This window comes from Melanostigma gelatinosum (assembly GCF_949748355.1).
Source record: "Melanostigma gelatinosum genome assembly, chromosome: 1".
Taxonomy (NCBI): Eukaryota; Metazoa; Chordata; class Actinopteri; order Perciformes; family Zoarcidae; genus Melanostigma; species Melanostigma gelatinosum.
This window is the reverse complement of record NC_136634.1, coordinates 20887732-21176089: the sequence shown is the minus strand read 5'-3', so window position 1 is coordinate 21176089 and position 288358 is coordinate 20887732. Positions and strand designations below refer to the sequence as shown.

General features: G+C 43.1%; 13 protein-coding genes across 14 annotated transcripts in view; 9 read left to right on the top strand and 4 right to left on the bottom strand.

Moving 5' to 3' along the window:
* Positions 1 to 4414, top strand: part of nup93 (nucleoporin 93) — a 24350-nt gene extending 19936 nt beyond the window's left edge. Inside the window, exons 13-22 of the mRNA XM_079272876.1 lie at positions 303 to 494; positions 591 to 717; positions 849 to 921; positions 1350 to 1394; positions 2330 to 2446; positions 2586 to 2704; positions 2797 to 2914; positions 3406 to 3489; positions 3593 to 3721; positions 3983 to 4414. Of these exons, the coding sequence (XP_079129002.1) occupies positions 303 to 494; positions 591 to 717; positions 849 to 921; positions 1350 to 1394; positions 2330 to 2446; positions 2586 to 2704; positions 2797 to 2914; positions 3406 to 3489; positions 3593 to 3721; positions 3983 to 4093 (1115 nt within the window). The 3' untranslated portion in view covers positions 4094 to 4414. The remainder of the gene's footprint in view (positions 1 to 302; positions 495 to 590; positions 718 to 848; positions 922 to 1349; positions 1395 to 2329; positions 2447 to 2585; positions 2705 to 2796; positions 2915 to 3405; positions 3490 to 3592; positions 3722 to 3982) is intronic.
* Positions 4415 to 9261: 4847 nt separating this feature from the next.
* Positions 9262 to 12257, top strand: zpd (zona pellucida glycoprotein d; the record flags this gene model as incomplete). The annotated part of the gene is made up of 9 exons (XM_079270795.1): positions 9262 to 9282; positions 9467 to 9518; positions 10425 to 10633; positions 10757 to 10911; positions 11187 to 11301; positions 11377 to 11504; positions 11599 to 11782; positions 11946 to 12051; positions 12136 to 12257. The coding sequence occupies 9 exons, from the start codon at positions 9262 to 9264 to the stop codon at positions 12255 to 12257; spliced, it is 1092 nt and encodes a 363-aa protein (XP_079126921.1).
* A 704-nt stretch (positions 12258 to 12961) lies between these two features.
* LOC306775617 (matrix metalloproteinase-16-like) lies at positions 12962 to 27761 on the top strand. Its single transcript, XM_079266076.1, has 10 exons — positions 12962 to 13764; positions 15867 to 16015; positions 17249 to 17371; positions 17460 to 17782; positions 18255 to 18416; positions 21526 to 21947; positions 22210 to 22348; positions 23612 to 23762; positions 23962 to 24077; positions 24944 to 27761. The coding sequence occupies exons 1-10, from the start codon at positions 13645 to 13647 to the stop codon at positions 25414 to 25416; spliced, it is 2178 nt and encodes a 725-aa protein (XP_079122202.1). The 5' UTR covers positions 12962 to 13644; the 3' UTR covers positions 25417 to 27761.
* Positions 27762 to 32543: 4782 nt separating this feature from the next.
* Positions 32544 to 52528, top strand: LOC306778186 (cyclic nucleotide-gated channel beta-1; the record flags this gene model as incomplete). The annotated part of the gene is made up of 35 exons (XM_079269615.1): positions 32544 to 32680; positions 32807 to 32916; positions 33240 to 33255; positions 33335 to 33434; positions 34115 to 34139; positions 34342 to 34426; positions 34681 to 34787; positions 35007 to 35070; positions 35369 to 35444; positions 35614 to 35638; positions 37407 to 37701; positions 38225 to 38377; positions 38486 to 38539; positions 40867 to 40919; positions 41122 to 41324; positions 41592 to 41622; positions 43609 to 43819; positions 44037 to 44051; positions 45479 to 45514; positions 45900 to 45998; positions 46238 to 46392; positions 47277 to 47504; positions 48154 to 48362; positions 48652 to 48702; positions 48826 to 48912; positions 49186 to 49250; positions 49854 to 49976; positions 50256 to 50397; positions 50563 to 50722; positions 50814 to 50911; positions 51070 to 51153; positions 51293 to 51411; positions 51688 to 51834; positions 51964 to 52162; positions 52259 to 52528. The coding sequence occupies 35 exons, from the start codon at positions 32544 to 32546 to the stop codon at positions 52526 to 52528; spliced, it is 4032 nt and encodes a 1343-aa protein (XP_079125741.1).
* A 1828-nt stretch (positions 52529 to 54356) lies between these two features.
* Positions 54357 to 61930, top strand: fbxl9 (F-box and leucine rich repeat protein). The gene is made up of 11 exons (XM_079267067.1): positions 54357 to 54580; positions 55434 to 55535; positions 55659 to 55793; positions 56656 to 56835; positions 58001 to 58306; positions 58490 to 58706; positions 59558 to 59715; positions 59801 to 60016; positions 60105 to 60317; positions 60406 to 60623; positions 60716 to 61930. Exons 1-11 carry the CDS (start codon positions 54527 to 54529, stop codon positions 60882 to 60884), a joined length of 1968 nt encoding a protein of 655 aa, XP_079123193.1. The 5' UTR covers positions 54357 to 54526; the 3' UTR covers positions 60885 to 61930.
* A 190-nt stretch (positions 61931 to 62120) lies between these two features.
* On the bottom strand, positions 62121 to 80430 carry elmo3 (engulfment and cell motility 3). The gene is made up of 21 exons (XM_079267471.1): positions 80293 to 80430; positions 77087 to 77195; positions 74938 to 74978; positions 74758 to 74830; positions 73570 to 73620; positions 73115 to 73284; positions 72551 to 72650; positions 72286 to 72437; positions 71466 to 71544; positions 70630 to 70680; positions 70364 to 70486; positions 70069 to 70191; positions 69831 to 69935; positions 69489 to 69597; positions 69238 to 69374; positions 66330 to 66493; positions 65848 to 65960; positions 65665 to 65769; positions 65450 to 65529; positions 65287 to 65367; positions 62121 to 65192 (listed from the first exon to the last, which is right to left on the bottom strand). The coding sequence occupies exons 2-21, from the start codon at positions 77162 to 77164 to the stop codon at positions 64980 to 64982; spliced, it is 2148 nt and encodes a 715-aa protein (XP_079123597.1). The 5' UTR covers positions 77165 to 77195; positions 80293 to 80430; the 3' UTR covers positions 62121 to 64979.
* Positions 80431 to 81631: 1201 nt separating this feature from the next.
* e2f4 (E2F transcription factor 4) lies at positions 81632 to 88763 on the bottom strand. The gene is made up of 11 exons (XM_079277108.1): positions 88399 to 88763; positions 87286 to 87395; positions 86005 to 86165; positions 85719 to 85763; positions 85562 to 85626; positions 85282 to 85470; positions 84872 to 84959; positions 84588 to 84734; positions 83753 to 83800; positions 83590 to 83634; positions 81632 to 83475 (listed from the first exon to the last, which is right to left on the bottom strand). The coding sequence occupies exons 1-11, from the start codon at positions 88561 to 88563 to the stop codon at positions 83360 to 83362; spliced, it is 1179 nt and encodes a 392-aa protein (XP_079133234.1). The 5' UTR covers positions 88564 to 88763; the 3' UTR covers positions 81632 to 83359.
* A 1495-nt stretch (positions 88764 to 90258) lies between these two features.
* ferry3 (FERRY endosomal RAB5 effector complex subunit 3) lies at positions 90259 to 101772 on the top strand. The gene is made up of 14 exons (XM_079268255.1): positions 90259 to 90332; positions 90908 to 91096; positions 91703 to 91848; positions 93459 to 93640; positions 94244 to 94343; positions 94544 to 94668; positions 96135 to 96241; positions 96352 to 96549; positions 96792 to 96920; positions 97588 to 97656; positions 97767 to 97969; positions 99200 to 99257; positions 99492 to 99559; positions 100683 to 101772. Exons 2-14 carry the CDS (start codon positions 90916 to 90918, stop codon positions 100773 to 100775), a joined length of 1659 nt encoding a protein of 552 aa, XP_079124381.1. The 5' UTR covers positions 90259 to 90332; positions 90908 to 90915; the 3' UTR covers positions 100776 to 101772.
* A 2094-nt stretch (positions 101773 to 103866) lies between these two features.
* LOC306777205 (solute carrier family 45 member 3) lies at positions 103867 to 133443 on the top strand. 2 transcript variants are annotated; one of them, XM_079268238.1, is made up of 6 exons: positions 103867 to 103961; positions 122400 to 122730; positions 125616 to 125806; positions 125910 to 126573; positions 130501 to 130766; positions 130860 to 133443. In XM_079268238.1, the coding sequence occupies exons 2-6, from the start codon at positions 122583 to 122585 to the stop codon at positions 131265 to 131267; spliced, it is 1677 nt and encodes a 558-aa protein (XP_079124364.1). In that variant the 5' UTR covers positions 103867 to 103961; positions 122400 to 122582; the 3' UTR covers positions 131268 to 133443. The 2 variants fall into 2 exon arrangements, with proteins under 2 accessions (XP_079124364.1, XP_079124365.1); XM_079268239.1 differs by lacking the exon at positions 103867 to 103961 and adding an exon at positions 112473 to 112511.
* Positions 133444 to 135449: 2006 nt separating this feature from the next.
* Positions 135450 to 143956, top strand: LOC306779756 (fibroblast growth factor 4B-like). Its single transcript, XM_079271755.1, has 3 exons — positions 135450 to 136094; positions 136728 to 136831; positions 139746 to 143956. Exons 1-3 carry the CDS (start codon positions 135749 to 135751, stop codon positions 139920 to 139922), a joined length of 627 nt encoding a protein of 208 aa, XP_079127881.1. The 5' UTR covers positions 135450 to 135748; the 3' UTR covers positions 139923 to 143956.
* A 1198-nt stretch (positions 143957 to 145154) lies between these two features.
* Positions 145155 to 147466, top strand: LOC306781711 (fibroblast growth factor 23-like). Its single transcript, XM_079274689.1, has 3 exons — positions 145155 to 145897; positions 146229 to 146332; positions 146433 to 147466. Exons 1-3 carry the CDS (start codon positions 145681 to 145683, stop codon positions 146859 to 146861), a joined length of 750 nt encoding a protein of 249 aa, XP_079130815.1. The 5' UTR covers positions 145155 to 145680; the 3' UTR covers positions 146862 to 147466.
* A 625-nt stretch (positions 147467 to 148091) lies between these two features.
* Positions 148092 to 152219, bottom strand: tigara (TP53 induced glycolysis regulatory phosphatase a). Its single transcript, XM_079274039.1, is given in 7 exon segments — positions 148092 to 149245; positions 150143 to 150253; positions 150380 to 150419; positions 150421 to 150455; positions 150771 to 150892; positions 150970 to 151007; positions 152084 to 152219. Coding segments are annotated over 7 exon segments (780 nt in total). The 5' UTR covers positions 152122 to 152219; the 3' UTR covers positions 148092 to 148849.
* Positions 152220 to 153862: 1643 nt separating this feature from the next.
* Positions 153863 to 175281, bottom strand: ccnd2a (cyclin D2, a). The gene is made up of 5 exons (XM_079286238.1): positions 174957 to 175281; positions 173345 to 173560; positions 170249 to 170408; positions 163340 to 163488; positions 153863 to 158132 (listed from the first exon to the last, which is right to left on the bottom strand). Exons 1-5 carry the CDS (start codon positions 175146 to 175148, stop codon positions 157947 to 157949), a joined length of 903 nt encoding a protein of 300 aa, XP_079142364.1. The 5' UTR covers positions 175149 to 175281; the 3' UTR covers positions 153863 to 157946.
* Between the last annotated feature and the right edge of the window lie 113077 nt (positions 175282 to 288358).

Sequence of the window (288358 nt, the reverse complement as noted above, 5' to 3'; positions counted from 1 at the left end):
AAAAGCTACCATGGCATGTGTAGACCCGAGAGTTAAACTGGTGTCTTAAATGGCTGTTGTAGTTTAACGCATTTAAAGACATGATTGCGATCGATTCGACTCACTTTTGGTACCAAAAAAAGAAAAGTGGGAGTAGATTTGATTTGAGTAGAGTCATGCAGATAAAGAAGATCTGGAGAAGAACTGAAATATGTCTGAACACAGTCGGACATTAAAGGTGTGACCTCTTTTCCCCCTGAGATGATATGCTGGTTTTAATTAATCCCTCTCTCTCTCTCTCTCTCTCCACTCGTGTCCACCAGGAGAGTCCCATTTCTCTGCGAGCCAGCAGCCCTTCCTGTATTTCCAGGTGTTGTTCCTGACGGCTCAGTTCGAGGCGGCGGTGGCTTTCTTGTTTCGCGTTGAGAGACTTCGGAGTCATGCTGTGCACGTGGCGCTGGTCCTGTACGAGCTGCGGCTGCTGCTGAAGTCGTCCGGCCAAAGCGCTCAGCTGTGTGAGTGTATTCGCCTTTTTATTTTGTGGCGTGACACAGGACCCCTTGAGAAAGAGATTTTAGCAAGAACTAAATGTGCTGACGTGTTCTCTGCAGTGAGCCAGGAGCCCGGTGACCCTCCCATGGTGCGCCGCCTCAACTTCATCCGTCTGCTCATGCTGTACACTCGCAAGTTTGAGTCCACTGATCCACGGGAAGCCCTGCAGTACTTCTACTTCTTACGGTAAATAGTATTACACTCTCACAGTCAGTATTAGGATTTTATGACCCTGTACCATACCGATGTATGTGTGACAAATGTTCTGAACTAAATTCAGCTATTTCTAATTCCTACTGTATGTGTCTGTTCTGCAGTAATGAGAAAGACAGCCAGGGAGAAAACATGTTCATGCGCTGTGTCAGTGAGCTTGTTATTGAGAGTCGTGAGGTGAGTGACCCACATATACACAGAGACCCTGTGGGGAAATGCCTCTGCAGTCGTTTAAAGCCTTTTAACACCGTTAGTGCAGCCTCGACTAATGCCAAGTGTTTGTTAAAGAGGGACAGAGCATATCCATTGAGTAGTTTTTCTTCTTCTCTACTTGTAAAACAAGAAAATGTGTTGTGTTTTTTGAATTTCTTTACTTTTTAAAATAATTTTAATTTAAAATCTAACTTTAGACTTTGTTTTTTAGCTTTGTAAATATCAGTGGACAAAATATAGTTTGGAAAAGACCTTTCATCATGTTACAAAACAAAAGAAAGCAGAAATGATAGGCTTCATAATGTAGGATTTATTTCAGGGCTGTTGAACATAAAGGTGTTTCTATTCCTCTGGTTCTGTATACTTGATGTGTTTTTGTGTCTTCTTTACAGTTTGACATGCTGTTGGGGAGATTAGAGAAGGACGGCAGTAGGAAGGTAAGAAGATTGTGTCTTTGATCTCTCCTCTATTCTGTGGTTGTGTTTCTATTAATGCTTTGACTTCTCACTCTGCCTCACACTTCTCGTCTGTCACTCTCTCTCGCTGACTCTCTTTGACGCTCCTCGGTTGGCAGCACTTTGTTCCTCTGTCACGGATCCAAAAGCTCTTCACAATGCTTCCTTGAATCCTTTGCTTACCAAATGTTCTTGACATTTCCCACCGTGCCTGCCAGCACTCTGCAAAATGTGACTTTTTGGGATTTTATTCTCCTCAAGTTCACATTGCTGTACGTTTCATTCTAGCCACGTGATATGATATGACACAAGACCTTTCCATATGTTTATGCTTTAGATCAAAATGATGATCATGTAGCGTGTACCTGAAACAATTCAGACCTGTGATACTAGCAGACAAAGTTAGTCAGAATCAGTGTTTAGAAAAAGAAGAACATTGATATTAGAACTCTGTGAGCTGTGAAGGTGTCACAATATGAATTTGCATTTAAAAATGCAAATTTTATAAACAGAATATATATATAAGTCCAATCGGCATTTGTGGTGGTAAGAAGCAGCAGTATGTGGCTGTTGGTGTCAAAGGGTTAGTCAGTCACTGGTAGTAAATCAGGGCCATGTTTACGGTTTTGGTGGATATGAATATAGTTATGACCAATTCTCCCCTTACAGGATCCATTTTCACGATTTGGAAAAATCGTCATATAAATGGAATTTCATAGATGTTAATCGATCAAATGTCTTTGTTTTCTAACGTTGATCATTTGGTTTTCTGCTTTTATTTGATGCTTTTTTTTTAATCTCATGATTGTTTGCTGGAATCAAACCAACCACTCAAGGATGGTTGCCATCTATCTGCTCAATCATCACAACTGTGGTATCCTCGGTCTCACTCTGATCCTCTCTCCTCCTCCCTCTAGCCCGGAGTCATAGATAAGTTCGCCGGGGACACCAGAGCTATCATCAGTAAAGTGGCTCTGGAGGCCGAGAACAAGGGCTTGTTTGAGGAGGCGGTCAAACTCTACGAGCTGGCCAAGGTGAGAGCACACCGGTTCATGTGATCTCTTCGTCCACAGACTGAACCTGTGTTCCTGCGAGAGCTGCTGTCTTTTGCAGCCATTTGTTTTGAGTCCTCTCTCACCGTCTCTCTGTCTTTTTCCATTTGTCTCTGTCTAGAACTCAGATAAGGTGTTGGAGCTAATGAACAGGCTGCTGAGTCCAGTCATCGCCCAGGTCAGCGCTCCTCAGTCCAACAAGGAGAGGCTAAAGAACACTGCCGTGGCTATTGCCGAGAGGTAGGACACGCGCACACCATGCACGAGTTTAAATCGAATCCAGAGCATCTCAATCTGAAAAAATACTGAATCATTTCCTCTTTCCGCTGCAGGTATCGTTCTCAGGGCGTAGCAGGAGATAAGTCCATCGATAGTACTTTCTACCTGCTGTTGGACCTGACGACGTTCTTTGACGAGTACCACGCGGGTCACGTTGACCGAGCCTACGACGTGAGTGCAGCACAACAGTCCCGATACAGACACACATGTCCCACTCCTACTATGTCATGCCAATATTACTATATTCAAGGGATATATGTTGAATATGTGAAGCTTATTAAAAACCAGTACAAAGACACGCACGTCCAGAGTCTGGTAGGATGGGTGCTGGACCAAAGCACACATCGTGTATATTAATGGTGGTGTGTTCCTTTCATATCCCATCATCATCGTTATGTGTCACATACGTAGCCTTGATATACTATCGGTGCAGGTGTTTGATATAAGAAGAACATTCATATTTGATTGTCCATCTGCAACAGGTGTGGTATGTCATGTGTGCTTATTTGTGCGTTGTGTGTATTTAATATGGCGACTCTCTAAGAGCCTGGTGCTCGAAACGTTAAGCAGCGATAACAGGAGCTCCTTGGTCTCTGTTTGAATTCTGCTGAATATGCGCAGCTCCTCTGTTAATGCCGTTGCTCTCTGTGTTCCTCTACCAGGTGATGGAGCGTTTGAAGCTCCTTCCTCTCAGTCAGGACAGTGTGGAGGAGAGAGTGGCTGCTTTCAGGAACTTCAGTGATGAGGTGAGATCAAAATCTGAATGCTCAAAAGGAGGACTTTCAGGCTTTCCCACAATACGCAGCATTATTCTTTTACTCTTTCTAAAAGTGTCCTCTGTGTCCCCAGGTGCGCCACAACCTGTCTGAAGTGCTGTTGGCCACCATGAACATCCTGTTCACTCAGCACAAACGCCTGAAGGGGGCGCCGGCAGGCACACCAGGACGACCACAGAGGACCATAGAGGACAGAGACATGGTGAGAAGACGGGCTCTGATGGAGCAGAGGGACAAACTGAAGCAGCTGAAACGGATGGATATTAAATTAGAGCAAGATTTATTGTGTCGGGATAAACAGGAGATGTATCGTCTAGTTGTCAAGGAAGTCCGTAACAAACACTCACAACAAATGAAAAACAACTCAATTTGCTCAACCGTCCGATAAGATGTACAGAAGCAGTCTCTCCTGACAGTGTTTTAATCTCCTCTTCTTCTTCTTCTCTTTTTCTTCTTTGAACAGCAACTCCGCAGCCAGGCCAGAGCCCTGATCACCTTTGCTGGTATGATTCCCTACAACATGGCCGGAGACACCAACGCAAGACTGGTGCAGATGGAGTTACTGATGAACTGAGACATCACGCACACACACACACACACACACACACACACACACACACACACACACACACACACACACACACACACACACACACACAGCTACAAACAGAATCATTTTTGCTTTATCAGACTCCGTCATATTCACACACACACACTCACTTGTCGACCATTTTTGTTTTGTATAGAATCCAACGTTGATCATTGTGTTAACAGACACATCCTTATGTCATCCGTCTGAGTTGTCTGTTCTTTTTCTTCTGTTCTCTTTTTTCAGTTTTGTTGTTTCATATTTGTATCTTTGATGATTTGGAATAAAGAATAAGTGTACTTTTAAGTTGTCTTTTTTTATTATTTTAAACCACTCCATGTCCATCACGTTTCCTTTTTTTCCCCCATTTAGCCTTACTTTTTAAAAACATTGTTTTCTCAGTAATTGTTTGCATGTGCAGAGCAGTCGGTTTAAAAATGTTCATTTCCAAAGTATGACGAGTAAACGTAAGTCTTGTAAATGTTCAATCACTGTACCTTTCAAATTGGAGAGTTTATAATAGGAACAATGTTGCATTTGCAACATTTGACTCAATATAATGTACATGCACTGCTAACTCTCAAACATTGTCTGAGACCTCAGAGCTCATCTCTTCACGGAGTGAAGTGTCGATTGATTGTCCGTTTTAGACATTTCAGCTCCCTCTGTGAGCTAGTTACTGTCTACGATTCCTGGTCCTGAGTGTAGCAGGCAGACGCCATGTTGTCTCCACAGGCTGTAGGGCCGTATCTGACACCGGCAGATGGTGGGTTGGCTTGAAGCCGACTGGAGGGATATTTCTGTTTGTCTCACTATCAGAAGGGAGAGACGGGGTTTTTTTTAACAAATTTGTCTTGTTCAATCACTATATTTGACAGATGGAAAAAGTTGTGGGTTGACATCCTCTTACAAAAAGCCTGTTTTAATTAATTTAATGCTGTAGCATAAGTAACTGTAGCAACTGGTATTACCCAGCTGACTTTACACATTAGCAACTGCAGGGAGATGCCATAGCAGACATCCAGAACATCATAGTAACAACTCTTTGAATGCATCCAGCAACAGCCTACCTGGACATTTAGCAGCAGAAACTAACTTCGGTTGAGGTTTGCAAGCCATCGTCCACATGCAAATCTTCAAAACTAAAATACAATCACCCATCATCCCCTCTGTTAAATTGGTGGCCCACACTCTGTCCTTCAGTCTGGCCTGAGAGGACACAGATGGAGGCTCATTCTGTCTTGGCTTCTCCACATATCTGTACTGAGATGTTGAGACAAAGCTGAGCCAAGTACTATGGGATCCATGCTGTCACACGCCTTCCCAGTGCTGTAGGCAGAGACACACCAGTGCCCCCCCCCTACACTTAATAGTATGCCTGACAATCTGGAAATCACCTGCCATATAAATAACAGAGTAGCTATCCTCAACTAAAATCAGATGCTGATTAGCCCGTCACAGTGGAGTGAGGATTTTGTACAACCTGCCTTGTGTGTGTGTGTGTGTTTCTATACATCCAGCAGCAGAAGACCTGCCTCTCAGGTGTGTGTGCCGCAGCTGGTGTTGTGAATCAGGCCGATGACAGACACCTCCTACAACCCGGCTATTTCACAACACCAGGGTGGCACCGCATCACTGCCGACGAGACGAGGAATGACTACACGATGCTGCTGAGGGATAAGATGCAGCGGCTGCAAGGAAGAACCCGTGTTCAGTGCTGTGACATGCACACACAACTAAGGGTGCTTTTTAAAAACCTGGGGAAATCATTTCAGTGGACTGTGAACTGTTTGTTTTGCTATGCAGGCTCTGTTAATGACACCTGCTGTGCTGACTTTATAGTCTTTCCACCCAATCATAACATGATTTTTTTTCCTCCCACATTATGAGTTGGACTCGTTCGCATTCACTCAGATATCAGAACCGCTTATGCAGACTGATTACACAATGTGAAGATACGTTCTCCGTGTTGAGACAGAACCAAGCTACATTCACAGTTGTAAACCACAAACTTGTGAAATCTTTCTTACCCCTTTGCTCTGTAAATAAATAACATTACCAATATTTCCTCTGTAGATTTGTTCTGTTGCTGTTGGGGTCCAAATTAGTTGTGAAGTTGAGTTTGTAACAGCACAATAAAATAAGTTACAGCTACAAATCATGAATTTAAATGTATGATCGGTACAATAAAATGTACAGGGTAAGACCAAGGCCAGAAATGTGTGCTGTGAAGTTTCAGAGGATCCATTTAAATGTTTCATGCTAATTAAAGCCACTGTCAGACTGGAGTCTTGGGGTGTGTGAACAGAGCCGTATGCTTGTGTTGTGGTTAATGGGACGCTTCCGAACAGAGTTTTTGTTGTTTATATTAACTTAATTAATAGTTTTTGTTGTTCATATTAACTATAAGCAGTTGTGTTTCTCCATCCTTTGTGCAAACAACCTTTTGTAGACCATATTATTACTTTTTTACTTGGAATGATCCATCAGAGAAGGAGGACTTGAGATGGGAGCCATCGTTAATGGACAAGAAACAAATACAACACGTTGTTATCCCAGGCCATCAGATCTGATTTAAACCTGCCTCATCAATCACGGGGCCTCCTCCATCAACAACTTATTCTGGCTCTGATCTGTCCCTTCGAAGACAGATGGTCTGCTACCAAATAGGAGGGAGGCCTGCCGGAAGATGTCTGAGAATATGGAGTGTGGCCTGCGGGTGGGGGTGTCGAGTTTGCACTGTTGGAAATACAGTGACCCACTTATGGCTTTCCCTTAAGACACTGTTGAGCCCCTCACTGCTTTGACCTGCTCACACTAAAAAAAAAAACTGATTTATATTCCTTCTCTCAGAAAATATTTCTCTAGCTCCACTTTAGTGTTTATATGGTTTCATAAAGTAAATATGGAATCCAAAAGAAGACATCTCAGAGATTTCCCCAATCCAGTTATGTATTAATTTGTAGTTTTGTACGCTTTATATTCTGTTTAATTGGAGCGCTATTTCAAACACTAGAGGTGGTGATGGGGTGAACTTTCCAAAGCACTGAACCGGTTTGTGTTGACAACAGTGACATCTAGTGGAGGTACTTGGCATTTAGTTTCTATATGAAGTTATTGATGAAACAAGGCAAAAGGTTATGAAGTGAACTCACCACTGACAGCACAGTGCAGAGGTTTGGGGTGTAGCCTACTTAGGAGAGTATCACTTATTACATTTTCAAATTAAAAGTCACCCCAAATCACATTTGCATGCTAGGTATGAGTTTGGGAAACTTTCAAAAATAAATCTTGCTTTTTTCCTTCCTTCCAGATTGATCAGTTAAACTCTACACAGTTGCAGGCTCTTTTCACTGATCGTTAAAATGTCAATGAACTTGTTCTATTCAACCAACTGTCCAAACACCCAACTATTTAATTCATTATAATAGAAAAAGCAGCAACTCTTCACTTGTGAGAAACTGGAAAGGCCCCTGCTGGTACACAGTCGTGGTAGTGGTAGCAGTAGTGCTTTTATTCAGCCATCACACACAATACAATATAGCCGATATACAATCTAGCATACAATGTGACTGAAAAGGCATACAGGCAGACGCATAATGCTTATATATGCCGATCCTACATTCTTATACCCTCCAGAAAATAGTTTGACAGTAAATGTACTCTCTCAAATCATATTTACACTCAAGTATTGAGAAAAAAAACCTTTGTACAAAGTCTGCGTGACTTTGTTTTAGCTCTGAACATTTGCATTATTTTATAATCATTAGAATGGATTTGTGTGATCACAGTAACCCAACACAATCCACACAATCAAATCTGTAAGGAAGTATAAGAGAACAATCAATGATATGCAAGTTAATACATCTCTGGATTTATACAATATTGCTATTGATGATTACATTTTACCATCAATATGTTGTCTCCATGATATTTCATGATCAATCAGAACCCCCAGGACTTTTGTCTCAAAAACACTTTCAATTTTAACATCACACGTTTTTAATTCAACACCCCCCCCCCCCCATCTAAATGTTTTTGATTTCCAAAAAAACTATATTTTTGTTTTCTTTATATTAAGAGACAATTTGTTAACATCAAACCAAGTTTTGATGATTTCCAGCTCCCTTTCAACAGCAAACAAAAGTTCCTTTAAATGTTTTCCAGAAGAAGGGATACCAGCTTATCTCCATTTTTTTATATTGGTATTTCCTTTGCTTGTTTCATGTTGTTAAAGACAGATATAGGTCAGAGGTCCTTCAATAAAACCAACGACTTCTGTAATAATTTCCAGGTCAACAGAATTTATATCAGATGATCTTATGTTTTTTCATTTTTTTTACAATTGCAATTATATCAATTTAATTTACCCCACAAAGGAACATTGTATCGATATTGTCATGAATACGATGATAAATCAAATATTTTTTTTGTTATCAGGCACAACAATTTTGTAGGCCAGAGTAGTGCCAACACCCACAAAATGTGCCAACACCCACAAAATAATCGTTATCAACAATGCTTTCTAACTGTCCACCAGAGCTGTTTTGAAAATAACATGGAAATTCAGATTTGCATCTATTCCAAATATGACTGATTACTTTCCAAGTCCTTTGAATGTTATTTTTATTATCCTAAAATATTTTATAACAGTGTTCACTCCTCTGTAATCTCATAACGGAAGTCAGTTTACTCTTATACAATTTATATTTTTCTTCACTTTCAATGGTTCTCAATTGTAAATATTTCATGGAAAGTAAATCTTTCTTTTTGCATGCCCTTTGCAGACTTTTGGTCATCCATGGCTTTCCTTTCTATTTATCCTTCACCCAGTGCCTCCTAAATAAACAATGTGTATATAACTCCAAGAATGAGAACAACAAGGTATCGGACAATCAACAATATTAATGTCTCATGATGTGAGTGACAGTGATGGATGTTTCTAATTTACCCATTAATTCAATTAAATTGTTCATCAATTATAAAGAAAACGTATAAAAGAAGCACGAGCGCCAAAACCAACAAGTGTTCGTGATTGAAGAGCAGCAGGTGTTGATAACGAGGACGACGGAGGAGAGCCTCCCGTGTGACTGACATTGTCGCATTTAAAAACAAGTCATATTAACTATATTGTTACGCAAAACGGTACAACAATGATCCCAAACGGCTTAAAGGTGAGTGCAGATACAAATATGATGAGCATTGTTCATCCTTCATGTAAGAAAACGAATGTTTGTGTAGTTTAGGGCGGGCTGTTTTTGCATGGGCATGTTAAACTGATGGCAGGCTAATGTAGCTTAGCTCGGTAAAAATCAATAATTGAACGGTTAACGTGGAAATGTTCATTCTTCCCATTAGTTGGGCGTGGCCCTCGTGCTTCTCTTCGGCTTCACGCGCCACCGTGTTGAGGGTAAGAGTGTCTACCTGTATACAAAAATGTCGAATGTGTTTTAGCTTCTCAAAATATTGATGATTTATTTCTTTACTGTATAGGAATCTGCAGTGTGGAGCATTGCAATAACAGCACGAGGTGTGTTCTGTCTGAAGACCAAAGGCGATGCAAATGTGCCGGTGGCTATTATGCGGAAGAATGTGACAGAGGTGGGCACATCTTTATTCTTTTTACTTTGATGTGTTCTTATAGTTCACTCTGGCTCTGTGTTACAGACATTGTGGAAAATTGAGTCTTCTGTTAACTTTTCCAAGGAAACAACAACAACTCTGCAATTAAGTATTTCACTGCAAAACGATGGGTCAAGATCTACCTTTTTTCTTTTTAAAATCCTGGATTCTTAAAACATTGCATCCTACATTTCCCACAATGCAACTACTGGCGTAATCCCACATCTTTCCAACTCTTTGCCCCAGTTGGTAATGTAGACTTTCTGTTACCTATTTTGAGGCACCGACTCTGATAAATAAGCCAACTTTGATCCCATCAGCAGTCACAGGCTGAGAAGTACTACATCATACACGGTTCAACAGATTTTTAAACATGTAGTTCAATTGCCTGCAAATGAGGACCGTTTGCTTTCTACATATGACGTCAACACATTCATCAAATTAGTGAAATGGATGCCTTCACTATAGCTTCACATCCTACTTCAAATTAAATGCAAGTTGATTCTGATGTGTTTATTGTGAGCTCAAATAAGTTCTCGCACAAAGACAGAAGGAATCTGATGATCTCTTTCATTTCAACTTTGGAACGCCGTTTACTGTATTTGTAACTGCACGTGTCCTCTTGTGAATCTCGAGCAGTAACTTGTCTTTTATACTTTTTTTTTTTTTTTTTTTTTTTTTTTTTCTTTTACAGATGCACAGATCAAAGTTCTGTGCAGCAAGGACTTCATAGGAATCAGAGCGAAAGAAGATTACTTCAAGTTTCACAACGTGCCACTGGAGTCCCTGCACTTGCCCAACAAATCTTGCCGTCCTCAGAGGGAGGTCATCGCCGGTGTGTCGTACTACGTGTCCAAGATATCTAAAGACCAATATCAAATGTGCGGCGGCAAGCCGCTGACGGTACAACTGGCGCATTATCTCTGTACAATGCCGAGCTCAAATCTGCCACTGTTGGTCAGAGTTATTCAATTATCCCTGTAAATAGTACATTTCCTGTTTTTCTTGTTTCCCCCTTTCTTACAGAAAAAAAATCACATCTCATATTCCCTCAGTCTACAGTCAGACCCTCAGATTATTGGAAACATCATCAGAAATCCAGTCATTAAACTGGACTACACATGTGTCTATCCAGCCATCAGAACAGTCAGCCTGCCTTTCCCAGTCATCCACTTTTCCAGGTAAGGAAGGACGTTGACTTAAAATACTTAAATGCCATTTAGTTCTTCTTATTTATACTTTAGCAAAGCCCTGGATACGTACAGGATTCAACATGTGTGTTAACTATTTCAGGCAAATTTGTCCCAAACCAGAGAACCCCCCCCCCCCCCCCCCCCCCCCCCCCCCTGATGCCCTCCTGGTTCTCCTGCACTGCAATCTGAAAACATTATATAGTTTTGTCAAAGTCACCAAACGGGCCCTTTTCTTTTCTCGCCTCTTCTCTGCACACGTACAGTGAGATGGTGATGCATGTCAATGAACTTGATGCCAACATACAGATGCTGTTGTACCCAGACCAGTCCTATTCTGAGGCCTACAGCAGTGCCCCCACCATTGAACTGAGAGACAAGGCAGGTAACCGCTCATCAGCTATCCACATACTAATCCTGTTTCGGTGACTCTTTGCGTCGTGTTTCTGTGTCCAGGTGTATGTGGAGGTGGCCGTCACAGAGCCTGCAGATTTCTTCCTGCTCCGGGTTGATAAGTGCTGGGCCACACAGTCTCTCCAGCCGAACACGACTGAGGGATTGGTTTACACTCTGCTTCTGAACGGGTCAGAAGAGCTCTCAATCGTCGGCTCATCCCACTTCTGTCCTCTTTGACTCTGAACTAACCCGTTTCCTACTCGTTGCCGTCTCTCTATGCAGGTGTGTGAAGGACAAAACCGTCTCCTTTCTTAACGTGAGCGCCGGACAGTCTGGCCGTAACGGAGAAAGTTCCACCATTCGCTACAGCTTCGACATGTTTCGCTTCACAACGGAACCTCACGACCTCTATCTGCACTGCACGGTTGAACTGTGCGTGCCAGAAGACTACAAGTCCTGCAAACCTGTGAGCTCGCTCGTCTTACTTTGTACGCGTATTAAGAGGCCCTCAAAGAAAAGGCTGTAAAAATGAACATAAAATGCCTAAAGGATCTGTATGGTAGTATTTGTCTTGAGTGTTCTGTTTCACTTTAGTCTTTCATGTCCTTGTTTTATTTATTTCTCCACAGAACTGTAATTCAATCAGTAAGAGAGAAGCGGTGCGAGCAGACCCCTCTCTAGGCATCCTATCGTATGGACCCATCAGGATTGAAATGCCAGACAGACCTCAATCCAGTAAACTCCTGATCCTCAATCACTGTTGCTATTTACTTCTGTCCCTGTACGATGCCACAGTGATCTCTTTGGTGTTTGTTTCAGGCATACTGGCGACGGTGGTGCTGCCTGTGGCAGGTGTCTGGACTTTGGGCTTCTTCCTCATCATCCTCATCACTGTGGTCAAGGCAGGCAGCAGGAGGCTCAAACCAACTGGGGAGCACTGACTACAATGTTGCTGTTGGCAGCTTGAATAAAACTTTAAAAAGAAAATTCATATCTTTGTAATTTTCCTGTCCTGATGAATCAAAACTTAAACATGTGTCATAACAGGGTTAAAAATCTAAGTTTCACTTTATAGTAGAATACATAACTCACTCCAACAGCCGATGGAGCAGAACAGTAGTGTTGGTGTCCGGAGGAGAGCACTGGCTACTACAGACTGATGGAAGATCTATAGCAGCCTGTTGCACTGAAAGATCTGAGTCTCCACAGGAACAACAGTCTGCTCTGCCCTTTCAAGAAGAGGGCTTCAGTGTTGTAAGTCCAGTCCACTTATGGATTGATTTGGAACCCAAGGTACTTGAATGAGTCTACCTTCTCCACGTCCAAAAATATACATATAATAAATGCAAGAATATACGTGACCTTAAATATTGGGTAATAATGGGCCCCACATTAATGGGTAACTTGATGCCATAGTTTATTTAGCATGTGTATACATTGAATCAAGTACAGTGCCTCCACACATTAAAAACAAACTTGCTTAATTATTCCGTGTTCGTCTCGTGTGGACCAGCCTGTAGTTTCCTGTAACAACAGCAGATGTCCCAGTGACCGTGTGATGTGGCTCTGGTGCGTTAGGACGGAGGAGGAGGGCCCTCTTCGCTTGAGACCGCCACAGATCTTTCATCAGATAGACTACCACACAGCTGTTAGATGGCGGTCTCACTAATATTTACACAACGCGTTTCCGCTCCGAGATAAAAGTCGAGGACGTTTGTTGGTGCCAAACAGTGGAGGTGTAATTTGATCGCTGGCACTGAGTTCCGATTTCTTTCTTTTTTCTTTCTTTTTTCCTTTGTCGTGCGCAACATTTGGGAAGCAAGTTCAGACACCGCTTCACTTAATAGTCACTTTTCGTTTGCTAACTGCGGAGTCCGTGTTTGCACAAAGTGTCAGGAGACTTCTTCGCTGTGCTCCCGCTGCCGATCAGCCATTGTGGACGTCGGAAAAGGGGCAAGGTCTAGTTTATGTGCCCGCCGGCTACAGTTTGAGCTGTTTGCGCGAGAGGATCTGCTGCATGAACACTAGGATGAGCCATGAGGCTGCTGGCCCAGGACAAACCGGACTGGAACGGATTAGTATCATCTTGATCCATGTTTTGTTTTTCCTGAGGGTTTGTAAATGCACCTTTCTTTGCGCAACATAGTTATTTTTTCCTGTTGAGCGAACCCCAGAAACGCGCAGATAGCCCACTTGTTGCGGAGGTTCGTGATTAAATGTGAGAAGAAGTCCCGCAGCACTTTGTCCTGTATTCCTGCCAGTTGGAGGAAGTTGTTTGGCTGTTTTCTGTCATCACTCCTCAACAACAACAACAACAGTCAGCACATCATGAAGAAGATGTCATCCAAACAAGCCTGGACTCAGCTCATCGCACTGTCGTCCTTGTTCTCCCTGACCCTGTGCAGCACAGCGGCGGATGTCCCGGAGGAAGAAGGCTTCAGTGCTGAGGTACAGTGCTCTCTGTAGGTCACGGTACAGACCACATTTTCCATGTAGATAGTCAGATATTCCCTTTTTTGGTATTTGTCAATAGTTTATGAATTTACAAATGTCATCATTTTTCCTATAGAGGAACTTCTGTCTGCAATGTCGTACAGAAATATAGATTTCCATGAGTTATGAGTCCAAATCCTCATGTTTGTTTTGGTAAAACCTCAAAGCATCAGGTGGGCTGTTGCACTGCAGGAGGTGTCCTTTGACGTTTTGACCTTTTCCCAAATAACAGAGTACATGTGGTACACACATGAAAATAGAGCAACATTATCTATATCTGTCTATCTGTCTATCTATCTATCGATCTATCTATCTATCTATCTATCTATGTATCTATGTATCTATCTATCAATCTATCTATCTATCTATCTATCTATATATCTATCTAGTAATAAGAGTGTGATTGTAGTACAAGTTAAAACTCAGCTGTAGGGTTGAAAAATAATGAAATATTATTGTTGATTGACTTTTGTCACATTTAACGAAATTCACGCTGACACATGTTTGCGAGCAGAATTCATTAGCAGAGTTTTAACAAGATCAATTGTTTTTAACACACTGAAACTTAGTTTTAAGCAGAAATAAAGACTTCAATTTTTAGTTTGTTAATGTATTCACAAATTGCCACTTTTTGTATGAAGTTTACATAACTGGGGTATGAACAGATACTTAATGATCAACAATATAATGTAATATGGGTGGATATAAAATATGTCTTAACAGTTCATATCAATATGAATTCTTGGTCTTCACTCTTGTGAGTTAGGGATGTCTTCATGAGACAAGCCGGCCTGTGAATATATGTGCATGTGTATAAAGAGTTAATTAATGCTTTATAACACACGGTAAGGATCGCTTCATGTGAATATCATAGAATTTGATTAAATACTGTGCGATCAACCATTCACAAACTGTTTATAGACCAGTTACAGATGGATGGAAGTTTTGATTGTTGCATTAATAAACATTTTTTAAAGTCCATATATCTACATACAATTACATTATAGTATGTTAGTAAGTGTCTATACCCTGATGATAAATGCTTAATAGAGGAGTTACCATTATTCTGAGCAAATTGCGAAAATAACAAAATAAGTATTTTTTTAAATTATTGACATGTGAAGATCTTATTCAGTTTCAATACATGATGGTGGAACACAGTTTGTTTTAGTGATCACCAATTTCATTCATGTAATTGTACTGTATTTGCCATATTGGGATAAATATGGAGATGGCAGAATATCACAACATTGATTTTTAGCTATTTCCTACAGAGGCTTTGCTGCTCTTCTTTCATCTTCCTGCATGTGAACAAGCCCACTCATGTTACACTGGTTGAGACTTGTCATGCTACGCAGAAATGGTCTCTGAAGGATTTTGTCTGTCGTGTGTGCACGCATGATGGCTTTGTGTGTTGCCTGTGTTCATCCCGTACATGCATGAACATGTGAGTCCCATGATCCAGCTGTGTGAGAGGGCCTGCAGTGTTGTTTTTGAGCTCTGCTCTTGAGGCTTCTTAAAGGGCAAAACTCAAAACTTCACAGAGGTTTCTCCCCCCCTGGAGCCATCGTCCTGTTTCCCTGGCTACGTGGCTCTGCACGCTCAACCTCACTGGCAGCAAACACGAAACAAAGAGGGGAAATCCAACATGTGTCATTCGACTTTCAGCCTTTTACCATCATTTGAAGGACAAACATGCAGAGTTTTGTGTTTACCTTGTGTGCTACAGTAGTGATGTACAGTTCAATTATTGTCCTTTTAGTTCTCCTCTAGTCTCCTCTCCTCATCTTGGCTGTCAGTCAGGAGAAGGCGAGAGGAATGAGAGAGCAGGAATGTCGTAATGTTAATGGAAGCCATCTGGTTTCTATCTCTTCTCTCTCTTTTCTTTTAACTCCTCAGATGCTCTCTCCAGTCATGACAGTGGATTAGCACAACAGTTGTAGCGGTCATACGTATTAATACACCATGCAACGCACACACAAAAACAAGACGCATGTGTTAAGCAACTTTTCCCATGCTAGACTATGCAAAACTGAGTCCTCGCTTTGTCCTCACAGGCATGGCTTCGGAGGTTCGGCTACCTGTCTCAGGCGAGCGGTCAGATGTCCACCATGCAGTCGGCTCAGATTCTGTCCAAAGCCGTCAGCGACATGCAGCGCTTCTATGGCCTAGAAGTGACCGGAGAGATGGACCCTGCTACTGTTGTGTAAGCGTTTTATTGTTCTGTCGCGATGTTGTTGTTTTTTCTGCAGGATGTTGGTCTCAAAAACATGCAACTCCACTTAACCTTTGTGTGCAGTCACCACAAACTGAATCCAGGGAGCTTGCGGGATGTTTTACAGCATGTATGATTATGTTACATTCATTTGCATTTTTTTTAATAAATTTCTCATTTTCTATGCGTTCTATGGTATACTTGGAATTGCCACAAATTTCAGTTTGTCATCTGAGAATTCTGGGCAACAAACCTCAACTCAACAAACCAAGCATCGTGAAGCAATTTGTGTCAGAGCACTGGCTTTACACCATCACATCATAACATTGTCAGATTCATGTGTTCGTATTAAGAGGGGCTCCTGAAACAGTCTGCCAGCTTGTAATAACTTTTATGCCCACAAGGTTTGGATTATAGTTTCATTTTGCTTATATCACATCTTGGCTAATGAGGCGAGTCAGGCTGTCATATCCTCACGTTCAACTGTGAACGAGATTCATGGTATTATTAGACCTTTGCTCTCAGAGTGGACACTGTATGTAATGGAAAAATCACACGGTCTTAAAGGAGAAGTTTGACCGTTTGGGAAATACGCTTTGTTAGAGCGTTAGATGAGAATATTCATCCCACTGTGTAAAGGTTAGCTTAGCTTAGCATGAAGACTGGGGGAAAAAAAGGGAAACAACTATCCGGGTTTTGTGCAAATTACACAAAATCTGCCTACTAGCACCTCACAAAGGAACACATAATATCTGTTTAATCTGTGCAAAAAAGTGTGAAAAACGCACGTTTGCAGAGCGATGATGCTGGCTGTTTCCCTTCTTTCCAGCCTTCGTGTTGAGCTAAGCTAACGGGCTACTGGCTGGACCCTGATATTTAGAATAGGCCGACAGATTGTATGAATCTTCTAATCTAATGCTCAACAAAAAATGTGGATTCCCCAAAATGTGGAAACATTCCTTAAACATAACAAGCTGAGTTTGTTACTTGATTTTTAGTCCTTTTAACATTTTCAGTTTTCAGAGACAAGTCCTGAAAAAGGACTAAAGTATAAAGATTGAGCTGATGGCCATGAGAATATGGCAATTACACTACCTGTGCTAGCTGCATTCTGTAGAACTGAGGAAATGCTGCAGTCACTTTTTTGCAGCGAACAGTTTGTAATGTTGTGTGTGTGTGTGTGTGTGTGTGTGTGTGTGTGTGTGTGTGTGTGTGTGTGTGTAGGGCCATGCGTCGACCTCGCTGTGGCCTCCCAGACAGAAAAGCAGAGGAGATGAATGATGGTGCGAGGAAGAAACGCTACGCTCTCACTGGACAGCAGTGGGGCAAAGACCACATCACTTACAGGTTTATAGCACTGAAATATATGAAAACAAAACAGCAAAGCAGAGTGTTCAACGTACCAACTCTAACTCGCTTTTTCTTCTGGCTCCAGTATAATGAAACAGCAAATCCCCTCCTCGCTGGGCGAGGAGCGGACGTACGATGCGATCCGCAAGGCCTTTGACGCGTGGCGACAGGTCACGCCGCTGACCTTTGAGGAGTTACCTGCTGAAAACAACATCAGCATCAACAGCAGCCAGGCAGAGCTCGCTGACATCCTGTTGCTGTTTGCCTCTGGTTTCCATGGTGACATGTCTTTGTTTGATGGCGAGGGAGGGTCGCTGGCCCACGCCTACTACCCCGGACCAGGAATCGGTGGGGATACACACTTTGATGCTGATGAGCCTTGGACACTGGAAAACCAAAACCCACAAGGTTAGTGTGCTGATGTCCTGTGGGAGTTGAACCTGTGACTTTCTGGTAGCGGCGTGATCTCTCTAATTATCTGGTTATTATCTGTGGTCTTGTCTCTCCTGGTCAACTGGGCTGCAACCTGAAGGGTTCACTGGGTGCATGTCAATTACTTGCTGTGATGCCATAATAATACAATCTAACCAACTGATTAGCTTGTTCGAATAATGTATCAGCTAAATTCTATTTTAATGTTTTCTTCAGCGGTAAACACCATCTTCATAGTGTTGTCATGGATTAATGAGACATGATACCGCTTTGCTTCATTTATGTTCTGTTTAATCTAGTAAGTATCAAGAGCTGTCGTGTATGTATTTGTCATATAAATTACAATATTTGATGTATTATATTCATTGCTGTAACATTCCTTTGTTGCATGTTAGTTTACACAAATATATTTGACAAATATGTTCACACTACGTGTGTGTCACTGCAGGTATAGACCTCTTCCTGGTTGCGGTCCATGAACTCGGTCACGCTTTGGGTCTGGAGCACTCGGATAACCCCGGTGCCATAATGGCTCCTTTCTACCATTGGATTCACACACACAACTTCACGCTACACGAGGATGACATCAGAGGAATACAGTACATATACGGTAAGAAGCGTGCACTCTACTGGCACACACACCTGTTTAAATCACTATATTTAAAGCCACCACCAGCAGAATTTGGACGAAACAACTTGAGAGCCAGTGAGCCCATTGGTTTAGTATTCTACATCAGCTATTGCAAAGATACTTCTCTCATTTCTTAAAGACATACTACTGAAAGACAGCCAACTCAACCTGCAGGGACACAAAGAAAATGTGTAAGATCACTGAGGTTGAAGTGCAGAATGTCAGCTGTAATTCGATGTTATATCCGACCATCACATCTGGACACCCGTCAAATGAAACAAAGAAGCCTTTGTAAAGAAGCTTTGTGCCAACCGCACGCATACATCAGGGAAACCTCGCTCAAAACAGCATATCAAGCATGCCGTTGTGATGTTCTCATGCTTTCCCTGGGTGAATAGACGCCATTGTTAATTGACAGATGGCATCTTGTGTGTGTGTGTGTGTGTGTGTGTGTGTGTGTGTGTGTGTGTGTGTGTGTGTGTGTGTGTGTGTGTGTGTGTGTGTGTGTGTGTGTGTGTGTGTGTGTGCGTGTGTGTGTGTGTGCGTGTTGGCTAGAGTAAGCTCATGTGTATGTTGGTGTACTGTATGTAGTTGCTGGTCTCTTTCTGCTGTGGCCCTGTTGTAAGAGATGTAATTACAGGCCCAAACACTCATGCGCGTCTTAAACTGCAGACGTAGATTCATTACAGAGCTTGTTTACAGTGAATGACTGATTTTAGGATTTATTTTGCTTCAGACAAAACCATGTTTATTTTCATGCATTTCATTACCGTCCATTGTGTTGTTACATCTCTGATATGACATAACAGATCAAAATGAATTAATATATTGGCCTGTTGAGCCGCCTACACTAGACATCTGCGCCAGAGTAAACTAGAGCTTTTAGAAAGTAGATGTGAATAATCTCGCTGCTGTAAATACTGAAATGTAAATGTTTTGACTGAGATTACACAGTAATTCCTTGAATCAAACAGATCTAAATGACTGTTTTCGAGAAAAGCTCTGCATTGGATGAGGAAAAAGATGTAATTAAAGTGTAATTAAATAGAGACTAACACAGCATACACTTTGGTGGCAGGAATAAACATTGAGTTCCTTTGTAGAGGTTTGTAGACCTTAACTATTTAGACTCAACAGTAGAAGGTAGTCAGTTATATACAAACCAACTTGTGAAATAACATATAAGTAATTCTAAGTATTTAAATACTTGATATTTTAATCCACAAATGTTGCTGTAAGTTGGTGTCTTGATTTCACAAACGGGAAGATTTAAAATGATATAACGATAAAGATACCATAATAAATGTATCATTACTTTAAAGCTGTGCTTATCAATATTTGTATATTAACATGGAACATAATGCTGTACACAGCATTTTTGCCTCTTTCAGCACCTTGATTTGATTGTATTTAGATTTTATGGCACCGCAGCTTTACTGTTTTGGTTCACTCTCATCTTCCTCTTTCTCAACCATAGTAAGCAGTTTGCTTCAGCTAACTAGCTTTAAAAACTAACTACCTGCACAGCACCAAACAGCAGAAAAGACAATTGTGAGTATCCTAACATACTGCCATACAGTCTGGTTGCACCGCTGCAGACAGTAAGGACCTGCAGTGGATCGTTAAAACGGCCTCTAACGTCACGAGAGATCCCTCACTCTCCGACAGCCTCTGTTTACTAGGGCTGTCCTCCACCAAAGACATTCTTAGAGTACATCCACACTACTCCGTTTCTATTTGGAAACGGAATTTGGAAATGGTGCTCGAAAACTCCGCATAGTGTGGACGCTCAGTGTAAACGAAGCAAAACATATGCGTTTCCAAATGGAAATGGAGTAATGTGGACATGGCCACTAATCAGTCAACTAATTGGCCTACTCTTACCATTTTGTCAACTGATCAATGAGTTGATTTCATTTCTCCACTAAGAATCACACAAAAGCAACACTTTAAATAATGTGTTTACTCCTGTAGAATTCTGCTCTTAAGTCATTAAGCATGAAAAAAGCAAAATCAAAAAGACTAAGAAAGTTATAACTCCTGTTTATCACCCTCCCCTCAGGCAGGCTCACAACTATACGCACATGGACCAACAGGCTGAGAAACTGTTTTTTCCCCAGAGCCGCGGAAAGGCTACTGAACAATTGCTCATGCAATCCTGTCAATCTTCTTTTTGAATGTAATTTGATGTGCCTTCTATGTGAAGTATGTATCACTATGAATATTTTATTTTTTCTATTCATTTTCTGAATTGATTTATGCTGCAAAGTGGAGTGGATTCCTACAAAACCAAATTCTCTTTAACGTGTGCTTATCTCATCGAAGTAGCTGTTGAACACAGTGGAGCATTTAGTAGCTAAAGAGACAGATATTTCCCTCAGGAGTTGGTAGAGACCAAAACATGGCTAAACGCTGTAACATCAACAGAACTGCCTGCCAATGCACGGGGGCATTCGTTTTGAAAAGGTGGCGCCCTTCATCCAGCTGGTAACAGCCCTTTCTTGTCCTGTGATGAAAGCAGCCAACTAAGAAGTCCTTCATGAGCTAGTGAGCTTTCCAAAGCTCTAAAATACAGTATATTGTACACTAATGAATAATTCATTGTGTGTGAAAGGAAAATGAGACACAGATTCAAACAGAGATTTAAAAAAGTGAATTTAAATGACCACAAGCAGTACCTTGAATGCTGTAACATAATCCACCGACTGCCTTGTTGCCTGTATTGCTGCTTTAAGACAAAAAAAAAAGACTTCACAGTCTATAAATTCTATTGCTGTATCTGTGTGTTTTCCTCTCTTAGCAACCAGCAGGGTTGATTTTTTCCAAAGAGCAGCAGCACAGTCGCAGTCGATCAAGTGAGCTTATAGCCGCTCCACATAATGGAAAATTAGGTTTTCTTTGTGTGAAGGAGGGATAGAGATAGAGAAGACATTGTGAGGACAATGGAGGAGAGTATAAAATACATGATTGAAGTGCCGTATATTGCCACACAGACAGGCTGGGAGAATTATTTCATTTCAGGAACATAAACATATTCTTTTAATTGTAGACGTTTCTTAGCCGAGGCTCTCCATCTTTTCATTCTCAGGCCCCCCTCTCCACGGTGATGCTCCACCGACTTCTCCTCCGGTCCTTGACGACAAACCCAAAGATGACTCCCCCACCTCCACTTCTCCTCCCGAAGATGGACCCACCTCCACGTCGCCCAGCGTCCCCCCACCCGAATCACCCGACCCGACCGACGGCACCAAAAATCCTCCAGCCCCCCCGGGGCCGAGTCCCAGCCCTACCTCACCTCCTGTCCTCCCCACATCCACCCCCACCGACTCACAGCCTGAGCCGGAACCTGTCACCCCGCACGTTAGAAAAGATGTCCCGCCTCCTCCGCCTCCTCCTCGGCCCCCTGCTCCTCCCCGACCACCCAAGCTGCCGGACCACCAGGCCCCCGATATCTGTGATGGGGACTTTGATACGGTGACCATGTTGAGGGGGGAGATGTTTGTTTTCAAGGTGAGAAGTAAAGAATTATCGATCATGTTTGTGTGTGTTTAATTCAAGGGTTTGCTTTGGATTGGACAGCTATAAACGTTCCCTCATGTTGTGGATCAAGGAGCATGTCACTGGTGTTTTTAACACCCCTGACCTACTTGAAAGGATTTGGAGAAATCTATGAACTAGCATAACCCTGCTCAGAGTCAAAACAACATTCCAGTCATGCAAGCAGAAGTAAACAATAAATCATTCTGATGAGATTATTGTTGCTTGTGTACAGGGTCGCTGGTTCTGGCGCGTGCGGAGGAACCGGGTCTTGGATAACTACCCGATGCCGATATCTGTCTTCTGGAACGGCCTGCCGAGTGACATCGACGCCGCCTATGAGCGCCACGATGGCAAATTTGTCTTCTTTAAAGGTATGCCTAAGCTGTTAAATACCAACACAAGCTGTCACTTTGCAAACCCAGCATCCACATGTTACGTCAAAATCTTCTTCGAAGACCATGCTGAGTTTTTTTAATGGCTCAGCACCTTGGTTAAGGGAAGCGCGTACAACTTGTTGTTTGTTTCCGCAATGTTTTCAGCCACTTTACCCCGACGCAAAGCTGAAGCCAACTTGGAGTTTTGTTTTCTATAAACATGAAATGGGGAGTGAGACACAAGTCTGTGCTTTCATTTGAACCAGGCAGACTGAAAGGAAAGAGCGCAATCTCAGCATTTTTTTCCCCTCCACACAATGTGACTTACGAGGATATGTTAATAATTCAGCGCTGCTATAACTCTCGGTATCTGGCAGAATAGCACACATAAATATAATTGTGTTTTTCCGGTGAAACATTTGAGCAATATGTCTGCAGATGGAGACTATTGAGTCTGTGTGTCTTTGCATGTGTGCATAACTGCATCACAGAGTTCACATCTGTATTTTAGTGTTCGTATCTGCCTTGAACGAGGCAGCGTGGCGGCTGTTGCAGGCCCAGTATGAGTCTCTCACTCCAGCTGAGCCCCAAAAGGCCTCATGAGAGAGGTGGAGGATTGCATCAGCCTTCCCAGCGCACCGCTCCAGATGTCCACAGCCGCAGAGCTTTCACTTTTACAATCAGGCCGTACGGGGATTTGTCTTGCTCTTCAGGATTTTCTAGGCTTTTGATCACAGATTCTTTTTTTATTCCCTGTTGGAATGATTTTTGGGGGAATTTTCCTTTAACTAAATCGAGGGTTGACGCTCATTAACATCCATAGATGATTCTTGTAAGTGTTGATTTCTGATGATGTCATTATTCCTTCTTTTTTTGTCACATTCTTCAGAGGTTTAAGGAAAGCTGCACAAGCTGATTTTGAGACATTGTTGCCTCTTCTCCAAAGAATTTTGGATCGTGTATCAAAACCCTGCAGAAATGTTGCCCATATAAGTCCAACTGTAGTAAACACAACCTCCGATCAAAATGTTAAAACAGGTGTGCCGTGTGCACCAATTGATTTCATGAGAAACATAAGTATTATGCCAACCATTTATACCTTGCCTGTCCTTACTGCTCCTCTTCCGGAGTGAGTACACCCCCAGTAGTTCTGGCCATTGCTTTCGCTCCATTGCCTTTTTTCTCCCTGCTCTTCATCTATCTTTCCCCTCTTGTAGCCAGGTAACAAACATTGCAACTCTATCCTTTCCCCCCCTGCAGATGATAGATACTGGGTGTTCAGGGAGGCTGATGTGCTGCCCGGATACCCGCAGCCCTTACACGAGTACGGACAAGGAGTTCCTGCACACAAGATTGACACAGCAATCTGGTGGGAGCCCAACGGATACACATACTTCTTCAGTGGAGACAGGTACACCATATCACAGACACACACACAGATTCATGCAACATGATTTGAACACATTTAATGATAACATGAGGAATTAAGACAATGATTAGAAGAAGACTTTTTGTCACCTTCCCCGCTACAACTTTGTATTACTCTCAATATCTAAAAAGGGCTTTGAATCTTTGTCTTTGTCTTAATACACCTTACTGTCTGGGTGCAGGTACTGGCGATACAGCGAGGAGACCCGCACTACAGACCGTGACTTCCCCAAGCCAATCAACAGATGGGGCAGGATCCCTCCATCACCCAAGGGAGCCTTCCTCAGCGATGACGGTGGTAAATAATGAATTTCAACTCAGCAAATACAGCCTTTATTTGGAGGAAAGAAACGGCTTCTGTTTACGAGAATCACATCAGACACCAAACACTGTACATACAGTGTTGACAGCAGGGGAATAACATGAGTGAGGGAGGGAGAAAAAGAGGGAAAGGTTAGAGGGGTGAAATTGGGTGTGTAAGAGAGGGAAAAACTTGCATTTTGGGCTGCAGCAAGCAGAGCAGCAAGAAGGGTGAGGGGATGAAGGGAGGAATGAGAGGTTTGGGGGTTGGCCTGTCCTTCCTTTGGAAATTCGATTTGTGGCAGAGCTGCTCTAAATGCACTCTGTAACAGTCAGATCTCATCTCCACCCAGAATGTCTCTGCTAAATGTACCCTAAGAAGACCAAGAGGAGTGTTTGTACTTCTTTTTGCATCCCATTGTCAAATCTTAATGCATGTCATTAGTTTATGCTTTGTGAAGTTTCCTATTACTACATGTTAGGTATAGTCTGGTATTATACTTAACTGGTCCCTAACGAAACATACCCTAGTCTGCTTTTTGTTTACCCAAAAATGTTACTTAGATTTACCCAGTCAAGATGGTAAAGTAATGAGACAACGTGTGATGTGTTTAGGCATTCAGCATAACACTACTTCTCCAAACGCTCTGAAGGGACAGTTTGACATCTCGGTCAATACACGTTTTTGCTTTCTTGCCGAAAGTTAGATGAGAAGATTTCATATCACTCTGTACAAGCTCAGTGACAAGTTCAGAGCCGAGACACCAAATATCAACACTGTACATATTCTACAGTATATTTACATCATAATCCATTGTGCATGAGTTGAATAAGTTCATTCTCTTTTATTTTCCTCTCATGCAGCTTACACCTACTTCTACAAAGGCGCCAATTATTGGAGGTTTGACAACCGCAAGACAGAAGCAGAGAAAGGCTACCCTCGCTCCATCCTGAAGGATTTCATGGGCTGTTTGGGAGCCCCCGACCCTAAGCCCGATTCAGACACCGAGCAGGAACCAAAACACAAACCAGTCAACCCTTCAGACCGAGGCAAAGACGAGCACACAGAGCCAGACGGGGGCCGAGACAAAGACAAGAACCCGGAGGAAGACACGTCTCCTCAGCCTGACGGCACAGAGGAGGACAAAGAGGTGAACGTGGTCGTGACGGTGGCCGACAATGAATCAAAGGTCATGACTCTGATCATGGTGATTGTTCCTCTGGTCCTGGTCCTGTGCATCCTGGTCCTAATCTACACCATCCTCAGGACTCTACAGAACAAAGAGACCCCGAGGGCTTTGGTGCACTGCAAACGTTCGTTGCAGGACTGGGTGTGAGGCACAGAATGAGAAGCGATAGAGCGGGTATTCATCATTTGGTACAGTCGTTACAGGTGTCAAAATTTGTACTTATGGGTCTGACGCAGTACTTAAGTCTAAGAAAGCAGAGGATGAGTCACCGTTTTGGGCCCCATTCATTGTGAGAACCTTTATCGCTCATGTGAAATAATGCATACGTGGTAAAATAGGTGCCTGTGGAGCTGCAGTGTAAGTTTCCTTCTACTGGCTCTTGAAGTTTTTCTCCTTTGTGCCTTCCAAATGTCTGAAAGGGTACTTCTATTTCTTTAAAAAAAAAATCACGTTTGTTCCATCATAGCATAAAAAAAAAAAAGATGATGTGTCAGCAACCAGATGTGTACTGTAGAAGACACACTAGGAAGGTCCGTTTCTATCAATTCTAATTGTACAGAGGACGGACCAGTGGTTTATTTGTAGTATTAATGCAGATCAAGTCAATAATGCACATAGATTACACAGAAGCACACATACACATATACACAAACATGAGTGCTTAAGGCTATAAAATGAGCTATACAAATACATGCATAACTACGAACACGTCTTCCATATGCTTACCTACGATGCCTCAACCAATCTAGACATTTTTCTTCGTTTACAACAGATAATTTGCACTTTTGATTCTGTTTTTTGTCGTCTTTGTTTTGCTGAGGTTGCTTCACTGCAAATACATGCGTGTGTCTGTGTTTGTTATGCTTATTAAACCCACTGATACTAGCAGAAGAAGCACGTCCTCCGACCAGAGCAGGAATGTCAGACAGCTGTGTGCGTCCATGACCGGCCGTCTCCCACTGAGCCCATTATGTCTGCCCTCTCTCTCTCTCTCTCTCTCACACACACACACACACACACACCAACAGCACGTGATCTCCAAAAAAACTCTAACTGCACTCATTTGTGCATGCATGTCCACATATGCAGACACACACGCAGACACCGAGACATAGAGACCACTTACCCAAACAAAGGCACATATTTATTGCACACAGACACAAGGGCTCCAGCCTCCCCTCCTCCCACCACGGCCTCCATAACTGTTCTGACTACACCACTAAAACACAATCCCAGTGGAGACGCATTGATATACGCCTAGTGCCAGGGCTTGGATCAAATACAGCAAGGGGGGATTTATTCACACTTAACGAGAAGATTTGAAAAGTGCTGTGGTACTTTACAAAAGATATCCATCTCAGCTCGACCTGTCAAGAGTAAAATCATAACAGCAGTATCCGTCTTTCTGTATGTCCTCTTCCGTTGTTCATGCTAAAGCTATAAAGCGTCGAAGCAAATTAAGTGAACATGGGAGAAGCCTGCAGGCTAGAGAGGAATGGGCCAGGGTCTGGTTTCCATTAAGCCCACATGCTGCTGATTTATTAGTGGCACGAGGAGAGGAGAGAGAGAGGGGAGTTGGGGGGGAATGCAAAAAGAAGGAGGTATAAAATATAATGGTGGGGAGAAAGGGGAAATGAGAGAGAATGAGATGACGAGGGAAAGAAATAAACTGGGGGAGGCACAGATTGAGGGGGTGGAGAGGGAGGGCTCTGCCAAAATGTCCTTGCCAGTTTTCTCTGGAAAAGGAGGAGCAAGGGAAAGAGGGAGGAAGGACCTCTGGGAGGAACAGCGCTGGCGTTGCACCTCCTGACCTAGATTGGGACACTAAGTCCACGCCTCCTTTTCAAGTCTTCTTGTTTTTGCTCGGTTTGTTGTCATGAGTTGTTCCTCTGCGACCCCCTCCTCCCTTCCTGATCTATCCTTCTCTCCAATTTTTCTTTTGTTTTTTCATTTTGAGTCCGTCTTTTTCTCTAGTTTTTTTGTCTCATTGCTGTATACCATACCACACTAATGCTCTCCCAGATGTATTCATTTTCTTCTCCACTCTCCTGGAAAGTTAGCTCAAGCATTGATACTTAATGTACAGAAACATCTGCAGAAAGTGTTCATTGAGTTTCCCTTTATCTGTCTGTCTGTCTAACCCTTGCTTGTGTCGGTGTAAAGCCACTATTGACATGCTAATCATCTTTACTTGTGTCTTTACATTGTGCCTATACTTTCTTTTTGCCAGTATTGTGCCTTTTTTCTGTGAATAATGGGGCGGCATTTTTTTTTATGACAATAAATAGTACGAGGGAACATTTTTTAAATTGTGTTTCTTTCCTTTTTTAATTCTTATTACTTGTAGTTTTGTAAATTTTGTTTTTGTTCAGGTTTTCTGTCAGAACATTATTAGATTATCACGACGTTGATGCATGCAGGGCATGTTCTGTAAGGCCTGTGCACTCCTGTGTAGAGTACGTTAAAGTTTTCACAATAAAACTTACAGGTAAAAGCAACACAAGTCTTCTTTGCTGCAGTTTTTGGCTTCATGTTATTGTAACTGCACACATATCATCAGCTGTGCAAACGTCATGTTCAAGGAGTGAATTCTACTTTTGGCCACAAGAGGGAATGGTTGCTTCTGAAATGTTAAAAACTAAATCTTAATAATGTTCATCTCTTTCCGCACAATACACACACACAATGATGATAAACTAAAGTTAAAGCTCATACAAAAAAACATGTCTGTGTACACAGATGCAGTGCTGGAATGCACACTCACTTAACCACTGCACATAGGTACAATTTGGAGTTAATAGTTGGAATGATGTTAAGCATTCCAACTATTGTTCTTCAAATCTTTATTCCTCTTTTACTATTTCTTCCGTCCCCTGTTTTTTGAAATGGTTCTTCTTCTTCAAACACCTCTCAAACAAATCCTCAAAACTCCCATAACCGTAGCTCCTATTGCTCCGATATTAATAAATGAGAGGAAGAATGAGTTGAAGAACAGATCTTGTAAAAATGGTGTCTGTAGAGTAAAAAATGTGGCTGAACTGGCGATCTACAAATGGGGTACCGTGTTCTGTGGAAGATGTTTTTGAAGCAAAATTTAACATTGGTCTCTATGGAGCAGAAAGTTGGTTTTCCTCTCAATTAAAGGCTTCTGTGCCAAATGTGTAAATCTGTGGGATTCCACAGTCATTTGTCTACGACAAGGACAAGATTAGCTACTCAGACCAGGCCTTGGTGATTTCGCTGTGCCAAAGGTCTACTGACAGCAGGATTGTTTGTTGGCTGGAGTGGGAATAGTGAGAACTTTAATGTGTGGGACTGGATAGTGCAACCCGCAAGTGATGAAATTGTGATTAGCACAAAGATAACATGTTGTGAGTGTGATGCCCACCAATGTGTTGTCACATGTGTGTTATGTATTTTGTTTTCATGCACAGCCAATATGTTTTAAAGTGAGCACACTTGTTTATTCCAGCAATAGTTTTATAAGTGACTGACCTAGTGGAAACAATGATGTTGCCACTAAAGCCACTAGAAGGCACTGTACTCTAGAGAAAGCTAGCGGGACGTGAAGTGAAATCCTTCTTTTCGAGTGACTAAGCGTTCAGGAGAGAACTGCAAGGCTAATAACGTTTAGCATTTTAATACCATCCTACAGTGATAGATTCTGTTATCCTTCATGTTCGAGAACATTTCATGTGCGTGTACTGTACCGAAAATAATGTTTCATTTGTTTCAGCAGTACAGTTTAATGCTTTCGGGCTTCAACATATTTCAGACAGGTAGTCTCCCATTTCTGTACTTTCAGCAATGTTTGTGCAATTCATTTCAGCTTTCAGCATTCCAACGCATTTTCAGCAGGAAATGCATTTTCTAGTTGTACTTGTTCAGTGATTTCCATTGAATACGACTTAATAATCCATTTCAATCGTTTTTAAAAACAGTTCATATATTTAATAGAGAAATAGTAAAGAATCCGACTACATATCCCACCAATAAACATATATAATGTATGTAAGCGTGTGTGTGTGTGTGTGTGTGTGTGTGTGTGTGTGTGTGTGTCTTTATGTCAGAGGTAATCAGGATTAGCTTCCATCACAGTTCATCCACTACAGCTTTACCTCCGCATCTGCTTTCTCTTTCATCTATTCTCTGTTTTTCTTTCTTGATGGCAATTCTCTCTCCTGACACCATTGCAGTTCATTGTTTATTTTAATCTACAATAAATGAAATAGTGCAAACGACTTTGGTTTCCTGAGAAGTTTACTCAGAATTAGAAACAGTTGTTCAGTTTCCACACATTTACCTTAACTCTCTTCCTTTCCCAGAAGTGTTCAAACTGCCCCTGTCCCGTAACAATAACGTCTTGTGTCTTATCCAGATTTCCAATTCGGATTGAGGCCGCTATGGTGGTGCCCGTAGGAGCTGCCATATTCCAGTCATGGGCCAAGGGTCTGTGTCATCGACCTGCTCTCCCAGCTTATCCCCTGCTGAGCTGATAATGGGATCTTTACCTGTCTGTCTGTCAAACGTGTGTCCACATGTATAATTTACCCTGACTGATGCTTACACAGGTTGTTTGTTTGGAACCCCATAAGCCTTTCCTTCAAAGCAGCTATTCTTTCACTGTTACAGTTCTACCTTTGACTTCAAATGTGTCACATCCTGTTACCAGACCATGGGCAGTCCTGGATCCTAAATATGATAACGCATCATGTCATTCATCCCCATCCTCTCCATCTTTATCTTGATTTCTAATCCTTATTTCTTCCCCTCATCCCCAATACTGTTTGTCTCCCTAATGCAAATTAGAAAATTAGCGTGTTAGTGTTAGCATTTAGCTCAAAGCACTGCTGTACAGCCTGAAGGAGCAGCTATAGCATGGATGTAGTATCTAAACCATTTTTTAAAATCTTAATCTGAGAAGTAATTATAGCTGTCAAATAAGTGTAGTTCCATTTAAAAAAGAATTCCCTTGGTATTGTAGTGGAGACTGAAATAACATTACTCAGGTAAACTACCTCAAAAGTGTACGCACAGTATGATAGTAAGGTTAATTGGGCTTCGTGACTTTTCACCTGCTGTTAAATGTCTGACGCCATATTGGAGACACGGTTGGCTACACTTTCAAAAATAGAAGAAACACTCTGTGTAGTCTTGTCTGATAGGGTGGCGGTCTTCATAGGGCTGTAGGGACAAGAGAGGAAATAAAGCATCAGCCGGCCCTGGTCAGACCCTGAGCCTTTCTAATAAGCTTTACCTTCCTCTGTCTCCTCTGGACTGCTATTTAGTCAAAAGGTTTATGTAGCTCATTGCTGCTCAGTCGGCAAGTGGCCCTGCGTCAGTTGCTGGGGATAAAAGTATAATCGGGATGTGATGGGAGATGATAGGGAACAGAGATGACATGGTGGAGGAGGGGACTCTGGCTGCCACATGTTCTGTACCAAGTGCTCTGTGCATAGTAAAACACATTATCTCCTTTTTGAGACAGTATACATCCCAAACAGTTATTTTCTTTGGTAGAGAAACTGAATGTAACATGTTGATTACAAACTACAAATCATGATCCAGATGAAAACACACGGGTCGTGGTCTGTAACTGGATGAAAAGGGTTCACTTCCTATCTCGAATCCCTGGACTCTGTGGACCCCACTTGTTGCTTGTGGCTGTTATTCAGTTGTGGGGGGGTAGACAACAGTTTCTAGGTTACAGGGATGGTGTCCTGGCGATACGTTTCTCCACTGTTAATCTGCGATGGCTCACAGTCGAGGATTGTGCCTTGACCTTCAGGTTGTGCTGGGTAATCCCGTTAGCCCCAGGCAGCCACTGTGGAAATCCCAGCAGGCCTGTGCTGGCTGTGCCGCACTCTGGATCTCTACGCCACCGGCATGCAGAACCACCTGTAGACACGCAGGTAAGACAAGCAAGTCTTTGTCATTCTGTACAGGGAACAGATGGATTACTTGGGTGGTGAAATGAATATCCGACTGCTGATTTGACTTGCTTGCTGTGATGACCCGTGTCTTGGTGAAGTTGCTGAGTGTTTATATCATCATAAATGTTGATGTGATTAGATGTTGTCTTACAGCTTCTGATTTGCTTTTGTCAAAGTCTGTACTGCCAAGTTCTATCTGAGGACAGAGAGGCTTAAATGCACAAATCTATCCTAAATTAAAGACACAATCCGTGGGCAAGGAATGATATCCATGGGGTGTCTTCCACTGATTTATTCTCTTGTGTGAAGAGGACGTATGTCAGGAGTTGATCCAGGCCTTAAACAGCGAAGAAGGCTGTAGATTAGTTGGGGGACAGAGCTGCAGTATTTAATCCAATGCAACAAATTTGGGATCATGCCAGAGAATGCACGTCATGCACGTTTTTTTCTCCGACAGCCGTCCTGGTTGCCCTCGACCTGTCTGCTGTGGTCAGTTAGCAGGAAATCTTGCAGTTTCAGCGGCTCTTTGCTGAAGTGGATTATCTCAACAGGTTGATAAACTGTCACACCGGATACTACGCACATTTGAGATTAAGTCAGACAAGTGGCAGTCATGCTGGCTCTGTAAATCTATCTTTATAAATTTATTGAATCAGTCCACTGGGCCAGTGGACATTTCTTTTCCCTGTACATTTGTGACCCTCTGTCACCTGTGGACGCTGATGGTAAAGTAGTTCACCTCTGCCCCTCTACCTTTGGGTCTTCTCTGAGTTCATTTGCTGGTTGAAAAAGAAAGTGTACATTGCACATTGCAAACTAATTTATATAAAATATAAAAGCCCAAATTTCAAAGGATTCTCTGATACATAATCCAGACACCACGTAGGCACACACCATTGTACACGTTTGTAAATGTGCCTGATGAGAAACTAAAGACAGCTTTTATAATAATAATAATAATAATACATTTTATTTGTATCGCGCTTTAAAAGGTACTCAAAGACGCTTTACATGGTAAAAACAGGCAAGGAACAGCACAAAGAAAACCTTTATGATTAAAGGAATATTCACGACCATAGAGAGAGAAATTTCAGAGATGAAGCAGGTAAAACATCCTTCACTAGAGCACATTAGCTCCAGTTAAGGGTTTCTGTGGTTGACAGATTAAGTGGCTGCTTTCATGAAGACATTAGGACTTTATGTCTTAATGTGTTCATCATTAATGTCAGCATTAATCATTTTAATGCTGATCAATTATTATGAATTTATCAGCATTATCATCAGCATTATCAACGATGTTTGATAGGCTGACTGTGTGTGTGTGTGTGTGTGTTCAACAGGATGTTTAACTGGGTGGTGAAAGTGGTCCCCCAACTCCCTGAAGCTCCCAGAACAGATGACGCTGCCAAGACCCCCGTTACTTATTCCACAGAGAAGCGTCCTCCACAGAAGAACACAGACGAGAATTCAGAGGACAGGTAAACGTTTCTTTCCAACAGTTTCTCTGTATGCTCTAATGAGTGTGTCTCTGTGTGTGTGTGTGTGTGTGTGTGTTTGTTTGTGTAAACATGCCGACTCACCGTCTTTCTTTACCTCCTCTACAGCCAGGCCCAGACTGGAGTTTTAGGCTGGCTGTCTAATGGGTTTGTCAGCGTCTTGCCTCAACCTTCTGGTTCCCCTCGACTCAGCAGGTCCAACTCTGACACCAGGGTGAGTGTGCAGGTGTTTGAGTGGACATGTAGCCTATTCAGGTGGACATCGGGGCTTCTCCTTATTATCCTGTGAGAAGACATGTATGTAGGCTTGTGAAGGATCACACTGATAAACTGATTAGGCCAAAATGGCCAATATTTGGCTTTTGTCACAAATTCTGGCCATTTCATCAAAGGAACTATTACGGGAGAAGTTGCAGAATTACTATAATTGTGGATAATGGGTACAAAAACAAAAGAGGAGGAAGGGAGATTTGCAGTGAACTGTCTTTTGCCTGTACATTTTTCTCATTCTCTATTTCTTTCTTTGCCATCCCACAGTTAGGAGAGGATGGAGAAAGGTACAGTGTGTAGATAAACAGTGCATATGTGTTACTAAATACATTCTTCAAAGTTATTTACATTGGTTTATTCTTCCAGGTCTGGAGTGATGGGCTGGGTCACTCAGGGTCTGACCCAGTTGTTGCCTCAGCCTGATGACAACTACAAAGAGATTGAAAACCCTGAAGAAGTCACCAAGGTGAGACACGAGGACTTCATTATGATACAGATCACAACACCAAATCAATATCTTAACTACATTAGTGCTGCCATGAAATCAATGCCCCAAAATTTGATAAGGTTTAAGTTGATACAGGAATCTGCAGGGGGTTTAGCCAGGTTAAACTCCTCCATTAACTTCTCTGCATTTAAACCAGCCTCTTCATTCGACAACCCCCTTACCTGGATCCTCGGGACTCTGCAGGCAACACATGATCCAGTCATTTCATGGCATGTTGCCAAAAGTTAAATCTTGAAATATTTCAATTAAGGATTAATCCAGGAGAAAGTCACAGAATTTAGCTGCATAAAGGGCCCTGCTTGACCCAACTTTAACTCCACATGCTGTACTGTAGGTCATAAAAGTGTCCCATGTGTGAGGTTTATTGCTCCAATGAGCACTTTGTAGTCCACTCTGACCACAGTAGGGGAGACGCACATCTGGTCCCATTGTGTGTGGACAAACCGATTGCGGACAACCATTAACCTTTGTGGGGCTCACATTGACATTGGTTATGAAGTAAAACAGATAATGTATAATTATTTATAAATAAAATGTAATAATAATTCCCTAATGTGATCCAAGAATAATGTGAGAAATGTGAGAAAATCTTAATCTGTCGGTTTGATTTAAAGTACATTTTATCTCTTTTGTCTTAGATCCATGATGTCAAAACAATGCCAGGTATGTTGCTTGATCATTTGTCTACATGTTTTCGCGTTTTGCACAAAAGTGATGTTTGAAAGTTAAAACAATGTTAGCTTATTTTTTTCCCTTTTTTGTTATTTCTTTTGTGTTTTTTTGTATTGATTAAATATCAATAATTTACAAACCCAACTGCTGAGCTGATCTGCTGTGTGATTGGTCCGTCTGTCTGTCTGTCCAGATGTTGACCCCCTCCCACACATCCCAGTGGTGGAGATTCTGACAGATGATGAGTCGGAGGTAGAGTATTCTCAGTTCCCTTCAAAGTGAGTACAAAACACCTTTTACTCCACTTCACAGAGATAGATCTGAACCCTCACACACCAACACATAAACAGCACCTGACGTTTGATGGATTTCTTTGTCCATCAGCTAGATTTTGATCGACAATCTGAATCAAATACACACACACACACGTAGACACACATTGACACACTTACGCACGTACACACATCAATACAGGTAGTTAAAAAAACGACAGACATGTGATGGGCTAACTTTTCTTTTTTTGATGCTGCAGCGTGGTGACCTGGATAAAGCGGATGGTCCCTCAGCCAAGTTTACTGCCTCCTGGTGCTGTACCTATTGAACCATCAAGCAAGGCATCCCTTTCCTCTCTGGACAAAAGTACATACACACACTGACACACACAAACATTAATGTACATTTGTCCCAATGCACACCAGTGGGCAGAGCACAAACCTACACACTCTGGCATGGACAGTCACAACACATAACTTATACACTACCACGCTAAAATCTCTGCTGCACTTTGGATTTATTCTGACTTAATTGGATGGATTCTTGCTTTGTACGCTGAAATTCACGTCTTTCTCTTCTTTCCAGTTTTGTCTCCACCACCCGAGTCTCTCAGTGGAATCTCACTGGACACTGACAGCAAGGCCTCAGCGTAGGTTTTATCCATCACTGTCCTTTTTTATCACTCTCTTCATCCAAGACAACATGCAAGATAAAACTACACTTGCATGGAAAAACCCTTTTATTACAAATATTAGCCAGCTTGCAAAGCTTGGCCAGCTATAGAGCAAATTAAGCTTTAGACCCGAGGGTTGTAATTGGCTTAACATGTTATCCATCCATCAATCTTACAACAGTACATGGACAGCTGAGATGTCTACGCCGACAGGCTTCACTGATGTTTTCCTTGGAAAGTATTGCAGACTGTTAATAAGTTTGTCTCTTGACAGTGTGGTTGGCTGGTTCGTGTCAGGACTGGGCCTGAAGATACCTCAGCCCGCACTTCCATCCAAAGATAATGCTGCGGTAACTTTTGGAAATGAATAAATACTTCTTTCTTCCTTCTCTTCTAATTGTCTTTCAGCCCCTTCAATCTTTCCTTACCACCTATCCTTTGTGATTTCTATTGCCACTTTCATTTTTCAGCTATATTGATAGCAATTACATTTATATAATCTTTTTTTTATTTCCCCAGGGTGCAGCTGAAGTTCAACAGAAAGGTGAGTTTAAGTTTTATTTGCTTAATCCTGTAGTCAGTAGAAACCCTATGCGTGCCATTTCCTTGTCAGTATCGCTGCTCCCGAATGCCACAATTCACAGTTCAATCAAATGGATCTCACATAATGTTTGTGTTTAAGTCGCTGGAGAGTAATGCTACAACTGGAAGAAAACATATCTTTAATCATATGGGGTTCATTTTATTCAAGTCATTATTTATTTTTCCTCCATTTGAGTAAGTCCCGTGGAGCTCTAATATTTGGAAAGTGTTGTACACGTTTTCTTCCGTTGAAGCACCCTCTTGTTTTTCCCCCCATAGTTTTTGAAGAGGTGTTTTGGTCGGACGGTCGGAGCCTAACTCAGTCCCTCTTCTCCTTCTGTTTCAGGGGGGAAGGCGCTGCGAGCCCCTTGAACAGCAGGAGGAGACGACTGGGGGACGCTCTGATTCCCAGACAGACGAAACGCTAATATACATCTTGTACTGTTGGGAGAGCTACAGGTGCTGTGCAGCGTGCAGCTCAGTACAGATCTAGGCAGCTGTAAAATACCATAAGAATATCGAGATATATTCAACTCACCTTACTGTACTTTATGCAGTTTAAATTAAAAGTGTACTGTATATTCTACAGCTAATTCGATGAGTTTTTGTCTTTGGGATTTGAATTTTTACACATTTTCTGTTTGACACAGAAACATTTAGTGATGGCCATTTATTTGAAACGACTGCAGGTTTCATTCACAAAAGATTGCAGGGAGAACATTTTATGTAACTTTATTGTGCTTTAAGCTATGGCAATGTACACTTTATATTCATGTTGCCATTTTCCTCTGTCTCTCTATCTCTTAATATTGTACAACGGGAGATAAAAAAGATGATTCACTGGTCATTCATTCAGACACAAGAATAATTACAGCACGAGATCTCCAATCTTCCTCATTAACAGAAATCTGGAACGAATATTAAAATGGCAGCTATGTTCATTTATAATTGTGTTATTTTTGGACTAAAATCAATATTTACGCTTGATATTTAGAGGAAATTATATTATTAATTCATTTGTTTAAATATATAAGTCGTACTGCTAACTATTGTGCTCTTAGAAGGTTGTGTTTTGTTTGGGTCTTGATGATGTAACAGTTTGAGTCAGCTTTTCCACAGGTTTAGTTGAGGTTGCACTCACACAATGAGTGCACAATGTAAGCGTACAGCCTATTTGATCCATTTGATTGGTTTCTATATGTTGAACTGTGAAATGTGGCTTGGGGATGTGGTGTTTCAGAAGGTTTGAGTTCATTTGAAAGAACCATATTTCGTCACATTAAACATATGTTGATTGTCCTGCAGACAAGGTGGTAGAACATGTTCCTGTAATTACACGCTGTAATGTTAGGATACTACAGGACTAATAAAGATTCAATGTGAAATCATTTCATGTGGATGTCTTATCAATAACGCCCTGCATTACCTCCTGAATATTCTACATGTAAAGATGAATTCAATTAAAAAGGAAAGCTGTCGTGGATGTTTTCTGCCCTTCGTGAAAGCCCCTCACAAGTGAGCATGTTGAAATTTGAGTACAGCTGTATATACCGGTACCTGTATTATAAACACTCCTGCCTGCACTCCTTTTTAGTAAGTATAGATATATAAGTCATAATTTCATTCGTTTTCATATCGCCAAACCCAAAACCAAATCCATCACCAACATTTCCGATGTCAACCGCATGTCCCTTCTTACAAACAAATCGCTGCTCGTCACCCTCTTGCAGCTTCATCCAAACTCAAACCTGACATGGTACTAGAAGACGTGGACTCAGACAGCGAGGGCCAGCAGAAGCCTAAAGATCAGCCCACAGCTGCAGTGCCGTCCACATCACTGACTCCACCATCACCATCACCGGCAGCAAACCAACAGGAGACGCAGTCCAACCCACAGCCAGAATCGTCGGAGAGTAGGAGAAGATCTCAAGAAGACGCTGAGACCCAGACGGGCTGCTGGATGCCGTTCATCGAAAACATCAGGAAGGAGGCTGAAAGTGTTGCTATGGCTACCATGGAGGAACGGTAAGATGGGTGGAGTACAAGAGAATGGAGGTGGTCACGTCCACTGAATGTAAATGCCCCATATCAGATAACATGATAATAATTGGAAGTTAGTAAAGAGTATTTGTCTCCTAAAGAGTACCAGTCACAATACTGGACGTCATTAATGCGTCATTAATTATATCCCCCCTGATTAACTCAAAGGATTAGGAGACCAGGAGTCAAGTCTTCCACCAAACAGTAGCAATAACACAAGCTGCAACTTGTAATTCATGCCTCTTTTTAAGGGATTGCCTTGCTTTATGCTCTGATAGTCTTCCTGTCTTCCTTGAAGCAGTACATAATCAACTATGGACAGTGGTTGACACATAGTGGGAAGGCTAAACTAACCTGGTTTGGTGTTGAGGCCAGAGAATTGTTGCTGTGTGATCTGAAGTCACTGCAATAAGAAAAAAGACTCTTTCCACATCCCACTTTTCCTTTACCATTTTACAAACATTTACCGCACAGCACAATCACATCGGTGTGTCCTGTCTCTCTTTAGTCTGCTGCAGCAGCGCGTGGAGATGGTACGTATGGCTGGAGAGGTGGGGAGAGAGACAGCGGAGATGGCCATTCGACAGCTGGCCAGTGAGGGGCACTCCATTAATCTCCCACTGGGGAGTAGAGAACTGCTGCAGGAGGAGCCTGAAGCCGAGTAAGAACTTGTGTTCAATTCACAAGGTGAAGGTGTTTGTTTCAGCATTGTGTGTATTTGTGTGTATCCTTGTGAAGTGATGTGACACTGCGTGTTCCCTGTGACCAGGCTGCCAGTGGCACAAGAAGAGGAGAGCACAGTGGACCACAGGAAAGTCACAGAGTAAGAATGCATATGTGGAATCTTACCCGTCCTCAACCTCCTTGAAATCCTTCGTAGGACCCTCGAGTCACTTCGTCTTTCACCTATAGCAATTGTATTATAGTGCTACTGTGCTCCATGTTTTTTTCATACAGATATAAACTGATTTCTAAACTTAGAAACTATCCTGACGACTTTATTTCAAGAGGGAATCTTGTCTCGAGCAGCTTGTTGAAGTGATGCGACTCAGTGGTGGAAGAAGTATTCTGATGCTTTACTTTGGTAAAAGTAGCAACATCACAAAGTAAAAAAAGCATATGAGCAGCATTTATTGTTGCAACTAGGTAGAGCTGATTTACATTACTTTACATACTGTTAGGTGGTTCAAACTGTAACAATGCGTCATCTGTAATAAAATGATCATATGTTTAAATGTGCAAAGTGTCGGATAAATGTTAAGGAAGTGAAAAGTACAATATTTCCCTTTGAAATGTAGTTGAGTTGAGTAGAAAAAAAAGTAGGTAAAGTACAAGCTTGGGTGCAAGTAGCTGACATTATAGATGTACTTAAACGTACAGTGAGGCCTGCTAGCCCCAGTTCCACTGCCAGTGTTATGAGTTCAGTTCCCAGTCTGATCCAGCACATTTGGCTGTCAGGTCCCAAATCCCGTGGGTTCTCGTTATGTGATCTTCGCTGCGCGCTGCCTCAGCATCACACTACCGTGTCATAGCAACCACAGCTTCCCGTGGCAACGGCTGATTCCCCCCCCCCCCCCCCCCCCCTCCTCCTCTCCGCTTAACGGTTACCCCGGTAACGCCGCGCACCTGCTGCTGTTGTTTTCACGTCTGGAGACGCGCGCAGAGAGAATGATGGTCGGAGATGTAATGGAACATTTTGATTGTTGCTATTTTTTCTAAAATTTCTAAAATCTCCTGATGTGGTTCACACGACCTCACAGCCGAGTTCCTGCTACTTATTCGTGGACATTTTGTGTCTCGACTGCTAACGATTAACGCACGTGAATATTGACAGGGAAAGTGAGTATCTCGTGATGACATCGTGTTTAGGTGTTGGACTTACATATGTTGTGAAATGAATAACGTTGACCTGTTATTTAACCCTAACTTTATGAGGTAATTAGCGTCACAGGCCTGTCAAAGTCAGTCGTGTTATGCTGAAACATGGGATATCACTAACAAGTAGCTGACAGTCAGTAAAGTTAATGCTTCCACATTGTTCCAGCATCAAATGAAATGTGAGTCATAGGGGTGTAACGGTACGCGTATTCGTATTGAACCGTTCCGTATGAGGCTCACAGTTCGGTATGCATGACTAACCGAATACGTTTGAAAAAAAATATATATATATATATTTTTTTTCTTTTTTTTTTAAACCTTTATTTAACCAGGTAGTCCCATTGAGATTAAAAATCTCTTTTGCAATTTGTAAGTAACAATACTACATAACATTAAGGAGCAGTTTGTTTTTTATGCTTATGTGTTGCTAAGAAGACACCCCAGAAGATGAGTCACTCAGGTATAGTTCCATCATTGTTCAAAGTCAAAGAATAACTTTATGATGTTAGTTGTAATCAATAAATATATTTTAAAATCAAGTACATTTCTCTGGCATTTATAGTTTTCCACTGTATCGTACCGAACCCAACCGTGGATTTTGTGAACCGTTACACCCCTAGTGAGTCAGGATGTAACCTGTGCTTTGTGTTTCACCGTCTGCTGTTTGTAACCGTTATTCAGTAAAGAATAAGTGAGCAGAGGACAACATTTATTTGAAAAGCATTTACATTCTGCCTTCTATAACCATCGTAAGTGCAGTCTATAAAATACAAGTAATAATAATAATATTTATAATGTGTGCTACTACTGCAGATAATAAAAACAAGGAGTGTAAATAATAATATCATGTTATTTCTGCAGCCACAGGTCTTGAAGCCCAGTTTTACAGAATTGGGCTACCTGTGTTTTCTTTACACACACTTTTTTGTGCCACATCAAACTTCCATGTTTCCAATCCTCAAAACTGCTGAAATGTGATTTAACCTCTCTAAATACAGCCACACATTTTCAGAATGTGCAAACAAGATTCAATGAGACTGAAAAGTCTGTCTGTGTTTGCAAATGTTGTTTTACTTTCCAAAATAGCTGAAAGTGTAACATGTAAATTCTGTATTCACTTTCCCCCTAGAAATACCAGCATTTTCATCCTCACTGCAGTCCTTATTTAATGAACCAATTTCCTGAACTCAGTGGGCTCAATGTGGGGAACCCTACCAGACACAGTGAAACATGATTTATCCAACTCTTTTTGTCACCTGTCCTGTCCTGCAGAACAGAACAGAGCCTTCCTGAGGAGACTGAGGAACCTATCAACGAGGAACCAGGTGGAGAATCCATTCTTTTTCATTTGAATTAGATTGTAGAAAAGAGTCACAAAGTAGCATGCCATACTTCAAGCAGAGACTTTTCTTTTTTAATAATATCTCTAAACTCTTTTTAACCCCTGCATCTTATATGTTTGTGACTGTTGGGTTCTCTGATTAAATCTTAAATCTGTTGAAATCTACAATTAAAACAAAAATGTAGAGCCGCAAGAGGAAGCAGAGCCACAGCAGACCTCCCTCTCTCCACCTCCAAGACCTGAACCAGTTAACATCTCTGAGCCAGAGCCTGAACCAGAACCAGAACCAGAGACCAATACCCAGGAAGCCAACTCAGAAGCTGAGCCTGTAACGCAGCAGCCGCAGAAAGCAAAGGAAGGCGGTCAAAGCACTGACGCTGACAAAAAGGTAACATCCACGAGTTTAACATGCACGGGGATGAATGTTTCACCTCATGACCCATGTGGCTCTCATACACGTGACACATTTAATTTGACCTCCTGCACTGCCTGACCTTATTGTGGAATATCATTTTCATACATAAATTCTTTTTTTTTTGTCCCCACTGGCCTATTTTTAATTTTTTTTTCCAATCCACATTATGTCATATCTGACCCCAGCTGATGCTCACCACTCCCCTGCCATTCATTCATATGCGTTGTGTTTCTTTTGTAGGAGGAGGAAGCTACTGGGGACGACTGTGGTGGTATGTACTATTCTATTTTGTGATGTTTTTTGTTTTATATATGACTGCGGTTAGAGCTGCTGTATTACTGCTCTAATCAGCAGTCTCATTCCTGTATTTCTGACTCGTCGGTTGTGTTTAACTCACATGCTGCTGTTTTACGTGCATGTCTACATCCAGACTACTCCTACGATGTGGATTTCATTGCTGTTAGAGTACATGTTGCCTGGTGATTGTAGGCCATGGTCACTATAGATCTTCTTGTCTAGAAGAAGTCTGACTTCGTCCTTCAGACTGACTGCGCTGCTGTCTGCCTGTCTACTGAGGCCATCTCCCACCTTGCTTAAATCCTGGCTGACTGTATATCTGCCTATCTACCTGTCTCCTCTGTAGCTCCCGTCAGCTGTGATGCATTTAAGAGCTGCCTGATGCGCATTCCTCACACCTCCGAGTGCCTCGGCAGCATCAACGCTTTCTTCAAAGAGAACGGCATCTCCATTCCCAAAATACCCTCCATGCCTAAGCTACCCACTCAGCTCTCTGATGTTACCACGCTCTTACCCACCCTCCCCCCTGAATTGCTCCAAGGGCTCTCCCAGATCTGACTCACGCAGATCCCCCGAATTATCACCCAGACTGTGACTGAGTTATTGCCCAAAACCTCAGAGGGTTCAGTCGGCCTTCGTCTTCCCGAGAGCCTTTCAAACATCCTGCAGAAGCTCTCCCAGTTTCCCAGCCAAGCGCAGCAGTACTTCCTCAACGTCCAGAAGCGCCTCAACAGCCTTATGCCTCAAGATGCCTAAGAAACAACAACAACAACAGCAAAAACAGAAGCAAGACAATAATCAGCAAGATGTTAGACTGAACCGGCTTGTCCGACACTCCCCTCTCCCTCCTCCCCACCATCCGCAGCTCAGTTCCCGCTCCCCGTCTCCATCCTCCCCCAATGGTAGCGCCCTCGAATTGCCCAACGTCCCGTCCTACCCACGCCTGCCACCAATTGTCAGCCCCCCATCAAAGCAGCTCAACTCAGCGTCCCGCCAGCTGTCAGGTCTCTCTAACCCGGCGTTCTTCATTGAAGATGACTCAGACATTTCAGCATTGAGACCCACAGGTGACTCTGCAGGAGTGGAAAGTTGAATGAATCTCACGATGGAACACATCGTGAGATTCCTTGTAGATACCTGAACTCAGCCAAAAGAAGTAAACAGTTGCCTCTATACTTTTGATTTTAGAAGCTAGTTCATGCTCTAAAATTGAAAGTGATTAAAAGTGAAACTTATTGCCCCTAAACCATAACAAAGACATTTGCAAACAGTTAATGATCAACTGGGTTCAGATGTCATGACAAATTCACTGAAGGTGTGTTCAGGATTAAGAGCACGCTGTCAGGGATACAAGAGTAGCGGTTCTGTGTTGTGGTGGACTTTTGTATGTTCATGTGTCGTCTCGTTCTGTCATTTCTCAAGTAAGCTCAGGCAGGGTGTGAATAAAGCAGCACAATTCATTTGGTTGCCATTCGGTGAACATGCAACATCCTCAAACTATTCCACTATTTTGGAGAAAAAAGGGATTTCCGAAATGTTTAAAATGTATACTATGACTGCCCTCCATTTCCATATATCTTTGATAAAGTCTGTAGCAAACCGTAAACAACGCACCAGAGGAGGCGGCATACTGACTGCGGACGTTTTTATTCATTGAAAACGACAGAATTGTGCCAGTGTACCGTGAGCCTGATGAGCGAGACTGAATAGCTTGCCAGATGAGTAAGCCAGTCCTCTGAGCTATCAGGGCGCTCTTATACATGGCCTAGTTCACAGGTGGATCCTCTTGCATTCGCCCTCTGCCTCTCGCTCACACTGTCCTGCCCCGCCGCTGCTTGTAACTGTGACGTGCTTTGCCCCTGGCAGTGCTGTAAGACGGTCCTAGTTGTCCTAAATACACACACACTTCATTTGCAATGCTCTTTAATCATTAACAAAACATGTTTTTCAACCTCTCCAGAGAGCTCTAGCCTCAGCCTTCGTCCAGCTGTCAATGTAGAGGATGTCGACTCGGACCAAGAGAAAGGAGGGGAAGGAGGAGGAGGAGGAGGAGGAGGAGGAGAAGGAGGAGGAGGGGAGGAACAGAGCAATATCCCCCAAATCCTCACCCCTCAGGACCCCAAACTCACAACCCTCGCTGTCCCTGTGACCCCCTCCGGAGGTCGTCAAAGGTAGGAAATACTGCCACTAGTGGTTTATGTAATTTGCTATTAGGACAGCACCTGTTTTACCAAGAGGTTCATGCTGTGTATTAACACCAGTGGGGGGGGTCATTTTGTTATATTGTAGGAGACTGAGAGGCTGAGTTTAGGTTTTAAAAACAGTTTATCAGGGTGTGCATTACACTATTTGTAATCTTTTCCTCTCTCCTCATGCTTTCGTCCACAGTAAAGGAGATAAAGAGTAAGAAAGCTGCATGGGTCGTTTGAGTTGTAGCGCTTGCAATCGTCTTTCAACAGTCATCATTCTTTTTCTCCAGTGAAACCACACATATAGCTTACATGCATTCAAGAGAGAAATCCAAAATGACATCACTAGAATATGTTTTTTGGGTTATGTGATGGTGCAATCTTCGTTGTTGGCAAGTGGAGGCTTTTCAACCAAAATGAGATTAGATTGAATGTTAGTAGATTTGAGAAGATTATAGATGACTAAACATTTGCTTACAAAATACAAACAATTCCAGTGATAGAATTATGTTTTATCATCATTTATGGTTTTAATTAATCATTTTGGGGTGAAATTCTTCATGTGTTCCCTCTGCTTAGTGCTGTTTGAAGTGGATCTACTGCCCTCTACTGTCTGTTGTACAGTCTGGATGTCAGTGTCCTGCAGAAACCTTGTGTGTTGCTTACGAATATCGGAAATATCTTTCTATTTGGTCCCACGGTTGTGAAAATTCTTTTGCACCGAACAACAGTGAGAACTGCCAAAATGGCAGACACAAGCAAAGCAGCACATACTGTTTATGCAGAACACAGTCTGTCATGTGAATCATGGTGGAGCTGAATTGTTTGTGTTGTTTTGTGTTGTGATTTTCTCGACACTTTTGCATGAATTTCACAGATCTTTGTTGTGTGGATAATGTCATAACATAGCAGAAGTCAATAAATGGATGCATCACAATCTTCCACTTGTATCATCACTCTGTCACCTATGGATGGATTACTGAACGGGCCTACCAGGTAGGGGCCCAAAATGTCAGAGGTCCTGACTCAAAATGGCGCTGAAAAAATAAGAAAACACAAATAGAAAGCGGCTCAATGACCACAAACGTACACAAAACAGCTACAAATTAAACAAAATGACTACAGAGATGCAAAACATCCACCAAGAAACATAAAACGGAGAAAAATGGATGCAAAACCGACACAAAAAGATGGAAAACAATCACAGAGATGCAAAATGACTACGAAGAGGCGTAACACAATCACAAAAAGATACAAAACAATCAGAGATGTAAATTGATCTCAAAGAAATGCAAAATTACCAAAATAGACACAAAACAATCACAGAGACGCAAAACTGCTCAAATTAGATGCAAAACGACTGCAACGGGACGTGAAATGACTCAAATACTCTTTGAGTTTGGATGTCTTGTTCCTGTGCAGACAGGCTGAAGGGCCCTGACATGTCTGAGCCCATTGTCTCATAATCCATCCATGCCTGTAGAATACTGCAGGTTATTATCTTCACTTGTCATCTGTTTCTTGGAATAATATCATGCCTTCCCTGGCACACACTCCATACCCCCCCCCCCCCCATCTCTCTCTCTCTCTCTCTCTCTCCCCCCCGATCCCTTTTTCTGAAACACACACTCTCCCTGACAGTAGTGGAAGGCATCGCCGGTCTATCTGGACAAAGATGTAAGACATCAACCCTTGTTAAATACTGTATTGACTCATGTAGTATCCATCTGTCTCTGTATTCACACACCGTGCTGCCCAGTCATGGATACATAGTGGATATAAACTCCATAGCCTTTCATGAATCCAGTCCTTGCTCATTATTTTTGCATTCCTCACAATCATGACTACAGAGTGAGCACGAAAGGCAGAACTCAACTTATAGTGTATGTAAATAATTTGATTCTGTGTCTTATTGACCTTTACACAAACTGCTTAACAGAATGTTTCGTAAAGCCACACCGCCGTGGATTTCAGTTTGACAAAAGGGCAGCAATAATAAAGTTAGGCAGCACTGTCTCGAAGTTGAACCAACGATGTTGCCGTGTCTACTTAACGTAAACAGTAGGACCCTTCAATCCCAAAGTGAAGATGATGATGATGAAGGAGGCATGCCAGTCAGAGCCTGGCCCAGCCAGTCCAGCCTGCACAATTCAGATGACATGTGAGCGCTGTGCACACACACACACACACACACACACACACACACACACACACACACACACGCACGCACACACACACACACACACACACACACACACACACACACACACACAGACACACACACACACACACACACACACACAGACAAAACCAAAATGAAGATGTATTTGGAGTTTTGGAGTGCTGACATGAGGTCATATTAATAAACATCATCATCATCTAACTTTATTTTTCTCCAAGACTGAAAGAACGTCCAGCATCTTCAGCCAGTCAGACCAGTATGGTGGTCAACGAGCGTCTTCAGGAGCTGGTCAGGATGTTTAAAGAGAGAACAGAGAAGGCCAAGGAGAAACTCATTGCGCCTGACAGCTCAGACGAAGACAGCATCATCCCCTGTGAGTTAGAATCTCTGTCCTTTCTCTATATTTCACCTCTACACACACACACACACGCACACACACTCACACTGCGCTGGTCTTTAGTGCTGCAAGGGTCATACAGTATAATGCATCCTAACATAGAACAGTGGTACGTAGATTATAGATAGTATATTTTATTTCCAGGTTTTAAGTGTCAGCCTCGTCCAGCCGAGAAAATGTCCTGTCATTTATGTCATAACCACGCCCTGGACTTCCGTCTAAACACAAAAAGTACACTTACAATATATTTGTATATAATTTCCCCATACATATAAAAATGAGTTATCACTAAATTTATAAACACAATGTGCTTTCTGGCACATCAGTTTACAGTCAGAAAAAGCAAAAGTCAGCGCAAACAATGGATTCATTTTTTTGGGCTTTTCATAACATACACATGGTGTCATTTCCAGCTGATAAGGGTGCCATGTGGGCTTAAAAGGGTTTGTGAATCAGTGATTTAGATCAGGATCATCTTAAATTAAGAATATTTTGTCAAGCCTGCTTCTAGCTACATATCCTTCATCGTACAATCGTTTACATTCAGCAACAGAGAAGGTGTGCAGATCTGTCTGTGGCCGTCAGCACCTACTGGCTGAAGTGTACAAAGTGTACATTAGTATCGGAAGGGATGATCCTCAGCATATTCCTTGTTCCTGTAACTTCTTAGGAAAAAACCTATGTTCCAGATTCACTCGAATTGTGTTGTTTTGAGCCAAGAGACACCAGTTTGTCTCTTAAGAAATGCCTGCACAGCTAACACCTTTGTGCCCTTAGTGATTGAAGCACTATGATCCGGTCTGAGATGGTAAACCTGCTTCTTCTGACCTTTTGCCCCTTCCCTTCTCTCTTCCCTTCAGCTCCTCCTCAGGCTGCCACTCCTCAGCCTGCTCCTGGAGCTCAGCCAGTGGACGAGGGAGAGAAGGAGGCACGAGCAGGTCCATCAGGAGGAGGAGGAGGAGGAGGAGGAGGAGTGGAGAGTGGGGCAGATGAGGAGCAGTCTAGCCGCTGCTGCAAGGTGAAAACTCCTCGGTGGATACGAGCTTGTATGCACTACCGCTTCCCTGCCAGCATCGACCCTTTCACCAGTGAGAACCCAGCCGAACGCCACCCGCCGCCCCCTACAGGGCCGCACTGCTCAGTGCAATCTCCTTCACTTCAACTACTCAGAAATGAATGACAAACACACAGAGTCTTATCTGGCAGCTCCTCTTTGTTCAGCCACACCGTTCTGACAACATTTCTAAAATAACACATTGATAAAAACGTATTGAGCTGTTTAATGCTCATCCAAAAGGCAACTAAAGAAACACTCAAGAATTTGTATTTGTTTCACCTGTTCTGTTAATATGCAAAGAGAATGTTAAACATTATGAGGTTTGGGTAAAGGAGATCATCTGTCATTTACCCTTTTCTCTTCCTTTTTATCCATTCACAAGGACTTTGTGAGCCAGTCCTTTCTCTATCACTTTTCTGTCTTCTTTAGTACAAATACAACTTCCAAATTATGCAAATGTTGCTTTATAATACAGATTAGATCCAGTTTATTTGTAATGCTCTTATTCTAGTTAACAGCATATAATCATGGTAGTTGGTGCTTGCGCAGTGACCACCACTTCTTCTGTGACTACTGAGTAATTCCAGCCTTTCCTTTCAGTTCTCCTATTGTCTATTTTCCCTCAATTTCTTCACCTCTCACTCCCTTCATCCTCTCATCATCTTTGTCTCTCTACTCAGACCTAATGTACGTGCTGTGGATGTTTTTGGTCTGTCTGGCGTGGAACTGGAACGCGTGGTTCATCCCAGTGCGCTCGGCCTTCCCTTACCAGACTCCAGACAACATTTATTACTGGCTGCTGACCGACTACCTGTGTGACCTCATTTACATCCTGGACATCACCATCTTCCAGCCGCGCCTGCAGTTTGTTCGTGGAGGGGACATCGTGGTGAGTAGTGACGTTAGGCCATTGCCGTGACCGAGAGCCTGCTCATAGTGGGAACCTGAAACAGGAAACACTGTGTTACAGTGAACAAAAGAGGAAACAGTCTCTGCGTTATCAACAGCTGAAGTGACATTTATCACATGAGTGTACATCATATTGATACAATGTCGTATCAGGCCTAACGTAGCTGTTTAACAAAAATTGAATACAATGTCAGTTTAAGATCATAATAAAGTTATCAACTTACCAGGATCAGAATTTATATCTGCAGTTGTTGTGTTTTTTATTACAGTGTGACAAAAAAGACATGAGAAAGAATTACATGACAACCAAACGATTCAAAGTAAGGAACCAGCGCTGAATAAAAGTACATTTTTGAGTGTGGTCGGCTTTACTTCACATATTATGCATTGAGTCAATCATGAAAGCAGTTCAGCGAGTGAGGCGGTGCCTTCTTGTTTTTCAGTTTGATGTTGCCAGTCTTGTTCCCCTGGAGATTTTCTACTTTAAAACTGGCATCAACCCTCTCCTTCGCTTACCCAGGCTGCTGAAGGTGAGGTTTATTACGGTTTAGTCAACCCTTTACAACCTGTTCCAGTATTCTGGCAACCAACACACTGAGAATCCTTCCACATAAATGTAATATGCTGCTACTCACATCAACATTACACTGATGGCATCTAAACAAAGGAAAAGTTCATTTCCAAGGCTCTGTGTGTCCGTTTTGAGAAATCAGAGTGCAATTATTCAGATTTCACTTTTTCAAATGTTTGAGAGACTATTTGAAACCAAACTCTTTAATTGTTTTTTTCTGTTCTGCCTCTAGATCAACTCCTTCATTGAGTTCAATGAACGTCTGGAGGCCATCTTGACCAAAGCCTACATCTACAGGTCAGCTGGTGCCTCGTGGTATCTCAGACTGCATTCACATCGTTCCCTCCGATGCAGTGACACAAAATGGATTGATTTCTGAAACTAAAGAGTGATGTGGGAGCCAACCCTGCGTGAATAAAAGCTGTGGTGACAAAATATGACCCTGAATACATTATATTTAGTTAATGGCAGGCAGGGATGGGGGAATGTAAGAAGAATATTTATTCAAGTCACAACACCTGACAGTGGCATAAAACATATTTAGCCCAGTTTATTGTTTCTCATATTAATCATGTTTTTCATTATTTGAGTGATTCTCAGATTTTTTTTTTGAACAATCAGAAGTGGGCCTTACGTTACAAAAGGTTGAGAGCCCTTGACTTATTAACCTTGATTTGAATGATCGACGGTTACATGATCGGTAACAGCAGCGTGACGTTGGATGCATGGGATGGTGTCGTCGCCTGATTTGGAGTGAATGCAGCCTCACTGCACTGGCAGTTCTGTCTGTGTATGCTCACGTTGTCGTCCTTCCTTTAGATTGGACTCAGATGAACAAATTACTGGTTTCTGGTGTTCAGTGTGTGCAAATGTTTTGCTCTCTCACTCTCTGTCTCTCAGGGTGATCCGCACCACCACCTATCTCTTTTACTGTCTCCACTGTAATGCCTGTCTTTACTACTGGGGCTCTGCCTACACAGGAATAGGATCAACCAAGTGGGTGTACAATGGCGAAGGCAACAGGTTGGTAGGATAAAAACAGACACACACACGCACGAGGCAACAGCTTTTGCTGTTTTTGTTTTGACGATTAGGACGGGGGTCCAGCTCACATAATGGAAAGCTCACTCTGCTCTGTGATATTTGCACAAAGGATCTACAATATATCTCCCCTGGTCTTTTCTAGTCGCTTATTTTGAGTTTAATTCTTCATTTCATTCATTTTAAAACCCATCATGTTGAACTTAGCCCTTGTCCTTGTTCTGTCTCTTTCTGATGCCTCCCGTCTTTGTCTCTGCTCAGTTACATTCGCTGTTACTACTTTGCGGTGAAGACCCTGATCACCATTGGCGGTCTGCCAGACCCCACCACCCTGTTCGAGATTGTCTTCCAACTCATCAACTACTTTGTTGGAGTCTTTGCCTTCTCGATCATGATTGGACAGGTAGCTATAGAAATGGACATGTGTGCCTTCCACATGTATTTAACCTTAAAGGCTCCAGTGTGTTATTATTTGTATTATGCACTTCATGCAGCAAAGACATTCATACGTCATAAGTGTCTCTGTGCAAGGATGGTGTTGAATGAACAAACATGTTTCGCCTCTCAGATGCGTGACGTGGTTGGTGCAGCTACAGCAGGTCAGACCTACTACCGCACATGTATGGACAACACTATCAAATACATGTCCTCCTATCGCATACCCAAAGAGGTACAGAACCGTGTCAAAACCTGGTACAACTACACCTGGCAATCACAGGGCATGCTGGGTAAGGAGAGCACTATCTGTGTCATATATATATATATCGTATACATCTGACCTGTTCAGTCATACTGTTCCTATCACCGTCCGCCTTCCAGATGAGCAGGACCTGCTCACTCAGTTGCCAGATAAAATGCGTTTGGACATTGCTGTCGACGTCAACTACTCCATTGTCAGCAAAGTCCCTCTTTTTCAGGTAGGACTTCCTAAAAACACATGTTTTGTGAGTGTCCCTTCTGAATGAAAACAGTCTTTCTGCGAGGCCCAGCTGACTTGTTAAGCTAGTGCACTAGCCATAGAGATCAACAAGAGATCACTGTTTCCTCTTCTGTTTTTTGTCCTTCCTCTTGACAGGGTTGTGACAGACAGATGCTCTTTGACATGCTGAAAAGCCTCCGCTCTGTTGTCTACCTGCCTGGGGATTATGTCTGCAAAAAGGTAAAAGGCAAACTCACTTGTGTATTGTTTGTAGAAGACAACTGTATGTGGCAACTTTTAAAAAAAAGTGTTGCTGCTTGTATTGCTCTCTGCCTCTCATCGTCTGCCTCTGCCTCTCTCTCTTTTTTCTCTTGCTCAGGGCGAGGTGGGTCGGGAGATGTACATCATAAAGGCTGGGGAGGTGCAGGTGGTTGGAGGACCGGATGGGAAGACAGTGTTTGTCACTCTCAGAGCAGGATCCGTCTTTGGAGAGATCAGGTGATTTTCACAGGTGGTGATTAGTGAAAACATCTTCTTTAAAGATGCCTACATATTTCCCACCAGTGAACAGGATTCCTTATCTATCTGAGCTGCCATCTCTGACAAATATCTCAGAACAGGAAAAAGTGTGATTTTTACAAGGTTTGGTTCTAAATCTTTTGCATGGAATCCCAAAAATGATGCTTTAAAACGTCTGACCTCTGCTTTCCTGAAATTGAAAAGTCAAGCGAGGTGGAAAATGTCATTCTCAACCATAATTTCTCTGATTGGCAGTTTGCTCGCAGTAGGCGGGGGTAACAGGCGCACGGCAAATGTAATCGCCCACGGATTTGCCAATCTCTTCATCCTCGACAAGAAAGACCTGAATGAGATCCTGGTCCACTACCCCGAGTCCAAGAAACTGCTCCGCAAGAAGGCCAGGTTAAACATCGATGAAACTCACTGTGCTCTCTGCTTTGTATATGTCCTGTACAGATCGGCTCACACAACAGCCGTGCTTCTTTGTCTGCTTGTCTGTAATTAGTACTGAATTCTGTGACTTTCTCACAGGAAGATGCTAAACAAGGGAAAGAAACCTGAGCCCAAAGAAGAGGCGAAGGATCCCCCTCAGGTCCCGGCAGCCCCTGTTAGATCAGCAACCCCCAAACTGCTGAGAGCAGCCCTGGAGATGACACAGAAATCCTCTGGACTTAAAGGAGCTCTGGCTAAAGTCAAAGCGAAGACTCGCAAGTCCATTGTCTCATTACAGGTAAATACAACGAACCCAACACATATGCACATGTGGCAGAGACAAGAAAGAGAATGTTCTTTATAGCGTAGATTCATCTCTTCTCTTCTCTTCCAGCCCTCCTTCTCCTCCTCCCTGCCTCCTCCATCCCCCACCTCCAGCTCCGGACCTGACAGGGACGTGGACACACCATCACCCGTCTCTATCAGCTCCGCAACGCTTCGCTCTACCTCCCATTGCCCCGACCACAACAACTCTGCGATGCCTCACTCTGCATCAAGGGGCCACGGTGACGCAGACGAAATGCTCGCCGCGGACCAAAGAGAGGAGGGCGTCAGCGGGGTTGAAGGGACCGAGGGGGGGAAGAGGAAAGAAAAGAAGTCGTGATAATTCTTTAAAGGACAAAGAGAGAAATTGTGTTAGTCATAGCCGTGGAGCCCACTATATCTCAAATATCATCAACATAACATTAGCTGTTGTAGGATGAGCTGTGCTAACCATTAGAAGTTCTTTCAACCTCCACACTGTGTTTATCTTCATTAATCTCATTAGATCATCGAATGTAAGAGCAAGCCACTCCTCACCTGGTTAACTCTTCAGAATTCAAGCACATCTTCATCATCTACACTGAGTTTACGTCACTGAATTCAAATGCAACTATGACGATGAGTGGATCGTGTGTGAGGTGGCATCGTTAGGCCATAACTGTGAACTTCGATCAGTCCTTTCTACAGAACTGAACGTCTTGTCTTTCCAAAATGTTTTTGCTGTTGTTGTCTGCTGACTGTTGGATTCTTTTGTAAACTTGAAATAACAATTTGCCTTAAATGTTTTGTCATTTACCTTTGTGTTTTGTTGGTGTGAGTATAGCTTGCACTGATGATGTATTTACAAGTGTAACATGACCGTATGTATTTACGGTTGTAACAACATGATCTTCTGTTCCTCCCTCATGAGATATGTTTCAAATAATGTTGACAGGTCATTGTAAAGTCATCACATATTATTGTACATAGATATCCAGTCTGTCTTTGACTGTCATAGCTTTAAGCATTATGAGCTAAAACATCACCTAGCCTCTTGTTACCTCCAGCACTGGATTTCACATGCTAATCAATGCAATCACTATATCAATACTCACTAACGTAACAATGTAGCCATCACTGTAATACCATTGTTTTGAATATTTTACAACTATAATTAACAATATTATGTTCATGTTTTCTTCTGTTTGTTTTGTAAAATAATGTAAATATATTTGTTTTTTGAAATTTAGATGAATCACACGTTCATTTAAGATCACTGCCCTGCTTTGTAGTGCTGTGACATGTACATTCATTCTAATGATGCTAAATATTTAATTTGTTCTGTAAATGTGATAAGGAGTAAGGAATGATTAGAGATTTAATGTGTTTGTGTAGATGGTTTATTTTATCGATAAAGCCTCAGAAGAAGAGCCCATAGACCAGCTAACCTATACTGCAGACAATCTGTAGACAGGATGTCAATGTTGTTTCTCCTTTGTGGTGTGTGTGTGTGTGTGTGTGTGTGTGTGGTGAGAGGGGAGAGATGTGTGTGTATTATAATGCTCTTAACATTTTGTCACAGATGTATGCCTGTCTTTTGTGAATAAATGACCTGTTTCAGCATATGTCGTCCTGATTTATGTCTGACCTGCAGTGACCCATTGAGGATCAAATAGCCTGACAAAGCAACATGACAAACTGTAAAGTTAAACCACAAACTAAAAGAGCAACAACTAAACAGGAAACTGTTCGTGATAATGTTGTTGAAGATATGATTACCAGTGCTGTTTTCTACATTCAGCTTTATAGAGACAGTGGCTTTTTTCAGTTAGTGTATTGATACGAACTAATTTGCATCAATGGTATCTCCTATAATTTACATATGCAGTATATACAGTATAAACAGTATATACAGTATATACAACTATATATATAACAGCTATCAAGTTATTGGTCATTTCTGTTTGAAGGCAAATGGTAGAAAGCCGCTACAGCCGAGACGCGAGGCGCATGAGGGGAGACCACATATCCCACAATGCTCTGCTCCTCTGACGTCAGTGTTTTCTCTGTGGTCGGGACGGAAATGTACAGCCTGTGCCGGTGGTACAGTAAAGCAAAGTAGCTTAGTGAGATGACAGCAGGCGACCAGCTCTTCACTGGCTTCCATTGATCTGATATTGGTAATTGTACTGAATAGTTGACTGGAAGAATGATACGAATCATACACAGAAGCTATTAGCTTAAACACTAACGCTAGTTAACTACCGCTTTGTAACTTGTGCAGCTAGCTAGTGAATGGCTAACTAACTGAGACACTTGATGGTCTGGAGTTCTGTTTAATAACGAAGGAGAAGCTGAGATGGAAGACTGCAATGAGGATGACTTCATAGAAACACCTGAGCTTCCTCTGGAGGTGAGTGACTGGGATTGTAATAGGTTGTAATCTTTCGATTTAAACACAATTTAGGTAATTGGGGTTTAAGAAACATATGTTATCAATAATCATTATACTTTGTTTTATTATGTGTCTTGTAAAGGTCATCTTTCCCGCAAAAATGACATTACAAGGCAAGATTTGTTAATAATAAAATAATACAATTTATTTCGCATTTGATGAATATTGGAAACAAATACTCCTCCTCATGTTCTGATGAAAGAAGAAGAAGCAGGTCTCACTGCCCAGGACATGGGTTCAAATGTGTATTTACAAAGGCTTACAATGAACCACACTTCTAAAATTGTAATATGATACAGTTGAGAATCTCATAAATAAAGGAAACTACGTACTTATGATAAACAGAAACCATATGTTTTTATAAATTCAACCACTTAACTCCCTTTCATGCCACAAAACATGTTTGCTGCAATTCCCGTCCTTTTGAAAAGACATAAGATGGGCTCTGTTGTACCCCCGTGTGTGTGTGTGTGTTACATCCCTAGAAAGCCCAGGATGCGCTTTTCACAGTACACTCAAATAACCTGCATGCAAGGTGTTTGAAGTGAAGGTCTCAGTGTCATGTCCTCTGTTGAGGACAACAATGAGTTGCCGGGTCTCAGGAGGTGTCAGTGACGGTCCTCTGCCGGTGGATGAGGACTTGTAATGACAAACTGATCATACTGTCAAAGGACAACATGTCCTTCAGTCATACAGTATGCTGTCATGTGTATTAACCAAAAGCTGTCAGGTGACCCTGGGTGGGTTTCTCTCTTCCAGGGTCTTCACTCTTTAATGTGATCTAATGCTGTATTTCTATCCCTTGCTGCAGATCATAGTTTACATCCTCAGCTTTCTTCACACTTCAGACAGGAAGGAAGCCTCGCTGGTCTCCCGCAGCTGGTACTATGCCAGTCAGGACCTGCACTTTCAGGTAATAATGCAGGACACACAGCTTCATAATCTATACTTCATGAAGGAAGGATCTGCTTGAGTGTGTCTGCGATCGGGCGAAGTGAACCCCATGCTACCTCTCTCTCTGTTCCTCTTTGTGCAGAAGAACGTCACCTTCTGCTTCCCGGCTTCATCCTCGTCCCTGGAGCTGATCAGGGGTCTGGGCGGAAAGTCACGCTGCAGTCTTATAATCAGCCAGCTTGATGGGTTCAGTATGTCCAGATCACTGCTTCTGGAGGTGCAGTATGCTACTACGATTAAAAACATTTCACTACTTGGGTTAGCAGGATTTCGGGTAGTTACTGTCTCATATATATTGATATTCTCCCGTCTTTTCACAGCTGAAGATAAAAGCTAAGGAGATTAGAATTGACTACATTGTAGATAAATATTATTATAAAATCTTCTAATTGCCAAAGCTCCAAGTTAAGAATATGTTAAACTGAATATATATCACAAAGTTTTCTGAAGAACACCTGAAGCCCCCCTTATGAACCCAAAATACGTCCCGCTTTGCGAAGCCAAACAAGACAAATTGTAAGCAGAAGTGGTATCTAATCGGCGAGCATTTTTGCGTTTTGTGTTTGCATCAGTCTTCCCTCTCTCCTGAAACAGTAGCATTTATTGTAGACATGACATCGCTGCTGTCATGTGAGCTCTGATTTTACATTAGCGGTGTGATTTCACTTCAAATGATCACACACTTTCGTTGTGGGTCCCGAGATTTCCCCCACCTCGAGGGCTTGTGAAAGACTTTTGAAGAAATCTGGGCAAACCCAAGTTGAGTGGATTTTATTCAACTTAGAAACACATTGCCTCCAGGTCTCTCCCCCCCATTGTACATTGTGTTGAGTATTACTTGCATGGCAGCACTCTTATCATTTGGATTTCCCGTCAAACTGACCAGGATATAGTACAGTCATAATTAGACACGTGGTCCAAAGCTCAGAGCAGCAGGTGTTACTGCAGAATTCATTGGCCCTTATCACTCTATCAATAACGTGTCTTTGTGTGTTTGGGTGTGTGTGTGTGTGTGTGTGTGTGTGTGTGTGTGTGTGTGTGCACGCGCGCGCTATCTCTTTTTATCTTCTTTCTCGTAGGTGGGTCTGAGCTTGGGCTCTAAGCTGGAGAGCTTGGCCCTGCCTGGTAGCAGTATAACAGAGGCCTCTCTGCTTGCCCTCCTCCCTCGCCTCACCTCCCTCCGCAGGCTGGACCTCAGGGGCCTGGACAGCCTCTTCATGTCTGGGGCTTTCCTCTCCAGGGAGGAGCACAGACACCAGGTACTATACATTACTTTATGTTATGTATCAGTGAGACAGCGGGCTGAGGTGGACCATTGTTTCAAAATCACCTGAGCTGATTATCTTGCAAACATGTCTGAACCATCCTAAAAAGTGCATTCCTCGAGCACAGTCTTTTATGAATATCTTTTGGTGTACCTTGTTTGAACACTGGAGATGAAGTAATAATAAATAACACTTGCCGAAAGCCATTTTGGCTGCTGAGACACTGCAAATGCAAAGAACAAATATTGTAAGTACTCTGGCCTCAAAGTAAAAACACAGTAATTACATATTTGGTTAAATTGAATTTGGTGAGATGTTGCCTTACTTGTCTTGAGGGGACCCAAAGCTGTTAAGCAATGGTAAGATTAGGATAAAGTAATGATGCTTTCCTCGTAATCGATCAGGCTAATGAAAAACTGTTAGTAATGTTGTCCTGTAGTTTTTAAAAAGGAAGTTATGATAGCTATCGGTTTGGGGGCATTTGGTAAAGAAAGTGGTCAAAATGTAGATTCATATGAGCTTGTGATGTAACACTGATTCCTTAACTTTTTATGTAGCGGCCTGGCCTCAAGAACTGTTCATTATTTTGAGGACTTTTTGTATGTAAGGTGTCACCATCGGTTGTGTTATTTTCACTCCTGTCTGCTGCATTTCCTCGAAGAATTGCTTTGTTCTAGATTTATTCTGTGTTGCATTGACAGAAGCTAAATTATATCATGGTGAAGAAAAAGAAAAAAGCTAAACTCCCGCTAAAACTAGCGTAGCTAGCTGAGCAGAGAAACAGTAACGAACATGTTAAATCACATTATCACATCAAGTCTCTTAAATTGTAAACTAATTAACGGCATTCTTTTTCTAAATAAATATTAACAGTTGATAGATGGAGAGACACTTAGCGAGTAAGGTAATATGTACACTTCATTTCTTTGAATTGGCAGATTGCAGTAAATCTGTTTTGGTTCTTTGTAGTAGCATTACAACCATTTTATGAGTAATACATGTAATCATGAGGGCGACTGGTATTGCAGCAGTTAAATATAGCCTAACCTTTCATAATTGCACAGTCAATTTTTATGGTCATCGTGTTTGCACAACTTTATTGTTTATCCACCCGTAGTAATGCTCCAAATTCCGGTCAAACTCCATCTTCTTGTTCCAGATCGGGTCAGCTCTGTGTGGTCTGGAGGAGCTGGATCTGTCCGACCTGCGGTACCTCTCCGACCTCACCTTCAATCGGCTCACCGGCTGTACCCCTCGCCTCCGCCGCCTCTCGCTGGCCGGCTGCCACATCGCCTTCGAGTTCGACCCGTACCGAGGGTGCCCGGTGGGAGACGTTAAGGATTCCTCGGCATTGCTGTCACTGAGGAACTTGCGGAGGTTGTTAACAGAGCAGAAATCCACCCTCGTAGGTCTGGACCTCAGCAGAACCTCTATTACCCCCCAGTCACTACGCACTGTAGCACAGGTCAGGTTGCCTTTACTCCCTGCAACAGGTTCTGCATATCTCGGTACCTACGTGCTGGTTTATTCAGAGACAATACTTTATTTTGATCAGGATTTTAGTGTGTCCTTTAATGAGAGTTTTACTTGCTTGTCCTCATAGAAAACACATATTGTTGGTCATTTTTTGATGTTTACTGTGTTTCAGGTTCAGGATTTGGTCTTAGAGGAACTGTGTCTGCACGGCTGTAAGGAGCTGACCGATTACTCAATGGAGATCCTGGTGAAGCACCAGCCGAGCCTCCAGAGACTGGACATCAGTGCCTGCACTGAGCTGACCAGCAGGTCTGTAGAGGCCATAGCTCGGGGCCTGAAGTCAATGACGCACCTCTCCTTGTCCCGCGATTGGAGGATCACTGAAAAAGGTACAGATAGTATGATTTTTTGTTTTTGTGTGTATCATACCCTTGAAGGTTTATTTGTAAACATAGCCAAACTAAACGTCTTAACGCTATGCTGAGTGGCCGTTAGAAGCCTGTGTTCATTACAACTTACAACATTAGAGCTGAATCAGTAGCTACTCTTCAGAGCTTTATCAAAACTAAATTAAAAACTAAACTCTGTATCCCGTTGGGAGCATGAAAGTGGTGAGTACATTTTACAGCAATTAACATGTTGAATTATGAAATATTGTTGCACAAAGTTATGTCCTGATGGTGCCACTGAAGGAAAACGCATAGGGTCCACATTGAAAAGGGTTTATCCTCTGGGGAGCATGAATGTGTTCAGAAAATCTTGATGAGATTTTGATATTTTTGTGTCAAGTGAAAATGTTGGCTTTATGTTGGTCCAAAAAGTCAGAGGGTCACTAAACATATTAGGATATGTCCTCTGGAGACCAATAATATCCACAAAATGAAAATTATATTGATATAGGTGATAGTCAAGGGCAATATTTGACCGATGGTGGTCTAGACGAAACGTCAGATGATCTCTAATTCTGTAAATCTATCAGTGGGCATAATGAAATCTTCATCATAAATGCTACACAATCTGGCCTTACCTGCTAAGAAAAACAAGTGAAATGACATCACTGTACTGTATCAGCCCTGAACCTCGCAAGGCAAACGCTGACATAGAGTTGACGTGTTGGGACTAATCTATGTCATGAAATGTATATCATAAAAGACTATTAAAGCCTTCTTAAAGCAGGGTTGGGCTTTTCTCTGGCCAGGGGATGCAACTCGTGCCTCACACACCCACGTCTCATCCACAGGCCTCGCTGACCTTTTGTCTACGTCGTCCCTGAGGAGTCTGGATCTGTCCGAGTGTCTGCATGTCAGCGGAACAGAGATAGTGAAAGGCTTGACGGGATCCTGTGCTGCCAGAGCACAGCTGGAGACACTCAGCCTCAAGGGCTGCACCTACATTAGGGTCAGTCAGTATTATGTGTGTTTACATGCGTGTCTGTGTGGAAAAATACATGGAAAATAACTTCTCTTCTCCCTCGTCTCTTCAGGATCTTGCAGTTTTCTCTCTCACCCAGCTTCTAGGGGTCACTCTGCGTGAGCTCGACTTGACGTCATGTGCCAACGTGACGGACTTGTCTGTGCGCGCGATAGCCACATACCTGCAGAAGCTGGTCGTTCTGCGGCTCGGCTGGTGTAAAGAAGTCACAGACTGGGGTCTGCTCGGGATCGTGGAAACGACCAAATGTGAGCCTGACCGGGAGACGGTGAGAACCATAGACACACGAAGGCAGTCGGAAAGTTTACAGTACCTGTGCCTTTTTGTTGTAAAGTAATAAAAGTGTCATTCAACAGGGAGACAAGGGTCCCAGGTTCACCCGGACCTTTGGCAACATGGGCTTCTTCAAGCCTCCGCGTTTGCCGTTTGAGGAGCGACCCAAGCTGGTGACGCAGAACGACCTGCAGCAGTTCAAACAGCAGGCCGGAGCTTCACTTTTAGCTCTCAACGGGCTGCAGGAGCTGGACCTCTCTGCCTGCCCCAAACTCACTGACAGCAGTATCACACAGGTAGGAGGCTGAGGAGAGGCAAAAGTAGGAATGCAGGACAAATCAAAAATGAATACTGTGGATTTAATACTGTATCTCACCTCTTCAGGTGGTGCATTACCCAGACCTTCGCCGTCTGTCTCTCTCCATGCTGCCGGAGATCACCGACGCCAGCTTGGCGTCGGTGGCTTGGCACTGCCGCAGCCTCACCAGCCTGGCACTCAGCCACTGCCCGGGTATCAGTGACCGTGGAGTGGCCCAAGCTGCGCCGTACCTACACCGGCTGCAGCATCTCTACCTCTCCTGTTGTAATAACATCACTGACAGGTGAGTGGCACACTGCTCCACGTCCACTGTATCTGCAGCCCCAGATTTGAAGATACATTCCCTGAATTTGTGACCTTTTGAACCCCCCGCAGATCTTTGCTCCTCCTGGTGCAGCACTGTAACCGCCTGCGAACACTCGACATCTCAAGGTGCAAAAACATATCCGTAACAACTGTGGACCTCCTTCACTCTCAGCTGCCCTTCTTGGAAAATGTCCACTACCAATGTATAGGTGGGGCTGATCCGACCCTTACATTCTGATTGAATGTCCACTGCTGGATCACTGCTGGTCCTCTTCAATAGCTGAACCTTCTGACTCTGTGAGTTGGGCTCTTTCACAGTTCATGCAATTTGCACAAAAACTGAAGAAATGTTGAAACAGCGGGAGCAACCTGTCAGCTATACGTCACCCTGTAAGCCGGGATTTAAGAAGTGTCTTCAGCCTGTATGGTAAACATGTCATATGTTTGTTTCTGCTTGGATTCAAACTAAAAGGCAGGGCAGACAACAATGTAACTGACTGAAAAAAACATGCACCCTTCCTAATGTTAATATTCAAAGATCATCAACTGTTTGGACCAAGTGGGAACAAGTTTGAATGTAATGTTGATGTTCAGTTTTATGTGGTGCATCATCACGGAGGGCACAGATTTAATCTGAAGTATGTGCACAATTATCTGTTGAAACCAAAAGAAAAGAAGGAAATAGCACCACAGTATCTCATTATAGAGAGAACGTGAATTGTTGTCTTGTACATTTGTTTTTATGAGGCAGATGTCGCCCAAACAACAGACTTTGCTCATTGTTTTTAGTTGTCTTGAAGTAACAGGGTGCTTTTATCTTACGCTGAAAGGTAAACAGTAAAATACTTCCACAGCAAAGACGCTGTCCCATCAAAAGTACTTTTTAAAATCATATATAATCATGTAATTATGTATTTAATCATTTCTCACTGTGACTCAAATTGAAAAATAAGCTGCTGATTTTCTCCTCACGTTGTCTTTTTTCTTGCTTCACATAATTATGCAAATGTCTGTTCTGAGCAGTAAATGAAGGAAAGCACATCCTGACAGGACTTCGGATTATTTATTTTTTTAACAATGACAGCTCTGTGTTGCTAAAGTAGAAGTAAAGATGGGTATGAAGAGAAATAGTTGAATCTCATGTAGTTGTTAACCTGTTGCTTGGATTTAGTTCAAATTTTGACAAATATTTTCCCTACGTTATCTGATGATGATATGTATGGTATGTTGGTTTGTATTAAGAAACTTTTACAAAAACAATAAAGGTGGTGCAGTAAAGCAAAATGTGTAAAGCGAGCAGAAAATGTATTTTTTTTTAAAGTTAATATGTCAAAGTATACAAAAATATAACACCATTAAACCCGAACAATATTTAAAATTGTATCTCGAACAGATTTTTAAAATTATTTTTAGTTTTCAAGTTATTCTCATTTACATACTCTCCATACATCCTCTATTTAATTTCCTGCAACTTATAGAACTATACTATATTAAAATAAATACAAAATGACACATACACCATTCCAACTTCCATACCTATATTTATATCTTAGGCAAGACTGACTCCATACTGAGACGCTTCATGTTGGTTTTACAATCCTTTGAGTTCAAAGCAATATTTCCTATTTTTGGTCCGCCTGGTCTCCTTTTGTAATAATTCATGTATAATCTCAACACTGTTATGCACAATCATGTTAATTACATCTCTTTGTTTAGGACAAACGGCTCTTTCATAATATGTAAGCTACAGTGATGTAACATTAATGTATAAATAGTTACATCAGCATAAATACAAAAGGAAAACAAAAATGAAAATTGAATCTCAGATATTTATTCAAATCACACACAACACAATAGTGAACAAGAGTTTTGGCTTTTGACATTTGTTCTCCTAGGCCTTGGTGGTTAGGCAAAAATAAACATTGTAGCCAACACAGATAAAACACTGTTACCGGTACATTACAGAAGCCAAATCAAATGTGTAAAAAAAAAGGAATAAGAACGATATATACACAGGTATATATATATATATCCATGGATTGCTCTCCACGCCCTGGTGTACGCCTTACAATACTATCCAAGTGCACAAAGGATAACCTACACATTATTTATCACTCATATTCTAAAAAGCACAGATCAGTCAGTATGGCATGTTGAAAAAAGGCGTAAAGTTGTCATATTATAGTGTTTAAAAAAAAGGAATGAAAAAGGTGTACTATAGAATGTGGAAAAAAGTCGTAAAAAAGCCATATTATAGTAAGTCAATAAAAAGTCATAAATAAGTCACAGTAAAAATCGTAAAGTTGTCATCTAGCATTTTGTAAAAAGTCATAGTAGCCTATAGTATGTCGAGAAAAAGTCATGAAAAAGTCATATTATTAAAAGAGTTGTAAAAATGTCATTGCGTAGTTTGTCAAATAAAGTCATACCATAACACTATTACTGTAGTTAGGCACCCAAAATATTCCCAGTAGTCACTGTAGACATTAGTTCACCTGGTAGAACAGATGTCTCATAAACTGGTACTCTCAGATTCAAAGCTTAAAATCCAACATGTCCCATCTCTTCAAAACATTACTCACCATTATACTACTCCAAAAAGAAAATCAATGAGTCAAGAATAAATTCTCAGAGTTCAGAGATGTCTAAAGAATCACAATATAATATGTTCAAAATAATGTCTTTCTCAACATTCAACATATATAAAACTAATTTATCATTCGGGAAGTCATTAAATAGTTATAGTACAGTATGTCGAAAAAAATCAGTACAGTATGTAAAAAGTTTGTGGAAGATCTTATTGGAGAGTGGGTATATATGTATATGGATATATATATATATATATATGCTCTGTAACCTACATTATTGCCCATTCCAGTCCTTCTTACCTGTTGAAATACCTCTGAAGAGTCAATACAACATTTCAACTTGTTAAATGGTGATTACAGGTTCCACGGTTTCACTGCGAGGTTATTTATGCCTGAAATGGCTTTGTTTCATTGATTAGTTGTGTTTTACAGATTATAGCCCTCATTATAAAACCTCGGCTGCTGTGCCTCGAGTAAAACACACACGCTTGTCTTTTTCTTTCTCAGTATAAATCAAACTGTTTATTATTGTGAAGTCACTCAAAGTGTGTGATTCAAAGTGGAGATTATCACAGCGTGTCAGGAATGCACTGCAGAGGATACACGAGACTTTGCTCAGGGCATGAGCAGCAATTACTCAACAACAGATGGAACGTAAAATTCTGGAAACAATGTGAGAGGGTTGGACTGGAGGGAGCGGAGGAGGAGTGGTGGTATATGTAAATTTCGGTTTCGTTACCTAGTGAGTTAATTGGAAGTATTGGTGTTTGTGTGAGAGAGACTGCCACAAACAAACGCACAATCCTTCAGTTCAATCACAAGAATGTATTTGCGTGGCTTTGTGACAAAAGCACACCAGGTGATGTCCTGTGGACCTGTGTCAGTTATAGCTGCTTCGAGTGTCACCATTGAGTGCTTTGTGAGTCAGAGTGTAGCAAACTGTGACTGAGCAGGCTGCCGCCATCATAGTATCATCAAATCATCGTATAAAATCAATCCGTATGCAATCAGTGATCCTGAAACTGTCTCATGCAGATATACAGGGAGGATTGCTCGTTCAGAACACATGTCACAATTTGTTCTTATTATAAAACTGTTGATTGTTGTAAAAGGTAGTTTCTTATTGTTAAAAACTAAAGCCAAAAACAGAAGGTCGGCTTGGTACCTAGTGTAGATCTGCATCACTATAATAGAATAAAAAGTCGTACAGAGCGTCTCTGCTCAATAGTAATCATGTTGAGCCTCTGGGATCCGTACCACGGTCAGTACCTCTATTAAGTATGTTTAAGCAAAATACTGTCCAACATGAAAAACATACTGTATTTGTCTTGTGCTGGAAATAAATGACATGTACCATATCTTTAGAAAACACTGTGTTCTAGCTGGTGCCCATTGAAAAAAAAAAAAACTGAAAAGAGAAGAAAATACAAGAATTTAACAAATGAGCACAACTTGCATTTGAGACAAAGATCAAAGCATCTATTGCCTCGACCAGTAAAAACCAACCTCGCACACAAAGGTATATTCAATGTATCACACATAGTTCAGTTAAGATAGATTCAGAATTATAAAATGATGATTACAAATCAAAATAAATCTGTGTTATAGGAATAAGTGCATGGATGCACAGGTCAGATCTCAACACACACGCACCACTTATTTCAGCCACACACACACACACACACACACACACATATATTTACACATTCACACGTGCTAGTTGCACTGCAGCGAATGCACACACTCTACTGCTCAGTCTGGCTGAAGTCGTAGCAGAAGTTGTAGTTGCTCGGCGGTTTGGGCACGACCGGTGCACTGTCGGGGATGGGAACGTTCTCGAGGTCCAGGAGGCGGAGCTTAATCTCCATCGAGAGCAGGATCTCCAGCTCGCTGCGCATGGATTCACTACTCATCTCCCGGCCCAGGAGAACGCTCAGTCCATCTGTCCACAGGCAGAACTGACAGAGAGCGGGAGAGCCAGTGAGTATACTGTTCATATTACTTACTCTACATTATAATGCACACAGAAGAGAGGACATTTCAGAGACTCACATCTGTTCTGGAGGGGGCGACGAAGTTCAGGCTGTCCTCTTCTACGTCGTATGTGATGCTAAATGCCAGGTCCAGCACCTCCTGCAGCGAGGGACGCACAAACAAACACAGTGAGATGCGAGCGTAATGAGCAGGAGCATATGAGACAAGGAGTGCTGCTGACCTTGTTCTGTTTGCCCTTGTTGTCCTTCATGTGGGGACAGTCTTTTCCCGTCAGCAAGCCTTTGATATCTGCTACTGGGACTGAACGAGGAGGAAAATAGAGAGAAAAAGAGAGATAAACAGAGAAGGCAAACTCAAATACATTTTATCATCTAAATACATAAACGTTGTAAATCTTTACATATGCAAAGCCACAGGAGGAAAGCTTCAACTCACTCTTCTTCTGCAGCGTTTCAATGGTGGGACTGTCAGTGTCTTCCTCCACATCACCGTAGTGAAGCATTTTGTGATTGGGGGACAAGCGGCAGTACCACAATTTATCTGGGAAATACAGACAATCAGAGATGTTACAAGAACAAGACACAGTTGACTGTTTTTTAAGTGTGTGTGTTTTCTCACCCTGTCTGCGTCGGCTGCTAATCTTCCTGAACATTGTTCCTTGACACAGCCTGTTGAGTCTCTGCTGGCGGATCAACTCAAGCAGCTCTGGCTTCAGGCGCTCTTTGAGCTCACTGGAAAGACACACACACACACACCACAGACACACACACACACACACACACACACACACACACACACACACGCTCAACAAAATGCTTCGTCACATGCTATTAGCATCCCCTCAAATTACAAGAATTGGAACCCATTGATTGTCATTTTTCTCTCGGACCATGGAGCCAAAATAGCTGCAAGAAATCCGCATAAGACACAAAGCCTGCATCAGAAGACCATTGAAACCAAAATATACAACGGCAGACCCAACCTGACATTTTCTGCCATGCAGCTGAAACAACGTAAGCAAAAAAGAAAACAAAAAAGCTGCACATGTAAATGGTTTGATCAGAGGCTGGTATCGGATCTTTAGACATCCTGCTACTCACAGCACGGGTGCAGCAAGAGTCTCTTCTTGGTGCAGCCGCTCTGTCTGCCGCAGCTTGAGGATCTCGCTGTAGTTGAGGGCATTGACTTTGTTCTTGAAGAGCTCCAGGGAGGTTGGCTTACTGGACAGCGTCCTGGTGATCTGCTCCCTCACCACCTGCATCACCTGAGGATGGAGACATGGAGACGTGTTAGACACTGTGCAGTCATGTGTCGGCTGGATGACTGCGTACTGCCTCCTTTGACAGCTGGGAGGGATGAGTGACAAGTGAAGGCCTTGGGAAGCCATTTTTAGTTTTGTTTACTTGATTTGTAATCATATGGACTGTGTTCTATGCAGCTCTCCCCCAGAAACAACTTCCTTGTTTCAGAGATTCCTTTGGGTTGTAGTGGCTTTCAAAAAGAGAGCTTCTGTATGACGTTAGGTGAGATAGACATAACGTGTCCACATCATCAGAAGTCAGCAGCAGAAAGGAGCAATGTATAAATTCAGACGATGAGGCCATCATCTGTATTCCTCTGTTTTTTCAGTTCAATTTGATTGTCTTGCCTTTTTTTTGTAGTTTGCTCTCGACACAGACTACCGGTAGTTTGCAGAATTTGTGACAAAATACTCAACGTCAAAGGTTCACTTACTATCTTTTTCAGAGCTTTCAACCACAAGTCACAATCTCCATCACCAGGCATTCATTGATGAATACACTGTTTGCATGGCCAAGAAGTAACTTCCATGCTGAAGTTTGCAGAAGTTCCGGTGAACTTCTGCTTTGTGTGAAGCCATGTTACACAAAAAAAACTAAAACATGAACAGCAAGGACAAAGTAGTGACCAAGGAATTAAGAATTTCCCTCCTACCAACCAAATCACAGCAACACAGCAAAGGCCGAATACACCTTTGAGTATTTTATATAAGACATTTTGGGTGACAACATAAAAGCCCCTAACTATTACCTTTTACCTTTAAAACCCACTTCAGGAAGTTTCCCGTTTCCTCTACTGTGGCCATAATCCCCCCCCCCTTCAGTATACGTGCATCAGTTGTAAATAGTAGAGCGTCTATATAGAAATCTATAGCGCCCCAGAGAATAAGCTGACTCCAGCACTATTTGTCCTGATCTCGCTTTATCTGACACACACACTCTGCTGACCTACATCATTCCTGTTCACAATTCGACGGATTGTGATCAATTAGTGACTAAAGTGTAAATTGACCCAGTCGCTGCAGCACTGTCCAGACTTCTCTCCACACGGCATGTCCCATGACACAAATAACCGTTTGCTACGACAAAGCATTCGGTTACAAGCAATGCACAAACATTTAATCCAAAACCCAAAGCAGAAATGGCAAGAGATATCTGGTGGCGCTTATTAAATCTGACACAAGCTTTAATGTGACCGAGCTGTTCACGACGACAGAGAGCGAGCGAGTCTGTCCGTCTGGCAGCAGCTGGTGGAATCCAGACCGTCATTTTATATTGTGTGAACACGCAGGGACACAAAACAAGCAGCTAGAGTTTCACCCTGTGACTCCAGCCCCCCCGAGCCAAAACAACCTCACTGTCCAACAACTTTCACATGACACAAACCTGAGACAGCTGCTTCACACTGTTGTGTCATCTGAACTCTCATGCTGTGAATCAGTTCTGCTGTTAAGTCTCACCTGTTCAGCCTCGGAGTATGGATGAGAAATTGCACTGGGAACATTTGATATCGACTTCCCAATGAAATCATCTTGCTTGACGCATTCCAACCAGGAAACAATACTTAAAAACCACCTTACCTCCATCTTTCCTCCTTCAGTGCGGACTATATTTCAATCCCAACTTCGAATTGCACCCGTCGTCAACGATCAGAGAAATGTGACGGGGATGACGAGCGGTGACGGTGAGGGAGCGAGAGACAGAGGTCACCTACATGACAGGAGAGGTGCAGGCCTCCCAGTGTGGGTGTTTTGTAAACAGACACCCTGATACTGTCACACACATGCACAAACGCACCTCCTACCCACATCCCCCGCCCAGCCACTCTGTCATTTAGCTCAACTGGCCAATAGGAGCGACGATGGCCGCTGTCTCCGTTCCCTGAAACCCTGCAGCATATGCATGCCTGCCAAATGTTCGTGTGTGTGTCTGTGTGTGGAGGATGACCGATAACACAGGGGATGTATTGAGCCACGCAAATACATTCTTGTGATTGAACTGAAGGATTGTGCGTTTGTTTGTGGCAGTCTCTCTCACACAAACACCAATACTTCCAAGTAACTCACTAGGTAACGAAACCGAAATTTACATATACCACCACTCCTCCTCCGCTCCCTCCAGTCCAACCCTCTCACATTGTTTCCAGAATTTTACGTTCCATCTGTTGTTGAGTAATTGCTGCTCATGCCCTGAGCGCTTTGTTTTTCTTGTTTCCTGCTCCCTCTGTTTCTGCCGCCCACCACGCTTCTCTTTGTCCACCTAATGCCCCTTTGTCCTTGCCCCAAAAGCACCCTGGGTAGGGGGCCGTGGTCAAAAACAAAAGGCCGGTCAGCTGGGTTGGCGCTCAGCACACTGGCCCGCTCCCGACAGGTCAAAGGGTCACAATGTTTTATGGCTATCAGGAGAGCACTGCAAAGACTGGACACAGGGAGACATCTAGCCTGGCTCTGTGTAAAAGGTCAGAGACTTAGTACTGCTAAGCTAAGCTAACCAGCTGCTGGCTCAAGCTTCATATTTACCGGACAGACATGAGAAGAATATTGCTCTTTTCTTCAAACTCTAAATGCATTTCCCAAAAGGTTGAACCGTTGTTTTCAAGTGAAAAGAAAGCCGGTTACGTTTGAAGCTAGAACTGACTGGTCAAAATCTCACTGCATGGCACCATTTCTCTTGCTCGCCCTACGAAGACAAACATGCCATGCTATTGTACCTTGTCAAAGTCCTCCTGTGTGGCTCTCATCTCCTTCCAGGTCTTGTTGATCAGCTGAATGCAGCCACAGAAAAGCTCCTCCATCAGCCGATCCTGACTGAAGAAGATGGGGTGGTAGGCACATCCCGTCTCTGAGGCTGTTCACAAAGACAAGGGACAGATAAGACGGAGAACAAAAGCAAAAACAATACAAGATTGTCAGCTGTAGAGCCGGTCACGGCACTAACACTGTAGACTGGAGGGCAACTTACGGGGCTCGCCGATACGAAGGATTTCACACAGGATGAGTGTGAGCTGGATGCTGCTCCTGGCAAACGGACACTCGTGTTTGTCTTCCCTGCTGCTGTTCTCCAGGACAAACTGGGAGACAATTAAAATGTTATTGTTCACGTAACAAATTCAGTTTTAGCTGGTCACAATGTGAAGCCTCTGTCGTAGAACTCACACAGAAACAACAGTTACATAACATTTGTTCTTTTCATAATGTATTAAGACAACTGAAACATGAGATCAGGTAAAATGAGAAATGCTTTCTTGTGCCACATCATTAGCTTTTTAAACGGTTCAATTACAAGCAGATGACTAATGCTCACCCTGCTGTAGGCATCAGGATAGCGTGCAGCAAAATAAAACATGGTGTCCAAAGCAAGAAGACCAGGAGGCGTTCGCACCAAGTCCTGACCAGGGTTACTGTTGTTCTATGATGATTTTAAAAAAGAATCAACATCAATCACAGCGATATGAAGATGAAAGGTACTTTAACCAGGAGCTTTGACAACGACGAAAGTGAATAGATACAGAACAGAACAACTTCTGACGGCAGTCACTCACAGAGAAGCCCAACTTCTTGAACTCTTTGGCGCAGAGCGAGCGTCGTCTCTCGTTGCTCAGACTGTTCTCGGTCTCGGTCTCAAATGCTGTCTGCCGCAAGCCGTGAAGGATATCTCTCTGCTCCTGCAGGGGGAGAGGCAGATACAACATGGATGTGTACTTTCCGGAGATGGACGCTGAGTGCACATCTCTGTGTAGTGACCGTCGTGCACGCGCTCTTCATCTGGTGTTTCTGACCATTACAACTAAGAATGTTACATATTTTGTCTATTAAACTCCTGATGTCGGAGCTCACCTGGCTGTAACAGTCCATAGGAGTCCTCATGCGGGCCTCCAGGTGATTTAAGGTAACAGACTGTAGGATATAGAGGTAGTGGGCCATCTCGTCCTGGACTGAACCAGAACTATGGATGATGTTCTGCAACAAGTACACACATTTCTTCAACAGGCCAGAGATGTTGCTTTGCTGACATTCCTCTGCACAACAATGAGGTCATCTTTCATCATGTTATCACTGAGATACAGAAAGCTATGTGAAATGTAAATAAAGAGGTCATTTACTTTATAAATGTACTGCCGGAGATTCCTCTTATTCATGAACGCAAAAATATCCTGGAAAACAGAAGACAAAGGGAGCAACGTGAGCATGACGAGAACAACGCGTTACTGGGGTGCAGTGACATGTTTCTAACGAGGGGTGGCGACATGGTGTCAGTTGCGGATTAGTGGGTGGGGACAAGGGTTAGTGTGTGGGACTTTGACCTCAGTGACAAAAGCATCACTTGCTGGTACACCCATCTGTAGGCCGGCCTCGTTCTGCTCAGGGCTTACTTGAGAAGCTGATAAGAAGGGTGGATTTGTTGACTCACTGTTAAAAGTGAGGAAGTGTGAGTCTGCGTGTCGGTAACAAAGAGAGTCTGAGCAGAAAGGGAGACAGAGGGCTGAATGAGGGAACTGTTTCCGTACAATGAGAGAGGACCAGGAACTGAACAGCGGGAGAGAAAGCCTCGACTTTGTGTCGGAGAGCTCAGATGACCAGACAGAACGAGACGGATGGGTCCTTTCCGGCTGTCCGTAAGAAGTGACGTCAGCAGGAGTCTGACTCCCATGTACAATAATGGCCTGAACGTGCATGACACTTTCAGCCTTGGATACAGAAGCTTCCCATCACTACACGCATGTGACATACTAAAGAGTAATGATGACTGAACGTAAAAAAACATCAGCCGAGTTAAAGTATGCTCAGTGCGTACCGATTAACAGCTGCAGGCGCCGCTGTCTGGAAGCTGAAACTGACCAAATACCTACATGTCTGCATGCTCGGAAGCTTTACTAGCTACGAGAAGAGGAAGTGGATGAAAGTGCGTTAGAAAGTAAGCAGCAGGCGGCAGCAGCACCTGTCTGTCTGAGTCCCCGGCTGTTTGTAGTAGTGCCATGAGGAGAGCCATAGCTTTGGTCTGTATCTGCTGGTTCGTCCTGAAAGTGGTCAGAGAGGAGAAGAAAAGCGAAAGTGAGACAAACGTATAATTTAGACGCTCCACTGCGGCACGAAAAGGTGCGCTCAGTAAGGGAAACAGGTTGAGATCAAAAGGATGTTTTAAAGGTTTCAATTCTCACATCAATACATTCAGCATTAACTGTACTAACTGTGAAATTCTGGTGTGAGAAATGGCAGAGACAATAGTATTGTCTGCACTAGTTGTTTTTCAAACATATTTAAAAACTTCCTGTTCCAAAGAGCAGGCTGCCGCTTCATTGCATCACAGATTTGTAACTCTCCCTTTGCTGAATAGCAGATACTGAACATTTTAAATGTAATTTTTTTTCCCCATCTGTCTTTAGTTTCTCCCACTATCTGCCACTGAAAGTGCTTTGGTTTTTCGGCCAATGCGTTCCGCCTCTTTTTCTCCAAACAGTGTACCTGCATGCAACCAAAGCCCGCTCCAACGTGATTGGTCAATTCTACTTGTACAACAAATAGTCAGACTACAAATGGAAACCTGAACGCTTACATTACTAAACTCTTTTACCTGTTGCCTCCAGATTTCATGTCTAAGAACCAACGTTATAGCTTTGATCAAAATAGAAGCTGGAACACGTGACACATTTGGAAAGAGGAAATATTCGTAGATATCCTCCAGCAGGTTTGGCTGCATTTATTCAAGGTTTCATTTAATTTATGATCGGCTTCTAAGAGTCGGACCGTATCTCACTTACACCTGGAGGTGAGCGATGAGCCGCTCCATTGTGACTTCCTGTTTGACCTGCAGGAAAAGGCCGTGGCTGCTCTGCACCATGTTCTCTAGGATGGCCAAGGACACCAGCTGTATTGACGCGTCGGTCAGCTTGGTGTTGACAAAGCTAGCAATCTGACAGGACCGGGAAAAAAAAGGAAGGGAAGGAGAGAAGGAAGACAGAAGGTAGGAAGAGTAAGAAAGAGTGCAGCTGCAATACAACAGATAGAGAGCACAAGATACAGCACCTTCTTGATGAAGACAGATGACAGGTTCTCCCATGAAACTATCCCATGATCCATCAGTTCCATGAAGCCAGTCAGCGTGTGGGTCATTATCATATTGTCCCTTAATGACGCAGACAAGACACACAAAGAAATATTATGCACTCGGACACTTACGCTGGCAAAGCGCTTTCAGATGGACCGCTTGCGTGGAATCTTTGTATTTATCACAACGCAATCAAAAACATTTCCATCATGTGACAGAGCACCTCAGGATGCAGCTCACCGTGCTGCCTCTAAATGCTACGGTGGAGTTTGTCAAGTGTTTGATATGATCATGGAAACTGCTCAAAAATGTATAAACCAATAGGCTTTAACCCAAATTGGAAGAGAGAGAGAGAGAGAGTCTGGAACGAATTAGGAAGAAACACTTCTTTCTGCAGAATACAGTCGATACATGTTGAGCTCAGCAAGATATGCTGCGACGTGTGCAAGAACCACTGATATCTATCTGAGGAACAACATTCTACCCCCCGCCATTGGAGAAATGAAAGCACAGACACACACACACACACACACAGTACTAACTCGTTAGCGTCCTCTACTATTTTGACCAATAAGAGATGTCCGTCTCGACTGATGAACTCCTGAGCGAAGGTCACGTCTGTGGAAACGCTCGCCAGGTCCTTCAGCGAATCGCAGCGCACGCCCGAGTCCGAGCTCTGGATGCCCTTGTGCAGGTCTTCCGCACAGCGGCCCTGCGTTCACCAGCATCAACAAAACACATGTTCACGCACACGCCATACTCAACACTTGTGTCCTTGTCTAGTTACTCATTTCATATTGTTGCACTCAGCTGCTCGTCATAGTAACAGAATAATGACTTATTCTGTTCATGGTTCGTGCAGCTGATTCTGTACATTTTGTGCGTGCAGTGTGTGTAAATGACAGTGAAGAGCCAGTGAGAGACAGAGGGGTGTGAGGAGGAATGTGAGAGGAGGGAGGTGAAAGAGAGGCTGAGAGCCTGGTTGATGCAGACTCACCGGTGCCTTGGTCAGACGCAGAATGCAGCCGTTCTTAATGTCCAGACGATTCTACACACACACACACAAAACAGACACACACATGCATGCACAGGAAAGAGTATTTAAAAGCTGTTGAAAAATAAACTCTGGTATGTAAAGTGACATAAACACCTCAAGGTAGTGAAAGTCAGACACGCATGGATACAAATAAACTAGCTACACACAGACATAAACAGTACAGAGACCTACACACACACACACACACACACACACACACACACACACACACACACACACAGTAGCCCATACAGAGAGCCACACTTGGATAAATATAGTATGCAGAGAAAGCACCAGTAATTAGTACTGACACTTAGTACACTTAGCTCAAAACTGTTGTGTGTGTGTGTGTGTGTGTGTGTGTGTGTGTGTGTGTGTGTGTGTGTGTGTGTGTGTGTGTGTGTGTGTGTGTGTGAGCAGCAGAAAGATAACCAGCTCTGTTAGCAGAGGGACTGATGTGATTGGCCTGCTGATCCAGCATTCTTTTGAATAACAATGCATTTATCCTACTTTACCCTTATTATAAGAGTTTATCTAACGCTGACAATACAGATCTCTACATAGCGAGAGGACATACAAGAGATGAGATGTAATGCGTTTAGTGCATCTAGCTGAAGCAATTTTCACCCCCGTCCGTGGCTGGAAGGGTTTAGATACAGGCCGTAACATGAAAGGAACATTTTGAACACACAATGAATAAAACGTCTTTTTCTCTGCATCTATCGGACGGCATTGTGATGACTTCTGCAGGCCGGCCTTCAGCCCAAAGAGGGGGAGGGCCTTCAGTGGCAACCTTTTCAAAAAAGTCACTTGGCAACAAGATGCCCGGCGTATGTCCAGCTGCTTTCCTCTGCCTCTCTCCCAGGATGACGTTGTGTGGCATGGGACGAGTTCTGGGTCAAGTCACTTCATGTACTTCTGGACTCGAGAGAAATGCTCACAGAAGCGGACAGAAGTGCTCACTCAAGAATGCGATTCGCAGATTCATTGCCGTGCTCCGACAACTCAAACAGAGATTTACAACATTTCTCGTCTTCAACGTAGAAAACATCTGAAGCCTCAGACCTGCTGCTCAAACCGTCACCAGGCCGACTCCCCGGTGTAGATGAATATTTGTATTGATTCGTACGTACAGTTGATGTCACTCACCGATTCAGTGATGTACGTATGCACTCCATCCGCGTACTGCAGAGCGTGGTTGTCAGGACCTGGGAGATTCCAGCTACACACACACACACACACAAGCTGATATTACGCAACTATCACGGTAATAAATACAGTTCAATGATAATGATATCAAACATTACCACAAAGACAGCATCAACTTACCCATCACACACTTCCTTTATTACAGCAGACAGAGGCTTTTTCTGTACAAAGACATAAACAGCACGTAGTCAGATTCATACCAACGCAAACACATTCACGCAACATAAAGAAACACTCACACCTGCTGCATACATGTGGGTGGTAACCACAGGTTATAGACTATTGTCTCTGTCAGGGAGCTGAATACACGCTTCAGCACTGACACGCCATGATGGGATCACAGTACCACAACTATTCTCGCCGGCTGCAAACCTCGACTGCTGAGAAGAGGAAACCTAAGAGCTCCCCAACACTTTACGAACTATGTCACCCTCGTGCCCCAGATCCCTCTGTGATAGTAAATAAAAGCCAGACTACTTCCATGTCTGGCTCTCAGCGATCCTGCCATTAGTGGTCAGTCCCGCGGTCAACCAATCAAAATGTCTCAGGGTTCTGCGGTAGACCCAGCGGCTGCTCTGTTATTAGTGGCAGCCAAGAAGGTCAACCAATCAAAATGTGTTTGGTGAAGACGGCTGGGCCAATGAGAAAACGTTGGGGGATTCTTCTGGGCTGATCGTATTGGTTGTGAACGACAAACACTTTTGAATGTGTAGTTGTTGTGCTGCTGTTCGGATTATTACAACAAAAAATAACAGAAATATCGATGAAGGTATCGGGGCTTGAAAAGTGTGTCCACCTGGGATCTGTGTTCTCTCCAGTTGTGTTGCATTCTCCAGCTGTTCCAGCGAGTACCTGTTGAATCCATTCTCACTCGGTTCAAACCTCCTCAAGTGATGTAGAGCGTGTGATTGTGAGAGACACACCCCTGCTGTCTGGGATACAGTTCAAACTACTTCTCATGCGGAGTGTCTCGGACAAAGAAGTGCAACTTCCCCATAGCTTCTGAGAAACAACATGGAAAACTCCCCGACAATGTCATCTAGTAACAGCTGAGAAAACAAAACCAGCGGATGTGCATGAAGCCCCAAAGTGTTCAATATCAAATAATCAGAGGCAACAATATAAACATAAACGGGGGTGTGTGATGAATCAAACATTCGATAGCCTCCCGCGTTACTGATAACTTCAAAATAATTGAAGAAATTATCAAAAAATCAAATCGTGAATTGAGGCATGCTGCTGTACTCACGAGAAGCTAACCGGCTAAATCGGGTCGCAGTTGTTGAGCTGGCTTGTTTGAGAGGAAGGTGGCCTGTGATTGGCAGAAAATTAAGGAACCTGGTGACATCACCACCGTCGTGAAAGAGGGACGTTATAAAATAAAAATGGATTTGAATTAAAAAAATGATTTCCCATTTCAAAATATGAAACTACAAAAGGAAGTCCTGTAATACTCTGCACAGTTCAGTGCTATTTATTCATGTTTATATAATAACAACTTGTTTATCTTATATTGAACCACAGTTTGAGAAGTAAAAAGCAGAAAGGACAGTGACCGAAAATAAAATGTTAAAACTGCCAGTCAATGACATCACAGACGGTTATTATATTCACCAGACGTGGCAGCGGCTGAGGCCATTTTTAATATGCCGTGCTGCAGCACAAACCACGCTGGTAAGGAAGTGGCGATAATAACCCTCTGACCACAGCCACCCAAACGGGTTATCGCACCGAGATCATCTTCTTTGTCTTTCTGTTTCCACTGTTCCAATGAACACACGCGTGTTGATCTTCTTCATACACATTGTGACGCGATTGATCAAATCACAGAACCATCTCAGAAAGAAGAAAAAGGTTTGTTCAGATAAAAAGCATTGTCTGAATTTGGTCGACGCCTCTGTTTTCTTCTAAAACAATGAGGAAATATCTGATTTATTGTTTTAGTGCATATGTGCAGTTTGGTTATAATAGTTTCAACATTAAAAAAAACTATTTTGAGGTCACATCAGTCTATACACATGCATGAGTCAAGGTTCATGTGTGTGTGTGTGTGAGTGTGTGTGTGTGTGTGTGTGTGTGTGTGTGTGTGTGTGTGTGTGTGTGTGTGTGTGTGTGTGTGTGTGTGTGTGTGTGTGTGTGTGTGTGTGTGTGTGTGTGTGTGTGTGTGTGTGTGTGTGTGTGTGTGTGTGTGTGTGTGTGTGTGTGTGTGTGTGTGTGTGTGTGTGTGTGTGTGTGTGTAGGTGTGTGTGTGTGTGTGTGTGTGTGTTACCTGGTCCAGTTGTATGAGCTGGGGGTAGGCCCCAGGCATCTGGATGGCTATCTTCACTATGTCCTTCTGTTGAGGCATGTTGGCACCTCTCACCTCCACCACTCTCTAGCTGTTGATAATAAAAGAGATGAAAGCGTCAAAATCAAGTGCGTCATCACGTTTCATACATAATATACTCACTACTACCGGCAACCTGTAAAAAAAAAAAAGACTATATATTTCACAGTGACCTCATTGTTCATTTCATAAAGATACAAAAATGTGGACCAAGTCTCAACTGCAGTTGATGGATTTGAATGACTCTTCTCGTGGGCCATTGCTGTTGTGTCAAACTGATTATGAATTCAGTGATTTAAAAAGTGATCAAGTAACAGCTAACCAGCCCGAGAGCAGTCTCTCTGTGAAGTTGACCGAAGCGCGCCGTCAGGCGTCTCACGAATGGCTGACGGCGGTCGATGCAACTATCATTTTCACTATGAGGTCGTACGGAACTGTGTTCCTCTTTCACTGTGTGTTCATGGTGCAATGAGGACAGCTGAGAGGGCTGAATACTGTCTGAACACGCACTACGGATTGTTCACTTTTTCTTCTCCCCTTTCCACTTCTCACACACTCTCTCTCACACACACACACACACACACACACACACACACACACACACACACACACACACACACACACACACACACACACACACACACACACACACACACACACACACACTTCCTCCCCAGCCTTCAGACAGCATTCCCAGAGGATACAGAAGAGGCAGTTGTGCTTCCAACCCTCCCCCCCCTCTTCCTCGTCCTTCCTCGTCTCTCAGACATCGAAACAACACAATTGGATCTAAATTCTTCCGTACATTCATGAGCTCTCGATGAAAGCAAATCGGTCGAGCTTGTGCCTGCTTGTGTTTGCTGTGATTAATGACCCGCACCCTCTTCCCCATCTCTGGGACAGTTCACATACCGTCGCTCCAGCCTCAAAGCTCTCGCAGGTTTCAGAGCAACACTTCTGTCAAAACAACCGCACGTCACTCGCCACAGAGGCAGCATCCTTCCTGATAAATAAGGCAATCATAGCAGGGTGGACTGAGGCGGCGGTCCTGGTCTGGTTTGGTGTTGGATCACTTATAGATATGGACTGGGGTGCTGAAAACATTACACTGGTGCTGAAGGTCGACTTCCCTCCAACTGTGAATTGTTCTAAGGCAGCTTATGAGTCAGCAAATTCAAGGGTAACGGCATGCCATGTCTTTGCAACAGCAAACACTGCCTGTGAGGTTTCAGCTCAACTGAATGATGAATGGGAAACTAAGCCCATGTGTTTATTAGCTGAAACCCTAATTAGTGCTCTGGCTGCACTACAAAGAGTGAAAGAAGAGGTGCACTTTGTGCACAGTGACATTTAGGCTACAACGGCAATGACAGGGTTTAGCTGATCTGTGGGATTCTAAAAACACTGTTGTAAAAAAAGTATGGCAAGAATATGTATCGGGTTTCCTGAAACTGCAGGTGTCTCCACAGAACACACACTCTCTAGTGCCATCGCACAGAACTACATCGGGGGAAAGGGCTGATGGACAAATGTCCCTCATGTAGCCACTTACACTTGTTGAACAGAAAGCGTCCGTAGACTTTTGTCCAGAAAGGGAATTGTAAAAGGTCAAGACCAGTCAGAGGAGAGAGCGAAAACATTCAGTTCAGACCGTCTAGCAGCTTGGATTCGTCTACATCATCATGACCTGTCCGTACATGCTGCAGGCCTCCTGTGACACTCAACATTCCCAGCCAGAATGTAAATATTAAATGGTAAGTGGACTGCATTCATGTTGTGCTTTTCTAGTCTGAGAGAATACTCATGAAACATTCACACCCACACTCGCACAATTTGGGGTTCAGCATGTTGTCCAGGGACACTTCGGCAAGGGCCAGAGATCGAACCACCGCCCTTATGAGTAACTGACGACTGCTCTCACTCCCGAGCAACAGTCACCTCTGCTCATGAGTCTCGTCGACTGCTTCCCCTTTTTAAACGAAGCAGAAGAGACGGGGGAGACGCTCAGGTGTGTCTGTCTGTGCCTGTCGATGCACGTTTGTGATGTCCCCTGAAGTAAGTACATAGAGGCCTTCTGTTTTAAACAGAAGGGAAGTTAAGGCGTTAATCCTCAATGCTACTCATCTTAAGAAATGTACTGGCAATTACTTCAATTTTCTTGATAAAAAAAAAATCGGAATCAATTTTCTTTAATGTGAATATTTGCTAGTTTTCTCAGTTTTCTATGACATTAAATGCAATATATTTGCTTTTAGTTCTGGGTTCGGACAACGCAACGTATTATGAAGGCATCACTAAGGACTAATCACGAACGGGCATTTTTCTGTATTTTCTGACAGCTTATAGACCAAAATGTCGATTGATTAATCAATAAAATAGTTGGCAGAATAAATAAATATAACAACTGTCAGTTACAGTCTTATTAAGTTGTATCAGTTTTTCTTAACATGTCACAGTTAAGTTAATATATTCTTAAGGGGAAATAAATACAATACTATCAGGACGCACACAGTAAAATATCATAAACAGACTGATGACACACTGTTATTGTGTTAATATTTCATCACAGTAATGAAAGTTATCACAGGGGAAATGAACTAAACTTTACAGGGGTGTTACGATTAAAATCTCCCCAATGTTCAGCAGCTGTCAGTGCCCATAGTCTTCTATAGGAACTGTGATTCAGTACTGTGATTCAGCTGAAAGCCACCAGCACACCCAGACCCTTTGTTAGCCTGCTGACTCACGAGCGTGTCTCAGAACCCCTGGACTGACAGACACCCCCCACCCATGGGTGTGTGTGTGTGTGTGTGTGTGCGTGTGTGTGTGTGTGTGTGTGTGTGCGTGTGTGTGTGTGTGAAGGGGGAAGCTCTCAGCTGCCTGAAATTCCTAACCTGACAGGGTTCCTTCCACACACGGACACGCACACACGACATGAACTTCATACATCTCAAATACAAGAATAATATAGAGAAAGACTGACTTCATGCTTCTACTGGAATTTAATGACTTGCTTGCTTTGTATTTATAAAAAGAAAAAAACATAATAAAACATACAACTGGTCTTATTCATGACAATAGTATAGCTCTACTTTACACAAATAAATGTAACTTTTGCGGCTGTGGTTTTTTTTTTGTCCTGGTCCTACCTGGTTTGAAAAGACAAGTCGAGGGTTAATGTCCCACAGGAACCGCCGCAGTCGGAGCGAGAAGCATTTGCAACTGTCCGCTTTTCCCCTCGGAAGGAACTACCGTAGTCCGCTGAAGTGTCTTCACTCAGAGTAACATTTAAACTGCTCAGAAACACTGGAGGAAACTCCTTGCAATACGTTTTCAGGAGTGATTAGTTGATCTAAAAGTTCCGGGTTGGTTGGATTCGTTCAATCCAAAGTATGAGGCAAGTTAGCCAGATTTAGATAAAGGTTTCCGGTTATGACTTTCAAAATAAAACCCATCCTGTCCATCGTATTATCGTAAAACATACGTTATGTCATGCTATTATACGAAAACGGTCCATGGGCTGAAGTGTCACTATTTACTTATTCCATTACATCTAATTCCCTCTCAACTGTGCCAGTGTCAGATTTCACCTTCAAACATGTCAGTGTGTTACTTTAAGTCATCGAGCGATACAGCACTTTTACTTTGAAAGAACCACAATGCAAACAGTTTAAATGCCGCTGGAGTTTATGCTGAGCTAGACCATTTTTTCTTTCAAATTTCCAAGAAGTAGATGAACTAAATCAAAGTTCCGGGTCGGATGCGGCAGGTTACAGCTGCCCCCTGCTGTTTATATACTGTATACATAAAAAAAATAGCTGCTATGGCAATACTATAGGTCGATACAGCTATTGTTTATCATTATTGTTACATGTAAACAAATGGGCAGCTGGGGGCCCTATGGCTTATTGTTAGTGGCTCAACCATGGACTACATTTCTGCTCTGTAAGGTCTCTTCTCTATACCTTTATTTTTAGTTATATATATTTTTAGCATCCGAGGCCATCAAGACACCCCATAAAGACATGTACTTTTCTGATCAAATGGGTGTAATTAATGCATCCTCTCGCATCATAAACAGATGACGCTTTAAAGGCGAATAACGCTACACTCCATGATTTAGCTAAATGTCGGCCAATGGAGTTAAAAGGCATCACACATCCTAATCCCAGAATCATTTTTCCTTCATAACGGTTCTATTATTAAGAGCTCACAAAGCTAGCTATGCGACTTTGTCTACCGATTAAATCTAGGTTGTTTTTAACAACAACAACCCTAGCTCACACCAACAACATATCCGAGAGTCATCTCACAATTCTCAAACTGAACTTACAGTCTGCATACATGCTATGATGACACACGCAAACAATGCGGCACGCTACTTAAATTGATAACCAGACAATACATGAAGAATACCAAAGTTTTTATTTCGTTTCATTTGATGCAGCTATAGCTTAGCAATAGTGAACCTGTTAAAACAGTCTGTAGGATTGAGTCTCTCATGCCATCACACACACACACACAGACATGATTCATTCACAGCAGTACTGCCCAGCTATACTCCATTGAAGAAACTCATAACACAGTTGAACCAAGAGGACTTCTTACTGACTGGGAGTGGATGAGTAACAACCAATCAGACCACAGTGATGTAAAGTGCAACAATGAGACAGGAGGCTTAGACAAAGCAGAAGGTTGTGTGGATGAATTGCAAACACAGTTAAGTGTCGCCCCAAAATAGGTAGCAGTAGTAATATATCTATCAGGTATAAAAAATAAACGCCATCCTATACAAGCGGTAGAGCCGGATACAAACAGCACATACACTTAATCCAGGGCATTATCACACAAAATGAAGAAGCATTGCAGCAATATGAATAATGTTGATATCGTACTTTCAGTTTGACTCGTGACAACTCATCCTGAACTGCTACTCACCTGTCCCCTGCAGAGGGAGAATGATTAGAGTCAGAGAGACAGGCAGTATTTCATTTACGAGAAACAGAAAGAACTTGGAATAAACTACTGAATAGGGATCTTTACCAAATATACAAACAAGCAAAAACAGGAGCGTTGTCCATGACAACGTGACTATATTCACTCAGTAAAATACATAAAAGTCCCTACCGAGTACAATGGTAATCATATACACACATAATTAAAAGACAAAAGCCACAGGGGTCATTTTTGGGAGGGGTGGGAGATATTCCTCTGATGTACTCCAGTTAAGTTATGAAATAATCAGAGCCAATAAAAATATGCAAGGTTCAAAAGTCCAGAGGCAAAAATGAAACTGAAAGCCGGCTTATATTTTCGAATCAAACCTCTCAGTGTCGACGAGCCAGAGACACATTGTTTCATTTTAATGAGCACCGCGTTGACCTGAATAGCGTTCATGTAAAAAGCTAGAAGTCTAAACCCCCGCAACCCCTTGTTTTGGTCCATGGCTCTTTGTGTCACATTTATTGGCTTTAATAACTCAACATTAGGATCCTGGTTCACACAGACACTTCCAACACTGAAGGGTTTGATTGAGACAAATGCCCACGACTCAAAACAAAGCACTTCACTCACACAGTCTGCCTATTTGAGTCTGGAACCTTTGTTTATTCGCCAACTATTATTACAAATGTAGTTCAATATTACACAATAGGCTTGTCTGCTGGTAATACAAAATATATATTCTCTATGTACATGAGGACAGTGCATATTTAACCAGCTGTGTTTGGACTAATTCCAGCCATGCATGAGCAGCTGCCAGGTGACAAAAGCTGTGCTCTGTTCATCTGCCAATGTCTCTCTACCTGATAGAAAAAGGGGTTCTTGATTTACCCCCCCCCCAGAGAAATCTGACTCAAGTTAAGAGAGCGGTCAATACAAAACTCAGGCGCGCGCACGCACACACACACACACACACACACACACGCACAACTCTTTATCATACATAGCAATCTAAAAAATAGAATTATTTGTCATTTGTTTTGACTCGGTTTCCTTGGAAAAGCATGAAGTAAAAAGTTTTGCTCTCGCCAGTGTACATGGAACACTGTCCGACTGAGTCCAGCGTCAGTGCGGAGGTGTCCTTAGACGCTCGTCAGATCATATTGGCTTCCCTGCACCTCCACCGTCAGTGAGGGGGGGGGGGGAACCCTTGGGAGAGAATCAACTGGCATGTTTGGGGGAACTGTTTCCCACTCTTGACATCCATCGCAGGGGTCAGAGATTGAGAATGGGCACGTCGAAGAGGTCACAGAGGCCCTCTGTCTCGTCCAGGTTGTAGATGTAGTCGTGGTCGCTGGGTGGGGGGGACAGACGGAGGAGAGGCGAGAACACTGGAGAGGAGACGGACAAAGAGATGAGACATCCGGGGTGCGTGAAAGGAGGCGTGCTGACATGTATGAAAGAATCTCTTTGTTATATACGTCACACTCTGCATACAAGCGTACCTTCTGAAGACATCAAGTCCTCCAACAGGTCTCCACTAATGATCTCTGTTAGAGAGAGAGGGAAGAACCATCAGTCTGCAGGACACTGAGAAAGTGGAACACACTACGGCATAATCACAGGAGGAAGAATATGTCATTTATGGAATAATCGGGAGGAGTTTACCTTTTGTAGGATCAAACATCTCAGAGAGCTCTTTGGGAAAGTCCAGCACTAGAAGAAAAGCAGCTGTACAGTCAGTCACTACAAACACTAAACTCTTGAGTTTCACTTTCAGAAAGTTGATCTGATGTCCCTAGAGGACAGAAATGGCAGCATCAGAAATGAGATAGTGATATTATTTTCCACTTTCATTGAGTATATTTCTTTAACTAACATCAGTCCTAATCATAACTTACAAATATTCATTTATGTTTCTGAATTTTAACCCTTTAAATGTCAATTTGTTAACATAACGCCACTGTTGTTTTTTTTAATGAAAAATACACAAAAATTTAATATTAGCTGTTTACTAAATGCTCGGGGGACACTTCTTTCAATGTCTGGGATATATCAATGATTAGCAATAACATTGATTTCAATGCATTGCTTCAAATGCATAATACAGCAGCAATAGCTGAGAAAATGGTTCAATCTGAAGAAGAAAACAAAAAACTACAATATTGAAGCCAGGGTGCTAAACTGAAAGCCTGATATGTTAGAATATATGATGTTATACTCTGATGGCTTTGGGATATAAATTGTGGTTTTAATGGATTTTAATGAGGACATTTTTGTCCTTAAGGGTCCGAGCGTCTGTATTTTGGCTAATTTCCTTTTAGTATGGCGCTGTCCTGCATTGAAAGAAGCTTGTAAAGAAAAAGGTTTATAACCAATATGTCAATGAGATTATCAATGTAAAAGTAAAATATTAGCATCATCATCCCTTTAACCTTTCCAAACCTGCATTTTAGTGAGTGAGAGAGAAGTTCAAAGAGTTCAGCAACATGCAAAAACTCACATTCAGACGGATCAGACTTAATTGGTTCAAATACTGCCGAGGCCGAGGAGGACGCAGATCCATCCAACGAGGCAGAAGACTGCAGTTGCTGAGTAACAGCAGCATGTGTATCTGTCGTCGGGGTGAGCTGCGTGGTGCTCGTCACTTCTGAAATAAAGCGAGAGTAAATACGATAACGCTGAGCAAACATCACAAATAGTTCAGTGTAAAATGTAAATATGTTTGATAACGTAGGGAAGTCTTGAAGACTAAAAGAAAACGGGCATATTTCAGCACACTGGTACCCGTCACTGAGGCCGTCAGGTTGGCTGCTACAGCTGTTGTCGTGGCAGGACCAGCTTTTGCAGTCATTGCTGGAGCTGCTTTGGAGACCTGGATGGTGGAAAGATGAAGGAAAGAAAAAGAAAGGAAAATCTTATTTTTGCATGATGAAGAAAATAAAAATTGTACGTTGAAAAATACAAAAAAAACCCAGAAGTTTCAGTCGTTTTCTCACGGCGATTGAGCATTTATGAACAATATTTCTAACAACATGAGGAAAACCATGATAAATATTGGTCCTGGGACCGATGTCTTTTTCTAATCCTCATCACTGTTTCAATGAAGAAAGACATCTGAACATCCAGTCTTACAGTAACCTGATCAACACATAAAAACAGCTGATTGCATGCAGAAAGCAGACATCTGTGTGGACCTGTGTGACGGCAGTGGGCGGCTGAGAGGTAGGCGTCGGTGCTGGGAGGTTTTGAAGGATGTCATCTGGAGGAGGGACGGGCAAAACAACAGGAGAGGCACTGGAAGGGTCCTTATTGACCAGCAAAACCTCGATGGGTCCAGATGAACTCTTGAGACGGATCTGGTATTTCCTCTGTCCGTTGAGGATCTGGATAAGAACACACAAACCCAGTCTCAGACGGAGCAGTAGCTGGACATAAGGAGCTTAGAAGTACGCACAAAAGACACGCATGACTTACAGATTCAGGTATGGGGACCTCGAGTTGTGTGCCAATGGGAGCACGGATTGCTAGGAGAGTGTCACCTGAGGAAGAAGGACAGGCAAGTGATGGATGGAAACTGTGTTTGAGACTCTCAGAAGAATGTTGAGAACCATTAAGCATCTGAAACCATTACCTTTGAAAGCTCCACAGAGGTCTTCATGTTTTATATATGCCATAGTATGAATGTGTTAAGGGTCCTATTCCACAATGATCCGAACAGTGCACCTTTGCACACTGCCACTAAACATCTGAATTACTGAATACTTAAGATCTGTTCGGAGGGAACTCCACAAACTTAGGAATGCAACCGAATGAAATCATGGTGAATGAGACTGTCCTGTTGAATCACCACCGACCATGGCACACACACACACACACACAGACACACACACACACACACACACACAGTGAAGGATATGGGCTGTTGTTAGAGTCGTCTGTGACGTTCTTGATGCTCTGTTGGACCCAGACTCTCTGCTGGTCCAGCTCGTTTTCCCTGAGAGCCAGGTCATCGAGCTCGGCCTTCAGATCAATGAGCTTATCGGCTATCTCTCTGGTGTTACATCCTGGACCTACACCCCTGAGACACAAAGACAAATACAGTACATGGTCATCTACAGTCAGCATGCACACACTCATGAGCATGCGTGTTGTTTTTCATTAACCGCCTGCTTCATTAGTGATGCAGCTCTGCAGATTCACGTCTCTCCTGGCTACTGATCAATCTGCCGTGTATTAGAGCATGGACAAAACAATGAATCAGGACTACAGCTGCATTGACAGGGAGCATTAATTATGATAGATGTTGTAATTACCACACAGCTTAAACTATTGCTTTTGTTTTTTGTCATTAATTAATAAAGTGGTTGAACAAGTTCCACAACAATACCTGTCCAAAGTCTTACATTTCCATTTAGTGAGGCAGGTTGGAGTCATGTGTTTTCCTATTGTTGTGATCATTTTGTAATAGCATTGTTATACAATGATTATACTGTGGCAGGAGTGTCACATTAGTATAGGAAAGGGACAAATGTAACGCATTGTCTGTGGTCAGTTCCACAAAGTTTCATGCCAACTGAGATCCTAATAAGCGTGAAGTGGCGTCACACTCTCAGCTGCACAACCAGCATTACAAGTGAGATTCAATTCAATTCAATTTATTTTTGTATAGCCCAAAATCACAAATTACAAATTTGCCTCAGAGGGCTTTACAATATGTACACGTTTGACATCTTCTTGTCCCGGGACCCTCACATGAGATGTACAGTCACTGAGTCATGAGCACGTTTGTCACACAGAATAACACGCAAGTCAACATGAGTGAATACAAGGATGACGTGAGTGATCAACAGTTAGTGCCGTGATCCTCAGATGAATACGTTTCTCTGTAGCTCGAATGTGTTACATGAAAAAGGTGGTGGTGGTAAGGGATTGAAGCGCTTGAAAGAAGTTCAGTGGTTATGGTTTAAAATAGTTCAGCTCTCTCATTACCTAAGCAAAATCACTTTGCTGTGATGAAGGTCAGGTCAACACTCTGAAATACTGATCCAATTAGCTTTTGACACGCAAGTTGTGAAGGTTTTTTAAAAATTACGATTAAAATTATCATTTTGACTTTGGTATTCATTCAGTTTTTCCCTCTAAAAATTAAGGGAGAGTCTTACCACATTTCGAGAATAAAAAATGAACTGTGTGCTTACTTCCACTGGATGCTGTTCTTGGACTTCTTCTCGATCAGCCCGATTCCCTCCAACACATTGGTGATATCATAGATCCGTCGTTTCTGCCGCACTGCCAAGGTGTCTGCAGCCTGCACGTCAGGACAAACGCAATCAAACACAGTCAAGATTACAGGCAGCATCTCCTTCAGTAGGTTCATAACTTAAAACACAGACAAAGAGACCGCTGTGTATCTGTGCCAACGGGTTCAATGCCTTGCAACCAGCCATCGCAGGGTATGACAGCAGTGTTTCAACTTCCTTCCCGGCCCGAACTCTTGGTGCTTAACAAACTCAGATAACCACATGGCTGGTGCTGATAAGTTTAGGCTGTGTGGGGGGGCACTGTGGTCCCAGACCTGTTTATGAACATGTTTTGTTAAGTCTGGGCTTCAGGGTAACCCCAATTTTAGGGCATTTGAGTTCACGGCTTATTCATGTTAGTGGCACTTTCTAAACAGTGACCCCAGAATCCATTTGTTCTTAACATATTTATCTTATTGAATGTTTACACCAAAACCCAACTTCGAGTCACTACTCGGACACTGTTGCACTAAGGTTTACTGGGAATATTTAATGTAATATCTATCTATGGTGGCTTTCACTGTGGTGGAGAACACAGCTAAGGTTAGTTTATGTCATATTAATGTAGTTTAGAAGCTACTGTATTATCGCTAAAACGACTTAAATTGGAAACTAATTGAGTGAATGCATATCGACAAAGACGTCAATCAGAAAAGGATTGCTCATGTGTTAAGATGCAGTAGCGTTAAGTTTGAAGGGAACGACAAAAGCTGACCCACTTTTTAAACTTTGAATCTGCAGGGGGCACAGACTGAGAAGTTGACCCGTGTCCTCAAAGTTCAGTTTGTAGCCCTACTTTGCGAAACGCCAAATACCATGACACACGTATCAGAGATGTATAAAAACGGCAATGCCATAAGCAGAGAAGTATCACCCATTCAAATTAGCCTGTCACACAGCTAGGCTATGCTAACAGGCAAGCTAGCGAAAGTGTATGTAACCCAACGACAGCGGGCAGGCTACACATGACATGTGCTATAGCTAACAACAAAGACTAGGCTGCATGCTCACCGCTTTCAGATCCAGCACTCCGTCCTTCGCCTCCTGTAGTAAAGTCACAAACTTGGTCGTGAGCAGTCCCAGGCTCTTCTCGTGCCTGCTGGGAGTCTGTGGCTGCAGCGAGTCCCCCACAGCTCCCAGTTCGCCTCTATTACTGGCCGACTCTAGCTCCATCATCACTCGGGACCAGCTCCGTAACGTTACTTCCCACTCTACCTCCCCGAGCAAACCCAGCCAGCGAGCCCAGGAAAGCACGCTCTGCCGCCGCAGTCAGACTAACAGAAGGCCGGGGAAGTGTGTGTGTCTGATAGCGAGCGATAAATGAGATAGTCCGACCTGGTTCGCTCCAAATGATCTCACTAAATTGAGCTGAACAAGCTGAGTTAGTACGGTGATTCAACGAGCAAGCATTCGGTGGTTGAGAGCCGTTGGCCACGCGAGGTATGACGGGACGGTTCATTCGTCGCAGGGAGCGTCTGCAAGTACTCACATCGACCCAAAAGCGTATTACATATAACAATGTGTTAATGAAAACTTTTGAAGTCAATAAATATTTCATAATTCACCAATGTATTTTATTGTGGTTAAAAGTGTATAGACAGCAAGGATGAGGTGGTATTTTTATTTAAATGGTAAAGAGAAGGATTATTCGGATGTGTATGGTAATGATACTTTTATACGTCCCTTACTTACTCAAACTTGAAGAAAACACATGCACGCGTTTCTTGGCGTGCATGCAATACACGCACACTACACACGCACGCTTCAAACACACTACACGTACACATACGGTCAACACCAAACTCCAGACATATCCAATAAACAATAATTGAAAAGCCCTTTGAGTTTGAAGTCTTTGCACTAATCTATGCTTGCGCATCATTTTGACTGAATTCATATTTCACTTTTAAAACATGTATACTCGGCTATATACTAAATATACGATACCATTTTATTAGCGTCCCTTCTTTTTCTCAGTTTGCATGTACCCTGTGGTCTGCAAAGATCTTTGACTTATTACTAAAACAGTCAAGTATCCAGTGCACAGCCACGTGTTAACTTACTTCAGCAGTTGTTGCTTGTATAGTTATTATATTCTATATACAATGTCAAGTTATACAAACAAACAAATACAAACATTTGATCTATTTAAAATAAGTGAGTACCAACCTTAAAAAGTTACATTTTCCTTAATTAAATGGCGGGTAGAGGGAGTGATTTGGCAAAATTGGATCTCGTGGCTTTTCTTCGAATTAAATCTTTTACAATCGTCTATTCTGTCTTAAGTGGGCTGCATAATAAAAGTGGTGATCAGGAACCAACCAAGATTATGGAGTAAAGTTATGAAACCTCATTATTATGAGGTAACACAATATGAGTGATTTCATATGAATTCTCAGTATTATCTATCATAATTATTAATTGCCGGGTATTATTTCTTTGTTACTGAAACGAGGGCCACTGGTCCCACCTCCACAACGATTTTCATTGAGTTCCACCGTAAGTTATTACAAAAATGGATTGTTTAACAGTATATTTTCTACATTTTCCAATTTGATTCCTCTTTGACCAACGAGACCATTAAATACTGGTTGCATCATCGTTGGCCAGCAGGGGGCGATAGCGCCAAAGGAAAAACGCTCTCATAAATTAAGTTTCGGGGTCATTCATTAGATTCGTGGCTCTGTAAATCTGCTTTGTACGGGAAAGAGAACAACCCAGAATAAAATATCTACGATTGGCCAAACGAGTAAGCTTTCAGACACATCCCATAGCAGTTCTGATGAACAACCGAAAACAAATCTATAAACAACTGAACGTCTTGTCACGAAAGTGCTTCTGCCGTAACACCGCTAACGACTCCCTGAAGTGGTCAGCTGACTGCACCTGACAGGAGCGCCCCCGTCGTCTCTGCAGCAGGAAACACCGTATTCATTCATTCTCAGGTAAATCCGCCGCTTACGATATGTATACGTTCACCAAAGTAAAGCAAGCAGCGATGCTCAGCTAGACTCAGCTAGGCTGCCTCTTTTTATTTATTCATTGTTTTTAGCTTCAGCTACACTGCTAGCTAACGTTAGCATGGAGCAACATTAACATGGTAACGTTAGCTGACTTTTAACAGTGATGAGCCATTACACATAATGAGAAACCGAGAAACACACATCCTTTGCTAGTAACAGTTTAACAATGTATTCATTAAGAAGTCCTGAGCTCAGCGTGTTGCATGTGCTGTATAGGAAGGCTGTTTTCTCTGTTGTGTAAGGTGGTTAACTTGGCTAATTTCACACATTGGACAATATGTCAGTGAGAATGAAGGTCCGTGCTAATGATGGACTTAATTTTCTGTTTCTTTGCTTATTAATTGCACATGTGACTCTCAGACTTAAAGTGTATTACCTTCATACATTTAACTGTCGCCTTCTATCTATATATATATATATATATATATATATATATATATATATATATATATATATATATATATATATATATATATATATATCTTCTTTTTTTTCAGACGCAACCATGAAGAAGAACAAAAGCAAAGTGAACAGTGCCGCTGAGAAGGAGTTTGTGTTTGAGTTCAGGGCAGGGAAACACAACTGTGTCCTCAAGGTGCCTCTGCAGTTTCCTGCTCAAGAGAACATCTGTGACCTCCATGGACGCCTGATGCTGCTGCATAAAATACCCTGCTACATAGAGAACGGTGAGACCGGCGGAGTCGACTTCGTCAAGTGAAATTCTAATGTCTCTTTACCTTTTGCATTTCTGAGGCAATCCCTGAATCACTTTCCTAACCAGGGTTTTCAGACCATACCTGCAGCTGTCGCCCCAACCCTGACATAATATTGACTAAACACGCATTTGAATGTGAAAACTTGTCACGGGGCTGTTTGTGGTCTTGCAGGAAGCTCTCCAGCCAAGCGCTGTTGATCGCAAGCCCCCTCCACATTGTCTTTTAAAGGAAATCAACAAGTCATTAAAATATTTCTGTATTATTATTTTCAAGTGACCAAATGTGTCACAATATACTCAAAACACACGAGCACTTGACTAGTGACTGCTAAAATGGTATTTCAAACATCTTGTCAACCAAATCTACAAGAAACCTCATATTCTGTTTATTTGAGATGAATCTATTCCATTAATCTCTCCCTCCGTGTCTTCATGGGAATAAAGTGGTGTTGTCAGAATGCATGCTGTCAGTCTGAAACCTAAATGGATGGAATGGAGCTAGCCCACTGATTTTGCAACAGCAATTAAAACATTAAAATTATTGTTTTTTTTGCTGTGTTTTCACCTCTTCGTGCAGAGCTAAAAACCTCCCTTTCCAACTTCGTTGAGAGTGAGACCATCCTGGATTATGACAGAGAGGCCGAGCTGGCCCTGCAAAGACTCTCGTTGGGAGACGTGGACGTGAACCAGCTCACCAACGCATGGACCAGGTCTTATGTGGAGGTGATTCCACATTTCAGCATGTTATTGTGCCTAAGAACTAAAATACATGAGCATCTTACACCGCAAGCTCTGACATCAGCATCTACTGTACTGCAGCTGTTGACAGATTCACTGTCGTGATGCGTTTTTGGATTCATTTGGATTCACTCACATCTCTCACATTTGCGAGTGAAAAGGTTTTCATGGTGCCTGTTGTTAAAGCTGAATATCTGTTGTTGTTTTTTTAGTTGCATAAGTTAGTTGTGTGCAGTCACTCTGGCTCTCTGACTCTAGACTGCAAGATATCACATTTTATTGGTAATGTATCATGAGATTTATGAATAATAGTCTTTAATTGACTGAGTGATATATGTCATCTTTATAGAGTTAACCTCATTGTTTGGAGCCCCTGTGACCAATCAATGACCTCAACATGTCACTTTCAAATATCCCATTTAGATTTACTGTCTATTCCATAAACACCATACATGCTTACACTGTTACTAGGAAACTCCCCATGGCACCTAAACGTCTCTATATTTCTCCTGATTGATCAGCTTCATCACAGTTTGTGGGATGACTCACGAATGCTGTTCATGTCTCGATTATATTGGATTCAATACACAAACTGCTAAACGATCGGTGAAAAGATGTCTATTAATAATGTGAACAGCGTGTTTTATTCTGGGCGGGTGTTTATTTCAGGCCCTGGCTGCTCGGCACAGCCTGATCGTATATCCACTACTTCATGTTTCTGTAGTAAGCGCAGCAGGGTCTTCGGAAGTGTCCTCGAATGCTCCCGCTGACTTCGGGTCAGTCACGGATTATTAAAAGTCATTTAAAACACAAGTAGTAGCGCAGGGCATCTGCAAATAGATTATTCATGAGTTCCTGAGAGAAAAACAAAAAAATCTCATTACATAAGCCTGCGTGCTGCTTTTAATGTCTCTCCATGGCACTCGGTTACACTTTGATGCGCGTCTTCCCAGAGATGATTATGTAGCGGCGGGTTGTAAATATTTGACTTCATACTACTCATCAATACAAAACAGTCCGGTGACACACAGAAGTGGACTTTGTGCTTTTGTAAATAGATTAAGAATGGTCTTCTGGCCTACACATTTCTAAGATAGTGAAAGTCTCTTATTTCTTAAGTCTCAGGTATTTATAAAAAGACGAGGGCACAAGTGTTGTGAAGCCCCTCTGGCCTGCTGCACTCAGACATTTAGGACTGGCATCCATTTACATTTTGCTGCAGTCACAGAAATACACATGGAGGTTTTCCAGTGTCCGTCATGTTTGTGGTCTGACCCTGTATAAATAGGGGACTTTGAGATTCTAATACTGTTCTGTTGCTTTACTAATTATGGCTTAGTGGGGCATGGAACTGCCTTTTTTTTGTTGAGCTGAGCAAAACATTCATTCAAAATGTGTTGACATTTCATTCTCTTCCTCTTTTGTCTTCCTGTGTTCACAGAAAATGTCATTTTTAACACTTTCTACTGAATATCAGCCTCTCACTGGCCACTCTTAAGTCTCCTCTTGTGCAGCAGATCGTCACCCACAATGACAGATTTGTTTGTTTTTGTTTTTTTTAAATGCTCATTTTCTTTCTCCTCTCACGGTTTCAGACTACGCTGGAGCATGCTCGGCCCGAAGAGCCCAGCTGGGACGAGGACTTTGCCGATGTTTACCATGAGCTGATCCACTCGCCGGCCTCCGATACACTTCTCAACCTGGAGCACAACTACTTTGTGAGCATCTCCGAGCTCATCAGTGAGAGAGACATGGAGATTAAGAAGCTACAGGAGAGGTTGGTATTTTTCCAAAGCTCCACTCACCTTCTGTATTCTTTGCGCGCTCTCGCTAGTTCGGTTGTCTGGTTCATGTGCACATCGATCCGATTGTGTGTTTCTACGTTTCACTTATTTTAGTTTTTATTTGGGATCTGCTAAAATAGACAAAGTAGGACGACGTTCGGCCAACATCTGTTTCAGTCCTTTTGTCTTGACGCGCATACATGCACCTGTAGTTAACAGATGTTTTTTTGAATTTATTTCGCCTTTAGCGATCGGAATATCAATCTGTTCGTGATCATCAGATTGATTTTAATTGTAGTTTTATCTTTTGAGTCCATCTGTTTTGCTTTCACACAGCAAATGCAAAAGCTTCACAGCAAAGGGGGTGAATACATATACACATGCACATGTTTGTTCTTCATTTTACTTCACCAATTTTGACCATTTTGTGTAGATCCAATAAAATCCCAATAAAAATCCATTTCAATTCAAGGTTGTAATGCAGCAAGATAGGGACAACACCAAGGGGGTGAATACCTTTGCAAGGCTCTGTAGATGAGGATGTATTTTCCCATCAGTCTAATAAAATCAGTGAATATTTTGTTTCTGTCTGACAGGCAAGCCGCTGAAATGGACAAAGTGATGCATGAGCTGGGAAATACTTTGAGTGACCATGATGTAAATGCAGTTGCCTCTCAACACTTTGATGCACAGCAGGTAAAAAACGAAGTCCGGGTGCTCTGCAGCAGTGTTAACAGCAGGGGCACCTTGATCCCAAGTTATCATTTTACCACAGACATTTCAGAGGATTCAGTTTGGGAATTCTCCATTAATGAATTCAGATTTGCTCGAGCCATCTCAGTCAAAACATGTTGTTGTCATGTTGAAGTTCCTAAGTGTTTGTCTTCTTTGAGCAGGTGTTGGAGACCAAGTGGGCCAGTGAGCTGAAGCAAGTTACCGGCATTCAAAAGCACGAGTATCAGCAGTGGGTCATCAGTCTGCACCAGGATCTGCAGAAATCCAACAACAGCAGCCAAATTAAGTGAGTTCATGTGTGAGTGTGTGTGTGTGTATCAGACAACAGACTGTTAACATGTTGGATTTGCATGAAAACTGAAGCATGTTCTGTGTGTGTGGACAGCTGATATTGGTAGGCTTACTTTACACTCGTATGCAGCTTAACGGGCTCTTTCAGTTCTGATCGGGCTCCTTCAAATCTTGGGGTAAAAGCAATAGTTGATCCAACACCGGAGTTCCTTCCTCTTGTTCGAAAAAGAAAAGCTGCAGCGCTGACGGATGTCTGCAATGTGCTGACGTGGCATCTGGGAGTATAGCATTGTCAAAAGGCAGCGGCAGAACGGCACTTCATGGTCTTTGTTCACTGATCGGTGGGTTTAAGTTTATATGTATGGGGATTTAGCAGCATGGAAGAGTCAATATCAACCCTGAACACTTACATTGATCAAATAAGGTGATTTAGATTAAAAGAGGGATCTAAAGGATCATAGGAACTTGTTAAAACTGCATTAAACTGACAACTAAATGGTTTGAATATCCCCTGTGTGTAGGTTGTGCTACTGTAAAAGTCTCACTAAATCCCGACTAGAGGTCAAACTCACGCTTAACTAACAGGATCTTAACTGCTGCACTATATAATCCATGACATGTCTGCTGGCCCTTTTGAAGTACAGACCTCATTTACATAGAAATTGAAGTGATGGTCAAAAACTCATCTAAGTTTGACTGATGCTGAGCTTTAAAGCATCAGTATGACTGGCATCGTGAGATGAGAAGTCGAAAAAAAAACATCTAACAGTAATGTAGTCCCGCAGAGTGAGTGGTGGTTTAAATTCAGGTCCTACACTCCCCCCTGTGTTTTGATGGAATATCCAACAGACATCCGGACAGTATTCACAGCGCTTCACGTTTTCCACATCTTGTTATGTTACATTTTAAACAAACTTTTTTCACATTGTCATTATGGAGTATTGTGTGTAGAATGATGTGTAGAAGGCTGTAACATAACAAAATGTGGAAACAGTGAAGCGCTGTGAATACTTTCCGGATGCACTGTCTGCAGATACCACCAGGAACTGTATGCTAAGAGCTGCTCACACAATGTGCTGACCCTGCATCAGTTTCCTTCTTAATGATGAATATCATTATCGTGTTGGTGGAACTTAAAACGTCTACATCAGCACTTTCCAACACTTTGTAAATATGCGTTTTTAGAGCTACGGGCCCAAAGAAATTTGGGTTGCAATTTTTTGATTTGCTTGATATTGTTTCTTCATGTTTGTAGATGAAGTGCTGAAACCAAAAGTTAAATCCTTAGAACTGAGATTTGCATGTTGTTTACATTATTAATACTGTGTATACAGTATTATCTTTTGAATACTGTACTTTTCCAGTATAAAAATAAATAATCTTAGTAAATATTAAAATGTAATATCTGCAGTTTTTGCGACGGCTATCTGAATTGATTTTCTTTGTACCATTGGCTTCCAGCGAGGAGATCAAGGTGCAGCCCAGCCAGCTGTCGGAGCTGGACGATTCTGGAGCCAGGATGTTTGAGGAGCAGCCTCAGCTGGAGGAGAGCTTTACGATACATTTAGGTGCTTCACTTCTAACATGCTCTCCAAATCTTTGTCCACTGTTTTTTTTTTGTGGCAGCGGTATTGATGTGAGCTACAGTACAATGCGTATATAATCGTCTTCTGATCAGGAGCACAACTGAAAACGATGCACAACCTGCGGCTGGTCCGGGCAGACGTGCTGGACTTCTGTAAGCACCGGCGGCACAGCAGTGGTGGAGCGAAGCTGAGGCGGCTGCAGACGGCCCTCTCGCTCTACTCCTCCTCGCTCTGCGGTCTGGTGTTGTTGGTCGACAACAGGGTCAACTCCTACAGTGGCATCAAGAGAGGTCATTTTGTTTTCTCACTTCTTTTTTTTTTTATATACAGTAAATAACACTTTAAAGTGTTATTATTAAAGACGAGTGAAAGTCATCTTTTAAATGATTTGTCTTAAAGACCAGGTACTCCATTCACCTTTTTCATTTGTTTTTAGAGTTGGAGTACAGCATGGAGGCATAATAACAGCGATACGCTCTGGCTAAGTATTAACTCATTTCATCCCTGGCCTGTTCTGTGTTGACCCCCCCAGACTTTGCAACTGTCGACAAGGAGTGTACGGACTTCCACTTTCCCTGTCTGGAGGCGCAGCTGGACGAGGTGCAGCAGGTGTTGCTCTACGCCAGAGCCCAGCGGAGCAGCAAGCAGAAAGAGCAGCCGGGTTTGGTTTTTTTTGTTGCTCCACAACATTTATGATACAGACAGAACATTTAAAGAGGATTAGAAAGAGTAATGCCAGACCGGTGAAGTTAGTTGATAATTCTTTCTTTAGCCAGCGATGCATTACACAAGGCTGAACTAATATTGTTGATCATGGCCTTGTTTAGCAGGGCCAAAGAGACTCAAAGATGCAAGTGGTTGTTCCATCTTAAGAGCTGTTTGTTTTGGCTAACTTCTTCTCAACATACAGAATATACTGAAGTTGAAGTTAATCTCTAAATGACCTGGTTTGATGTTTAGCAAGACACGAAAGAGCACCTTCATCTCCAGAGTTCAAGCTGTCTTTAAAAGAGTGACCGGAAGGGGCGTGTATCTCTATAAATGCCTGTAACAGTCTTGCACTACAGAACTTGACTCTGCAAGGAGCACGTCAGCGACATGCCGGCAGTATGAGTGGGGGGGGGGGGGGGATTAAATAGCCAGGGAGTAGAAGACACTTTACAGAAAGCCGTGTCCAGATCCTTATCACAGCATACGTTGAGTGGTTGGTGGAGTAGAGCTGTATATAGAAACATTCTTTCTCAAGGAAAAATCCTGAGGAGATGAATTGACAGAATTTTTTTCAATGTACTGATTTTCGTTGTGTTTTTCAACGTTTATCCTGACAGAGATTCCAAGGAACGGAGGTGACGATAAGAGCAAAAATGTTGAAAGAAATCCATCCAACATCTTGCCAGGTAATGGATATCGTTCCGATTGAGAGAGCAGAGAATCACTGCCTCTTTGATTTAATCCACATCCGCACGTTCTGCATACCACACACCGTACCTGCTGCGTCTCCCTCAAGGTGAGTTCTACATCTCGCGGCACTCCAACCTGTCTGAGGTCCATGTGGTCTTCCACCTCTGTGTGGACGACAACGTGCGTTCGGGGAACATCACGGCCCGGGACCCGGCCATTATGGGCTTGAGAAACATCCTGAAGGTCTGCTGCACGCACGACGTCACCACCATCACGGTCCCGCTGCTGCTGGTCCACGACATGTCGGAGGTAAGCGTGGCTGACAGCACGGTGAGCGCTTGCTTGTATGGAGGATGTTCTTTCTCCACACACGCGCTTCATAAGGATTATAATAATGTCGTAATGTGATACCCCAAAGAATAATTCAACCCATGTTTACCCCTGTGTTTTCTGTGGCCCTGACTGATGGCACAGTCCCATTTCCGTCCCTTTTCATTCGGCCGCCGCTTGTTTAAGCACTGCATCCTCAGCTGTGGTCTGGCTTGTCGGGCACTAGCCTGTGAATTCAGCCTACGACTCAACGTTTCCCAGGTTCAAAACCGGGAGGGCAAAGTAGAGAGTCGTGAACTCTTCTGTTTACTTAGTAGCTCAGAGTGTACAGTGTGTACAGCAGCACTCTGTGCTCTCACACTGCAGGGGAGAGGAACACAGAAAGCTTTCAGTGACTGATGACACTGTGAAATCAAGCCGAGTTCAGCCAAAGATCCCGTCACAATAAGGTGGATTTTTCTTTTGAATCTGGAATTTGGAAAAATCTTTCCCGGAAAATCTCCTGTAAATTCATGACAGAGCATATCCTTCCTCGTTCCTCAACTGAATAAAGATTGAAGGATAATAAACTGAGAATCAAGCCTCTGTCTGGATTGCACTCATGCCACAACATTCAATTTCTTTCCTTCTCATCAAGAGTCTTTGTTTACTTAACCAAAGGCTTCTAACCTTTAAAGCCCCGGGAACCAGAGGAACTTTAATTAACAGCTTCTGGTTCCGTCTGTCATCTTCCTTTCAGTCTCGTTTGACATTTAGTGGCGATGTCTTGCCTGTTTGTACAAGCCTGTTCTTGTGTTTTGGCATTGAAAACACCATAGTTTTGTCTCGAACTGTAGACTGCAAAAAAATCATTTCTTTGGTTGTTAGAGATGCATTTACTTGTCTCAATTATTTAGCAAAGACCACACCTGCCTTTTTTTTTTTTTTTTTTTAAAGCTCCCACGAACGTCAACAGCCAGCTCATCACTGACACCGGCGTCGGTGTACTGTCCTATTGTTGACGCGTCAGATACCCGTTGCTCAAGCCTGTGCCGTTTATCTCGAGGGCAAACCGTTTAGTGGGTGACGCTGTTCACACGGGTCTAAACATGGGCCTCGGCGACTTCCCTGCCTCCACTGCATGGATTCAGTTTGTTTGCATAGAATGGGTGTCTGTCTGCCTTTTTTAATTGTATTTCCCTTCTCGTTTCTCCTCTCGTCTCTCTGCAGGAGATGACCATACCGTGGTGTCTAAAGAGAGCAGAGCTGGTATTCAAATGTGTCAAAGGTAGGATGACAATTTAACATTTTCAGTTCATGAATTGTTTTCTTGAGCTTTTCTGCTACCGCACCCATCAGCACTGTTAAAACAAGTTACATTGCACCTTGTATTGGTCCCCATTCTGCTGTGTGGGGAGATCTGTCAAGTCCAAGTCTACAGCTTTTTCAAACGAAAAACTCCTCTTACATGACGAATAGATATTTGATCTGTCAATTACTGTCAACCTGTTTTCACTTGCAGGCTTCATGATGGAGATGGCCTCGTGGGATGGAGGAATATCACGCACAGTCCAGTTTCTAGTGCCAAAGGTGAGAATGTACTAACCTTTTTATGTTCTTGGTCTCACAACTCTTACCTGAGGCCGACGCACAGTCATCCGTTGGAGTAATTGCTTGCCAGCAAAAATCTCTGTTTATTCAACAGAACTGTGTACTCAAGGACTCTCGTGTAAACAACGTCACAAAAGGCACACCTGGCCCGGCTGCACGTAGCTCAGAAGAGAGACTGTTTGAAGACTGTCACAGATTATAGAGCTTTAGGTTCTCTTGACCAGTGTCTGCACTACTGTGATAAAAGAACGCTGAGAGAGATGGTCCATATAAACGCGTGATAAGCGACGGCATTAACGTGTAGTTTTCCAACACGGGGGCGTAATCTTGAACTCACTTGGATATCCAGGTCTAACCTTATGTAGAAGTAAAAGGACAAAACCATCCAGGTTCAGCTTCGCCGGCATTCTGTTCAGGTAGTTGTGACTTCATTGCTGGATGAAGCCGAACTGTTCCTTTATTTTGGGCTCATCTGGATGTTGTATACCTATAGGTTTTTTTTTTTTTTTTTTTTTTGTGGTTTGTCAGGAAGGCAGCAGAGCTTGTAGCACAATCTCACGCTGACAGGTTAAGATGATAAAACCAGCGGCATCAAAGGGCTTCCTGTCAGCTACATGCTCAGACACCATTCAACATAGCGGCTCTGAAACAACATTGTTTTCTGTGCCTCAAAGAGACGCGGCGGCGAAATATATATATACGCTCTTGTGTTTGCGTGTGGATGAATGATGCGCCGACGCTTAAAGATGAATACTTAACATTCTTTTTTGACGGGTGGCGATGCTAACGCGGTACACTCCCCCGTTAAAGTCACAGCTGCCGGAGCTCGCGTCATTTCAGCATCTTGACTTTCTTCAGGGTTAGACCCTGTGATGTTGAACTAAAAGCCCACCGCAGGGGCTGTTAACACTTTGCTGTATAGACAAACAGTCGGGATGTATTTTTGTTTCGAAAAAGGTGTCGTCGGTTGCCTTCCATTGTCAGTGCGTGGATTGAAAATGTGTACGAGAGGTGTTGTCTGTCACATTTCTGCACAAATCTCAGCCCCTTGCTGCTCACTAATCCTGGCTGTGTGTTTGTGTGTCTCTGCTTGTGTTGACAGAGTATCTCAGAGGAGATGTTCTACCAGTTGAGCAACATGCTGCCTCAGATCTTCCGCGTCTCCTCCACCCTAACTCTCACCTCAAAGCACTGATGGAGAGCGGTGCGCCACGTTGCCCCCCTCGAGGCATTCCGACTAACACAGACTGATTTATTTTAACAAGTATACAGACATGTTATATTCTTCTTCTTCTTTTTTGTCAGGAACTGCTGACAAAATTAGTAGCACATTGGCCCCATTCATTGAAATGGGGTCAACATAACACGGTGGCATTAAAGCACTTACAGAAGATGTGCAAAAGAACAAGATTTTAAATGTGACAAGAGACGTTTGTGTGCATTTGGTTATTTTTTGCACCTTTCCAAAGCGACGCACACTGTAAATACTTCTTACTGGATTCTGTGGCCAAAGCAGCTGCTGCAGTTATCATTTCAGGCCCCCGGGGTGCAGTTCTGGTGACAGAGTTTTACGACATCATGACATCAGCTGCAAGTGTACCAGTTTTCCCAGAAAGCTGCGGTCTGTAGCTTTCCGCACGTTCGAGCTGCTGCATGATGGATAAACGGTGTGTCGGTGAAGTTGTTTTAACTCGCTGGTACGGCGGGAAAATGCCATCGACGGAGCAGGAAAAAGAAAGCATTGACTAAAGTGATGAAGCTGGATAATGCCTGCAATTGGACAGGTGTGACCTAACTGTATTACGCTATATGTGGCTTTTGTAGTGTTTTAACCACACATTACCATACAGATGGATGTAATGACTGTTGATTATAAAGAAGTCACAGATCGCCTCTTTAAATCCATTTTTTTAAAGTTTTGATTGACAATATGAGGTCCCTGTCACCGTCACATTTCATCTGTTGAATGTTCAGGAAGACGTCCTGATGTATGATCGCACAGTTTAGCCATCATATGAGATTTCACTGGCTGGTATTTGGGAGCTGATTCTCCAGAGAGAAGTGACAAGAACTTTGCTCCTCTAGTCCCAAAGACGAATGCCGTTGCTGCTGTGATGAGCAACGTGCAGGTGTTTTTTTTTTTTTTATGCTGCATTGCAGTGAGTTGTAGTGAGGATCCCTCTTTGTTTGTGTGTGTGTGAGGGTGTGGGGGGGGGGGGGGGGTCCTCCCTTCTACCTCTGTAACAGCAGATGGCACTGTTCCTACAGACATATATGTGACCAGGGTGACCACACAGGCACTTACACACTGAGTAAAAGAGATAAAGTTTAAAAGAGTGTCTGCTGCCCGGTGACTTCCATGTCGGTCCTGATGAGCCAGGAGGGACTTCTCCGCAAAGCTCAGCCTCAGTGGTCTTGTGTCTTCAGTGGTAGATGTTTGTGAATTGTGTTGAACACTTGAACCTAATAAAATGTGTAATCTGTATATTCACTGTATGTGTTTACATTTTTATGTTTGAATAAAAAAATGAATCGCTCACTCCACTGATTTGATGTAAATTCTTCATGAAAGCCGTCATAAGCTCATGACAGACTTTCACATTTTGGCTGGTGATGTTTCTTTCTCCCCCCGCTGCCAACCGTGATACACTTCTAGTGGCGTTTGGTTCAGCGTGTTATTCCGTGTTGATGGGTTATCCACAGGCACATAATCTCTCTGAAGTAAATAATCCATGTCATTCATTGGAATTACAGTCCTCCTACATCTAATGGTGGCCTATAAGCCATTTCAGACGGACTGAAATCAATTCAGCTTGACAGAAAGTTCGCCACAGCCACGCTCTGCGGCGGTATTAGGAAGATGAAAAGAGTCGAGAGAGTAGCAATCAAAGCAAGTTGCCTTCTCTCCTTTCCAGATAGACAAGGAGGCCAGTGGCCCTGAGAGAGTGGTGATACTGAATCGCTTCGCGTTGAAACCTGCAACTGTTTATGTCACGCTGCCATGCTGAGAACCCACACAATTGTGAGAATATGTATTGCTGAGTGTTTGGCATTCTTGGGATTGGTCTCAGTGGCGTGGAGTGTTGGGTTTCCTTGGGAAGAGAATGCGGCTCCAACTCTTCCTCCTCTCTCAGTTCTGTACAAATGATTGAAATAAATCAGAGCAACATTCACAAACTGGATATGAAAAGTTTTTCCTTAAACGACAGCACACTAAGTTACAAGTGGGAAACAAGTATCACCAGGCAGGCACCTGTTAAAAGCAGTTTTGTCAGTAGTAAAACCTTAAGGCTCTCCTCAGGCTGAAGTACTCGTCGGTCGATGATGTCAAGTCACTCACAGGCACAGAAACATGACCGGGGAACAGTCGTCATTATTAGTGCCTAACCGGAAACATTGGTTTACATTTGTCTGATTGATTCAAAACTTTGTCCTTCCCTGGGAAGCAACAAAGTTTTCTGTCAGTGCAGGTTTTACCCTCGCATAGCAGAACTATTCAGAGTTACAAGTCTGAGGAATGGCATAGCTCGTTGAAAGAGAAGAAAAACAGGATTTATGTGTTTGTTTGTTTTTACTTGGTTACTAATCAATGATTACAGTCACGATGTGCTTAAAACAACATGAATATATATTATAAGCTTTTTTTAATCCACAGGTTTAGGTTTCAACAGCCTGCTTAGCAAATTGTAGCTATACATACACATTCAATAACCATGTTTAAAGATAAGAGGCTCATCGGTAGCACACATATCGGACTAAACTAAACTAATGTTAGAAGGTGTGCTTTCTGTAAGAAAACAAGTGAGGTGACATAAGATGTATGTGTACAGGTGGTGCATATTAGGAAGGACAAGGTAGAACAATAATAGTTTATTTAAATGGTGGTCAATAATAAAAAATAGCAGAAGTGTTTTAAAGCATAACTAAATAAAAACACATCAATATCGTCATTGAATCAACTGTTTGTTTACGGCTGTTTTCCTCTCATATAACTACGTCACAGGTAATGCTACCGGAACTAGCAAGAAAATAAAACATTTTGTGACCATTATGAGGTACTTTGAAAGGAACATTATAAACATCAAAGTGCGTCTCTTAGTTGAGTTGAGTGCGCACGCATCTTTAAAGTCTTTGTTCGTTTTGTTTGTTTCTTGCTTCATATGGAGTTATTAAGATGTCATTCAGCAAAAAGCGCCAGCTGCGAGTGCCCTCGGTCCTTTTATTTTCGAAAACGAAGACCGGAAGTTGTAGTTGTAATTGCCGCGAGCTTGACAGCGTTTGTCACAGCTGGGTATCTGGCTCTCTGCAAGTTGAGCAGCAACGGTACGTCGAGAGCGAGCAAGTTGCTGCACGGATCTCCTGGAGCTGCACTTAACTTGAGGTGAAGTTGCATTTAAGATAGTCCTTCAATTAATTAATACGCCGGTATTAATTTGACTGATGCTATACATATATGTAGCATTGTTTATTAGACACAAATCTGACGCGGCACTTTGTAACTGAATGGTCGCTGCGTGGGATGAAACTTATTCATTGTATGTGCGGCTGCCCCATTGACGGCGTAGAGACAACGAACGTGTTTAAATTACGACCCAAGCGTCTGCGTGTGTGTCGCGCATTGATTCATACGACGCCAGAAACGGTGATTTAGCTTGAGCTGAAAATGGAAACGTGCTGTGTTGTGTTTGATTTTGGTCCGAGCCCCGGGGCTGAAAGGTGTAGCCTACGGTTAGCCAGGGTCCAGCAGCGTGGTGCTTTCTGGAAGTTTTTTCCACTCTGCGTCGTTGACTGCAGCCCTACCGCCAGCCTCCATGCGCACACTGGTGTGGTGCCAAGTGCCATGGTGGCAATAACTGTACAGGCTTACCGCGAGCCGTCTCTGTCCACGCGAGAGCCTTCGTTTGGTGCTGTGCTGACGCAAACCCCGCTGTTGTGACACATGGATATTTCGGGGGGGGGGGGGGGCGTTTCAGGGGACCCTGTTTGGAAAGTTGCTCCCAAACTCTTCCTCTGTCTTGTTGTTTTCATACACTGGTCAAGTATTTAGTTCAGTAGTCTGAGAGCCAGCTAGACTCAGATATGCTGATGCAGCTGGGAACACAAACTATGGCGCACACATACACAAAAACAACAAAAAAAATGATTGTACTGAATTTAAGAAAACGTTTTTTGTTAGCCTTCACATTGCTACAGTTGGGTTTTGGAAGTTAAACTCACACTAGAACACGTGTTGCTCAACAGCACTCAGTAGTTGAAGATGATGAATGAATCAGTGACGGGTTCCGCATAGTTTCCGAGAAGTAGACTTTTGTCAGAAACTTTAACTTCGTTGTAGCAGTGATTACTCACCTACTCTCTTCTCCTTGTTGTAATCCTCACTAAAAAACAAATACATTCTTTACCAGTTGTTTTGTCGCAGTACAGGCACTTTCTTTTTCTTTTTAAATCTTTGATTAATCCTTGTCTGAAATAGTCTATTATTGTGCGTTACTGCCTATAAATCAGTTTATTACAGATGCATTATATCAATATTGTAAAATAAAAGAATGAAAGTCTCCTAAAGGTGACACTACATTGTGTCTGTTACCTTGTTTTCACCCTGTTGTGGACAAACGTTGACATTTTAATTTTTTTGCACTCAGGATAATTTAGTTTACTTTTGTCTCACTTTTGAAAGCCTCTTTCTAATTTTAATTTCTTTATTTAGAGACTACAAGGTCAGGAATGTAAACTACATTTTCAAGTAGCCTAAACTCCTTCTCTAGCAGGCTGCAGTTAAAAGCTAAAAGTTTCCATGTGTGTGTGGTTTTTTTCTTGTGAATCTGCTTCTTTGGCTTGTACTACACCCTTCAACACTGAAAGACCACATTAAGGGGGGAAGAGGATCAAAAGGTTAAACAGCTCGAACCCATGACAGGGGGCTTTTATTGTCACCATGACCGTGACTCCGCCGTTACACAAAGACCTCTTTCCCCTCCACGGACCACTCAAGTGCGTTATTCATTCTACCCAGCAAAGTAGACTCTTCTCTTTAGCCCCTTTGGCCCCGGCAGCTCTTTTCTTCTTCTCTTGACTTTATTTAGTTTACGCACAACAAACTGTCTTCAGCCTCCTTTTCCTTTTAAAAAAACAAAAAAACAACTGATACAAAGTCTAATTGTGTCTTCAGCAACTATGTGTGGAACTATAGTCTCCATGTGAGGTCCTCAGGGTGTACCGCATTAAAATCATCCCAAAAATATGACGACTAACGATCAGTGACTAATTGTCATTATGATCAGAGAGGATGATCTCAGAGCCGCCGCATTCTTAAGCGCTCACTACTTCCTATGTGTGGCCCCGGGAGGAGTTTGCACCGCTCGTCTGCTCCACGATGATAGAAAAGGCTTCTTAACCCGGGATGCTGTGGCTGGCATCCCGGGTTTATTGGATTATTGTGGTGGGTGTGACTATTTTGCTCCCTCTTCTTAATGCAGAGGGCCTGAAGAGCTTTTGCTGGAAGGGTTTTGGTGGGTTTTTTTCTTCTCTTAAGCTCTGTGTCCTCTTGAAAGCTTTGTGTGCCGCTGTTGCTCTGGTGTCGCGTGGATCCATGAACAATAGATGCAACCGGTACAATGGTCATCTCTCACGTCAGAAAAGTGCAGAAAGACGCTCACTTCAGTGGGAAAGCACTGTTTCGTGGCTCTCATGACGAGGCCGGGTTCTCCACATTGCTTTCATGTTTTAACGCCCATGTCCTAGATTAGTCAAGTTGTGGTGCTTCAGTGGCCAAAAATACGCCTAAATGGTGTTTCTCTGTAGATTTGATTGTGTGTGTCACATGAGATGCATCCTAGTTGTTGCTCTGCCTTAATTCTATGTTTTATGGTAATCTTTTTGTATTTTCTGTCTGCATGAAATTAGCCTAAATGAAACCATGTCTGCACTAAAGTCAGACCAATTGCTTTCTGTTTTTTTACTGTTGGCTTTATATTGACAGAAGCCGTGCTGGCTGACTCTTGTTTTCTTTGTCTCTGCGTGAACTCCGATTTGGTTAATTTTTCAGATCTGCGTGGCGTAGGCCATTTGGTTGTTATCTTTACGCAAACATTCAAACCACTCGGGGCCCTGAATGTGACCCTCAAGCACTAATTATTGTAAAAAAACAGTGAGCTCATTTGTTGAAACGGGAGGAGGGAGAGAAATGTAATGGTAAAAGAGAGTTGATGGGCAATCAAAAGCATCACACCTGCTCACAGATGGAGGGAATGCACGTTATTACACCTCCATAACTCACTGACAGCAGGGGAAAGGGCTGAATATCAAGCAGCCCGTCTGGTTCCTGGATCTCTCGTTTGGCGGGAAGCAGAGGAGCGCAAAAGTTGTTCCGAGCTCGCTGCAGGCTGCGGGGTCAAAGTCAAACAGTTTCCCTGTAAGAGAGAGAGAGAGAGACTGCTGATGGGCTCCCCTAATGGGCCCAAGCCAAAAGAAAAGATGACAGCTACCCTACCGCCCAGAAATGTCACCTCTGTGACATTATCGTTCTGTTTTAAATGGTTTTTGACTTACCAGCCAGTTTACTTTCATGTCATCCCAATAATATAGAATATCATTCTGAAACTTTAGTTAAGTCATTTGTTCCACCTTGAGTTCATCGGCATGTGCTTTTGAATATAATTAAAAATATAAATATGACATGTTTACGTCCTCTGATGGTATGATGCTGATGGCTGAACATCTGTCAGGGTCTCCTTGGGAACATGGCTGACTTTAATTGGTGCGAGAGGGGTGAAGGGAGCCATATTCAAATCAGGCATCTAGGTTATCTGCTCTTCTAATATCTGGTCTGATTAAAGAGAAGATAGGAATATTTCCTATCTTCTCTTTGGTTTTGCATGAAATCGCTCCGTGCCAAAGTGAGTGGGTGCGTTGTCACCGCTTCACTTCTCTAGTGTCTTGCTTGGCCAACTGCTTTTTTCTCTTTAGCCCTAATTTGTTGTTGTGTATTTTTTGCCATTAAAACTCGAATGCACTGTAACACAATGGGTGAAATATGCCAGTTCGTACAAACAGAATCACTTCGTGAATTATGGGAATGCATAAGTAGTATTCCTTTGGTACGGCTGGCAAAAGTAACTGTCTGCTGATGTTTATCTTTCTCCCGTCTGTGCAACACAAGAATAAAGGAGGCAAGGACACTGTGTGTTTTTCTGTGAATCACTTCACTGCAACTGTGCTGTAGCAATCGGTGACCAAAGCTCTGTCATTATGGTTTAGAAGTCTGAAGCTATTTCCAGACAGACTCTGGAACAAATGTTTTTCTCGCTTTATCCACACGATTCTGACCACTGGAGTGTTTTCATAGTCTGTTGTCTTTTCTCTTTTTTTTTGTTGACTGATCTAAGAACTCACCAGGAACTGCAGCTCTTTCTGTTTAGTTGCGCTTGTCTCCTTCTTCCCCTCCATTCCATACATTCATAAATCGTCAAAAAAGCCTCAGGATAGGTGCGTATTTTAGCTTAGCAGCTACCAACGTAACACACCTAAATTGCTGACCAGGCTATTGGCGGTTGAGTTGCATGTTGGGTAACGTTGGTGCCAAGTTTTGACAAGGAAGAAGAATGCTTGAACTAAAAAAAAAAAGATAATGTATGTGGTTCTTCTGCATCGTTTTTATTTTTGTAAAAGCGGTGCAATGTGAGTCCAATAATGTTATGCAATGCTAAATCTGTGGAGCACTCTTAAGTGTACACACAGACGGTGTGCAGTTCCTCTCGTCAAACAGGTTGAGAGTAAGAATGCCACTGAATGAAGATGTAATCTTCACATCAGGACCCTGCCTCTCGTTCTTGAAGTTGCTCTTTTTCTTTTTCTTTTTTTAAAGAAGAGTATAGGTTAGGGCTGGGCGATAAATCGATTTAATCGATTAATTCGAATGTGTGCTTTAAGGCGATGTGTTTTATTGAAAATCGAGAAAATCGCCCCCACCCCTCCCCCCGTTGGGTTCCCGTAGTTGAGTGCGCGCGCATTGTTTACAAACGAAAACAATGGCGGCCAGCAGTGAAGCTCTCGTTCTTAAGAGAGGGAAGAATGTGTCTTCGGTGGTCTGGAAATGGTTCGGGTTCGTGTCATCTGACACAGAACAAACAGCCTCAAACAGAGGCATGCCGCCGAGTGGGAGAAGCGTTGCACCCTGAGGAGGGAGCAGGACCGCGGGAGCACAAGCGACGCTGTCTTCCTGGCAAAAAATATTTCGAAAAAACATGCACTACTGTTTAATACTGTTGGTTATGTTGTGAATGCACTTGATTTTGTTTACATGCACTTATTTACTGTGCAAAATATGTTATGTTGATGTTAGATCAGATGTTGCACTTTTGAAAATGTGAATGTTAAAGGGTCACATACATTTTATTTCATGCTGTGTTTGTATCAGTGTATTCAGTTAGAAAAGCTTACTGTAAAAAGTTACATTTGCACAGTTGTTTACAATGGAAGGCTACTATTTAATGCCATTTAATGTTATGTTTAATTTAATTTTATATTTAAATGATTCAGGGAAACAAAAGAGTGACCAAATACTTTTTGTATACTACAGGCACCTTTCTACAATGTTCAGGTTTTGTTTGCACTTTATTTTTATCAACCTACGAGGGAAAATCATCACAAAATAAAATAAAAAATTGTTTTCAACAGCTTCTGTCATCTGCAAAAATTTGTGGGGGAAAAAAATCGATTTAAATCGTGAATCGGATTTTTTGTAAAAAAATCGGAGATTTTTTTTTTTGGCCATATCGCCCAGCCCTAGTATAGGTTGACATTCAACAAGTTGCTAGCAGCTAACAAGGCATCACTCCAGAGAACCCTACAGACCCAACAGTCTGCCTCTCTTTGCGTTGTTCCACTCACAGTCCTTCTGCTGGCCTGATTCAATTTGCTAACTTTACTTAGTTCTGCCCACATGTTTTAAGTGTGGAGGGGACTGCGTGGCATTGGCGGCAAAACAGCCTCAGGTCTCCGGCTCTCACGATAGGTGGTGGACACAGACGGCGAACGAGCCTATATTGCATAATTCCCCATTAACGAGAAGCACTACACGAGAGCCTGTCGTGGCTGCTACACCACAAGTCCAGATGAGACGAGCCCTGGAGCGGGGACAACCCGGGCTGGTCCTCAGACATTTTCCCATGGTGATAAGGACTTGGCCAGATGTTTGCAATACATACTCACACTCTCTCTCTCTCTCTCTCCCTCCTCGACCGAAGTCAGAGAAGCCCTAGAGAGTGTGTAATGTGGCAGATCTGGTAAAAAGTTCAGTGTGCCAAATTATGAATGACCCTGACCCCTCCTGATGATTTCTTACCAAAACGGCGAGCCAAGGGAGCGGAGAAAGGTTCCCATTCGAATTAGCGCTCTTTGAAGTCGGTCGCTGTGAATGGGGGAAACGGCGTATTCCAAGACACCACAGTGTTCTCTTTCATGTCGCGAGCTGAAAGGGATGCGATTGAGTGTTTTGAGGGAGACCTTGATATTTGAGATGCTCTGTGCCTCGTGAAAGGATCAAGCCTATGATTTGAGTCAATATGAGTGCGACCGCTTTGATGCCTGCCTCTGCCAGTTCAGTGTTTTTGTCAGAAACGCTTCGTACAGCAGGCTTAGCGGATCAGCCATGATGGTCCCCAAACAGCTTGCATATGTGTGAAGAGGGCCCTGCTGCTCATGCACACGTGTACAATATCACACACGCACACATATGCACACAGCCACATCTAATGGAATTGCTGTTCCACCCTCGTTGACGGTAAACGCTGTCCCGTTTGGGAACTTGTTTGATATCGAGTGTCCTGTCCGAGGTTGAGAGGACCTGATTGAGATGAGGGAAGCTAAGATTTGTCTTGATTACATGTTTCTTTTGTTTACCGGCTTTTCATCTTGCAGAGCTGATGATTGACATTTCTTATTTTCCAAAAACACCCAGGGTAGCCTTCCGCCTTTTAGTCTGCATTTGTGGGTTTGGCACACAAAGGCCGTACCGTTGTAAAAGGCTTCCTATTGTGTAATTGTGTTTTTATGCCGCTGTTTTTAGAGGATGGGCTACATTAAATTACAATGCCACTGCAGAGCACTTCATGACTGTGGGCAGGATGTTTACTAAAATGTATTTAAATGTTGTGTGCACACAAGGTTAGGCATATATGGAGAGTCAGAGTGTGTGTGTGTGTGTGTGTGTGTGTCGATGCTACTGGTTGGACAGAGAGAGGACTTTGCCCTTCTCTTCCATCTTTCCCATCTGGTTTGTGTAGCATTTGACTGAGGCGTTAATCATTGGGCCTTAGGGCCACTACTGCTTTGACAACAGCTGGAAAAAGGAGATGGACCTGTTGATGTCCGTCCGTCCTTGTTGCTGTCAGTCCTCTACGCACTGCTGTGTGAACTGTATCCCTGCAGCTGGAGGGTTCATGGCCTTGGTGTTTCTAGTTTCTTGAAAACAGCTGGAAGGGCCTCCCTGGCTCTATTTCCTCTATCTGTAATGTCTCTCAGCCCTCAACGTCCTATAAGTCACCCGGTACCTCTATACTACTTACCGTATTTGTTCTCCAAAGTATTTTAAGTTCGCTGACTCGCCTTTATTTAGAGGAACTTTCAACACTGTAAAGGCTAATTCCTGCTTGCCACATCCCCCTGTGCTGAGTCGGGGTTCTGGCTGGAAAGGATGCGTCTTGTGGAAACTGTGTTCGCGAGATGATGTACACGTGTTTGTGTTGGACAGTTGTGGAGTAATCCTGCATCTCTACACTTTGAATGAAATGTCTCATTTCCTTTACATTAATGTTCTTGTCATGAATCAATGACAATATCTTATGATCTTAAATGTTGGAACTCAGCTTTCTGGGTCAATACAGCACGCACTGAGGAATTTATCTCTTCAAGCCACTCCATTGACCATTTACACTGATTTCACATAGAATATGGGGAATTTCCCTATATGCCTCTATTGATGTCTTCTTCCCTGCCTCCCAGTGTACATCAGACCTGTTTACGTGGCCTCATGGGCTAAATATTCCATTGCTTCAATTGTGTGTATTTAATGGTTACATTGCAATTCATACCATGTAATAAGGCTCATCATCATCATCATTATCATCATCATGACTTCACGAAAAATTGTTTGACTTTGAGATTGGCCATGAAAATAACCGTCTAGTCCGTTTGATAAATACTCTGTGGGGACAACACAAGGCGACACAACAAACTCTGACACTTCATCTCAGTACCGCTAGTCAATGCAAGCCATGATAAAATGTCATCCAATAGGACAAATGTGTTTTAGATCTTTTTTAGAACATGGTATTGCTCCTTGTTTATTATTAAAGATGATCCATCTGATATCCTCACGGATGTGTTTTCCTTGGGTTACCATCGCATAACGTAACATTATGACACATTAGCCAGTAGTTTAACACTGGCTCATTTACAGGGATAGTCATATATTATTTATGTGTGTGTGTGTGTGTGTATATATGTATGTGTGTGTATATATGTATGTATGTGTATATACATATATATATATGAAGTGTAAGTCAGGTCTGCTGCATTAAGTTTAATGTTTAGTTAATGGGAAACTGCCCCAATTTCTCTAAAACTTGTTTGTTAGGCTAATCTAAGTGATGCGTTGTCTCAATATTGAGATATACAAATTAAAAGCAGAAACGTATGATATCACTGTTATCCTTCAAACATGTTCATTCATTATCACTCAATGTAGTTGCCATGGTAATTTAGAGATACTAAAGGCTTTTTGAGATGGTCCTGAGCATCATCATCATCATGTCTTAAATAACTGTAAAGTTACCCATCAAGCCTTTTCTTCTTCCTGTTTGCAGCTGGAGGAACCACAGTAAACAGTATGAGCGTTCCTCCTGAAGACAATGAATCTCTGAGAGCATCGCAAGTAAGATTGTGTTCCTCAGTGGACTTTACATCTCTGTCTGAACTCCATGTGTGCTTTTCTGTTTGTTCTTTAATAGCCCGGTTTAATAGTCTGTTAGGACATTTCTTCTCTCAGGAGAATAACACACGTCCTGCTGTGAGGCTCCTTTTCAGGAAGACATCGTACCAGCAAGTGAAGCTCCCTTTTGTTTTCAGGGAACGTGAAAGCAGTGCTTTTTAAGATAGATGCTTTATTCATCCCGCAAGGGAAAAATTGTAAAAAAAAAGTATTAAAAAAATGCACAATATACACAATGAAATAGAATCGTATTAATTAAACAAACTCGATAAACTAAACAGTAGTGCAAAGATAGTGTAGCCATGTTGTAGTCAAGTGAATGATGGTTTGGCCAGAGGTGATTTATTCTAAAGTCTTATTGCAGAGGGCAGGAATGTTCTCCTGTATCTCTCCTCGTGACAGCGGAGCTGGATGAGTCTGTTGGAGAAAGGGCTCCGCTGTCCCTGCAGTAGGTGGTGGAGAGTTATCCACTGTGGATAATAAAGGGTTTATACATACTGTCTGCTCTGGATGTTACATGGCCAGCTGCTAGTCTAGCTAATATGGAAGTAATGCCAGATGATGGCTTCAGTGATTGTTCGTGCAGGAATTTATTCTTAATGTATGAACTGATCATTATAAAGCTCACTAAGAAAGAAGAACATATAGTGTTCCCTTTTATTTGTATGGTTTTATTTGGTCCAAATCTCAGTTCTGTGTGAAACACGAAGTTACAAGAGCAGTGAAAGAGGAATATTATGTTTGTTCTGGGAAAAGAACATTTGCATGATCAATTGGTCGCATGCATTGCTGTTGAGACATTTGTTGAACATAGTAAATTAGAGGGGGAATTGTTTCAGTAATTATTTGACAGAGCAGATGTTTTTGACACCTCTGTGTTTTTCTTTAATCCAATACGAACAAAGCATGCGAGGATACAAGATAGCGGTGCACCCATATCACAATGGAAACGGCATTCTCTGGGGAAAACCCTGCATTTCTCGCCGACACATGTCACATTTTCATTAGGGAGGTGTTGGTCCTGAAATCCGGTGGAGTGGAAACCCCATACATACTCAAGTTAGCTTTGTTGCTTTGAGTTCATCTTCTCTTCTCGGGCGCAGAAGAGTTTTTGACTGACCCTAAAGGGGACGTAACATTATTAGCCTCACAGCTTAATGGATGAAATATTCCATCATTTCATTTTCATTATTTATGTTACGAGGCATGCTGTGGCGGTGTGCGACAGATGGCCCTGTGTAAGAACAACTTCAGCCTTAAGGGACTATGTAGAAGAGTCTTGGACCATCTATGTTCTGTCCTAGGATAGATAACTCCTGGAGAAGGTTAGCCGTCTGGTCGTCATTGGAATAGTGCTAATCCTGAAGGCGCTACATCTTAAAAGCCATCGGGTATGTATGAAAGCTCTGTGTTTAATGTGTTTAAGCATCAGCGTCACGTATTTACTTGAAGGTTAATTTGCTGTGGAAGCACACAAGGAGTGATTGATCTTTCCCATCCCATCCTTCGTGCTATGTATAATGTGGCTGACATTTAGGCTCTATTGGGTCCCTGCTGCCATGTCAAGAGTAGTGGCCCTTCCATTCTATTTCTGACGCACAGGAGAAGCCGGGTTTGTGGAAACAGGCTACCATGGAATTAAAGGCTCCTCTCCCTGCCCAGTGTGCTCATGTGTCGTTAGCCAAAGCTGCAGTCGAGCACATACACAGTGTTAACAATAGAAACCTGGCAGCACGGAAGGTTGAAGATGTGTTTTGGTGCAGTATCATTCCATGGAGCAATCTGTAGAAAGAGCTGTCAGGCGGTTGGGGAAAGTAAGTGTCTGGTATGGAAAGAGGTTTTGTCTTTTTCCATTCCTATTTAATTATTGGGCAACAAGGAGGGTGTTTGTTGGAGATAAGCATACGTGTACTTTGGGCGGGTGATTGCACACCATTGAGATAATGTGCATTTGCTGACTGTTTTTAAAGGAAGGGCAACATTTGTTCTGTGTGAGCTTGTCCAGATTTCTCCAAACAGAAGGTTTTGTCAGAGAGTCAGACGTATTCGGTAAGTGAGGACACTGAAGTCCAAGCAGAGTGAGCGAGGCCCCGACTTCCTCCAAAATGGGATTTTCAGAATTCTCTTAATTCCAGGCAAGCCACTCCTGTTGCAGAGGGGAAGTGCTGCCAGCAGCCATGGAGTGGTCTCGTGTGACGTCACAGTTTAGCTGTCGGCCATGTTGGAGTACATGTTGGAGTACACACAGCCACTGGCATGCACGGCTGAGTCGCAGAACCTATCGATCATGGTGAACTTTTGTGCTGTCTTTGGTTGTGGCAGCAGAGCTGATAGAGACAAGAAATCATTCTTTGGTTTGCCAGCGGTTATTACACATCAAGGAAATTACACGAAGGAGCTATCCAAGCGACGTCGCCAGAAATGGCTGTCGCGCATCTCTCGAGATATAAAGGAATCGAATTTGGGGTACACTCGAGTATGTGCGGATCACTTTATAAGTGGTCAGTGATTTTATTTGCAAATTCGTTTGTGAACAGTATTTAATAAAGGAAATATAAATTAAACATGGACATGAGAAGGTTACCGAAGCTTCATCGGCCCGTGACAGCAGTCGGTGCCAGAGATGTGTCGAGCGTGTACAACAGACGAAACACATAGATGCAGCCTCAGCATTGCTTGATATGAGTTTAACGTCGTATCATGTATATATATATATGTGTATATATATATATATGTGTGGGGGGGGATGAAGTTAGGAGTTAGTTGAAAGTGAATTCCTACACACACGCACACAATGACATGCACGTACAATGTAAACAAACACACGTGTCTGTTTGCGCTGAGTAAACATTGAATATTGCTAAATATCGGACCAGATCTGTATATATTTACCCTTCCAATGACGAGATGAGAATTCTCGACGACCGTTGCTTTGACGTCTCGGACCCATCCACTGACAAACTGATTATCAGCGTCGAGCCCTTTGTAGCACTCCAGCTCGTCTTTCGTGTAAGGACTGGGGGTGTTCACGAGATACGTGTAGATGTTGGCGTAGTTTACCGATGGAAGATAAGTAGGATCGGCACTGAAACGATCTGCACTCATCGTATAAGGATCCAAGTTACCAATAACCTTCAATTTGGCCAGGTAGCGAACCTTTGATGCACTATCCAGTGGTTCAAAGTATGGTATTTTCGCCGCACTTCCTTGTTTACTCGCCGCCATGGAGGATCTGTATGTACTCCAACATGGCCGACCGACCTGGTAACTAAGGAGATCGTGACGTCAGTGAGACCACTCCATTCTCCGCACTCTGTCTTCATATTGATCTGCCTCTGGGCTCCAGAAATGGGGATTCCTTAAAGCCAGCCATTGTCTAATGACATTACTCGACACCCCCACACCCCCACCCACCACCACCCTTCCCATTTTAGAGCTCCCTTCGCTCCACTTTTTTTTTTTTCCTACCTCTCACTGTTATCTAATTAAAAGCTTTTCTATGGAGGGTTGGTCTTGGCCTCCAGGCGCGGGGTACAGAAATGGCAGCAAGCTGGGGGTTGAGTGATGGTGTGTGCGTGTTTGCAAGTAATCGTGCATGTACGAGTCTACTCAAATAGGCTTATTGCTGGCTGAGCTGGTGAACCAGGAAAAGGGTTAAAGCGGTCCATGGACAAGCGGTCATGCAGTAGTGTGAGCTTAGCTAAGACTGTGCTGCAGGAGGGGAGGTAATGAGAGAGGGTGGGAGAGCTGCCCCTGGCCTGAGACAGCTGAACATGATACTGGGTCAGGGGGTAGAATACAGAACCTTTAGGGAGTTGATATAGACAGTGAGAAAGAAGGGATGGGTGAGTGGTAGGAGATATCTATTCATTCTTTGTTTCCTAACCGCCTGCTCCTGCCAGACAACACAGGTAAGTGTGTGTCTCTGTACAATATTCCAGGGCAAGGTTTTAGCTTTGGTCCGGATTGTGTAACACATTTTCTGAGACCCATACTGACGGACAGGAAGTGACAGGATTCCTCAAGTGCCTTGGGGTTTTCCCAGTTCCCACCTTACAGGCTGAGGGAGAGAGAGAGAGAGAGGGAGGGAGGATAATGGGAGGTGGACTAAATGAGAGAGGAGGAAACGGGACACAAAAAGAAGCAGGATTTAAAAAAAAAAAAGTCACTCACTGAGCATAGGGTTGAAGCAGGTGGTCAAAAGAGTCCGTGCAGATATGCTCTGCGAGTGGAGTGTATTGATTGGATAAAAAGTGTGAGCAGCCTTTAAAATAGATTAAATGCTCAATTTCCAGCAGTGCGTGTCTGTCGATGGACCCTTTGAGCGTCGCTTCTTTGGCTGGTGAGTGTCATTTTGCCAAATAAATCCTCTCCTCTGGGGCTCATCGTGTTATTGTGCTTTCATCACACTTTCTCTTACATTGTCTTCCCTCAATGTGCAAATAGCTGTACAAGTTAGAATTAACAGATGTCTTTGTAATGGCAAAGATGCACATGTTTAGTCACGCATTTTGGGGAGTTTTATCTGCTGTCATTCAGCCAAGCATGATGAATTCCCTCTGAATGTGACGAGCATGTCATGAAATGAAACCGTAGCTCCTGTATTGTGACTGCTAATATTAGTGAAGTCCAGTTTCATCCTCTCTTCTTGTAGAGAGTCTAATTTAAGAACTGACCGTAGCATTCTTACCAGAATGGAAGTGTTATAACATGGCTATATCAATGATTTGACTTGGAATATTAAAAAAAGGTGCCACACACTTTAGCCTGCGTCTTCAATACATCTCATTCTTGCATGTTACAACATAGTGTTGATCACAAATACCGTCTGTCTCACAGCAATTAACTGGCTGTTGAATAAACCTAATTAAGACTGTGACTCTATTAACTAAATGTAAACACACCTGATCATGGTTGAAAGAAAGCTCATTAGCGTCTGCATTCCCTGTTATTAGTCCTTTCACCTTAACACAATAGGTTTGCGATGACTGGAAAGCCACGGCCCGTGGGGAGGCGTGTTATCAGCCACATTGACTCACAAGAGGCTACACAGACCAACTCTGCTGCACTCCATTGTTGTGCTATTTGCATGGGCCAGTACGATAACTGTCACCTCCCTGAGCCGTAGCTGCCTTCATTCTCTCTTGTGGACAGAGCTTCCTCAGTTCACCCTCTGACTCACACACACACACACACACACCCTAATTATCCCACACCAGAGCAGCCCATCCTAGGATGCATTCCTCACATGTTCACCTGATAAGTGCCATTTGTGTTTGTGTGTGTGTGTGTTTCAAGTCCTTCCGTGTGGATCCGCTGCAGTCTCCTTCGGATAAGCACTGACTTTTTTTCAATGTAGGAGTCCGTTGGTGTAGAGCTGCTTTTTAAAACTCTATTGGGGAATTCCTGTGTTGTGAATGAATTACTGAATTTGAATGATTGCTTTGATAATAGCTTTTTCCTCTTAACCATAAATGGCATCCTCCCCCCTAAAATATTTTTTGAAGCCGCTGATAGCATTGTTCTCTCAGGAGCCGTGGACGATTAGTTTCTTGTCGTCTTTTTAGTCTTTTAAAGTAAAGGGACTTATTTAGAGTCGTTGGCCTAATTAGGTGCAGATATGGAAAGAGCACTCCCCATTTTGGCACCGCTCCAGTGTCACTAGACCCTCCAGGAGTAAGACGAGGTTAAGTTTCCTGCTCCATCATAAGATGTATGTCCTTTCATCGCATCTTCTCCCAGAAGCACTGCTTCAACATAACTGGCGACAGGTTGACTTTTCATTTAACTAGGCAGCACATTACAGGAGGAGAGTATTAGCGGCAGACAGACAGCCGTCCGCCTGCCGGCGCGGCCTTTGAAATGTTATGTTGGTCACATGATTTGCGGTGAAAGGCGGGGTCAGGGGTCACAGTGATGGATGTAGGCTTAAGATTTCAGGCTAGGGGGTAGGGTCAGCGCGGTAAGGGCTGCCTTTCAAGTGAGCCGAGGCAGAACACAAATCAAACACTCAACTTTTTTTTGTTACTGAAGCAAGTTAAACAAGTTTCATGATCTTATCCAGTCGTGAGTAACTGAAGGAGACGGTGTGATTGGGGGGGAAATGGTGGCAGAGGTTTGATGGTGTCAGTGCAAGGGGCTGTGGTGGTCTAAAGGTTGGAAGGAAGAAGTGCGACCGGGAGGTCGTCAGTGCATTCCCCCGACACATCTGGGTGAAACTTCCCTGAATCATTAAAGGTTAAAGAAATGAAAGAATCAGAACACCTGTCCAAACCAGGTAGAAATTAAATACAAGCATTACAATTAGCTGGTGAGTCATTTGAACCGTTACTGTGTGATACATGCACGTCTTAGATACAGAGATTAGATGTAAATCTGGCCAAAGACATGTCAGAGGATTTCAGAATCTGCTTCATAAATGTACACGAGAAGACAAATGAGACGGGAGAGAAATGACAGAACAGCATCGCTAGCTAGCATGCAGCTAACGTACCGTTGGTACATTGGCTGTTTGGAGAGAACACACACACACATTGTCCACGATTTTGTGCGAAGGACGCATCGCGAACATCTGAGGTGCCGAGAGGAACTGAACACAGTGCACAGTAATGTGCAGGAACTCAGCACAACACTGTGGAAAACAGGCCACAGTGCTGCAGCCATTCAGCTTGAGCCAAACTCCCAACCAGACCCTCCTCTTGAGGTTTCTGCAGCCACAGCCTCCATGTGCCTGTGGCTCTGATGTCATCTCAGAGCAATTCCTTCCCCTCTTCTCTTCCAAACCCCACTGAGACCCCCATCCTTGCCCACCCAACTCCTCTCTCTCTCTCACACACACACACACACACACACACAGACACACACTCTTTCTATATCCTACCATCTATATGAACGCTGCGTCAATAAAAGACTTGGAACTGGACTCGATAACAGCTCACTATATCAAATGACTCTCTCTGGCACAATGTATACAAAGGCTGTTTTGTATTGTAAGAATACCGTTCAGAGTCATTAGGACCGGGTTTTTTATTTTGGGGGGGGGGGGGGCTGTTGCTGAATAGGTCATGGTAATGGAGCAATGGCAGAGCTGACAAAAGCTGCCCCCCACCACCCCTCCTCACCAGCCTGGCTCACATTGAATTGTTTAAACACGGAAGGTGACGAGGAGAGTAGGGCTGCGCGATATGAGTGAAATATGCAACATGTGCAAACACTTTGAATGTCGCAATGAAAATATTGCTTGCGATTAAAATAACAAAACATATCAAGGTGTGTATAGATTGTGCAATATCGCAGTATTTCACAATGTTTTAACTGTGCTAGTTGACGTCACAATGAATCATTTTTTTAAAGTTAGATTGTGCAGCCTTACAGGAGAGCTGTTTCCAAGGCTATAAGAGGACGATGAAGAGCATGACTGGAATACATTGCAGAGTCGTGTGTGTGTGCGCGGGCGTGTGTTTCTTTCTTCCCTCCCTAGAGCGAGCGCTTGAGAGCTCTGTTCTGCTTCGTGCGAATGCCACAAACATTGAAATTGGCTTAAGAGCACCATATTAAAAACAAACGAATGGATTTTATTTTCATGTTTGACTTTTGAGGTGGATAAATGGACTGATCAATGCTTCCCGACACTCCTACTGTTTCATCTATCCATCCTCCTCCCTCACCCCTGTCCTAACTCTGACTCGGGTCAGGACTTAAGCAACCAGTCAATTTGAAAAACCCTGGAATCTGACTTGCATTTTGTGCAGGCCTCCAGACAAGCCGCAGACGCTTGGGTAGACAAATCAGATTTCTCTATTCTTGCCACCGAGGGGCCCTTCTGTGTTCAGTGAGAACGTATGACAAGCGAGTCAGCTGGGGCTGCATTTGAAAGCGTTCGCACTGAGATTCAGAACCATAAGGCATAACCAGTCGTGGGCAGATATGTCTGTTAGAATGCAGGTCAGAGACGAAGCTGACCTCATGGGTTGAGGAAGGATGAGGACGTAATGCAGAGGAGAGGGAGGGGGAACGTACACAGAACATGTTGGTAGGGGGTTGTTGTGACCAGACAGGCCACCGGGGCAAAGGCTGGTCTCCTGATGGGTGTCTTTCAGCGTGCCCAGGCTGGGTGGGAATGTGATCCGGCGGGTGTGAAATGGTCCTCTCTCTCAGTGACCCAGGCCCCATGCTAGGTCCAGCCGGCTAACACTGTCGCTTTGTCCTTCCGATTCTCAAAGAGCCCGTATATCAAAGGACTCAGACTGGCTGAGCTGGGAATGTATGAGTGCTGTCGGAACTCTGATGGCATCATTGATGACATTTGGTTAACATCTACTGGAAACTACTTTCAAACTTGTAACAAACCACTCAAGATGCATATCCTATACTGTATGAATCTGATTAAATCACTTACTGATCGCTGCATGTTTCTGTGATTAACCACATCTTGTTAGAGACGATGACATCCATTTATTTATTTTTTTTGCTGGGAGAGAACAGATGGGCCGCTTTGGCAGACAAATGTCACACCAAATGCAAATATAGCACTTTGTTGTTTCTGTGTTTGCGGCGGTTCTGACTGTTCTTGCTCTTTCCCTCTGCTTTAAAAGAAAGCACACCTCATTGGTGGATGGATGGTGACTATAATGGTAATCTCAAGTCTTTTTTCCATGTGCAGATATCTAAACGCACACAGATTGCAGGCAGCCCGATATGTTGTCTTTGGAATGAAAGAAACACCTCCGTCCTTCAGATGAATATCAGTCAAATGTAACACTACAATCTCTTCAGAAACGCAGGACTGATTAGGAACAGGGATAGGTTGAACATATGGCATCTTAACAATGAGGCCTGTGAGGGAATATCAGCTATTCTCACGAAAGGAAAAAAAAATAAATCTTTCAATGTGTGGTTGACTCCTCTGCCAATGTGGGACAGCGTGCAAAACATAACAAGGACACAGTTTGATGTGGTTCACGTTGGTGTTCTGTTTGTCTTCGTACACAAAGCTTAGAGTCGCATGCAGCTCAGCCTTTGACTGAAACACATGATCTTCACAACACAAATCACTTTTCTAGAATCACATCATAGTTTTCTGGTGAAACATGCTGTGAAATATCATCCCTCTCAGATGTTCTCTTCTACCTCCTCGCTCTCTCGCTCTCTCTCTCGCTCGTGACAAGTCTTTTCAGGTGATAAAGACTTTTTCCATGCACATTCCGCTGAACAATGGTAGTATTCTGGAAGGAACGGAAATGTGGAGGGAGGACTGCAGAGCTTAATAATACAGATAATGACAGGGTCAGCCCAGGAAAGGCTCCCTCTAATACTCGCGTTATTATGGAGGAAGGGAGGTGTATAAAGGAGAGAGATGGGAAATTAGGGTCTTGGATCTTTCAAACCTCCACCATGCATGTTTTGAGACTTTAATAAAGGCACGCAATGCTGCAGAGGGGAAACGAATTTTCTTGGCAAATGGTTTCTGTGTGTTCGCCACGTCGCTCCAGTTGACTCATCCCCTCGGTCCGCCTGTTGTTACTGCTGTCCCGAAGCTGTTGGTGAGGAGCTCTGAGAACGCATATATATCATATACTTCAGACTGTAGCTTCCACTCCCATTAAAAAGAAGAAGGAAAGAAATTGGAATTTGTGTTGATTAGATGCTGTCGTGAGAGACATCCCCCATGCAACCTGAGACCACTGACCTCCAGGTGAAGCAACCTGGGAATGACCTGTATAACGTGGTAGCCTTAGCCCTCGCTCATGTTTGTTCCCAGCCGATCAAAAGTTCCCAAAAGTTTCCTCCCGTTTCTCACAGCTCTCCTTTTCGTCTTCCCCTGCTCTTCAGATCCAGAATGCTGAGAAGAGGATGAGTCCTCCAGGTCATCTGAGACATCCACGTGTCTTTGCTGCTGTCCCTCCCCGACAGCCCTCTTGTCCCACCGGGGACAGACCATCTGCCTCCCCTTGCCCCTGCCCCCAGTAGTAGGCCATCCCAGAGGAGAGGAAAGGCGAGCCCGCCCCAGTAAATATGCCTGGATGGAGGTCTCAGTGGCGTCTCGTCCTGCTGAACTCCCTGGCCTGTGGCCTGGAGATCTGTGTGGCAGCTGGGATCACATACGTGCCCCCCCTGCTGCTGGAGGCCGGAGTGGAGGAGCGCTACATGACCATGGTGCTAGGTAAGGGCTTGGGATCTGGTTACCAGGCCCGTTTGCGTCCTCATAGTGTGTGTGTGTGTGTGCACGTGTGTTTTGCTTCTGCGTCCTTCTTTCCCACACACATGCACATGCTCTCATAATCTCTGCCTCTCTGTCCTTATTCTGACAGGGTATTTACTGTTATTATTATTGTTATTAAACATGACTTGTTCACATCTACACACACACACACACACACACACACACATATTGCTGAACTGCCAGGGTTTGATCATCTACTCTGTGGCTTTTTTATTGACCACTTGAGTGTTTTCTTGTCCAATTAATAGATTTTCATAGCCCGTAAGTGCCATTTATTCACTTTGCAATACTTTGTGTCTTGTCATGAGGCTGAAAAGAAATGAGATTGTATTTTAATTAGTCTGAATGCGTTGTGGGCTGTGGTTACATTAAAGCCATTATAACAGATGGAAACCGATTTGATGAGTTTCTGTTCACGCTATGAGAAGAACAAGATGTGTACTTGTCCAGTGGTGGCCAACTTTGTGTGGTGGTGGGGGGTGGGGGGTGGGGGGGGGGAGGGGTGTTGCACAGAGGCGTGACCGTGCCTCAGGGCTCCTATCTTCTTTCCCGTTCAGGTCATAAAGACATAATTGAGGATGTTGCATAAATCAGTGGACATATCATCAGTTGTTTTGTTGAGGCGGTAATCGGCGCTAATTGAAAGGCAGCAGGAGAGCAAAGTGCCGGAGGAAGAGCCACGGTTTCCAGACAGACTGAGACATGTGTTGCTTATTGCAATGCATGGAATTCCACTTCACAGTGAACATTGTAAAACGAGGAGCATCTATGATTGACTGACTGACTGACTGACTGCTTATACCTTTACAGAACTCTCACCAATGAAAACGTTCAGACAGACATGTTTGTTTCTTGCAATAGGTCAGTCACCTCAGTGCTCCCAAATTAGTAGCACGCGTGTCTAAAGACAGTTAGCATCACCCATATGGTATATATTTGCACACTGTAACTGAGTTTACTTGTGTGCAACGTGAATAGCTGCATTATCCTCGCCCAAATGGCCTTCACATGCTCTTCACTAACGGCGTCTCTTTGAGATAGTGCCTTGTGACTATGCAGGCGATGAATACAATTCCACTAAAACCAAAAGGCTATTCAAGTAAGGAGAACAATATACACTTCTCCTCCCGTTTCTGTAACAGCTGCTGGTGATATGAAGAAAAATGAGTTCATTGTAGAGGTCCTCCCAAACAGCCTGCACTGTGAGCCAGTCTGGAAATGGCACTCAACCTAATTCTCATCTCCCTGTATTATAATGGAGTGCTGGAGTCTTATTTCAATGAAGATAGATATTGTGTCTTGGGAGGGTTAAAGCTAATTTCCACGAGCAGTAGTGTCAGGTTCACAGAGGGCTGCTTTCTACTTTATCTAATAGCCATTTGTTGGCTGCTTCATCCTCCAGTTGTTACTTCCTTTCTCTAGTTTCCTCTCTGTTAGCGGAGAAGACACTCTATGCGTTTTAACACCGAGGTGTCCATTACTCTTGCTATTTTAAGCATATTTAGTATTCACATTTTATATGAGATTTTATATGTGTGTGTTAGGTTAGACACCACACTGATTTGTGTGTGCGTAACTAGAGCTGGAAAGCAGCATGCGTTGTTTTCAGAGGCTGGAAAGCATCGAGTGTAGATTAAACTCTATGGGGAGTCCATTACTTTACATAAAACACATTACAATAACAGCATGAAAACATCTTTTGACATGGCAGCTGTAAAAAAAAAAAAAAAAAAAAAAAACTTTTCTTATTAAAATGCCAAGTGTTAAAATGTTTGTCGTTATTGCACATTGCACTAAGATTTAGAATTAGAGTTCAGCAGCTCGATGGAGACGGGAACAAAAAATAGCTTCAGGTGGTTTGATTTGCACTTCGGCACATGTCAGGTCTTCTTCCTGATGGCGATGGTCCGATTCAGAGAAGAGGGAATGTTGAGAGTCTGCAATGATTTTTATGCGCCTCTGGCGGAGACACAACGGTTCAGGTTACACTGTGACCTCACGCAACACATTTTTGGCCAGAACTCAATCATTTACATGGTAATTATGAGAATTTCACACAAATGTCTTAAACGATAAAGTGACATTTTGGACAGACGTGGATGTAATCTGCATCTCTGGTTGGCGGAGGCGGTACTTCTAGTTGCTTGTTTCATTCAGCTCGTGCAGGCTCTGTATGGGCTCATCATCATTCTAACATATTACCACTAATGCTGTTCTGTGCATGCTGGCAGGCCTGCTTTTCTCACGGATCGGGTCGTTTTCGATATTCCACGTGTGTATGTGAACCCCACATGTACCATGGTGTGTTCTAATTAGCCAGACCCGACGGCGTGTGGAGGATGAGCTGAGGCTGGGTTACCCCTCAGGCAACAGGCCATCTGTAGGAACCTCACTAGCACTCAACAATGATGGCAGCGAGGCACATGCAGTTCACTCCCTGGTAGGGGAGCAGCAAGCAGGACTTGACAGGACCGGTTGAAGGCAGGCTGAAAAACACCCAAACACCTGTCAACCAGTCATAGAAGCCGTTGTAAGCCACTAAAGCTGAACAGAGACTTGATCGACACCTGAGTTTTTGCCTTTGGGATGTTGTGAAAAATCTGCTTGGAAAGTATAAGTGCAAATGCAATGTGTGATTTAAGGATTTCATGCCAATTTTGATAAGTGTGGCGTTTTCCAGAAGGAAAATGCCGCGTTCCTCTTATGCTGTTTGTTTCAAACGTTGTCTGAATTTCTTTTTACTTTATCCACATTGTCCTCTACATATTCTATTCGTTGTTGGTGTTGTCTCTGACTGCTTCAGTGTGTTCCTGCTCTGTCCACAGGTATTGGTCCAGTGCTCGGTCTCCTATTCATCCCTCTGATTGGCTCTGCCAGTGACCACTGCCACAGCAGTTATGGCAGACGACGGCCTTTCATCTGGCTGCTGTCTTTCGGGGTCCTTCTGGCACTTTTCATCATTCCACACGCCGACATACTGGCTGCACGCCTTGCCTGGGGAGGCCGCACCTTCCAGGTAGGATACCGGTTTATGGTTTGTTATTGTCATCATTTTGGTGAATTCTACCTAGAAAGCACACAAGACAAGAAATGAAAGCGTGTTCTACCATTTGCTACAGGTGTGCTTCCTTATCCTTGGGGTGGGGCTCCTTGACTTTTGTGGACAAGTGTGCTTCACACCACTGGAGGCTCTTTTGTCGGACCTGTATCGGGACGAGGAGGACTACAACCAAGCCTTTGCCATGTTCTCCTGCATGGTCAGCCTGGGAGGCTGTGTGGGCTATCTGCTCCCAGCACTGGACTGGAGCCGTGGCCTGCTCTCTGCTTACCTAGGAGGCCAGGCCGAGTGCCTCTTCTCCCTTCTCACCCTCATCTTCATCTCCAGTTTGCTCATCACCATGAAGGTGTTTGAGGAACCCTCGTGCGCCAGCAGTGGCTTGGCGGGGTCCGAATCTCTACTGGAGCCGGGAGCCGGTACGATAGAGGCCGGCCGGCGCGGCGTGCCGCGCTCATGCTGCTACCTGCTGAAGTGCAAACTGAGGTTGCTGAAGTCTGGACCCTTGCTGTGCCTGCTGAGAACATGCTGGTCCATGACCCCGGCCATCTACAGGAGCTACTGCCATGTCCCGCGGGTGATGAGGCAGCTGTGCATGGCTCAGCTATGCAGCTGGATAGCTGTCATGTCTTTTATGCTTTTCTACACAGACTTTGTGGGGGTAGGCCTGTACGAGGGCGTGCCCAGTGCGTTACCAGGAAGTGTGTCCAAGCAAAGATACGCGGAAGGTCAGATTTCCTCTTTATACAATATAATAACGTCATGTGTTATGTGAGCTAATTTGCTTTGTCTTGAAAAACAAATTTTCTTGTTAGCTTATTGAGGTACACACACTATATATTGTGAGATTGTGCCACCATTAATCTCGGCATTTAGATTTTTTTTTAAAGATATCACCAAGAAAACAATGAATTGCCGATAGCATAGTAGGAAACAAATGTCCGTTTCGCTAGTGAGACTCGACACATGTCCTACCTTTGTCATAAGGGTGTTGGCTCCACCTCCTGTCCACGTAAACTGGCTTAGGCTCCATCCTGGCTGCGCTGTCTGCTCTGTCACAGCTGGCCGGGATGCACTCGCATTTCTCGGGCACAGGTGGAGGGCAGAGGCGGAGCCTGTGTTCCTGCATGCCTACAAGCATTTTGGTGTCCTGTCAAAATATAGGACGCATACAAAAAAGAGCAACATAGGCTCTGACGCAAGACTTTACATGAGATGGTTACACCACTGAACGAGTAACAAATCCTTTGGGTAAGTGTGCCTAAGCCAATGTCAAGCCAATCCAAAGACTGTCAGGTATTTCCTCCCACCCCTGCGCTCTAGAAATGGCAAACAAATGCAGAGTATTCATCCTTTCCTGCTCTGTAAATCACAGAGTTGATACTAATCCCGTTGATAGTTGTATGGCTATATTTTATTGCTCTGCCAATGCTTAGCTGTGTGGTTCTACCTAAATATAACCTCTTAGATAGACCGGACCAAATCTGTAGTGTCGGCGGTGTAAGAGGGAGACTTCTGTCTTTGGTATATTTTACCAGACAATCCTTGAGAAAGAACAGTAAAGAGGAAGAATGTCACTGAGGTAAACGGATGTGAGACAGAACATCTTGTCCAGGTTGAGAAGTCGCAGATGTATTAATATAGTGGGGTCATGTCGGAGTTACGTGTTTTTAAGTCTCTTGTTGTTTACTGTCTAGCCAGACTGATCATCTTCCACCACATGCCTCTTCCTTCTTTTTGCTGAGCTATGTTGTTTTCTGCTTCCCCTTTCATTTGATCAATCTTTTCCTGCTGCTGTCCACCCCATCCCCTAATCCTCGTACTCGACCTCTCTGCTCTCACACCATTCTCTCTCTTTCATTTGACATTTTCATCCCTCCATCCACATTCTTTTCTCCTCCCTCCTTCTCCAACTCGATCTCCCTGCCCACTTTGTTTACATTTTGTTTGACTTTTCCGCCATCTCTGCTCCCTGTGCTTGCTGGACCACGAGGAATGTCACACTCACAAAAGAATTAATGTCAAGGAATCAGCACACAAAGAACGTGTTCATTCAAGTCCTGTAGACGGACAAAGCCCACAACTCTGAGGTCTGTCTGAGCTGCATTTGTTTCATGTGAAACTCGGCGGATGTAATTAAACCTCCAGATCTTCCTCTGCATCAAGGTAATCTGCTTTGTCTGTAGTTGCATTCACTTTTTTTTTTTTTTTACTTCACGGTGTTAACAGTAACTGCTTTTCTTTTAGTGATCATCTCTCCTACTGTTCTGCAATGCAAAGTAGTTATCTGTGAAGCTCGTACTACAGAAGCGTCCATTTTCCCACACTGCAGCAGTTCTCCCGTCCACAGATTCAGTAGCATTCTGGCTCCGTCCTAATATCTCGGAGGGCTTGAATTTCGGTCCTCGTTAGCTTCTGTCGTGTTTGTAAAGTGGGCTTTCCTAGAGTCATATGATCCACTTACTCCGTTCACATAAGTGATTCTCTAAGTGAAATAATTGTGGTTTAACCAGGCACATTGTTGAAAATGGAACAATTTTCCCGCAGCTGAAAAAATCCCACAGTTGACTAAAATGTTTTAAAAAATGTTGTCATTAATAGAAACTGATGGAAATAGAATTTTTCATTTCTGCAGTTTGTTCAAAGATAGAATGTAAACGCTTGTAGTACTGTACTGGAGAACCACACACACATTTACTTTATTTATTTTACTCATTTAAAGAACATTATCTTTACCTCTATAGCGGTAGTGACTGTTTCACATCATGGTTTTTCTTCACGGTTAATTTGATATTCAGAGCATAAATAGAGCAGCAAACAACTATTTGCAATGTAGCAATATAGTGGAGTAATGTCTACCTGAGCCCTCCTGTGTCTGTTGTAATCTGAGCTTCTCAGTGCTTTGTTCTCACAGCTGCTCGTGCCTTTTAGTGCATGAGAGTGCCCCACTGGCTCGCTAATGGCTGCGCTCTGCCCTGCGCTCATATGGTGCTTTACAGCTGATAATGCTGTCTCCACCGATGGTGTTGTCACAGAACTGTAGAGCCCACCCTCCGGCTGTGGTGGCTCACACTGATAAATGTCCGTAAAGACAGTAGCTGGCTGTTAATGTCGTTCATTTAAAAATTGGAAATATTTTGACGCCATGCAGCAGGATATTTAAATTCATCTTATTTTGCCTGATTTAAGGCTGCAACTCTTTCTCTGTTTGAACTTAAATTTCTGCCTCGGTCAGGCGGTGAGACCTCATCCAATTGCTTGTTGTTTGGCTGGCTGATGCGGCCAGACTCGGGCCACGGTGCACATTGCCTCAGTGAACAAGTACCGACCTGTGTGTGTGTGTGTGTGTGTGTGTGTGTGTGTGTGAGTCATCACAAACGGTGTGTCTGTGGCGCAGAGTGCAATGACTGTCTCCCAAGAGAGGTCATCTCTGTGTTCATGGGCTAAACCAGGGGTGCCCACACTTTTTCGGCTTGGTGATCTACCTACATTAAAAATGCTAAATATCTATTTATTTATATATATATACACTGAGTATACTTTACATTTACAATATATGTTGGCGTACCTTGCATAACTGCATGAACCCTTATGGCACAATACAATTCTGTACATTTTTGGTCATCACCTTACTCTGATGACTTGCACTGAATGGATTGGCCAGAGTTGCATAGTCCGGACAGCTGCTGGTATCCGCCTCAAGCAGACGTCATATGATCATCAGTCGTGGTGGAACGGTGTATGGACTTAATGTTCTTCATGTGGGAAAAGGCTGACTCACATAAATGAGTCGAGCCGAATAATGCAGTCAAGAAGGTTTCACATGTCCTCATGTTTGGGGACTTTTCCTCGGTGAGGAAACTGTCCGTGAGCCCTGGACTTCAGCTGAATGTCAGCTTGCAGTGTCAAAATCTCATCCTCCACTCCAGACGAGTTCAGGTGAAACAGCGTTGCAATTTTTGATGCGAGTGAATCAACCTCAATATCTTCCCGAAATGTGCAGCACATAAGTGTCGCAACTGGCTCGAGTAAAGCAAAGTCTCGGAAGCGCTTGTCAAACTCTGACTGAAACTTGTCAATCTGCTCTGTGTAGCGCGCACTGTCACGTTACGCACACGCCTTCCATTGCGTCTCCAGTTCTGACACCAGGTTTTGGAAGTTTCCCAAATCATGGTGCTGCAGCTTTAGCTTCTTTAGCAGAAATAAATTGGAAGGCTAACTAATTAGCTCGCCGGAGTTTTGCAGTAGCTCGCGCCACTGACCGCGCATACGTGGTGACCCGTGTGTTAGAAAATCAAGTGGCAAATGCCATGCAGACATCTCATTTCTTTTGAATGGCATGCGATCTACCTGCACTACGATCGAGGTATTGGGCACCCCTGGGCTAAACAGTAAAGTTTTAGCTCATCCAAATAGCTGTAAATGCATCACAGTTTAAAGTTGACATAAGGTTGGCTGTGCATGCTGTGCAGCTTTCACTAGATGGAGCCATAAAAGGAAATGATCAGAGCTAATGCAGATGTCGGATAGTTTCTGTACTGACAACAAGATGGGACAATGGTTTAATCATCTTTACAGCTATGTCACCTACAGAGGATGTCTGAGAGAAGCTATGAGTTTAATGGGCTCAAATGCCATTTTTGTTTTTCTTTCAGGTATCCGTATGGGCAGTATGGGCCTGTTCTTGCAATGTGCTACCTCAACCTTCTTCTCCCTGGTCATGAGCCGTTTGGTTCGCCAGTTTGGCTCGCGGTGGGTCTACATCAGCAGTATGGTGAGCTTCACAGTCTCTGTTTTGGTCATCTGCCTGTCCAAGAGTGTGGTGTTGGTCACTATAATGGCGTCCCTCACTGGCTATGCGTACGCCACACTGCAGACTCTGCCCTACACACTCACCTGTATGTACCACAAGGAGAAAGAGGTAAGATAACCGTTAATAACTCTTACACAATGACAGTGCGTTGACAAAATCTATATGATTGATGAGTTGACTCTTTTCTTTGTCTCATTTCAGGTCTATATGCCAAAAAGGAAAGCCCAAAGCGCGCATAAAAATGGTGTTGCAACCAAGCGGGACTCTGTGTATTTGACTGCTGTGGAAGAGGAGGGCAGACTGAACCACAACCCGGGGACTCCCTACGGGCATGCCTTCCTCAGCCAGAATGGCTCATCTCACAGCTCCGGTGCAGCCGAACAGGAGGAGATCGACTCGGGGTTTGAGAAACGCGGCGTGGGTTTGGACTTTGCCATCTTAGACAGCACCTTCCTCCTCTCTCAGGTTTTCCCCACACTCTTCATGGGCATGATCGTTCAGTTCGCCCAGTCCGTCACTGCCTATATCGCCTGCTCCGTCATCTTCGGTGCCATCGCCAGCTACTTGGCCAGTCGAATCATCTTTGACCAAAAGGACCTTAAAAACTGACACTTGGATGCAAAAGATCTGGAGGCGATGGAATCACAAATAATCGCTCAATCATTCAGGTTCCGCAGGGCGAAACTCAACGATGCACTACTGTTTCCAGAATGCCTTGCTCTAGTTCCGTGTGTTTGCACTTATGAAAGGACTGCGTTGGGGAAGTGCTTGTCAGGTTATGAGAGAAAGCAGTTGCCGTGAAGGGGCAGGTATTGCCACCCGAAGGTACGCCACAGGTAGTGTGGTGTACTCTCCTGAATGCAATTGTATTCTATAGAAATCTCTCTAAAACGTTTTTGTTGTGACATCATTTCTATCCATCGTCTCTTTCCTCAGGTACCACAAACAGATTTATTGTAGAACTCAACGTCATATACACACCTTCTTAGCTTTTAATGGGTTTTTTAGTGATTTTATCCCGAGTGATCTGCACTTTTTAATAGTTTTATTACTCAAAACAACATATTCAACACGGTGTTTGTTTGTACGAACTCATCTGCAGCATCACTAAGCCAGTCTGGAGACTAGTCATCATTTTATTTAGACAGGCCTGTCTTTATTTATGTTTTAACGATAGAATGAACAGATTGATTCATGGTTTCTACCTGTTCAGAAAATAGAATTACAAGTGGGACCATTGGACTTGTCCATACAAGATGAAAAACACACTTAAAGGGGCAGTCCGGTGATCTAGCATTGCCTTGATTTCTCATAATACAACTCTATATCATCTTTCATCAGACCGTCCCGACCTGTTTTTAAAGGGCCAGTGTGTAGCATTTCGGTTACCTTCCACGGGAGCTGGATTCTAGCGATGTCTCAAGATCATGTGAAATTTGATCTCGTCAGCCTTCGTGTAATGCGTTTGTGTCCGGCAAGCCAGTTCGTGGACCGATCGGTGTCCTGTGAGGAGCTGCAGGTGTGGCTTAGGTGAGAGACAACTGTTCGTTCGAAACAACAATGACAGCTGCTGAAGATGGGAAAAGATGTTTACCTCCCCCTTCTGCCGACTGGTATTCTGTTTAGAGTTTGATTGACAAATGGTTCAGCCAATCCCCTGCCAAATATCTGTTGAAAGTGCATGCCCCTTTTTAACAAACAGTTTCCAGTGAACGCTTCTCAGATGGACAGTTGTCACGCTAAACTGGGGCCTTTGGCGTTTACCCGAAGGCCCCTGTTGTTCTCCAACATGCTTGAGAAACTGCGGTAGCAGTTGTTGCTGAGTGCAATGCCGTTTGACTTCCGTCACTCCGAAAGTAGTGTTGTTGTGGTAACGATGGGGGCGGCTCACGTTACCGCAGACTTGGAAAGGGAGGAGTGAGCGGAGGGCTGTTCGGTTAGTGGCAGCCTGCAGCCACACCGCTAGATTCCGCCAAATCCTACACACGACCCTTTAAGTGCCGTCATCTTTTAAACCCTTTGCCCTCAGTTTGAAATGCAGTTTTTCTTTCAGCTAAATTAAATAATTTAAGATGATTCTGATGACATCACACATCAGGGTTGTTCTCTCAGACTGAACAAAGCTCCTCCAGAGCCGCAGAGGACATAATACAACAATCTGCACATGCGGAGCTATGTATACCCCTTTAATAAACTCAGCTCTACTCTGATTTTGGGCCCCATTTTCTGCGTTTCGCCCATCTAGTGCCATCTATTAATTAATGAACAGTTTAACTGTAAATATTTTGTATACAAATTTACAGTATATCCCTATGGGAGTTTTGTAATGCAACCTGTTGAGGTGAAGTTATCGATTATGGTGGTTTAAGAATGAAGCTGCTTACTAGAAGTGGAAGTGTTGCATCTAACCAAGAGTAATCTAGTCTAGTTGACTTCTCATCTTGTCCAACTATGCTCCTGATCAGGACAGTCGTCTCAGGTTAGTACATTGTTTTAGTGTCCCATCCTGTCCTTTTTAAGCCACTGATTAAAATGAAAAACAACCTTTCCCTTCTGCATGTTCTACTGTATTCTCAAATGACAAGCTAGGACATCCAGACGGGCTGGTTACATAATGCTGTATGTAAGCATGTCGGGGGATGTCTGAGCCAAGCTCGCTTCATGGCCCCCGTTCCTGAAAGACCAAAAACAAAGTAATGCAGGAAATGGAAATATTTAGTGACTGAAAAATGATGCAAGAGTAGGCACTGTATGTATAGTGATGGGAGTAGATCTGAGGTGTGTGTACGCGCTTGTCTTTGTGTGTGTGTGTGTGTGGGGGGGGGGGGGGGTACATAACATGGAGGACAGAGTGGGTAATGTTTTAAAAGTGATATGACTCAAGTGTGTGAAGGTTTTGTTTTTCACGTAGCTGAAGTGCCTGTACATTTTTCTTTTTTTGTACATATGTATTTATTTATAATGCTTTTATTACAAAGTAGCGCGTATTAACCTATTGGCCTCGTCGCTTTCATTGGTGCAAGGGCGAAGGCTGTTTCTGTGAAAAAGATAAATTATTTGTATAGATGTGATATAGGAGCATCATCAAACTATAATTTATTTTTATCATTACCTGCTTTATCCTGTAACTTTAACATCGCAGAGCGTGTTGCAGATGAGAAAACTGAAAGTTATTCCTGTGGTCATACAGCCTGTATCAGCTGAAAACTGTATTCCTGTCACACAACTGCTTTGTGTTCATCATTTTTGTCAATACTGCCTTATCTTGGTCATATATAACCACGTATTCCCTCTCATCAGAGAGCCGTGTTTGTGTTAAATTTAACATATAAACACTACGGACATAATTAACTGGACCGGTGGCATTTTCTGTCCCTATTGCTTGCAACCAAATGTCTTGTTTGATTTCAGACAAAAGAAGTGCCAATGGTCCGACTATGTTAAGGCCAGAAGTCATTGTGTTTTGCTGTGATTGATCAGGTTTTTTCAAATCTGTTTTTGTCACCTGTTATCATAAATGCAGTCAGCCATATTAAAAAAAAGTGTATTTCATTTGCATTATACAGCCATCAGATTGTGTATGAATATGCACTTTACCAAGTATATTTTATACAAAATAAAAGAACTGCATTGTTAATGAGATGTCTGTGAGTAGATTTTTGAAACTCATTCTCCTTTTACATTAAAAAACAGATGCATTCTTGGTCATTCTTGAATACCGTATTTCAACTTAAAATATGAAGGAAGCTGTTCACTTTGTTTAACAATTTCAATGAATTTAATCTGAAGTGCATCACTTATCACACATACACATCCTTGTAAGTGTTTTGTATCATAAATTGTCCAAAGATCTCTTTGGAGTTTGGTCTCCTGACAGCGAGGCGCTGAGCGGTTAAAATGACTGGAAATGGTGCCATCCTTTGGACATCGTGGGGAACTGATGTGGGCAAGAGAGACCTCTGCTGCGCAACTGCACTGGCGTCACTGACTCATGCTGCTGCTGGCATTATCTATTACATGGAAAAGACGATAGGCTTTCATGTTGCAGGGAATGGCATGCTGACAATGTGTGCTATTTCATGACGCGCCTCTCCAGTTTGCTGCTCATAGTTCTCACGAGTGCACCGTGCGAAATGCACGGTTTATGATGTACTGTAAGAAAAATATGATACTTTATAAAAATGCCGGTCTGGGCCTCCGTTACCCAACCGCTGTTTAGAGCTGCGGGGGAGTGGGTGTCTTGCTCAAGGACACGTCAGCAGGGTTGATGCTGGCCGACACGGAGGTCTCGAACCCTGATCTCAGCGGCCGAGGGTTGGTGGCTCTCTCATGGTCCAGCATTGTGTGCCCAGAAAAAACACAGATTCTTGAACGGCGCAGCAGAAGAAATGGGATCACGAGAGCCCTGTCATTGCTCTCCGGTGACAAGTGGGCCTGTTTTTACACCTTCCTTCTAAATAAGGAAACGGCCTGACAGGCATATGACCATCGACCCAATTTGGGAGCAGCCCGTGTGCCCCATCGCGTCCCACGGCCGCTGAACGCCACCAATGAGCTTTCTCCGCTTCGAGTCCAGCAGTGACAGGGAGCTCCCCCCCCCCCCCCCCCCCCCAACTGCACAGACTTTGGTATTTTTCCTGCTGTCAGCACCCTCTCTACCCTTGTATTGTCCCAGCGGCGAAGTCGGCATGATGTCATCTTGGGATGCGACGATAGCCCTGACGAGGTTGAAACTGGGTTTTTGGTGAGTGGTGGAGGATTTATTCTGAACTATTACTGAGAGGGAGACAGAGGAGGGGAAGAGAGAGAGAGAAAGAGAGAGTTTGTGTGTGTGTGAGAGAGAGAGAGAGGCGCAGAGGAGCTGCAAAACATGGTAATCACCACCACCAACCTCACCATCACCATCACCTCCAGCTCTGCCGCGCACTCTCCCGTCTCCTCTCCTCCTCACCGGGGCTTGCGTTTCATGCCCAAAGCCCCGATCCGCGCTCCCAAAATAACCCTCAGCCAGCATGCCGAAGGAAGCAAAACAAGAAGAGCGGTATTTTTAGGGTCATTAATTTCGACCACGTGGCCCGAAGGTAAACCGGATGGCCGTTGCGCAAAGGCTCCTCGTCAGTATGTCCTGCGAGGCCGGCACGCCGCACTGGACGCTGACCGCGGTGGTTCTCCTGGGCTTTCTGCTGGGGATCGTGTCAGCGTACCCTTTACCGAGCAGCAGGACAAATGCAGCTTTACTGGAGAAACGATGGGAGACCCTCTTCTCCCGCTCTGTATTGGGGATCCCTGGGGAGAAACCGGAGCAGAACTGGGAGAATGACTATCTGCTGGGCATCAAAAGAGTGCGGAGGCTCTACTGCAACGTGGGCATCGGGTTTCACCTTCAGGTCCTCCCCGACGGAAGGATAAACGGTGTACATAATGAAAACCAGTACAGTGAGTTTTACCTCCAATGTAATGCAATAGACATAAAAGACCGGCAGAGTCAATACGCATGGATCTGTGATGAGCAGGCTGTTCTATCTCTTCTTTTCATTTGCATGATCATATGTCATCTGGCTAGAGGGCTAGCAGGATTTCTTCCACGGCAAATACAAATCTATTAAAAAAGAAGTATCCATCAGTACTGAGCACCCCCCCCCCCTCCCCTTCCTCCCCCCTCCCTCCCCCCTCCTCCCCAAGCTCAACCATGACATGAATGTATGGACGCTTTTAGACACAACTTATTTTTACGCAGCCCCGTGAGGGCGGTCTGGAGACCCAATAGCCGTGCACGTCAATGCAATTACTGCAAGTATTGCAATAACAAGAATGCGCTTAATTGGCACGCGCCTGGGTGCAAATGTAAGATGGGGTGAAGGATGCAGAACAAAGGCTCGGCATGCTGCGCAGCAATCTCCAAGGTTACACCCATAGACGCAGAGAGAGAGAGAGAGAGAGAGAGAGAGAGAGAGAGAGAGAGAGAGAGAGACAGCACAATGCTATTGAACACTGAATCAGACAGGATGATCGGTTGCTATTTCTTTTTTTGTTTTCACTCTAATGCAATACTTCTTTGTCTTGTATCAGGTCTAATAGAGATCTCTACGGTGGCCAGAGGAGTGGTGAGCCTATATGGGGTGAGGAGTGAGTTGTTTGTCGCAATGAACAGCCGTGGAAGGTTATACGGAACGGTAGGTATGCACACTATTTCATTTATTGTCCAGCAATGTTGGTTAATGGGATTCTGGAATTAGGACGCACTTGCAGCTCAATCCACCTTTTTTTTTGCCAGTCATATTTTGGGATGCCGCCCTATCTGTCAGCAGGGGGGCTGCTCATTATATGTTGCGAAATCTCTATATTTTAATTTCATCAGGAATGTATGAAGCTCTATTTAAAGCAAGTGTGCTGGGCCTGGTGCCCTATGGGTAAATAACGATGAGGTTAACAGATGCAGGGTTCAGTCCACACGCTTGTAATGTGGTCGTGTGTGTGAGGAGGGGGGGGGGGGAGGAGGAGGAGGGAAAACCCCCTGACGCAATGAAACCTGTCAGCAGAGCTGGAAATCGATTTTAACGGAAAAAGCGCTTATTTTGCAGGGCAGTGCACATCACACACATCCTGGGAGGCAAAGGCCCAACTCACCTAACAGCAGCTCCTCCCACCTCCAACATAAAAAAAAAAAAAAAAATCTGAAACAGGCATTTCAATTTCTAGTTCATAGGAGTGGCGATTTTGGGTTGAAAAATGTTGGTGGGGCCACACAATATTCATACAAGAAAATTTGATAATGCAATCCAAACATTTAGATACATCAATCCATACTCTCACCAATATAAACAATAAACTGCACGCAAGTCAGAGAGGGGAGACACTGCGATTGCTGTGACCAACAGAGATGAAACAATTCCAGCCGAATAATTGCATCTAAAGTCACCCAATGAAGATCTGACGACATATTTTACCATACCAACACGTATGACCACCAAAGGACAATGTTAACGATCTCTCAACATCAAATAGCCTACTCAGCAACACAAGGTGCATTTATCATCTTTAGAGCAACCTCATCCTTGTAAACATTGTACATGCAATCCGAAAGTTCATTTTTAATAATGGCTGAAGTGCCCTTAAAATAGGGTCGAGTATGGTGATGGTTCCTGGAGTCTCCCTCCCGCATAGTCTCAAATATGCGTTTTAAAGTGGCAGAGTTTAACGAGCCGCCAGAATTTCACACATTCCACAAAGTTTTAGACAGGTTAGAATTCTGGCAAGAACATCGCTGTTTCCTTCAGTCTCACAGTTGTATTCTTCAACGCCACCTCTGCACCGTCAAGCTGAGAGGCCGCGTACGTTGTTCCCAGTAGGTCTAACTCGATGACATTATCCACATGCGATTGCTGTCCACACAGTTTCCACCATGAAAAGAAGACATGGAATGCTAAACAGAGCTTTATATGTATATATATATGTATGTGCTAGCAGTTTGCCGTATGAACCACTCGTGGTTGAATTCTCTTTTTTTATCCTTTCCGTCTTGCGATATGATTAAGTCATCCGGTCGATGTGGTCCCAAACGTTTTATTTCCAATTTTTGGTCTCGGGGTAAAGTTCTAAATCGCACTGTAGTCAAATAATAAGAGTCATCACTACTGTTGTAACGTTAACGTAAGTACAACATCAGTCGCTCTTTAGCTAGCTAGCAAGACGTGGCACACCCTTGCACCATTAAAATCAACCAATGGGATGCTTTCTAGGGACCCTGGCCATCAAGCCCCACTCACGATCTGAAAGTTCACGTTGAACGCGCGCTAACCAAAATGCAGTTGTGCTTGTTACCGAGAAGCACCCAATACTGCAAAACATAGTACTGAGTGTAAATTTGCCTGTACGCACAACAGCGTTAACATTTTTCATACATCTTTGACGCAACCTCAAAAAACAGCTGGATTTGAAACATGGTAACCCCGGTCTGATCCTGGTTATAGCTTAATAACAATGATGTGGCTATCACGGATAAAGGGTTTTATAAGAGCAGTGAGGATTTAACATATTTCTCAGCATTGTTACTGACCTGTCCATTTTTTTTCCTTTGGGTTTTAAATGGCTGAGGTACATACAGCAATATTTATTCATTTTTAGAATTTCTGTTTGTTTGCTTCTGGAGCATTGACAGCTATGAATGTTGCTGGTGCTGGGTTGCTGGTGCTGGGGGAGGAAACATTGTGTTTAGCCTGCTGACACACAGCCACTGGTTTGCACGCTGTGGCCACCATATTTTGACAGACGCAATGTGAGTCGGTTATCTGGTCATGAGTGATGAAGCGTTAGCTCGTGAGTCGGCTGATGATCTGATAAGAGATTGAATTAGGCCACATGACTTCTGATGTACTCGCTCTGCTGCTGCACACTGTACAAGTTGTACACTGTCAGCACTGTAGCAGGGCAGCCGTATTGTTCTTAAGTGACAGATGTGTGTATTTAGAGGTTATCTTATATAGCGGAACTTAAGATATAAGGTGTTATGTCTTGATATAGTAAGCTTTAGAGGTGCCGGTAGGCCTATTTTGTTAACTTTGGATACAGCCAGGCTACCTGTCTCCCCCTGCTTCAAGTCTTTAAGCTAAGCTAAGCTAAGCTAAGCATCTTCTGGTTGCATATTTACCGTACAGACAGGAGAGTGGGATCAATTTTATCTTCTAACTCTTTGCAAATCTCTCAAAATGTAAATCTATTTCTTTAAGTTCTGCAGTTCAGTCAAATTTAAGCTTTTCTTTTCCTGTGAATACACCATCCCTCCAAAGAGTTTCCTTTCGTGTGTTGAATATCAGCACATTTAGCAGTAGATGTGGCTCACTGTGTTTTCTTCAGTTAAGTTGGATTGATAAAGGAGAAAACTCAATACACCTAATATTTAAGAGCTGTTAGTGCTGCTGGGAGATTGCACAAAGATAACTCTAACGTGTGTAATCTAATCTTTTGCTTTATTCATTTTTAAAGAGATTTTTAATGTCTCCCCCCCCCCCCAGCCCTTCAAACTACAAACTGCCACTTTCTTGAGCAGTTCATTAAAATGCCCGCTGTGTGTCTCTTTGCCCCCTCCAGACATTCTTCCATGACGAGTGCAAGTTCAAGGAGAGCTTGCTCGCCAACAACTACAACGCCTACGAGTCTCTGGTTTACAGAGGCTCCTACATAGCACTCAGCAAGCATGGCCGCGTGAAGAGAGGCAACAAGGCCACCACTGCCATGACTGTAACGCACTTCCTACCCCGAATATGATGAGCAAAAACTGGCAATAACAAACTCATTTGCACATGTGGATTATTTCCCAGGTAACATAAATACTGTATACGTACGTACAAACACAAAAGACAACTTGGACTTTAAAAGAAAGAAATACCACTATATATGATAGTATTTATTCAAACTTTATATGTATATTTGGGTAGCTTCCTTTGTATTAGAAATTATGGAAATGCCATTCTTTGCTGCTTTTATGATTTTCATCATTTTTGTGATATGACGGGGATGGAGAGGTGTCATTTATCCCCTCGGTTTATATGGGTGCTTGCTGGAATTGGTTGAGCCCTTGCCCTGTCAGTGGATGACAGTTCTTCCTTTTGAAAATGAAATGGATATGTTATTACCTCAAAGCACCATTTCCTGAAGGGGAAGAAGAAGAAAAAGAGAAATGTGTGCATGAAATTTCTACAGAGAAGAATGCCTGTTTACTGAAAATGCTTTTTTGTTGTCGTCCATCAAGGATTTGAACGCTTCCCATTCTCTCTATGTTCAATCGTCTCTGTCACTCACGGCAACTATAGGGCACTTTTTTTGGTGTTTTTTGTTGCTTCGTCATGAGGTGGCGGTGCCTTGAATTCCTACTTGCGGCCGCCTTGCTGCCCTTGCATGCAAGGAACACGGTGCTCAAGTCAGAAATAGGAATGAACCGCAAGTCATCACTCCCTCAGACACCACCGGGAGGCTTTAGCCCCAATTCCTAGAAGGCCAGAGGTTCCGCCACTTTATTTTCTTTCCATAATTAGATCAATTAAGTAATTGAAACTCAATGCCGCACCGGCACCCAGTGGAGCCTCTTGCTAATATGGAAAGCTAGATTTAGAGTCCGCACTCTATCGGGGGTGATATCATGTCCAAGGGAGCTTTGACAATCCCAGGTTTTGCTTTCACAAACTCTGTAGCCGGATCATCAGGCCAGATTGAGTGTGTGACTGTGTAGTAAATATGTGGGCATGCATTTCTTTCAAGTATATATGAGGACTTGCTCAGTTTGAGAGCTTCTCAATTTGAAAGGCTCGTTGTTGGAGGTCAAGGGGGCGTCTGTGTCACAGAATATCAGAGACCTGACACTATGCAGGGAAATGTCCTCCATTTATGTCTGCTGTATATCTCCCTCCAGTTCAAACTGAGTTCTCTTTCATCATCAGAACCTGTTGCATCTGGCCTGTAGCCTTGCTAGTTTATTCGATTTCAGTTTTGAAAATTTGTTTTGGAAATGTTGACTTTATAGCAAAAGTGAAGATGGAGCTGTTTGACTTTCACACACGTTTGATGATATTTGGCACATAGAGTATGGTGTTAGTGACAGTGGATATCAATGAGGCAATCCACTGTTACGATGATGGTCTGCTGCCATCATTTGAAATAGTGTAGATACTCTGGTTTGGTTTAGAGGGAACTGGAACTGCTTCAGAGTTCATCATCCTGGGATATGTGAACAATACTTCAGGGAACTCAGTCCGTCTGACATTTATATGATGTGGATTGCGCTCATTGGTCCCAGATTCTTAAGCTTTCTATGCATTATTCAGATTGGCCGCTGAGTCACAGGACGGCTTCTTGTAAAAAAACAAAGATGAGCAATGTTGCAAAAAGCAGTGAACCAAAATGATATAACAGCGATGTTCATCCGGGGCTTTGTGAGCAGCATACCATACTTGAATTCAACAACTGCTCGTGCTCCTCTTTCAGATACCGTAGTTTCCCATTGTGGAAACCAAGGGGGTGAGGAGGACAAAGAGCAAGCAAAGTTGAAGATAGCAATGATGTACAGATGACTGAGATGGCACTCAGCATGTGGCACTGGTTGTTTGTTTAACTTGGCGAGGATGTGAATAATGTGGGGTAAAATACCTGAGCGTCAGACTAGTGGGCCCCTCGGCGGTTGATGTCAGACTGGACGGTCAGCACAGGGCCCTGGGATTCTTGTCCCATTCATCTGAGCCATTTTTGTACCGAGGTCAAAGATGTGAGCTTTCTGCCCTTTGTGTTACTGATGGAGGCGTGTGGTCTGGCCCATCTCAGCGGCTTTTGTCGTCTTACAGAGCTCTGCGCCTGTTATTTCTTCTTCAAGACATGAATGGTTGTCTTGTCATGTGCAATGCAGATATGAATGATTCTGCATCCTTTCTTGTACTCCAGAGCAGAGTCTATTTAATGTTGAAATGTGGTGCGACTGAGCTCGATTTTTAATGATTTTGGATTCCGTTATTCTATTTTGGTACTTGACCTGCAATATTCTGTAAGTAGCAAACCACCAGTCAGGCCAGTTTGGTGACAGATGATTAAAGGAAAGTAACAAGGCTATTATAGATGTATAGTTATCATATTTTACCTCATGCCCTTTCTAACATTACTGTAACGCATTGACAAAATGTCTGTGAGCTATCGTTTACGTGCTCTTTAAGCTCCAGCTTATGTCTAGTAGCAGAGACAAATGTGCAGTATCTGGTGTGTTTGTAAGCATGTGTGTGTGCGTGTGTGTGTGTGTGTGTGTGTGTGTGTGTGTGCAACTGAGTGCGCTCCTGTCATGTTGTTTCTGCCAAAGTGACAGTCGAGATGGTATCAGATGGATTTACCTTGAGTCAGGAATAACAGGCCATTGTCTGACTGATGTACTGTACTCTCCTCACAGGAGAGGATTCAAAGGCGAGAGGGATGTGTGCCAAGAGCAAGCACTGACTGGAGCAAAAGGCCACTCAAAAAGAATCAAACGCTTCCAGGAAAGGGACACTTGAGTTGAACAAGTTGTCCGGTATATACTGTGATCCAAGAGATGTCACGTTTAATTATTTTTGAGAATTGACACCTTTGATAACTGCGTTTGGGGGATTTTTCCTTGAGCATCTTATTACTCATTCTGACGAATAAGTCTTTATTTATTACATCACTATGATCACCTTTTTTTTTTGTATGCACTGATTTTGTGGCGGTGAGGATTAGGTTGGAGAAGTATTTTGGCTAATTGGTCAAAATATAGATATAAAAACAAGTTCATTTTCATTTTTATGGAGTAATATTTACTGAGCAGGGGTGGTATGTTGTTTTCCCTTGCTAAGCTTTCATCAAAACAAGCACACATGCAAGATCACAAACACTTGTTTTTGATGACAACTTTGTGATTATTACCGGATGTCATTTCTGATTTATTTTGGTATGTTTCAGAGGACACTGTCAGCACAACAAGCCATGAGTTGAATGGGAATTGTAAAGTCACTCCTCAAGTAGCAAGGGACACCTGATAAGTTGTGTACACCAAAAGCAACTTAGCTTGGGGTCAGATTTTCAAAGCTTGAGAAATATTACTCTGTTACAAGTCCTGCAACTTTTGCATGATGTCGTTTTCGAGAGGCAGAAAAAGGTTGTACGATTTAGAAGAAACTGAGAGAAGGTTTGTTACCGGTATACCATCTTTCAACATTAACACATCCTTAATTCTGCAATATGCATGTAGAGAATGGACTAGGTATGTGTTCCACCCTTTGATTAAGGATCCAGTGTCTGGATTTTGCCATTGTGCTTCTCATACCTGTTCAGCTGGTTTTAAAATGTGTTGGTTCACAGGGAACTGGAGGTCTGTGATCAGACTTGTGTGTGTGTGTGTGTGTGTGTGTGTGTGTGTGTGTGTGTGTGTGTGTGTGTGTGTGTGTGTGTGTGTGTGTGTGTGTGTGTGTGTGTGTGTGTGTGTGTGTGTGTGTGTGTGTGTGTGTGCGTGTGTCCCTGTCTGCCGGCAGCCTTTGTGTTTCTCTCTCAGTTTTCTATTCCTGCACTGAGGGGAGAGTGCTTCCTCTGAGTCCCCCTCCTCTTTTTTAACATATACCTCACCTTCTGCCTTAGTTCCGATTATTGAAATGATTGTAAATTAGTTTGAGACAACAGACTTCTCCAATCATTTGTTTCTGAAAAAAATACGATGACGAGTAAGTAAAATACTATATTACAAATGGTTTTCCTTTTATTTTTGTACGTATGTGCTGTGCACAGCAGTCAACTGTATTCCTGAGATGATAATAAAAGACCTTTTGTAAAAGCTGTTGTGATTCAGTGCGTTAAAGTTGCGCGGTTGCTTCTTGAGGCTTGAACGGAGATTATTCGAGGAACTGGGGAAGAAGCTGTGAATGCCTGTGACAACGTTAAACCTCAAGCCAAAGTCATGTTCAATGAATGACCATGAGTCAGTATGTGGCGCCCTCTCCTGGTGAAGGGCCACATTTAGAGGGATGTTAAAGCAAATGTATGGCAATGAAATTAAACTGAAAAAGAAATGCGTGCACTTTATCTTATGGTGTCATTTCCTGAGTTTCATACTAAGTTTCCAGGACACAGTTATGTGTTCAGTTGGTACACTTTCAATATATTGATTTGAATAAAAAATGCTAAAGCCATACAAGCCAACAGCAACATGAATAAAGTTTCCAATAATAAATAAATTGTTCATTAATATTGACTTGGGTTTAAATGGAGCAGTTCTTTCAAGGAAGTTTCTCTGAAAGTTAACAACTGCTTTTGCAACTCAACATAGCAAACTACAGATGTCTCAGACCTTCGTCTCTATTTCACCTATTATAAGTACTCAGTTACACAGTTCCTTCCAGGAAAGTTTCAAGACACGATTTACAAAGAAAACGTTGTTTCCATTCCTGTTTATTCTCCTCATCAATAAGCAACATATTGCCACTGCCCTCCTGAGCACCTTGAACATGTCTCTGTGGTGTAATATTCTTCCAGGGATCCCAAAGTGTGTCGTGATGCCACTGATCAGTGCCTCTAAATATACCTGACTTAATACTGTTCAGATTGTAAATACATTTTGAAAATGTCAACATTTCTGCAGCCAAAAAAAGCCTGAAGAATATCAGTCGATCACGCAACCTGCTGAAGGAAGCAATCGTGAGGTCAAGGGTCAAGCATTTTCAAATGATTCTCTAATGAGGTAAAAATACAGTAAAAAACACTATAAATTGGGCTACAAAGCTTTCAGAAATATACACTCTGGTGAAAGCGGAAGTGTACATTTAATGATGAGCAAGGTAACAGAATGAACTGGTCATTAGGAGGTGCATCAGTAGTTTATACTTACGCTGTAAAGGTATAATCTACTGGCTTTGGCCTGTGGTCATTATCTGGGTTGTTCTTTATACTACAGGAGTTGCTGTACTTAGGATTTACTTGTAATGTTACTCGGACCACAAGAGATATTGTTCAGAATTTTTAAAGTCTGAATGAAACAAACTTCAAGTCAAACAAAAAGGACTGTACCAGTAGTTTGGGAAGCGTGTATTTCTTACCGTCTTTTTGTTGATCAGAGACACGAGTTAAGTCGAACAACCGTCTCCATCATCCTTTCACATCTTCATCCTCTCTTCTCTGCCTCTGGAGTTACAAGTTGAATCTTTATGTTGGATTTTTGTTTTAAAGGTCTGAATAAAGAATAAGTGATATGATTCCATCTATAGCAGAATATTCCCACAGAGATGTTTCCATTTAGAGGGAGAAACTAATGTTCTCTAACAGGTACAATAGTATTCTCCAGCTTGAGCCTGCTGGAATTCTAGACGACTCCTAACCACGGAAAAGGTAGGCTTTGGGTCACTTTTGGTAAATGAGTTAGCCAGTTCATCGACCCTCTGTTTAAATAGACCTGTTGGACTTTCTCCTCCTCCAGTATAGCTGCTCACACACCAACCTGAACATTTGTGCTGTTAAGAGCAAAGAGAGCGCGGCATCCCCATCGATCATGCAACCGGCTTTCTTCTCACTCATCCTGATTGCCGTACATGTGTCTGTACCGGTGGATTGTACACCGAGGCTCCGGGACCCAGAGCACCTTTTACCACATCAGCAGAGCAGCTTCAAGACAGCAGCAGCACATGCAGACACAGCAGCTGGTACCAGTCGGTTCTACTTGGAGCTGAGTGGAACAGTGAAAAAAGGCATTTACAGAAACCTTTTTGGTAAGTCTGCCTTCATCCATAAAAACACAGTTTGTTTCATTAAGATTATTACCTTCATATATATATATATATGTAGATGTGTGTGTCCTAAATGTAAAACACAATGGACAAATTATTGTATTTATACATGATAATAGTTTGGAAATACATGGATAGTGGATAAATGTACAAATACATCTTGTAATGCATACTTTGCACGTCATCTAAATAAACAAACAATACTTCTGGCAGCCAGACATGTTCAAAATATTCTTAACAATGCAGTATATAAGAATAATGTTTTTTGTCATTGATAACTAATGATGGCGTGTTCAAACCTGTTTTCTTACAGTGATTTTGCCAGTAAGAACAGCTGCAAGCAACTTTGTGTCAATATTTGATTTAAGAAGAAAACGGTTCCTCTGCATGTACTCAAAGGGAGAGCTGTACAAGTCTGTGAGTATTTTTTAGATGCGCTTCATTTGAGTGAAGTCAGGAAGTGACTCGAGGGAAAACAGTAACATTTTGTATTTGTCTGCTTTTTTCTACCCAACAGAGGCAAAGGGACACAGAAGATTGTCTCTTCCAGCGCATTTGGTTAGACGTGGCGAACCACCGCGATGTGTTTTACTCTATAAATGGAGGCCGGCTGCTCGAACTGAGGGGAGCTGAGCTGCGAGTTGGTTATCAGGAGCCACCTGAACCCTCCTCCGCCCTGGTGGAGAGGCTCCTGGGTCCCTTGATAAAGAGACAGAGGAGGAGTGAGGCGGTGAACCCCTCTGATCCACTAAGATCACACTCGCATCCCTCTCCTTCTGCCAAGGATCACACGGATGCAGATCACCGGCAGCCCGATCAGGACCAGGCCGGTGCTGTGTCCAAAGAGACCATCACCTCCTGTGATGACCCCCTGCGGGTCTTACAGCCCAACGGGCCCGTCAGTCCTGTCAAGACTAATATTGCAGACCGAGCAGAACAGGAATGAGATACTGAACTTGAGTTTAATGAGTGAAAAGTCAAGCCGCAAGTCTTGTTGTTTGTTCTGAAGTCGCTTTATGTCTGACTACATGGTGGGAGTAGATACTCCACTGGACTGCGGTATCAGTGGGAGCCACAGAATGACTTGCAAAGGGCCGGTAGAGTCAATCCGACACTGGAGGGGAAAGCATTATTTTTACAACTTCTGAAAAACAGATATTTCATAGAATCATTGAGTCTTCAGAATGTGTTTTAATGGTGCCATGTTACATCACAGCAGCTTGTACAGATCTTGTGTTTGAATAGCAGATGAAGGATAAGTGTGGCAACATGCAGCAAGTCTGGTCCAGCGTCCTGCTGACCTCGTCTGTCAGTTCAATTCTAAACCTTGGGTTCGGATGTGGCAATGTTTGTTTTTGCATATGTAAAAATGTGTGTAATCTGTACGTAATTATGAATATTTATCCATACATTTGTTGATACAGTACAGCTTCATACAAGGAGTTTATCAGCTAAACTGAAAATAGACCAGCGCATGCTGAAAAAGCAAATCGGCCCTTTCCTCAGATAATACAGTCATAAACAGAATCAAATCCAGGTGCCGGACACCAATAATCACAGCGATGAAAAGGTATTTATTTATTGAAATGTGTTAAATGACTTTCTTCTTGGCCTACTGTTTTATTTATACATTTCATGTTGTGTTATTTCTTATGTGAACAAAATAAATGGCAACTACTCAGTGGATTGTCTGTCTGATACTTACTCTCTATAGTGAATCCTGCATAATGAAGGAAAATGAGGAACTGGGAATGAATGTGGGTCTTGTGTTATTAACTCTCCTCTTGGGTTCCCGTTTTCATTGGGGTCCTTTTCAACAAAATACCAGTAAGTGCCTCACCAACGTTTTCTGTCGTTGGTTATGGCGATGACAGTAACCAGTCACTTAGGACACCTGCATGAAACCTACTAGAAGAACAAATGCATTGCTGCACAGTCTTTTTCCCACCAGCCAACACAATCACATGGTTATTATGCACACAGCCAATTGGTTATGTAACTGGCAAATATTAGACCTGAACAAATAATGTCCAAAAGAAGTAATGCACATCAAACAAATGAATGAAGGAGCATGCTTACTGAAATGGAAATGTTCTCAGCTGGGATATGTTTATAAATCAAAATCTAAAATCAAAGATTTATACGATGCAAAGATGAACAAATGAGAGCCAGAGTCGACTGAATGTGGGTTTTATTGGGAAAAGATACCTTACTGTGAACAGAAACATGTAACGGTTACATTTTCTTATTTAAGAAATATTCTAACCTGCTGAAGTCTGACGGCGTTCCTATCGTGTTTTCAATTACAGGATCACAGAGACAACAGCTGAGAGTGCGATGAAGAGTGGAGAAAGCACATGCTACAGTACAACACACAGCATGCATGCACTGTTTCTAGTATGCATTTGCCCTCGTTGACCCAAAGTGTTCATTCCCAGCAGTGAAAAAGTCACTGATTTCCCAAAAAAGTCAACACTATTGCAGTTCCGCGCTGTGTTCCTTACGTAGGATCTATGAACTTCCGGAGAGTAAATATAGAAACATGGACTCATTAGAGCACAAAGCTGCCCACGTGTACAGTAATGAACAGCCAGACCAGTGACGACACAAACCGGCTATGAGTTGACAGAAAAGGTGCTCAACTCATGAAACAGCATTCTATACCCTGAAAACAAAACAAATCTGATTTTGTTTTAGGCCACCGTATCAAATATTGGTGACTTTAAACTCGAGGTCTGAATTCCATCAATTTAAGAACACTATAATGTGTTGTTTAAGATACTGCCTCTGGTAAACTACCGGTATACAAGCAATCAACAGCACCTGGATACCGGACCTTAGATTTATTCTGAATTACATTTGTAAAAACAAGCTCGTTTTGAACAGCTTGGAAAATTGTAAACTTTCAGTGTTGTCTCTTACGTCATTTAGCGCCTACTTTTTGACATGCCCCCCCCTGTGGACGAACACACAGCGGATCCCTGACAATTTGAACCGGTCATCCTCTTTTCTCATGGTAAGTAAAAACCGACACAGACCCGTGTTGGGACTTAAAGCGAACATATGTGCTTTGTCGGAGCCCGGAGGCAAGGAGCAATGCAACTCTTCCACGAAGAAACGCACCGCCACGCACATGTAGGCGCCGTGGGTAACGACCAAAGCGTGGACCGGGACACCCCCGACCCCATCGTCCGCCCGCCCCTCCACGGGGGATGTTTCCGACGGAGCGGAGAAGGAACTCTCATCCTCATCCTCCCCTCTGTCACTCCAGTGTTCGGCCCCAATTTGCTGGAGAGTTTTCTCCAAAAACTCTTTGACCCGCTCTTTCACCTGCACAGAGCACAACACATCGGTTATGAACTGCGCCGTGCTTCTCTTGCATCGGCTTTCTTCACAAACATGCGACGACCTGCAACTGTGAGGGATGAAAGTTGAAGGTTGTTATCGTCAAGACAACATCGTTTACAACCTCAAAAACACACAAGCCAGCTTTGCAGGTTCGTCCTGATTCAACAACCTGTAACTGGTCGGGGAGAAGCTGGGAGGGAGGCACAGAGCCGACACTGATTGGGGCGCTTGCTGCTTACGTCAAATCCATCTTTGTATATCTGCATCATCATCGTGATGTGCTGGTCACGTACTGGGATGGACCAGAGTTAACGTCCAAGCCCAGACCTAATGGATGAAGCCCGCATGAGGCATTTTTGAAATAGAACATCTCCTCCTTCCGACGCCCCCTCACACGCTTTCCTCCCACACAGCCTCTAACCAACACAAAGCTAAGTGGTGACTTTTTAATCAGGAGCAGTGACGAACACTCTGCAGTTGTTTGACAGTGGAAGGGCATGGACTTTGATCCTCCTGACTCTCACACACACACACACACACACACTGGTGCTCTGGCAGAAACAAAAGATACACAATTGTGTGGATGCAAAGAGGCCCTGAGACAAGCGTGTTACATCCATGCAGAGAAAGGGATTTGACTGAGGAGATGAGTGTTTCCTGCCAGCTAGTGGTTGTGAGTGTACATTAGGGACATCATTTATTATCAGGACACAAACGTTATCCGATGTGTGAGGAGTCAATACATAACGAATGACTGCTGTCGAGCAGTATACGTTTCCATTTTCAAACGGACAGAGAGAGAAATAAATGACAGCTGTGTCAGTGATGAAATAACAGAGAAACAGACACTCAGCCCTTCCTCAACAGCCCCGGCCTCACCTGCTCCTGAGTCTCCCCCTTTGGAGGCGTGAAGTCTGGAAACGTCTGACCGGCTGCCTCGGCCATCTCTCTCACGTCCTGCACCCGCTGCCCCTCTGCTATCCCGAAGCTCTGAAAAATAACAAGGCACTGACTGGATGACTCAGGTTCATCTATTAATAAGTCAATATGTCCAAAGAAAATGCTTTTGTGAAAACACGTTTTGTTGTGAAGTCCCACAAAAGAAATGCCACTCACTTTCTCTTTAAGTAAAGGGTCACACACCATGTACACCAGAACAACTACGGTTGTGTTTCATTATTGTTTCAGCAGTCTGGAAGAAATAATGCACATCATCATCATCATCATCATCATCCCATCACACACGAACATACTGTGACATGCTGACATTATCTCTCTATACAGAAGTTTCTCCGCCCACTCCCACGCTAAGATGAATATTGCTCACAGGAATAAATGTCCCAAAGTGAAAATAAAAGCAGAAAAGTGTTGTTTAATGCAGTATAATAGTGTAGAGTACTTCTATTACATCTACTCAAACTGTAGAATGAATACATCCTGCAGTGTTTTGATTCATTTTTCAAATCAAGATTCATAGCTATCCATCTGTGAAACCAAAGCATCGTACCTGCTGGGCTCGCAGCATATCGCTGACAAATACGTTGCTGAACGCGACATCTTTAAGGTAACGGCCTGCTGCCTCAGCCTGCTGCAGCCCCATCTCAGACAAGGGTGAATCTATGGCCTGGCCTGTGTGGAGGAAGACGGAGAGATGAGAGTGAGACACAGAGAGAACACGGGATAGTGTATCTTCAGTCGTACTATACCTTGTAGCAGGCCTTCTTTATTGTACTGCGTTTCCCCACTGCAGAAAATACATGACTGATCAATGCCAAAGTACAGGAGCTAATATAATTTACAGAAGCTAGAAGCTACTGTTCAACTGTCATACATTTGATTTCATGCTTTTAACCATATACATACATGTATATATTTCTCCTGCATAATGTTTTGCTTAAGCACCTTTAAGTAGGGCAGATGATCAAGCATGGCTCCTGTTAATTCAGGCTCAAGCTTTCTGGCATGTCCCCTAAAAGGTGACTTAATCAAAACTAATTTCCACATGATTTATGGATTCTGGTTTTATTGGCATCATTTCTCTTGACACTAATGCACATTTTATAGAAATGTTTCATTTAGTATAAATGGTTCTACCTGTAACCCGGAAATAAATCTATGACAGGAAAAAGTGGATTTCAGTTGTTTAATTATTATTACTAACATTATTATTATTAGTAGTAGTAGTGGTGTTAGTATATTCAAAATAGTATCATATTAAACCAGATTTCTAAACCATATATTCTAGTGTTTCGTTTCCTCTTAGCGACAACAAGCTCTAAATGAATTCAGGTTTTCTCTGGTAAGCAGTGATGCATGCAGTACATGTCCGAGGCTTTTATTGTGAAAGGTAAGAACGGAAAAAGTGAAGCTGTAAAGCGCCACCGCTGCAGGTGATCCTGTAGGTGGGAGTGATACAAAGTTTTGCAACTCATAACCATCGGCAACAGCAGCTTACGCTACTTGAGAAGCAACTAGAGAAGAGTAAAATTAATACTTTTTATTTCCGGTTTCGTCCTTGTCGGGAAGATTTATCGTACCGGTGTCATCAGGGTCATTAACACATGCTAGGGTTAGCATGTAAACAGCCAACGTTATGCTAAATGATGCAGACTGACATATATATATATACACATTTGATTTTACACATATATAAATATATACATAGACCCATCACTTCATCAAAAATAACTTGGCTGACGTTAATAGGTCGAAGGAGCGACTACAGACTGACGCGGTCTATAAATAGGAGCGACAGAAAACAGCACCACTCGGAGCCAAACGTTATCATAAACACTGAATATGAATATCAACTGCACTTACTGTCGAATAAGGCTCAGCCCAAATGTTAGCGCCGTCATGCTTCAGACTAAAGCCGTATAATATCCTCTTGACTGTGAGGTAGTTAAAAAAAAATAAAACTGCCTCGAGGACGACTACAGCAGCAGCGTACTTGTCTCGCGCCTGGAGAGAATATTTTGGCACATAAAGGTAACACTAGACAAGCGCGTAATTTAAAACTAAAACTAAAAACTATTAGAACAAAGTCACACCCACTACTCTCCAATAAGATTATATTTACTTAAGGGACAAGAAAACAAGCGTGATTGATTCTTTAGAAGAATGACTTGTTGATTTAATTATTATTCCACCAGCTGGAATGAATATAATTGGAATCAAGTGGTGTGTGCGTGTCCGTCTACTTGACAACTGTTACAACCATTTTCAGCATATCTGTTGATGTTAAAAAAATCTCCTTTTTAAGGTGATACAATTGGCCATGAAGTCTGACTGTTATTCCTATAATTGTAGGAAGATGTCAGACCCCGCTGTCACATAAATAGGTACTTTACTGTTTTCTATAAAACACTTTTATATTTGCTTGATTTTAATACAATTATTAATCGATAACAAAATAAATTGAACTTTTCTCAACATACAATACTATGACTTTTTCATGACTTTTTTCAACATACTATGATATGGGTACATTCAAAGTCTCTTATTTGTCATTTCAAAGAATTGAAATAGTCTGTATATAATTGTTGTGGTAACAGTATCGATTATAGTGGAGCTTGGAGTGTCTAAACATTGTAATAGGAGATACATTTTGAAATATTGAGCCCCATAGGGTTTAAGAGTTAAACATTATGGACATATCTCCAAAAGTTTCTTAATTATTATGATGGCCTGAATTGAAATCACATATAACCTTAAGTAAAAGTAACTTTCTATTAAAAAGGTATCTGTGTGAAATGTCCACCGATGACAACTTTGTATTTAAAATTCATAGGCTCTAGTTTTACAACAAATACATATTCAGTCTTAATGTCTTGCCTGTCAGAAGTATATTAATTTAGCCCACATTCATTTCAATATATTAAACACATCAATTAAACAATCTTTCTTTTGCAGCAGGTCTGTTGCTTGTGGTAATGTCTGTGAATCAAAGACATTAATACATGCCGCCACTAGAGGGCATAAATAACACACGTGCCCTTGTCATCCAGCTTTATTTGTGGCATTTCGCCACACGTTTTATTACCTGGGCCTACTTGGGGACCTACGTTCTAACCATCCTTCAATCTCACTGCTACGTACAGTAATACATGGGTCACCATAATATCACCATAATACCAAAACCATGCATTCAGCTTTAATGTGCCCCAATCAATGAGGGGTGCAGCAGGAAGCTAACAGCCTGCCTTGTTTTTGGCACTGTACTATGAAGTTGTCCATAAACTCCCTTCACATTTCCATTCCTCACTAAAGGGATGGTAGGCCGCTGTAGTTGAGATACCGGTATATTTCCTTAACTTTTGGTGGCAGGCAGATTTATTGGACTCAGCTGAAATATCAACACATCCCATTTTTTTCCTGTGTGTACACATTAGCAGGGAGTGTTCATAACTGGTCTTCCTTATACTCGGGCCAGGGGAACTCATTGTCCCATGTCTCGTCATCGCTGCTTTGTGTAGCTTTCAAATGATTAAGTGCAGCTGAACTTTGCTCTGCTGTATCACTGCTGACTCACACACAAGCGGGTCTATTGATCCTGAAACAATTAGACACACCGGTTAAAAGGAGCACAGGCGTGGGAAATAGTGAGCTGATGTGGTGTCACACCCTTTAAAGCAGAAGTTTATTGAACAGAGGTTGTGCAACAGACATTTGAGGTACATGATATGAGTTATAGTGGAGGTGGGGGCAGCTAGAGGGGAAATCTGCACCATTGAAACTTCCAGATATATCAGAGTATTTATGGTAACACATAACAGGTGTAGCTCAAACCATAATCATGTGGCAGTTACAATGGTGCGCACACATATATTTCAGACCAAAACGTATCTTTCTTACATACATAATCCATGTTTACTGACATTCAGAGTGATTGTGGTCGTATAAAGCAAGAACTGTACTTTGGCCATCATAGGAATGCTGTTTTCCCTATCTCGCACACAACAAGTCAGATGTAGCACCAAAGATGAACTGAAATGAACATGCTTGAACTATCTACGAAAGACACGTCCCCCAAGAAATGTTGCTGCGCCCGCCCCCCCCCCAATAGGTTAAGTCCAAGTGGAAACGTATTTCCTGTTTCCCGTCTCACTGAGGAAGTAGTTTCTCCACTAAAACAGTGGGAATCAGCCACAAAAATGCTAATTTGTCGTTGCTCGCCCCCCTCCCCACCCCCGTTGTACTTTTTCTCCTCCGTTCCAGGCTACCTAACTGCAGAGGTATCGGTAAAGGATTTGTTTGTGTTTTATTTTGTCCAGTAATCCTGAGGTATCGGAAATACCACTGATGCAGAATGTGACTGAAGAAGAGCAAAATAGATAAAAGAAGGGGGAAAGGACACATGCTATCTAAGCAAACTGTACAAAGAACATTTCCAGTCGAATAGTCATTTCATGTTCTTCTATCACCATCTACTTCTTTTCTTCTGAATGTATCTCTTAAGCAGTAAAATAATTATATTATAATACACGTTTATAAAATAGCAGCACACTCAAGTGACACATCACAACTAGGTAATGTTATTTTTTTGTATAAATGACACAAATTCATAGCTTTTAGCAGCGCAAAAAGACAACAATAACTCAATAAAAATATTGACACTTTTTTTTCTTGATGTCTTCACACCTCCTCCTCTGTCCTCTCTTCACTTTGGAATACAGTATCTCTAAATCTTAGAAAACCCCTTTTGTGGGTCTGGTCACCCCATAAAATATATCAAACACAAATTGAAAAGATGGTCTCAATATACAACACATGCAACAATAATTTTGCAGGAAAGAAAATCACAACTATTACGTTCGGGAGAGAGCTAACATCAGGCAAACAGAGGCAAAATGAAGAGGTTATATCAAATATTCAAACAGGGATGTTTTGGCAAGTATGTCATTAAATTGCCCAGTTTTACTTAAACACGCGATCCCCACATTTATCTTCAGTTTGACGGACATACGCTCAGCAAAGTCACATACCGTCAAGAAAAAAACTCAAGCATTAAGTCAAAGACACCTTTTCTGTGGCAAAGCCTCGTGTCCCATTAAAACAAAACAAAGCAAAATAATCTGTCTCTTGTTTTGTGCTGGTGTCTGTTTGGCTGATGAACCCCCTTGCCAATGATTTGAAGCAGCAAAGCTCACAGGGGACAGATGTGTTCACTGACAGACAATCGGCCTGAAATACACAAGCCAGCACCATAGAAAACTGACCAACCACTGAAACACACATCAGTTAAAGGTGGTTTGGAACAAACGCTCTGCTGTCTTACAAATGCAAACCTCATGGCCCTCTGAAGAACATGTGCAAATATTCGATGTTACGACCACCTTCTCGTGTAGCTCATTGCTGCCCCGTGTGTCTGTCTGTGGCTGTGATGCAGATAAATATGAAGAAAAATTCAAGTAGAAACAAATATTTAATTTCTTGACAAAGTAAAATAAAATCAAACAGAACCCGTGGATCAGTGAAGTCTGCGTGTAGGCATTTTCCAAATCATGTTGGCGTTTTTCTATTTGTTCAAATTCTCTGAAAGATCAGACTCTCCACCAACTTGCACTTTGCTTCAATCGGAATGTTTTTTTCTTTTCTTGTTTTTGTCCTCTCGTCGCAAGTTGTGGAAAGCCTTTTTCATTTTGGCTCTTGCTTGACAAGGGTATGTCTGACAATTGGGAAACCAGCCCTACAAAGTAAACCAAAGAAAAGGCTAAAAAAAGAGAAACATCCATTCACCTCCAATCACGACCCGACACATTTCATTTACTTATCTCCTGGGGAGCATGTTCTCAAAGTGCTTTGCCATTGAAATCATATAGGGGAGCTTAAACAACCCCATGTGGGACTCCAGATGCATTGACAGTAAATTATCATCCTGTACTCCTCTAACCACCCCCCCCCCCACCCCCCCCCCAACCCACCCGCCCCCACCCTCCATGAAAGTTCATCCACACATGATCTGGCAGCATCTTCGTTCCTCATTTATTCATCTCCAAACCCAGAACGTTTTTTGTTCACTTAGCTGTGTCATTGTATGGACATCCACTGTGAGAAATGAATGTTGATTCCAGCCTAATATGCAGGTATCAAAAGTTTTATTGTGCGGCCTTTGGGCATCTTTTGTTCATTATCATCTTCCGGCCACTGGCTGTAAATCCTCCACACTGCAGCATGCTCTTGCACCACCAAACTCCTTTCTGTCCTACCAACCATGTGCCTCCCACAGTTCAACACTTGGTTGCAAACTCTTTCTAATTCTTTCCACGCCACACCCGGTTCCCTCCCTGCTCATAAATACAGAGGAGTCCAATGTTCTCCAGACTTTCAAAAGCATCGCATTACTTTTTTTTTTTTCCCAAGACATCGTCCTCTCCTGCTTTTTGACATGTGCAATACACACACTGCACACTCGTGGGAGGTCATGACAACTCTTGTCCAGACTCAAAAGCAGCCTTTCACTTCTAAGGAAACACCATATCGTAACAACGTGAAAAGAAAGAAGTATCTGTGTCATTAACAGAATGGCAGTAATAAACTAACACCTCACATGAGCTCTGAGGTGTAACGCCTCAGGAAAAATGCTCTTAGAAAGATAAGGGGCTCTAAGTGAAAGTCCCTTCGCCCATATCCTCCTTCGCTGAATCGTAATCTGTCTCACGCACGAGTTCATTGTTGGCCAACAAAGAAGCACGACACATTGTTAACGCATGAAGGCAGTGACATTAGCATAGATGCCCTGTTATACTGATGGACAACGTATGTGTAGCCTCCTCTTGCTCCATCGTCTTTTGACTTACTACTGTAAGTCTGTGACTTGACTTTGCTCAAGTGCCTCACGCCATAGAATGCACACTGCTAATATAGACACCGGTTCACATGTAGCATTCGCACCACACATACACGCACGCATGCATGAAAATCTGGCATACTCGCATATAAACACACACACATGCTTGCACACTGACTGACACACAAGCAGCCTGGCAAGAGGAGCTTATTGATCTCTACTACGCAGTTCCAAAATATATCCAATGATATTATCAATAATAATAATTACGAATACTACTAATAATTATTATGATCCCGTCTCTTCCATGGGATTGGGACCCATCGACTTTTAGCATAGCGTTCTCACGGCTTCGTCTGTCTCTCTCATGCGGACCTTCTGGTGATCGAGGAGCTTGCGTCGTCTCTTACACCAGCCACGAATGTTATAGTGATAATACTCATGTAAAACAAAACAGGGCAGAAAAAAAACGTAAGCCCCACCGTGATCCCATGTCATTTTTTGAATGGTTCCCACAACTTCTACCATGGTTAAAATATAACTTAAAGATCATACTACAAAGGCAGAATGCAAATATGATTGGCTTTCCCTTCTGTATATCCAAGTTCACCACAGAGCTTCATCTTGTATCAAATTTGTTGCTTTTGGACTAGAACATCATAGAAAATCGATTTCGTGGGCAGGTGTTTTTGACTTGAAGAACAGAAAATCTACACACAAAAAAACAAAACAAAAAAAAACTAGCAAGCATTGTTCTTTTTCTTTTAAAGGGCTTGTGTTTTTAACATTTTTGTTCTTTTGTTCTTTTTTTCTGCGTTTAAGAAAATTGAGGTTTTTTTTTGATGATGCTTTTCTTTTTTTTGTAAATCCTGTGCAATATCGCCCTCTGGTGGTTCACAAGTTGACATCACGGACGTCTGTTGGGGTGGAGGATTGATCCAGCTCGTCCAGGCCTTTCCCGCTGGGGCCTCTCTGCGTCTGCTGCTGCTGCTGCTGCTGCTGCTGCTGCTGCTGCCGCCCCTCACGCAGGCTGCTCACCAGCACACGCTCAATCTGCTCCTGGCACTCTTTGAGAACGTCCTGCAGTGCAACAAGAGAGGGAGGACAAGCTGTAAATATATATATATATACATATATACACATTTTAAACTGCTGGCAGGGAGGCAGGATATCTCTCTCATTTCCAAATCAAGTCAATTTCACTTTCTTGAATGTTCAAGTGGCATTTTCAACATAGTCGAGGATTATTTAATGCAACCGGAAGCTTGTTCAGTTTGCCTCTTATCAAGCAGTTCAGCCTGAATCAACAGATATAGTGCCACAGTTGCTCACTGTAGCTCGTAACAGGAGAAATCGTAAAACGTAAGTCAGTGCATGACAACAGGGACCCCTGGCGTGGCGGCAGAGGGGCCAGGGGGTTTTAAATGACTATCGACTTCATAGCTGCTCCGGCTATACTGCCACGGTTGAGCACAGACGCGGACCAGACTCGAGCATTACATCAGCCCACCAGGGTTGTGCACTCGTGCACGGACACACACATGTGCATTAGCACGCACACACCACTGCCTCTCCCATCCCACCACCTCCGCCATTCCCAAAACACACGCAAAAACCCAAACAGGAGTAGCCTTGACGACGGCAGCTGGAAACACAGGTAGTACTGAAGCTATGTTAATTACATCCACCTCCTGTGGGAACACAAAGGTGGTGCTTTTTTAACGAGAGCCAGTCTTGTGGGCCTGCCTGCCTGCGGGGGGATCCATCTGAGAACCTGCTCGGCTCGCCTTTCACCATCAAAGGCTGCGGCAGCAATCTGAGAATCCACCTGGGAGAGGAGCCTCTCAACAGCACTGAGCGCTCATATCCTTCCCTGATGGAGGGTTGACAGAGGGGACAGAGCAACTCACTTGGGGGGGGGGGGGGGGGGGGGAGTAAAGGGGAGAGCGGTGCTAAATGAGTTGTGAGCTCGATCGTCAGAGAAAGGTCAAAATGTTTTTGAGTGAGGAACTGCGACGACAAAAATATGTTCTGTAAGAGCAGCAGAGCAAACGGATATGAAAGTTCTCCTGTCCGACTTAACACCGCCCCCTGGTGGCAAAATACCAGAACACAGCTGAAGCTGAGTTGCCTGCTTTTCAGCTCTACTCACGAGTAAACCCCCCCCCTGCCTTAAAGCACCAGGCGTCTGCGCGAAACATGACTGAGAGCGCCCCATGGCCGGAGGGATGGATGAAAGTGTAGCGCTTGTGGAGCGAGGAAACATTCTTCAGACGTTTAGAGCCGAGTTAAAACCTGATGGGCCACAGTTTGAGCCTGTGTTACAGCTTCTGGTGCCGCTGGGGGCCTTGATGAAATGAGAACAGAGGCCTCACTCACATCTGAATTGCTCTTTGGGAGCCGCACACGGGTGAGTGGCAAAAGGTCACAGAGCGTCAAAGGTGGAGCAGCATGACACATAACGGTGCGAGGCATGCACCGTGTTGTCGGAGGGAAACTACATGACTTTTTTACGTCTTTAATTGATCAAATGGATCTGAGCCCAGAGGGGTTCTGCTGAAGTTTGCATGAGGTAATTCCCGTCTTGACGACTCTTTTGTTTTGAGTTCTCCAGACACCACAGATGATTAGCTCGAGAGAGTTTTTTTGGGGGGGGTCACAAAAGCATGAAGAATGATTTGACGTTGAGGAGGTTGGACTGATCTGGGCTGGGGGAGCAGTGGGTCTGACGTGGAGGAAAACCCGAGCGGCGTCTGTCCCTTAATCTCCTCCAGAGGCCGGCTGCTGACATGGGCGTGTGCACGACTATAGCGCACAAAATCTTCCCACCAACATGTGGCTCATAAAATCTCAATTCCTCTGAGAGGATTAAGTAAAGCGAACGAACATATAAAGGAACTGCCTGAAGGAACTGCCTGTGTCTTACCGCAAGAATGCACGCCTTCACTTCTTAAAAGACATTCTCCGATCCCATGCCAAGCCCCATGGGCTTCATTCGAAACACTTTAACGACTTCAATGTGCGACTACTGAAAACACCAATTCTGTTTACAGTGAAGCTCTGGGTATTTGGATACTGTGGGGGCCAACAGCACCGAATAAGTTGGGCGTGGGTGGCAGCGCTACACTGAAGCGTCTTATTTTTGCAGCCTCAACCCCGGAAAAAAACATAACCAACCTCAGATCCTCCCCTTGTCGTCACGGCCTCCATCTGCCATCTCAAACATACATTAAACTGCAACAATCTGTCTTCCTGACAAAGCAAGGCACGCGCATTATCCCATGGCGGCCTTTGTGACACCGGCGGTAGAGAGGGGAAGTCGTGCAGACAACACAAAACCAAAAAGGAAGAAATGTGTGAAGCCATGGAATGTGTTTTAACTGCTGACTGTACCGCACAAGACAGTGTTTAGCTACTCTGGGAGGACTTGGTGGTCAGACAGCTGAGACAAACACACACACACACACTACTAATCTCAGGGAATCCTAAAACAAAATATCCGGAGGCTGACACCGGAAGTAAGGAGTCACCGCATGACTTGAATTTCCTCAAGTTACAAAAAGGAAAATGTGACCTCTCTCTTTCTTCAGCTTTGCATGCCGAAAGCACCACAAGCGGTGACGCCACGGGCTGCGTTAATGGAGATAATCCTTCTTAATAAATGCATCTTTGTTGCAAGCATTCTGGCTCCATCACACTGCTGTTGAATTCCTCCCCCAGGGAAAAACAAAAATCACATTTCAATTTCACCATCCATCCATCACCCAACTTGTGCGAGACCATCGCAGTGATATTTAGGCCACGATGGAGACCGGAGTCATTTTTTAAAAAAAAGGAATAAAAACAGAAGAGACGGAGGAATGGGAAAATGTGTTTCTGGTGTCTTTGTGTGCGACTCTCACTGAAAAGAAAAAGATGAATGAGACACTGGGAGAAGTTGACCCAAAAACAGCAAAATCTAGGAAGTCAGAATCATTGAGGAATAAAGAGAAGCTCTACCCGGTTGGCCTTTGTGTACTAACTATTTGTCAAAATGTTGTGTTGTAGCAGCGTGTATTTCGTACTGACACTACAGCTGACCTGTGCAGTTCAAGGGAGTCACACCTGATCAGCCTCCCACTGTAAACTCACCACGTTCTCACAAACTTCATATTTCTTTTCTCAGCACATGATGACTTGGCTCACACAGCCCCCCCCCCGTCTGCTGTCCCTAACAGGGAGCCCCCCCCTTGGCCACACCAGGTGTGTGTGTGAGGCTACACACATTCTTCCAGCCATCCTGAGATGGTGACTTGGCCCGATCACATTTCCACTGGAAAACCACAGCTTCTGGATACCACAGATGCTAGCGGGGTGCCAGGGGAGCGGCGATGGCCGTGATGCTGTTGGCAGCAGCAGCTGCAGAGGTTGGCGAAACTTGCTTTTGCCTTCATGTTTTTGCCTGGCCCTTCGGCCGGCTGCTTGTGCTGCTCTGTTCTACCCTCTACACTGCCTGCCAAAACCAAATACAGTATGCGGAGTGTACACATTTAGACTCAGGTTCAAACCAGCTCCCTGATGACCGCAGTCAAAACTGAGGTTGAGGTGACCTTTGGGGATTGAATTGACGAATATAGTGGTTGAGCTTTTGGGAAAAGAAGGTAGGGTAACGTTAAACGTGAAAAGGACACAGTCACTGCTCTCCATTTCCTCTCTTTCTGTGTGTGAATGCACAACTGTGCACATGTCTGATGTAAATGAAACACACCCGACATGTTAATTGTTGGCTGGCTTCCCAGCAGCTTATACTAAAGCCTCTCATATAAGTTGAATGAGGACGGGTGCCCTTTGCTTTGCCTTCTGTGTTTACTGCGAGCCATGGCTTGTCTGGATCCAGGAATGTGAGGAGTTGATCATAGAGACACAGAGCGACTTAATTCCCTCAAGTCTGAGACCTTGCAGCCTAAACACACTGAGGCCCTGTGCTGCTGAGGTCAGCTATTTGTTTTTCCCTCTAGCTGCTGAGCGAGACTTCACACAACTCGCACCAGAGGGAGCCATGCTATCCAGCAGTGCTGCATTATGGACCATAGGAGGAGGCGAGAGAGGGCCGATTGTCGCGAGGGAGGCGTGAGGGAGCCCCCCCCCCCTCCTTTTCCACCCTCAGTGTCCTTTTCACACTTCAACAGCTTTCTTCCACCTCCTCCTCCAACTTTTCTTCCTTTTTGGGGGAGAATTAAACGTAACAGGGCTGAGGCTTTGGGCTTCAGTGTCACTGCCCTTTGATCTGCTCCCTGTGCAGTGAGCACACATGGTCTCAAAATGTTCACGTTTAAATAATAACTCACTAAAAGCCCTTTTCATAGTGGTCGGTATTAGGAGCGTGCTCAGACCTGGTGCTGCTCTCCAGGCACTGTGCTATGGCTGTCCACTACTCCTGAATAGACAGAAGACTTATTTCCCCAAACAGACGAATAAAGAGTAACGTAACACATCACCTCCCGGTCTCACTCATCTTTCCCTCTGTAGATGTGCCCACCTACTCACCCTTACAGTAAGCTATAGCAAGCTGACGTCCTCTCCCATCTGTGTGACGAAAGCCAGGCATCTCAGAGTCAGTGGAGGCCCTGCCTGTGTTTGGACTCAACTCACCCACCACCGCAACATTCACTGTACCCAGACAGCCACACAACGGCCCGGCCAGCATTCCTGTCAGCGACAGAGCATACTGTATATGCTCTCAACCTGGCTTGATTTAGAGGATTCTTTATATGAGGGGGGCCCTGAGGAGCCTGACCGGACCGATGGAGAGGGAAAGAAATCTGCCACATGCCATCTGTAAGTCCAGTCAAGTGTATGCCAGAAAAGACTTCGTAATATAAACGGATGCAGTTGAAGATTTCTTTGAATGAAGACATTGTTGGTCTTAGTTTGATGCTCATTTTTCACTTCTCATGACAAATATTGGCACAAAAAAAAGCCCCAAGTGGGTTTGCGGAAAGCTAAATGCCAGCAAAGAAAAGCCATTCCAACTTCTGTCTGTTGCAAACACACAACTTCACCAGACATGTGGTATTTCCTAACCTTTGACATGAATAGCATAGATATTTTCCCTCAGAGGACCTGCAAGTCTGGTAGAATAAAACAGAATTTGCTTGCTAACAGTAAGATAATGTAAAACGGTGTGTTTTTTTGCAGAAATAAGAGGCGTTCATGTGAACTCAGCTTTGAATGGGAGAGTTAGGTTGGAGTTAGTGAAGCTGGAATGAGTGTTCTGGATGTGACAGAGAAGTACAAAAGAAACTCACCACTTCTGTGTTTGTGATTTTGGCCAGCAGGTCCGTCAGACTGTCGCCCCACTGTGACTGGTCAGCTGAATCCAGCTGTAGGCCGCAGATCGCTGCCCCCACACTTCCTGTGGCAATCATGGAGGGAGGATACATGGCGAAGCCGAAATCTGTTAGCGGAAAGAAATACCAATTGAGTTAAATGTATCTCCAGCGCTATTCGTTTTGGTAACGACACAAAGGGGTATTTATTGTTACATTAAGCGAGGAGCTAAAATCTTTAGATCAGCAAATGACAAAAAAACGGTTCATTTACACTGGATTCTTTATTCACCTGGTGCAGTTTGTAAAGTTCACTTTTCAATTCATTTGCTCCACAAATAGTGAACACATACGTCGCTCCGAGAGGCAATATGATTTGGTAATCTAGCAGTCAGCGAATAAATAATCCCTCTATTGCACCGGGTCTGAACACAGCGCTCACTAATGACCAGGGGGCCTGGATAATGAGGGTTCACTTGGCTTGTAAAGGAGCTGAAAGGCAACCACCCTCACCCGCTCCCCACCCCAGTCCCCCCTTTCCCCCGCCCGGCCCCCTTTTCTTCCATCTCCTGAGTAAATCATGTGCTCGCTGAAGAAAAAGCCCCATAGCGCTTGGAAAGGGGGGAATAAAGAGGCTCAGTGCCTCTGCCAACGCTCACTGCTGTAGGTCCTTTTTCCACGTGTGGTCACAGGCGTGCGTCTCAAAGACCAATAACCTTGTTAGCTCCCCTCACTGTCATTCATAATGCAAATGAGACAGCTTGTGAACGGGCCAGAAGCCCGAAAAGGCAAGGCAACTGGCATACAGGGAGAGGGAGCAAGGGAGACAGACAGACAGTGAGGGAGAAAGTTTTTCTCTTCACAAACAGAGACGCACACACACACACACACACACTCGCTCCTCTCTCTATTCTCCCTTTATGTCTTGCTCAACTTCTACCTTTCTTTTTGGACAACACATGGCCTGCTTAGCTGGGGCCAGTGAATGGCACACATGCCTCAGTCTTTGTTGCTACAACAGGCAGCGGTTTGCATTGGCGGCCCTCCTATCTCTTAGCATATTAATAGAGTGGCGGGCCTGCGGGAGGGAAGGCAGAAGAGTGTGACTCCATTGTCCAGAGTCATCACCTCATTTCACCCAATTGAGAGACACGGGGGACAGGGGAGGGGGGGAGGGGGGGAAGATGAAGGAGGAGGGATGGACGGAATGGCGACAAGACAACAAGGAGAAAAGAAGGGAAGTTGGTGGGAGAGGAGGGGGGGGGAGCAACTCCGATGCACATCACTCTTAAGTCTGTGTCCAGACTCTTGTGAGGTTTTGGAAGAAGAAAAGAGTTGCCCTCCAGCGACCCTCACCTCCTGCCTCCCATCTACCCCCCCCCCCACAAGTATTCCTCTGTTCCTGGGCCACCTATGGGCTAGAGGAGTGGGCAGTGGGGGCATAGACACAGCCTGCACATTAACATATTGCCATATTCAATTGCAAAGCAAACTGTGTGCGATGGCCATGAAGGAGATTTTTCTTCCTTCTTCTTCTTTTTTTTTTTTTTTAATCTGGAATCAAAGAGGTAGGCCCTTTGATAGCTGTAAAGGCAGCCCCTCACTGCCTTTTTAACATGCACAGCCAAGCGCTTTCTCATCTTGTGGGCTCAGTGTTGACAAATAAATGAACTTATTATACACCCCTGTGTTAGCCGCTGGGCCTCTGCCAAGGGGCGATTTATTAAAGGCTACCTCGAGCCAAGAGGAAAGAACACACAAAGCCCCCCAGCATTACATCACTGCTGTAAGAGCACAACGTTCTATAGCGGGGTAAGGAGACAAAGGCATACACGGATTTACTGTACGTGTGTGGTGAGAGCGGACTGACAGGCGAGGAGGCAGACACCTAAGGGACACAGACGAGAAACAATGCACTGATGCCTGCATGCTTTAAGATGCAGATGCAGACACACACACACACACACACACACACACAGCACAGACGTTGGTTTGTGGGAGAGCTGAGTGGCGGACAGTGGGCAGCAAGCTGATTTTTCGCACTCAAGACAAGACAGGTCTGTAGCAGAACAAGGACGCACGCGTGCAGCCGATGCAGGCTGACACTCCGGCCTGGTGGCTGCTGCATGTGGGGGGAAGAATGGCCGTATTTTAGGAGGCCCTCATTGATATTCATGTTGAGGATAAACAGTGTATGTAGCTGAGTGGGGACGCCTGCGATGGAAAGCTCCCTGTGAGCAGCGGCTGGCTGGCCTGGCCTGCACGCCTCTCACCCCCTCAATGGCCCTTTCTCCTCCATGTGCCCCCTCATCTCCATTCCTCCATGTTCCTACCCCCCCCCCCCCCCCTGAAACTTCATCCTCGCGCTTCTGGTCACACAGTCTGCTGCCCTACATGGCCCACTCCTCTTGGGTGGCTGCAATGCACAGTATGCACATTAAACTTGTAAATTAATTAAAGTTGGAAAGTTGAACACCAGCCAAAAGAAGAAAGAAAAAAAAAAAACCCTCTCCTTCTCACCCTCTCCTCTCTTTCCACGGCTATAAATCAGGGTCTTGTATTCTATACATGTAGCGCTCATTGACCTTGTTTATTAAAGGAGTAGCATTACGAGGACCCTGAGCCTGTTGACTGATTAAGGCCAAAAACAAACATTTTGGGATTGGCATGACGGTGTGTTTCACCGCTAATGCAACACAGCCTGGTATTCAAAGCTTCTCGGACGGGACAACTACAGTGGAGCTCTTGGAGATGCACAAAAACAACTTCACAACTGGGCTTGAGCAGTTCTTCCACGTGTAACTAGGGGAGACGTCTCTGATCAAGAAACAACACAAATCGATTCAACTAGCTGTCATATTCCATTTCGCTCTTGTTCCAGACTGTCACTCAGAAGTCAAACAGAAAACAAAACTTGGGAGAGTCCGAGTCAAACTGAGTGATTTTTCCACTCATTTGCCCAGGAAACAGAATTCCTCCTTAATTGTTTCACCCCGTGACAGCTTTCGTCAGCCTTGCACCATCATCTCCACTGTCACAGCTGCAGCCTTGAGGCCTTGGTAGCGTCAGCGATGAGGAGCATACCGATACGGATCAGATCAAAAGGTGGAAATATTCAAAAACTCTCTCTCTCTGTAGCTGATATGATCTGGGAAAAAAACCCTCTTATCAAAAAAGAAAAGTTGGAAGAGAAAGCAGGGAAAGACTCTGATGTCATGACATAAATGTGCAGGTCAAACTAGCTGCCACTAACATTTACTTTACTTCAGATCACAAATATTAGTCTCTGTGGTTACCGTGACCTCCAAGGAAAACATGTAAGCTCCAAAACATTTTGATTCCTCAACCGTATTGGTGGGATGATTGCAGCCTCCGAAGCAAAAAGATCTCTCTTTGTGTTTCTGGTGTGACTCAGCTTGCCGCAGTATTTACAGTGTGGTGCTGATTACACCAGTGTGGGGGGGGGTCAGGACATACCACTCGATGATTCACTCTGTGGGTCACATTTTTGGGAGCATACTGTCCGGAAGCTTCTTCCTGCTCCCTGGGATGACGACGCAACCGGGACCGGACATCGAATTCCTCACATCAGTGGAGCGTGCAGAGAGATGTTAATTTGTTGGAGGACGTGGCTAATTTGTTAGGGTTCTGAGTCATCAAACATGAAGGAGGCTGTATGTAAACAAACACCCGTAAAGACCATTTCATTGACCACATCTGAGATGAATCATTCCCCTCTAGAATGCGGAGCTGAGTCCGAGAGGGGATTCTAGCGTGTGGCAGCCACTTGGAGAGGCAGCTTACAGGAAGCATGCAGCCTCTGGACACGTGAGTCCTAGCAGCTACAATGAAAAGAGGACTTATGAATCATCTTCCAGTGTTCGACTCGTCACTGTTGCGTAAAAATGTTCACGTTTACCTCTTCCTGTTCAGACAAGTCTAAAGCTCTGTCAGGCTCTGGTGACAGCTCTGGATATTTTTGAATGCTTTGAATTATTGTCATTATTTGTCTCAGGAAAACGAACCAGTTAATAATCATAAAGTCACTTCATACAGTCCAAAGACACTTCCACAAAAAAACAACAACAACCAAGAAGTAATCAAATACTATTCTGACATAAAATACCTTATTTACATCCCAACTTGTAGCAAAATCGTCATTGTGTCCTCCGGGACAATTGACTCTCTCTTGGACAGCAGTGTTGGCCCTGATCCAGCATTTTCTTTTGATCAACTTCTATAACTATTGTCACCATTCCATGCATTGCATTACAGAGAGAGGGCTATTGGAGTCGGGCATGAAAAAAAAAAAAATCGACCATAATCCCTGCGAATATGGCAAGAAGACGGGAGCTCAATAACCGCAGCAGACAGGTCGGGGTGCATCTGTCTGCCCCATGCACCCCATCCATTCTCCCACTTTACCTCAATTGAATAAGAATAGAAGAGGAAGCTCGGAGTGCTTGGTGTCTGTGTGTAGGAATGGAGGTTCGTAATCTCCCTTAATGAGCTTGTTGCTGGGCTATTATCCGGCGGCCTGCCTGAGGGAAACGCTGGTGTTTCCTATCAAGTGGCCCCGCAGCGCTGACCCTCGCATGGCTCTGCATATGAAATGTAAGGACCGAGCCTTTTGTCTCCTTTCTCCCAGCCTCTAGCTGAGCTCCTGAGCCATTTGCATAGTCCTGAATGGACCAGCCAATGTTATTAATTAATACAGAGCCAGCCTGCGCCACCTGACAAAATCCCACCGAGTGGCCCGAACGGAACTGTTTCATCAAAAGAGAGGAGCCATTAGGAATGAGAGGCCTTATTCTCCACTTCTCCTCTTCCCTCTCTTGTTCCCTTGAAAACAGAGAGCGGCGGTTTTATGCATGTTTTCTTTTTCAGTAGAGGGGCAGCAGTGGTGGGAGTAGTGGTGGGTGGTGGGTTGATTGAGACTGTATGAAACAGGACGGCCACAGGTGACCCGTTGTCAACTGTCTTGCAAATGTAAATCCTCCTGAGAGATCTCCTCCTTCTGCCGCGTCTTCACCTTTCTCAGAAGATGTCTCCAAGGAGGATCCTCACCCGACAACTCAAAGAGTTACAGCTGGGAACGCTTCACAAATGGGGTTTTGAATTCCCAGAGATCTTCAGATCCACCAAAAATTGACTCACTTGCGCTCTCTCTCTCTCTCTCTCTCTCTCTCTCTCTCTCTCTCACTCACTCTGTGTTGGCCCGGATACAGGTCTGAGGAGAGCATGCACAGATAAATGGCCTGTTGCTAATCTGGAGCTATCTCCAGAAAGTCGCTCTCATAAAACACAATGTCAGGAGGCCACGAGGCTCGTAAATGTATTTCCACTGCCTCATTGAAGCAATTAAGGACAAAGTGCATGCTGAGTCTTTCACAATGTTGCTTTGGGAATCGGTCCGATCACCGACGCGCTGTCATTCCAGTCATTAATCCGCTGGCACAGAAAAGGGGTGAGAGATGTGTGGGGTGAGACCCGGGAGAGGAAGAGGTCATAGGAAAGAGTGAAGGAAAGGGAGCCACGAGAGGAAACAGGCATTTCTTCTTCAAAACGTTTGTTGCAAACTCTTTCTCACCCGATCATGATCCAATACACATCAGTGCCGGTGATTCCAGCATTTTATATCGCAAACACCCGTCACCTCCCTCGTATATTCATCGAACTAGACACACACTCCTCTGAATGATGTCAGCACAAGGAGCAGTTTCCCATGAGGGGGTGTAGTTAGCATTCCTGTATGAGGCCTGCAGAAAAGGAAGCTGCTGCTGCTGCTGCTGCTGGTGGGGGTCACCCAGAAAGTGAATAACAAAGGAGAGCCAAACTGCCTTATTGTGAGTATATTTTGCAATTTTCCACATTAATGTAAGACATAAATCCCTGTTTAAGACAAGTAAACGTGCCAGTTTCCTATCTCTAGTCAGGCCTTGTTTGCAGCGTTGAATGTTGCGTTAGACGGTGACGCAAACAGGAGAAACCTGCCCTATAGTCAATCTCAACATGGGAAAGCTGTCATGTCCTCCAGCTGTAGGGCGGGGAGCTGTGAGAAGTTAGGGGGGGGGGGGGGGAGAAACAGGGAAGGAAGGTGGCAGGGGAAAGAGATATGAAAACATGACATGCCTTAGAATTGGCTATGCGAAAACAATACACTCCTCTGGCTTTCCCTAACTCCCCTGTTCCCTCCTGCATCTTCTCCGTCTCTTCAGATCATGTTAAAGGCTCCCTGTCCCTCCCACGACTCGCTGGATGTTTGATCTCGAGAGAACAATTCACCTCAAGAGCAGAAAGACAATGGCCTGCCTGCCTGTCCATTCCTCTTCTCGACCCTGTGCGACATGGGAATGCCCCCTCAACCGGGCTTAATCTGCTTTGAAGTGTTACTGGATGCTCTGGAAGCCACTGATACGCTGCTACAACATGACCACATACACAGCCTGGGAGAAGACAAATGATGGACGTCGGAGTCGAACGCTGAAATGTCTTCCGTGACACATGCTTTTCTTAAGGCAGAATATTTTCCCATCGCAGGTAATGCATCTCACTTAAGTCACGGCGGGCCGGGACTGGCCCGCGGCACGCCTCTGAACAGAGCTGTTGCCGCATGTTATCGAGAGAAGAAGGCTTTGATACGACAAGACCAGAAAGTATGTGGATGCTGCTTGGTTTGTCTTGGGAGCTTATCCGCGATCAGTGGCACTTGCAACACCAAAAAAGAAATAAGAAAAAGATGTGCTATCGAGATGATGTCGCACTCCGCATGGTCATCTTTTGGATTGTTTTTTTTTGTTTTTTTGCTGTGAAACAGCACAACGGGTTTGGACAAACAGCTGTTAATAACACAGGACACTGAACATGTGAGCTCCTGTTGTGTCCTACCTGTGGCACAGAGGGCGATGAAGGTTTGGACATGTTTGCGTATAAGTGCCAGCTTATCCTCGGGCAGTGGCAGCCTCCTCACAATGTGCTCAATGAAGTCGTTCGGTGTCACTGCTGCCAAGTTCCACTTCAATTTCCCCAACACCACCAGTTCCCATTCCTGGAGAAAGAGCGAGCGAGATGGAGACACACAGAGAGAGAGAGAGAGAGAGAGAGAGAGAGGGAATAGAGAGCAAGGAGGGATAACCGAAAATGAGAAAGATTAAGTGACACAGTGTACAACAACATATTGAACATACTGTAACAGCTTATGCTGCACTTTACTGCAGTCACAGCCGCTACACTGCTGCCTAAAGTGAGCGGCTGTGCCTCTGAAGGCCCCTTGCATTAGTATGTGTGGAGGTTAACGCATTATTGTTATTACGTTCGTCTCTGCTGGGACAGAGAAACACCAGCAGCGCCACCAACTCAGGTGACCTCACAACACTGTCTCCCTCCCCGTCTGTCTGTCTGGCATCTGGGGACTTTCCTAAAGAGGCCCACCAGAGGTTCTACTGTGTGTGTGTGTGTGTGTGTGTGTGTGTGTGTGTGTGTGTGATTGCAGAGTAAAAATGGATAGGAAGGCTGTACTTGTTAAGCAGCACCAGCAATAAATCTGCGTTATGTTATAAAGTTAACCAGTGTTTCATTATTTAATCGTACGCCATTCCATTCATCATTTAAACTATAAAAACATACATACAGGAAACGCAATTATTTTTTCACTGTTGCATTTTTCTGCTAATTCCGTTGGAGCCCTTTTGGTACTTGTTAATAAATTCACCCTTTCAGCGTACACTATTCTTCATACAAACAATGCTAAGTGCCACGTATCCTTAAAGACTTCACAGGAAACATGAACATTGGGCAGCATTTGAAGTGAACAGCTTTGAATCACACATTACTCAACACCTTTTCTGTGTCATCAGACTCAAGAGAATCAACTTCTCTGTACTTCACAAATTCTTTTTAACTTCGCTCTCTTGGCAAAATGTGGAGGGACAATAGGCGTGGTGTTCTCTTCTCTCAGAGTGAATCGCTACTTTCACTTCCTTGAGGAGGAGGTGATTGACGGAAGAGGTGGTGACTAATTTGGGAAAAAAATTTCGTGGTTTGGTTCTGGACTGCAGCCTTGTGACCGGGGACTTCGGATGCTCTTCATTTTCCCTTTCAGTGAGCGAGAGAGACAGAGAGCGAGCACATGGACTCAGTCATGAGACAACTCAACATGGCTGGCCACTGACCCTGCATGCTACCAGCTGCAACTTTCTAATCAAAGTGACATTTTTCAGCCGTGTCATGTTTTCCTGAGCTCCGCGATGCCATGGACATGGATAGAGGGGAGGAAAGGGGTTTTAAAAAAACAACAACAACAGAGATTTTGTTTATACCCACAGTTACTCATGCGGGAGGAAGTGAGCATTTAAAAGCACCACGGACTTAAAGGTTAAAGGTATCGTCCCTCTGTTTGCATGGAGGTGTGTAACCACTATCTCAAAGATTCACTTATTTGATCAGATGCAAATCACAGCCCAACAGTGGTCTGTTGATTGCTTGGGCTCTAATGTTTGCAACATGGCTGCCTCCATGCTCTCAAAAGCCTTTTTCCATCAGTGCCAGCAAGCGAGGTTCAGGCCTCCAGCGAGGGCGATATGAACCTTGCAACACAGGCTCTATACTGACAGGAGTGGCAGGCATGCAGGCACCCACTTCCTTCTGCTACTGCCTTCCTCTGGTCACACCATCTTTGTAACATTGCGGTTCTCTTTACAAGAAATTGTTACCAAAGACAAGGACATAAAAAAAACAAAAAAAAACGATCACATGCCCCGAGCAGCTGATCTCTGTTTCCTGTATCTGGGTGTCAGCCAAAATACTGCCTTATACAGAAAGACTGAGAAGAGGCCCCAGAAAACCAGTTCAGGGACTGAGGGCTTGGTCTTCACACTGAACATGAAGGTAGGATGTTTTCCTGTAAAGTGCAGCACGACATACTGTTTTACATATAAGTCCACCCCGTCTATCGGCGCAGCACTTTCTCACTGTAATACACATTCGGTTTACTTGTCCCCCCCCCCCCCACATCTACAGTACGTAAATTAAGTCGGACACAATATTCCCAGGCAGAAATACATACCGCTAAATTATTAGAAACCGACAAAACCAACAGCAGCTCGTCAGGAACTTGAGTACACTGCAGCAATCAGCTCGGCGTGAAGAGCCGCCAGCTCCAGGCAGCGAGGCAGGCCTACAACCACCAGCCACGTCTGGATCACAATATGCGGCCTCTTTCACAACATGGGTGGGATTGGCTGTTGTTTACCGAGGAATGTTTATGTAGCACCACAGAGCGGTGGGGAAGCACTTATCTGATGTGAAACTGAGTCAATTAACTGGTGAGGGCAGCTCATGGTGCCATCGGGCCAACGACGCCTCATCAAATATATCACGCAGAGGAACGGCACACCTGCATCACCACTTAAATGCACTGTGAGAGTCGAAAATAGTGCAGCATGACATGACGTCAGAAATGCTTGCATCAGCGGCTATTTTTGGATGCAAGCTGAACTGTAAAAGGCAAACTTGTATTTCTCTGTGTCTCTCCCTCTCTGGCTGACAGGAACAGAGTCAGAACTTTGGCTGAAGTTCAAGCTGACCTCGTTGCTCTGTGCAAATATCTGCCACTAGATGGCGATGGAGACCACTGCACGGACACGACGGATACTGTAAAGCCCAGAGGGTCTCCGACATGAAGAGAGTCATTGTGGAACAACTCACTGTGAGGCTTTCGCTTTTCATGCACCTTCTGATGATGGCGCTGGACAACAGAATCAGTGAAATGAGAACACCCCTGCAGTTTAGTATGTGATGTTTTCAGCAAAATGAATAAAAGCAATACATTTTGAGTGAATGAATGCCTTAAAACACATGAATAACCCCCCTTTTCAAAAACAAACTCAGAAAACATATATCATCAAATCTGGCTCAGCTGATGATGATGACAGGTGAGGTGCAACAGTGAATTGTGTGAAAAGTGTTGAACCAACTGTTGCTTACCAGCAGCTCTTGTGGTCTGATGGAGTTATCTGTGTAGATGCAAAGCTTCTCTGCGGTTAATGGACGAGTCTCTTTCAATTTGGATGCAAGAAACATGCACACTGCTCCCAGCAGCTGCAGGTTGCACTTTTTGGTGGGTACCACTGCTAAAAATCTGTCTAAGTAGTTCATGGCCAAGGGGAAAACTTCTTCCTCGCACTTCTCCTCCTCACAAACCTGAAGAACGAGACAGCAGACAATGCAGCAATGTTGAGCGTTTGGAATCTGTAACCCGCCCTGCATGAGACCAGACTTCATTTTCCAGCACTTTAAAATGTATATACAACTTTTATGAGAAAACGAAACAAAAGTCTAATCACATAAAGAGCACATATAAATTCAATGACACACATAGTTGGGGCCCGGCCAAGAATTTGCGCCCAGCCCTAACCGGTTGCGACATCATAAATTAATTCGGAATAGATTATTTTACAAAAAAAGGGAAATAAGTCTCAGACACATACTGTCAATAGCGTCGCATTCCTGTAGTTCACTAAGAAATGAATTCAAGTCACAATCAGTTGAGGCAAAAAAAAAAAAAAAAAAACACCCCGACAGCGCAGCACACGGAAACCCACTTTCTTTTTTTCATTCGTCATATTTTCATAAAATAATTAAAAATATAGATAAATTGCCCAGACCGATTTCCTTCACATCATAATGTTCAGACGGGTCTTCTGTATCATACCCGACAATATATTTCGAAATCCATGCGCGATAAATTCGAATAAAACGACAAAATAAAAGACAAGGAGCAAGAGGTTGGTCTGATGTGCGTCACCGGCGACCCGATATATATATTTCAAAAATTAATTAAAAATCTTCAGTGCGTCGGACCCTGACAATATTTACATGAAAATAAAGCCCAAAGGCTCGAGATTGTTTATAGATGGATGTCGACCAAATATATTAGACATAGTGTCGAAAATGGAACATAATTCCAGAGTGAGGCAATGCGTCGGGGGGAAGACCCAAAGGACAGATAAGGCCCTCGCCCCTTCCGACATTTCGAATAGATGCATAAAATGTTTACAACGCTTTTTGAGATCACTTCTATACTCAGTGCACACAAAAGACCATCCTCTGTCATTGCCGACGGGTTTGAGTCGCTGTTATTGCGTTTATGACACTGTAAAGTCCTCTTAAAAGCACGAGCGCTCCTGTAAAAAAACCAACATGGCGATAGAACACAACAGGGCAGCACTGCATTGGGGAGTGCATACGTGTGCATGGAAATAATCCGGCTATCTAAAATAACAACATTAAAGAATCAACAGGCAGCTCGTACAGACAGCACGTGAGGCACATCAAATAAATCCTCCGGTGTCACAGATAGCACAGCTCGAAGTATCACGAGCAACGTCTTCGCGACCGTACTTTAAAAAAAAAACGGTAAGAAAATAATGACAGAAAGCGACACATTTGGTTAATACGAGGAATAAGCAGTCGGGAAGGAGAGCTATAAGTCGTATCTACTGTCCGACAATTGCAAACAGCAGTAACAAAACAAATCAGGAGGCTTTAAAGTCGAGCACGGAAATAAGACTTGTCGGCACTCGGTGTTTCGGTATACCTCCAACATCCAAGTAGCGACCATCCTCCTCATGAACGGCTGAATATCTTTCTGGACGCCTTTGAAATAGGAATATTGGGGTAGAAATCTCTCCTCTAGGGTCAACAAGCTCTGCAGGACTCTGTCATCGCACAGGAGGTTCGGATCGGGACGAGCTCGGATGGTGTCCATTTCGAGGCAGAGCAGCTCCATGGTGCTGGTGCTTTCACTTAGGTCAGAAAAAAAAAAAAAAAGTAGTATTTCTCTCACGGAAGCGTATAAGCAGCGTTGCAAAGCAAAAATGCAAAAGGATAGCAAGGAACGTCTTTTAGAGGCATAAAAAAGTGAGACTGCAGGAGCTCCGTAAGAGTAGTCCTGCCTCTCCTTGTTGAGAACTTTTTCCTCTCTCCCCACAGTGCGCCTCTACTTTCATCCGCCTGGCCAGATCAGGCGCATTTCAAGTCTACGCTGCATGCGCCACTGACGCAATTCACTTCATTACCTCTGCATAGACCAGAAGCAACATGCTGCACAGCCCTGTCCCTCTTTCTTCTTCTCTGGCAGCCACGACATCTTTCAGCGAACGTGTTTCATTTAAACATGGATATAAAAGTTGACATTTTCCCAAAAGTAGATCCCCAACACTATACAGTGAACGGTGCAGAATAAATACTTCTACTAAACTCGACTTTATCCACATTTCTTCACATTTACCGACTGTTTTAGGCTAAACTAATTATATAAATTAAATTCTGTGGATGCATTAAAGTGTGTGACTGATGGGTGTTTCATTATGCTGCGTTCTGGTCAAATACATGCTTCTCTGCGTTTTAATGGATGCATTTCTCTATGTTGGTGCTTGCTTTTCTTGTGATGATAACTCCAGAATGGAGAGAATAACGGCGGTGTCACTTAGCATGGATGCTATTCCAAGTGTTGCATTATTATTCCCCACATTTACAGGATAAGAAAGCCTTCAAGACACCAACTGTATAGGCTCCTTCTTTTAAGTGCAACAAGGGACACAATTAGCATAACAGTTTAGATTAGAAAGAAAGAAACAACTCCCAAAAGTGACTTAGTGATGTTGCTATCTTCTGAACGTGTCAGGCAGCTTTTTCAAACGGACTCAGTGAACCTCAGCGTGCAGCATGTGTTGCACCCTATGTATCTATGTGGCTCGCGCACGGACACGCGCACAGGATAGAACCACCCGCCCACTCACTCTTACAAGCACGCACACACACACTCACACACTCACACACGTGTTGCTATGAACTATTTAATTCATTGCAGCCACAAACTGCTTGTGGTTCATGAGATGGCTTTCTAGGAAATGTGATGCGGCGTTCTTTTCTTTTTTTTTCTCAGTGTTCTGTTAAAGATAACACAAAGACCTTTGTCCCTGCATGGACCAAAGACCCTTGACTTTGCTCAACCCAAATATTATCAACCAACTTCACAATTCCTGCTATAAATCACTTTTCTTTTTTTTCTTATTCAGACTTCCTCAATAATTTATGGAAAAACAAGCAGGTGGAATCGAAGCTGAGAGTGTAAGTCATTGAGCGGATAATTAAAAAAATGACTGCCAAATGATTTAGCCTCGCATACAGTCACAAAGGGAATCTGCATGGGTAAATATGTTAATCCCCCTCCTATTCTTAGTCAACTTCAAAGACCGAGCCTTGAATGAAACGAGACTTCAGTGCATCAGGACAAGACTGGGGACTGTAAGTCCTCAGAGCTTTAGAGTTGTTAATTTCCATCCGAAGCTTGTTGGCTATATAGCAATGCTTGTGAGAAAAGTGGGGGAAATGTCTCTTTAAAGTTTTTTTCCAGTCTAAGTTGTTTCCTCCTCCCTGTGTGTCTATTTGCATAGCCAATAGTTCCTCAGCGCTCGACCGAGGCTGTGTGATTGTTACTGGGCAGACTTCTTCTTTACCCTTCTCTCGCTCTCTCGCTCTCTCTCGCTCTCTCTCGCTCTCTCTCTCTTGACTGCTGTGGTCAGCTATCAGTCTCACCCAAAATAAAGGATGTCGCTGCTGCTGAAGCACGCGCAACAGTGTCTTGAGTGGCACCACAGGAAAAAGAGGCTGCGACTTCGTCTTCATATTATTAGTTTTAGCGTTTTAACATCATCGGCGAAAAAGTAAACTTCGTTACTGGAGTGACACATCTCATCTGCAGTGCATCCTGGGTAGTTTATGACATATCCAGAAACAAGAGTCTGCATTTTGAAACAATGAAGAATGCAATCACTTCACAAAATGACTAACAATCCAAGAAAATTCATAAAAACTCGAATTACGCAGGAAAAGAAATTGCATCTTTAATAATGGCAGAGACTTCCCGTGGAAAAAGGTATTTGTACACTGTGCAACTGATAAAATTCATTTTTCAAAATTGGCAGTTTATCCAGTTCACCACAACTTGAAATCCTCCCTTGACGAGTATACACTTTAAATGATCGTGTTTCTAATTTGATGCAGAAGATTAAAAAGTCATTTGGAATTAATCGAAACTAAGAGAGGTTTTTATTTCTGGTTAAACCGACTGCGTCAGAGTTCAAAGAAGCTGAGGTGGAGAGGCAGGTGCTCCAAATCCTCCTCCACATCCAGCACCATGCAGCTGCCTTATTGCTCCAGCTCACCAAAACTGCGCAATTACGCATCTCAGAGTCATTATTTCCAGCATTTCACCACAGGCTGATGTCAGGAATGGCCACGTTTGCTTTGACGCAAGCAAGCCAGTCATTTAATGTGAAAAAAAGAAAATGACTGATAATATGCAGCATTTAACATCACCATCGGCAGCATGGCGCTGCAAAATGTCCACCTGGATCTTCTCAATCCTAAAATATTGCTTCCTTCTAAAAAGGTAAAATCATGGAGTCGAGATGAGTTTAATGCCAGCTTAACAGTAAATTCACAGTTTGAATGTGTTTTTTCATCCAGTGAAATATTGAAATAAGGCTGATAATATAATCAAAGAAGTTTTCCAAAAGAATATTAAACAACGTTCATTCACATTTATGAAGTATTCTAATAAAATAACTCATGGAGACACATGTATTAACACACTTGTCAAAACGTTTTTTTGTTTTTTTTCGGCAGCTCCTGCAGCAGAACAGTGACGCCAGCGGCTCCTCTGAGGGAGATCTCAGGCAGCATGCAGCGCATTGTGTCCCCGGAAGCATTCAATTTCCATATCAGAATAAAATCGGAACACACGCAACAGTTTAGAAACATTACACGTTATGACACAAAACATTCGTCTGTACACCAGGAGGGGAGCAGTCAATACAAAACTGATGTTTGAAAAGTTAATGCACACTGCAAGAAATATCCACTTGGGTCAAATCATTTTATACAGTTTGGGGTTTTGAAACGGTATTTTCTCAAATAAAAGTTGAATCGAATCAATCAGAGAGGAGGGGAGTGGAGCCCTCTTCCTGGCAGCTTTATCAAACGCTGCTATTTCCTGGAAACCCTGAAAGAATCTGCCTTCATGATTTGTTTTAGTGGCAGATGATCTCCAGAAAATCTCCGAAATTATATTTTATTAATACAGACATAATTATTAACCCCTACTTGTGGATTTTGTCTGCGTTATTTTGACAGAAAATAAGAGTTAAAGAAGTGAATAACAGAGTGAGGGTCACTTTTTGCAGTGATGTTCGACCAGTGACTCATCACCACCGCACATGTCTCCGTTTAAATCCGTTACAGTGACCAAGCGACAAGCAAGACAACACCCCGGGGTGTTCTGCCGATGAGGAGCGTTGCTCTGTATTATTTTTTCTTTTCTCATTATTTTAACCGACATCAAAATGACGCTGAGAAAAATGTCCCATGAGACAAAATAAGTGTCGGAGGGGAATTTGGCAGGCTTCTATCAGCAGCAGAAACAGAGTTGTGAAATGACAGCAGCAGGTCTGAGTGTGTTTGTTTGGAAGCAAAACAAACAAAGTGACAAATTAAACAGCACTGCTGTTTCAAACAAGTATGAAAAGGTCTATTTTCTTTGAATTAGTCAGGCACCTGATACTCTCAGAGCAATGTGGAACAGAGGGGGCATTGTGTTTATTTAAAAAATAAATAATGCACAAATAGTGCATTTTATGTAACATATTTAGACACACTATATCTTCAACTTTAAATATTAAAAGAACAATCATCATATAGGGCAGCTTCTCGTGTTTTACAATAAGGCTCCATGCCCATCAATGTAAGAGGGAAACTAAAATGAACAAGAATAGGCTATGAAGATAATCTCATCAAACAAAGTTTTCACCAACTGCAGCAGACAGATAATATCTCTTCAGTTATGTGAAAAGAAAATACCTCAAACACGTTCTCAAAACAACACACCTGCAGCAGCAGGTCAGCAACTGCCATGCAGGAAGTACAACTCTTCATGAAATTGAATTAAAAGGTTACTGCTATGTTATAACAATCTGACATGATTTAACTAATTACCACGTTTCTTTTAAGATTTCAAAGAAACAAAAAATATGAAATAAATCTGATGTAATGAAGAAACTTTGGTGGATTTATGTGAAATTCCACCAAAGTCTCATTCAGTTTGAATTCTGTAATAATTCTTTATATATCTTTGTTTAAACTGTTTATATATGTTATCCTTATTTTTGTCATGATTCATTTTAAGGTTGAGTTCTGGAAGATTTTTTGATAACGGTATTAACAATCCAACTATAATAGATTATTTTTGAACGGTTGGAGAACTGACTTATTTACTGAAAATAATTCAGAGATTTAATTATTTGTGAGAAAACTACAGAAATAAAATTAAACATTTCATGCTTACAATTCAAGTGTGCTCATTGTTGTATTTTCTGGACAACAAATCTGCTTAATTTCAATTTAGTTTAGATTCTATGAACATACAACACATATATATATTGAACTAAACACAGGGAGTAATGTTTACATAGGCTCAAATCAGAGAAGGAAAAAAACAAATGATGCATATTAATTGTTGGAATTTTTCCTTTAAAAATATGTCTTTATACATGCACAACAGAGGTGTTCACACTGTAACACAATGCAGCACTTTAACAAGAAAACAGTCCATTCAACAACCAAGCAGCAGGTGAGATGTCCATAACAGCCCTCAAATAAACACCCAGCAGCCTCCTCTCTCTTTCTGCTTCAACTAACATTTGTTGGGGGGGGGGGGGGGGGATTCATCTGCCAACTGAACTCCTGAGGTCACCTCCTGCCAGGTCACAGAGGAACATGGAGACATTTCAGAGAGCAACAACCAACAACTGCAACATGCGCCAATGATTTATTAGGGCAGCTCAAGCGCTATACCATGTAATCAACATTTTAAAACGAGAAAATAGTTTTCGGATGCTCTTCGAGCTTCTAAACTGATGTTCAGCAGCACTGCATGATGGCTACACTCACAATGTGATTCACATGAAAACATCACTATCACCTACAGAAAATTTGTTCATCATGCCCAAATTTCCCCATTTCTTACGTATTTTTCTGTGGTTGAGTAACTGCAGATGTGTGCGCCAAACAACAACAATACAGAGAAAACTCAATCATCCACGATAAAAACAAACACCAGACTCGATGCAAAACTTCATTTGAAAAACTATTCTCCAACCGAATAGTGTGAAACATCACAAACTTATTAATACAATGTAGACAGCTGCATCCCACTGATCCATGCAATACAAAGTGTTTGAGTCGCTAAACACAAAACCAGCACGTGTTGACCGTTTCCTCGCATCATTTTAAACGGTTCAAAACTGTGTTTTTTTTACTGTAATCAGAATCGGAATGATCGTGCATCCTGGATGAATCCAAACCCAATCGCGTGCAGAGTCAACTGAAACACTCAACATTCTGTCTGTAATGCTGTTTAGACTCAGCACTATGAAGATCAATCAAACACGGATGTTTCGTCACCACATCCAGGATGGACACAAGTCCGTTTGTCCCAATTCAACAAACAACAAAAGTTAAACATTTTTATGTGATTCTAACAATCGAAGACAAATATCTGGTCAGCAATCAGCTGCTATGATAAATGGCACCATCTCAAAAACAAAGAAGAAATACTCTTCAGTGTTTGCGTGCTGCACTGTTGGGAGCTTATAGCACGCTGTATGATGTGAGTGTTTCCAGCAGTGGTGTGAAGCTTGTCCCTGACATCTCCACTAACCACCTGTGGGATTTCTCTGATTCCCCCCCCCCCCCCATGACTGATGTTACAACAATGCAGCTTTGGCACTGAGGGCTCGCCCTGCAGACGTCCCTCAGACTCCTTCAGAAATTCTTTATGCAAACATGTCCTCCCAAATTCTTTGAGACGTGCCCTTATCTCATTAACTGGAAATGAAACAAGGGGGAGAAAAACACGTAAAGAACAAAGTCCTAATTGTTGACGTCTTTGGGACAAGATGTTGACGGCATGATGCAGGAGGGGAGGGACGAAAGAAACAAGACATCTCACTCAGGTAAATAATACCTTTCAGAGATTCTGGTCCAAATGCAACCGCGACATGGTGGAGCAGTGTGAACAGACATTGAACCGCCTTCAATGGCAGGAAGGATTCAAAACGACATCGTTAAATGTGTCTGATATGCGACTATGAATCCATATTCATTCAGAGAGCATTTTAATTGACAGAAGACCAGTAATGCATTGTCAGAAGTTTTGGGTGCACATGCCAAAACTGAATGCACTTCAGTGCATGGTCGTGTCTTATCCAAATTTTGTGACGGACACCCATCACACGTGTCTTTAAAGATCCAAGAGAGAAAAGGTCACGCGACATAAAGAAATCAGTAAGGTATTAAGTTGAAGTTATGCTTTTACCACAACAGTTTTAAACACAAAGCAGCAGCTCATGGTCAGAGCTGTATCCTTCTCTGTACTTTCTGATAGCTGTAATGTTTGTAACAAAAAGTACGTTTGTGTGGGACCTTCTTCCCTTTAAAAGACAAAAAGAAAAACGTCAACACAAAATTGTAGTTTGCAGATTTTTATTCCAAAACTTCATGTTGGTACTGTACTAATAAAAGGTAGCGAGTGCTAGTTGTGGGACAATAATAACAATCGGTTAACACAAGAGCGAACCCTTTGGTATTCATTTACCTTTTCTTCTACCCCTCCACCCCATTCCTTCATCCCTGCCTTCCTCCCTGCATCCATCCCTCCCCTCTTTCGCATGCTTGACCCGGTCTTTCTGAACTCCACCAACAACCTTTCATGCCGTCATCAAAATCTGGGGCCAAATGAGCCCGATAGAGAGGTGGTTTTGGAGCACCGGCTGCTAAATAATGTCAATATTTCCTTGCTCTAAGAGGAGGATAAACTGCTTTCTCACACTTTTTTCTCCCCACACAGCAGCAACAGCGAAGGCTGCCTCGCTCCACACAGAGCGGCGCAGAGCGGCTCAGCTGCTGCTGCTGTCTCTTCCCCTCCTGCTCCTCCAGGATTTTCCCATGTTCATATCACTAGCCCTTGACTTTGTCACTCATGCAACAGCTGCTTGCTGATACCACACCACAGTTCCAGCCTATTGCTCTCCCTTCTTTCACTATGCACGCCAACAACAAAGGCATTGTTAATCCAGCCGAGTCCTTGGTGCAGAATGCAAGGACTTCTAGGGAGAGGTAGGGACAATAACTACATTTTTGCAACAATTGTTTTTTTCTCCGGATTGTTTGAAAATTGTGTCTCTTGGTGCTTTTGGGAGGATCAACATCCTGAGGTCTTCCACCTGGAATCACAACAAGCTCAGACTAAAAGACGCTGAACTTGAGGTCAAAGAGATCTCACGCCATTGGGCTTATCAAAAAAAGCTTACCGCCGCTTGAATAACAGCACCAATCAGAAAATCGTCACACGGAATTTATTAAAAACTGTTATTACAGCTACGAAAAGCGACGCCGAATGACGCGAGGAACGTAGCTGCACAGTGAACTGCATGCAGAGTGATTGAGCTGCAGAATAACCCAAGTCAAGTCAAGCCGTTCATGCAAATCCTGTTTAATCTATGATTCACATACCGCTCCCAATAGCGAACAAAAGGAAAGCTGCCTGTTTACATTGAGTGTGTCAAACACCAACATTGAAGTTAACCATATACTTTCCAAAATAACTCAGGTCACTGAAAATAAACCCAAACACCCCAAAATAGAGAACACCTGAGCATGTACCAGCCCTCACATGCACGCAGTTAGTGGTGCTTACTGTTGCCCTTGTTTCCTTATCGCTCCTGCAGATGGTAACAGATGGTACGTGGAAGACAACAAGATTTGAACAATTATTGAGGGTTTTCCTGCTGTTGCAACGGCATCCGGTGCTCACGGATCTGCGGTGGCTAATAATAAACACAGAGAGAAGCCTGATAAAGAAACAAGATGCAGATGCAGAAACACCTGATGAGAAATACACACGCGAAAATGACACGCAAAGAAAACACATGCACCCCCCACCCCCCACACACACACTATCTGATCTTCTTAGTGATCAGTGATAGAGACAAATGAGGGGGGCCACCACAGTGGCTCCCCTGGCAGACGTGCAGCTTCATTACTGCACTGCACACGAATGTGCATCCATCTTCCCAAACACTCTGGATCAGCCCGCAATAATCTGATCCTTTTGGGAAACCGAGGTGTTGGACTGTAATTTATAGGCCGTATCTTTCAAGTCTTTCCTTCGGCTCCGCTGGTGGCGTCAGCCGCTGAGCCACTGTGTGTGTTTAACGGCTACATGTGTCGCTCCCTATCTCGCTCTCCGAGTGGCACAAAGGTAAAAGGAAGCTTAACAGCCTGGGAAAAAGTTGAACAGTGTGAAATTACCTTGATCCAAAGATTCCTGCCACATACCAGCCCAATGAACCCATAACAGAGCAGGCACTCAGTCAGAGAGCCCTGCCTGCAGGGAACAGCTGAGACATTACAGAGGGAGAGAGAAGGGAGGTGGGGGGGGGGGGGGGGGGTGTATAGGGAGGTGAAAGAAAGAAGGAAAGAAGATAAATGGGAGTAGGAAAGAGGCCCACCTCCAGTAATCTCCAGTCTACAGTCAGTGGTCGGGGTCACAGTATCTGTATCTAATGTACATCCCATGATAACGCTGGACAACTGGTAGGTGGGGTACCACTGACTTGATTCAGTCAGATTTCACACACAGAGGCCCTTTTGGGGGTTCTAGGAGGAGCAGCTGTAAGGCTGTATGATGTTGACAAAATATCGTGGAAAAATGAGACGACAACGCTTAGAATTGATTCTGCTTTAGTTGACAATGAATTTTCAATGAGTTTGTTTCATTCAGCAACATTTACGTAATATCTCGGTCGGTCTGGAATGAAAGCGTGTTGGTGAAGCGCTAATTGAAACTGACATCCTTTCGAATTCATACCAAGGCAACTTTTAGTTTAAAAAAAAAGAAAATGTATTAAAGACACAAAAACATTGTGCAAACAAACAAGGCAGGGCTCTGTGATGGGAAAGCATTTAAACGAGTTTATTTCGATGGATTAAGATGTTTGTTGACCTACTTGCCTTGGCCAAAGAGCCATGCTTTGATGCCCTGGTAAAGGCATGCGGGCCAAAATGTGATGGTAAATCATCTACAGTAAACAGACGCTTTGAATACGTTTCGCTTCACAAACCTGAGCCTTGTTGTGTAAGAATGACTCTTACTTTCTACTTTATTTACTGATTTTTCGAAATATATATATATATTTTTGTCCTTCACCGAAGAACACATCTCTGATTCTATGAAATATTTAAATGCTGCAGCAGAATTCTTTTAAAAACAATGTTTTTTCAGTGACAGGCAAATCTTTTGTACGAGAACTCACTTCTATCATTCCCAATATAATTCCTGTATTTTTATTAATAATATCACTCATACCTGCACGCAACTTATTTGACTGTAAAAATCTAATTATTGGTTGGTTAAAATCACACAATCTTGCAACCATCACACAATTAAGCGCTTCATTTTGTTTTGTTTATACTCAGTTACAGGACGATTTTGTTCGTTCTGCATTTTCTGCTATCAATAAATAGAAATGAACCAAGAGAAGTTAAGTCCTTTAATGGCATCACCATCAGATGGGACTCTCAGTGTGGCCTCAGGCTGTCCGACAAGGGCTCAGTGATGTAAATGCAACTGTGGGATCAACACAGACAATAAAATGCCTCAATTCAAACTGAGCTGAAAACAGGCAGAAAAAGAGCTGCAGCTTCAATGACATAACTAATCAATATAAGCCACCACATGAAGGGATAATAACTCAATATAATCACAAAGAATAATAAATGTGTGAAGATGCGATGTATTCAAAACAAATATATGCTGAAAAGTTTCTGGACTTTGATAATGAGGCTATTAATTACAGCGTGTGGCTTTTGTTTCCCACACTTGTTCTGATGGAGATAAAACAACTTAAGAAATAGACTTATATAAAGCAGGGAAAGCAGAAATCTGTGCATGACACAACATACAGAATGGGTCAGGAAATAAATGAAAAGGTATTTTAGTTTATTTTAACTTTAATATTTAGTTCTACTCAGCTTAAAAAATCCGTAAAAGACGGAAAAAAATGTAATCCGCACAATCATTGCTCCCATGAACATTTAATAGATTACCACTGGTTACATTTCGACCATCTAGCTCTTCTCCAGACAAAACCTTTGTCACCAACACAAGCCAATAAAACGCAAACAAACAATGGAATTGACTGTAAGGAATTCCTGTCTTGTGACACTGTTTGGGTTTCTTTGAGAAACAAAGGCCATCGCAGGTCTGAATACATTCATGTGAATGTAGAGGGAGGTCTGTGTGATTGTTGTTTTTCTATCTCAGACACAACAATGGCCAATTTTGTGTCGGCAGAGGACCCAAACACCCCCGCTTGCGTCACTGCATTTCAGTCACTGTCTTTCTCTCCAAATAAAGCTAATCACATGCTCTCTGACATGGTAGACTCATGCCACAATGACTTCTTAGGCACTAAGATCTTGATGATTTATAAAGGAAATCCCCACTTCTAAAATACATGCATTTCATGAGTAATTCAGTGCGTCTCTTCATCGCAGTATGAAGTTATTGGACAAAAAATGCTTTAGTTCAAAGATTAAGGTTATGATAAGATGAAGGAAACCACCCTGTACGGTGATAGATAGAGAAATAGATGAATACATTGATAAATAGATTATTATTAGTATATATGGGTACACAGTTTGTAAAACTATTAGAAGTATTTCAAAGTAATTTATGGGACACTGCCATAGCATAGGTGATTAACTAGAAGTCAACACAGTGGCATTCACTTAGCAAAAGACAGAAGGAGGTGAACGGGTTTCACTGAAGCAGTTCCTGTGTTTCTTGGTTGCACCTGTTTGTTGTGTGGCAGCTTGCGATGCGTTTGTTCTTGTCAGAATATCTGCAGTGTCTCAGCAGTCGTCTCTGCGTTTGGAAGTCTGACAATTGTTTTGTTCCCAATTAGAGAAACCGTCTGCTGGAGGTACCGATTCTGACAGCGCCGGATATGAGCAACAGTGCACTTTGTGCCACATCTAGAGCAATGTAACCTGAAAGCTGATGGGGAGTGTGCCATCGGGTTAATCAGGTGCAAAATGCTTATGCTGCACAACTGAAAGGCACAGTCAAATTGCTTTTCGACTGCTGTTGCACGTGCAAACACATGAACAGGTCGATATGTGAAAGGCACAGACTCCCTTCCTGTCACGCACAAACACCGAGACAAGCAATTCTCTCGTTCAATTTTTACACCATTTTATTCAGAGAACCGTGTGTCAATAAGGTGATTGTTCTCTGTCAAACCTCGCTCTCCTTCTTTTAACTGACAGAAACACAGACCTGTTTTTACCAGTAATTAGACCTTATTTTGATCGGTCCACTGACTACTTCATGCCTTTTTTTCTTTTCCCCAGCTCTCTGTGACTGAAGTTAAAGGTGTGCTCGTGTTTTTTCATTGTAAACAAGCACTGCTTTGTATACATTCATTTCTTTCCACCCAAAATGCATTGTGTGCATCCATGCATGTTTTGGAATCTGCACTGTTCAAATCACACGCTCTCTTCTATTTCTCCTCTTTTATACCCCGTGTTCTCTTTTTGGGATGCATTACCCTGTTGGTCAGTGTTAACGGTGTTAGGGCATACATTTATTAAATGACATGCCCACTGTCATTTAGCTTTTTTTTATATAGAAATTAAACCCATTCAGTTATTTTTCATATAATAGCGCCCACTTTTTCATTTTCATGTGTCATGTATTATTTGTTAATCAAATAAAGCGTGTAATAAGCCTGTTATTAATACTAGCTGGACAAAGTGAAAGTGTCTGCCTCACAGGATGCAGCACAGAGTAGGAGGAGTTAAATTCAACCCTTTTATCACAGACGGAGGATTTGGTTTTAAAGCCAAAAGCAAAACCGCTTTATGGCAATATTTTGTATTTAAACCCAGAGCTAATAAGGAACCTGATAACGTTAATCAAGCAATCTGTAGACTTTTGGTATAAAGCCGAAAGAGGCGGCCCCGCAGCGAAAGAGAACACCAACACCGGCAGAAGAAAAAAAGAGAAGCACATTATCCTCTTTATGACATGTGGTCAGAGCTAACAACAGGTCCATACAGGTATCAGGCAGACGAGACCAGCAACGATTCAACAGGACCCTACCCAGCCCATTAGTCCTAGACTGAATGGTTGGAATCTCAGGTCCCAGGTCGGGTCAGGGTCACTAGGACTGGTGTAGACCTCTATTTCTAGGGACTAAGCTAAGTAATGTAATTCATCAGTATCTGATTGCTGCCTTGGGAACTGGGAAGAAGAACTGTGAGGAATACACAGATAGTAAACTCAACTTCATGTGATTCCCCATTGGCATTAAGGAGCTGGACTCATTCATGTTCCATTACCTCAGGAATGTCTACTGGGGAACAATGGAGCAGCCGCACATCACAGGCTGGAATTCACCTTTCAATCCCCCCCCCCCGACCCGACCCCTCACGCCTGTAATCATGTTAGCTCATACATAATCACATTTCAATTACCTACAGGAGTGAGTGTGACCCTTGCCTCCCAACGTGCCTAATCTAATACACATGTTTCCGGAAAGACAGAGGGATGCCTTGTTGTGAGCGTGCTGTGTCATGCCGAAGCAATAAAAAGGGATGCGGCAGTTTTCGAAGTCGGCAGCTATTTTTAGCAGGACGTATGTGGAGCTTGGAAGTGATGTAAACACTGTTGGATTTGGATTGGCGACGATGGGAGCAAAGTTGGGGAGAGAAAGGAGGATACAGCGGAAGATGCATGCAGCAAGAATAACAATCCCACGGACCAAGTGTGTGTGTGTGTATCAGCCTCTCAGACTGCCTGTGTGTGTGTCAGGGGCCCTCTGAACTCCAGGCCTTTCTGCAATCCCATCGTTCAGGAGAGTGGAGAGAAAACACCAAAGATACCCTCAGCCATAAATCTACCTCTCCCCCCTCTCTGTCGGTCCCACTGGGTAAGGTAATTCTTTCTTTCAAGACTTTTTCACCTTGTCTCCGTCTCTCTGTCTCTCTCTCACTCCTTCTCTTCCCTCTCTTTCTGTCTGCCTGCTCTTTCACTCTGTAATTCCCACTCTGTGTCTGTGTGCTCAGCGGCCTTGTGTCATTATTATGGGCCAATTTGTGTCAATGCTAACATCCCATTCATCATGGGGGGAATGGTTTCCGCCAGGGCTCCGGGGGCTCACATACCTCACCGCTCACATTTTCACCATGGTGGCATCCGCTCCACTATGGGGTCGGAGGTCAGAGTTCCAGACCTCCAGAGTGATCACTGACTTCTCTGCTAACCCCTTCCCTGAACTCCCATTCCTGCTCCCCGCCAGCTCTCTTATATTTCCAGGTCTTCACCCTCATTCCCTTGATTGCTCTTTGGTTTTTCCTCTTTCTCTTCAGTGACTCACAAATCACCAGTTCTTCCTCTATCCTAAATCTCTTTATATTTCCATGCCCACAGTCATTTTACCTTTGACAAGACAAACCCCACGTTGCCCTTTGAGAGTGTGCCGCTAAAAGGCATCATGAGGCTGATGTTTCTACAGACAGGTCTGCACCACGCTCCATACATTATGCTCCTTTTCCCAAGCTGTATCCCACCCACACGCTCACCAACCCTCCACAACCCAACCCCCCCTATCACATCAATGGCTCACATCCCTTACTCTCACTAAAACCCCTGCATGCGGGTCGATGGTTTTCTTATGAATGAAGGGCCCAAACGAAAGTGCATTCCTGTCTCAGCTCTGAGAGGAAGCAGCTGGCTGTTTGGTGAGTTCATGTCAGACGTTTGGTGTTTTTTATCCACGTTCTACACAGGAGAATAAGATTACACAGTGAGTATGGAGAAGAGAAGGACGAAGAAATACGCGAACAAGAAGAGCTTCAACGACAGGAAATGGGGCCCAGGAGGACTATGTGCAGAGAATTGCTGTGGAAATGCCGCCACACCACTTGAAGTCGCTCCTCCTGTGAACTGTAGGCCTGGGACAAAGGAGGAATTGAAGCTGATGTCAAGGTGAAAGGTCAGAACACAGAGCTAATATCTGCTGTGATGGTCCAGATTTCTTTTTCCCCCAAACGTGTTTCACGTGTCGGTGTCAAAGCGTCTCATGGACGATTTCATTCCTTGTTTACAGCGTGGCAAACGGATTAAGACCTGTGCAGTTGACCCTCTCGATTACACAACGCAGAGAGCAAAGATGTCAGAAAAAGGTCTGTGAGTGAGACCTTTCCTGCTATTGCCTGAAAATAAGCAGCTGAGCTGAAAGGATCCTTGTTGTTGTGAAGTTCCCCATGCTTGTTTAGAGATGGTATTTGCTGTAAATCTGTGCAGTGAGAGCTTGGCTCCGGTGTGTCGCAGGCTGCCAGACGGAGGCAGGCATGGGGAAAGGAAGGCATGTGGGGCACGCAAGTCCGTCTACATTTCGTTCACTGCCAGCTCCTAATTATGCTCAATTACACCTTTAACACAAGTGGTCCGCTGTGGACATTTCTCAGGGTGTGAGGTCAAGCATTTCCTGTGTCTGTGAATGGCCCAACGTCAGGGGAATTGTCTTGCATGGGCCTCCCTCTCTCTCCCCCCCTCCATCATTCACCCTCTCCGTCTTTTTGACCCCTCCTCCACTAAGCCCCTATCCCAGACCTCCACCATTCACCAGATAGTCAGATAGTTGGGGCTTAACCTCTGTGACTTGCTAGAGCTCTCTTCTGTCAAACACAAACAAACAGGAAAAGGCATGCATACCCCGGCTACCTCACGTACACTACTGCATGTGTGCATGGGATGCATGCAAATAGAACTTGCAAATCAGACATGTTAGCAACCTGAAATTCAAGATAAACAATTCAAAACTTTTTTTTTAAGCCGCTGGCAAATGCAACACATTTTAAATATTTGTTCTGCATCCAGTTTGACACCCACCCCTCTCCAGCTAGAGACAGGTTTTTCGATGGTCTAGTATTGTCAACAAAACACCTTAGTGGCTTTTGGTGTGGGCTTGAGTGTTAATTACAGATGTCATCAGAACTAATCTTATTATTCTAATCGAATTGACAGTGTGTTTTCACGCATCAAAATGTGTGAGTCACAGCTTCTGAGGAAACGGAAAACCCGCCGCATAATGGTAGTGTACCAACAGGTTGGGTTCCCACACCCAGTAGGAAAATAAATACTCCATAATCACTGCCTATCAAAACAGGCAACAGGGAAAACCGAAAATGGCACATTCCATGGGAAATCCATAGCGAGCAAGTACACGCTCACTCCTCCGCACTGACATTTCAGAGACACAAGGGAGAGATTAGAGGCACATGTGGAAGGGCCACAAAACCAGGATGAAAGATGGTTGAGGGAGATGGGGGTTGGGCCCCCTATTTTTATTAGATGAATTGTTGGTTGAAGTGACACCATGTTGATTGAACAGACTGAAGGTAAAATCTGGAAGTGGCTCAAGTGCGCAGACTGGATTTAGTTGGGCTATTTAATGAACATAACAGATTCGGAAATTGCACAAATATGTAGGAAGGGACAGTTATGTAACATGTATATCACAGTTTTATGACATTGTATTTTTTTTAAAATCTCAGTGGGTAAGCTGCCTCTGCAGGAGAAAAATACATGAGAAGAAACAAACCCACTTGCACAATCCAAAACACAGAGGGTGGGAGTAAGAAATATATAGTTCTATGGTGAATGAAAAACGTCGCTGGCAAGAGCGTGTACGTATGTTTTGAACATCTTTGAAACCACCCATTTGCCCACCCACCACCCCACACAGTCCTGCAAGCCACCACACAGTGGATACAGTTACTGCAATGACCTAGCATTTCACTCTGCCAAGAAGACAGGAGTGGAAACAAATATGAGAAGAAAAAAAAAAAAGTCCTCAGAGAAAAATGGAAGGATTTCTTTTTCTTAAATGCTGAGTCGAGGACTTTGGTTATTATTGGAGGTGGGGGAAAATGAAAGAGGTCATTCATGACAAAGAGCCAAGATATGAGGAAACCACACTTGTGTCTGCAACAGGCAGTGGGAAGGCTGAGCCAAGTCTTAGTCTCAGCTGTTGTTCCAAGCCACACATTTATCACACAGGCACTTCCCCCGGCAAGAAAAGACCCTCACAGGCAGCTCACGGAGGGGTGCAGACTTGCTCAAGTGACTAGATGACCCTGAATGCCAGAGAGTGGCAGGTCTGTGGGATGAAAGGAGGACTTGTCTTGGCCTCTGTGACTGTCCATGTGACTTTAAGTGCAGTCCCACGTTAAGGTAGAGTCAGCCTTTAGAGCAGGGGTCTCAAACTCATTTTCACTCCGGGCCACATCAGCATCATGGTCGCCCACAAAGGGCCGGTTGTAAATGTAACTACTCGAAACATATTGTTAAATAACTCTCTGCATTCACAGTTTAAAGTAGTCTTCAATGTGCTCACAATACATTTCCATGTTAAATGTACAGTTACCAGCCAAAGAGCTGCTTCTATGACTGTTTCAGTATCTCATAATTTTGACTTTCAATCTCATCATTTTGACTTTCTAATCTCATACTTTTGACTTTCAATCTCAGAATTTTGACTTTATATCATAGTTATGACTTTCTATCTCATAACTTCGACTTTCTATCTCATAATTTCGACTATGGGGATATTTTTATTATCAAGTCTAACTTTAAAAAAAAAAAAAAGAAAACAAAATTGTAACTTTTTTTTTGCTGGCGGATTCGCGGGCCACATAAAATGACGTAGCGGGCCGGATAGTGGGAGTTTGAGACCCCTGCTTTAGAGCAAGACAAACTACCTGGCAAATATTTGTGTGCTGAATCCACATTGTGAGCCATATGAAGAGGAGGAAAGCTGAACTGGGTGGAATATGGCCTAAAGCTATTAAACACACTGCGTTCTCCTCCTTCACATTCTTCACCTTGGAAAAAATGAACAGGATAGAGAAGGTGGAAGGAGTGGGTGAGAGAGAGAGAGAGAGAGAGAGAGAGAGAGAGAGAGAGAGAGAGAGAGAGAGAGAGAGAGAGAGAGAGAGAGAGAGAGAACAGAGTACAACCTCCACCATACTAAAGAGCATTGTATGTAGCACTTCAGTGGACTAATGATTATAGGAAAGCTTTTCCAGGTTTTGGCCATCTGTCACTTTTATGAACAGTGCGGTCGGAAATTGGGTCTTTGGGTTGTTTGGCCTTAGAATAATGAGCCACTGAAAATGACTATTATAGATGACCTCCCGGCACTGTTCTCATATGGAGCCAATCGAGATGCAGCTCCAGAGGCCTCCTAACAATCAGGGATAAATCAAATGGATGTTACGGGTCAGGGGTGTGGGTGCTGCAGGAGGTAGGCCTGGGAACGAGGTAACTTTCTTCCTGCATGGAGGAGGGCTTGACTATGGGGTGTTTCTGAAAGAAAAAAGGCCTTGTTCCAATCAAAGAGTCATCAAAATCTTTTCATGCTATACCTGAACTCTTGAAAGGCGGTGCATAAAAAAAACAACCAAAGAGGTACTTTGAGTATTACTCCTACAATTAACCTCGAGAAGGGAAATCATTTACTTTAACATCAGGTGAAGTAATGAAGAATGTGAACAAATGAGAGATGCGGGAAAGAAGAAGCGAGTGCGCTAGAGGGACAGATGAGAGGGGGATGTGCAAGGAAAGAGGAGAGAGGTGTGTATTCCAAAAAGCCTATCAGTCGTAACGCCGAGCCCTCTTCGGATGCCCCTCAGTCAAAACAGACAAAACACCTGATAAGGTTGATTGTGTGAGACATTCCTCAGCTGAATGGATGTGTGCCGATGAGGGCACGCTGTGTGGTCAACAGTGTTCACACAACTGATATAAAAAATCCAAGTCCCCAGAGAGTTTGCAGCTAAATGTCACACAGGTATGTGACAACAAAGGTATCTTCAATGCAGAAACGTTCTAGCCTAGTAAGATAACGACAGATGGTTTGACTATAACTTATTGGCTAGCTGGCTTGCTAATGCTAGCTACTGTTTGGCCTACATTCAGGAATCCCCTGAATTTAGCTCACAGTTGGTCGGCGTGAACCCTGTGGTTTCAGTGTGAGGACGAGACCTCGGGAGTCCTGTCTGCAGGCACCGGGTCAGTAAATACCTCTGTAGGACAGCTGCTAGTTCAATTAAAAGGGCCTGCTGTAAAGAGATGCTAATCACTGGCCAGGATGGCTGCATGGGCTCAGTATGAATAACACATATGAACATAAACATACATGTTAGGGTGAAACTGATGTAATCCACCAGATTATTTTTTCCCGTCCCATTGGTATTCACAAAACAAGTTGCACCAATAATGACAGAAAGTTTGTATGTATTCATGTTAGATTTAAGTTTACAGCAGCCCACTGCTCCTACATGTTTGGGATGGGTTCAATTCAGACACCAACATTTTATGTATAAGACGATTAAAATAAAGTTGACAACTATTATGTTTTAGTATTTCATAGTATGACACGACAGGTAATCCCGTCAGAACAGTGCTTTAACTGTAAAGTACGTCAAATACAAATGATGCTGCAACTGTTGAAATATATGGTCACCCAGAGGGGCGGCGGAATGAGAAAGACGACTCCAGACATCCTTGTGCTACTCTAGTTTCCAACAGCAGACATCTGGTTGTTCCAGTTTCTCGGGTCAATTTGGCGTGGTTAAAACCTCTCAGTGAACTTCCTGACAGCTTGTTTCCCTGGGCTCTTTTGCATGGAAGTTGGAAGTGCCAGTATATCCTCAGGTAATGCAAATGCAGAGGGTAATAAATGGGTTAAGTGTGAGCGCTTCACGTTTCAGCAGCCCCTTGTGAGGACAGAGACGGCGTCTTTATTTCCAGATCTCTCTTTCTTTGATCCTGTAGGTTCCCATGACTCCCTACAGCCTTTAGTGCATCTGTACCGCTTGGCCTGTAATGAAATGTCACATTGAATAAATAAGAGGAGACCATGTTTTGCCTGCGTTGAATGACACCATACTGGGATTAGTGTAACTGGTATAAAGAAGGACGTGGGTGAGAAAAGTGAGTTGCAGAAATAGATGTCTGGAAAAACAGATGAGGAGACTGCTTCTCTTCTTCGTATTTCTTTTCCTTCTTTACTTCCTGCTCTCATGGACAAGCAACCTTGACGAACATTTTCTTTCTGTCTCTGTCCCCACAGGAGGCACTGTGCATAAGCACACTCTACACTCATTGCTCACATCACAGGAAGAAGAAAGGGAAGGAGCTTGGTTGGACATTCTGGCTACATCCCAAGTCTCTTAATTGCGTCCCTGTTTCCCTCACTTTCGTCCTTTCCTTGCGGCTTAGTCCCTCCCACCAGGGATGCATGGAGAGGCGCACGGAAACCTTTTGAGGAGAGAGGAAACAAGGAAATATGTTTTAACGGATATGAGACGTCCTTTCTTCAGTTGTGTCACGTGAAGCGACGTCTGTTTCTGATGACGGAGGATCAGCTGATCACGGCTGGATCAGCTGTCAGTCGGCTTTAACAGCCGGAGAGACTTTTGAGAAGTGTCTGTACACATGATCATTGTACGTAATAATAGTAACTAATAATACTAATCACTAATAAAGACACACAGTAATCATCATTGCCAGAGTGGAGGTGTTTTCTCTCTGTAGCCTGTTTAACAAACTGTGTCCTGTGTCCTGTTTATAAGTGCAGGATCGATTTCTACCGACAGAATGTGTTCGTCTTATTCATGAATTATTTGCGTCTGTACGTTTTGAAATTCTGATTGTGGCGTCATTATTAAATAACCCAGAATATGATTGTGGTTTCTCTTGAATACTGGAATTAATTCATTAGGCTCCATGTGTCAGGTTAAACTTAAATGATATATATCACGTGACTGAATGAAATGATGTGAAAAAGTGTTGCGTCTCTCCAGCTCTCTCTGACTTTAATTGTCTCCATAATACAAGTTATTGAGGGAAATATCAGATCATGAAAAGACAAACATTTCTAATGAATGAAGAAAGTCGTTTGTGGTACTTTTGTTGTTCAGACCTACAATGAAAACAAATCAAATATAAAACGAGAGTTCAATCTTCCATCTGGTATGAAACTCCAGTGATATTTAGAAATATCTGATCAGTACGATCGGCTGCAGCGTCCAATCACATAACTGATGAACAATGAGGGGGCGTGTCGGCCGTTAAAACACTTCCTGGAAGGCTGTTCTCGTGCGTCCTCGCTCATGGCTCCTTGGAGATCTCTCCTCGCTCCACCCAGCAGAAATAAGAGCTTTGGGACGGCCGTCAATATGGCGGAGCAGAACAACTTCCGGTTCAAGCGAGGAGCGAGGAAATCCCAATGAAGAGACTTGGGGTGTACCCACCGAGTGTGTGTGCATATGTTGCAGTGAATCCCCAAAGCGGACTGAGGAGTCATCCACGGTGTCTTAATGCTTTCTGCCCAGTGCATGCTGGGATAGACCCCAGCCTGCCTCAACCGCAATAGCTATTAAGCATGTTTAGAAAATGAAAGAGAAACAAACTGCAAATTAACAGGAACATGTTTGAAAATTAAAAATGGTTTGATCAAAAAATCTCTGAGCCAATTCAGTTCTACAGGCTCTGTTGGCATGCCGTATATCACATTGCACTCTCTCATTCTCTCGCCGTGGTTTGAGTTATGAGGTGCCACAATCACTTGCTGCATGCAGACAGCTGCCCTGGCAAGCTGTGGTAAGTAAGACAGTGGATGAAGTGAGGGCTGCAGGACCTGCTAGAAGGAGATGGGGATCACTGGCCAGGATGACGACAGGGTCTCGACAGAAAATAAAAAAAGACTCAAACCTCAACAAGCTGTTTGCTCGTTCTCTACTTCTGTACAGTTTGACCATGAAAGACACAGACTAGAGGCCGCTGTATGACTTTGCTTGTCAACAGCCCATTGTATCTGGTTTTTCAGGAAGAGTCCATATGTTCAGTTCTTGTTACCAATGTCATTCTGATAGACCCCCCTGTATAACGCAGCTTAATGAGAAGCGTCATGACAATACGGAGAATGGCTTCAGTGCATGTACATCTGTGGACTATGAAGTGTCTTAAAAACAGTAACAGATGCACAAACTGTTGGTTAAAGTGAGTGGGAGATTACGGTTGTTGTTTTTCAGTGTATGTGAGCGTGTAGTACACACACTGTGACATGTATAAAGGGCTAAGCACGTTCCTGTTGCTCTCCTACACTGTTGTGGCCGCTGCAGACAAAGTGAAAAGCTTGAAGTCGCAACAGCAGTAGACGTCGCTCTCACAGTGGCTGCATGTAGCCACTGCACACGTGTTGTTGTATTCTACTGGCTTTAAAAAATAATAATAAAAAAACAGCGCGGCTATCTGGTTGTGGTGTTTATGGAGGAGGCGGAAGAGGAAGTGATCGGCTTGCGGTGCCACAGACCAACGAGCCAATCATTGACAGAGCCGCGTGCAGTCGGCGCAATGTTTTAAATTTCAAGAAGCACGAACTGGGTGCTTTAGTTTGCATAATTGCAAAGGCTTCTCTCTCGTGTAGCACAAGGACCATGCAGAGGGCTTAAGGTTGTCTGCAGTCTCAGGTGCAGATGCTGGTTCATCACAATATAGTTTATAAAGAATTGATAAATGTCATCCTGAGGAAAGGTTTAGAGTTTGACTTGTCTAGCATCTTTTTGAGGATGTATTGTTTGCACATGTTTCTGCATGTGTTACTAATAGTAGATATATGTATTTTATTACTTTTTTGGGGGGACTAATTTGTTATTCTCACACATGATGCAAGGCCAGTATGCATGTGTTTGTACAATTGAGGTGACACCAAGAAACAGATTTACTAACTACAGTGAATCTGAACTCTTAATCATGACATTGTAAAAGCAGCAAAATATAAATAGACAGACAGACAGAGAGAAAGACAGACACATATAGATAGATAGAGGAGGGAGATAGGAAGTGACAGAGAAAGTAAGAGGATAAAGGGGAAGGGGAGGGTGCTCTGCACAAAGGAGAAGCATGGATTAAGTCATGAGTGGCAAGCGACATAGGTTGGATTTTTAACCAGTGAGATCACATCCTCTTTCCTAAACAGAGGAGCAACTCATCCTCTGGTGGACAGGACGGCCGAGCTGAGCCCCGACACTGTCTGCCTGCCTGTCGGTCTGCGTGTGCGGGACAGCTATTACCGAGCTGAGACAGTGGCATGTAGCCCTGGCCCTGCACGCAGGAGTCTCCACACATGTCAGCAAGCTGCACATCGAGGGACACACAGCCAGAGTGTGTGTCTGTGTGCGTGCGTTTAGGTGATCCATGTGGGAAGTATTTTGAGTCCATGAGTAGTATGTGTGTGTGGATCTTTGCGAGAATGCTTCTGCGTAGGTGTAAGCATGTATTACACTACAAGATGTTGTTAACGAGTGTGTACATATACACTCATCTGTGTAACTCTGGATGAGATCACCAACATTATTCCCTGAAGGGGCTAAAATCCTCACTTATGCTTCTTCATGAAATGACTTCATCTTGAGAGCAGTGATGGGCCGTCAGGGCCAGCAAGGCCTTCTCTGCTGGCCCTGACACTGACAGAATCCCAAAGTTATTGCTATTTTATAACATAATTATTTTTCATAAATACACCACGTGTTCTAAATATTGATCCCATCAGCTTATTATCTCATTGCATAGCTACTGTTAGCTTGTTTTAAGGAGAGCTTTTATCCAATCAGACTTCGCCCCTACACTGTCTCTAAGTAAAACAATCTGCCGGAGGCCTTCAGATTTGAATGCCTTTGCAATTTAAGTAAATGGGTACGATATTGTTGATTGTCATAGTCTTCAACCAATCAGATTTTTAGTTTGACATGTTGAGCGTATTCTTTGACGCGGCAGAGCCTGCTAGGTGGCCTACAAGTACGTCCACATTAACGTGCGTGTAGCGGCAATCTTCCCTCCGTCCGATAGTCCACATCACCACTACTGTTACAGTCTGGGTTTGGCAATAAGCTTGACGCGTAATGAATCTTCGTAGGCAGTACCTTCATTTAAAAAGGTTTACTTAACAAAATAAAGTTACAAGATACATTCTTTGCTCAACTTGTCACAGCGTTAGCACAACGGTCAAACAACTATGTTGCTCCGCAGACTGAATAACCTCAACTGAGGGTTGTTGGCTGTGATGTAGTCAACAATGCAACAAAAGGAGCATTTCCACATGTTTGTTACACAAATCACTTAAGACATCTTACTAAGTCTCATATGGCTCTTACAGTGCGGCTTGATTGGTCAGTGGGCTAGTCTGACCGTTGTGAAACTAGCTAGCAGAACTTTGTAGTAGTAAGAGATAAAGTTTAAAGATATGTTTTTACGTGACATTACATTTTTAGCATTTTGGCACGTTGGCCGGTGACAATCCCAATATCTGCTGCCTCTGTCGAGCGGACATTTTCAGCCCTCAAACGCATTCAAACGTATTCAAGAAATACAACTGGGGCGGCTCGACTGTCATCACTGGCGTCCATGAATCGAGAAGGAACTGAAACGCACGGATGTACTGAACAACCGCGTCATTAAACTCTTTGGTTTTTTTATTGCGTATTTGAATGGCCCGTGCCCTGGAGTGTGTGGCAGAATGTGTTTTAGTGTCGCAGCTTTGCTGGAATGTGCGGAGGCCTGTTGAATCGTGTTATTTAGGTTTTATGTTATTCTACCTGCTTTGTTGTCATATAAATATATGTGACTGGTTCTTGTGAGTTTGTTCTTGTCATTAATGACGCAGCATCCGGTCATGCTGGCGTCATATTGAGGTTATTAGGAGGTGGTTCAACTGTAGTAGGACAGCACTGAAGGTATAAAATACACGGCCGGCCACTGCTTCAGAGCAACACTCCTCTAGGATCCAGTGATCTGTGCAAGTCATTTACATTCACTGTATGAGGATCATATCTTGTATTACTAATTGATGTATATATTAAGTGTCCAAATAGTTACACTTATAAGAGCGACAGCAATTTCTCTTCAATTTTATGATACAGACTTATTAACAAGCCATCTGTAACACCTGTAAAGGCTGTATGTTCACTGTGATGGACGCAGTCTGTAGAGCTGTGGGAAGCACAGACTGAACCACGACCTCCCTAAGATTTGCACTCCTTCACTCCCAACATAGTCAGCAGTTGTTCTTAATCGACTGATATTTGAAAATATCTCTACATACTATAGCCGAAAGTCATTATAGGGGAAAAGGAGCTCAGTGTTCACAGGTCGCAGTGTCTATAAATCTCAGTTCTTGAGGGAATTCTATCATTCTTTTGTTTTTGATTTATGTGACGAATTTATGTATTGAAAAAGAAACAAATGTGCAGGCACCGGAACACACCAGGAATGCAGGTCTAATCTTAATCCCTATCACACATGTTAGGTACCTCTCCATTTCAAGACTGTGAATCATGCTTATTGCATCGCGGGAGGAACACACACAGCCCCCATACTCCTGCCATCGCAACTTCTCTCCCACTTTCAATTCTCATGTCAAGAGATACAATATACGAAGCCAATCCAGGTTTCTCTTCCACCCAGACTCCCCTCCCTCCCTCCCATCCCCGACCAGACATGACCCTATGTGTAGAATGCAGGGTGAAGTAGTAAAAGTCTGGGTTTGGTGAGCTGAGTGGAGATGGTGCACAGATGGAGATGTTCTCCCCTTACAGCCTCAACTCTGTAAAAATAAGTCAGAAAGATAGAGGAGAAAGAGAGGTCGAGCTAAAGGAAGAGATGAGGGGGCTGAATCCAAAAGAGAAGTAAAAACACGCTGCTTGTTATGGGAATTTCCCTCCCTCATGGCAATATTTCCTTCATGTCTTTAGTCGAGAAGCCTGTTATTCATCCCTCCACCTTTCTCTGTCTCTCTCTCCACCCCCATTCTACTCTCCCTCCACCCCTCCATCCCCCCTCTCCAGACTGGGCTTTCACTTTGGGGGGCCCTCAGCTTCCCTCTCGGCTGACCAGGGAGCTTTCAAGGTACCCTGATGGATGCTAATGCCGGACTCTTTCAGATCGTTTTACAGCCGGAGCCTTTGATCTGCCAGCAGGCCTCTCTCCACAGGCTGCCTGTCCTGAGAAAATGTAAATCCCCGCCTTACAGACACCTGTAAAAAAAAAAAAAAGAAAAAAATAAGGGGGACAGAAAAAGAAGTTGCTCCAAAGAAAAGGGGGAAGAAAAGATACAGTATTGTGACATTTGGGGGAAAAAGAGGGCATAGTTTAGATTGCGGCAGAGCGACAAAGAATGAGATGGAAATTGTGCGGGAATAAGAGCGAGTGGCAAAGAAAAAAAGGGGACAGGACTGCAGAGAAAGGAGTGGAGAAACTGAGACATGGCAACCAACAAAGAAGGAAAAGAGGAATGGGTACCACAAAACAGAGAGACAGAAAGGACATGGATGGAGGCAATAGAAAAGAAAAGGCTGAAAACAGCAAAAAAAAAAGAAGGAAGGTTTATCTAAAGACCCAGCATGGAAGACTGGGAGAGAGAAAGCAAGATGGAAATAGTGGAGTAAAAGTTGGTAAAAGCAGAGACAGATGGACAATTTGACTTGGGAAGAAAGAGACAGAAAGACAGCCCCGACAGACATATGAGGCCTGCTGCAAGGCTCAAGGGCGGATGTGTCTGTACGGTTGGAAACTTAGGAAGGAAGAAGTGAAAAAGAAAGTACGGTGAAGGGGACTCAGCAGCGTCGGTGACAGCAGTGAAAGAGGCCTCCCTCACCAGCGGCAGCAGCAGTGCTCTGAATAGCGGCGCTGCTGCTAGACAGCTGGCTGCAGCTGATCGGTGGACAGACTCTGTGGAAGAGCGCTTGTCTTCCTGCAGCCAGCTGCTGTGTCCAGAGGCCAGCAGTGACAGCACAAGGCTCAGAATTGATTGCCAGAGCTGGCAGTTCAATGGGGTGGATGGAGTGCAGTGAGGTTGACTTCTCTGAAGTAGTGTGCACTGTACAGCAGCAGCAGAGCACAGCTGGCTCTCACTGTATCCTCTTCTGAGAAAAAAAAAAGAACAGAGGAGGGGAGAGAAGAGAGATTGCTATTATGGTGATCCTCCCTCCTTCTTTCTTTCATTCCGTGTTTCTTTCTCCCCTCTCTCTTCTGCTCTTCCAGCCACTGTCATTTCTCTTCTCCTCTTCCCCCATGGTGAAGGAAATGACTGTCCATTGAGAAGAAGTGCTCTGAAACTACAAAGTGTCATATCAGTCTTGCTGTACAGACGTGCAGGTATAAAGAGCTGTACACTAAGATGAGAGGTTGCTTTGTACAGCCGGGGCTCTTCCTGTGTGAGATGCAGGCCCTGCGCCCGCAAACTCTACGACCCGTATTTGAGACTGATGTACAAATGAACTCGTGCGAGGCAAATCCAGCTTTCTTAACTCACTTTATTGATTTTATTGCTTGATTAGATACAGAAGGGGTTAAAAAAATGTATGTTTCTGGATAAAAATGTCCATGAGGTACTTCGAAGCCTCCTGCCGACCTGCAATCAAATATACCACCACTGTCATAATCGTAACGCTGCCTCTCCTCTGATCAACACTTTTCCTTCTGTATCCTCATTCCCCTTCATGCTCTCACCCACACACCCCGCTGCTCTCCATCTCCCTCCACCTTCCTGTTGTCCTATCAAAACAGGAATGATGTCATTCTCCTTGTAGATCCGGATGGGAAGAAAATCAAGCCCAAAGTCCGCAGTAGCAGCAGCATCCTCCTGTCTGCATGTATGCTCCTTGTCAGTCGCTCAATGTCTGTGTGCCTGATCGCCGCACATCCGGCCATCCTGACTCCCCTGCGACTCCCCCAGGCCTCTGTGTCAGGAGGAAGGAAGGAAGGAAGGAAGGAAAGCCCTGCGGTCACACAGAAGGGAGGGTTTGGAGAAAGGGAGGGGGGAAGTGTGAAAGGGTGTCTTAGCTGGAGCTGATCCACTCCAATGGAGCCTCTCACTATAGAAGGGCTGTTTGGACAGGGACAGGGCCAAGCACAAGAGTGTGTGTGTGTGTGTGTGTGTGTGTGTGTGTGTGTGTGTGTGTGTGTGTGTGTGTGTGTGTCTATGGCTGTGCATCAAGATCATCACAGAGAGGGAGAGATTTGTGTTCTGTTGTATTTATTGATGGCTTAATTGCAAATATTCAGCATATAATTCTAGCTGGCCCGTGAGGTAGTTGGGGACATTAGATGGTGTGTGTGTGTGTGTGTGTGTGTGTGTGTGTGTGTGTGTGTGTGTGTGTTTGTGTGCGTGTAACTCAATGCCTCTGTGAGTTCACAGTTCAACAAAGAGTGACAGCTTACCTCAGTGGAAATTCAACTGAGTCATCATGTTCAGTGACTGTGCTGAACATGGAGGGTTTAGCACTTCTTCTCCTCACAACACACACACACACACACACACACACACACACACACACTGCAACCTAGACTGCTTTCATCCATTTTTGTGTGGGAAACGTGACCTCCGATCAGTTGAGAAAACAACACCTCATCTGTGCAGCGTGAGAACGGGCTACAGCATCACTTTGCAGATTTTTGCTGTGCAGTCTATCAATGTGTAAAAGTGGTGGCGGTAGACAGTGACTGCTGGAGGAGAGCTAGCGTCAGTGCTTTTGGCTCTTCCGCTGGAGAATGAGTCGGAAAAAGACATTTCCTGGTGTGAGCAGAGGGGCGGCAGGGAGGAAGACCGCCAGGCAGTGAGACACAGTCACTGTCCACCAATTCGCTTCCTCACTGCTGCAGGTGCAGACTCTGCTTGAACGGACTGGTGTTCGATCCCTGGAAGTAAAGGGAAGGTGTGAGCACCATGCAATCGAGGAATGGCTGGCAGCTCGGACTGAAGAACGCTGCTGAAGCGAACTGACTTGTGGCTCAGCTTGTGCTTTGACCCTGCTATGGATGTGCATCTGTTGGCTGGAGTACATGATATAAAACCTACTATAAGTGACCTGCCGTTTAAAATGTGTCGCTGGGAGGGAAAATCCAGGTGATAGAAGCTAACAACCGCATAAATATTGCAGCAATATAATACGTCCAAGCTAAAATGAATATACACCTTGAGTGCGTGAGCAGACCATCAGAGAGAAAGAGAAAAGCAGAGACAGCGAGACGACATTCTTTCCCTACGTGTAAAAAAGCTGCCCCAGTATTGTGTTACGTGCCAGGTGAGGGCAAAGTGCCTGTTGTGTGTGTGTGTTTTGCTTCCATCCTGTTTTTCTTTCTCTTCCCCTCCCCGGGTTTTCTCTCCAGGTGCTAACAACATGATTGGCTTCCACCTGTGCAGCCCTGTTATGCTGCTCATTGGTCTTCAAGCTGGTCGATCCTCATTCGGGGCTCTCAATAAAGAGGAGCACGCCTTAACAGTTAACTCCCTCTTTGTTCTCGGCCAATCCCGTCTCCTTCAACAGAAAAATCATTCCCATACGGCTAAACTCCATTTTCAATTAGGTTTCCCGCAAAACGTATTTCCTCTCGGATTAAGGTCGCAGTTTAAAATACGTGGTAAACATTGTGAATTGAAACGAAACAAACCTGCAACAAAAACACTTGGTTATGTTTAGTAAAACATCAAGGATTAAAATAAGTACGTTTGTTACGTTTAAATTACGGACATAAATTAAAATAAGTCAATGTTGACATTTGGTCTCACACGGGACACAAACAGCGGTTTCCTGGGTGAAAGTTCTGTGCTTGTTTGACCCACCAGTCCACCGTGGCCTCCTCCCTACGAGGGCTACCGTGTACTGTGATTAAAAACGTATTTGTGATATGTCAAAAACAGATCCAGGAGAAATAAGTTTCCCTCACATGTTGAGAACCTTTGTTATGTTTGCAAGTATCGAGATGGGCAACAAATCCCTTTTCACTTCTCCCGTCTCCTTTGAATTCTTTGGTTGTCCCATTATCGTCGTAACAATTGTCCGCCAGTTATGGTTTACAGTTAAACCATAAATCAACACATCACTTCCTGTGTTGTGTCATCATTGTTTTGTTTGATTTATGATTTCTCTTACTTTTTTTCTGTGTATTCAGCTGATAAGACTTACAGTCGGGGCTTGAAGAGGACACACCCTTGCCTGCTCTTGTTCAGCTACTAAAAATAAGCGGTGAAGTAATGTGAAAAACACTGCTCTATTTACATTCTGTTAAGTTACGGCCTCGACACTGCCCGCCCGCCTGCCTGCAGTGTTGAATCTGGGCTAAATAACTGAGGGGAAATTTCACTGCTTTTTTTGTTGGCGAGGGATAAACGATGAGAAAGTGGAGATGGAGAAAACGCAGAGAACTGAATAAGACACACTGAAGCTAGAGAATAAAGACATGAGAAAGTACATCTGATTTAAAAAGATGAAACCAGTCAAGCAGAAACAAAACAAATGTTGGACATACAAAAGTAAAAGAAAAAGTAAGAAGATGCCAGAGAAATATGAGAAGAGGAGAGCATCAGACACATGTGAGTGTGTTTGCATATGCACTGTGACATCTCATTCCTTCATAATAGCCAAAGGGAGGTGGGGGACAGAAATAACAGACACTGCGGGGCGGATGGTGGATACAAATCTCTTTGGCTGAATTTATGAATGATTGGGATCAGAGGGGCACGTGGACGGATGTGTGCACACTGCTCAGACCCTGCCTGCCGTCACGCTTCCCCTCTGACGACACTGTTGTCCTCAAACAGAGAGAGCGAGACGGAGACAGACAGAGGGATGATGATCCCAAATGCCAAGAGGATCCACAATCACACTCACTGTAGTCAGCTGGCTTTATGACGTACATTCTTGAAGCAGGAAGCACATACGTTGTAGAGATTGTCTCTCTCATCACTTGTCTCCGCTTTGTGATGGATCAATGTTGCTCCTGATATCTTTCAGCTAACGCTTGTTACAGCTAACGCCCGGCTACATTGAGCCATCACAAAATGGAGAAGAAACAGACGGAAGGTTTTTCTGTCAGTTACGTTTTTATATTAACCTGAAAACATGCGTTCATCCCTCAAAACCAACACAACTCTACCAGAGACTGTATAGCGAACACTAATTAGCTGAAATTAGGTTAAAGTATGTTGGAGTAAAACGTAACGTGATGGAGTGTTTGGAATATTTCACATCATTAGTCGGAGACTAAATAATCTTAATTGAATCCTGTAATTTTTCACAACAGAAACTTAAGCAATATCTGATCAAATAAAATTCATAGAGCACTTTTCATACGGAATAAAAATGCAACACATCTATACAATTAGACAATAAAAAAGAGTGTAGATGCTAAAATATATACGTGAAATATAAAACTGAATAAGAATAACAAAGAATTCAGAATTAGTAAAAAAAACAACTTACATTTCGCAAACATTGTCCAAGACAATGAGGAATACGTTTAGTTTTTTGAATAAAACGCTAAAAACAAAAAACCTGCTTCAAACAATTCGATGAACAGAATAGTCGTTACTTGCTAGTTTATAGAAAGACATCGAGGTTGAGGTTGATTGTCTGCATATATTTGTGTTTGCCGTTCATTCACGATGGCTAACATGAATTCCTCCGAGAGCATCAATCCTGTCAAAGATGATCTCACTTATGTGGTTAGAGATGATACTTCGTCTAACAATCTAGATAATAATTACAACAGCAAATGTGTCCTCTAATGTGTTCCTGTCTTAGTTATCTATGCCACCACAAGGTTTTTAAAAAAAAGTGTGTTTGTTTTTAAACAGGTAATATCTGATTTTAAAAAAAGCCTTCAAAGCCAAAACACTCTTTTTTATGTTTGGAAAAAAAATCCAGAGTTGGGCTCCTTAGAAGAGGACCTTAATAACGGTCAGCTGCATAGCCTGGTGTATTTTTCTAGCAGAAAGCACAAGAACGTTTGGGGGACATAAAGGGATAAGGGTCCGAATTTAGATTTATTTAGCTATAGTTGACTGCAAATTTTTTAATCAGGCGTCTTAAAGAAAGATAATATGTGACCATAGAGCGGCCAAACAGGAGACCATTTCCACATCGCATGGATATCTCCAACAATCTCCCCTTTGGCTGGAAACAATTTAGAAGGTCTTGGGTGAATAATTACGTAACAAAGTCTTGATTAAACCACTTAGGGACTGATGGAGGGCAAAATGGTTCGATATGGATAACTAGATCTGGTTCTGTGCACATTAAGTGGCCAATCTTCATTTCATTTCACTGATTCCATTTCATTAATGGCTTCTCTGATATTTCAAAGGAATGCAATGTGACAGCAGGCATGGCAGCTACAGTCGAGCTGAGCAAAATCCAAACAGCTGATGACGAAACAAAGCACGGACTTAATTGTGTATTTTGCCACCGCTCGCCCTCCCGATTCTCTGATGAGAAAGAAGAAGTAAAAAGGAGCTTGTTTGCGTCTTATCTGCAGGAAATAGCATTAGCCAAAATTGTACTCTTGGGTTTGCGGCATGAAAGGGATGGCATGGTCACCACCGTAATTTGCCTTGTTCCCCGACGTGCGGCCTACCTCTGATCCAGAGCCAGGGCTGGGCAGGAAAGGCAGAAGGTGGGCAGGCGAGGGTCGGCAGCCCTGGGTGGGCTCCACCACTTGGGCCTCGCTAATGGGTCGGCAGCTATCAGCCTGGTATGTCGGTATGCAGGCCGCCACTGCTCATGCCGACACCAGGGGATTTTAAATCTTCTGGAGCAGACGACTGTGAAACAAGAGTGGCCACCCTGCTCACCTCACTGCCACTATCACTGAGCATCCAACTCTCATCTTCTCAGTGAAGCGAAGCCAACAGAGCATGAACTGCAGTCAGTTAGCTCTGCGTGGTCCGGACTAATCTCTGTGCTTTTTGTGTGCACGTTTCCATGTTTTCTTCTTGTCAGAGGGAGCAGAACAGTTTTTCTCAGCTCACTCACATCCCACAATGCAACCAATGAGAACTCAGCCTTTTTCCCAGCAGTTTCCACAACGGCAGCTATTTTTACCATGCTCTCCTTTCAGAGAACCTATTTGGGGAATTGAGGCTATCAAACCAGCCGAGAATGAAAAAATAACTCTTTGAGAATTCACGAAAACACAACAAAAAAACCGATTCAACAGGCACACATCACTTCTCAATTTAACCACGCCATTGTTTCTAAACATGTCTTTGTATCAGTCTTTAAAAACTCCGTTTTTATAAACAACTCTCTCCCAGCACAACTCTTTTCCTTACATACTGAAGTGTTACATGATGTTTCCTGTGCTTTCAGAAACAATGAGCTAATCGAAAGGCTGAGCGGCTGTATTTACAGCTCCTTTTGTGACCAATGTGTCGGGGTGAATGGCTTTTTCTGGCCCTGAGGCAAACATACAACCTGCCAGTCAGGATAACGGCCGTGTCAATGAGAGAGGCAGATCACCTTTGCTCCCAGTATTTTACGACACAAGGCTCCAATCGTAACACGGCTCTGGGGCAGCCGGCAGCATCGCAGCCCCAACAGAGCTGAAGAGAGAACTGTCAAAGACGCAGTGTCAAGTATCCACTGATGGGACACTCAAGTGTCCCCCATTGTGTCGTTAAAAGGTTGTGATGTACAGTGAAGCGCAGGGAGCTGAACAAAAACAGGAAGGCAAGGGAATGTACATTCTATAAGAGCTCTTTGATGCTATAACAAGAGGTTCTCACAACGAGACCAAAGGCTGTGACAGACAAGACAGCTTACTGGCCGGCTTATCAGAGGACGACTATTAATACCAGTGAGACGTTGTCCCCCTGTCCCCTGAGGGAGAAAGATGAAGGAAGTCATCGATTCTTCCCACCATAATGTCTGGGAAGGACAGACCTTGCCTTTTCCCTTTTGGGTGACGAGGGTTGTTATTCTACAATTTTGAAAGGGCCCACACAAGAGCTATTTCTGTGTCTCGGTGATGGCGAGACATTAGCGAGTCAGAGTCGGATCGTCTGTAGCACAACAAGCAGCCGTTGTTGCCCCGGGACTGTTTCTTGATCTCAAGGGGTCATTTTAATCTTCTGTCTAAATAACAGCAGCGGTCATTTCTTCAAATGCCAACGACCGGCGATTACCTGACAAGGACCTCTAGTGGCTGTGTGAGTTATGGAAGTAAAAGAGGAAGTAGTATGATGTTGTCATAACACTGTAAGACCGCAGAGACAAGATGACGTTGGTTTCTTTTAATCATGATTATTATCTTTTTGTCACCTTAAGAAGGCAGTTCTTTTTAACCCAAACCAAAATCGGTTGTTACCATTAACCCTGTAGTTTTTGTGCCTAAACCAGAACCTGTGCAGGCAGATCAGAAAATGCCTGAATTGGTTTTGTTGGAAGGGACTTGCCACCAACATATTATGTCTTTTAGTTTGGAGGACTTGTTGAATTTGTTGAAGCCCTCCAGGTACAAAACAGTGGAAGCACAGCTTGACATGAAGACATGAAGGGAACAAAAACCAACAAAACAAACAAAAACCTGACATTATCATAGTCAGTCCTTTCATATCAGTGGCCTACATTATATACACCATATCAATAAATGCTCAGAAAGAAAGACAAAACAAAACAGTCACACATTACACAACTCGTGTAATGCTTTCAAACACTGGAATATTTTTGATTTCATTTAATTTGTGTTCCTACACCATAGTATCTGCTGACTCTATAAGATTTTGTTTTTGAAAATTGCTTTCTTTCTAAGTTTGTTGAAGTAACTTCTGTTTACTTCCTGTACCAGAGTGTGCTACTTTGCTCGTTAGCGTATACATTTTTTATTTAATGTTTTCTATTTGCCCCTAATTGTGCAACACATGTTGCCCACTTATTGTATTGCTATTGTTTTTTATGTGTAACTCTCTCTATACAGCCCCTTGAGAGGTCATTGTGGAATCAAGAGAAAAGTCTTAATATATCTGAAAATGAGTAATGCCATGAGGGAAGTGTGCTAAAGGTTTAACACTCATAGCAGCTGTAAGAATTTGAATGTAGTCGTTGAATTTATTGTTATATTCTTGGAGTTTTTACTTGTTTGGGCGAATGTTGAAGCAATCAGTGAAATGCTTGCTTGTTGAAGTAGAGGACAAAAAAACAGAAAAATGGGACCGATAGATTTGGATGCCAGAGCAGCTGTCAGAGCAGGTCCTGGTGGCAGAGATGGTGGAAGACAAACTGCACAGTGGTTGAGACAGGATGAGGATGAGAGGAAGACAGACAGCATCTGTGTGTGTGTGTGTGTGGGGGGGGGGGTGTGTGTGTGTGCATAAGTATCAATGCATGTGTGCTTTGTGGAGTAACACTCTTCCTCTGGCAGACCCAACCACTAGGCCCTCCTGTGTGTGTAGATCTGGAGCAGTTAGAACAGCAGTAAAGCAGATGTTTCCTCTGTTTGGCTCCAGAACATGAACATGACGAAAAAACAAGGGCCTAACCCAGAAGACAGGATCTCATTGATCATACCTTCCGTAACCGAGTCAAAACGGCGACCAACAGACAAGGGAGATAATGTTGAAGAAGTCAACACAAGGTTTAATTCCATTTAGTTCGACAGCAAATATCTTCTTATTGGAGTTCAAACAATTATCCAAAAGGACAAAGTTCAGCAATGATGGATGATATTCGATCACTGGATTGTGCATCACGCGGCACTTGTTAACGGCGTGCCCATGATGTGCATTTTCAGTAATCATGTTGAGAAGGAGTGAAGTCATCTGCGTGTAGCATACACTCACTCTCACAATCAGTGGTGTAAGAAGTATTCAGATCCTTATATAAGTACATCACACTGTGAAAAGTCTCCATTGGAGGTAAAAGTCCTCAAGGCAAACTCAAGTAAAGGTTTGACAGTTTTCATGACCAAATTTGCCAAAGTACTTAAAGTACTTAAAAGCAAAAGTAAGTAAAATTGTTCCCTTTTAATATTACTGCTGCATTAATGTGTATGTTGCTTTTTACTGCTGTAGATGTTTAAGGTTGAGCAGATTTGAACTTCTCTATATATTGTAGGGGAGTTTACTCGACAGCACTGGATCAAGATCTATAAGATCATTTGTTTGTAGCAAGTCCCTTCCAACAAAACCAATTCAGGCATTTTCTGATCTGCCTGCACAGGTTCTGGTTTAGGCACAAAAACTGCAGGGTTAATGGTAACAACCGCGTATTTTTAAAAAGTGAACTTTTCTTGAGCTCGGACAGAAAGTCCTGTTTCCAGCTTTGTGGCGACGCATTTTCCAGCTGATCCAAGAGGCTTTTTAAATTATTTATTTAGTTCAAGAAGTATAATAAGGTTCTCAACACATAAAGAGACACTTCATCCTTCCGTTTATCACAAATATTCAAAATCAACACATTTGGAGATGCATGCTTCAGGGAGGGGTGGAAATAGAGTTAAAAAGCAGAATATTTGCCTCTGAGATGTAGTGGAGTAAATGTACAACGTTTCATGAGATGGTTCTACTGAAGTAAACTACAAGTACCTTGCATTTGCATTGCACAGCACTTGAGTAAATGTACTTAGTTACATTCCACCACTGCTGAGAGATAATCTGCACAAAATCCCCTTGCGTTACACCTCAGATGACAATAAGTTAACACTTTGTTGAAATACATATGTGCGTGAGACTGACTGAATGACTGGAAGACGGTGCAAAGAGGTCCAGTGAGCTCCAATCGGCCCGGTTTCGGTAAGCTGTGAGGAGCAGAGCAGCTGCACAACGCTAATCCTAACAGGCAAACGTTATGAACACAAGTGTTCTGCTGCTGCTGCTGCTGAAAAGCCAACCACATGTCAAAAGTGTCGAGTCACCCTGAGAGCTGCCACTTGACCCAGGAATGCTCTATCACACTGGACTACACTGCATGCTTTTTCTGTTTTTCCCACAGACAGCGGCCAATTAGAATCAAGAAAGGGTTTATGAAAAGTGAGCCGGTCACTTACTGGTCACTTCTCAACCGAATCATTTTGTGTTTGAAAAGCATTGGGTTGTCAACCCCGCGCGTGACAAACATCTGTCGAGAAATGACATGCAACTTCACAGGGAATAACACTAACCAATCTAAAGTGTATGCAAATCATTATAGTACCAACAAAGTATTTCATTACAAAGTGGTTTCATTACACCGTGTGACCTGTCATCAAATGACAGGTCACAGTACTAAAACATTCACAGTGTCGGCCCTAAGATTTAAAACAAAAAATGAAAATATGTATCTGAAAATACTGGGGCTGATTTGTTTGAGGAACAAACATCAACATCATGACACATCAAACAGTCTCTCTTTCTGATCGTTCTGATTTCTCTTCCTCATAGCGTGCGGTTGCGTTGTGATGTTGGCATGTGTTGGACTTTGCATTGCCTCTCGCGCTCCCCGACTATCTCTATGAGGAGAGCAGCAACACTCGTGACCTGTGAAGGCATCTCCACCGGCTGCTTCCTTGAAAGACGTTAATGGTTTGTTACTGGTTTGCACTGTTTATTGCTCTTTCAGGTGGTAAAATGTAATTATAAATACCATTGGGCTGTTTTACATGTTTGCTGTATTACCGTATAAAAAATTTAAGGTGCGTTTTTGTAGATTTTCGCATTTTAGCTCTATTTAAATTTGAAAATGCATTTCAAAGATATCAAATATGGTACATATGTTGTTTTATACGAGTGCTTCTTTTCCACAGAAGGTAAAAACCAAGTGTGGCAAAAGGAGAGGGTTGTCAAATAATCAGGGAGTTCTCATTTTCAGGCCAAAAAATCCATTCACATGGATTTGAACTTAATCATAGACCCCCCTATTCAGTATTATTATAATTTACCCAATTGTTACATATTGTAGTATTCATATTTTTACATATATTTTATATTTCCATTTTTATTATCATGGTGCAGTATACTGCACACAGTTTTACACAATTATTTCTCATTTTTCTTATAACTTCTCTATGTTTGTATAGATTTGTAGCCCGATTTCCCCCAGAGATCAATAAAGAATTTCTGATTCTGAAGAACCTCACCTCTTAGAAACATGCCTTTGACGCCATGTGAAAACACTATGTTCTAGCTGCTTTTCACAGCCAAAGACATTTGATTAGCAATTTAAAAAGCAATTCAGTCATTGTGTGCAAAATGATAGAGGCAGAGAAACCACCTAAAGCCAACATTTACAGGAATCCGTGCTTGTGGGGTTTCGGTGGCAGAGAAAGACACAGGAGTGGTATCATATCATTGTGATACTGAAGATGACGAGGTCAATAATAGATTCTCTGCTGACCTTTTCCTCTCTGAAAGCTTCTTCTATTTATTCATTATCAGGGATTTATACACCTGCAGCAAGTCCGAGAATAGACAATGGTGCACAACACCAGCCATGAACTGGGTAACCCGGCCCAGTATGACATTCGTCAAGTAACTACTCAAACATGTGATTGTGAAACAAATGTCAACACCAGCACAACTGCAGACAGGCTAATCCCAGCTACATTAAGTTTCATTTCTAAAGTAAGATCAGTCAGAGTGTAATGAGCAACATTTTCCACTACTTACTCATAAAGTTTTTTCTTTCAGAAACAACAGAAGAAGACTATAAGCAGGCAGAATAAAGCTATTCAGGCTCCTGCACAAGACAGACAGGCCAGCGAGACTGGTTTCAATAAAAACAAAACTACAAGCCCAGCAGCGCTACAATCTGTTGTTAACAAAGATGGCATCTGGGGATAGCTAACACAATATATACTGTCTTCTGGAGGCATTTCCAAAACATCTAATTGATTCTTTCCACTGTACTGTAGCATCCGTATCTTTGCTACAGAGCCGCGTAATGTTTTAAGACATGCCATGTACAGACCGCCGAGGGCCATTTGACATATCTTGTGTCTGCTCATACAGAGCGCGTGAGTCATTCACAATTATGTATCTTTCAGGCCAGATAGACTTGAGATCCAGAGAGCTCAAACACAGAAATAAGGCACACAGATGCTCACATGAATCAGCAGCTCACGTAAGCTCAGTGAAAAAAAAGAAAAGGGAGAGGTTATCTTACCTGAGATCAGCTCCCGAGGCTCGTCCTGAGCACATCCCACTGCCAGCATCCCATTCCTAGAAGACACAATAATGCAGTCAAGTATGAAGACAGTCAGAGTGATGATGATGAATGATTAAAAACAAAAAATAAAGTCACACCAAAGTGTTGCTTGTGACGGGCTGTGGCTTCGTTCTTTGAACGGTAAGTTGTCATACAATTTGATAACAGATTGGAAATTCCAATTACTGACAGTCTCTTAAAATAAGCTCTGACACATTCTGATTATTGAGAAAAGAAACCTTTGATGTGTCATACTTTTCAGTGTCCTGTTAAACATTTCAAGTGGATGTGACATTTTCCAGCACTGGGCTGGAGAAAAACGTTTTTTTTTTCATTCCTCAATGAAATCACACAATACTGCAAAAAGTGTGCCTCATCACATGGAACTAAATCTCATAATATTGGTTTTATGCAACATGAGAACAGACTCTGGGTCAATACATTACTCTGCAATTTCTTTTTTTTCTCCTCTCATACGCATCAGCCTCATCACTCATCACAATGACTTGGATGAGAAGAGCGGATTATTCCACAAAGGAGCCAATTGACTTAATGCTAAGTCTCCTTCCTATCAGGTGAAATCTCCCACTTTCCCCATAGAGATCATTTTATGATCGTGATGCAGCGAAGCCTAAGGGCCTTTCACAACGGTGGGTCAGAGAGCTATAGCTTCACTTCCGAAAGGTAATGCCCCACCCCTCTCTCCCCAGTTCCTGCGGAGCTTCATAAAACAGTAAGACGAGGTTCAATTCACCTGGAGGGAACACAAGGAGTGGGAGATGAGTGCAGCGGTGATGGAGCACGGGAGGCGGGGAAGCTGTAGCATGAAAGTCAGTGTGAAGTTCTCAAAACACATATTTCCTTTTTGTTTTTGTTTTGTTCGAACAGACGGAATACAGTGGGAACACAAAGCAGCTAGATCCCTCACTCATCAGAAGTCCGGAAATGGGATCAGATGAATGAGAGCAAGACATCCAGGACTTAAGATCCTGCATTGTCTGAGATGGCTTTTTAAACATCTTCCATTATCCAGCCTTGTCTTTGAAACCTGAGCTCCTGGCAGAGCACATCACTGACTCGCTTCCTGATAAACAAATGTATGACAACCACAGCAGGAAATGTACTTCGGTAGAACCTGACTTGCCTGTAGCGCCCGTAACGATAACAAAAACAGTCTAACGACACTTGACGAACAACAAAACCTCCCCTTTCTCTCTGAACTCGAGCGCATTTCCATCGCTTTCTCTCGCTCTCTCTCCCTTTAGCTCCATGCGTGAATGTGCTGATCTGTGTCATGTCCTGAGGTGACATGTCCTGAGGTGACACCAGCTGCTGGGACGGGCCACACTGAGTGCAGCCGAATGCCTCAGTGGAAAGGGGAATCTCCCACGAACAATGCCACACTCATTAGTGCTTCAAACAGCCTTTGCTGGGCATCTTCAGTTCTGAAGCAGAGGATGAACGGCTGCCTTTTATCAGGGTATTAGAAAGTTTCTCTGTTATGTGTCCATCTGCTTGTGCGTGTGTTCTTGCACATGTTACGCAACGCTAACAGTTCATCCAGGTGGGTGATAACAAAGAGAAAAGGGTGCAGGTAGAATCCCAGACCTATTCTGGCTCCCTAATCTCTCCATTCTGACACACACTTTGATTTGTGAGTCAGTCCAAAGCCTCAGCAAACAGCCTGCCACCCAAGTAAAGACCGCGAGAGTTTGTTCAAGGAAGTCCACCTGTCTTTTCTACCCCAGGTAAACTGGGGAGGAAAGAAATCAGTTGATTGTCAGATTTCCGTGTCCTCCCCGCTCACCTTTGTGAAGCGGTTTATTTGAGGCCTGTTAAGAATTCGCCCTCTCCGTTTGTCCTTCGCTATATCATGACCAGGCAGATGTTACTTCACAGAAGTCAGCACACACACACCGACTTATGAATGCATGAAAAAAAACAGAGTCACACAATGTTGACAGAGATGTGTCAGATCATCACAGAGAGAGGCAAGATAAAGAAGGAATAATAGATAACCCAGAAGAAAAGATAAGAGCGAGAATGAGAGAAAGGAGCGGAGGGTTGGAGCTGGAGGCATTTGATAGGACAAAGCTGTGAATTACTGTCCTGTTTCAGCAGGTTAGTATCATTTCTTCTGAAAGACAGGAGAGACACTGGCTTTTTCTCTTTCTTTTGATTTCACACCTAAACTAAGAAACAGATGGCTCTGGAGTTGGTAACTCTGGCAGTATCTCAAATGTTTTTTGGGTTGTTATTGTCTCATGCCTAGTCCACACTACTCCAGTTTTACTCCATCTTTGCTACGTTTACACTGAGCAGCCACACTATGCCGGAGTTTTGGAGCACCCTAAACGGAGGAGCCTGAAAACTCCGCCGAGGTTGGAGGTATTTGAAAACTCCGGAGTTTTGGTTGAGTGTGGACGTCGGATACGGATGTGTGTTAGAAAAAATTTGCCCACACCCCGTGCTTTGGTTTGGTTATTAGAAGCCATGACGTCTCCGTCCCTGATTCGTCACACTCACTATCACGTGACCCGTACCCGGAAGAAAACAAACAGGCAGGGCGACCAGCGATTCATTTCAACATTGTTGTTTTTAGATTCTAATGAGAAGACACGCTGCTTCGTTTTACTTCTTCCGTTTGGTAGCCTTGAGAGACCTTAGTCTGTAAGTATGTCTGTATGAAGCGTGAAAGGATGTACGAAGATATCTTATATTCGCTCATGCTAATCGCGGTTAGCATTTCCCCATTGGCGGTAATGTTAGAATTAGCTTAGAAGCTAGCTAGTCGGACCTCTGTTACATACCGTTCAGAGCAAGAGTTGTGCCCTAAAATATGGAGCAATTCCCCCATGCCCTAAAGAATTGATAGAGGGCGAAGATGATGCCCCTGTTTTTTCTGCTGGGTGACCCAGCTTATCCCCTGATGCCGTATCTCATGAAGGAATACCCCAATGGCAGAGCTAACGTTACATTCATCAGCCCCCACGGCAACAACAGACAACAACACAGAGGAAGCGAGTGATCGACATGTTGACCACATTTATGGACCATAATCTAGTAAACGTTTCCGTGTAAGTGTTGATTTTAAAGTAAAGTTGATGTGAGAGAGAGAGAGAGAGACCCGCAGCGCTGTAACTACGTCTGAAAAATAAAACTTCTAAAACTTTCCACGAACTGTCTGTTTGAGTTTATAGAGGAAGATTTTAGAGGAAGATCTTAAGTATCAAATACAACCTTTCATTATTAAAGACTACTTTAGTACTCTGTCGTGTTTTTTTTTAACTAAGCAAGCAATCCACTTCCTGTTTACACCGTCACGCGCATGCCCAGTGTACGTTAATGGTCACTGTCCACCTTCGAAGGCTGCCGTGTGGATGCAGATCAACTTGAGAATAATGCTGAAACTCCCGTGTGGACGGAGATCGTTTCTATTTGACAACTCTGCATCCAACGAGACACGGAGTAGTGAGGACATGGCATTAGAAATCAAAAATGAATTACTTCTTTGTTAAGCTTGATAGACCACAGATAAGTTAACAGAGACAGATGTGAAATAAACAATGAGACAAACATCACATCACAATGATTTCTCTCAGAAAGGCAAGGAGCATGGCTGTGGATTGATGGACAGCTGATGGACGTGGGTTTGGTGCGTGTGGGTTTGTGTGTGGGCCAGGAGAGGACATTTTGGTTGTTTGATGTGTCTGCAAAGGAAACAAGCCTTCAAAATGATAGGAATAGTATAGCGCTAGTGCTACCAGTACTTTCACAACTACTACAGATGGATGATGACTTGATGATGGATTCATGATGGGATGGAATAGAGATGGAGTATAGGGGATTGTGCTTTGAGGTGCAGTGGCCAAATTAGCTAAATCTATTAGCAACATTTTTTACATTTATTATATACATATATATTTATGAATGATGCTGCTGAACCAGTCTGAAAAAAACAGACAAATAATCCACATTGCTTTAATGCATGCTTGCTGTCTATTAAATGCACATGTTTTGTGTTTATGGGGACAGCTTTTCACTCCGTTGGTGGAACTTCAATCGACAAAAGAACAAAACGACAACTCCAGCTTTAAATGGAACAACATCAGACTGATTGTACCGATAATGGTTAATGAGGAAGAAATAGTTGTTCTTATGATCTCTGCATAACACGACCGGCAGATTAGCCGTATGTAGAGGCCTGTTAGGACCAAGAACAACTACTCGCATGAAGACAGATAGGGAGAAAGGTGAAGGAGACACAGTGAAGAAGTAGTGAAAAGGTGAGTTTACATTGATATTAGTAATAAATCAGATATGCTGTGACCCCACACAGTGTCCTGCCGTCTCTGTGCTTCCCACCCCAATCCCTTAAGACGTGGAACCTGCGCTGACAGCTCAACCTGCTAACCTTTGTGACCCGTCTACCCCCTCCTCCTGGAGTGGGACACGGCTGGAGAGAGGAAGTGACACGGCAGCAGAGGTGAAAGGTCGACACACACAATGCATTTCACATGTGAGGGAACAAGATTGATGGTGGCGGCTGCAGTGGAAGCAACATGTTTTTACTTGTAAAAGAATCTCAAATAGTTATTTTTCACCAAGTACAACAAATATGTCTTGTTGCTATGGTTCAGTCTCCCCTCAAGGCTGGGGGAGAGACCCAAGATGGGAGCAAAGAGACGAAGAAAAGAGCAGACAAAGAGGAGGACTTCACACTGCCAGGCCTCTCCTGCACTGCTACTCAAACTGCTTTTTCTATTGTGTTGGACTTGTCTTGAATCTTAGGTTTGGCTACCGGTCTCACCTTCTGCAGTCTCAACTGAAACTATCACTGTTTGTCATGATTTTGGCAACAGGCACTAACGGGAGTAAACAAAACAGTAGAGGATGGCGAGCCAAAGACGGTTACCCAGAAAACAAGAAAGTCTCGTTCTCCCATTGTTTTCCAACGTATTTTAATTAGCATATCTTTTACAGGGAACAATATTTACAACATTCCACTTTTACTTTCTGTTAAACTGAAACTTGCCCCAGTTGTGTGTTAAAGTTATTACTCATGTCAAACTGTCAAACAAGTAAATAGTGTTTTTGTCAGTGAACTATTTGTGACATGTTATAGAAAACATTTTGAGGTGCACGACCAAGCGCCGCGACCACCTGTGGAGTCTAGCTTAAGCCCAAAACACCTCCCCTGACCTCCACACACTCAGAGCCTGAGCCTTATGATGCGTCTACACAGGTGGCATCAAACACGTTTTCCGTCCACCTTATACACGTCTGACAGAATATACGCTTCTATTTCATACAAACCAGCTGTCTACCATGGCCATGTAACTCGCTCAGATTATTTCCAAGATCCAAAATGTATTTCATTTCAGTTTTACATGCGTGATTTACACAGTGATTGTGTGTTGGGCTCTGAGCGCTGCCAAAACGTGGGTGATCACACTCAATACTGTACCTGCCGCCTTCTTGTGTAGAAAGTCCAGTCGACTTTGTCTTCGCGGAAGCGTAGCACCCACCCTTCTGTTCCCCCTCAGGTAAACACTGTTAGCTCTGTCAGCACTTTTGCCGTAGTTTGCACTGTTAGCTGCAAACCGCCGACATAACCGTCGCTACGTTGAGACAAACAAAATGCTCCCAAACTGTTATATAGCACCTTTTAGAAAGACCATAGCATCAGGGACATCTCTTGATTGGAAAGCACTTTACATAAAACATCAGCTGAACAATCGGCTGAAATGTAATGAAATTAAAGTAAACAAGTAGCTCATGAAATCTGAGGAATGCTAAGAAACTACATGTTCTGATAAAGGGTATTTTTAAGTCTCAAAATATAATGAATGCCCAAACTCATGCCTCATATCTCTGTCTCTCTCACTGAGTATGGGGGCCACATTCTTGCCCTTTCCACACTCGACTGCCAACACGGCACGTGGCTTTGTGCTAGCTTCGTCGATGGCTCCTTTTAGGAGTTCTTAATGGGTCACGCGCACAATACACTTTGTGTTACCGAGCGATTAAGCTCCACTGAGGGGATTGATGGTGTCACCAGCTTTCAGGTGGAGGAGAGGGAGACAGAAAGAAGGAGCGAAAGAGATCCATAGGTTGACGACATATTGGGCTTGAGTTCAGGCCTACTGAACACACTCATACTCAGCTCCTCCGTGGGTTAAAGTCTGCCTGTTCCCATCCTGCAGTCTGACCACTCACCATCACTCAGAGGAAATGACTGAGAATGTGACAGTAGACTTTGAGAAGTCCAAATCTCTAGAATTATATGAAAGAGGCTTTGTTGGCTATGCTAGCAATAATATACTATGAAGAACACACAAACATCATCGCATACAGAGATACTTATAAGTAAAGACAAACATGCATACATATACACATGTATCCACACACACACACACAGAGGCATGAACACACATGGATATGTCCAACAGTGGTGAACAGCTGCATGGGTCGGTCTGGAGCGAGACCAGCCACCTCTTGGCCACAAAGGGCTGCTTGTGCCCCTGGCTCGCTAGGAACATAAAACACAAGAGATAAGACCAGACACTGTTTGCCAGAACCAGTGGACCTCCCCAAACAGGAACTGCAAGTGCAAGTGTTTGACACACACACACACACACACACACACACACACACACACACACACACACACACACACACACACCCCACACACACACAAACACACAGAGAGGGAAGCACACACATGCATGTGAATTGCACACACATACATTGCATGTTTCAGTGTGTATGTGTGGAGAACACTGTTAAATGACATGCAAAACGGTCAACTTTGTTAAAGGCCACCTCCGCCGAGCTACTTTCCCCACAATTCAAAGCTCATCTGGCCGCTTAACAGCTCAGCAGGAAGTCAACCTCCCTGAACAGAAACGAACAGGTAAACCAACGCCTATTTGTTAGTTGGAATCAGCAGCTACTTCCGTTTACTTGAAAAACCGTTGGATCGGAGATTACGTTGTCAAGAGATAACGAGGTTGATATCTTAACAAGTGATTTATTATCAACAAACAAACGTATTGCCATTGCAACCAAACTGAGCTTCATATTTCCATTTGGACCAGTGTAGTTGGAGGACGTTTCTCACTTAATCCTTTGTGATTACACATCAAATGCCAAACTGTGTTGTTTCCAAAAACTTTAATACGTGACACATTTTAGATAGATAGATAGGTACTTTATTCATCCCCAGGGGGAAATTTGTAAACAAAAATTTGCAAAAATTTTCTTCTCTCACGAATGAAAAGTTGAATTCACAATCTATGAAATTCATCATTGCTCAACTATGCTCTTTTATCGCAATATTTTACTTGGTCTGGAATGACCAATAGCTTTAGGTGGCCATTGTTACCAAACGTTAGATAATACTAATAATAAAATACTAATTACTCAGTACTGACTGAAACAATTAGTTGACTTTTGGACCCCTCTACACTTGTACCACTCTTACACTATATGTTTTAGCATATATTAGCATATGTGTTGTAACTGGGCTGTTTATCCACTTTAAGGTTCTGTAAGATGCAGTGGCAATCGTGTATTTAAAGTTACTACAAGGAACTTCCATGTTGTGTCGATTTTGGCGGCCCCTGTGGTCAAAGGCGGTGACGTTTTGCGCGATGACAAGCGGCTAATGTGAGGCCAAAATAAACCTCTGCTCTATTCTACTCTATGTGGCTCTATTTCTGCTGAGTCATGATTTGTCCAATCACCACTCGCAGGCCCACACAGACACAGGGCGACACACACCATGACACAGTAGAGTCTGTGTGGCTTGGATCAAGGTCCACTCGCAAAGGGGAGGAGGGAAAAAACCCTAAACGTGACTGATGTCTTTGTCCTTATCGCTGCCCTTCTTCTTACCCTCTCTCTCAGTCTGTCTATCCATCACCGGACCCGTCTTCCTCAGTCCGTCACCTCCCCGTCTCTGTCCATCTGTCGCTATCACCGCTCACATATCTGTTCTCATCTCATGCAAAGCTTGTTTCATTGAAAATCCTGCAAAATTTGTATCAATTCATGATCTCGTGGGGGTTTCTCCTAAATGCACGAACAAACCTGATGACCTTTTTGTGTTTTAAATATTTGTGTCCCGCTGCATCAACAGGGTGTGCAATTTTGCAAAGCCAGATGTGTGAGGAAGATATCGATGGGGAGATATGGAGGCCAGACGCATGAATGCTGCTGCATCACCCAGCAGTTTATTTGAATCATTTCTACTTCATTCATCAGCTGTCCATATACTGACCAGTGGGCCACGCAGCTGTAGCTCATTCATAACCTCCACTGGTCACCAAGCAAACACACACAAGCGCGTGTCCAGATTTGCTCCCCAGACAAAATGACTGAAGTCTGCACCATGCAAAAGAAAAGAGTCAAATGTGCACGTCCGTCAAAAAAAACAAAAAAAAAACAGCATGCACAAACACTCTTGGGGGAAATGTTAGCGTGCATGCTTCAGAGGGAGACTTGGGGGATTTTACAGAACTGCAGTATGTATACAGAAGGTGGAAGCTTCAACATCTGTGTACTACGCAAATAAGAGTGAGAGGGCACTATGGTGCCTGAAACACCTGGGACTTGGTCCCTTTAGGGAACATGCTCAGAGTTTAATCCACAGAATCATAAAGGATCTCACTGATAGAAAAGGCGGGGAGATATGAATGGACACACATGTATGAACACAGAGTTATGCATGCATATACAGATGACAGATGGTATAACGTACAATCTGAGGCAAGTATCCCATGAACGCTGTTTTAGCTTAGAGATTATATCATCCTCGGTTCAATTAAGGTTAAAACATTTGAGACGTTATGTTGTTACAAACGTTTACTTTTAAACCAAGCCTGGACGCTGCGTGATTGAGTCATGGGACATGCAGGATATTCAACAAAAACATCCATCCATATAGGGCTGTTTTCACACCAGTACAAATCTATTGCATTGAGTGAGTGAGACGGAGAGTGTCACAATGATGAATGGACCAGAGCTTTGTTCATACTGTTGCACTACTTTCAAATTCCACTCATTCATGATCGTGAAGGGAAGTTTGGACGAAGCCAACTTAAAGAGGGGAAGTTCGGAGAGACAAACCAAAATGGCCACAACCAGCTGATGCTGCAGAGACCGGTGCAAGTAAAACGTTACTTTCGACTACAGCAAACACAAACGTTCTGAGTGGCAGCAGTATGTAACTATTAATCTAAAGATAGGCAGTGTTTTTTTGGTACCAACTTCCTCTCAGATAGTTGTGTGCTGCAAATAGCAGATCAAATAAATGAACAGCTGAATGCCTGTCTTGATACATTATTCTCCTATTAACTAGTTAACGTATCTTAGTCAAAAACAAAAGTCTTCTCAGCCGGAGCCAACAGCAAACAACAGATGTTATTCTAACAAATCAGCTTGTTCTTACAGGTTTATAACCATGTGCATGTCTCTCTTCAGCTTTTGTTTTCAATGATAATTTAGTATATTGTCGTTATTCTAAAACGCAATATTGTCATTTGGGGAAATTCAATATTGCCTACCCCTAAAATTATATAAAACAGAATTTTCCATTCTGTATTTACATTTGATCATTCGAAATAAATGCTTTTGGTTGCTCCACTTTTAGTCCACTCTCTACTACTCTACTCTCAGGAAACATAGCTTCTCTGATACAATTGCTTTCATCATTAGAAAATACCTCGACCCAACCACATTTGTATTTATATTAATGTTTAGTTGCATTTGAACAGATTTTTACTCCTATGACATCCGCTCCACGTTGGCCCGCCTTCGGCAGTCTGTATACACTGTGAAAGCCAACGTAAGGCAAAGCGATAACAGAGCATGTCAACACAAGTGCACAGACACAGCCTGCTGAGGTAGGACACCTTTATTTATTGCTATTTTCATGTCAGAAAGCTTTAATGATAGATCGACTCTCACACTAAGGTTGTGAAGAATCATTGCATGAACAAAAAATAAGTTTTCCATTTGTGTTATTCCAGGAGTGATCAACTCCCTGGCACAAAGCAGCAGCATTCTCCAAGTTTTTCACTGATTACAGCTAATTCCTACGTCACCTCCCCGTGCCCCAAAACATTCCACTGAGCGTTTTTCTATTTTGGATCGAGGTATTTGCCTGCTTTTCTCTTCATTTAGCCACTTGAAAAGGGTCCTGTGATTGAGCTCCTTCTCTCCCAGAGGGATCGGACTCAACTTTAACTGTTGTCGGGCGAAATAAGTCCACATGACAAGAGAGGGACTGATTCCTATGTGATTGGTTGATAATTGCCATGGTTGGAACAATGGAAAGATCCTTTGAAATCTGTTTCGCCACTGGCAATTTACTGTACATGAAAGGAGAAAGCCGCTATCACTGATTAACAGAAGCCAATATGTCGGAAGACTAACTCTACCTCTGGTGAACCCTGGTTCAGTAACAATACATCAACTAGCTATCTAGAGGTAGGTCAACCGCTCTTTCCAAATACACACCTTCGTGGTAGATTTAGCTCTCAGAAAAGATGATAATTGTGCAAGTGAAGTCAAAATATGAACTTTAACACCCTTAACATTTTAAGAGATAAAAAAATATATATTTTTCATTGCTTTCAATTTAGTCACAGTTTGACTTGTGTTAACTGCTATTGCTGTGACTCATAATCAAAAGGGTGGGCCAGCAGAGATACTGTGAATATGCTGTGCAGCTCACCGCCTGTGTCAAAACGGAGGTGAGCTGACATAATGACACGTTGATAACCTCCGATCGGCAGCAAACAGGATGTTTCTTTTGGGTTTGCCGGCGAAGGATGTGAAACAAAAGGTGAAGTTGTGAGCGGCAGGCTGCAGGTTTGGAACAGCTGAGAGCTCTCAGCTCTCAGCTCTTTGACTCAGCATGTTGATACACCGCTTTTCTGCTGCATCATGAGCTGAGCCACTGGTTGCTACAAGACCATTAGAGTGGACTATAGGAAGAAATGGGGATGACACTCTCCACTAACAGCCCAATAAGTCACAAAGTTTGGAGTCATGGTTCGTGTGAAATTATGAATTTAATTATTGCAGAGGTGAATACGTTGGGGACGTTTCCTCTTTTTAAATTCCTGGGAAATCAATTGCCCTTTCTTGATATTGATGAAATAATCTTCTTCCTTCCTGGATGGTCTCAAGATCCATTGTACCAAAAAAAGAAGTGAAATAGCACATTTGTAAGCAAGCAAGGAAACAAACAATAAATACATACTGATAATTAGGGAACATTTTGAGAGAGTGCAGATTTTAGAGTGCAATTTAAAATGTGAAGACAGTTGATCTGTCATCCATCCGAGACATATAACTCTCATCTGACTTGCCCTGCTTACAGTATATACTCATAGCGTCACAAAGATTAACATTTTCAGTTTTTATTGAAACAGAGGTGTTGATTTAGCTGGGCATTGTGGACGCTGTAGTTCGAGGTGCTGAACAGTATTGCATTATACAGACAGGTGTTTCTATCATTTTGTCTACCCTATTCATATCAGTGAGGGTAGGCGGAATAACTTATCGCGGGACTGAATTTGATTGCATTAGTTCAAGTTAAACCGAGCGCATGCGTGTAAATTCACTGTATGTCCTGTTTGAATCTCCGGCTCTCAGCAGCAGCAGGCTCTCACTCGCGCTTTCCTCTGCGCCTTCCAGCAGCTGCGATCAGCCAGTCTGACTAGCGCCCTCTGTGAGCGGCAGGCACTAAATGTTTCTGCAGAACAGCAAACCGGCAGAGCAGGGCAGGCAGCTGGACAGGGACAAGTGCAGCATGGCAACCGGGAGCACTCATGGCAGAGACAGCGGTGCGGCCCCCAGGAAACAGCTGCTCGGCTATCAATCACACTTACACCACAGACATGGGATGGAGTAAGTTATGTTTCTGGAAGCATTCTTTATATGGCTTGAGAATGTGTTAAACATTATCAAATGATAACAATAAGTGAATTTGACTTTGTTGAGCTATACACACGTGCAAAATGTGAATCCAATGTCTGGCTGCACCTCACCTGATGTCACAAACAGCCCACACTCATATTATTTTTGTGAGTACTTTCTGGCTCTCTGTGTGTGTGCGTGCCAGCTGTGAACAAGTTAACCACAGATCAACCAGCCAACAAAACAACAGCACAAAGCAGAGTCCAGGATGTGTTCCTTTAGACCAGCGGTACATGAGGTTTAGACGAAGTCGAGGTGTTGAAGTGTGAAAAATACCAAATTTAAAACTAAAAAGAAGCTGAGAGAAAGCTGAGCTTATACCATAGAGCGACGTTTCAGAACATTGAGAATCAAAATCAATTCAATCATGTGAGCAACACCTCTGTCTTTTTCATGCACAATTCCTGCTACCCTACACTCGGAGAACTCGAGCACGTCACCTGAACTGTCGCTTTGGTTTCTTTCTTTCTCTTTGTGTTCTTTGACTTTAAATTACTGTACATGCTTTCATGTCCTGGTTACTGTCAGGTTGCACCTTGTGTTTTAACTTTCCGGACATTCAAGAGCAAAACCTCATTCTCCCATAACCTTTATTGTTTAAATAAAAGGACATCATCTTCTGTTTACATAGCTTGAATGCAGGCCGCCTTTTTTAGGGCATTTCTCTTGTCTTTATTGGACAGATGAAGAGGGAAGTGGCAGACTGGAAAGTGGAGAGAAAGAGAGACATGCAACAAAGATCCCGTGGTTGGAGAATTGGTTGGCATGCGGAGTAACTATTTGGCTACCGAAGCGCTCCACAATCCTCAATTCTGCAAACTTTTCATAAAAACAAACCTACAGAATATCAATGGCTCCTCCTACCAATGACAATGTTGGGGGCTAAGGCAAAGTAGGTGGGGGAAATTTACTACAGATTTACTCAAAATGAAACCTGATTTTTATTCATTTCAAATTATTTATGCATGATGGGCCGGAATGTGTGTGAAGGGAATTTATCAGATTTAGGCTCTTATGAAACCAAAACTGAAAAGTTGACAATTCAACCATTTCAAAAATGTAGCTTTAGGGTGTGGTTTCTGGCAGTTGTTTCAAACCTGTGACATATTAAACTCAGCATGTGTAAAGGCCGACAAGCATGACATATTAAAAAGAAATGAATCATCTCAAACGTCAGTCATGCCTATGTTGACAATGAACCACCCTTATTAAAAAAATAGTTTTATAAATCAATAATTAGTCCTCCAAAGCACGAAACCGGAGCTTAACAATTAGGACCAGAGTTGATACAGGCCCACGGTGGCATAATCTTATCAGCTGGGGTGGCGAGAGAAGAAGAGAGGAGGGACGGCTGGTCTTATTTCCGTTGGCACATCAGTGTTTGCAGTGGCATGACCACTCCACATCAACTAGGGCAATGAAGGTGGGCACTTATCAGTGTGAATAAAGTGCTAAGAATCGTGACTAAAGTGGAAAATAGAAGAGTAAAAAAAAGTGAAATTGGAAAATCCCCCGTTGCTGTGGTTCAGACTAGAACATATCTGCTAACATGCATCGGTACGGTTTCTGTAATTCAAACACACCAGTCGAGATATAAGTCATCAATGCTTCTTTTTTCTTTTTAGGACATCACCTGTGAGTAATTCATGTCTGTATCAAGAATCAGTGAAACCTTCCAGCCTCATGCACGTAAGCCTATAAAAGAGCTGTGTGAAATTTTTTAAAAGCAAGAACTAGTCGTCAGTTAACGTTGTGTTTTACGGATAACACACCTGTTCCTGGGGTTTCTTTACTCGAGAGCTCTTGGGAATGTGGGGTCCTATCGGGGACCCCACATTCCAGACATTAACTGCGGAGTTAATGTCACGGGGGCAGGTGAGGAGAAGGGTGAAGCACAGCGGGCTTTCATATCGTATGTCTTTAATGTCTGTCTGTCTTGACAGTCCTGCTTCCCAAAGCCCGGTGTTCTCATCTATCTTCATGCACACAAAGTCTGCCACCTGCCTGCACAATACCACATCCTTTTTTTTTTTACATAAAACGCCTGCACACCCCCACACCCCCATGCATGCATACACTCAGTCATCCCCGTTATTTTTCAGCTGGGACTCTACGGCATTGAGATGAACCATGTAAAATAACACTAATGGCCAAAGTGCACAACCCAGCAGTATCACTGACCGGGTCGGATATTGAATCGCTAAACTCTAGTACATGATAGTCAGACCGGGATGTCATTTCTCATATTGAGATTTTTCATCAACAGCATGCGTTCCATTTTTGAGGATAAATTGACATGAATTGCACTCATAAAGAGTCCAAGTAAACAACTGTTTCATCAAGCCGCCCCCTCCCTCCTGTCTTGCCTTCCCTAAGACGCTGTTCACCCCAGTATGGCCTCGGGAAGGCCCACACCTCACTTCTGGGCTTCCTGGCTTGCAGCGTGTGACTGACAAAAGGCTAAAAACAAGCTGCTGGTGTCTGTACCAGGTACCATCTGGGTCTGGTTACCGAGCGGTGAAGGCATTATAGAGGAGGAGGAGGGGGCAGAGGATGATGGCAGGGCAGAATGGGCCACGAGAACCTAATAAAGAACAAGGATGTGTGCGCATGACTCAATACAATGTGAAACACACCCACAGCAACACCCAAGCGATGTCTGATCTAAATGTTTTGTTTCTGAAGTTTCAACTACAGATTAGTCATCCAAAATGAATGTGTTGTTGCTATCAACCTCAACTTACTCATCCTTTTTTAAAACTAGTTGGATGAACAGTTGGCTCAGGTATTTGCATGTCCTGAGGTATTTTGGAATTTGATGAATCACACCATAAAGGTTCCCAACGTGTTTGAGCCCTTAAAACAAAGCTCAGGTTGCATGTGTCAGTATGCGGATGCCAGTTCAGCCAAAGATCTAGATTTTGAATTTGAAATACTTTAGGTGGCCTGATGATGTCACATTATTACGAAGTCCCCATGCAACTATCATAATGAATGTTTCCTCTGTGTTTGCTCTATAATATAGCAGTGAAGCTTGAAAATCCAAAAAACCCACCAGGTCAGGGTGTTTCAGAACATACAGACCCAAAACGGTCAAGAAGCTGCATTCACGGATGTTTTAGAATTTCTAAATATCCCGCCAGAGGCACGTTTATCAAAACAGCAGATTACAGATCATGGTGTCAACACATTCTCCCTCCCAACTCGTTAAATAACTTCAAACTATGGCGCTCTAGATACCCCTCTGGCATCAGTCGTGGACATGGCAGGGACGGCGGGTTAGCCTCCACTCATTACATGTGTCTTTTCAAAAGAAACTTCTTCACAGGAAGTTGGTTTCAGGCAACGAAACCATTTAGTTTGATTCAGGGAAAGAGCATGGTTGACTTTAACTTGACTGAACAACTCACACGACTAATGACTGACGTGACAAAAGGACAACGTTTACGTTTAGTTTTGTAGGGGACTGGTAACAAAAACTAAATTGAAAGATTTGGAAGTCCACCCATTTTTACCATCACTTAAAAAAAAAAATGATTAAATGATGGTCTTTTTAAAGTGGTTGTTCTTCATTGCATAGAAAAATAGTGTGTCCGTACGTGAAAGAGGGAGAAAGCAGGCAGCAGCAGCGGAGGTGCTGCTTTCCTACGCCTGCACACTGTCCACTGTCCTGTGTCCACTGCGCCACCTTTATCTCCCAGTCATGCTGCTGGGTGACATTACTGTATGAAGGATGTCCTGGACAGAACCGATAACACGTTCCTCATCACTGAGTTCATTTCATTTACCCACAATGCATCTGGGCCAGCTGGTGAACTAGTTTATGGGTTAGCAGTCAACCTGCCTCACTTCTGAAAAGATAACCGTGAACACGTCATACCTCTGTCATAGCAAGTGGCACTTTTGTTTCCCAAGTTTCGTTGATGATACGATGCAACAAAATGAAATGTTAAATTACACTGAGCTCATGAAAATGAATCACTCATTATTTCAACTTACAAGAAAGGACCAGACAGCAAGGGTTAAGAGCCAAACACCTCATTATACGGTGAGGTAATGATAGTCAATGGCACAAATCAACACAAATCACACAATTTTACTGTAAAATGTGTTACATCAGATAACACAATAACCTCAGGAAATGAATCTGTACGATTCCGTTTTTAAATGTATTATATTGGAGCATAATTTCATAACACATAGCCCTGCAAAACCTATATTACCGCTGAAGTCACTACTAATTGCCATCATTAAGAGGCTGCTGTCAGTCATGGAACATTCACTTTTAAAGAACAACAGAGAAATTGAAGAAACAGGAACTGATTTTTTATGTTCTTTTGGCAAGGAAAGTGTCATTCACTCTGTAAAGAGCACGCAACACAACCAGACAAAATTCCTTCGACATCAGTGAATAACTCCCCACTGGTTTCAGCAAAAGAGGCGCAAAGGAATAGAAATGATGAATCACGGATCTCAGAGATTTACATATATAATACAGTGCATGCTCTATGTTGAACAGCATAATATGCTATACGGCATATATTACATACCAAGCACATCCGTCAGCGTGGAACGCTCTAGCATCTTGACCTACGAGATGATTTTGTGACATCCGAACTAGCTGAAAGGCAATCGTGGTCCAACATGCAACTCACACGACGTGGAAACTCGAAGCTTCCAAACTACATACACTGAGAATGAACTTTTCAGTGAAGTAGCAAACATGTATAAAGCAGGCAAACTTAAAATGAACAATAGTTGCTCTTTTGGGGGTAATAACACATAAGGCACAAGCTATTACATTGTTGTATTGGATGTCTTAAAACGCGAGGGGATCTTTTAGTTACAGTTTACTTCGCTGTAACGAACACAGCCAGCGACTACAAACACAGAGTTGCTTCGACACTCAACAACAACACCCTTTTAAAAGTTAGGACCACTGCAACTCATGACTGAGCCAGCAGCCAGCCAGCCAGCGAGAGAGAGAGAATATAAATACAATGCACTGATTCCGTTCCAGTTGGCTGGATGATCATAGATACAAATTTGAACAGGACATACATTTAAATGCGAACAAATAAATTCATGTGCGATGTAGGCGCAGGTGAGAACTACTATAACTATGTGGAGTTAATTGACTACAGACTGTAGGACTGAACCGAGGGACAAGGGGGGGTGGGGGGGTCTTTCAACAAGAGGCCAAGCGTGGCCAGATCGCTTCTCAGCAAAAGTTTGGAGAGGAACTGCTGCTGTTGGCTCAGAAAAGAAGAAGCCCAGTCAGGGTGGCTGAGGATGATTCCTCCTTTGTTCCATCTCTGTCACCGAATCAATTTTCTTTGGCAAGTCCTAAATAAAGTCATACAGTGGTACTAATGTTTTAATATAACGCCATGTGTCTGTGGCACAGTTACGGCCCCAGACCTCCTGATCCCCCCCCCCTTCTGTATCCTGATTCATTAGCGGGCTAAGGGGGCGGCATTTGTTCCAACGAGAGGGAAGATGAGCAAAGACACAACAGAGAACGAGGGAGGGAGACAGGGAGGGATGGGAAGAGTAGAATAGAGAAGGGAGTAGAGAAAGAAAGAAAGAAAGAAAGAAAGAAAGAAAGAAAGAAAGAAAGAAAGAAAGAAAGAAAGAGATAAAGAAAGAACGGGACTGCTGGGCTCAGCAAGTTAATGATTACTGATTAGCCAGCTCGGTCCTGTAGAGAGGCCTGTCTGTCCTTGGCTTGGGAAAACAACATAAAAGGGTGCCGGCTGTTTTGTGACGGGACTTGAAAGGAAAGCTTGGTAGCTATCGGGAGACATTAGCCTTATCAATGGTCGGTCACTAGAGCCGGGCTATATGAAGCAACAAGGGCACTGCTTTTCCAGAAGGAGATAATACCGACCATGCCTCGGCCCACATTTGCATGCACCGGGGCAACAGGCAGGCATATAGACACACTATGACAGAAAGAGAGACGGGCATGAAAAACAAGACATTAAAAAATCTAGAGAGGCTTTGCCAACAGAGGTATTATGCTAGCCAGCCAGCCAACCAGTCAGTCAGTCAGTCAGTGTCCTGCCCAGCACCCAGATGGGTGTGGCAACCTGGCAGACAAAGTCAGGCGCTGTACTGTATGTCCGGAGGCCTGTGTGATGCTTCTCAAACCTCACTGCCTTTGTCTTCTACTGTCCTGTTTTGGGTTTCTCCATACATGTGAAGTGAGAGGTTAACAAGTGCAATGGCACCTTTCAATCATTGAAAAGAACACGTTGACACTTGGTGTGTGTGTGTGTGTTTTTGGCTGGTTGGTGCTGTTTGAGTTTTCCATTGGGTCGAGTCCACTAGTCTAATCTGTTGAACTGGGGTCAGTGGAAAAAAGCAGCTTCGAAAGGCACCGAATGACTAAAGTGAACTATGACAATGTGAGAAAACATCAAAAGACTTTTTGGGAAAGATCCCCGTTTCCCTGCATCATCATTGTACATAACACATTGGACCAGCCTGCAGGCAAAAGACCAACACACACCTCGCCCTCCCAGTATGTTTGTGCTGATTGATTTTTGTGGGGTAAGGTCATTCGGAACAGCTGCTGATAGACCCGCAATTCATCTGGGGTTCAAAGAGTCCTTGGGTCGGTCAGTGTCGTTCCTCTTTGTACTTCACCGAATGACAACGTCACCAGGCGCCCTGCCTTGTCAACAGCGTGGGCGGAAGGACAGTTGGTCCATCTGTCAGTCACTTTTCGATCTGCAATCACAGCCATCTAATCGATGCAGCAGAGCCACAGGATGAAAGACAAGGTAAATCAAAGAGAAGGTGAATGAAAGTGGGCATATTGCCCCTGCCGTTAACTAAATGCCAGCCTAATCCCGCTTGTTTCTGCTGTGTTGTTTGCGTTGTTTGCGAAGCACAAACAACTGGAGCGGGGTTCAAAGCAACATGTTTCGCACTGCTGCGCCACTCTTCTGCATTCACCCCCGTCTGTCATTCTTTCGCGCCCTCCCTTGTTTTCTCTCTCTCTCGTATTTGTCCCACTTCTAACACCACGGCCCGCTTCACATCTTGTTTTCGTCTCTCTCAGCTGACAGGCTGGAACAAAGTCCCCGAATGAGAAAACAGAAGAAAAAAACACGCGTGCACTCACATCGGCGACACAAGTGAACACATGGGAATCACATGCAAACACAGGCATGCGCACCGGGGTGCAGACTCATCTTCCAAATCCCATCCACAGATGAATCTGCGCACAAAGAGGCAAACCTGCTGCATACACACACACACACACACACACACACACAAGCACACACTTCCAAAGTCCTCCAGCGTCATGCCTTCCCACCCTACACTTGATAAACCCTTGTGTGAGGCTGACAAAGCAGGAGAGGGCACTCAGCAGCCTTTGAACACTGGAGCAGGTTGCATAAGACGGCTCAGCGTACCAGTGGACTGTATTCACACACTTAGTACTGTACCCAGTACTGTATGACTCAAAACAAAACTTTCCAGCAATGGGATCTAAAACTGTCGGAATCTCAAAGCTGACAGTTCGGCTGAAACGGACTCAGAACAACAGGATTTGGATTTGACTTCTAAAATGATTCGCATTCCTTTGCGATCATACAATACAATAGAGAAACGAATGCATCAGAATTAATGTAGTACTGTTTCCGCTGAGCAATCATCAATGATTGTTGCACGTAAAACCAAACTTATAATTACAACACTGGTCCCCATCAGGATGCCCCATTCCCACCAATCCCATTTTCACCACACCAAATTGGGCACTGCACGGCTTTTACATATGGTTTTAAGTGTACTCGTCATGAGGAGTACTACTCAGCCAGTGAAAACAGTTGTATAATGTATTCTGTGACTCTGGAGGAGCTATACAAAAGTTTGAACAAATTAAACCTGGTGATGTCATCGGGTGAGAATATCTTGGGCTCTGATGCTACAGTTTTGACCGTTCTTTTTTTCTTTTTTTTTTAAAATGCGCCTCTTGTGAGTCCCACCATTTTACAGATGTGCAATACTAAATCACTAGAATACACCCTATTAGTAGCCAACTATTTCCTTCCAACATTCCCGGCAAAATTGTAGTAAACTGGCTGCAAAGTCATTTTGGTTAAATTTGACTGAAACAGTTAAAAATCTAAAATCCATGTTCACTTTTGTTTTTCACTTCTCCGAATCTAATTTCTATCGCAGCACAACCTAAAACACCAAAGAACATTTTTAATTGTATTATTTTGATGAATTTGAAACGTCATGCTTTAACGGAAGTATTTTGGCTGTGACACTTTATACAGGACTAAGTTCCTAAAGTCTACTGTACATCCATAAGGGATGAATGGCGAAGTTGTTGAAGTTCAAAGCAACGGTTTCCATCCCAGAAGAGGAAACCAGAGCGCTCTGTTTGTCATTGATGTCATCGCCAGCAAACCACACTTCCAACTGGTTGTAAGGCAGCAGAGTTATCCACTGCAAAACACAGAGGATCTTATTTGTTCAAGCTGCACACTCCGCGTGCTTCTCCATACTTCTACCGCCGCTGTGCGCTAATGGTTCCCACATCAGACTCTCCCAGTGTCACATATGACTGCCATGCGTCGCCATCTCCATCTCCATCCACCTCACCTCCGACGGGCTCGGTCAATTAGTACGTAGCATGGAGAGCGCAAAGCACTGGGGGATGTGAACAGGAAACAGAGCTGTATTTACTGAAAAGCGCATTTGGGATGCACTGATAGTAATCTCACTTTAATTTAAAGGGTAAAATGGGGATGTGAGTGTATGCATGTGTGCTCGTATGTGTGTATAAAACTTGGGTTTTGTGGGAGCCCTGCACTGAGTAATTGAGACCGTATTTCAAACAGCCCAGACCAGATCTTGACTCAATCACGTCTGGCCCCATGGATGGGGTAGACCAGGGTCTACATCATTGTTTGACAACGTGTATGCTGCAGATTGATTTTCTGGTTCCATTGGAAGGGGGCAAACGGATGTGAAAGGGAGGTACAAGAGTATGCATCATGAGGAAGGAAGTACAGAGAAGCGTAGCATTTGGACCATGTGCTGCAAACTGCATGGAGATGTTTCTTCTCCTCTCGAGAACGGCATACTGAACAAAGCCCAAACAACACTGCACGTGTGTCTTGGTTCACATTTTGAGTAACAAAACTGGCTTTCACGAACTCTTAGACATAGAGAAAGAGTGTTCGGCAAAACTGGGGCTGAGTCTGCTGCATTCATCTCCAATAGAAAAGAAACAGCTAATCACATTTGGCACACTAAAACTGCTAATAACTTATAACTTTTTTTTGAATGATTGTTTAGTGATAATGTGAAGCAGCCGCTCAGCTTTTTTTATCTTCCTCTGTCTTGACGTGTGTTTCGTTCCCTATGGTGCACTTGCGAAATTACATGATTACCTTCTTTGTCTTTCTGGCTTTACATGACAAAAAAAGACGATTCTAGTTTAGTTATGTTTCGCTGGCTGAGTTTTACAGAAACAGACTATGATCAAGCTGACAGAAGGTACTTGCAATACTGCTGCGAGCTGGTATTCCAGTCGGATCCGCGTTTACGCCACTGAGCCTATAAGTAAGGAGGTTAAATTGATGGATCTAAAATCATCTGTTGTTATATGTTAAATTACTGTATATCGTATGTTTTATTCTTATCTTTCTAAAATGTTTTTGAATCTATGAAGGACAAGGATAAGGATGTTTATTGTCATTGTAAAAACATACAACGAAATTAAGTTGGTGACAAGACAGTCTAAAGGACAAGACAATACAAGATGCTATTTCCCCTTTTTTGTCCTCAAGCCCACACTGCATTGGTTACAATGCGTTAGTTTTCACCAAACTTGAACGTTAACTTTAAAATCACTGCAGACTGCAAGAAAACCTTTTTGGTTTTTTTAAGACATTTAATGCAGTGTAACATCTATATCAACGTCGTCTTCACCTCCACCTGCTCCAGCGTCCACACACAGATTGCAGATGTCTTCTTTTTGGCGAAGACACCAGTTGCCTCCTCTGAGGAGGTGTTTTGTTTTCAGCTAGTTTGTGAGTTTGTTTAAAAGTTGATATATCTCAAAAACATGAACAGATTTGATTAAAATACAGAGCGGTAAGCCATCGGCCAGGGGATGTGTTTCGCTCTGGATTTGGATCAGTATTTGGATTCAGGAATGTTTTCACATTGCGTGACATTTTTGAGATTGTTTCTCATGAGCAACTGTACTTTGATGACAGTACAGTACTCGTATGCAGTTTCGGATCCAAAATGCATTAAAACTATCTATCATAATGCATTGAAGAGATTGTTCAGTCTCTGTGAGATTGCAGTACGCACGCTCTCTCTCACAGTCATTCCTAGTTGCATCTGTTTTTGTTTTGTTTTGTTTTTTCTGATGCCATCGCCACAGCAGAGCAATGTTGGGTTTTTAAAGGAAGTCAAGCACTTAACAGCTCGCAGTCAAACTCCAGTGACTTTCTGGAATGTCTGACGTAAGCACAAAATTAATAGCGTGCAACAATGAAAATATGTCTTATGGCTTTACCAGCTGTTAATACATTCAAGCGACGCCTTTTGTGAAGCAACTAGACACTTTTTTAAACAATTAGTTGAACTGAGAGCAGAATTAGCATTTTCATGTTCCCAGATCTACTTCAGTTATTTTCCCTCTACTCACCACTTATCCATTATCTGACGTCAAACACATGATCAAAACCAACACACGACATGGTTTCACATCTTTAGGGATCATCCCACACTAGCTGGGAAACTGAATGTGCGTGGGCGGGTGTGTTTCATACTTCCAGTTTAACTGCTCTACTACCTGTGGGCCCAGGAGTTTTTGTTCTCTCCCGTCTTTGATCTCATCACAATCGTGGCAGAATGATTTACTCTCAGTCAGACCAGATTAAACATTCCCCACCTACAATTATTCTTACAGTTCTCATGAAGAACAATTTATTGACAACAGGATGATCTCAAGAGTCATATAAAAGGCTCCATTAAATCCAGGGCATTGTATCAGATTTTGGCTGCTGGTTTAGAAATGGCAAATTCTCTTTGCACTGCAGGAATGCAACACAGATGCAAGTACTCAGCAGGATAATGTATACAATATGAAACCAAAATAATGTATTCTACAAACCTGGTTACCGGTTTTATGGGAACAAAAAAATTTAAGAGAAAATAGAAAAAAAAATAAAAGAGCGGTAACAAAGTTAAGATGTGAATGAATGTATGAATACATGACCGAACAACATATGAAAACAGTTTTCTTCCACTGTGACGTCAGATTATTAACCAACGAAATACCATAACATCCTGAATGTGCTGTGCACTTTTTTTCCTTATAGTCAAGATGTGGGTAGCTGTACAGACGGTGGTGCTGATCAAACACGGCGGCCTGGGGCAAATTAGATCCAATTCCACTTTGTTACAGAGGCCTGCATTTATATTCTGACATTTACCATAAAGGAAAGTCAGACGAAGCCTTCGCGGCGGAGGCCCCTCAATCTGAGTCTCCTAAACCCATCAGGGGACGAAGAAAGGAAAGGGGCGCCTTTAGCCGGCACGAAAGGGCCCGAGAGCATCTGACTTCCATTGCCGGGCTCAGCTTGTGTGTTCCACTTAGCCACCGGTATTTTGAGGAGATGCACAGCACCCTTAGCAGAGCCCCACACTCCAACACACATGTCATTGAGGTTCTATCATTGCAAGCTGCAGATGAAGCTGCGTTGGGCCGGGTTGGTTCCCACGCTTGTTTTTGCAAATTTTACATTGGACGCAATAACAAACAGAGGCTTCCGGCTGACACTTAGGTTGCATAAAGGAAGGAGAAAAGAGAAATCCAGAGGGGGAGATTCAGAGAGAAACATCAAGACACACGTTTCTGATTTCTTTTTTTAAATTCCTGTCATGTTACAGTCCATTTCGCAGCGTCTGTCTGAGAGTCTCGTCAGTCCTCAAAGGAATTTCAAAGGCAAACAGAAAGCAATGAGCTCGTGCATGAGGCCCCTGCAGAACAATTGAAATCTTTGGTGACAGCTCACATTTTCTTCTCACTTAAAAATGTTGCTGCTGTGACGTGACGCAAAGCGGCGCTCATATGTCTTCTGGAAGTGTTGACTTAAAGGACCAACCCTCAAGAGTTTTCATCATCTGCTATGAGCACAATGCATAACATATGCACCGTGAACACAGCCGGCTATTACAGCTTTACAGTGGAAGTGGGTGTTAACTTCTAGATAAGCTCTACTGTACTGCACCGCATTCATAATGTGAACGAGCAGCTTTCGTGAAACATCTGAGCACTTGGAACGAATTCTTCACTTAAGATAAGCAGGACAGGTAATCTGGTCCAAATAGGCCATCTGCTGTTCCCACAGCAAACAACAGAGGCTAATAACATGCTGCATCCAATCAGATTGCACCAGAGTCAGCCGAGATAAAGGCAAAGCAATAAAAAGAAACAATCTGGTGCTTTGACACTACAAGCAAGAGAGCCCGCTACTTCACTGCTGGGCTGGGGGCAGGAATGTGCTCTTTGAACCAGCTTTATTTAACAGCGGAGCAGCATGCGCACAGCACGCCCCCGAGTCTCCGAGCTGGCCCACGGACCGTTTGCTCCTGACGTGGGCACGTCAGATGCGGGGGCCACTGGGTCAGGGAGCTGGCATCCTCACCCATGGCACAACTTGCTCCCCTTGGGGGCGTAGGGGCTGACACCAGGCTCATGGGGAGGACCAGACAGACAGGGGCCTACCAAACAGCTTGTGACCATAACCAACAGTGGCAGAGGACAATGAATGCAATTATTTACAAGAACACAGTCCAAGTCTCTTTTAGTCGCTCCCCATCACGCCTGTTTACTCCCACTCCCCTTTTGCGGGGCAGCATGGAGAGGCTGTGACCCTGTCGGCACAGTCATCAGCAGGACTTTTTCATAGCGCCCAGGGCTACCCTGTTATTCATGCTCTATTGCCATCAGGCCTGATCAGGGTCCAGCTGCAGCCTCTTTCCTACCAACTGCACATTCTGGCGAGAGGTCAAGGGAGACTCATCAAACTTGGGCAGTCAAACTTTGTGCAAGAGACATAAAAATGTATAGCACTGCATGAAAGCGAATACGGTTTTCTTTAGGTACAGTGTTGAGGTAATGTGGAAAAGATCTGCCAGGGGTTCAACCAATAATACAGTGGTGAAACATTACTTCCATGCACCATTAGGAAGGAATTTCTCTTTCTACTAGTTTTAACTGCTGAGAACCTGGTACAGGCCAACAAGTTTCTGTCAGCACATGGCTGTGGGCATTAGGGAGGAGCTGAGACCTGAATGGGCAGAAAAGTCTGCTAAGTACAAATACTGGATACATGCTAAATATATATATATATATATATATATATATATATATATATATATATATATAGCCTCATAAAATGGGATCATAAAACATATATTCATGGAATACTTTTTAATAGGGAACACAGTACAACCAATGTGTTGTGTCATTGATTGAGATTAATTTGCAGAAAATAACTATTTAACACCCATGAAAGGTTAAAGCTGGACATATATTTTCCAGTATGCAAACTGTGTGACTGTTTTTAATGCATCTTTGAAAGAAAGGAAGCTCATGATATCAGAGATGATGAATCTAGAGTGGGAGACACACTTGAATTCATGTTAATGGGAACATATATTGGTGGGTTTAGACATGTCTTCGGGGTTTCATCATGGTTTCTCTTACACAGCTCATCTGATTTTTACTTAAAAAATTACTAAAAACAAAAACAATGAAGTGCCCAAGTGAAGCTTGATGAAATCTGCAAATGTGTGATTTTCTCTTGTAGGTTCAGTAACTTTTAAATTGCTCGACACTGCACCTTACCAGCACAGTTAAGGGTGCACTTCCTCTGCTGTTTTTAGATATTTCATGTCCAAAGAAGAGAGTAAAGAATATAATTAAACTGGCATTGTCTTTTTAGATATCAAACAGGCTCAGTGAGTCCCCCCCAGTGGAACAAGATGGCCTCCCCGTCCCCTCCACACTGAACCAACTCCAGCTGAGCAAACAACACACTCGATGCGGAAGCTACAGTAGAATATAATAGCGCCCGAGACTGTACAATAAGTGTGCATTCCCCCTGGCTTACATGCTCTTTCATGTAAACACACATACAGTAGAGACAGTTCCATTTTTCTTTTCCCCTGTGACTCTTGGCTGTGGCCCTTTCGGAGTGACCAGATGAAGAGAGCGTGGAGTGTGGCAGAGGGTCCTTCCATAAACAAAAAACAACAGTTATCTTGTGTGCGGCCGTCTGTGTCAAGAGGCACATGAAGCCAAGCCCAGCATCTGAGAGGCGTCTGCTCCTCTTTCCGCCTTTGGTCTTGTCTCTTTCAATGGCTTATAAAAGTGTGGATGTGTGTGTGTACGCTCACGGGTGTGTGTCTGGTCTGTGTTCACAGCACAGCACAGGGCTCCTCTGTATTGTATTCTGAAGCTGGCTGGAAGTAAAAAGGCAGTATTAAGAGTGGCGGGGGCAAGAGAAAGGGGGCTGCCAGCACACGGCAGAACGGCAGGGAGCTCCCCCAGATCCCAGCTGCCCAGGACTGGCTGAGAGCTTCAGGCGAGTGCCAGGCTTCCTCGGCCCTTGTGGAGGTGGGAGGAGTGGGAGGTACAAGTCATAAAAAAAAAAAGCCAAAAATAATGTCTGGGCCTATATAAAGAAGGCCTTGGGAGACACACAATGCTAACATACACAAGCAAATCTCAATCTATTGGCAGGTGGGAAACGTCAAGGGCAATTTTTTGCTGTTCTGTTCACAGAGAGCGAATGAGTTTTAATATAATAATTGGTTTTATAAAGCGTTCATATTTCATGGAGCACTCAACTTCCTGAGTTGCCCAATGAAATGGTCTTCCAGCATTGGTGGCCTGAATGCCTCTCCTTATACACAGGGGCTGGCAACACAGTGGAACATAAAGTTTATCTGGAACTATTTAATGCATTATTTGTCTAACAATCAAGGAAGTGAGTTTATTTTGCAGATAATTATAGCTTTTGTTGCGTCGATGGCCAAGATAAGCCAGCGTTCCGAACCATTAACTGGTTGTGCTTTTTCTGGCAAATGCTGAGTTTGTAATTCAGAATGCACTGCAAGAGTTCTAGCCAGCTAGAAGAACCTGACATTAGGTGGTATAGGGTACACTTTAATTCAACATGAGATACTTATCACCACAACAGTTCCCACCCTCCTATCTCATCAAACAACATGACTCAATGAAAAATTGAGGCCATTAACTATACAATATTCAAACCATATGTAAAGCCAATGTCTGATCCAACTCCCACCACATACTGAAGGGAGTAATACCGTACAGCCGTTCAAAGTGGAATATGTTGGGGCCCTACTGTAAGCAATAATAATGGCAGCTCAGGCAAAAAGCCTGTGGAAAACCCCTGGCTGGTCGAGACACTTGTGCCCTCAGAGCTGACCCAGGAACAGGGCAGGGCGCTAATCATGCCACTTGGCAAACAGCTGCATTTTTCCATAGGTCCTCAGAGAAAGCCCTTCCTCCATAGAGGCAGGTAATCACAACAAGAGCACATCCCGCCCCGGTAGCACGCCAATGAATGCGGGCCTGCTTTGTCCACTCCAGGAGAAGTTGGGAGACTATTTCTGTGCTTCTGACAGAGACAAATAACCCCGGTGTCACCCTGCCCGTCAGCATGACTGCCTGCCAAGGGAGCCAGTGTGGGTGGTGTTCGTCATTGTGCGCATCCACCCAGGGCCAGTTACAGGAAGTGAGCTCCACTATGACGAGGGAGAAGCCCATTTACATCTACAGGCTGTTCACGCACTAACATTACATTAGGGTGAAGGAAAACTCAATATTGAGGCTTTGAAAGTTCAGAAATGCATATTAGTATCATTGGCATAGATGCTCTGAGTTAACGGACTAAAAATAGAGGTCTATGCGGAAAAATAAGAGAAAAAAAGAGATTTACTGTATTGTCAGGCTTCTGGAATTCTCTTAATACCTTTAGTTTCCTGCCCAACACATTTACAGCATTACCTCTAACCACCAGGGTCCCCAGGTTTGTTTTCCGGGTCAAAGTCCTGACGTACGCTGCTTGCGTTTCCCATTAATGAACCTCTTCCTTTGGACACCTGCACAAAATGTACCGGTATCATGTCCAGAGGGGGCCAGTTGGATGCATTTCATTACTACTGCTGATCCTCTGTTCTCTCGAACATCTTATTACTGCTACGACAGCTACACCGGGAACGGATTGACGAGGATGTCAGGGACGCTATTGTTGGACATATTGTTCCATTACTGAGAGTATGAAAACATCCCACATAACTGTGAATATGTATTGCAACTATCAAGGCAAGGCAAGGCAAGTTTATTTGTATAGCACATTTCAACAACAAGGTAATTCATAGTGCTTCACATAAAACCATTAAAAGCATCAAAACACAAGGCAAAAGAAAAGGATATTTGGTAGTGGAAAAGGGACATATTGTTTGTTGTTGATGTTGTTGGTTCTGATGAATGATCTAGAATAAAATATTCAGACGTACAACAACATCAAAACTAAAACCTGACTAAAGCTTATTTCTACAGTGTAGAAACTGGTAAAGCGGCACCCATAGACTATATATTACTGTGACGTCTCCCATTGGTTTGTAGACTACAGGTTTAAAGCATCGAGTTCTGCATTTTGGCTGTCGCCATCTTGGATTCTGGCTGTCATCATCTTTTTTTTGCAACCAGTAAACGGAAATGACGTACAGCGTCACTCCTGTGGTTGAGACGTCGTGGTATATACCTGTCAATCATAAGGTGACCCGCCCTACAGCATACCCTGCTTTATTGTCTATTTTACTTTAAATAGGACCATAATGTACTAAATGAACATCATGCTGTTTCAAGGAAGACTTGACACTTGCAATCGAGACCATAAACTCATGTACAATCAGACTTCTTTTTGCAACCAGAGGAGTTGCCCCCTGATGGCCAGTAGAGAGAATGCAAGTTATTAGGCACTTCCGCATTGGCTTCTCTTTTCATTGCCGCCTGGCTGCACCCCATTTTAAGTTGGACTTTTTCAATGTCATTATTTAATTCCATAGATAGACAGATAGACTTTATTGTCCATCTCAGTGGAAATTTGTCTTTTGCTTCTCCAAGAACAGCATATGTACATACAATACACCTAACACGCAAGTACAACTCACAAATACACAGTATATAATATACAATAGAGCAAATAAGCAGTTCTGTGTCTACGGTGTATGAATGTGATAGAATCTGGATTGTAAATTGCTTTGGATGAAAGCGTCTGCTAAATGACTGTAATATAATATTTAGCCTTCCTGTGGACAGCTATGTCAAATATATTGCAGCGTTGTCTCTATGATTTGCCGATCACCTTTCCTGCAATACTAACAATCGTGGAGAGCTCTTTGCGCTCAAGTTGCTGTACCATGCTGTTAGGTTAGATGATAAAATAAAAAAATTAAAATCATAAATTTCGATGCCATAGTTGGAGATCAAAGCAAAGGTTCATAGAAGTTGTTTATTTCACAATGAGCAGCTGAAACATTGGTTGATGTTACACCAACTGCCAACAGTTCCCACAGTCTAAACAGGAAGTCCCAATTTCAGTGGCCACTAAATAGTTTGGTGACATAAATGTGGAGGACTTAGTTACAGATCTCATGCCAGACCACTTTTCCTCTTCTCCACAACTCTGAGTGATAAATGTACTTAAGCACAGACCGACGGAAAAAGTCTTGTTTCCTCCCGAGCTGAAGCCAAGAAACAAACCCGGAGCAGGTATGGAGCTCAGGTGACGTCTGACCGCAGATTTGTTCTATTTTTCATGCTCACACACACACATACGTGAATTCAGACGATCCATTGGAGGTACAACGTCCACACCTAGCAGTTCTTGTAACTAACAGGGACTAAACATTCACCAACCAGAAGAGGACCAGCTCTGTGGCAGCAGGACAGGGGGCCAGTTTACAATCTCCAAGCCATATAATCAACACTTGATAAGTTAAAAGATAAATATGAGTTACATAAAAAGCTTGGGCTGGTACCAGGTAGGCTCAGATCTTCGCTGGTCATGTTTATGATGTCACTCAGGTGTGCCAAGAAAGAGCCTGACCTCAGCATGCAGGTCTTATTTAGGGCCACAACAGGCTGTCTGGTGCTCTTTTTCTTTGCTTCTTTGTATCGCATCATTGCTCTTGCCTTCATAAATCCTTTCCAAGTGGAGTTTAATTTCAACATCTGGGTGGCTGTCTGTGATAAAAGAATGCAGAGAGCAGTTTTAGAATACAGATATAAGATTGTATGCACACTGACATTTGTTTTTATCTTTTACTGTGCGTGTTTGAGACATGCTTGCAGCGACGTGATTGCGACTGTGTACAACCTCCTCTTTCCCTCAGCCCTATTGACTCCCAATGCCCACCATGTTCTAGTCCTTCTTAGCCAGACTCACCAGGCCTAGCCCACCGTGGCATTGGCACTGGCACAGCCAAGCTGACAATTATTATCCACCTCACTGCCCTTGCTAGCAAGCTGACGGGATGGACAACATTTGTTTGGCTGGAGTATACAGTATCTGTCTGCCTGTTTAGGGTCAATGAGTCCATCTTGATCCCCCCTCTTCCCAATATTAGATAAATCAGACCCTATATCTATCTATCTATACCTATAACAAGTCTGAATTATTAGTCTGGTGACACTGGTTACACAAGTCTGGTTAAAGCTAGTTTAGAAAGTAGTTCTTTCAATAACTTATTTTGTGGAAATCAGAAAAAAAGCACTCCTACCAGAGACATTTACACAATGCAGCAGACGTGTGTATGCAGGAAACCCCACTCTAACTGACAAGGGCTGTGGTGTGAGTCATCTTGGGATTTTCTGATAATGTGGTCTCCTCCAAATTCTCCTTCACCTCTCATCTCATTACTAACTGGTATTCAGCCTCACAGTCACCACTATCATCCTGGGCAGCAAGCAGAGAGTCTGGGACTCACCAGTTACTGATGACGAACCGGCAGAGATTCAGTTGCTACTTCCTGAAATTAATTACAGACGTTTTCATTTCCACAAGCTCTGGCAATGTTAATGTACACCTTTATGACTCAACCACAAGTGAACAACAAATCTTGGTCTGGCAGGGCCAGAAGTGCTTCCTTTAAAATGACTCATCTCTGGCTTTATAGAGCCGCCAACTCTACCACTGTCCCAAAAGACTAGCCAGCAGCTTTTTGAAGACCTTTGTGACTCAGAGGGAACGCGGTGCTGAAGATAGGGCAGGAGCAGGCGGTAGGCAATACTATAGAGAGAACAATAAAATGCAGATAATGACAGATATGGCCTGTGACACAGATGGACCAGGACTGTTTTAGATAGACACCCACCTCACCAGTCTGAAATTGCAGAGTCGAAGAGTGCTCTCTTGAAGGAAACATGCCTGGAACTGACGGATCAAAGAGAGAAGACTTATGAACTCACATTATAGCCTACAGATGGTGCGTACTGGTGTTTTGGTGTGGTGATGCAGACGACTGTGTACAACAATTCATACTCTCAGTCGTAAGTGGAGTTGATTTTTTAAAAGCAATTTATGAAGGAACTTCTGTTGTTTTTTAACCTTGCGTGCCCGCCGCTAGGTCCATCCACTGGTACTTTGGCCCAAACTATTAATAACTAAAGAAGTGACCCATGCCCTTGACTCCTGAACTGGGAACAATCATTTCTAAGTTAAAAATAAACATCTAAATAAATCCAACTTTTTTTCAAGTAGTCTATTTAGAGGTTTGGGACAGTGGTGAGGAGTGGGTGGCCCAGCCCTGACCCCTATTCATCTCAGTGAGATACAGTAGGCTATGTGAGGGAGGAACATTCAAAGGCGCCGCATCCCACAAACATTGAACACACAGCACACACATACAGAGGTCAAGAAACAGGCTAACCACAGTAGCAAGAGTTTGTTGACCACCTATATGCACGCGTTCATCTGTGCATACATCCACGTTGAAAGTTAATTCTGGTTAAGATGGAAAGCAACAAACAGAGAGATGAAGAAATGTGTTCGCGAGAACAGCAAAGGAGGCTAAATTTGTGCCCATAACTCCTCAAAGAAACAGCTATGCAAAAACACTGGGCCTTATTAACCAATAAATATGTTTTTTCTTAAATTTGTTCTTCAGAAAGGTCCAAACTAAAGTCTACGTCAGATTAATGACATAAATGTATTGTCCGTACCTGCGTTCTTATAATGACGAATCCCAATGTGCATATAAATTGAAGGCATTTGCCAGTTGATCCGAATCAGCATAAGTAAACGTCAATCGTCATTTAATGGCATGAGACTGCAGGGCCGTGTGCACGAGGAGGTACGTCTGCAGGACGTGAACACCAAATGAGCTGTCATATTTAGCAGTGTCAGTGGATACAAAATGACACACAAAAATAAGCATTAGACGCTGTCGTTAAGTTTTACGTTAAGAAACCATAATGCTTTGTAAAATACAGTGGTAACCATTAGGGGTGTAACGTATATCGTTACGTTATCGTGTATCGTATTGAACCGTTCGGTACGAAGCTCACGGTTCGGTACGCATGACGAACCGAATACTTTGAATAAAAAAAAAAAAGAAAATGTTTTTTTAATTAAAAAAAAGAAAGAAATTATTTAACCAGGTAGTCCCATTGAGATTAAAAATCTCTTTTGCAAGATGTAAGTAACAATACTACATAACATTAAGGAGCAGTTTTTGTTTTTTATGCTTATGTGTTGCTAAGAAGACACCCCAGAAGATGGGTCACTCAGGTATAGTTCCATCATTGTTCAAAGTCAAAGAATAACTTCATGATGTTAGTTGTAATGAATAAATATATTTTAAAATCAAGTACATTTCTCTGGCATTTATAGTTTTCTACTGTACCGAAATGTACCGAACCGTGGCTCCACTGTATCGTACCCAACCCAACCGTAAATTTTGTGAACCGTTACACCCCGAGTAACCATGTGTGTCCAGGTTTATTTTGTATTTGGAATAATGTCTCAAGCTTCTCTGGCCCATATGAGCAGCAGATCACTGTAACTGTGATCACAATTAGTGCTTTCCACTGTATCGAAATCAATGAATAAATAAGTATTGCAACTGAAATCCTATATTTTAAACTGTAGAATTAAAATAAATGCAATAACCCAATATTTTGCACAAACATGTCATCACTCAAATGTGTATTCTGTTCTTACCTAAGAATAAATTCCAAGTAAGAAAATATTGGTGAATGTCAGAATCTTTGAGAAAACTGCTGTGTGAAGAAGAACGTTCTTCTGAGGAACGGTTGGTGGATGAAGCCCATTGTAGTTTTGTTTCAGACATAAGGAATAAAGTAATCCCTATCTACACCTGGTGGATTTTCTAGACCCTCACGTCCCCCCGTCACACCATATCACACTTCCTGATCACACTGAAGCTCCTTCTACCTGTTCAGTCTTTAGACTTCAGGGCAGGAAAACCCTGGTCATGTGGAATTGCAGGACAAAAAAAAAAGTAAACAATTGAACAACTGAGACAAGAGACAAATTCATTCAACTTCAACCACACTATGTCAACCAGAAAATATGCTGAAAATACGACGACACAAACAACATCCTGGTCAACAAATGTCGACAATCTGCGAAGATGCAACACCCTTGATAACCCTTGCTGTCTCCATCTACAATCTTTAAAAGCGGAAAACATCAAAGCTTGGAAGAGTGCCGCATTCTCAAAGCCCAAATGATCACTTGTCTCAACTTGGATGTGATCCTAGAAGTTTTTGACATCCATGTCAATGAGACAGGCAGGCTCATTCAGACAAACTCGCTCCTTCCTGGCTCGGCTCTCTTGTTCTCACAAGATCCAATATATTCATAACCAAACGGTGGTCAACAAAAAGGACATAAAAAGCTTGTGATTCATAAGCAGTGCCAAAGGGTTTCCATAGTACTCTAACTATCTCTGCGATCACTCATTTTAAATGTCAAAATGTGTGTGTGTGTGTGTGTGTTTTCTTCTCTTCTCATTCTCTCATATTGAAAACAATTAAAAGTAGTTTTGTTTTACATGCGTTAAGACAAAGTCTGTAACAATTAAAATGTTAATTATTGAAGACATTTATATACATTCACAAGTGAATTTCAAGCTTCAGAGATGCACGCTTGTCAGACAAAAATAGACCCAGCTGGTAAAGAAAGCAGAGCAAGGGTCACGAGTGGCTGTCGGACTTGTTGGACACACACACACACACACACACACAAATATATATATACACATATATATATATATAAATGTGTATATATATACTGGCTATAAAGGCAGAAGATCATCTCCGGAAGCCATGATGGAGCCAGTGGACCGACAGCGCCGTTGCAGTAGTGTAGCACCCACTCTCTGGTTCCCCCTCAGGTAACATTGTGAGCTCTGTCAGCACTTTCTCTGTAGTCTGTACTGTTAGCGCTGTTAGCGCTGTTAGCTAAGAGTTGCTGGCTCGCCGTGAAAATGTTGACAGAGCTTGAGCTGTAATCAAAATACTCCCTATTTCGGATCTTGCACCTTCAAGGAGCAAAGTGTCACTTGTTCTGGAACAGAAATTATCTTTACAGCATGCAGGCATCTTACTCCACCAGAAACACCTCCTGTAAATGCAGAGTCAGCTAACCGCTGACCATCTCAGGCTAGTCAAGCCAATATCTTCCTATGCTCATTATCTAAACCATCTGTGATATTCATGCTTCAAAATGCTTTTTTTTTCTGATCATTGATTGTTACTAACTTTGATTGAGGGAATTCTGGTCTTAAATGATATTACTTTGTTGTTTTCTACTTCCTCCTGCTCAGTACTCACATGTACAACCCCAAATAAAGTTGAATGCAGCAGCCGGTAGCTCCCATGAACTTTGGTACATTTTTGTTTTAATTTGTTGTCTTTTCATCTTTATTACTAGAGCAGGTATGGTATAAGACAGAGATACAGTCATCAACATCCATAAAGTGCAGCGGACTATGCAATTTGTATTATCACCGTCCACGACCTAAGGCTAGTCCACTACCCAGCCTGCTGCTGGCTGATGTCCTCTCCGAGGAAAATAAGATGGATGAAATAAAACTAAGCAACTGTTGTGCACATATCTTCACAGAGACCTGGCTCCATCCCGGCATCCCGAATCAATCTGCACTTGACGGGCGGACCGCAGGACAGAGCGCACAACTCCAGTGGGACGATAGGATGCTTACTCTGTGTTTACATCAATGATGCTTGGTACTCAAACAAAGTAAGTCAAAGTTGATGGACAAAGTTTCCCTGATGTCAAATTTTTGATGTTGAAATGCCGGCCATTGTTTATGTTGCTGCTGTTTACATTCCTCCTAAAGCAAATCTAAAAATGCACTGCAGGAATGCGCTACTATCGTTTTTTGTTTGGTCAAGTCCTAATCGTGTCGGCTACAACGGCATTTTTGTTGTTTAGCCCTGTGTTTTGCGTAACTACAATAATGAGCCTTGAATCCTTGAATTAATCTTCCTCTTTCTCCCCTGTGTTGGAAACCCCCCATCATCTGTCACTCTCATCTCTTGGATTCTGCCTCTCACTGGCCCCTGGCACCATCTTGAATATTCATAACTGTCCTCTGATGAGCATGCTAAATGGGTGTCAAGATGATTTGGCCACATGACAGAAGTGGACTGTCTTTGATAAGCCCCGACTTGAACCAGAACAAGGCAGCAAAGGAGGAAAAGAGCGACAGAGAGAAAAGAGACATTGACCCCTGAGCGGTTTTTTGGGTGCTTTGTTGAACCAATCAGAACCCAGGAGCCGGACCGTTGCAGCTATGACTGGGCAGCAATGGAGAGGTCAGTAGGGGGGCGGACCCCTGTGGTGGCCCCGGGGGTGAAAGTCATTGTCAACAGGCTTTAATGGGTCCCAAAATTCCTCAACTGACCAAAACCTGTGAACGATTGAGAAACGAAAGACATTTGTGATTCAAATAGGGCCTCTGGGGGCTCCACCATGAGGTCTGCAGTTGGTAAAGCTTCTCAGAGGAAACAAACAGTCTCTCCCAAACCTGTATGGATAAGCCAACCTGGTCCCCTTCTTTTCTCTACATTCTCATATTTTTACATCACAAAACTGTGGGAATTAGCCTGGTTTACGTTGACTTTAGGACAAGGCAGCTTTCATTTGGAAAATGAATTATTTCATTAATTTGGCCATATGGCAAAGGGAATAATTATGGTGGGAAAATGAAACACAGCAACATGACTTGGTGTCTTTCCTGGAAAGGAATTCACTCACCAACAATATAAAAAAAGGTTAAAGTCTTTGTTTTGATTCACAAACAGCAACATAGCTTGTTTGTCAGGGACCTGCATTAGTGTCTTAGTATCTTCAACTAAACAGAGAGAGGCCAATGTGTAATTTCAGAAGGTAATAACTTTCTTGATTTGTTTATTCATTTATTGATATTTCCGCTCGTATTAGTTTGGCATGAGCTACACAAGCCAACTCCAAGCTCGACAGCAGCACGAATAGGAAACAGTGGTTTCTTTATTAGACAGTCGCTTCGGAGTAGTCCAACTTTCCTATAGGCACTTCAGACAAAGGCCAGAGCGCAGAGCTGAACTGACTGTTTGCTTGTATATGTACTGTGCGCAGCAGCAGATGTCCAGGTCTAAATGGGAACCATTTCTACCTCATGATAATGTGTTTATGATTTGGGACACGAAACACAGGCAACATGTCAACAAGACACCCATTAGCACTGCCTCTTGGCCTCTGTTGTGCACATGCAGGCCAGATTTTCGGAATCTTTGATCAAATCAGGTGTTACAGTGATAAGTGCTGAACCTATGACATAAGTTCTAATGAATAAGAATATGGATTATTTCATCCATCATATAGAAACACATGTTGGACTTAACTTTAGCGCTAGGTAAAGCAGTCTGATCTGAGTTTACATCCCTGGCTGCTCCATAAATCTCATCATCTCGTGGGAGGAGACGAGGGCTGGCACTCCAGGCTTTGTTTCCCCTGTCAGCCTTAGCGAACTCGTCTGCCCTCACTGTCCTGTCACACAGTAAACCCTGCCCTGCCTGGATGCAAGAGAAAGACCACCAACCACTTTTGGACCATCCTATCCCACAATCTGTTCCTGGCACCGCATATTCACCGGGAGCAAATAAACATGCGCATGCACACTCACACACATGACAAAAACCTCAGTGGAAATCGCAAACCTGCTCCCTAATCTTCACTAAATCTGCCCCCCCATTTGGCTTTATCTGTCTTTTGTTATCAGCGCTGGGACTGGAGAATGGCAGGGGGTCACAAGGGTAAGACTTCTTTTCCAGCATCTGCTTAAATAGGGGGGGGGGGGGGGGCAGGAGAGCAGAGCCACGCAGGACAAGGGGCCTTCCCTTACTCAACTCCACAACTCTCCACACTGCAGCCCCCCAGCTCTGATATTTTTGGAAGTCTTTTTTTCCTTTTTTTCCCTTTATTCTGTCTTTTCTCCTTTTCCTTTTGTCTAAAACCCAAATAAAGTATGTGATGGATGAGTGAGCAGAGGCAACACCTCCCCCATCAATCTAGAGCCAGCCGGGGTTTAGGGAGGAGGGGGAATCCGTCCCTTCACAGGCTTCCAGAGGACCCAGCAGCATGACCCCCATGTCTCTCTCGCACATATCATCTGGACACACACGTGCATGATCAGCCATATCACAGAGTTGTCACACACAGCGTCCACAGATGCATGTTCAAAGCACATGGGAGTACACAGATACTGTATAGGCATGAAATGACAGATAAGCAACACTCTCAAACCTCAGACCTCAGCAAATAGACCCCACCACAGCACAAATTAGCAACCCTTTTTACAGCCCCAATAGAGTCTGTGTGCTCACAGAGAGCATGATTTCAAACCAAATAATATAAAATGGCCATAACCCTGCACAGGAAGGAGAACTAGCAAAGGAAATAAAAAAAACTGAGAGAATGAATGCAAAAGAGAGAACAGGAGGGGTAAAGAAAAGAGTTTGGAGAAAGGAGACACCAAATGGTCCTGGTTAGTGGCTGCAGAGCACAGAGAGATCTGAACAACACAGGCAGTCTCTCTTTCTCTCTCTATGAGAGCACCGCCAGCACAAGGAGTAAATTCCAAGGGAGTGTCGTCACCAGGAGCAAGCAAAAGGCAGGGAAGTGGTTTTAGAAGAAAAAAGAAAACCCTGGTTTAAGCCTCTGGGTAAGTTTGTGGGTGGTTTGCTGGGTGGTGTTGTATATATACAGTCTATACTGTATTTGTGTTGGTGTACATACATATAGTGGGCGGGTAGGTCGGCGCTGGGGGTTTGATTGCATCCTGATACTGTATGCACAAAATATTTCTATTGGGCATTAAGAAACCAAACACATGCGTTGTAAACTGCAGATGTGCACTAATTATAAACAATCAAACATAACGAGCTGATGACAACCTGAAGGATCGCCCACTACTATGAGAGCATCTCCTCCCCGTAGACTGAGGTACTGTCCTGGTTTATTAGGTTCACCTGTACAATTTAAGACAGTCCAATGAAACAGATTGTCTATGGTCATTGTTGAGGTTATAGCTTGGGGTGTTTGTTTATCACAACACGCCAAACATACATAGTTTTGCGCGACAGTGTAAGCAGCACTTTCAATCAGAAATGGGGATGGACAAAATGTTAGAAGCACACCTCAAAACAAAGTGAGCGGCATGCATGAACCCGCAAACCTCAACTGTGAAGTTAACATACTTTTAATAAAATGTCTTTATAAGAAAAAGAATGACCCGAGCTGTGTGAGTCTAGTTTATGAACTGTAGGCGACAAGAGGAGAGTCGAGAAGTTTTGAAAGCATACTAGCTCAGAGCTATAGCCAGTGTTGGGGAGTAACGAGCTACATGTAACAAAGTTAAGTAAATAAATGTAATTAAAATCAATGTAACGCAATCAAATTACATACATGTAATCAATTACAGTTACGGTGGGAAAAACAATGTAATTCAATTAGTTGCTAATCAAAATGTTGTTGAAAAGTTGAAATTCATTCATTCATTATGTTGCTATTTTCCAATCATAAGTTACATTGAATAACTTTTAATAAACGTTTGACATAATATTCAATGCAGAGACCTGTTGGGTTCACACGGGCTGGTTTATGTTTTTAGGAATTTGTAGCTCAATTTAAAACATTTGTTAGAAAAGTAATCAAATGTAATATTTTTGCATTACTTCGATGAAGCAACAAAAATAGTTACGTTACTTATTTATCATTTTGGTCCAATGGCTGTTTGTTGTAAATGAACACTGTTGCTCCTATTCAGTCAGAATGCACGAAAACAGCTGCTGGTTGGCTCGATTGGTTGTCTGACACCTGGATTAGCTTTCTGAGAGACAATATGGTTTTGATGTACATAATTCCACGCACACAAATAGTTTGCATGGATGTGTGTGGCAGGCAGGAAGAGCCTCCGACCAGCAGAATCATTGAGTCTGGGCTCATTTGCAGCCAACATAGCCCCAAAACTGTGGAGATCCAACTCATGTGCAGCCAAACCAGATTCATCAGACTCCAGACAACTTGATGTGGCGACGGCAACCCTGTGCTGTTGTTGTTGTTGTCATTTTTTTTTTTTGAGTCAGGCAAGGGCTTCCCGTACCACACGTCGTCAACGGGTTGTTTTTCAAACTATGTGTTCGGATACAGAATGGTCTGAAGCCCTTTTGCTGTTGGGTTCTGGCAAACTGATCATGCAAGTATGTTGTATAGATATTGAAGTCACAATTCAAACAAAAAGCTAAATTGACCCACAGCCAGAACTAAAAATACTGGTTATCACAAGCACACGAGGAGTGAAGCTAAACATAGTAGCAAGCTTCTGACACAGTGAGAGAGAGAGAGCGAGAGAGAGAGAGAGAGAGAGAGAGAGACAGAGAGACAGAGAGAGAGAGAGAGAGAGAGAGAGAGAGAGAGAGAGAGAGAGAGAGAGAGATGGATAGATAGATGGAGAAACAGAGTGAGAGAGATAGCCTAACTAACAGCTGTGAACGTTTTCCATTTGAAGTGAAACATTCCTGTGTGCTCGTGGCCCTGCACACTCCAGCGGGCTTCCTCTCAGCTCCATGTGGTATTTGTCCCCAGCTAAGATGCAGAGAGTGGGAGAGTGAGCTGCAAAACTTTCCCAAGGATACCATCCAGCCACATGGCACTCCTGCCCTCCCTCTCGGCAGAACACTTTCCTCTCTTCCCTCTCTCCTCGACTGCCTCCTCACCACCATCTGTGGCTTACCAGGACATCATTTTCATTAACAATTTGCACCTGATTGGAGGATCATTCTATTCTAGTAAAGGCCACCCACTGCATTTTTAAAGCCTCAAAATAAGCACTTTCATGTCTGAGCAGTGGTCAAAATATTTAGCCATGCTAGCGGCAGAACTCTTTGGTTGGCAATGTTGGTCTGTCGATCTGTCCGCAACAGTGGTCCGGAAATAAACATCTCAACAACTATTGGATGGATTGCTACCACATTTTGTAAAGACATTAATAGTCGTCTATGGTTTACAGATGATGTGTCCCACATGATTTTGGTGATTTTGGTGATCCCCTTTTCCGCTAGCACCAACTGGAGGTTGACATTTGGTGTTTTGGATTTCTTTTAATACGTCAAATATTATGCTTTATGACCAGATATCTTGAAAAAAAACATTGAAGCTCCCACAGGTTCAGCTATATTTTTGTCCTACTTAACAAATGCCAAATAAGATGGAAAACATGGTAAACATTATCTGCTGAAGATCAGCATTTTGCATCGTGATGTTGAACATGCTAACTCACGCATTTAGCGCAATGCAAAGCTATATCCAAGTACATGCTCACAGAGCTGATCCGAGTCCTGTTTTATTGCCATTTGCATGGCGATACGTCATAGGCCAATTCTATTTGGTGCCTGGGGTCGTGTAATGGCTGCCGTTGCTCATGGTTTGCTTTGTACTGCCAAAAATGGATGCAAAGAGGAAGCAGTGCTTCTCCTATGGCAGAGCAAGGCTGGAAAAAACTGGATGTTGTTACAACTATTATGCAAAATTTGGGGTTTCTGCTCCCTCAAAAGTCATCGAGAAGATTTGCAATTGGTCAGCGTTGTAAATGTGCATGTCAATATTCACCAAAGTGTAACTCTGTGAAAGAGACACAAATTTACTCCCCCTCACAGCAGATCCACTGCTAGGCACTGGCGTGACCGTGCCCGACCTTTGGATTGATTGTCTTGATATTAAGTATTGTAAAAGCTGAAAAAGACTACAGTTATTGATCTCCCTCCTCTCTTACTGAAACACTGAGTGTTTTTAAATGTTATTCCTTTCTTTGTGTATTTAGATCCAGGAGCATTCTGCCATTTGGTTCCGCCAAATGCACATTTGACAGCCTGAACGTCTTTCTGTTGTCATCGCCGCCACATCTCATGGCCGCCACAACTGTAACTGCCATGAGATGTGTGTGTGTGTGTGTGTGTGTGTGTGTTTTCAGGATCGCGACTCAGCTTGTGTGTCCACAGGATCTTTGGGTCTCCAGTTGTGTGGGTAACATGACGCTTCGGCCCCAGCCAGTTGCCGCAGATGGTACGAGCAAAACAGCAAAGCGCTAGAGGGGAGCGAGGAGGAAGTGTTGTTATCACCAGCTGGCTCAGTGGCTCAGCCAGAGCAGTCAGTAAGACGAGTGCAGCAACAGGAACGCGTGGGTGTGCATGCAGGCTGAAAGGAGGCCCCTGAAGTCTGAGAGGGCAAGTGTTAGGAGTGTGTGCACGAGTGTACACGTTTGCTGTTTCTAGGTATAGTACGTGTATCCACATATGCATGAGCATGTGCGCGTGTGTGTGTGGCCTTTAATGCTCCTCAACGCGGTGGCCCACACATGACGTACTACTAGCCCAGAGCATTTACTACGACCTTCATTTTGTTTGTTTTTACAGCCTTCTGAGCGGACGCTGAGAAGCTTAGATTTGTTGCTGTGCTGTTTTAGTCCCGATTACCCAGCGTTTAATGTCTAAATGTTACAGCCATTTGCAAACATCTGAGATAAGTCAATAATGCCAGGAAATATCACTCGAAGAAAATAAATCATCTGTAGTTTTACATTTGTGTTGTAACCGGGCAGTCTGTGTTGGTTCAAGGCAGTTATAAGAGTTTTCTTTTTCCAGACTGATGATAGCATGAGCAGACAGCACTCAGTCAGGTGAACATCAGGATTTGAACCCCTGTAGTTCGGGTATTTGGATGCTCAACATTAAAACCTGTCTGAGCTGATACTTCTCGCGGTCTCTGAGGGATTCAAACCTAAAGTAAAAAGAGCCTCTGACAGTTGGGAGGATGCAGCCATGAGACCTTGCGTACCAGTAAAACTAAAACAAGAACACGTTTCCCGTAACATACATCGGTTCCCCTCCCATTTTGTGTGTGTGTGTGTGTGTGTGTGTGCCGTTTCTTTGTGTGGCCTTGTGGTGTTACAGAGTTCACACACTCACAAGTCTGCCTGGGAAGTTTCTGTAACATACTGTATAAACTTCTAAAAATGAAACAGAAAGCTACTTTGAAACTTATCATTGCAAGTATTTAAAACTCTGTCTACAGTTAAGGGGTAGTCGGGACTCCGCTACAAGCCTGTAAAGATATGACAACACACTATTTTCCGAAGGCTCTCTTTCCAAACAGGCTCTTCTCTTTCCACATAAATCTTTCCATATTTACATCTCGATTTATAAAAAGTCCAAGGCCGACATTCCCTTTCTGCCATCGTGTCATCCCACCCTTTCCTAAGAGCAGTTATTGTTAGCACGTGGCATCATTGCAGCCAAACAACAAAAGGGATTGTCCACTACAACAACAAAAAGGGGGAACAAAACCTGACATCATCTCTTCCTCGTTTCTTTGAATAGCTTTTTGTTGTCCAAATTCAGTTACACCTCTGCCACACTACATCTTTAAGAGAGTGGAGCTCCTGTTAGGGAAGGCACTGTTACATAACAGAGCCCCCCCCCCTTCCTTTTCACATGTTTCAGAGTGTGACTGCCATGAGTTCACCACTGACAAGGGGGACAGAGGACCCTCTGAATGATCAGAGCTGATGGAAGGAGGATAGAGAGCGGGTGCGTGCATAGTAGTGCGATGTCCTCACAGTACATCATTCCTCCCCTCTCTGTCAGCCTCCACCCTCTCCCCCAGGCAGTGAGCCGTCCCCAGTCCATGGACAATGGGACTGCTCAACCAAAATAGTACCTTGTTTTAGCCAGGCTTCCTGCCTGTGTCCTGGCCTTGCAATATGTCTTGCCCCTTATCAAAAGGGGATTCCACTGGATTGCTAACTGGAGTGTGGGAGTTGGAGACTAGGTCCGCTCAGGCGAGAAGACAACTGCAGATGGGGGAGAGACAAGGAGAAAGGTTCGGTACAGCTGTGAAGATGATGAAGCTCAGGACCGAGGGAGGACTAAAATAGAGATATCGCAGTTAAGGGAAGGCGTGAAGAAGCAGGGAGGAGACTAGAGGACAGTGTAGAGTAGACGCTCGCTTCCTCTTAAGTTTGCAGTCGGGTGTGATGCACATGCAGCACATTACAGACTCATGGACTGCTAACTCCTGCAGCTGGCATGTAACTCTTTTGAGATTAGTCGACTCTGACCAAATTAGACCACAGACAACAGTGCTTCACGTATCAGGAACAACAATGGACGCACATGCTGTCAAAAACAGGCTGTGCTTGCCCACAGAAAACACAAATGACAGCTTTAAATAGGCTTAGTGACTGAAAAATCCCCTAAATGTTTGGCCTGGGGAGGGTAAACAAAGTGAAAGGAAGTACTGTAAGAGTCATCAACATACACAATTTGTATTATCCTCTAAATGCCTGTTAAGTGCAGAGTGAAATAAAATAAAAAAAGCATACCTATTTTGAATTAATGTGTAATCACTCAATGTCTTATGATTGTAATAAAACTGCTGTGCAATATGGGGAAATCTCAAAATAATCTCCAATTGGTGGTTCATTATCAGCAGCGATAGCAATGAGTGTGTTAATATTTCTGTCTGCGGACAGAGTTTGTGACAGAGATAGCGATGCAACAGTGTAAGATGCAGTAACGAAAGCCTACAGGTGTGTAGTGGAAATGAAAAGGAATGTCTTTCCAAGGTGTGTGTGTGGTCCGATCGGAAGATGGTCTCTGGTTTTCATCGTTTGCAGACTTAAAAATAGAAACAGTGACAATCAATAATTTGGAGAACTTTGTTTTGTGTTCGTTGTATTTTCAAAAATGTATTAATTACCAGTAATAATTAAGTTGGTATTAAACATGCCCAACAAGAGGTAGTTTTCAGGGTAAAATACTTATTTCAAAGCGATTTAAATAGTTTGAAAATATTATCATTAGTACAAGAAAACTAGGTACGCTATCAAGTTTTAAAATCTTTCACTTGCTTTTCATTTGTAATGAAGAACAAACAACACACAGCAAAACAGTAGGTTGGACTGCAGCAATTACAAAGTCTGGGCATGTTATCGTCTAAAGAAACACAGTTTTGTGCTCATTTATGTTTGAGTTCTTTGGCTTTCGGCCACGGACCTAATTGCAATCAGAAATGGGGCACATTTCATCTGGTAGCTGTGCCTATTTGGCCTCCTATTCACAGCGTTACATTGACCCTATCGGTGCAGATCATTCCAGTTAAACAAGACCGATCTCATGACAGCTCCAACCTCCATCACCATCAGACCTACAGCAGTTTCTGAATTGTTCATCTGAACAAAGCGACAGTCAGAAACAAAAGTAAAACCAGTTTTTGCAGCAGGCAATTTTTGCAAACATGATATAAAAAGAGCTCGAGACCACATGAAGGACTGGGGGTAATATGACACTGCTCTCCAGATTTCGGAGAAAAGCTACCCATCTTTCTTTCTCCCAAGCTCTCTCTGAAGCTCTCTATGCTCTTGCAGCCTGAAGACAGACCCTGTCCTCCCCAAGGGTTCTGCAAGCCCAATAAAGAGTTTTTCACTTCATTGTGTGGAAGAAATGTTGTGAAAGGTTTTGGCTCTGACTGTCTGACAGCAGTGGGGGCTGTCTGTGTGAGGGCCTCATTCATAGCTGTGGAAATATGATGTGGTGAGTAGATGCATATGGGGCTGTACATCTCTCCCCCTCTCCGTCTGAAGTTCATTCAAACCACGTCGTCCTACTGAGAGCTTTATTATGCTGCCCAGGGGAACACATCATCTCTGTGGCTGCATCGTGGATCTCTCGGAGGACTCTGCCTCTCTGGTTTCATTCTCTCTTTCTGTTACGCAGTGACTAACTGGGAATGCACCTTGTCTTTCCCTAGAGGACCACCAGGACTGAACAGCACGCGTCCTCTCATCGGCAAATGTCCCCAACTCATCCTGCCACCACCCTTTGAGTTTACGGTGGGAACTCTTGGGAGAAGATATTTTACTCAGGCTACAATGACTTGTCTTTTATGTGACATGACTATCAATAAAAAGTTTCTATCAATGCTTTCAAAAGGCAATACATTTACGATGATCCTATGGACACAGTATACATTCAGTACAGCTACTGAAAGGGGCAATTTTCTATGGTATCACTATATTGTCCTTCAAAAAGCACATTTAGGTGTGTGGATGCACAAAAGCCTGCAGGTCAAATTAAAAAGAGATGTGAGTGTATGTGCACAATTAAATAGGCCAACGTTGAGCAACATGGACATGCGATGTTGATGCACTGGAGCCTCAGAAGATTGATACAACCCCAACTGAACAGAATGAGCAATCCCCAAAACCTACATGAGGACAAAAGCCAAGCACTGATTATCAGCAAGAATACTTGTCTCTCCAATTCAAAACAAGTAACACATACCAGCAGCACTTGGGATAGAATGCGGCCCCATACAATTAACAACAATTGGTTGCTTTCCCTTTAGGATTTTCCCAGACAAAAGTGCTTGCCGTATCAATACTGTCCCAAGCTCCCTCCCTCGCCTGCAGTGCGGTGGTATCATATCTGGCCTCTTTGTGTCGCAGGGGGATTTCCAGCCGCTGAAACGGTGAGCCGGTTGGGAATGGGCAACCGACCTCTGGGCAGCGTTTCTTTAACCGTGTGGGAACCGAGCGCTCCGTGTGGGACTGGGTGACACGAGACAAACACACACATGCTTTTTCAGGAACACACACACACACACACACAGCGACACAGCAGGTGGGACAGTGTGAAAGCGACCGGGCACATTTGAAATGACACCAGGCCAAATTGTAGGCTCTTGTGGTATCAGTCTAGACTCAGTTTTACCTGGCCTTCACACAGAGGCAGGCCTTTCTCTGTGGAAGTGACAGGTCCGGAGTTGTATCAACTGCAATGAAATACACACACAATTACGGTTGGTGAAGACACAAGGGTGCGTGTGCCATCGCAGAAGCTCAGCGATAGCACCGTCACGTAAAGCGAAAAGGCAGAACAATGAAAAGGTCTCGTGTTTGTAGCAGTGCATGGCAAAACCTATGGGAGTCGGACCACTTAATGAAAGAGAGAAGATCATGTTCATGTTAAAATCCATAGTTTGAAAACAGTTGTGACAGGTGGTGTATGACAATATGTGGTGTGAAAGTTCGACACATATTCAGAGCATCAATTTTTTGGATAAAAAAAAAGCCATTTAGCTTGTTTTCAAGCAAAGTCATCCAACGTTAAAGTTCAAGTGCTCTACAGAGCGTCATCTTGTCTTGTAGAATGTCTGATATAACTGTGTGGTAAGGCACGGACACTTTTTACCTGAGTACATAAAGGAAACACTGAACCATTGAACATTAATGAGTGCAGAATTATCCAATGAACCTAATTGTTGAGCTGATGTAGATCGGGGACATCACAAATTGCTGCATACTTATATGGAGTCGTTGGAAATTGCTTACATCTACATACAGAGTTAACTCCTGTCCATCATATTGTAAATGCAAGTGTTCACACAATTGGAAATGGGGAAGTAGAAATTAGGATTTTTCATATTGATTAGCTTTATCAAAAAACATTTTTCTAGAAAGTCCAAGGACCCGATACAATTTAGAACCAGCTGTAGTTCAGAACCAGTTCTCAAAGCAAACCCCAGCTAGTTGGCTTGGATAAGTCATTGTTAATTGTTTTGATGCAGACAAACTGTCTGTGTTGGTTTGGCTTCCAATCCAAACTGAGGAAATTGCTGACTTTCAGATTTAAGTATGTTTGAGTCCCCTCAATTTATGAACCATACAGTGCTGCCACCAACCTGCACACCCTCACATTCAAAAGGAAAATGTCAGCATTTTAAACTCATAGCAAGTTATACATTCCATATTAATGCCTATGAGTAGAGAGCACAATGGACAACATGACACGCTCCACATTCTTTCAGATTGCACTGTATAGTTGTCATCTCCTAGATCAGGTTTGGCAAAAATATTGTACAACCACTACTGCCATATGGATGTTCTCATTGAAAATAGATGTCTGTGTCAGCTTCTCTGGTGCACATTTTGAAAGCCTGAAAGTCACATGTGACAAATTCTTTACATTCTTTCTGATCAAAGGAATTATAATTACTCAAGCACTACCCAAGATGCATTTGAAGCGGATACTGCTGTAGATCATGATGTGCTTAATAAGAACACAAAGATGGAATTTATCAGATAATAAAGATAAACTACAATAGATGTAAAAAGCTACAAAATCTATTATTAAGATATAATTAAGTATCTTCTCTACTAATACAAAAAAATATCATATAAACTGTTTAACTGTGTAATAATGCCATTCAAATATAATGTGAGAAATCGAATGCAATAGCTGATAAACCGGATACAAATAATCACAATTAGAGTACTCTGACAAAGAACTGCACACGGAGTATGCGACTTTACATAGTGCTGCTCTTGTAAAAGCAAAAACCTAATCTTGAGTCTCAATGGCTGAGTCGCTAAAAACCAGGTCTGGCCAATGGTCAGTAATGAGCAGACAGAAGGTTAATCAGATCTACTCGGCAAACGCAGAAAACCCCAGCTGCACAGAAGCCATTCTTCTCTTAACAGACTTGTAATTGCAGAGACAGACAGACAGATGCGGCTTACAAAACAACTTGTGAAGAGGAATGCCAGCCATTTGGCATGTACAGTGCAACAGATGAATGGCTTTTGTTGAGGGGTTTCACCGGCGCGTAGTTGACAGAGGGCTAAAGTCAGTGCTCCACAGCCCAGCAGACAGACGGGACAATAACAGGCCAGTGTATTTCACCCACCGTTTTTCTCTAGGGGCCTTTTCACAGCTAATCCACTGGGCCTGAGAGGAGCAGCAGGACAGGTCAGTAATGCTGCTCCACCTCTGCGGAGGCCTGAGTCTTTGGCAGCATTATGGAGGCAGATAAAGGAGCTAGACGCTGCCTTCTGTGCCTCTGAAGTCACTCTTGTCGGGCTGATCCTGATCCCTGACATCGGACTATTGGAAGGAAGGCTGGCAGGTCATTGGCTCAGTTTGATGGCCAGGTAAGCTGCTGTAGAGCCTGCTGTTACTATAGTCTGCCCTGGCTGGATGCTCGCACTATGGCCTGCCTGTCATGAGATCAACAACAGACATCCCTACCTTCCATAACCACCTGCCTTCCCTATTTGTTTCTGTCTTTCTCTCTCTCTCCGGCTCTCTTTCTCACCTCTCCACCCTACTTCTGGATTCCCTAAATCCTCCAACCCACTTTTTTAAAATAGGGGCCAATGTCTCTGAATCAACAGCACACCAAATATGTCACATTCCACGTGGTACCTATCTCTGTGGTGGCAGGACTTTCTCACAAAAGTTAAACCCTATTGTTCTTTGAATGAGAGTACTCTATTGTTGTTGGAATTGTCCATCCAAACCCTAGCAACTTCCCCAAATCGGTATGCCGCAGGAATTCCTGGCTCCGCTGCCAACTCTAGCTACCTGGTAAAGGGGATTAGGTCTGCTTTATCCTTTAGTCAAGAATGCGGAATGGCTGAACTTCTGACCAAGTCAGACAGGCTTGACATTCAAAGCCTGTGTTCCAGGGTGATGCCTCCAACCTCTGTTGTTCTTTACTCAACTCAAATTTCCATCACGACAATTTGATAGGCATGTATTTCAATCGCACTAAATAAGCGATCCAAACCATAGCCCACTGTATCTAATGAAAAGTTATGTTCAGTACAAATAAGAGAGCAATGTTGACATGGTAGCGTTCATGGAACTTGAAGATCAAACGTTTAAGATCGCCCTCGCAAATGCCTGGCTAACTGCCATATCGTCAATATAATTGCAATCCTAGCGTTCATGTTTGAACACCATCCATCCCTATCACAGATGTTGAGTTCAAACAGGTAAAACCATGTGCCCAGCCATTTGTCCCAGTCCTCCTCCTTGGCCTGCAGGCTTTATTTAATGTAGAAATAGCTGTCATCGATAGCATTCCTAAGTCCTGACACTGTGCTCAAGGTGACTACCACTCCCAGTAACTCGGCAGCAAGTCTCTCACACTCAAGCCCATTCATGAATACCATCCCTGCCTAAGCCTTCCCATCAGAAAATAACTGAGTTTGCACAAAAAAAGACAGGGAGAAGAGTATTACTAACGCTTTAAACACAGTTGCCATCAATAACTTCCACAGCATAAAAAAACAATACAACGGTTGAAAAACGTATTCATTTTTAAGATTATATGTTTAAATATGCAAGTGAGGCATTCTCTTATCAAATGCCAATTTGCATGTATTTCCAGAACAGAAGTCTGAACATTGAATAAAGCCAGGTTAACCATTCTTGATTCATTTTGTTGACACATTAGAGTTCACGTTTTTCTGGTTGGAATTTTGATCTAATTCCCTGACCTGATTTAGATCTGTTTTTAGGAATAAAATATGATATAAATCAGGCTATGAACGACGTGAACAAACCTTCAGAGTATATATAGGAAGGATACTGGAAAGTTTGGTGTGCGTAAATGTTAGAGTTAGAGATTTCTGGCTCAGATTACAAGAAAAAACTGCCCAAAAAAACATGTTGTAAAATCATGACTCAATCAACATGAAACATTCCCAGTTGATTACTTGTACTAAGACAACTACTTTTGTATTACAAATGATCATAAATAGAAATAAAAATTAGCATTGTCTAATGCTAACTTTTGATGAATTTAGGATAAATCTGCAGATGCAAATAGACAAAGTAGAGTAAAATAAACACCTAGATATGTCTTTTGGAAGTTTTCTTTCCACTAGTCTGAAAGAAGATGTTATGGATGCAAAGAAATCCAAAATTGACCAGTGCGTGAAAAACCATGTTACATGAATTTGTTCTTTATTCATAGCTAATCGAGCAATCCCAGACATATATTCAATGTGGAAATATGGAATTAATTGTTCAGCACCAATATGGAAACAGGAAATTCAGAGGATTTTTATTGATATATTATATTATGCATACTGACTTTAGCCAATGGCTCATCATCTTAAGGTGCATCATAGGGAATCTAATAAATGATTTAAGACCAAAGTGTTCTGACTACACAAGGATTTGTGTCCAAACATTCACATCCTTAATGTATTCATGAACATCAACACTATGAGATTATGAATTATGATTATTTCTTACTGCATTTGAATGCAATACTGACTTCTATTATATATGATCTGCACTTGAGAACACAGACTGTATGTCTGTTTACATTCTTTTTATGTATACGTATGTTTCTGATTATTGTAGCAACAACAAACAGCTTCACCACTTGCTCAGGGTCATTTATGAAACATAATTAGACAAAGAAATGACTCTACTTCTTCGTGTTTGGTTTGGAAATAAATTAAATAAGGGGCTCTTTCACATACATTCTAAAGATGTATTGGGGGAAAAAAGTAATCTGAGGTAAGAGAGGCTTTTGTTTGAAGCGTGAATGTAAAATTCGAAGAAACGGTTGCTGGGCCACAGCCCAAACTATCATCAAACACGAAAAAACGAATCTTGTATTTATCTCAAATCAAAACCAAACGGGGCTTTTCCATTTTTCGTTGCTGCCTGCCCTAGTGATACCACATAAGACGTATGAACAGTATAAAAAAAGAGAGAAGAAGACAAAACAAGGTGTGTCTTGGTTTTGGCAAAGGTAAATGTACCACTAGAGTAGAAAAAGAATAAACAGGAACTTCTCCTGTAAATATGTTTATTCTAAAGATAAAAATGAGACAGCAGCAGCAGGGCTGTCAATGTAGAAAGACCTGCTTGTATGACCGCTTCTATTCAGTCAGTAAGTCCTCAAGCCTCTCTACTTCCTTTGGCTTCACTAGCCAGTGTGTGTGTGTGTGTGTATATATATATATATATATATATATATACACACACACACACATGGTACCTTTTAAATATATTGCTCCTCTGTAGAGAGCGAAATGGCGACACCATGACTTTTTAGGACAAGCGATTTTCAAGTTCAGCTAAACTCTAGCGATCGAACTGATCCATTTACTAATACCGAGGTTATACATACAGTATAACCTCGCGTTATTTTTCTTATAACGCCTATCCTGAGAAATATTTGTGGTCGTGTGTGTTTGAACCATTAGCTTTTTGAATACCACATGGAGTCGGATCCGATCAACCACCCCATATCAGACTCATTAGACTTCTGAGGGCAGCGTTCCACTTTAAAGTGACAATGAACCTCACTAAAGTATTTTTCTTATAATGGTTGTAATAGTTTTACCTGTTCAAATTATTTATAAAGACCAAACAAAACAAAAAAAATCTCACTGCAAATAGAAGTTAACACGAAGCTAACACTGACATTATTATATAAATGGTGAACTAACTGGACAGTCAAAATGACTCAGCCATAGTGGCTTCAAGACGAGATCATTTGTCGACAATGATGATAATTGATCTCTGTTGATGATAATTTCATTCATTTTGTGTTTGTTAAAGACACAAAATGCTGCTTTTTGTCTCTATCTGGCGGTAAAATAAAAAGCCATGATCCCAGCTCTTATTTCTATAAATAGACAGTTTGACAATTGATGCTCTGCTCTCAGTTTGAGTTTGCACTCAGTGGATTCAGACTGCCAAAAGTGAGGGCGAACATTATTATAAGGGTGAGAATCTATATTTGTGGCTCACACAATTCCTCTTGCATGCTCAAATAATCTCACAATTCTGTCTTCCCTCACGCGCACACAAATCGAGTTCAGCACTTACAATCTGTTCAACATACCGCCGTACCAGTGCTGCCGTCCTTGGTGAGGAATGGGAGGCACGGTAAGGGGGATGCTGCGGTCGGCCTTGCCCGGCTCTCAGTTCTGGTGACCAGCTGACAGAGGGACAAGTGTATCAAGGACAACAGCACTCTGGCATACCACTGAGAGAAAGGAACGAACCTCCGCCACCAATCTACTACAGCATGGAGGCAGAAATCACACAAATCACTGTAACACGTACATCTACACACAAATACGTTCACATAGAACATCTGCGTTAATATCAATAAAGGATGTAATATATTCTGTTCCATTGTCCGTCGGCTTTCTTATCAACTAGTTAGTCTTCGCTTGTAAAAATCTCACTGGCTTTTTCATTCCTCGAAAACCCCGGGGCAGCCAGAGCAGGCGGGACCGGGGCTCTGGCTCGACACCTGATGCCCTCCTCCTGGCACCGACGGCCACTGAAAGATTCCTCAGGCCTGTGAAACCAGCCGGCTGTGCACAGGGTTCAAAGATTCAACAAATTCCAGGGCAGCTCTCAGGGGACAGTTACTTTGTGAACAGCCACACAGAACAAAAAAAAACCTCCAAATGTTTGAGAATGGTAATTATAGGCTCACTGAGCTTATCGGGGACCAAACATTTCTACTGAAGTACGCGCCTGGATGAAATGCTTGTTACCATTATTTATAGTTATATATTATTTTTATCAGCAACAGTATCTCAATATCTAACACTTAAGTTTATGGTAATCATTTTATAACATGAATATTATAATGTAATTTAAAGGTTACGTTAAAGTATCAACGGTGAGTCCCTGCAGAGGTTAGTCTGAACTAGCCATAGTCTAGGAGGTGATTATTTATGGCCATATGCAGGATTAGATGATAAGAAAAAAACAATATGCAATCTGGGACTGAATATCTTCCTGTTGGGGTGGGAAGCCAGGTACTAATAATGTGTGTGGGGCCCTCTGTCCAGATGGACAGGGGGCCAATATGAACGGAGTGGGGTCATAACAGAAACCAGAGTATCAAAGCTGAGAGGGCCGATTCCCGAAACTTGGCACTTTCAAGGAGCACTTATCCAGGGGTATCACATAAACTTAACCCTGCTGCCAGAATGGCCGCCTGGAAGGAAATGAGCTGGGGGTCATGACCTTGAAAGCGCAAGTCAAACGTGTCGCCGACCACAGTTACAAGGTATAGCTGCACAGCCGCAGCCTTGGTGTGCCAGATGGCTCTAAAATCTGAGTCGCCGGCTGATGGAAATCTCTGAAGACCCACGTCCTGTCTCAGCCCCCTTCACCAGGGCAGCAGACTGATACATAAGTAACACGGCAACTGTCACGGGACGACCACACACCACTTTTGGACCAATTTTCTTCCGCTTCCACTAATTTCAAAAACCTCATATCTGTCAAACTTTAAAAAATAAAAAAAAAGGAAGCAAAAGTAACAAAGATGTGAAGCCATATGTTCACTTCTACAACAAACAGTGTTCAGAAGCTTGTTCAGAAGCTTGGATCGTCGTAATAACAAATGTTTTCAGACTTCCAGCCTCGTGTGAGCACCCGTGTGTCATGAACCACACTGCCAAGAAGACAAGTCGGCCGTAACGATGCGTCTCTCTGATATCACCACGGTAACAAATTATTTGTGCAGCACATCGCTCTTTCCCACATTCTCTCTCCACTCATACGTCAGTTATTCAATTCATATTAAGCCAGCCTCGCTTTGCAATGATCTTCACTACGGCCTCGCCTGAACGGCAACAGTGAAACTGTCAGTAGCGATACTAAGCGTCTGATGGATGTGCTACGTCTACCATGTTGGTTATTCAAATAATTACGCTAGCTTTACTGTAAATGACAAGATCATTTCTCATCTTTTTGAAGCATCTGATTCAGTGGATTTTCTTTTCAACTTCCCCCTGAGCCCTGTTTGCAGTGGAGAGTGACATACTGCTAATGACTGCTTTGGTCAAGCCATTGACTGACAAGGTATAGTATTCAGGAGTCTCAGAGTGTCTGCTTCTCATTCCAAGACTCACTGAAGATCCAAATAATTAAAAGGTTCAGTCTGCAATTATTGCACGGCGGACCAACTTTGCTCAAAGTCACAGCGAGTCCATAGTTGCCTGGCTTGGTCGCAGTACTTATTACGAGTATTTCCCCAAGCCTTACGCTCACAATAAGTCATAAACATAATCATCGGTGAAACTCTGCAAGTTTTATTATTTGTGATTAACATTACAGAGTCCACTTTTACAAATACAGCAACGATGCTGTCAAAGGAAGAAAAAAAAACCTTTTCCCCTCTCTAATCCGTGGCTTATCCCACCAGGTCTACTGTCTACACACTTCAAGCCTTCAGTCACCAGCTCAACCGGAGGCCTCTTGCTCGCCGTCATTACACCATACACAATGGCTCGTCAAGGTGTCTTATTTCTGAGTCACATTCTTGGATGAATGCTATCCTGAAATCAAATCATGTGGAAATGAACACACAATAGGTGGTCTCTGTCCAGGTGGATTGGTGAGTATTTTGAATTGATAAAAGTGCAAACGCAGAGTCTCGATAAACGGACATATACACAATGGTGGAGTGTAACTACACTCAAGTACTATAACTAAGTAGAGTTTTGAGGTACTTAATATTGCCATAAAATAATAAAAACTATTTATTTTTGCTTTTTTTATCTGACCACATGTATTTGATAACTTCCGCTACTTTGCGGATTCAGATTATGCATACAAAATATAAATCAAGAGAGGAATCATGATGTTAAGCTACCCAGCAGCTGGCCTGTCACGATAACTACTTTTGTTGGAGGACATATTGTCCGGGAAATAATTGCGATAACAAAAATTGTTATTTTAAGACCATTTTTTGGTCTGATATAATGCTAGTATAATGTAATAGTAATGCAACCCTTTGAAAGAGCAATATACTTTTAATTCTTCAAGATATTCAGACATTTTAATTGGAATGTGAAAAAATATAAAAGTACGGTATCCTAAATGAATAAAATACAATAAAACAGGCTCTGCTAACAAAAATGTGCGATGCTTGCACAATTTCTAAGTCGTATAATGGTAGAGAAGATCCTGCTGTTTATTCTGGCACAATGTTGGCTAAAATGTTGACTGCCAATATTGACGTCTGCAAAAATGATTGAGGTCATGTCCATACATCATACAATCAGTCAATGTAGTAATTATTGTGACAGAACTACCCAGTAATATTTAAAGTAATACAAATGTGCTAAACTCCAACCAACTAAAACATTAAAGTGATGTACACATAAATGCATCACTTATTATAACTCAGTAATATACTATAATCTGAAATGAGGCATTCTGCATAACGAATACTTTTACTGTTGATACTTCATGTATATGTTGATGCGAATACTTTTGTACTTTTACATAAGTATTTGAATAAAAGTATTTTACTTGTAACTGAGTATTTTATATAATGTAGTACTGATATCTGTAAAATATCTGAATACTTCATTATGGCATCTCATTCCAAGCACCTTGCAGGGATATCTCCTCTGAGTTTAATGTTTCTAGGATCTGTTCTTGTTTAGTCAGCAACAAGTGTTACTCTCAATATTTACCCATCATCAGTGAAGTGATATCGTACATGTTGTGTCCAACAGGAAACTTGAACACACTATTTCCAAATCATTTCCTCTCTTCGGTTTGTTTTGTGTGTTGTTTCGATATGTAGCAATATATCTAATGAAACACTCTGTTATGAAATAATCTCACTGATGTCCTTCCCAGCACCAATCTAACTGCCAAAAAATTAGCATATTCTGATACAACCACCAATTCATGTTTCATATGCAGACCACTGACTCATTGATTTGTCCAAAGCCACCACAGTCATTTGGTATTGAGCTGTTATGGTGGATGTCAGGACTCATTACAAACAGCCTGAAACCGACCTCACCTAATAATGCTGTGCAAAAACGATTGAGTGTATCATTCAATAGTGATCAAAATCACCCGTTTACCTGCTTATGATGTAATTTACCAAGGAACAAAAATGTCACAGTTGAAGCATACCTGCTTGTCAAATACATTGTCTCAGAACTAGACTGACAAATGCTTTGTGAAACAAACAAAAATAGCTGTGAACATGTGAAAACTGTTAGGCCTGAGCCAAGGAGATAATACTCGTATCAATACCCGTATCCTGTGGCCACACTTCACCCCAAATCATCAGTCACTAACTCAAGCGGAGTGTTTCAGCCGGCTGGTGAAGCTTCCAAGATCATTTGTGAGCGTTTCAGTTTTGGTCAGCTTTTTCTCTCTAGCATAGGACTCATCATAAAGTGATGAGTCCATTTTTTATTTATTGACACACAACACACACATTAGGGGTGTAAGAAATATAGATACACTTAAATGGTGATATTATGGTTTGCGACATTGACTCTCAAAAACACTTGATTTTTAATTCATAATTTACATGGAAACCATCCTGGCAGACAGTGGCTTAGATTGCACAAAAAGTAGTGCTGGATGTTACAGGGACTGTGATAAATGCAAATGCAGATTCCACTGTACTGATTGCATGAATACAAGTTTTCTGTATGCAGATTGTACACATATGGCGGTGTGTTCCTGATATTATGACAGCTTTCCAAGATAAAGGTTCACCACTAAAAAACAACATATTGACTCAATTCTAAAATGTTAACCGCTGTAGGTAGTGTACGTTAAACAGGAAATATTTTCTTTCAAGCATAGGTCCTACATGAAACTGCTCACAACAAGGTCTGTGGATTACCTTGAGTGACCAGGTCATGATTTCTGGAACGAGACCTTGCTGTTGAGTTTTTCAAATGTATCTTTTATTATTATTAAATATATTTTTTATTACTTATTAGTTTCATTATTATAATAATCTTTAATATGTTTTGGGATCCTTTAGGCACCACAAGCTGAGTGTCATAAAGTCTCATTATATTTATATATAAAGAAGGCAGACATTTCTACGGCCAATATATCCAAAACTAGGCAACTCACACCAAAACAATAGAGATTGATAAATAGCACTGTAAGAGGAAAAACAAGTACTTTTGACCTGTCCCTTTAAACTAGCAACCTTCAACATCAAACCTAAACTGATGACTACCGTTGTAAAAGGAGTGGCAACAACAGTTGTGTATGGTTATGAGTTAGGTCTAGCTGTACAAAAAAAAAAACAGGAAATAGAAAGCACCAACCAAAAACACCAGTTTCCCTTACATTCCTAGAAATCCTCCAAAAAATGAATACCAAGAACAGGACGTGCATGTAGTCTTCACTGCGTCACTACGTTTCCATTCTGCCGTTTGGTAGCTTGACAACGGTTACTTTGGTGCCTCTCACACACAACATGCTCAAATGTTTAGGTTATATGTACCATGACAACCATGAGGGCGAGAATTACTCGTATAAATTGTCATTAATCTGCATAACTGCCAGGTATTATATCTATGCATGCTTTGAAAACCGTCACAAGTATTGCACTGCTGGTGATCTATGAAAAGCATTAAGCTTTAAATGACTACATAAATTAAGGATACTGTGATGATGATAATTGTCACAACTGTGGCTTGAGTGTAAATAGAACGGTGACCTAAAAAAATACTTTGATACACAAAACAAAGGTAACAATTGACCATGTGGTGTTCTAGTGAAATGTGTGGTTTAATTCAAGGAAACTACCCACGCATTTTTTCCCTTCTGCCTACCAACGACCGTACAAACAAAAATGTAAACATAGACATTAAGTTTTATATAAAACCACACACACAATGGGTCTGTCAAGTACATGCAAACACACACTTCCACACGACTCATCCTCAATTATCCTTATATCTGTTGGGCAGGTCATACATACATACATACATACGCAGAGTTAATTCATATTGGCTACAGAGAGGATTGGGAACATCAAAATGATTACGCCTTAAGTCCGCAAGGTGTGACTGTACCAAAGTGAATTGTTGGTTTGGCTGGCAGAGTGGAGCCTATCTTTCAAGGAAGACTGGTTTAACGGTTAGACCCCAGACGGTTGCACACCTGCGGGCCTCAAAGAAAATACCCAGCCCCCTGAAAACCTCCAGAGCTCCAGGATGCATATTTATTAAGCTTCTGAGTGCTGGAAACTGATCCATCCATGACCCCAGATCAGGTTTTACACCCATGAAAACATGGGACGTGTCTAGGCTTGTCTAGAAAAAAATTATATTCAAAATGTGTTGACTCTGTCATCTCTGTAGTTGAAAAAACTTTTTTATGCCAAGCCCCTCATTCACAACTCCAACTTCAGCGAAGATCTAGGAATTCTTTAAACAAATAATATTTCTACTTCTCACACCCTCGAAATTCATCCAATATTTATCTAAGACCAGTCAGCATCAATCTAGTACAAAACAGCCCCATCCTCCTGAAGTAGGTGGCGGGTCAACACTTCTCTTCTAGCATATAAGATTTTAGGAATTTCCTCTCCAGGGAGTGGAGATCTTTCATTGAACTCAACGACTCTATCGTTCAGATCATATATCAAGTATTTCCAACATCTATACCTTCTTTGGTAGCATTGAACTACCCCAATTAGCCAAAGAACAGACCACCATATTAGACCAGACCACAACCTCAGAGGAACTCAGGAAAGCACTCTTCTCCAACAATAAATCACCTGGTTCTGATGGCTACCCAGTTGAATTCTATAACTACTTTTGGCAACTCATATTCCTTTTGTTCATTTGTTTTCATTGCTCAATGAAATCGAAAAATAAGGAACTGTACTTACACACACTTATCTCAATTTTGCTCAAATGGGAATAAGATCTAAACCTCACCTTCAGCTGTAGTCCTATAATCCCGATGAAGAGTGATTTTAAAATAATTAGTAAAGTACTAGCCATCATATTAGAATCAGTCATATCTCCATTAATCCATTCAGACCAAACAGGCTTCATAAAGGACAGATACTCATCCACTAGCATACCTCTTCAACCTCATCAGTCTGTCCCAGAGAATCCACCTCAACAACATCATTATAATACAACACAGGCCTTTGATGAAGTCAACTAGAAATTTATTTTCATAACCCTCAAACAATGTGGTCCTGGGGAGTCATTCGTTCAGTCTATTATAACTCTTTACAACTCAACATCTGCTGTAGTCCTAACCAACAATCCCACCTCTCAATGCTTCACAATGAAGCAGGGCACAAGACAAGGATGTCCACCCTCTCCATTACCGTTTGCCACTTTCATTGAACGTATCACAATATATACCATCAGGATATTCCACTACAAAATTGGTTTTTATGCAGATGACATCCTGCTATACTTTTCCTCAACAGCCTTTCCAGAAGTCCTCAATCTCATTTCCACTTTCTCAAAAAAATGTCAGACTATTCCATGACTTAAATCTAAAATTCTACCACTCTGCGAGGAAAACTGGAATATTGTGTCAAAACTCCCCCTCACAATAATAACAGGTAACATTAAATACCTTGGTATCAATAATTCTATTCAGAGCTTTTCAATAACGCTCCATTATGAAAAACCATTGAGGACAACCTCATCTGCTGGAACAACTTGTGCATCTCACTAATCAGAAGAATAGCAGCAGTAAAAATGAGCCTGCTACCCAAAATAAACCTTATTTTTTCTATGACTCTGTCCAAACTGCATCACATTAGTTCAACACTTTAGACCAAAAATATTCTTTAAAAATCCAAAGACCATGGAGCCCTAGTCGTCCCAAATTTCGGATTCAACCACCTTGCAAATCATCTTACCCAGTCAATTAAAAACATCATTTCAGAAATTCATTAGTAGCAGTAGCTCTGACAGCTTGTTGGAAATTCAACCTACTAACTGGACATCCCACAACGGCAAATAAATTCAACCCAATCTGGCACAACCCGGATTTTGAGATTAAAATAAAACACTTGCATTTAATTCATGGAAAAAAAGCAGGAATAACTTACTTGATCAAGGTTCAGTCATTGCTTAAAAAACACTAATACAGAGATAAGACATTGGTAGTCACAACTTCTTGCAATATTCCCAGCATGAGCAATGCTTAAAAGGGAAATAAAAGCACATCCAACGACGTTCTGCAACCAGCTCCATTGTTTAAAAACTCATAGCCATTCAGAAAAGCGCTTCCCGATATTGTACAAACTTAGTAATAATAAAAACGGACAAAAATCTTGCACGACTGGTCCAAGACTGGGAAAAAGACCTTGCTGTCAGCATCAATAGCAATTCCTGGATGTGCATCAACAATTACACCTTCTCAATGACCCATATAACCAAACTGCAACTTAGTCATTATAAATTCTCCACATAGTTAGCTGTAAAGACAGAAATAACCTCTCAACGGAGTACATTTCAACCGAAACACAACTGGTATTAAAAAAAACTAAAATAGATTGATTTCACATTCATGAATATTACTCATCTTCCTGTTAAAACAAAAAGCATTACATACAAACAAACATGGACATATCCTCACCCCAGTAACAACCTTCCCCTAGCTCATTATTTATTTGTATTTCATGCCTGCCTTATTATTACCACCTAGTTATTTAAAATATGTATTTATTATATTCATACAAATTTATAATAGTTATTGATAATAATTATTTAATTGTTATTTTTTTCATTTGTCATTATTCAAGATGATATTATTAGATTTATTATGACTATTATTTCATCCCTTTTTTAAGTTTGTTTTGTTTGTTACTTATCATGTATCTCTGTCAATTTGTTTTCTTGGGTACTTCCCCCCCCCCTTTTTCTTTTTGCACCAATACAAAAAATAACAACAACTCCCAACTGCTCAAACAGCTTTTGTTGTGAAATTCTTTACATACGTCAAATGTGAACACTCTATTCTGTGCATTGTATTCACTACATAAGTCTGACGATATATGTTCATCCTTTGAGTCATTATAATCACCACCAGCAATAACACAATCAAATAATGACTCAGAAGCAGCACAGGTGGCTGAGCTGTTGTGCCATATGGTGGAATTTAAGATGTATGTATTGTGTTTGGCTTCAGCCGATCATGGTGAATATTAAAAGAAAATCAATTGTGTTTGGACAGCTAAATTGCCCCAGCGTTTATGAGCTCACTCTTTGTGCTTTTACACCTGCCACAGTGTGTGGAGATAATTGGTCTCAATGGAGTGAGTACATCACTAATAGGTTGCCAGCGTTTTTACTCCACTTAGTAAAACGGTAAAGACGATGACGGTAACGGCATCTCAGCATCTGAGAAATGGCGGGTTGAGTCGGTGTGAGATGAATCGTATATTCATCAAAGATGTCAATTCATTTTATCAACATACGTCAGATACTGTTGCTGATTGTTTCATCTAAACTAATGCTCAAATCCTCAGTAATTTATTGTGCAATGGCTCATGATTCAGCAATCATGTGAAATAATTGAACTGCTCATATTTCATACATTGTAACATGTTTAAAACACTAAGTACAATTGATGCATGCAACTGGCTTTTATGTGTCATTTAAGGGTTTGTCCAATGATTTAGTATTGCACTTAGATAAAAAAAATGATTTGTTAAATTCAAAGCAGCAGAGGCTATTCTGACTTCCCATAATAAAATTGGATAGCACGTGCCATGACTGCTAAATGCTCACAACTTTCAAACTCCACACTCCACTGTAACGCGGGCTTCCTGTTAAAAAAAAAGAAAGTATCCTGCCTAAACAAGGATTACCTTGATGACATCATCAGGGTTATTCTGTTAAGGCTGTGGAAAGCTCCACAGTAGACAAACTGTTTTCAGAGGCCGAGTTTACTTCTCATGACAAGTAAACTGAACTTTTTGTAAAATTGGTGGAGTGACCCTTTTCAAACCTCACATGTTTCTTGTGAGTCTTCTGATAATATGATAACCTTTCTGAATATATTAATTGCGTGGATTGGAGTTAATATTAGGTTTAAAAATAGAAACAAGTTGGGGTCAGGAGTAAGAACAGTGCAATATATGATTTAGTGCATGATTGCGTCTTATAAAGTCACTATAAGCCTTTTGTACACATGTGACTCCCTGGAAGCCCCTGAGCATGTTATGGTGTCACTGTGCTGTCACTGTTGTCTAGTTTAAATCAGTTGGTTGTATAATACGACACATTTTAGATCACATTGTTCAAGCCTTGAGGTCATCCCATTTATTTTGCATATTGTAAAGCATGTACATATGGGGATTTTACCCTCACACGACTTGACCGACTGCATAAACCAGTATACTCATTATGGCATGTGGCCACTCTTAATAAGGAAAGCATTAAAATGAATGCAGCAGTTCCATCTTAAGGTCACCAGAAGGTACTGCAACATGTAAGGAAACATCTTACACGCTTGGTCCTTTCTTTCTATTCATACTTCTGTTTCTCTCATATGCAGACTGTCTTTTTCTGCTGCTTACGAAATTCTAACAAGAGGATATTCATTGCATGCGTGTAATGCATCTGCAGGACAGTGGAATGAGAGAGCAAAATATGCATCAAACTGCGTAGGAAAGCTCCATCAGTGCGACTATTGAGGGACTTGCACTCAGAGGAATTCAAGAGGTCTGCATGTCATTGACCAGAGAGTTCCTGCAAGCCATGAGCCCAGTTTGTTTGTTGCAAATCAAGATTTTCTGAACTTTGAGTGGCGCTATTATTTTGAGGCACACGTCTTTGCCGCCATGAAAGACAGGAAAACACATGTACTCATGCATAGATGCACAAATACAGGCATGTGAGCACCGCACTGTTTTGAGGTGGGTTGTTCAAACCTCTCTTGGCACCTGATCAGACCGAGTTTCCCATGAAGTTTTTTTGTGGAGCAAAAGTGACTTGAACTGATTGCAGCGGATAAGTGGCCTGAGCAAATAGCCCTTCCACTGTGACAAGGGAGTGGAGAGAGCAATTCATCTGGTCTTGAGATCTACAATTCCATAACCTCAGATAAACCTTCTAGATTACCCCATAAAACTGGCCTTTCCTGAATGGCTTGTCATTGAGGAGAAATGAGGCCATGTAAAGTGCAAGGCTGGCAAAAGTCCTGGAGTTCAGCGAGCTAAAACTTCGCACCATGGGAACTATGCCAATCATCCATATTATAAGTTGTGACATCAGATAGCTCTGGGTTTTTATGTAAATGTAACTAACATTTAGAATTTCTGAAGGTTTACACTGAGATTGTTTTTGAGTGAAAAATATATATGCTGGAGCCCTTTAAACCAGCTGCTATAACAAAACAACAACAACAACAACGATCTGTATTGGCCAATATCGACAACAGGAATCGGCAGCCAAAAAATACATTATATTTGCGCCCGGTTTTTTTTTTTCTGCCAATCCGATCCGTGACTCAAAAGCGTGCTACAATCAGAGTTTTGTGGTCCGCTGCAACACCAGTGCATCCTAGCCAACGTCCCAAACAATGTTCCCTCTAATTTTTCATGTGTCTGGGCATACACACAAGCTCCCTGAGCACACTGAGGACCACTGTGAGCAACATCAGATGTGCACGCTGTGGCCACACACCAGTATCACACCTGTTCAAAACCTTGGATCATAGCAAGTTACATGGCTTATTAAAAGAATCAAATTACAGCAGCAATTTTCACTAGTTTACTTTTAATATAAGTGATTTGACAAACTTTAAAGGAAAAAGACAAAAATCTTGTTGTTCATGAGATGTGTAGTATGTTTTATGTGAGAGTCCTGCTTGGCCATGGGAAGAGTCCTGCTTTGGCCTGTGTGAGGTCCTGTTGTGGCCTGTGTGAGGGTCCTGTTCTGGAAGAAATGATACATATACACCTTTCAGACATAACATTTTGTTCACATTAAAACATTCACATTTTGCACAATGACGTGTGCTGTAGCTTGTGATACAGTGTAAATTCCTGTAACTCTGTCTGTAAAATATGTAATTACTCAGTTTTTTATTATCATTTCTACTACCCATAAATGATCTAGTAGTAACATAATTTAATGATTAATATCCATAAGTAAAAAATCTTAATAAATGTCACGAGAATATGCACAAATCTGACTTAAATTTTACCTTATTTTTCACGTCTGTCCTTCTCACTTCTCCAATGGTTGTACACTTTGTCCAGGTTGATGGATTCGTCTGCTTCTTGCTTTGACTTTATGCGCATCAGCTGGTCCAAATGTGCCACTTCAAGACGATTTCTGGATGCTGTTTTGATTTTATTTTTAGTTTTTTCTGCTGAATGTGACGCTTGAGGTAGTCCAACTTCCATTCAGTCCACATTTTTCCCTCGGAAAACTCATTTGCTACTTTAGCTTCGCTGCATGTTTTGCAGAGTAGACCCTTCCCCCTCGAAAAAGAAAAAATCTCACCCAGTTTCACCGCTTGTTCTTCTATTTGAACATACTCCGACAGCCATTCCATCTTAAAAGAACCACATTTCTTTTTTCCAATGGCTTGGTGAGTGGATGTGTCGCTGCCCGTTCGTTTCGCCATGATAAGGGGTTAGCATTTGCGTCTCGTAACTCCGCCGCACTGTTGTTAGCTAGCTAACCTGCACGGCGCGAATGGGCAGGGCAATAGTGTCAACGCTATGATTGGCTGCGTAGCGTAAGTGAACCGAATCGTATCATTGGCTGGACACCTGTCACTCACTGAGTTACGTTGCAAAATAGTACAGAAAACAAAATTATTATTATTATTATTATTGGTTTAATTGATTAGATAAGATTAGGACTAATATTAGATATTAATTAATACGTTTATGTTGAATTTTATTTTATGCGCTGCATAGATTTTCTTGTGCGCTGAGAATGTGCGAGCAGTGCGCGATTGCTCAAGCGCGCAGCTTAGAGGGAACATTGGTCCCAAATGCTGACATCGTCGCAGTTCACAAGATGCTTACTGCACAGGGTAAGGATGCCGCTGCTGGCCAATACACCAGCTACACAGCAAAGTACAGTGTGGCACAGTGCAGTCAAGTATGATCTAACCAGGAGTCTAGCAGACTCCTGCAAATACAGTCGGTGCCTGGTACAAACACAGTACACCACAGTGTGGCTCAGACTGTCTGGGTTAGGAACAGACTGCAACAGATACAAGACTATATAAAAGTACTGGTAAAAGTACAGTAAAGGGATTCAAGATGAGGGGGCTGTAGGGATAGAAGGAGGGAGGAGTGGCGAGATTGAGCGCAACAAGCAAGCACACATGAAGCCTGTCTCATACTTTTTTCCTCCCCTCCCTCCCCCTCTCTCTCTCTCTGTCTCTCACCATTACAGCAGCATTAAAAGCTGAGCTGCTCAACTGTTCCAAGATGTCAGAACTACAAAGCGCCCTTGAATGAGGGAATGTGGGGCCCAGGGCGGCGAGTGGGTCTGGAACAGCTGGCCCAGCGGTGGGGCCTCCTGTTCCCTCGCTCTGCAGCCGCTAGCTAGCTGGGACAAGACAGGGATGTCTGGCTGGGGGGTGGTATATGTGTGTGTGTGTGTGGAGGGAGACTGGATAGAAGGGGGTCAGGAAATGTTTCTGTCCTCTCAAAGTATGGGAGAGATGTAACAAGGGATCACCTGCCAGGACCCCCTGACCAACGCTTGAGAGGACGGGATGGGTGGGGACAGAGGGGGGAGTGTATGGTTGAGGGGTGAGGTTGAGGAATTGCAGTCAGTGATCAAGTTCATTTCAGGCTTTGAGATTTCAGTGAACAGATGTTACAATATCGCACTATGACACGTAGGGTACCAAAAAGGAATTGAGGACAATCCAGAGTAGGAATTCAGAAAGTTATTGGATGGATTAATTTTGCAACACACACAGAATTACGTGTGCGTGCACACATGTAGACAGAGAGCTGCATCTCCATCTGCTCATGCTCTGTGCTTTAGGGAGACATGGAAAATTACAGGGAGAGAACACTTGTGGCTTCCATCTCGTCTTCGATGTCAGAGAAGTGTGACTTAAAAGGGAGGAGGATGAAAGGAGACAAACTATTTTCGACAACTGTAAACGGGAGGAAGCTCTGAGCTGTTGAAGCTCAGCACACAGAGAGGAGAAAAGGGGATATCATATATGGTTTTCGGCAGAGTTCAAGGAAGGTATCAAGTTAAAATGAAGCTTAACTCGGCAGCGCATCAGCAAGCCTCCAATTTCCCGGAGCGTGAACATAGATGAACGTACGGGTGCTCGTGCGAGCCGGTTGCAGGCCACCACACATGATGCTGGAAAAGACGGCTCAGGTATCGCAGAGAACAGGCACAACGCAGGCCATGGAAAGGGACTTCAAGCAGCTACATCTGCACTCACGGTTATAGAAGACCAGCAATCAATAGCTGCGATGGAAAAACGTCATCCAAAGAAAGAACAAACTCAAAGCAAACAATTAATGTCAACCACCATAAAATGAATGAAACCAAATGACGTCGGGGTCCCATGAACGGGTTCTGTTGTTCATTTAAGAAATTGCACCATTCAAGAATTTCACTGTGATTGTATTGGTACTTGGTTTTTATTGTTGTTTTTTTTCCATGCTTTGGGGGTGCTGTCATCTGCATTAATGAGATACATATGAATTTGCTGGAGCTTTTTTTCTGACACATATAGGCATAAAGATGCAACCCCACCACATATGAGCACATAGAAATATATACGCAAGAATGCTCACACACAGCATTCCTAATGGGGGTGTGAGCACTGGAGACCTCATTGATTGTGAAGTGCACAAATTCTAAAACAGCAGAGTAAAACCTCCCCTTTTAAAGAGAAGATTGGATTGTTTTACAGGAGTTTCTGTTTGAGGGCGCCACGCAGTCGGCCGTGCACTCGGCCCGCACAACAACATGAAGCTCAGTCTCTGGGCGGCCAAGAGAGGCATCCAACTAAGATTAGAGCCGGTCTTAAAACCGGATCTTAATTGTGTACATTTGTAATTATACAATGGTTCGCCTCTTCCCTTCAGAGTAACTTCAACATCTGGAATTGGGCACGACAGAGGCTTTCTGTACCACAGTTAGACGGAGAGAAACAGGGGAGAGAGAAAGTGAAAGAGCGAACAAAGAAGGCACAGAAATAATCTGGAGAAGCTTCGGCAAGACTAGTAAATGTGGGCTTTTCCTTTCCAGTGTGCAAGCATGTGAGGTATGTGCTGGATGAGGACACAAAAGACGAGTCCTGGAGTTCCTCTTTTGGCCCAGATCACAGCAGTGGACCAGCCAGCCAGCTAGTCAATCAGCCAGTCAGCCCAACAGCCCCAGCTGCAGCAACTAGTGCTGTTGAGGACTCTCAGCAGCTTCTGGGAGACTGCATTGCATGAGCGTGCATCTATGCAGACTTCACCGCAGCACATTCGAAACTTTAGGGCTGTATACAATTGATTCTATAGGACCATATTTCATGAAGCCATGATTATCGGCTGTGTAAATGAGTTTTTACCTGCCCTTACCTTCACAGAAGTCCACCAATCACAACCTCTGCATCTGCAGTGAGCTTTAAAAAAAAAAAAAGGGTCTTTTTGGAAAGTCACAGCATGGCGCAAAATCCCTCTTAAGGAGATACAGCTTGACGTGGGACCAACACCATATTCTATGCAGCACAAAAATGTCAACACTGAGCACTGCAATTCTTCTTTAGAAGGGGTTTTGTGTGGGGCGTCCTGATGTGCGTCAGAGGTTTGGAACACTGTGGTATCTGGTCATCATGCAGGACAACGTTCTTGGAATTTGTACTGCTGTTCCGAAATGGAAGCCTGAGGATCCTTTCTTGCCATAAAAAGAGGGATGGAGCTGCGGCTGCTAAACTTGTATTTTCTAGCAGGTCAAACGTGCCGATTGACTTAAAGTGTATTCCTGCTATGCCCTTTGCAGACTGTTTCTGTATGTGTTCAGGCAAGAGACAATTTCCACTCCGGTGGATGAAAAGACGTATTCATTTAGACGGACGGGGGGGGTGGGGGGGGGACATGATGGCATGGAAACAGTTCATTCATCTCTCACCATAAACTACTGCTTGTGACGGCCCGCGCTCTGAAACCTGAGCCGGCAGCAATCTACCCCCTGATGTATGTATAATGTTAACATTAAGTGAGGCAATAGCACTCATTTCCTTCGCTTATTTTTGCAGACACTAGTTACACAACGAGAGCAATCTCACACGAGTCCCTTCTGCAGCAGGCATCGAGAAAAGAAAGAGGAAGCTTCCTTCTGCGGGAATGGAGAGGACAAACACCGACAGTCAAAGCAAAATGGAAGACTGGGCTGCAAGAGTAGCTCGTCGCTGCATGTTCATCAGGACGTGATTCTGATGGGATACGGCAGTCTTGATTGGAGCTTTGTTGGAGAGAGTATGAAAGAAGTTAGAGTAATGGAGAAGAAAGGAATTTATGAAAGGGAAAAGACAATTATGACTACTTTGAGCCTGTCAGGCCTGCAGTTAGCCTGAGAGTCACATCATAGCACGTATTTAATACGCCTAGAAATGGTGAGACGTAAGGCCAGACACAAAGGAAGATGGATGTGAGGAAAGAGTAAGAGTATGGCCAATTCTGTTTCGATGAACTCGCTTTTCCTGCCAAACCTTTAGCAGTATGACAGAGCCAACAATTATCTGACTAGAGGATAGTCTGTTAACTCGCACACTAATGAAGACATCTGCTGTGAGTCTGTGTAAAAAGACCGAAGATGAAAGGGCATTTCACAGTAGACAGATTGACTGACAAAGACAAGTGGCACCACAACCACATTTTAAAATGTCTTCCCATTTTCCCGTCAGGTCCGACAAAGGAAGACAACCGCTCCTGCGTCAGATGAAACACCACCAAATGTCACTCGAGTTTCCTAAATCCCTACAATGAGTCAATTATACCTTACCTCAGTCACTGGCAGACTACATAAAGCCAAGACAGTTGGTGACCTCAAACTGACTCCGGAGATGAAGGCATGAAATGACAATCCAGCGCCGACTACAATGCCTGCGAGACATACGCCTTAAACCAGGGGTCTCAAACTCCCGGCCCGCCACGTCATTGTATGTGGCCCGCGAATCCGCCAGCAAAAAAAAAAAAAGTTTAATTTTTTTTTCTTTTTTTTTTTTTTATAAAGTCAGACTAATAATAATAAAAATATCCCTATTGTCGAAATTCTGAGATAGAAAGTCGAAGTTATTCGATAGAAAGTCATAACTATGATAGAAAGTCATAATTCTGAGATAGAAAGTCAAAATTATGAGACACTTAAACACAGTCATAGAAGCAGCTCTTTGGCTTACTGTACATTTAACATGGAAATGTATTGTGAGCACATTGAAGACTACTTTAAACTGTGACTGCAGAGAGTTATCAATATGTTACGAGTAGTGACATTTACAACCGGCCCTTTGCGGGCGACCATGATGCTGATGTGGCCCGGAGTGAAGATGAGTTTGAGACCCCTGCATTAAACTGTCTCTGTGGTATTTTCTCTAATGCTTCTAATACACATTATCAGCTGGCATACTCTGTCCGAACATGAAAGAACTGACGTGGGACCAGCGCAAAGGCAAAATATGGCAAAATATGATCCGAAAATATCAGGTGTGTGGACGTGGAGTGTGTGCATGTGCCGGCTTTCCTTGGCAGGTGTCATTCCCTTGAGGACACACACACACACAAACACACTCAGTGTCCTCTGCATGAGATGACTCACATGCCGTGACATCTGGTTAGTGTTGGATACATTGTTCGGGGCAGCGCGGTGACTTAACACTACGCATAATGGAAGGAAAAGGGAAAAGGAGAAAGCCATGGCATAAAATACACGATTACAATATTAGGCCTCGGTTTTCCAATAATGTTTTTTCCTCCATTAACAATGGGACAGCATACTGCCAGCACAGAGGCGGAAAACATTAGAATCATAGCAAGTTGACACTCGAGTTTCTGCTGTTTTAGTTTGTAAAGGTCTGACTGTCTTTCTGCTGCCTGCACATGTTCCACCTTTACAGATATAACAGCTGCAGAACGGGGAAAACGATGTGGAGTTGGTGAAGATAGTGTCAGGTGTGGTTTAAATGACGGAATTAAAAAAAACAATAGCATTAACTGTGCATGGAAATGAGCTCAAGACGGACCCCAAAGCAAAAAATAATCTGCAATGTATTTATCCTCTCATCCCTCATTACCGCATCCCCCCATGGCTTCATCTGGGAGAGACACTGGTGGAGAGAGGCTGCTGAGGAGACCCACCTCCCTCTTCTCCCAGCACTGCCTCAGGAATGCTTTTCTTCTGGCCCCCTTAGCCCCATGTGTAGACGCCCTCTCTGCAGGGTGTGTTTTGCATGTAAAGCAGGCTGCAGATGCTGTCCGCAAAAGCGACCAGGAGGGACAAGGGGGACCAGGACACAAGGAGGCCCCACTGCCATGCCACCCGCCTGGCCTCGCCTCGCTTTGCTGCCACCCCCTCCGCAGCTCCCCTCCCACAACACCTCTCATTACTTCACCCCTCGACAGTCCCCCTTTCCATCCCCGGTTCGACATGCCACCCCTCCATCACCCCATCGCCTCCACCCGCCCCCTCGACCATCCCTCTGCCACCCTCCTAGCACACGCAGTTGTGCGTCTCCTGGGAAACAAGCTCTAGTTGGTTTATAAAGGCACGCTGAGCTCAGACAGACACGCACACACACACACACACACACAAACGCACGCACACACACACACACCATACCACTTCAGTGCAGTGAAAGACCTGAGAAACGGCATTTGGACACAGGGAGAGAGAAAGAAAGAGAGGAGGGAGAAAGAGAGTGATCACCTCTAATAAAATGGTTCTTTACAATCCTGTTATGCATATTCGGCTTGACATGGCCACATTCAGGGGAAATAATTAACAAGTGTATGGCGTACATTAATATTGCCTTTGACAGCAGACAGGTGGCTGGCTGGGAGCAGATGTTAGGAAGGAGAGAGAGAGAGAGAGAGAGAGAGAGAGAGAGAGAGGCTCTGGACCAGAAACACAACTTTCATAGACTTTTTGATTTACCGTTAGTCGATTAATCTATTAGTCGATAGGCGTAAAATTTATTGCAACAACTTTTGATAAAACGAATTAAATTAATCCGTTTTGTATTTAGTACCTTTGGGTTTTCTAATGTCGGTTGGACAAATCAAGCAATTTGTAAATATCACCTTGTGGCATTTTTCCTTTATACATACATTTTTTTACAATATAAAAATGAAATGAATGATCAATTTATTTATCTGTCAATATTTTAAACATGCTACTTGCAGCTCTACAGCTCTGTATAATAAAGTATCTATTGACCTTCAGCGAGGCATCTATCAAATGATCCTTCCTACCAGCTCCTGTGTCTGCTGCACACAAAGCACCACAGTGTGGCCAGTCCCGGTGGGTGCAACTGGGATGACATAATGCTGTTTTCCATCCAGCTTCTCCGCTCCCAGGATCTATATATATATATATATATATATATATGCTGAAGGTGTGGCGGTTGTCTTTGTGCGTGGTAGGTTGAATAATTGTAGTGACACACCGGTACATTTGGACAATGACCTTTTTGTTAATTTCACAGAATACACAAGTCGGCAAGTCTTTGCTTGTGCGATCCCAGAGAACACCTTTGCGAAGCCTTGCGATTGCTTGTTCAATGCACAAGCCTGCTTTATATTCTGTTTGATGAGGAGTTACCGCCTCACAAAGTGACAGTCAGACAGGTCGAGATTGGACCTGCTGGGATGTTGGTTTCCCCCTTTGTGGTGGCTACGTGGTTATTTCTATTAAGAACTAAGTGCAACAATTCGGCAAGCTTGTGTGAAAGCTGCACATGTTGTCACGCGTGAACGGCTTGAATGAAGCCACATTGATCGGGCACCTGATTTGACCCACAGCCATTCATACAGCACATAACGCATGTGCAAAGCAACACCTGTTGAGCGATACCTTTAGAGGGATTTAGGACCTTTTGAACATCCTCCGACACGACTTTATTCTCCAACAACACAACAAAGGAACCATCAAATAACCAGAGGAAACACTGAGCAGCATCACCATAGTTTGTGGGATTACTCACAGGTATTCCCATGGCTGAAGTGCAGACTTGAGATTAAACCAGTCTAAATGCAGCCATTTCTCAAAGCACATCTACTTCTCTTGTCCACAGTCGCTGTCGGACTCTGCAGCAAACACATGGGTCAGGAGGCAGAAACTCAGGGAGTCTCCATGCTTTGCTCCAGCATTTGGAACCACTCTCGACCTATCACAAATTCCTCTTTCTTGGCAGCAATGCGGCTTTCCCGCTCGCCCTTCCCTCTTTTCATCATTGCTGGCAGTAGAACTGTAGTCTACATTCTGCACTAATTAACAACCTTCAGAGGAAGACCACCAAACTGGTGAACTGGCACACTCGAAGCACGCTTACAGTAAGACTCTCTTTCACTCCGTCTTCATTCTCGGTCCATCCCTCTGTGTGTTGTGTTCAAGGCCGCGTTGCGTTAGTCAACACAACTTGCAAGCTAAGATGGAGCTCCGTGTAAAGTTGAGACCACACACACACACACACACACACTCAGTGAAAATGATCTGTGCCCTTGGCATTGACCCTGCTACTAACTCTTGCATGGCAGCTAGCCTTGCAGTGGAAGCTTGCTGCGTGTTATCTAAATAAATAACCACAACATCCACATTGGCAGCTCTCCCTCTGTGACATGCAGTGAAGAGTGAACAATACAATAGTATTGTGGGCTGGTTTGGACTTACACCGTAATGTTGTTATTGTCTTCACCATGTCCACCAAACCTGAGCTTGTTATTAGCCAAGCCCAGGACTTTGGGGACATTAAACGATGTAGTAGGACTCAAATTGGACCCTGGGGAAAGTTGATGGGATTTATGTGTTCTCCCGTTTTGCCTAGTTGAATATTAAACGTGGACTTTATAGTCTAGAGTCTAGACCTCAGGTTCATGAGCTTAACCGGTCGGACATATTGTGAATCTCAAATTCATGTCATCCTCTGTCAAGTTTGTGACATCTATAACCTTCTAAAATGAATCGCGTCTATGTGAACCTACCACTGGATGTATGCTTGATGCGCAGGGGTTAATGAGAATCACAACATATACATCTAACTCGTAGGTTTTGATCATTAGTTTACAACCTATGGACGGCACCCTTGCAACACCAGACGAATGTAGCGTACGTGATTGGGCCATGTCGCACGCGGTAAATATTAATGAAGTGAAGTGACGGAAGCATACTAACAAGGACGCATCCGACTTCCAGGTGTCATTCAGCATCCTACATCGTCACATAGACTGTACTCACATGGATTTACCCCTGTATCTGATGCACGTGTGTTACCGTGGCACAACTAAGAGAGGAGCTGGGCTTTGTGATTGAGGATTATCTAAAAGGGAAAGATGTGTTTTCTATCGCACTATTGTCTTTTCTCATGAAAACTAGCAGAGGAATATTCAAGAAAGGCCATCACACACACACACAGGAGCTTATACACTGGAATGTACACAAACACATACACACACTCACAACTACTCTGCGTCAAAACCCCAAGCTGCCGGTCCGGAGCATCAATCGAGTCTCTGTTCGTTCTCCTCACCCTCCTAGTCTCCACTGCCATCTTCAACCACCAACATCCACATCACACAATTTGTCATGGAGCAGCACAACCGAAAACCAGACAAGTAGCCTTTAAAGTGCACTTAAACTCGCTCCAGGTACTCGCTCCTTTGAAAAATACAGTACACTGAATAGTCTGGGTCTCACTGGTTTCCATTCTCAGTCTTCTCTTGGGAAAGTTACTGGAGAAGGGGGCAGAGTGGGAAGGTCACAGGCTGTCTTAAACTCTTGTCTAAGAAGTAAATTCTTAACATTTCTGAAATGCCTTGATTGCCAATGTTGCAAGCAAACAGTAGCTTCCAGATAGATGCAGTGCATTAATCAGGGCCATAGTGCCATGAAACTGGGACAGAAGTTAGAGAAGTGGTCTTGTGACCAAAGGGGAAATGTTATTTCACATCCCGAGAGCAGCTGGAGAAATGTGGCTGGGGGGGGGGGGGGGGGGGAAGTGAATGACAAAACCTTTCTCCATGTGCCCTTGAGCAAGACATTGAATCCACGAATATCCCCGTTATTAAGGAGCTCAGTGCCCAACAGTAGAAGGCTGCACAGCTCCACAGGTGTGTGGTTGCCGGTGAAGAGTCGAGCGTGTCGTTTCAACTTTTCCTGGATAAACAAAGCGCATAAAACACCCCTGTGTTCTTGGAACCATCATTGCCAGGCAAAGAAACACAATTAGGACAATTGACAAAAGAGGGGGAACATACGGTGACAGGAGGTATTTATTGTGCACCTTTTATCTGACAAACTCAACTCCGTGTC

Excerpts from the sequence above, each read along its gene's own strand:
- LOC306775617 (XM_079266076.1), top strand. The coding sequence starts at position 13,645 with ATGAAGAAGATGTCATCCAAACAAGCCTGGACTCAGCTCATCGCACTG. Across the intron at positions 17,372-17,459 it reads AAAGACCACATCACTTACAG|TATAATGAAACAGCAAATCC; the intron begins GTTTATAGCACT and ends TTCTGGCTCCAG. Across the intron at positions 18,417-21,525 it reads AGGAATACAGTACATATACG|GCCCCCCTCTCCACGGTGAT; the intron begins GTAAGAAGCGTG and ends TTTCATTCTCAG.
- fbxl9 (XM_079267067.1), top strand. The coding sequence starts at position 54,527 with ATGGAAGACTGCAATGAGGATGACTTCATAGAAACACCTGAGCTTCCT. Across the intron at positions 54,581-55,433 it reads CACCTGAGCTTCCTCTGGAG|ATCATAGTTTACATCCTCAG; the intron begins GTGAGTGACTGG and ends CCCTTGCTGCAG. Across the intron at positions 60,624-60,715 it reads TGTAATAACATCACTGACAG|ATCTTTGCTCCTCCTGGTGC; the intron begins GTGAGTGGCACA and ends AACCCCCCGCAG.
- elmo3 (XM_079267471.1), bottom strand. The coding sequence starts at position 77,164 with ATGCCTCAACAGAAGGACATAGTGAAGATAGCCATCCAGATGCCTGGG. Across the intron at positions 73,621-74,757 it reads ATACGTACATCACTGAATCG|AATCGTCTGGACATTAAGAA; the intron begins GTGAGTGACATC and ends GTGTGTGTGTAG. Across the intron at positions 65,193-65,286 it reads TCGCCCCCTCCAGAACAGAT|TTCTGCCTGTGGACAGATGG; the intron begins GTGAGTCTCTGA and ends GCTCTCTGTCAG.
- e2f4 (XM_079277108.1), bottom strand. The coding sequence starts at position 88,563 with ATGATGGAGCTAGAGTCGGCCAGTAATAGAGGCGAACTGGGAGCTGTG. Across the intron at positions 85,627-85,718 it reads CCTCTGTGGAGCTTTCAAAG|GTGACACTCTCCTAGCAATC; the intron begins GTAATGGTTTCA and ends CTTCTTCCTCAG. Across the intron at positions 83,635-83,752 it reads GATGTTTGATCCTACAAAAG|AGATCATTAGTGGAGACCTG; the intron begins GTAAACTCCTCC and ends TCTCTCTAACAG.
- ferry3 (XM_079268255.1), top strand. The coding sequence starts at position 90,916 with ATGAAGAAGAACAAAAGCAAAGTGAACAGTGCCGCTGAGAAGGAGTTT. Across the intron at positions 94,344-94,543 it reads AACACTTTGATGCACAGCAG|GTGTTGGAGACCAAGTGGGC; the intron begins GTAAAAAACGAA and ends TTCTTTGAGCAG. Across the intron at positions 97,657-97,766 it reads TCCATCCAACATCTTGCCAG|GTGAGTTCTACATCTCGCGG; the intron begins GTAATGGATATC and ends GTCTCCCTCAAG.
- LOC306777205 (XM_079268238.1), top strand. The coding sequence starts at position 122,583 with ATGCCTGGATGGAGGTCTCAGTGGCGTCTCGTCCTGCTGAACTCCCTG. Across the intron at positions 122,731-125,615 it reads CTACATGACCATGGTGCTAG|GTATTGGTCCAGTGCTCGGT; the intron begins GTAAGGGCTTGG and ends CTCTGTCCACAG. Across the intron at positions 126,574-130,500 it reads CAAGCAAAGATACGCGGAAG|GTATCCGTATGGGCAGTATG; the intron begins GTCAGATTTCCT and ends TTTTTCTTTCAG.
- LOC306779756 (XM_079271755.1), top strand. The coding sequence starts at position 135,749 with ATGGCCGTTGCGCAAAGGCTCCTCGTCAGTATGTCCTGCGAGGCCGGC. Across the intron at positions 136,095-136,727 it reads ACATAATGAAAACCAGTACA|GTCTAATAGAGATCTCTACG; the intron begins GTGAGTTTTACC and ends GTCTTGTATCAG. Across the intron at positions 136,832-139,745 it reads GTGGAAGGTTATACGGAACG|ACATTCTTCCATGACGAGTG; the intron begins GTAGGTATGCAC and ends TGCCCCCTCCAG.
- LOC306781711 (XM_079274689.1), top strand. The coding sequence starts at position 145,681 with ATGCAACCGGCTTTCTTCTCACTCATCCTGATTGCCGTACATGTGTCT. Across the intron at positions 145,898-146,228 it reads CATTTACAGAAACCTTTTTG|TGATTTTGCCAGTAAGAACA; the intron begins GTAAGTCTGCCT and ends GTTTTCTTACAG. Across the intron at positions 146,333-146,432 it reads AGGGAGAGCTGTACAAGTCT|AGGCAAAGGGACACAGAAGA; the intron begins GTGAGTATTTTT and ends TCTACCCAACAG.
- ccnd2a (XM_079286238.1), bottom strand. The coding sequence starts at position 175,148 with ATGGAGCTGCTCTGCCTCGAAATGGACACCATCCGAGCTCGTCCCGAT. Across the intron at positions 163,489-170,248 it reads CATCGCCCTCTGTGCCACAG|ATTTCGGCTTCGCCATGTAT; the intron begins GTAGGACACAAC and ends TTCCGCTAACAG. Across the intron at positions 158,133-163,339 it reads AAATCACAAACACAGAAGTG|GACGTTCTCAAAGAGTGCCA; the intron begins GTGAGTTTCTTT and ends GTTGCACTGCAG.